Below are 288,358 nucleotides of genomic sequence, written 5' to 3' on the forward strand. Positions count from 1 at the left end.
CCATAGGAACCTTGAGTACATCCGTTCTGCCAAACGACTTAATGCGCGTCAGGCGCGTTGGGCGCTGTTTTTCGCTCGTTTCGAGTTCGTGATTTCTTATCGTCCGGGCTCTAAGAACACCAAGCCTGATGCTTTATCTCGTCTCTTCAGTTCTTCAGTAGCCTCCACTGACCCCGAGGGGATTCTCCCTGAGGGGCGTGTTGTCGGGTTGACTGTCTGGGGAATTGAGAGGCAGGTAAAACAAGCGCTCACTCACACTCCGTCGCCGCGCGCTTGTCCTAGGAACCTTCTTTTCGTTCCCGTTCCTACTCGTCTGGCCGTTCTTCAGTGGGCTCACTCTGCCAAGTTAGCCGGCCACCCTGGCGTTCGGGGTACGCTTGCTTCCATTCGCCAGCGTTTTTGGTGGCCCACCCGGGAGCATGACACGCGTCGTTTCGTGGCTGCTTGTTCGGTCTGCGCGCAGACTAAGTCCGGTAACTCTCCTCCTGCCGGCCGTCTCAGGCCGCTTCCCATTCCCTCTCGACCGTGGTCTCACATCGCCTTAGATTTTGTCACCGGACTGCCTTCGTCAGCGGGGAAGACTGTTATTCTTACGGTTGTCGATAGGTTCTCTAAGGCGGCTCATTTCATTCCCCTTGCTAAGCTTCCTTCTGCTAAAGAGACGGCACAAATCATCATCGAGAATGTTTTCAGAATTCATGGCCTTCCGTCAGACGTCGTTTCGGACAGAGGTCCGCAATTCACGTCTCAATTTTGGAGGGAGTTTTGCCGTTTGATTGGGGCTTCCGTCAGTCTCTCTTCCGGCTTTCACCCCCAGTCTAACGGTCAAGCAGAACGGGCCAATCAGACTATTGGTCGCATCTTACGCAGTCTTTCTTTTCGCAACCCTGCGTCTTGGTCAGAACAGCTCCCCTGGGCAGAATACGCCCACAACTCGCTTCCTTCGTCTGCGACCGGGCTATCTCCTTTTCAGAGTAGCCTCGGGTACCAGCCTCCGCTGTTCTCATCTCAGTTCGCCGAGTCCAGCGTCCCCTCCGCTCAGGCTTTTGTCCAACGTTGCGAGCGCACCTGGAAGAGGGTCAGGTCTGCCCTTTGCCGTTATAGGACGCAGACTGTGAGGGCTGCTAATAAGCGTAGAACTAAGAGTCCTAGATATTGTCGCGGTCAGAGAGTTTGGCTCTCCACTCAGAACCTTCCCCTTAAGACGGCTTCTCGCAAGTTGACCCCGCGGTTCATTGGTCCGTTCCGTATTTCTCGGGTCATTAATCCTGTCGCAGTTCGACTTCTTCTTCCGCGATACCTTCGTCGCGTCCACCCGGTCTTCCATGTCTCCTGTATCAAGCCCGTTCTTCGCGCCCCCGCTCGTCTTCCCCCCCCCCCCCCCCCCCCCATCCTTGTCGAGGGCGCACCCATCTACAGGGTCCGCAGGATTTTGGACATGCGTCCTCGGGGCCGTGGTCACCAGTACCTCGTAGATTGGGAGGGGTACGGTCCTGAGGAGAGGAGTTGGGTTCCCTCTCGGGACGTGCTGGACCGTGCGCTGATCGAGGATTTCCTCCGTTGCCGCCAGGTTTCCTCCTCGAGTGCGCCAGGAGGCGCTCGGTGAGTGGGGGGGTACTGTCATGTATTGTCATGTTGTGTCTTTCTGTCCTTTCCTTTCACCCTGTCTCCCTCTGCTGGTCGTATTAGGTTACCTTTTCTCCCCCGCTTTCCCCCAGCTGTTCCTTGTCTCCTCCTAACTACCCATTCACCCCGTTTCCCACCTGTTCCCTTTTTCCCTCTGATTAGGCCCCTATATCTCTCTCTGTTTCTGTTCCTGTCCTTGTCGGATTCTTGTTTGTTGTGTTTCATGCCTGAACCTGTCGGAATCTGCCGGTCTGTCTGAACCTACCTATGTTTGGTTATTAAAGAAGCTCTGTTAAGTTAATTCGCTTTTGGGTCCTCATTCACTCACCGTAACACTTATATAGGAAGGGAGAGGAGGGCGTGTTTGAAAAGTTTTATAGCCCATGTCCCTTCACAGGGGCGGGCCACTGATTGAGCAGCCCTATCTTATGAAGACCCAAATCTCACATTTTAGAAGCTAAAATCACATTTCATCCCATCACAAATAATTTCACATTCAAACATTTAAATTGAACAACAATTCCATGTGAATCCGATAACTCTTGATGTGTAGACTTTCCACTGTAGAGTTTATGTCATCTTATCATTGATGAGAATGTCTCAGATGACAACCCGAACTGACATCAAATTCATTAAGTACCACCGCATATGTTCAATCATTCGGATTACCAGAATATAGTTAATTTCCAACACCAACTGATGTTCCCAGAATATCTATATTAACCAAGGGTTTTGCAAATGTAACCTCAGTAGGGTAGAGTGAGGAAAAAGGGGGAAAGAGGTATTTATGACTGTCATAAATTTATCCCCCAGTCCAATGTCATGACACCACCCTGTCAGTTTAGTGGAGTCTGCTAATAGCATAATATAGTCAGCTCAGCTATCCCCATTGAGACCCTGTCTGTGCCACGATCTAGGTTGGACAAAACTACACATGGCAGTGTTCGCCTTAGTAATCTCACTGGAATAAAGACCTCCTCCATTCCTGTCATTATTAAAAGAGATATTGTGATATCTCACATCTCAAAATAGGGCTACTTAATGTTAGATCCCTCACTTCCAAGGCAGTTATAGTTAATTAATTAACTAATCACTGATCATAATCTTGATGTGATTGACCTGACTGAAACGTGGCTTAAGCCTGATGCATTTACTGTGTTAAACAAGTCCTCTCCTCCTGGTTATACTAGTGACCATGTCCTTCGCGCATCCCGCAGAGGCGGAGGTGTTGCTAACATTTACGATAGCAAATTTCAATTTTCCAACAAAAAAAATGACTGCGTTTTCATCTCTTGAGCTTCTAGTCATGAAATCTACGCAGCCTACTCAATCACTTTTTTTTATAGCTACTGTTTACAGGCCTACTGGGTCATATACAGCATTCCTCACTGAGTTCCCTGAATTCCTATCGAATCTTGTAGTCATGGCAGTTAATATTCACATTTTGGTGACTTTAATATTCACATGGAAAAGTCCACAGACCCACTCCAAAAGGCTTTCGGAGCCATCATCGACTCAGTGGGTTTTGTATAACATGTCTCCAGACCTACTCACTGCCACAGTTATACGCTGGACCAAGTTTTGTCCTGTGGAATAAATATTGTGGATCTTAATGTTTTTCCTCATAATCCTGGATTATCGGACCACCATTTTATTACGTTTGCAAGCGAAACAAATAATCTGCTCAGACCCCAACCAAGGATCATCAAAAGCCATGCTATAAATTCTCAGACAACCCAACGATTCCTAGATGCCCTTCCAGACTCCCTCTACTACCCAAGGATGTCAGAGTACAAAAATCAGTTTACCACCTAACTGGGGAACTAAATTTAACCTTGCGTAATACCCTAGATGCAGTCGCACCCCTAAAAACAAAAAACATATGTCATAAGAAACTAGCTCCCTGGTATACAGAAAATACCCGAGCCCTGAAGCAAGCTTCCAGAAAATTGGAATGAAAATGGCGCTACACCAAACTGGAAGTCTTCTGACTAGCTTGGAAAGACAGTACCGTGCAGTATCAAAGAGCCCTCACTGCTGCTCGATCATTCTATTTTTCCAACTTAATTGAGGAGAATAAGAACAATCCAAAATTTATGTTTGATACTGTCGCAAGGCTAACTAAAAAGCACCGGCTAGGGAGCCATTTAAAAAATTGGCAGTAATAAAGCCTCTCCTGAAAAAGCCTGACCCAGAAAATATAAAAACTAATCGGCCTATATTGAATCTCCCATTCCTCTCAATTTTTTTTGAAAAAACTGTTGCGCAGCAACTCACTGCCTTCTTGAAGACAAACAATGTGTACGAAATGCTTCAGTCTGGTTTTAGACCCCATCATAGCACTGAGACTGCACTTGTGAAGGTGGTAAATTACCTTTTAATGGCATCAGACCAAGGCTCTACATCTGTCCTTGTGCTGCTTTTGATCACAACATTCTTTTGGAGAAATTGTAAACCCAAATTGGTCTACACAGACAAGTTCTGGCCTGATATGTCAGAAATATATATATTTTTTAACCTTTATTTAACTAGGCAAGTCGGTTAAGAACAAATTCTTATTTTCAGCCTAGGAACAGTGGGTTAACTGCCCTGTTCAGGGGCAGAATGACAGATTTATACCTTGTCAGCTCGGGGATTTGACCTGCTGCTCTAACCTCTAAGCTCCCTGCTGTCTCTGTGGATGGTTTGTCTTCTGACAAATCAAATGCAAATTTCAGTGGTCCTCAAGGTTCCATTTTAGGACCACTATTGTTTTCACCATATATATTTTACCTCTTGTTGATGTCATTCTGAAACATAATGTTAACTTTCACTGCTATGCGGACGATACCATGTGTATGTGACAAATACATTTGATTTGATTTGATTTGATACACAGCTGTACATTTCGATGAAACATGGTGATGCCCCAAAATTGCCCTCCCTGGAAGCCTGTGTTTCAGACATAAGGAGGTGGATGGTCTAATTTTTTACATTTAAACTCGGACAAAACAGAGATGCTATTTCTAGGTCCCAAGAAACAAAGATATCTTCTGTTGGATCTGACAATTAATCTTGATGGTTGTACAGTCGTCTCAAATAAAACTGTGAAGGACCTCGGCGTTACTCTGGACACTGATCTCTCTTTTGACGAACACATCAATAATATTTCAAGGACAGCTTTTTTCCATCTTCGTAACATTGCAAAAATCTGAAACTTTCTATCCAAAAATGATGCAGAAAAATGTATCCATGCTTTTGTCATTTCTGGATTAGACTACTGAAATGCTCTACTTTCCGGCTACCCGGATAAAGCACTTCAGTTAGTGCTAAACACGGCCGATAGAATTTTGACTAGAACCCAAAAATGTGATCATATTACCCCAGTGCTAGCCTCTCTACACTGGCTTCCTGTTAAGGCTAGGGCTGATTTCAAGGTTTACTGCTAACCTACAAAGCATTACATGGGCTTGCTCCTACCTATCTTTTCGATTTGGTCCTGCCATACATACCTACACATACGCTATGGTCACAAGACACAGGCCTCCTTACTGTCCCTAGAATTTCTTAGCAAACTGCTGGAAGCAGGGCTTTCGCCTATAGAGCTCAATTTTTATGGAATGGTCTGCCTATCCATGTGAGAGACGCAGACTTGGTCTCAACCTTTAAGTCTTTATTGAAGACTCATCTCTTCAGTAGGTCCTATGATTGAGTGTAGTCTGGCCCAGGGGTGTGAAGATGAACGGAAAGGCACTGGAGCGACGAACTGTCCTTGCTGTCTCTGCTTTGCCGGTTCCCCTCTCTCCACTGGGATTCTCTGCCTCTAACCCTATTACAGGGGCTGAGTCATTGGCTTACTGATGCTCTTCCATGCCGTCCCTAGGAGGGGTGCATCACTTGAGTGGGTTGAGACACTGACGTGATCTTCCTGCCCGGGTTGGCGCCCCCCTCGGGTTCGTGCCGTGGGGGAGATCTTCGTGGGCTATACTCAGCCTTGTCTCAGGATAGTAGGTTGGTGATTGAAGATACCCCTCTAGTGGTGTGGCGGCAGTGCTTTGGCAAAGTGGGTGGGGTTATATCCTGCCTGTTTGGCCCTGTCTGGGGGTATCGTCGAACAGGGCCACAGTGTCTCCCGACCCCTTCTGTCTCAGCCTCCAGTATTTATGCTATAGTTTGTGTCGGGGGGCTAGGGTCAGTCTGTTATATCTGGAGTATTTCTCCTGTTTTATCCGGTGTCCAGTGTGAATTTAAGTATGCTCCCTCTAATTCTCTCTCTTTTACTCTCTTCATGCTGCTGCTCCAGTTTCAACTGTTCTGCCTGCGGCTATGGAACCCTGACCTGTTCACTGGACGTGCTACCTTGTCCCGGACCTGCTATTTTGGACTCTCTCTCTGCATCACCTGCTGTGTCTAATTCTGAATGATCGGCTATGAAAAGTCAACTGACATTTACTCCTGAGGTGCTAACCTGTTGCGCCCTCGACAACCACTGTGATTATTATTATCTGACCCTGCAGGGCGTTCGTAAATACATTTGATTGAACACAGTCACTGGACAGAGGAAGTCTGCCTAGAAGACCAGCATCCCTGAGTCGCCTCTTCACTGTTGACGTTGAGACTGGTGTTTTGAGGGTACTATTTAATGAAGCTGCCAGTTGAGGACTTGTGAGGCGTCTGTTTCTCAAACTAGACACTAATATACTTGTCCTCTTGCTCAGTGGTGCACCCGGACCTCCCACTCCTCCAATTCCGGTTAGAGCCTGTGAAGGGAGTAGTACACAGCGTTGTACGAGATCTTTACTTTCTTGGCAATTTTCCAGATGGAATAGCCTTAATTTCTCAGAACAAGAATAGACTGACGAGTTTCATAAGAAAGGTCTTTGTTTCTAGCCATTTTGAGCCTGTAATCGAACCCACAAATGCTGATGCTCCAGATACTCAACTAGTCTAAAGAAGACCAGTTTTATTGCTTTAATCAGAACAACAGTTTTCAGCTGTGCTGAAAATAAGCCGCCGTCATTGAAAATAAGAATTTGTTCTTAACTGACATGACTAGTTAAACAAAGGTAAAATAAAAAAAATAACATACTTGCAAAAGGGTTTTCTAATGATCAATTAGCCTTTTAAAATGATAAACTTGGATTAGCTAACACAACGTGCCATTGGAACACAGGAGTGATGGCTGCTGATAATGGCCTCTGTATGCCTATGTAGATATTCCATAAAAAAATCAGCCGTTTCAAGCTACAATAGTCAATTACAACATTAACAATGTCTACACTGTATTTCTGATCAATTTGATGTTTTAACAGACAAATTTTTTTTTAATTTCAAAATCAAGTACATTTATAAGTGACCTTTTGAACAGTAGTGTGTGTATATATCACGTTCTGACCTTTATTTCCATTGTTTTGTCTTATTTAGTATGGTCAGGGCGTGAGTTGGGGTGGTCAGTCTATGTTTGTTTTTCTATGTTTGGTTTCTGTTTCGGCCTAGTATGGTTCTCAATCAGAGGCAGGTGTCGTTAGTTTTCTCTGATTGAGAATCATACTTAGGTAGCCTGGATTTCACTGTTGGTTTGTGGGTGTTTGTTTCCGTGTGTGTGTTTGTCGCCACATGGTACTGTTTCGTTTTTTGTAGAGTTCATGTTATTGTTTTTGTTCGAGTGTTCATTGGTCTTTATTAAAAACATTATGGACACTTACCACGCTGCATCTTGGTCCAATCCTTACTCCTCTTCAGACGAAGAGGAGATCTGCCGTTACAGTATATATATATGTTCTGTCACTCATGGGGACAGTGTTCTGTCACTCATGGGGACACTACGTCATTGCGAAGTTTATGTCCTTAGTAAGGGTAGACATCCAAAATGTCAGCCCTTTGGGTCCTGCCATAGAGTTATATTACAAGTACCCGTCCAAGAAGGCTCCAGGTCATTGGCCACAGATAAAATTACGTCAAATCACATTATACATAGAGTAGCTTTGATTAGACTTATCATGTCAACATCTTACTTTCAAAGTCTTAGCTAGCGGTCATCATCATAATTCAAGTCGACAATCTACTGGCAAATCCTTTTTAATCCTTGTCATATGAAGAGAAATAACATAGAGAAATTATAGATAAAACTTATCGGTGCTCATTGGCCATTGGACATAAAGATTACACAACAAGTTGGAAATCGCAAATTCAACAATGAGTTGTTTGGAAGGAATCAGTTGCTAACAGCAAGCAGTACAAAGCAACCAGTAGACTGCTATTCAATGGAGTGGCTGTGTTTTAATACATTTTTTTTACATAAGTTTCTACCATATATCCAGAGAATGCCAGACTTTGATGACAAAGTTTGATGACAAACCTCTGTACCACCTTCATGTTTAAGTGAGCATATGACAAGCCAAGGTGAGTCCAAAAATGTATTGTGTGCTGCTGCATAAATTATGTAATATGCAAGGGAGATCTGTATACCGTAGCTAAGAAAGTAACACTAGCTGTATGTTGTGTAGTAAGCTGTTAGTAGCCCATGTGCCTCACCCTAATAATTTTGTCTATTTTCACCTTAATTTCACCTAACATTACTGTTCTGACTCGGTGGTGCTGCACATGTAGCCTATAACCTGTTTTTGAGAAATGTCCTGATCTAATATTGTAAGAGGTTTCATTGTCTGCTTAAATGTCCCCTTTATTTTTCCTAAGGTTCTGACTTGGTGTACAGGGGAAATACTGTAAGAGCAGCCCATGTTCAGCATTTCTCACTGTACATTTCAAAAGTGCTGAACACATAGTTATATTGACTACGTCCGTCGTCGCTTGCTCATTAATGTCTTAATCAGGTGTAGCAGTGGTAAGGATTCACTCCATTGTGCTGGAAAGAAATGCTCTGCTGTTGGGACAGCTTTATGTAGGCCCTAGCAGTTTGTGGGCACCGCTTATCGCTGTTATAGTGCAATTAATGTCTTGTTTAGTGTTGTGTCTTTGCTGTCATGCATCTTTGAGTCTGCCCCACCAAGATGTACATGCTAAAATCGCAGCTGGTGCAATTAATGTATTGTTTAGTTGTGTTGTGTAGTGGCTTTGCTGGCATGCATCTAAAAAAATATATATATTTTTTGCGCAACCAAGATTTACATGCTAAAATCGCCACTGCTTAGCTTAGATAACCTATGCAGAAAAATACAAGAACATTTTTTAGGCTTAATTAGGCTTAATGATTGTGCGATTGCAGGGGAAAGCTGTTTGTGTGTAGGCAGGCAGGCTGTATGTAAGGCTGTGTGTGAAGTTGAGTGTTGAGTATACGCGGTTTCAGGTTGCAGACAGACACACAGATGGCCACAGACAGACAGACAATGATATTCCCTCCATGCCTTTCTATCTATTTGCAGACAATTCGAATGGCGCGGGCGAACTAAGAAGAACGCACCACCAGCTCCCGATAATGACAAACACGTCTGGACTTTCTTCACGGGGAGGTAAGGAGGTAATGGGAAACGCTTGACACAGACGGAACCGCATTGCATCATGGACACATGGTACCCAACTCGAGCCCTGCGGGAAAGAGACTAGCCCATTGCAGCTTTATTTATAGAATACTAATTTATGCCAAAAATAACAGTCACAGTCAAACACATTCGACCGGATAGCTCTGTTGTCGCTCATAGGCTTCAGATGCAGCTGCTGTCTAAAGGCATGCGCATCGACACGGATAAACGCAGAAGTTTGGGTTGCTGCGTGTGCAGCGTGGGTGCACACAGCTATTCGCGCCAACCAGTCAAAGCACCAGCAACAGGCCACCGGTTATCACGTTTACCCGCGGAGAAGAGTGAATGAGATAGGAGAGTGCCTCTGCTTATGGATTAAATGACAACTGATCAAGGGGGAAAACTCAAGCTTTGAAGTTGGAGTTTATGCGCAGAACGCGCGGAAATAGTCCTCATTTTGATTCACTCTGTTACACGAAAGATGGAGGGGCGCAGCTGACAGTTAGGGACCGTAGCCGCGAAGAGGAGAAGCACACCGGAGGAACCGAACTGCCAGAGGAGGGAAATGTGAGTAAACTATGAATGAGCCCTTGGCAACCTGTTTCTACCTCGAGTCCATCATGCCTATTACTGACGCTGGTATCCTGTCTTTCCCCGGTGAAGACTAGAACAATGGGTCAAATCATTTTGTTTTCATCATGTATCAATCGAATATGCATTTAACTTCAGTCATGTGTTCATGCTCAAGGGCAAATAATTTGGTTATTTCTATACGGTATATATATATATATATATATCGACATCATATTGTATTTTCTGGATAAGCTGCAAAATGTTTCTATCCCAAAGATTAAATAATTGTCAATGTAGTGACATTGACCTATAGTATACGTCTCTCTTGGCATCTTTTATTTACACACAAAAACTTGTGAGGAGAAGAGGTACAGGTGGTTATGCATCCTATTCTACTTTGCGCATCAAGTCGTTGTAAGGGCTCAAGGTCCTTAAAAGGTCCCTTGCTGCGGTGGTTCCTCTTGAAATTATGCACACGAGAACGGCTATTTTATTCGCTCCGGTGACTTCCCTTTATATATTTCCTGTAACATTTGATAGGAAATGAAAATGCTATTCTTCTTCTAAGACCGGTATGTCATATTTTGAAATTGAACCCACTCATTGACGCTCATTAACAGATGCAGTCTCTGAGAAAAATGTGAATGACGTCATTGAGAAAGTATGATCCAATCTGGAGATTTTATTTATGTTTCTTTAAATGGTTTGACCCACTTGGAAATCTGAATGACATTTTGTAGTTCCCTTGTAGGAACTACAGAAAAAGACACACACACACACACACACACACACACACACACACACACACACACACACACACACAATGGGTTGCCAAAACAAACTCCACGGGTGTGTATTTATTCCAAATTGTACCTGTTGAGACTGAAGGTTGAACTGGGTCAGTGTGTTGGTGCTTGAGGCTGCGGAGCACCTAGTTCCACCAACTAGGGACAACATTACATCTATTTAACTACATAGCCACAGTAGTATCTGCAGGACACTCAAAGGAGAAACACACCTACAATAAATCAATTGGAGAGAGAAAATAAATACATGTAATAACTCAACTCTTTGGGCCAGTGTCTGAATGATAATGGCTTGGATCATGTGTGCAATGCATGCATATTTGTGTGTGTATCTGTGTGTGCGTCAGCGGAAAACGACTGCCCCCTCTCATGGAAGCCACTGAAGTTCAAGTCCGTCCGTGGTACTGCTGGCAATGTTAGCAGGATCCTCGATTAAAATTAAGGGAAAAATTTGGTACATTTTCATGCAAATTAAAAAAAGTTTGAAAGACAATCATGTTACCAATAATTGCTTATAATTCACCCGATGTATGTCCTTCAACCGATTATTTTTTAAATTGCACACAGAAGAAATTATAAGCAAGGTGCGAATTACGATACAGCCAGCTCTCCTAAACGCATCAAAAGTCCAACTTTTGGTGGGTCTCTAAATAATGCTAATTTAACCATTCGCCTATTTGTTTGAAATGTAGTGTTAAATATGTTTTGCGGTGTTAAATATGAAAATAAAGGCTTCCAAATTAAACAAACACCCCCACCTCTCCATCATATGGTTTAAACCATTTATCTCTATGTGGCAGAGCTGTCTACTCAGTATTGCTGAATTTCGGTCTCAGCTGAGCTCCTTTAAGCATAGATGTTCCTTTCTACTTCTACTTCCAATTTCCACCATTTGTTTGCCATGCATCCTTGATCAAAAAAATGCCTTTATTGCAATGCATTAGATTTATCAGTTGATTTATCATTGTTTGCTTTTGTCAGTCAGCTGTTTAGAGAGATCATTGCTTTGTTTTCCAGGTGCGTGTGAGTAGGCTACTGGTGTTCTCCGGTGCCATCTCTGGCCAGAAGTAGTAGACCGTTTATTTAACTTTATTATTTTCAATCAATATTTTTCTTTCCTGAATCAGCTGATGATGGTCAACAATATCCCTAGACAACAGCTAGACACCAATGCGCATCAAATCCATCAAACAAGTAGGCTATACTTTAATGACAGTAGACCTATAAGGTGACTCTTTCAGTTAGAAGATTATAGTGAATTTGTATTTGATTTTGAGTAGTCTAATAATAGGGATTTTTCATAATTAACTGGGTGACACATTACCTTTAGCTATACAGAATAGCTCATCTCACTACCATGCGTTTCCATCTCCTCCTCTCTCTCCTTTATTCCTTTCTTGAGCGTGCAGACGGGCTGTCAACAGTTTAGCGAAATATGTTTGGTTGTGAAAACCTGTTAATATCTATGTCCCCAAACAGATATCACTTGGTTTCCCAAATTAAGCACTGGGTAGTTGCAGGAACAGGGTTGGAGAGCCCCATGGAATACATAGTTCGGGCGGGATATCACCTGTCGCGCAGCTGAGAGGGTAGGCTACCACGGTGTAGGCCTTTTTTTTTTTACTGAGACTGGCAATCAGAGTTTATCTGCCAATTTGATTTACCACCACATCACTGGCTACTGATAGGCCTATTTGAAGTTCATAGTAATGCACATTGCAGCCTAGTCTAGTAAGTTGACCGTGTGTTAGGGTGACCATCCCAGTTTTCCCGTGATAGCTTCAGCCCCATTTCAGGTGTCCAGACTTTTCAGGCTGCAAAAAGGTCAACTTGTCAGCAAGACACATCAATTAATATAGGCCTAATCAATGATAATCACTGAATGTCATTAGGAACACGTTGTGGTGTCTTGTAACGGATGACTTCCATTCGTCAAATGGCGTGAGTATGCCGGAATTATTTTATCATGACTGATTGTGTTCATGCCACATTAAAAGGTAATTCATTTTGACCGTTTAAATTAGAGGTCGACCGATTAATCGGAATGGTCGATTAATTAGGGCCGATTTCCAGTTTTCATAACAATCGGAAATCGGTATTTTTGGGCGCCGATTTGCCGATTAAATTATTATTATTATTATTTTTTAAAAATGTTTTTATACCTTTATTTAACTAGGCAAGTCAGTCACGAACCCATTCTTATTTTCAATGACGGCCTAGGAACGGTGGCCTTGTTCAGGAGCAGAACGACAGATTTTCACATTGTCAGCTCGGGGGATCCAATCATGCAACCTTACAGTTAACGAGTCCAACGCAATAACAACCTGCCTCCCACTCGTTGCACTCCACAAGGACTGTTACGTGAATGCAGTAAGTCAATGTAAGTTGCTAGCTAGCATTAAACTTATCTTATAAAAAACAATCAATCATAATCACTAGTTAACTACACATGGTTGATGATATTACTAGATATTATCTAGCATGTCCTGCGTTGCATATAATCTGACTGAGCATACAAGCATACAAGTATCTACGTATCTGACTGAGCGGTGGTAGGCAGAAGCAGGCTAACTCAGTGCTGCCCCCTCTCATTGAGTAACTCAAGTTGAAGGTCGACCGGGTTCTTAGTTTTGTTGATGGAGTGTTTGTCTAATGACATAATACACAGATAGAGCTGAGAAATGACTGCTTTCTGTCAAGGTCAGAGTCAATAAACCATCCCAGGGTTGGCAAGGGGGTGGAGCAGGGAAGCCAGCAAATTAAAAGGAGACCCAATGCCTCATTTGAAGGTAACAGACAAAGTGAGATGGAGGCAAATAGTATTTAGATGCTAGGTTGGGAAAACTAGAAAAAAAAAACAAGGCAAAGGGTGGCTACTTTGAAGAATCTCAAATATAAAATATATTTTGATTTGTTTAACACTTTTTTGGCTACTACATTATTCCATATATGTTATTTCATAGTTTTGAGGTCTTCACTATTTTATTATACAATGTAGAAAATAGTAAAAATAAAGAAAAACCCTTGAATGAGTAGGTGTGTCCAAACTTTTGACTAGTAATGTAAGTCTTGGAAGGACTTAAAACTTCTTATGGCTTAGATCTCGCTAACGGGATCGATATGACAACAGCCAGTGAAAGTGCAGGGCGCCAAATTCAAACAACATAAATCTAATAATTACAATTCCTCAAACATACAAGTATTTTACACCATTTTAAAAATAAACTTGTTGTTAATCCCACCACAGTGTCCGATTTCAAAAAGGCTTTACGACGAAAGCACACCAAACGATTATGTTAGGTCAGTACCTAGTCACAGAAAAACACAGCCATTTTTCCAGCCAAAGAGAGGAGTCACAAAAAGCAGAAATAGAGATCAAATTAATCACTAACCTTTGATGATCTTCATCAGATGACACTCATAGGACTTCATGTATGTTTTGTTCGATAAAGTTCATATTTATATCCAAAAATCGCAGTTTACATTGGCGCATTACTTTTCTGTAATGTTTTGCTTCCAAAACATCCGGTGATTTTGCAGAGAGCCACATCAATTTACAGAAATACTCATCATAAATGTTGCTGAAAATACAAGTGTTATGCATGGAACTTTAGATAAACTTCTCCTTAATGCAACCGCTGTGTCAGATTTTGAAAAAGCTTTACCGAAAAAGCTCACCATGCAATAATCTGAGTACGGCGCTCAGACACAAAAACAAGCGATACAGATATCCGCCATGTTGTGGAGTCAACAGAAGTCAGAAATAGCAATATAAATATTCACTTACCTTTGATGATCTTCATCAGAATGCACTCCCAGGAATCCCAGTTCCACAATAAATGTTTGTTTTGTTCAATAAAGTCCATAATTCATGTCCAAATACCTCCTTTTTGTTCGCGCCTTTAGTTCACAAATCCAAATTCACGATGCGCAGGCCAGATGAAAAGTCAAAATATTCCATTACAGTTCGTAGAAACATGGCAAATGATGTATAGAATCAATCTTTAGGATGTTTTTAACATAAATCTTCAATAATGTTTCAACCAGAGAACTCCTTTGTCTTTAGAAATGCAATGGAACGCAGCTACCTCTCACGGGAGCGCGCCTGAATGAGCTCATGGCACTCTGGCAGACCTCTTACTCAATCAGCTCTCATTCTCTCCTCCTTCATAGTAGAAGCCTCAAACAAGGTTCTAAAGACTGTTGACATCTAGTGGAAGCCTTAGGAAATGCAATCAGACCAAATTTACACTGTATCTTGGATAGGCAAAGAGTTGAAAAACTACAAACTCAGATTTCCCACTTCCTGGTCACAGACATCATTAAAACAGTTTTAGAAACTTCAGAGTGTTTTCTATCCAAATCCACTAATAATATGCAAATCTTAGCTTCTGGGCCTGAGTAGCAGGCAGTTTACTCTGGGCACCTTATTCATCCAAGCTACTCAATACTGCCCCCAAGCCATATTAACAAACTATAGTTTTGGCAAGTCGGTTAGGACATCTACTTTGTGAATGACACAAGTAAATTCACCAATAATTGTTTACAGACAGATTATTTCACTGTATCACAATTCCAGTGGGTCAGAAATTTAAATACACTAAGTTGACTGTGCCTTTAAATGACTCGGAAAATTCCAGAAAATTATGTCATGGCTTTAGAAACTTCTGTTAGGCTAATTTGAGTCAATTGGAGGTGTACCTGTGGATGTATTTCAAGGCCTACCTTCAAATGCAGTGCCTCTTTGCTTGACATCATTGGAAAATCAAAAGAAATCAGCCAAGACATCAGAAAGAAAATGTTAGACCTCCACAAGTCTGGTTCATCCTTGGGAGCAATTTCCAAATGACTGAAGGTACCACGTTCATCTGTAAAAACAGTAGTATGCAAATATAAACACTATGGGACCACGCAGCCATCATACCGCTCAGGAAGGAGACGTGTTCTGTCTCCTAGAGATGAATGTACTTTGGTGCGAAAAGTGCAAATCAATCCCAGAACAACAGCAAAGGACATTGTGAAGATGCTGGAGGAAACATGTACAAACGTATCTATATTGACATAACCTGAAAGGCCGCTCAGCAAGGAAGAAGCCACTGCTCCAAAACCGCCATGAAAAAGCCAGACTACAGTTTGCAACTGCACATGGGGACAAATATCGTACTTTTTGGAGAAATGTCCTCTGGTCTGATGAAACAAAAATAGAACTGTTTGGCCATGATGACCATCGTTATGTTTGGAGGAAAAGGGGGATGCTTGCAAGCCAAACAACACCATCCCAACCGTGAAGCACGAGGGTGGCAGCATCATGTGGTGGGGTTGCTTTGCTGCAGGAGGGACTGTTGCACTTCACAAACTAGATGGCATCATGAGGATGGAAAATTATGTGGATATATTGAAGCAACATCTCAAGATCTCATTCAGGAAGTTAAAGCTTGGTCACAAATGGGTCTACCAAATGGACAATGACCCCATGCATACTTCCAAAGTTGTGGCAGAATGGCTTAAGGATAATAAAGTCAAGGTATTGGAGTGGCCATCACAAAGCCCTGACCTCAATCCTATAGAACATTTGTGGCAGAACTGAAAAAGCGTGTGCGAGCAAGGAGGCCTACAAACCTGACTCAGTTACACCAGTTGTGTCAGGAGGAATGGGCCAACATTCACCCAACTTATTGTGGAAGGCTACCCGAAACGTTTGACCCAAGTTAAACAATTTAAAGGCAATGCTACCTAATGCTAATTGAGTGTATGTAAACTTATGACCCACTGGGAATGTGATGAAAGAAATAAAAGCTTAAATAAATTATTCTCTCTACTATTATTCTGACATTTCACATTCTTAAAATTAAGTGGTGATCCTAACTGACCTAAGACGGGGAATTTTTACGATGATTAATTGTCAGGAATTGTGAAAAACTGAGTTTAAATGTATTTGGCTAAGGTGTATGTAAACTTGTCCCCAAGTCCACATTATTTTAAAGAACAGTAAATAAGTACTCCCATTCAATTCTGTCGAATCCCTTCACTGCGTCTAGGGAGATGACCACCTCAGGGGAGTTAGAGAAATGTTTATAATAAATAATGTTAAACGGCATTCGAATATTAAAAAACAAATACGTATCTGTCCTTTATAAAGCTGGTTTGTTCCTCTGATATGAGTCCTGGTAAGACTACTTCCAGTGGCCTCACTATCACCTCCTCCAGCACCTTTACATCCACATTAAGGAGGCTTAGGGGCCTAAATGAAGAACAGGAAGTGGGGTCTTTCCCCTCCTTAAGGAGAAGCGCTATTGAAGCCTGTGTTAGGGTAGGTGGTACCGAGCCACGTTTAAGTGACTCATTATACATAGATACATGTAAAGGGGCTAGCTAACTTGGTATGGCATTTCTTAAAGAACTCAGTTGGAAACCCATCAGGCCCTGGAGCCTTGCTGTTTTGCATTGACTTGATAGACTGAATAACTTCTTCAAGGCTGAGAGGGGAATCAAGGTCATCTGCAGTTTCAGCCTCAACTGTGGGAGTTTCCAGTTCACCCAAAAATGTAGTCATATTGGCAGTATCTGATGGAAATTCAGACATATACAGGGAGGAATATAAATATTTGAAGGTATCATTGATCCCCGTAGGGTCAGAAATCAAGCTATGAAAGGAATCTTTCATTTGGGGAATCAGACCAGTAGCAGCACTGCATTTTAATTGGTGTGCGAGCAGACGACTTGCCCTGTAGCCATGTTCTTAGTAGGTACCACGTGAATGCAATTGTAACCATTCTGCATCTGTAGTGGACAAAATATGTAATTCAGATTGGTCTAAATCAAGGATGGCTTTAGAGAGTTCTTCTAGTTTAGCTTTCCAAGTTTTGTTTAAATGAGAAGAATAATAAATAATTTATCTTCTAAGATAGGCCTTAAGTGATTCCCATAAGAGAGAATGAGCTTGTCTGATTTGAACAAATAAAATGATCAATAGAAGTGGAGATAACGTTACAGAAGTCTGCATCAGACAGGAGAAGATAATTAAATCTCCAACAGAGAGGAGTACGAGCTTGTCCTGATAGGACTATGTCGAGGGCTAAAGGTCCATGGTCAGAAATTACAAAGGGTAAATATTCAGAAGGTGACGTTTGGAAGTAACTTGTGATCAATAAAATAATAGTCAATACATGAAAAAGAATGGTGTACATGTAAAAAGAAAGAATACTCTCTTGCATGGGGATTCTGAAATCTCCAAGGATCTGTACACCCGTTCTGAACCATAAAATCTAAGAAGGACTTTGACATAGAAGAAGGAGACATAGTTCTGGGGTTGGAGCGGTCTAACGCTGGGTTAATAACACAATTCAGATCCCTGCCAAATATCAAAAGATAGGTGTTCAGAGAAGGGATTTTCCCCAGCAACCCATTGGCAAATTCAACATCAAAATTGGGAGCATATACATTGACCAATGTGTGTGTGCCAAATGGTGCCAGTTATGATTAAATATTTCCCATTACTGTCTGAAATAACATTAGTAGTAGAGAAATGTAGTATTTTAATAATCAAAATTGCAACCCCTCTGGCTTTGGAGTTAAAGTCTGACTGGAAAACCTGACTGAACCTGGTGTTTGGTAGCCTTGAGTGATCTTTAATGCGTAAATGTAAAAATACCACATCTGCTTTTATCATTTTCAAATGGGAGAAGACCCTAGACCTCTTGACAAGTTTATTCATTATGTCATGTTGTGTCTTGTTTCTGTCCTTTCCTTTCACCCTGTCTCCCTCTGCTGGTCGTACTAGGTTACCGTTTCTGTCCCTCTTTCCCCCAGCTGTTCCTTGTCTTCTCTGACTACCTCATTTCACCCCTTTTCCCACCTGTTCCCTTTTTCCCTCTGATTAGGTCCCTATATCTCTCTCTGTTTCTGCTCCTGTCTTTGTCGGATTCTTGTTTGTGTGTCTCATGCCTGAACCAGACTATCATCGTGTTTGCTGCAACCTTGTCCTGTCCTGTCGGAATCTACCTGTCCATCTGAGCCCACGTGTGCTCATCATTAAAGAAACTCTGTTTGTTAATTCGCTTTTGGGTCCTCATTCACGCACCTGACACATTATCTTAGTATTCCAAGATAAAAACTTTATAGGATTAGGCCGACCTATTCCAATATTACTATTATTAGCATTGTTAGCCATCTAAAATATTGAAAGGAAAAAGGTGTGAAAACAGACCAAGCATTTACAAAGATAACAGAGAACTGATTAAAAACATTTAAAAATAATAAAAAAGGACCAAAAAAGGTCACTCCCCCTCCCCTCCCACCCCACCCCACCCAAACCCAAAGTCTCCTTTCCCAGCGAATGGAGACAGCAGGTTGACGTTTGCGAAGCTTCGGTGCATATAAACAGAAAATATTATTATCCTGATGCGGAGAGGCTCCATAGCACGAGTAATGAAAAACAATTGAAAAGGCCTTAACAAAACAGTAAAACGGAACTGTCCTGATTTGGGCAGTCTTCAATAAGTGCAACACGTGGAATGTGTCTTAGTGTCTTAAGGATGGACAAATAAGTGTCCCGCAGTATGTTACCCGATTACAAAAAAGAAAAGGGGCTGAGTATCTGTACATGTACACATGATCAATGGGGCATAATAAAGGGGTGAAAAGGCCTTCAGTAAGTATCTAGATGAAAAAACGATTAAAGGAAAGCTCTGAAAAAGCCTGGAATTGTAGCCATGCATTACTACGCTAGCCATCTAGCCAAATAAAAAAAGACCTCTCAAACATGTACAGTGCCTTGCGAAAGTATTCGGCCCCCTTGAACTTTTCGACCTTTTGCCACTTTTCAGGCTTCAAACATAAAGATATAAAACTGTATTTTTTTGTGAAGAATCAACAACAAGTGGGACACAATCATGAAGTGGAACGACATTTATTGGATATTTCAAACTTTTTTAACAAATCAAAAACGGAAAAATTGGGCGTGCAAAATTATTCAGCCCCTTTACTTTCAGTGCAGCAAACTCTCTCCAGAAGTTCAGTGAGGATCTCTGAATGATCCAATGTTGACCTAAATAACTGATGATGATAAATACAATCCACCTGTGTGTAATCAAGTCTCAGTATAAATGCACCTGCACTGTGATAGTCTCAGAGGTCCGTTAAAAGCGCAGAGAGCATCATGAAGAACAATGAACACACCAGGCAGGTCCAAGATACTGTTGTGAAGAAGTTTAAAGCCGGATTTGGATACAAAAAGATTTCCCAAGCTTTAAACAAGTGTCCCACTTGTTGTTAATTCTTCACAAAAAAATACAGTTTTATATCTTTATGTTTGAAGCCTGAAATGTGGCAAAAGGTCGCAAAGTTCAAGGGGGCCGAATACTTTCGCAAGGCACTGTAGCTTAAATAACAACCACACAAGACAGCATTAGTAATTTTTATTAGAGTTCAGTAGTGTTTATGCAGAGTAGAAAAGGAATGCCAAGAGTTGGAAAAAGGCCCTGCCATAAAAATCGCAATAGACAGGTCAAGGCAGGCAGGGGTCAGTAAACCAGAGGTGGGGCAACGATACCAGGCGGCAGGCAGCTCAGGGTCAGGCAGAGGTTGGTAATCCAGATGGGGGCAAATGTACAGGTTGGTAGGCAGGCTCAGGGGCAGGCAGAGTGGTCAGGCAGGCGGGCTTGGAGTCAGGACAGGCAAGGGTCAAAACCAGGAGGGTGAGAAAAGAGAGACTGGAAAAAGCAGGAGCTGAGACACGAAATGCTGTTTGACTTGAACAAACAAGACGGACTGGCAACAGACAATCAGAGATCACAGGTATAAGTACACAGGGGATAATGGGGAAGATGGGTGACACCTGGAGGGGGGTGGAGACAATCACAAAGACAGGGTGAAACAGATCAGAGTAGGTCAAATATCCAAGAAACGGCTCAGAAGTGACTGTCGAACCAACGCTGGGCGTCCTCGTGGGAGTTGAACTGTAGCTTCCCCTGGCATGTTCAACGTGGAGACGAGCAGGGAAGCAGAGTTAGAATGTAACTTTCTTCTCATGAAGCTTGCGTTTCACATCGAGGAATTTAGCTCTCTTCTTGGAGGCACTTCAGCTGAGGTCAGGAAAGATGAACACCTTTAGTCTGCAGAAGTGTAGCTGGTCTCTGCCCTGCCTCAGTAGTAGTGAAAACGGACGATAAACACAGGCTTAGAGTTGTCGTCTCCGCCCGCTGTGGAAGGGACAATGCGTTGGGCTCTGTCCAGCTTTGGGAGTGATGGAACGATGGCCGGACCCAGCACCTACACAAATAAGTCTGACATGAACTTAACTGAGTCCCCTCCTTCAAGTTTCTCTGGTATACCAACAACCCGAAGATTTCAACGGCGAGAACGGGGTTCCAGGTCACCGGTCTTGTCAATCAGCTTTTGGTTTTCGGAGCTCAGACAGGCAACCGTTTTCTCAAGGGCTACTATGCGATCACTGCAGTCACACAGGTCATGGTCAAAGCCATCAAGTCGGCAGCCTTGTTCATCTGCAGCAGCTTGGACACCATTCAGGACGACGAAGAAGGGGGCCAGAGCAGCATCGATGGCAGTTTTGAGCTGAGTGGCAATGGTAGCTGTAATTTCCAAGATCAGAACCGTATGGAGGTTCTGAAGATCTGTGGGGAGTGTGACCGCGTGAGACTGCGTAACGGTTGGACTGGAGTCGGTGCCATTACCATTCACATTTGCCATAGCGGTTGAAACGTTAGTTACAGGTCTTCTGCTCCTAAGATCATGTGACATTTGAATCAAAGGTAACTTACGAACTCATCAATCAAATCTAATAAACTCAGCAAAAAAATAAACATCCTCTCACTGTCAACTGCGTTTTTTTTCCAGCAAACTTAACATGTGTAAATATTTGTATGAACATAACAAGATTCAACAACTGAGACATAAACTGAACAAGTTCCACAGACTAACATAAATGGAATAATGTGTACCTGAACAAAGGGGGGGACAAAATCAAAAGTAACAGTAAGGATCTGGTTTGGCCACCAGCTGCATTGAGTACTGCAGTGCATCTCCTCCTCATGGACTGCACCAGATTTGCCAGTTCTTGCTGTGAGGTGTTACCCCACTCTTCCACCAAGGCACCTGCAAGTTCCTGGAAATTTCTGGGATGAATGGCCCTAGGCCTCACCCGCCGATCGAATAGGTCCCAGACGTGCTAAATGGGATTGAGATATGTGCTCTTCGCTGGCCATGGCAGAACACTGACATTCCTGTCTTGCAGGAAATCACGCACAGAACGAGCAGTATGGCTGGTGGCATTGTCATGCCAGGATGAGCCTGCAGGAAGGGTACCACATGAGGGAGGAGGATGTCTTCCCTGTAACGCACAGCGTTGAGATTGCCTGCAATGACAACAAGCTCAGTCCGATGATTCTGTGGCACACCGCCACAGACCATAACGGACCCTCCACCTCCAAATCGATCCCGCTCCAGAGTACAGGCCTCGGTGTAACGCTCATTCCTTCGACGATAAACACGAATCCGACCATCACCCCTAGTGAGACAAAACCGCGACTCGTCAGTGAAAAGCACTTTTTGCCAGTCCTGTCTGGTCCAGCGACGGTGGGTTTGTGCCCATAGGCGACGTTGTTGCCGGTGATGTCTGGTGAGGACCTGCCTTACAACAGGCCTACAAGCCCTCAGTCCAGCCTCTCTCAGTCTATTGCGGACAGTCTGAGCACTGATGGAGGGTTTGTGCGTTCCTGGTGTAACTCAGGCAGTTGTTCTTGCCATCCTGTACCTGACCCGCAGGTGTGATGTTCAGATGTACCGATCCTGTGCAGGTGTTGTTACACATGGTCTGCCACTGCTAGGATGATCAGCTGTCCATCATGTCTCCCTGTAGCTCTGTCTTAGGCGTCTCACTTACGGACATTGCAATTTCTTGCCCTGGCCACGTCTGCAGTCCTCAAGCCTCCTCAAGTGTGTGACTGCACCTGGATTTGCTAATGTTAGCTAGCAAGATGTTGAAGAATTTATTTCACACTCACCATGCTGTAACTAAAATTACCCTATACTCCTGCCAGTGCCAGCCAGACTCAGAGCCATATATTTAGCTTGCTGACGTTAGCTAGCTAGCTAAACAGTTAGCATCATGGCTAGCAGGCTAGCTACTTAGCTTAATTCCTACCTTTCCTGGCTATTAGCTAGCTAACCAAGCAAACCAGGCGACAGGTTTTATATGATGTAGATAGCTAGCTATATAGCTTTCAATACGACCTGACCAGATACAATTCCTGCTAGCTCACAATAGCTAGCTAGCTTGTTTCAACTCTGATTTGATAGCTAATGTTAGGTAGCTAACGTTCGAGGGCTGACTGTTCTCATAAAAGTTTATTTGTTAGTGGAAAAATGTATGAAGGGTCATGTCTAACAACTGCAGTACTGCTTGTCCATATGCTAGCTAACAGCAACAAGCCCAGACGAGCTAGCTAACATTGTGTCAGCGTCAAGCAGTGATCAGCTTGGTGGTTGCATAGTAAGGGAGTCACCAGCTCAAATTCTAATCGAGCTGGCACCAGTTGTGAAACTGGGCAGTGCTGGCCCGAGTTTCCCTCAACCCAGCTTGAATTTGAAAATTCCATTCGAGCTAGCTCTAATTTGGCCCTAATTTTAAGTGCCACTGGAAAAGGGGCTTAAATAGATGGCTCTGCCTTGAGCCATTTCCATTACCGTGCCATCAGCCTATCAACAGCCTCAATACTGCAGTGAAATTCTTCTGTCTCAGCCAATCATTGGCTGTTTCTCTCAGGGGAAATCAGTCTTTCATCTCATAAAATATCAAAGCCACTGATACCCAAAGGCCTGGAGTTAACTGGCAAATACGCAATGCACAACAAACAGAATATAGCTATATTTAGTATGCTAGTTCAAAACCACAACATGTAATATTATAAGGAACAAATGCAGTGACCGATTGCCCAGTTTTGTAGGGTGCAGATTGGGTGAGTGAAAGGTCAATGTTGAGTATCTTCAAAAGTTGACAAATTCAGTTTCGAATATGGGGTATGACTTCAACAGATATATTTTTTCCCTATTCTGTCTTGTTCTAAGGGCAGTTCGAACTAATGTGATTGGTTGAAGCTCAACAGTCAGTGGGCAGAGCTTGCGCTAGGTGGAAGGTTGATGATGGATGGGGTGCAGGGCAGAACACGCAGGATGCTATACATGCTATACAAGGTTGCTGGTTCATATTCCACCCTAACTTTAGCCCTAAACTAAATAATTTGGAAGTACTTGCTTAAACTTAACTAATCAAATGTCAAGGAAAACTCCACTGAGCATTCATGAATGTCTTGAAACTTGGTTCAACCCGTTCAAATCTCCCATTGCACTCATCTCTTGCTCTCGACAGAAAAGCAAAGCCTTTTACTCCCTCTTTATCTTTAGCACTAAATTATCCATTCATCATCAGAATGTCCTCATGTCAAAAAGTGCCTTTTGATGGTTTGTCTTGATGTCTCTTTTCCCTCTGATTGACTCACTGACTGTGCAATGACAGATGACGATGTGTACAAAGCAGTACTGTAAATGAACGCTTTGGTGGGTGATTCAAAACATTGCATGAACTCAATGTGCTAGTACTTTATGGCCCTGCATAACTACCAGCATAGCAACTAGTCTATAATCCATTTGAATTACAGTGCCTTTACTTTATTAGGTGAAACAGAGCTGAGGGCTCTTATTCCAGCCCTGGTCCCCCAAGCACTTATCTATCCCTATTCCCCACTAATCCATTGTGGAGAGACTGGTTCTAAATGCTGTTATTGGGATTGTACTGCAGTTCCCTTTTCCCTGAGCACTCAGTGTGTTAAAAGCATAGCTGTGTCATCGTGATGGCTACTGTGCTGTACATCTGAGAGATACTTTTGGCATACAGCCAGGCCATGGTTAGTCAGTCCTAGACCCAGACGTTGCTTATCTGAACTGAGATCCAATTTATACCACACATGCAGACAACAGCGGCTAAAGTCTGGCTTTATGTATCAAGGAAGCCATGGACTATGCATGTCAATTGGATGTGGCTATACAGACAGTATCTCCGGTGTGTATTATAGGCTGAGAATGAGTAATGGCGAGTGTATGTGTGGAACCCGCTCTCAGCAAGGACAATTGTCCAGAAGAGAGAACATGTTCCATTCTTTTTGCCATCCTCCAGAGAGATAAGTGGATGTTTTCACTACCCCATACCAAAGAGTCTTGAGAGCAGTATTGCTGTAACATTCCATTTGACAATCTATTTAAGTTCAGGTGAAAGTGCCATGGGAACAATAACATGTACAGTATATCACAAAAGTGAGTACACCCCTCACATTTTTGTAAATATTTGAGTATATCTTTTCATGTGACAACACTGAAGAAATGACACTTTGCTACAATGTAAAGTAGTGTGTACAGCTTGTAAAACAGTGTACATTTTCTGTCCCCTCAAAATAACTCAACACACAGCCATTAATATCTAAACCGCTGGCAACAAAAGTGAGTACACCCCTAAGTGAAAATGTCCAAATTGGACCCAAAGTGTCAATATTTTGTGTGGCCACCATCATTTTCCAGCACTGCCTTAACCCTCGTGGGCATGGAGTTCACCAGAGCTTCACAGGTTGCCACTGGAGTCCTCTTCCACTCCTCCATTACGACATCACGGAGCTGGTGGATGTTATAGGCCTTGCACTCCACCTTCCGTTTGAGGATGCCCCACAGATGCTCAATAGGGTTTAGGTCTGGAGACATGCTTGGCCAGTCCATCGCATTTACCCTCCGCTTCTTTAGCAAGGCAGTGGTCGTCTTGGAGGTGTGTTTGGAGTCGTTATCATGTTGGAATACTGCCCTGCGGTCCAGTCTCCGAAGGGAGGGGATCATGCTCTGCTTCAGTATGTCACAGTACATTTTGGCATTCATGGTTCCCTCAATGAACTGTAGCTCCCCAGTGCCGGCAGCACTCATGCAGCCCAGACCATGACACTCCCACCACCATGCTTGACTGTAGGCAAGACACACTTGTCTTTGTACTCCTCACCTGGTTGCCGCCACACACGCTTGACACCATCTGAACCAAATAAGTTTATCTTGGTCTCATCAGACCACAGGACATGGTTCCAGTAATCCATGTCCTTAGTCTGCTTGTCTTCAGCAAACAGTTTGCAGGTTTTCTTGTGCATCATCTTTAGAAGAGGCTTCCTTCTGGGACGACAGCCATGCAGACCAATTTGATGCAGTGTACGGCGTATGGTCTGAGCACTGACAGGCTGAACCCCCACCCCTTCAACCTCTGCAGCAATGCTGGCAGCACTCATACGTCTATTTCCCAAAGACAACTTCTGGATATGACGCTGAGCATGTGCACTCAACTTCTTTGGTCGACCATGGCGAGCCCTGTTCTGAGTGGAGCCTGTCCAGTTAAACCACTGTATGGTCTTGGCCACCGTGCTGTAGCTCAGTTTCAGGGTCTTGGCAATCTTCTAATAGCCCAGGCCATCTTTATGTAGAGCAACAATTATTTTTTTCAGATCCTCAGAGAGTGCTTTGCCATGAGGTGCCATGTTGAACTTCCAGTGACCAGTCAGTATGAGGGAGTGTGAGAGCGATGACACCAAATTTAACACACCTGCTCCCCATTCACACCTGAGACCTTGTAACACTAACGAGTCACATGACACCGGGCAGGGAAAATGGCTAATTGGGCCCAATTTTGACATTTTCACTTAGGGGTGTACTCACTTTTGTTGCAGCGGTTTAGAAATTAATGGCTGTGTGTTGAGTTATTTTGAGGGGACAGCACATTTACACTGTTATACAAGCTGTGCACTCACTACTTTACATTGTAGCAAAGTGTAATTTATTCAGTGTTGTCACATGAAAAGATATACTCAAATATTTACAAAAATGTGAGGGGTGTACTCACTTTTGTGATTTACTGTGTTTTCAGCTCCATACACAAGTAGCCTGTTGTCTTGCATCTTCATTCATTAGGGTCTGTGAGCCGAGCGCGGTGCTGTTCAGCGGTAGTGATGCTGAAATCAGCGATCAACTGTCTTCTGTTTACTTTGCGCTGATTCTGGTGTTCTCCATGGTGCTGAATGCTCGTGCGCCAGTATTAGGGTACAACAATGGATTACCGCAGGACAGTTTAGATGTATTAATTTATTTTCTGCTTTTCACAGAAACTGTACTTTGGGCTACTGTACTATTCTTTAAACAAGTGTAGCTAAGGTTATGTATTACCAAACCTCAATGATAACGCACCAGTTCTCAGCTGCAGGCAAAAGAACACGGGAGCCCCGAGGGATAGATTCAAGGAGAAACAGATAAGAGGTATTGGAACGAATACAATACATAATTGTAAGGTCATTGTGCTTGGACCCTGCACCACCCCTGCAAAATACAAAACATTAACTCTGCTCCCTGCGAACACAGCTGGGACCGACTGTACCAACGCTTGGAGGAGGGAATCGGCGTTGAAACAACCCGCATATGCGGCTACTCATCTGGCTCTGATCGCACTAGTTATTCAGTAGCAGCGGAGGGATTAGGCTATGATAATAACCTGTTACACAGCACATGTATCGATGGCTATAGCTGTCTAAAGGCCAGAACATTCACCTCGTGAGTGACAAATGAATGCGCACGGTAGGTCATATGGATGAGGATTTTGCAACAATGCCGGCAAAGGACAAAGCGGAGAATCGGTCGCTCCAGTACCAGCAAACTTTGGTGAGTTCTTGTGGGATAAGCCCTTACCCTTCATTATTTGTTCATGTAAAGTTATGAGTGCAAATCACGTGGCGATATGCACCATGAATTTTAAATCCCGGGACACAGTCAATGTTTCAGAACAATGTCCGGGACACGGTCAGTTTCAGAACAATGTCATTCACAGAACACTGGAATCCCAGAGAGTCTGATGGTTCTTTTTCCTCCGTATACTTGTTGTGACTGGGCTGCTGGTCTGCTTGCGAAAATATGTGGCAGCGACTAATAGATTCAAGACAAACATCCATTTCAAAAGCCGGGCAATTTCAAAAGCTGGACACCGGCATTTTGTGTGTATGCGTGTGTGTGTGTTTGATTGCCTGTGTGTATGTGACAGTGATTCGTGGTTTGTATTCCAGTGTGAAATGTTGATCTCAACCAACTGGGCACATAGGTCAATTCAACGTCTATTCGACGTTGGTTCAACGTCATTGAATTGAAATTACGAGGAAACAACGTTGATTCAATCAGTGTGTGTCCAGTGGGAAGGAAGAGTTACAATACGGAGTGGCTAGTTGGACTTAAAAGGCTGCCCGCCGGTTGGTGATAACGCACTCAGTCGTGATCATCCATCGTTTAGCGCGCTATTTTGATAGCGCTCTGGAGTGGAGCAGAGCATGAAAGGTGTTTGCCAGGTTTAACTGATTTATTAAGTGAATGACTGGTTGGCTGTTTTTTTAAATTCAGAAATGCACAAGGTAGGGTACTGTGTATAGAGCTAGGCTATATCACTGCAGAGGCCTACTCTCATCCTTTTGTGCTGTCTATCTATCCTCCTCCCCTTTTCCACCATCCTCTCACTCTCTCCAACCTATTTCCATCCACTTTCCTCCACCCAACTCATCTTCCTTCCCTCTTTTCCACTTCATCTTCCTTTCCCCCGCACTTCTTCCTTTCCTTGTTCACTCTGTCCCTCAATTGCTTCACCTGTGTGTACATATTTCAGCATATCTACACATGAACTAAAAGTGTATCTGATATGAATAATATTTGCTTCATGCACCAGTTTTGCCCAATTATGTGATTGATAGATGTAGCCTGGGGCACTTATCGGGATATCTATAGAGAGAGAGATCACACAGGATGCAGAGAGATTAACTAATTGATGAGAGAAGGAGAGAGAGATCACACAGGATGCAGAGAGATGGACTTTCATGGGAGAAGGAGAGAGCGAGAGAGAGTAATCCGACCGGGATGCAGAGAGATGGACTAATTGAGAGAAGGAAGGCTTGAGAGAGAGAGATTGAATGAGACACAGAGAGAGACAGAGAGAGATTGAGTGAGAGACACAGAGAGAGACAGAGAGAGATTGAGTGAGAGTGATTTGACCAGGATGAAGCGAGATGGGACTGATAGATAAATGTGGTCCTCCAAAACTGTGTTTATTTTACTGAAGTCCAGCCTTTTTTTTGTGTGTGTGTGTGTGTGTGTGTGTGTGTGTGTGAGTGTGTGAGAGAGGGAAATACTGCAATCTCGTCAGACTGCGTTCCTTTATCTATATGATAGGCATGAAGTGGCAACAGCACACCCGGACAACATGCTAGTGGTGTATATGTGGGAGTGTCTCGTATATGAGGTGTATATGTGGGAATACCTCGCTTATGAGGTGTATATGTTGGAGTGTCTCGTATATGTGGGAGTGTCTCTTATATGTGGTGTATGTGGGAGTGTCTCATATATATGGGAGTGTCTCGTATATGTGGTGTATATATGGGAGTGTCTCGTATATGGGGTGTATATGTGAGAGTGTCTCGTATAGGTGGTGTATATGTGGAAGTGGTTTGTATATGTGGGAGTGTCTCGTATATGTGGGAGTGTCTTGTGTATGTGGGAGTGTCTCGTTTATGTGGTCTATATGTGGGAGTGTCTTATATGTGGGAGTGTCTCGTATATGTGGGAGTGTCTCATATATGTGGGAGTGTCTCGTATATGTGGGAGTGTCTTGTATATGTTGTGTATGTGGGAGTGTCTCGTATATGTCGTGTATGTGGGAGTGTCTCGTATATGTGGTGTGTATGTGGGAGTGTCTCGTATATGTGGTGTATATGTGGAAGTGGTTTGTATATGTGGGAGTGTCTCGTATATGTGGGAGTGTCTTGTGTATGTGGGAGTGTCTCGTTTATGTGGTCTATATGTGGGAGTGTCTTATATGTGGGAGTGTCTCGTATATGTGGGAGTGTCTCATATATGTGGGAGTGTCTCGTATATGTGGGAGTGTCTCGTATATGTCGTGTATGTGGGAGTGTCTCTTATAGGTGCGAGTGTCTCGTATATGTGGGAGAGAATCTGTATTTTTTTGTCTCTTTTCTTGTTTTGTGTCGATAGGTTTCTTTTGGTACACATCCGTGTTCAAGAGAGTGTGTGTGTAAAAGTGTTCATGTGTGCTGGTCTGTGCCCCTGCCCTCTGCACAAAAACGTACATTGATCTCAACACCCGTAGAGACTGAAAATAGCCCTCTGTCTCATATGCAGCACGCTACATACAGTGGGGCAAAAAAGTATTTTGTCAGCCACCAATTGTGCAAGTTCTCCCACTTAAAAAGATGAGGCCTGTAATTTTCATCATAGGTACACTTCAACTATGACAAACAAAATTAGAAAAAAAAATCCAGAAAATCACATTGTAGGATTTTTAATGATTTTATTTGCAAATTATGGTGGAAAATAAGTATTTGGTCACCTACAAACAAGCAAGATTTCTGGCTCTCACAGACCTGTAACTTCTTCTTTAAGAGGCTCCTCTGTCCTCCACTCGTTACCTGTATTAATGGCACCTGTTTGAACTTGTTATCAGTATAAAAGACACCTGTCCACAACCTCAAACAGTCACACTCCAAACTCCACTATGGCCAAGACCAAAGAGCTGTCAAAGGACACCAGAAACAAAATTGTAGACCTGCACCAGGCTGGGAAGACTGAATCTGCAATAGGTAAGCAGCTTGGTTTGAAGAAATCAACTGTAGGAGCAATTATTAGGAAATGGAAGACGTACAAGACCACTGATAATCTCCCTCGATCTGGGGCTCCACGCAAGATCTCACCCCGTGTGGTCAAAATGATCACAAGAACGGTGAGCAAAAATCCCAGAACCACACGGGGGGACCTGCAGAGAGCTGGGACCAAGGTAACAAAGCCTACCATCAGTAACACACTACGCCGCCAGGGACTCAAATCCTGCAGTGCCAGGCGTGTCCCCCTGCTTAAGCCAGTACATGTCCGGGCCTGTCTGAAGTTTGCTAGAGAGCATTTGGATGATCCAGAAGAAGATTGGGAGAATGTCATATGGTCAGATTAAACCAAAATATAACTTTTTGGTAAAAACTCAACTCGTCGTGTTTGGAGGACAAAGAATGTTGAGTTGCATCCAATGAACACCTACTGTGAAGCATGGGGGTGAAAAACATCATGCTTTGGGGCTGTTTTTCTGCAAAGGGACCAGGACGACTGATCCGTGTAAAGGAAATAATGAATGGGGCCATGTATCGTGAGATTTTGAGTGAAAACCTCCTTCCATCAGCAAGGGCATTGAAGATGAAACGTGGCTGGGTCTTTCAGCATGACAATGATCACAAACACACCGCCCGGGCAACGAAGGAGTGGCTTCGTAAGAAGCATTTCAAGGTCCTGGAGTGGCCTAGCCAGTCTCCAGATCTCAACCCCATAGAACATCTTTGGAGGGAGTTGAAAGTCTGTGTTGCCCAGCAACAGCCCCAAAACATCACTGCTCTAGAGGAGATCTGCATGGAGGAATGGGCCAAAATACCAGCAACAGTGTGTGAAAACCTTGTGAAGAATTACAGAAAACGTTCGACCTCTGTCATTACCAGCAAAGGGTATATAACAAAGTATTGAGATAAACTTTTGTTATTGACCAAATACTTATTTACAATCATAATTTGCAAATACATTCATTAAAAATCCTACAATGTGATTTTCTGGATTTTTTTCCTCATTTTGTCTGTCATAGTTGAAGTGTACCTACGATGAAAATTACAGGCCTCTCTCATCTTTTTAAGTGGGAGAACTTGCACAATTGGTGGCTGACTAAATACTTTTTTGCCCCACTGTATGTAGCGTGCTGCAAATGATTTTCAGTCTCTACGGGTGTTGAGATCAATGTACGTTTTTGTCTCAGTGAGGCGTACAATAGTAATGTAAAATGGCGGTCGGAGTCTCTCCGCTACGTGTTGTCTGCTCTGCCCTTGTCTTCTCCTCTGACCTCTATCCAACAGCACCATGATCGATGGCCTCATCCTTCACTAGCTCTGGACCTCCAGTTCATTACAGAGAAATAGATGGCCTATACAATTGCATGTGTAAGGTGTGTGTTTGTGTGTTTTTGTGTGTGTGTGTGTGTGTGTGTGTGTGTGTGTGTGTGTGTGTGTGTGTGTGTACGCAAACGTGTGCCTGTGTGCCAGCATGTATGGTGTGTGTACATACACATGTGTGATGTGTGTGAATCTTTGTCTCAGACTCAGATTGCAGCCTGTGTTTTATATACAGTACATTCATCTGAAATGGAGGCAGGCCTTTGTTCTCCTCAGGGAGAATTGATTGACAGATGGCTCATAGTTCAGATATAAGTCCAGATATGTGAGAGAGCTAGCTGGCATTTACTTTGAAGCCAGCGGCCCAGTACCTTTTGAAAACACATGTAGAAATCTAATATGGGGTTTAAATTTGACAGATGCCTCTGCTGTGTATTGGTTTTTAAACAGAGCCTAGGTCTCAGAGCTACAGATGGGGCTGAAACCGAAAATATCTCTTGTTTTACTTGACCACGGGTGGGCTATTTTACACTGTCAGGTCTGGTGTCCAGCAGTGATGTAGTGAAATACACGTATACACCGTTTATATCCTTTGGAGAATAGCCTAGCATTTAAAATGAACCAGTATTGGAACTAAAATTGCCTTTGTTAGCATTAGCGTTTACCTTTTTCTTTACCACTACATTACTGTCAGTGTGGGTGCAGGTGTTTGCTCCATCCAGGCAGTAACACACTCAAATAATCATAATCCATCAAGCCTTTGATGAGTTGAATCAGGTGTGTTGCTGCTTGGCTGCAAGAAAACCCTGCATTCATACTGACCCTTGCAGGGTAAGTATTTCCATCCATTTACAAGACCATTTCTCCCACTTAGGGAGTGCAGGAATAGTGTTGTATGGGATGTGGGAAACACACAGAGCGTAGTTCAGACAGAGCACAGTTAAGATCTTTATGAGAACTTCTAAACGAAGCTATAATGTCATGTTGTTATCTCCAGCTACAGTGGGGCAAAAAAGTATTTAGTCAGCCACCAATTGTGCAAGTTCTCCCACTTAAAAAAATTAGAGAGGCCTGTAATTTTCATCATGGGTACACTTCAACTATGACAGACAAAATGAGGAACAAAAATCCAGAAAATCACATTGTAGGATTTTTAATGAATTTATTTGCAAAATATGGTGGAAAATAAGTATTTGGTCAATAACAAAAGTTTATCTCAATACTGTTATATACCCTTTGCTGGCAATGACAGAGGTGAAGACTTACAGAAAACATTTGACAAGGTTTTCACACACTGTTGTTGGTATCTTGGCCCATTCCTCCATGCAGATCTCCTCTAGAGCAGTGATGTTTTGGGGCTGTTGCTGGACAACACAGACTTTCAACTCCCTCCAAAGATGTTCTATGGGGTTGAGATCTGGATACTGGCTAGGCCACTCCAGGACCTTGAAATGCTTCTTACGAAGCCACTCCTTCGTTGCCCGGGCGGTGTGTTTGTGATCATTGTCATGCTGAAAGACCCAGCCACGTTTCATCTTCAATGCCCTTGCTGATGGAAGGAGGTTTTCACTCAAAATCTCACGATACATGGCCCCATTCATTATTTCCTTTACACGGATCAGTCGTCCTGGTCCCTTTGCAGAAAAACAGCCCCAAAGCATGATGTTTTTCACCCCCATGCTTCACAGTAGGTGTTCATTGGATGCAACTCAACATTCTTTGTCCTCCAAACACGACGAGTTGAGTTTTTACCAAAAAGTTATATTTTGGTTTAATCTGACCATATGACATTCTCCCAATCTTCTTCTGGATCATCCAAATGCTCTCTAGCAAACTTCAGACGGGCCTGGACATGTACTGGCTTAAGCAGGGGGACACGTCTGGCACTGCAGGATTTGAGTCCCTGGCGGCGTAGTGTGTTACTGATGGTAGGCTTTGTTACTTTGGTCCCAGCTCTCTGCAGGTCATTCACTAGGTCCCCCCGTGGGGTTCTGGGATTTTTGCTCACCGTTCTTGTGATCATTTTGACCCCACGGGGTGAGATCTTGCGTGGAGCCCCAGATCGAGGGAGATTATCAGTGGTCTTGTACGTCTTCCATTTCCTAATAATTGCTCCTACAGTTGATTTCTTCAAACCAAGCTGCTTACCTATTGCAGATTCAGTCTTCCCAGCCTGGTGCAGGTCTACAATTTTGTTTCTGGTGTCCTTTGACAGCTCTTTGGTCTTGGCCATAGTGGAGTTTGGAGTGTGACTGTTTGAGGTTGTGGACAGGTGTCTTTTATACTGATAACAAGTTCAAACAGGTGCCATTAATACAGGTAACGAGTGGAGGACAGAGGAGCCTCTTAAAGAAGAAGTTACAGGTCTGTGAGATCCAGAAATCTTGCTTGTTTGTAGGTGACCAAATACTTATTTTCCACCATAATTTGCAAATAAATTCATAAAAAATCCTACAATGTGATTTTCTGGATTTTTTTTTCTCATTTTGTCTGTCATAGTTGAAGTGTACCTATGATGAAAATTACAGTGGGGGAACTTGCACAATTGGTGGCTGACTAAATACTTTTTTGCCCCACTGTATATGCTTTAACTCTGAACAGTACTTCAGAGACATAAAGATTGATCGACTGTGGCTATGGAGAAGTAAAACTGATTGGCGTAAACAGTTTTGCTGTGCGATCCTTTTCATTTAACCTTTACCAGGATGGAAGTCTTTTGAGGTCAGAGGTTTGAACCAGTTTTTTGAGTCTTGTTAAGACATCAGTGTTCATGTTCATGCCAAATATTGGTAGTGGATGAGGTGAGTTGAGGTGACTTCCCATTGAACACCTGCATTAAAAGTGCTATACAGTTATACAGTAAATCCACCTATTATAGTCACCATATGGTAGGGTTTAGGTCTGTTTCCAGACAGGACTTGTTGTTCCTTACTTTGACCCATCTGTGACCCAGGATGACATTGTCATGTTGTCTTGTCTCTGTCCTTTCCCTTCACCCTGTCTCCCTCTGCTGGTCGTGTTAGGTTACCTTTTCTCCCCCGCTTTCCCCCAGCTGTCCCTTGTCTCCTCTAACTACCCATTCACCCCGTTCCCCACCTGTTCCCTTTTTTCCCTCTGATTAGGTCCCTATATCTCTCTCTGTTTCTGCTCCTGTCCTTGTCGGATTCTTGTTTGTTTGTGTTTCATGCCTGAGCCAGACTATCGTCATGTTTGCTGTAACCTTGTCCTGTCCTGTCGGAATCTGCCGGTCTATCTGAGCCTACCTATGTTTGGTTATTAAAGAAGCTCTGTTTAAGTTAGTTCGCTTTTGGGTCCTCATTCACTCACCATAACAGAAGAATCCGACCAAGAATGGACCCAGCGACTTCGGATCCTCTCCACTCAGCCGTCGAGATCCAGGGAGCGATGCTAGGCAGACACAAGCAGGAATTGTCTGCTGCTCGACATGCCGTTGAGACCCTGGCCACCCAAGTCTCCAACCTCACAGAACAGGTTCACCATCTCCGCCTCGATCCACCGGCCACTTCCAGGGCTTTCGAATCTCCGGAGCCCAGAATCAATAACCCGCCGTGTTACTCTGGGGAGCCCACTGAATGCCGCTCGTTCCTCACCCAGTGTGATATTGTGTTTTCTCTCCAGCCCAACACTTACTCCAGGAGCACTGCTCGTGTCGCCTACGTCATATCTCTCCTTATTGGACGGGCTCGTGAGTGGGGCACGGCAATCTGGGAGGCAAGGGCTGAGTGTACTAACCAGTATCAAGACTTTAAGGAGGAGATGATACGGGTTTTTGATCGATCTGTTTTTGGGGAGGAGGCTTCCAGGGCCCTGTCTTCCCTATGTCAAGGCAATCGATCCATAACAGACTACTCTATTGAGTTTCGCACTCTTGCTGTCTCCAGTGGCTGGAACGAGCCGGCCTTGCTCGCTCGTCTTCTGGAGGGTTTCCGCGCAGAGGTAAAGGATGAGATTCTCTCCCGGGAGGTTCCTTCCAGCGTGGATTCCTTGATTGAACTCGCTATTCGCATTGAGCGACGGGTTGATCTTCGTCACCGAGCTCGTGGAAAGGAGCTCGCGCTCTCCGTCGCCTCCCTCTCCGCATCACTACCATCTTCCTCTGCCGGCTCGGGTGCTGAGCCCATGCAGCTGGGAGGTATCCGCATCTCGACTGAGGAGAGGGAACGGAGAATCACCAACCGCCTCTGTCTCTATTGCGGTTCCGCTGGTCATTTTGTCACTTCATGTCCAGTAAAAGGCCAGAGCTCGTCAGTAAGCGGAGGGCTACTGGTGAGCGCTACTACTCCGGTCTCTCCTTCAAGATCCTGCACTACCTTGTCGGTCCAACTACGCTGGACCGGTTCGTCAGCTTCCTGCAGTGCCTTAATAGACTCTGGGGCGGAGGGCTGTTTTATGGACGAGACCTGGGCTCGGGAACATGACATTCCTCTCAGACAGTTAAAGGAGCCCACGGCCTTGTTCGCCCTGGATGGTAGTCCTCTCCCCAGGATTCAGCGTGAGACGCTACCTTTAACCCTCACTGTTTCTGGTAATCATAGTGAAACCATTTCTTTTTTAATTTTTCGTTCACCTTTTACACCTGTTGTTTTGGGCCATCCCTGGCTAGTTTGTCATAATCCTTCCATTAATTGGTCTAGTAATTCTATCCTCTCCTGGAACGTCTCTTGTCATGTGAAATGTTTAATGTCTGCTATCCCTCCTGTTTCCTCTGTCTCTTCTTCACAGGAGGAGCCTGGTGATTTGACAGGGGTGCCGGAGGAATATCACGATCTGCGCACGGTGTTCAGTCGGTCCAGGGCCACCTCTCTTCCTCCACACCGGTCGTATGATTGTAGTATTGATCTCCTTCCGGGAACCACCCCCCCCCCGGGGTAGACTATACTCTCTGTCGGCTCCCGAACGTAAGGCTCTCGAAGATTATTTGTCTGTAGCTCTTGACGCCGGTACCATAGTCCCCTCCTCCTCTCCCGCCGGAGCGGGGTTTTTTTTTGTCAAGAAGAAGGACGGGTCTCTGCGCCCCTGCATAGATTATCGAGGGCTGAATGACATAACAGTGAAGAATCGTTATCCGCTTCCTCTTATGTCTTCAGCCTTCGAGATCCTGCAGGGAGCCAGGTTTTTCACTAAGTTGGACCTTCGTAACGCTTACCATCTCGTGCGCATCAGGGAGGGGGACGAGTGGAAGACGGCGTTTAACACTCCGTTAGGGCACTTTGAATACCGGGTTCTTCCTTTCGGCCTCGCTGACGCTCCAGCTGTCTTTCAGGCATTAGTCAATGATGTCCTGAGAGACATGCTGAACATCTTTGTTTTCGTTTACCTTGACGATATCCTGATTTTTTCACCGTCACTCCAGATTCATGTTCAGCACGTTCGACGTGTCCTCCAGCGCCTTTTAGAGAATTGTCTTTTTGTGAAGGCTGAGAAGTGCACTTTTCATGCCTCCTCCGTCACATTTCTCGGTTCGGTTATTTCCGCTGAAGGCATTAAGATGGATCCCGCTAAGGTCCAAGCTGTCATTGATTGGCCCGTCCCTAAGTCACGCGTCGAGCTGCAGCGCTTTCTCGGCTTCGCGAACTTCTATCGTCGTTTCATCCGTAATTTCGGTCAGGTGGCAGCTCCTCTCACAGCCCTTACTTCTGTCAAGACGTGCTTTAAGTGGTCCGTTTCCGCCCAGGGAGCTTTTGATCTCCTCAAGAATCGTTTTACATCCGCTCCTATCCTTGTTACACCTGACGTCTCTAGACAGTTCGTTGTCGAGGTTGACGCGTCAGAGGTGGGAGTGGGAGCCATCCTTTCTCAGCGCTCCCTCTCTGACGACAAGGTCCACCCATGCGCGTATTTTTCTCATCGCCTATCGCCGTCGGAACGTAACTATGATGTGGGTAACCGCGAACTGCTCGCCATCCGGTTAGCCCTAGGCGAATGGCGACAGTGGTTGGAGGGGGCGACCGTTCCTTTTGTCGTTTGGACTGACCATAGGAACCTTGAGTACATCCGTTCTGCCAAACGACTTAATGCGCGTCAGGCGCGTTGGGCGCTGTTTTTCGCTCGTTTCGAGTTCGTGATTTCTTATCGTCCGGGCTCTAAGAACACCAAGCCTGATGCTTTGTCTCGTCTCTTCAGTTCTTCAGTAGCCTCCACTGACCCCGAGGGGATTCTCCCTGAGGGGCGTGTTGTCGGGTTGACTGTCTGGGGAATTGAGAGGCAGGTAAAGCAAGCACTCACTCAAACTCCGTCGCCGCGCGCTTGTCCTAGGAACCTTCTTTTCGTTCCCGTTCCTACTCGTCTGGCCGTTCTTCAGTGGGCTCACTCTGCCAAGTTAGCCGGCCACCCTGGCGTTCGGGGTACGCTTGCTTCCATTCGCCAGCGTTTCTGGTGGCCCACCCGGGAGCATGACACGCGTCGTTTCGTGGCTGCTTGTTCGGTCTGCGCGCAGACTAAGTCCGGTAACTCTCCTCCTGCCGGCCGTCTCAGGCCGCTTCCTATTCCCTCTCGACCGTGGTCTCACATCGCCTTAGATTTTGTCACCGGACTGCCTTCGTCAGCGGGGAAGACTGTTATTCTTACGGTTGTCGATAGGTTCTCTAAGGCGGCTCATTTCATCCCCCTTGCTAAGCTTCCTTCTGCTAAAGAGACGGCACAAATCATCATCGAGAATGTTTTCAGAATTCATGGCCTTCCGTCAGACGTCGTTTCGGACAGAGGTCCGCAATTCACGTCTCAATTTTGGAGGGAGTTTTGCCGTTTGATTGGGGCTTCCGTCAGTCTCTCTTCCGGCTTTCACCCCCAGTCTAACGGTCAAGCAGAACGGGCCAATCAGACTATTGGTCGCATCTTACGCAGTCTTTCTTTTCGCAACCCTGCGTCTTGGTCAGAACAGCTCCCCTGGGCAGAATACGCCCACAACTCGCTTCCTTCGTCTGCGACCGGGCTATCTCCTTTTCAGAGTAGCCTCGGGTACCAGCCTCCGTTGTTCTCATCTCAGTTCGCCGAGTCCAGCGTCCCCTCCGCTCAGGCTTTTGTCCAACGTTGCGAGCGCACCTGGAAGAGGGTCAGGTCTGCACTTTGCCGTTATAGGGCGCAGACTGTGAGAGCTGCTAATAAGCGTAGAACTAAGAGCCCTAGGTATTGTCGCGGTCAGAGAGTTTGGCTCTCCACTCAGAACCTTCCCCTTAAGACGGCTTCTCGCAAGTTGACCCCGCGGTTCATTGGTCCATTCCGTATCTCTCAGGTCATTAATCCTGTCGCAGTGCGACTTCTTCTTCCGCGATATCTTCGTCGCGTCCACCCGGTCTTCCATGTCTCCTGTGTTAAGCCCGTTCTTCGCGCCCCCGCTCGTCTTCCCCCCCCCCCCCCCCCATCCTTGTCGAGGGCGCACCTATCTACAGGGTCCGTAAGATCTTGGACATGCGTCCTCGGGGCCGTGGTCATCAGTACCTAGTTGACTGGGAGGGGTACGGTCCTGAGGAGAGGAGTTGGGTTCCCTCTCGGGACGTGCTGGACCGTGCGCTGATTGATGATTTCCTCCGTGGCCGCCAGGTTTCCTCCTCGAGTGCGCCAGGAGGCGCTCGGTGAGTGGGGGGGTACTGTCATGTTGTCTTGTCTCTGTCCTTTCCCTTCACCCTGTCTCCCTCTGCTGGTCGTGTTAGGTTACCTTTTCTCCCCCGCTTTCCCCCAGCTGTCCCTTGTCTCCTCTAACTACCCATTCACCCCGTTCCCCACCTGTTCCCTTTTTTCCCTCTGATTAGGTCCCTATATCTCTCTCTGTTTCTGCTCCTGTCCTTGTCGGATTCTTGTTTGTTTGTGTTTCATGCCTGAGCCAGACTATCGTCATGTTTGCTGTAACCTTGTCCTGTCCTGTCGGAATCTGCCGGTCTATCTGAGCCTACCTATGTTTGGTTATTAAAGAAGCTCTGTTTAAGTTAGTTCGCTTTTGGGTCCTCATTCACTCACCATAACAGACATGCCTGAGTGGGCATTTTAAATTCATAGGGGGGAACAACTAGTATTGCTTTAGAGCCCTAATACCACAAGGTAGATTGGTCCTACGACTGTTCACATGTATCTGAAATGTAGCCGTACACAACAACCATCGCTTGATATAATAGCACAAGAAAGATATGCGGCCCCACTACAACATGTGTATCTGAAATGCAGCGATAGCCTACACATAATTTGCGCCTACCAACACGCACAGATCAGCTCAACGGGCTGAGCATCACTAGCTCATCAAAGATTCTTACAGGCTTCATAACATAAACTTCAATAATGAGATCTATAGGCATCATTTCTGTCGAATTTGTGACACTATGCAATGAACGTAACGTGTTGCTGAAGCTGCAACATAATTACAGCCATTTCAGACTGAAATGTTCTGGCATCGAAATCCGTAATTTGTTTAGGAAAAAGATTCCCTATTCCCTCAACCCTTGCTCTCTTTACGTGACACATGTATGCATCGCAACTTATCCAAATACATTTAAACTCAGTTTTTCACAATTCCTGTGAATTGACTACTCCACTAATTTCTATGCTTTGCAATAGGCCTAGCACATTTACTCAACCCTGGATGTACGGATCTAGCGGCGTTACACAAGGCTAGAGAGCTACAAACGGCCGTGGGTCTAGGTATAGAGGATGCGGTGGCTTTCTCGGACATAGTCAAATTTGAATGTCAGAATAATAGTAGAGAGAATTACTTATATAAGCTTTAATTTCTTTCATCACATTCTCACTGGGTCAGAAGTTTACATACACTCAATTAGTGTTTGGTAGTATTGCCTTTAAATTGTTTAACTTGGTTCAAATGTTTCAAGTAGCCTTCCACAAGCTTCCCACAATAAGTTGGGTGAATTTTGGCCCTTCCTCCTGACAGAGCTGGTGTAACTGAGTCAGGTTTGTAGGCCTCCTTGCTCGCACAGGCTTTTTCAGTTCTGCCCACATATTTTCTATAGGATTGAGGTCAGTGCTTTGTGATGGCCACTCCAATACTTTGACTTTGTTGTCCTTAAGCCATTTTGCCACAACTTTGGAAGTATGCTTGGGGTCATTGTCCATTTGGAAGACCCATTTGCGACCAAGTTTTAACTGATGTCTTGAGATGTTGCTTCAATATATCCTCATATTTTCCTACCTCATGATGCCACCTATTTTGTGAAGTGCACCAGTCCCTCCTGCAGCAAAGCGCCCCCACAACATGATGCTGCCACCCCCGTGCTTCACGGTTGGGAGGGTGTCCTTCGGCTTGCAAGCATCCTCCTTTTTCCTCCTAACATAACAATGGTCATTATGGCCAAACAGTTTTATTTTTGTTTCATCAGACCAAAGGATATTTCTCCAAAAAGTACAATCTTTGTCCCCATATGCAGTTGCAAACCGTAGTCTGGCTTTTTTATGGTGGTTTTGGAGCAGTCGCTTCTTCCTTGCTGAGAGGCCTTTCAGGTTATGTCGATATAGGACTCGTTTTACTGTGGATATAGATACTTTTGTACCTGTTTCCTCCAGCATCTTCACAAGGTCCTTTGCTGTTGTTCTGGGTTTGATGTGCACTTTTCGCACCAAAGTACGTTCATCTCTAGGAGACAGAACGCGTCTCCTTCCTGAGCATTATGACGGCTGCGTGGTCCCATGGTGTTTATACTTGCGTACTATTGTTTGTACAGATGAACGTGGTACCTTCAGGCGTTTGGAAATTGCTCGCAAGGATGAACCAGACTTGTGGAGGTCTACAATATTTTTCCTGAGGTCTTGGCTGATTTCTTTTGATTTTCCCATGATGTCAAGCAAAGAGGCTCTGAGTTTGAAGGTAGGCCTTGAAATACATCCACAGGTACACCTCCAATTGACTCAAATGATGTCAATTAGCATATCAGAAGCTTCTAAAGCCATTACATACTTTTCTTGAATTTTCCAAGCTATTTAAAGGCACAGTCAACTTAGTGTATGTAACTTCTGACCCACTGGAATTGTGACACAGTGAATTATAAGTTAAACAATCTCTCTGTAAACATTTGATGGAAAAATTACTTGTGTCATGCACAAAGTAGATGTCTTAACCGACTTGCCAAAACTATAGTTTGTTAACAAGAAATTTGTGGAGTGGTTGAAAAACAAGTTTTAATGACTTCAACTTAAGTGTATGTAAACTTCCGACTTCAACTGTATAGTATATCATAATCACATCAATAAATTGGTTATAACAAACTCTGAACACTGTAATACATGTGACAGCAAAATTGATGCAGAGGATATGACAAATAAACTTGAAACATGAGAATATTTACTGGTTGCTCAGGAGTTAAAGGGGAAGTCAGATGTGTGGAATTAATTGGACTAGTTGTGGAAAATACTGGAGATCAAAAAAAGGTAAGGATAAAATGCTGCATGCATTTTATGTGTGCCATACAGGGGCTGTTAGATTACAATATAATTTTTCTGACCATTTAGAACAATGTAAACAAACACAAAATAAATTGTAAGCGTACCAGAGTATGTTGTAACGTTTTTTTGTAAAGCCTTTATTACAGCAAAGACTAAAAGCAGTCGCATATATTTGTGATTGCAATTGCTGAAATAGAACGGTTTATTGATTGTTTAGGCAAATTATTCAAGGGTTGCTTTCATTTCATGTTTCATTGTATTTAAAATCATGAATGACTATGCTGTGTGATGATATTAACAAATGAATTATTGATTGATACTGTAGCCTATATAAGTATTGAAATGTTTATTTTGTTTTCTTTAGCCAGGTAGGCAAGTTAAGAAGTTCTCATTTACAACTGCAACCTGGCCAAGAATAAAGCAAAGCAGTTCGACACATACAACAACACAGAGTTACACATGGAATAAACAAAACATACAGTCAATAATACAGTTGAAGAAAATCTATATACAGTGTGTGCAAATGAGGTAAGAAAAGGGAGGTAAGGCAATAAATAGGCCATGGTGGCGAAGTAATTACAATATACCAATTAGACACTAGAGTGATTGATTGGCAGAAGATGAATGTGCAAGTAGAGATACAGGGGTGCAAAGGAGCAAGATAAATACATAAATACAGTATGGGGATGAGGTAGTTGGATGGGCTATGTACAGGTGCAGTGATCTGTGAGTTGCTCAGACAGCTGGTGCTTAAAGCTAGTGAGGGAGGTAAGAGTCTCCAGCTTCAGTGATTTTTGCAATTCATTCCAGTCATTGGCAGCAGAGAACTGGAAGGAAAGGCAGACAAAGGAGGAATTGGCTTTGGGGGTGACTAGAGAGATATACCTGCTGGAGCGCGTGCTACTGGTGGGTGCTGCTATGGTGACCTGTAGAGACTTGTAGATGACCTGAAGCCAGTGGGTTTGGCGACGAGTATGAACCAGAGCCAGCCAACGAGAGCGTACAGGTCGCAGTGGTGGGTTGTATAAATGTAGGCCTAAGTAAGTTACGGTATTAAGACTAAACAGGATGCACTCTTAGGCCTACAGCTCGATGGCAAATATACAAGGCTGCTATACTAAGCCTACTAATGACATTACTTATTATTATAAGGATTATCATAATAATAGTAATAATAACGATAAGAAGGAGATCAAGAAAAATAAGAATTATTATATAAAAAATTATATAATTTGTCTGACAATTTGGAACAGTGTAAACACTAAATAAATTATAAGTAATACCAGAGAGGCTGTTCTAATGAAAATAAGTGTAAAGCCTTTATTACAGCATAGAAAAGATTAAAAACAGACAAATTTGTAAAATAGTTTATTCGGCATGTTATGGTTTCGTGAGGCTTGGTGCTCACAGAATCAGTAGGATATGAAACAAACACTCAAACAGGCTACAGAAGCAGGATCTGTCTTATTTCTGTAGATATACAGCACCTTCTGAAAGTATTCAGACCCCTTGACTTTTTCCACATTTTGTTACATTACAGCCTTATACTAAAATGGATTAAATAAAATAAAATCATCAGCAATCTATATTGCTAGGATACACAATATCCAATAATGATGAAGTGAAAACAGATTTGTAGAAATCTTAGTAAATTAATAAAAATAAAGAACAGAAATACCTTATTTACGTAAGTATTCAGACCCTTTGCAATGAGACTAGCAAGATGGTGGCGACAGAGATGTTCGCCTCACTTCAGGTCCTTAAACTATAGTTATTTGTTTTTTATGTTTTATTTCTTACGTTGCTAGCCCAGAAAATCTTAAGTGTTATTATATACAGCCGGGAAGAACTATTCGATATAAAAGCTATGTCAACTTACCATCATTACGACCAGGAATATGCCTTTCCCGAAGCGGATCCTTTGTTCGGACCTCCACCCTGGACATGCGATCTTATCCCAGCAGCCGACCCAAAACAATGCGGTCGCCGCAGGAGAGGCAGACGGATCGGCCTACTGGTCAGACTCAGAAGTCGAGCACATCATCCACCGCTTCCGAGCATATTACTCGCCAATGTCCAATCTCTAGATAACAAGGTTGACAAAATGAGGGCACAAGTTGCCTTCCAGAGAGACATCAGAGATTGTAACATTCTCTGTTTCACGGAAACATGGCTCACTCGAAACATGGCTCAACATGGCTCACCACACTGCTGGAACGACTTGTTCAGTCAAATCTATCCGTCATAGCCGACAGGACCCTCGAGCTTGTAGTGCAAATAATACGTCAACCCCTGGGTGGTGGGGGTCAGAGAAGGAAACTAGATAGCCTAATGCAATCAGAAATCATAAGCAATAAAAGGGCATACCTCATAAACGTTCACAATCCTGGTAATGAGCTATGCTTTGCAATAGGCCTAGCACATTTACTCAACCCTGGATGTACGGGTCTGGCGGCGTTACACAAGGCTAAAAAGCTCCAAACAGCCATGGGTCTATGTATAGAGGATGCGGTGGCTTTCTCGGACATAGTCAAATTTTAAACCTTTCTGAAAATCAAGATTGTGGTTTTGTACCACAGTAGAGCTAATGCATCTCTCTTCAAATTCCAAAACAACCCACAATCTCATCCTCAGATTCTGTACTTTTATGTGCAAAACGACAATTATTACGCTATTACAAACATCACAGCGTTTTTAGGCGCACCATATGTGTGTCCATCCTGTCATACCGGCTACACCCGAATGTTCAGTATGTCTGGATGAAAATTGTCTGATGCAGCCCTTAAACCTGACACATGTCGTTCGGCCTACTGTTACGAAAAACACAAAATTGAAACATGGCACCCCAAGGCCTGTAAATCTGTAAGCAGTTGTGACATTAACAAGAAATGTCCAAAATGCCACTGCAATTACAACCTTAAAATAGACAGCCCTAAACCTCATGTATGTGGAATCATACATTGCCCAATCTGTAAAGGGCCTTTGAAAAGCAGAGACTGAAGTGGTTCAAGAAGTGCCACACGAGTGTTATATTCAGCCCTTGGCTGAAGATGAACATTCAGAGAAATGTTCTATGATTTTGAGACAAATCAGCAATCGGGCTAATTTGCCTATTTTTGTATCTACCATGACTTTCAAGGGTGATAAGTGGTCGGCAGAGGGGCCCAATTGTGCACTCCTCTTTCTAAAACACTTTAGAAAACCCTAGTACAGAAACTTCACGTTTATAGTGCACAATTCTAGAGCCTATGACTCCTACCTTCTTTTGAACCCATTGATACAGCAAGGCGTTGCTCCCAGTGTCATAGCTCAAGGTAGTAAAATCTTGTGTTTTGTAGACCCTTCCTTCAACCAGAGATACATTGACAGTTTAAGCTTCTTACCCATAAGATTGGCTCAGATGCCAGAGGCCTCGGGTTTTGAAAACTCTGAGCAACTCTGAGGAGAATCTACATTATATCGGATCTTATCTCAGCCCCAAAATGTACGGGTGTGATCAAATGTCTCCCAAGGAGCGAGAGAGATTCATGACGTGGTACGAGACAGTAAGACATAGCACCTTTGATTTCCATAAAGAGATGGAATCATACTGTGACAATGATGTGGTTATACTTCGTGAAAGATGCCTCAGATTCAGAGAAGAGGTAATCAAAGATGCAGGTATTGACCCCTGGAGTTGTACAACTATTGCATCTGCATGCATGAACCTATCGTACACACTTTCTACCTGCAGCATCTATAGCTATCCCCTCGCCTGACAACTACCAACGCCAATTCAAGTCATACTCTAGTGGGTCCATTCAATGGTTGGAGTACTTGGCCCAGGATAAAGCCATTTTTCTTCAACATGCTTTGAAAAGGGCTGAGAAGGCTTTTTAGCCTTATCATGTAGATGGTTACACACAGATTGACGGTGTTGAGACCGTGTTTGAGTACAACGGTTGTTTCTTCCACGATTGTAAATCTTGCTTTGTGCCCCAGGCGCTGTGTGTTCTAACCCAAAAGAATTTGGGGGAAATGTACCAAGAGTTTCAAGACAAATTGGAATCTTTACAGGTTTCTTACGAGCTAAAAGTGAATGCGATGTGGGAGCATGAATGGATTGCACTCAAAAAGTCTGATCCTCATGTTCGAGCCTTCCTTTCCAGCTTTGACACACCAGAACCCTTGGAACAACGACAAGCTTTGTATGGAGGCCGTACCAATGCTTTGACATTGAGGTATGTAGCGCAACCCGACGAGACAATAGGATATGTAGATTTTACATCCCTTTATCCTCATGTAATGAGTTCCTCATGTTGTCCTATGGGGCATCCTAAAATTATTTACCGTGACTTTGACTTATCCCAAAACTATTTTGGTCTGATCAAAGCAACTGTCTACCTGCCTAGGGGTTTGTTTACCAGTGTTGCCTTACAAGGGACCTCAAGGAAAACCTTTATTTCCCCTTTGTAAAACCTGCAGTGAAAACAACAACGAGTAAAAGCCTTGTGGTCACTCAGATCAATAAAGAGCCCTGACAGGTGTATGGGTCACAGTTGAATTCTCTAAGGCTCTAGAGATGGGGTATCGTGTGGCCAAAATCTTTGAAGTGTGGAACTTTTCCAGGAAATCAGACACTCTTTTTAAAGAGTACATCAAGACCTTCTTGAGATGCAAGCAAATGGCTTCAGGCTATCCTGAGTGAACAGAATAGACCTCCTCTGTTCCCAAAAGCTATGCTTTTAGGACTAAAGACAATCACGTGGTGTTGAAAGCCAAAGGTGTAACTCAAAACTATGAAAATGCCCCGCGTGTAAACTTGGAATCAATCACACGCTTGGTCGATTGGTTCATAAATGACCGGAATAGTGACATGGAGATTTTGAGCTCCTACAAAAATATAAACAATCTGCTGGTTTTGGACGATATGCTATTTGCAGGTAGCAAACATCCCGAAATTGCACAAGCTTTTACCCAATATACTCATCATAGAAACCTGTCCGTGCTTTACTTGGTGCAGAATGTGTTTCACCAAGGTAAAAATAGCCGTACCATTAGTTTGAACGCCAATTACATGGTTTTGTTCAAAACCCTAGAGACAAACTACAAATTAACACTCTGCAGATGTACCCGGGAAGGAAATCCTACTTTATGGAGAGCTATGAGGACGCTACCAAAGTGCCATTTTCTTATTTAATCGTGGATTTAAAAGCAAATACTCCAGAACACCTGAGGCTACGAACAGGTCTGTTCCCGTGGGAGTGGCCGGCTGCGTTCATTCCTAAAAAGTAACCGCTATGTCTCTGCGTTTTAAAAAGAAACCTGCCCCTCTTGAGAAACCTAGTTGGGGCTACAGCTAATGAACGGAATGCCATCTTGGGTCACTGTTCTTCAGACCTCATATTATCCCTATGTGAGATTGCTTTGAATCTTCTCAAAGGACGCATTCCACTCACCCTGACCCAATAAAAAAAATTAAAAGAGACAAAAGACAGCGATCAAACTCATTGCCAATTAAAGGGCCAGTCTTCAAAAGAAAAGACATAGCATACAGCAGTCTGGGGGTTTTCTTCTACCTTTACTAAGTATAGCCGTGCCCTTCATCACCAGCCTTATTGCTGCCAGACGTGGGGGTTGAACACAGAGTGTGATGGCCAATAAATGTACTTGGTGCCTCAACAAGAGTTGGATAGACTTAAAAAAAACAAATGCAGGGTCCTGAAAATATCAGACAAACAGCGGAAAATGATTTGGATTTGGCCATGAAGGATATTTTCAACCGAAAAGGATTGAACCCCTATGATAAGGTACAAAAATACACAAACCTCTTGCAAAGGTATTTGGCCTTGGTAAAACAAGGTAAGAGAGACCAACCATTTAACGCTTTCCCTACCGGACCCTTTCAAAGATGACGCGCCTAGCGAGAGCCAAGCTCCTGTAATGCCTGTAAATGCCTGTTGAAGATAACGTTATGCATGACATGTTGACACATGTTCCGGCACCTAACAGGAAAAATGTTAGATACATTATGAACAAGATAAAAGACTCAAAGGGGACCGCTACTTGGAATGACAAAGGAGAGTTTATCCTTCAGGGCGCTGTTGTCAAGGGTTCACATATGCTTGACTTGCTTAAAAGTACCACGGCTGCCCACAAGGTTGCTGATGACAGAAGACATAGCGTGGCATCAGTTTCTTAAGGCCTTGGAAATCCTCAACATTCCCCTCTCGGGTGTACCCAACTATGAGCTTCGTCAACAGATTCACGCTTTAAAACAAAAACCTTCAACGAGCTACAGCACCCCTAAAGATGTCCCAACAACCCCTCCCCCTATAAAAGGGATGATGATGATAACTCATTTACCCCCCTGAACGTCTCCGGACCTTTTCCTAATCCCGATCTCTCTGGGTGGTTAGACTTTTGAATGACTTTTGAATGACTATGATTAAATTCAATACATTTTATTAGAAAAATTAAGCAATTTAACATTTGTGGCATTCTTGAAACATTTGACATGAGCATACGCCTTGATTACATGGTCTTAAAGGACACATATCTGAACACTTTTGATATTTTCTAACAAAACAAGCTACAACGTTATTATTACTTCTTAAATCATCCTTATAAAGAGACATAACATCTTCAAAAGAAACTCCCCAGGCTCTTTGGCATAGGTAGAATACACCGTGTTTACCACATGTAGTGGAAAGGTTATCTTGCACTTGTTTGATGCTGTAGTATATCTTTGATCCGTTTTTGGTCAAATACTATTTAAAAGACTTGGGGAAATGTGAAAAACCGGGGGGAAAGCCGTAGGAATCAAAAAAAGTTGAGATTTTTCTTCCTCCTTCGTCTTCTAATATTACAGCTAGCCAATGTTCACCCGGCATGTGTTTAGGATGGGTATTGACAATAAACATGTCCGGCCGCTCCGGCCATTTCTCAATAGGTAATTCATCATAAGCCCACACTCCACAAAATTGTTTTCCAACAATCGGGTCATGAGCCCTTCCAACTCTTGTGTATTCATGTCTTTGCTCAACGATCCTTAATAATAATCCACTAAGACCTGTCTTCGGGCATTCACTTCCAAGATTGAATCAGAGCATGCATAAACAATCATGCTAACTGTACAGGCTAAAGGTGTGCGGAAATGCATTTCCAGCCTGAGGTTACCTTGGGACACCACAGACAGATTTCCTGAGGTGTCATCATCAGGTGATACATTGAAAGCATACAATGTGTAACCCTCTAATTTCTGTCAATAGGTAAAGAGAGATCTTTTAGATGCCTCCCGGTAGCCAGGAATAGATTGTAAAATTCTCACACAGATATGTTGTTATTAAATTGTGGTTGGAAAGCCTTAGCAGGGACCTGACGTCCATCCTGACAGAGAGCTACATACTCTGCATTGAAGTGTTGAAAATTAAATGAGTTTTTATGTAAGCTGCCCGTATTAGAGGCGTGATCAACCAAACCTATAACAATGTATCGGGGTAAAGGGCCTAGAAAAAGGTTTTCTTGACTGCAGATTCTACTGCCCACAGGTGTGCTAAAGGTTTTCATGGTAATTATTTGGAGAGGGTAAAGGGCATTTCCTTTCATCAAAGCCTGTGAGTGACCCAGACGAACTGCCGGAGATACAGAAATGTTTTAAATAAAAAGTGTTTCCCCCAACACTTTTAAACTAAAGTCCCCGTCCTGGGCAGACATCAGGCAAAACTCATCCGTGGCCCTGGTTAATTTTAGTCTTAAATCAACCGAAATTAAGAGTAAACGTTCTTGAAAGAAAATGTCAGAGTGTATAGGCCCTAGCAGATGAAACTCTCGAGATTCGGCACAGTAGCGAGCGCGTGCCTCCAGTCCTTTGTTTGCACCGGTGGAAGGGTCTATCGATTCCATAGAGACTCCTGCAGTATCCTTGCTAAACAGCCTGGCGCTGAATTGTGTCTTGAGAGTGTCTTCAGAGTAGTTGAGTAAACACTCCATGATGGCCCTATAAGGGTATGTGGCACTGCTTTGACTGATTAGACGTTCACCCAAAGTCCCATCCACTTGGGAGAAGATGGTGGCCACTGGGTAATTAATGAGACTCACTTTGGCATTGTCTGCAATATTAGTACCATCGGGGAGGCAACGTAGCCTAGTGGTTAGAGCATTAGACTAGTAACCAGAAGGTTGCAAGTTCAAACCCCCGAGCTGACAAGGTACAAATCTGTCGTTCTGCCCCTGGACAGGCAGTTAACCCACTGTTCCTAGGCCATCATTGAAAATAAGAATTTGTTCTTAACTGACTTGCCTGGTAAAAAATAAACTTTTAGACGTAAAATGCACCAAGGTGTTGTTGAGGTCACCGTGGACTGGTATGAAAATTTCTATAGGACCGGTGTCTGTAATGGCAGAGAATGGGGCTATGTCCACATAACTGGACGTATCTATTGAAAATTGGGTTAAGGGGGCCGTGAAAAGACCGAGCTCTGTCTTTATAGCTTCAGAGGACATGCGGTGTAAAAGAGCCATGTTGCTTGTTCTTTTAGGAAATACTTCAGAGTATTCTTTTTGTCGTTTTTGGTCCAGACCTCCTCACTTTACCACATCTTTGACTTACTGAGTTTCTTTTAACGGTTAACTTCCGCTTTTTAGGGGCAGGCCTGCGCCTTATACCCGGAGGTCTCGTTTTTGGTCTTCGAGACAACATCATAAGCCCCGAGCCTTCTTGATGCTCGGCATCTGGTGACGCCCTTCTGGTCATAGCATTGGCCACAACCTCACTTACTATATTTTTAGCCGCTGATTTTAAATGTGGTTTGGCTATGCTGAGGCCTCTCTTCATAAACGGTAAAATCATCCTAAAGAGGTTACGAAATATACCGCCTATCCCCGAACCGTACATGGTCGGGGATCCATAATAGCCGGGTAACCCATTACACACTTGAGCAACATAGTATGAGACATAGCGGTTCGGGTCAAGATGTTGGTGGTCCATAACCCTTTTAATTTATTTGTATTATGTTTATAAAAATATATAATACTAATAATATATTATATATGTATAGAGGTTTTGGTGGGTCTAAAGTGGAGTTTTACAATCGTTTTAACATAAGTAAATTCAATGTTTTCGTTCTGATCCGTTTTAAGCTCAACCAGAATGTTTTCAATATATTTCTTGCTTACAGGTACGTAGTGTGGCTTGTTGTAGTTAAGAGTGACTATATCGCCATTCTTTCCATCTATATGAACTGTTCTCAGGAGGGGCACACAACTGTTGTCACGTCCTGACCTTAGTTCCTTTTTTATGTCTCTATTTTAGGTTGGTGAGTTGGGGTGGGCATTCTATGTTTGTATTTCTATGCGTTTGGCCTGGTATGGTTCCCAATCAGAGGCAGCTGTCAATCGTTGTCTCTGATTGAGAACCATACGTAGGCAGCCTGGTTTCGCCCTTGAGTTGTGGGTAGTTGTTTTCTGTCTCTGTCCCAGACAGGACTGTTTCGTTTGTTCCGTTTTGTTCTTGTGTTCAGTGTAAATAAATGATCATGAACACGTACCACGCTGCACCTTGGTCCTCTCCTTCTTCCAGCAATGACAGCCGTTACAACTGTCTCCTACCCTTTGATAGGATATGATGTCGGTATACACAAATATGTTGTAAAATCCTGCATGTATATCCGCAGGAAATGGGAATAATTTATCTTTCACATACGTCCATTTATTGGGACCCATCCCCAACATGTAGGCTAAATTACCGCTGGTATTTATACCACCGTCAGCATCCCCTGAAATTTGTACACGTTTATGTTGAGGGTTGTAGATCAAGAGTATTTCCATATTGTTCAGAGTTAGGAGTTCATTCAACTCTGAGACGATCTTGTCGACGGTTCTATAGAACCCTTTTTTAAGCTTAATACGTTTCGCAAGTTCCGATATCCTTTTGCAATAAAAATCACGGTCCTTCTCCTTGATATTATACAAACTATGGGGGTATGTAATCTTGCGGAGACCAAATTCCCAGACCTCTGACAACTCTATGGGCTTTGGAAAATTGGTTGTATAATTCGAACTTTGGTTTTTATGATATATATGTGCAGACGCATTACTGGGGAGAGTCAGGTAGAAGCCGCTGTGTTCCATGATGCACTCCTGTGTACACGCGAATGATGGGGTATTTATCATGCATGAGGGTTTAAGTTTGATCTAGAATCTCCTCCATGTGAAAGACTTTGTCTTTCCCCAACTGCACCTTCTGTAATTCCTTCTCATATAAAGATCCCTCTATAAGCTCCCCGTCATAATCTTTTAACTTGTAGACCAGGGGTATGCATTCGGTAACGGTGAACACCTCATCGCTGTAACCTTGCTCATATGTTTTGTCGAAAACACCCCTCAACTTGTATATATGTACCAAGTCCCCCACTATGAATTTAAAATTATGTTTTTCTTATGGCAAAGGGGGAACAAACCATACAGATTTTTAAAGAGTTTTCAGAAGCGACCTCGGAGGGCTTCATCCGTATACTCTTATAGTAGCTGTTGTACCCCTTTACTAAATCTTGAACTATATCGATATATCTATGCGTGTTGTGAGCTGTAAAATATCGCCACATCCGCTCCTTCAGAGTTCTGTTAAAGCGTTCAACAACTGAAGCTTTCAAATCAGAGCCTGTAGCAAAATGCACATTATTGTGCTTCTTCATGAGTTTCTGAAAAGTATTATTAAAAAAATATTTTCCGCCATCAGTCTGCAATTTCTTGGGGGCTCCTCCTTCCTTCAAGATAGAGTCAAAGGCCCGGGTCACCTCTGCCCTGCTCTTATTTTTTAAGACCCTTACACATGCTATTTTAGAGAAAATATCTATAACTGTTAGCATGTAGCGATTTCCATCATTTTTATCTGCAAGGGCCTGCATGCCACATAGATCCGCCTGAAATTTGGTACAAGGGCTGAGTAGAAAAAAAACTATATTTGTTTTCGTACAGGTTTATGTAGAGTATGAGCATCCTGCTCTGCTAACCACTCATTCACTTGAGCAGTGCTTAACCGGCTACCTGTTTCTTCGGCTATAGCTCTCTGTAAACGCTCCTTACCCCCATAAGACCCAGGGTTAGAGGGATTATAATAAATGTTTTTCAACATCTGCTCTGCCATCCTTCTTGCCTCTCTGAGGTACAATAACGTTAATGAGCCCCTTTCAAATAACTACAACATTTCATTTAAAACAAAAAAAAAATTCTGCGAACATCAAGTATTACGTATACAGACAATTCAGGATTCGTTGCAGGATACTTGTCCCCGTTTTCTCAACGATCCAAGCATGCAACAACTTGTATATTTGGTTTAGATTTACAGGCTTGTGTCGCTGAATTTTTAAAACACACACATCCGCAATATAAGTATATAAACAACAAATATGATACGTTACAATTAGAAGGTGTTTCAAACAAATAAAGTCAAATCTTAGACAAGGTTGTTTCTAGTTCTTCAGAATCATCCACAAGACGGGATACCATTTGTGTCCATTGTAGACTCTCGCCCGTATGTCGTACATGATTCATGATTTGCTCCATTTTTAGCACACGCTCTACATTAGCCCAGGTATTGTGTAGAACGATACATTGTTCACTTTATTTTCAATAATTTGAGGCATAACATTTAAGTTCTCTCAAAAGAAATTTGTTATTTATTCTCTCTAACATCGAATGCATATAGTTACTCATTGCTTTACATCTAAATAACAAATATGTATTGTCACTCTGTCTCTTGGGGTTTATTGAGCCAGAAAGTCATCACATCAGCCAGCACAGCTTCCCTGTATTTGTTGTCGTTCACCAGGGTGTGTCAGATTTCTTTGAGTTTCTCGTGGATGTAGATCGCCTCCTTCAGTTCCTGTAGAAAAGCCTCGGTTACCCCGTAAACTCTGGGAATAGACGGTACAAGACCCATAGACTCCAGGGCTCTGACCAGCGAAGGTATAAACCTGCAGGACCACAGTCTTTTCACCAGCTCCTCAAAATGGTTGAAGAAGTAGTATCTTGGGGGCTTGTATAGGCACAGATGACGGCGCTGGCTGGGGTGATTGATCTCACAACCGATGCATTTTTCTCTTACATACTCTCCAATCACCACGTCTAAAAGTGTGGCTACAGAGGCCTTGATGGTGTCCACAAAAATAGTACTGACCACCCCATCAAACACATCCTCAGGCTGTGTACATGTAGGAGGTGTCGGGGGTCTTGCCTGGGGGGAGTAGAATGGTAGGCTGCGAGGCATAGTCCTTAGGGTTTGGCCCCCATGACGTATTGGAGTCCTGGAATGTATGCTGAAATATATGCTGAAATGAAGAACCGGAGGCTTTATGGGCACTCCTGTTATTGTTGAACCAGTCCTTTGGGTATCAGGGCGTGGTTAACGCAGCTGCGTACTTAGTTTTCTTCGGGGGCTGACCCTTCTGAAGATGTACCTTCTTGGGGTTCCTTTGAATCCTCAGGATTCGTATACATATACTTAGCTGAACAATGCTCTGCCGCTGTTGGCTCTGTACAAAAAGAGCATCCAATAACTCTAGCATCTTCAATTCCATTAGATCCCAACTTTTAAAAGGAATAAGCATGCGCAACATAAAATCTCCAGTCAGGCCTCCATCACAAATGTTTTGGTTGCGGGTTTCCTCGTTGCTGATATACAACTCCACGCATCCACATGGAAGTCCATTCTTTCTTTGTATTTTCACCCTGTAAAATACTCTTCCTGAGGAGTCAGGGGTACCTTCCCAACGGGTCTCGTAGCCCGTGAACACGCTATACCCCTTTGTGATAACTCTCAGTTCGGGACACACAACCTTGCGAAAAACCGGCCAGTCTTCAAGCCCGTAGTCCACTCCTAAAGTCTGGTCTGTATATTCTTCTCCTTCGGCTACCGTATAGAGTTTCACTCTACAGTCCTGGTAATCAAACTGATTCCCCCATTGGGGCTGTTTTTCATGGTTGGGGCTAGGCCCCCTAGTTCCAGTGAAGGGAAATCTTAACGTTACAGCATACAATGACATTCTAGACTATTATGTGCTTCCAACTTGGCAACAGTTTGGAGAAGGCCCTTTCCTGTTTCAGCATGAATGCCCCTGTGCTCAAAGTGAGGTCCATACAGAAATGGTTTGTCGAGATCGGTGTGGAAGAACTTCACTGGCCTAAACAGAGCCCTGACCGCAACCTCATAGAACACCATTGGGACATCGTCGAACACCTCATCGAACACTTTTAAATTGGAACGCCGACTGCGAGCCAGGTCTAATCGCCCAACATCAGTGCCCAACCTCACTAATGCTCTTGTGGCTGAATGGAAGCAGTTCCCCGCAGTAATGTTCCAACACCTAGTGGAAAACCTTCACAGAAGAGTGGAGGCTGTTACAGCAGCAAACTCCATATTAATGCCCATGATTTTGGAATGAGATGTTTGACGAGCAGGTGTCCACATACTTTTGGTCATGCAATCTATTACATGATTACGACCCCCACCCCCTCATGACTCATGAGGTGGATGGATAGAGGGATGGTTAGACAGATGGTGTCTTGAAGGGTTATAAACATTCTTCCTTCGAGAAGTTTGTTTGTGTGTCTCGTGTGGGGTGAGCCTCTGTCAGAACAGATGTTAGATGCAGCAGGCTCCTGTCCTCAGGGCCAGTAGGATCTCTGGCTGCTGCACGGATCAAAGTCATGATCAAGCAGAACTGGAGAAACACCCCACAGAGAACTGCAGACGCATCCCAATACAATCTGCGTGTGTGTCCGTGCGAGTTTGTGTTTGTGTGTGCAAGGTGTGTGTGTGCACATTGATAGGTATATGAGGAGCAAGTCTGTGTTGTGTGTGTGCGTGCAAGGTGTGTGTACTGTTTGTGGTGTGCGTATGTGTGTGATCGCACTATTGCAAGTGATTAGAGCATAAGCAGGAGATGCGCCCCAGAGAGAGACACCTCTAAATCTCTTTGTATCACACACACACACACACACACACACCTACTTTTCTCTTCAGGAGAATCTACCTTCTCATAGTCAGCATTCCTGTCTCTGCACACACACGGAGGTGGGCTTAGTTTCACTCTAGCTCCTGCCAGAATAAAGCTACCTGCTCTCCCCCACCCCTCTCATCTCTCTCACTCTTTCTCTCTCTCTCTCTCTCTCTCTCTCTCTGCACACCTGACCCGATGATGAAATACTGCAGGTGTGAAGGAGGGACAAAGAATGATACAATCTCTTTAGACACCAGAGGAGGCTAGTTGGAGGAGCTATATGAGGACAGGCTCATTGTAATTCCTGGAATGGAGTCAAACATTTGGTTTCCATATGTTTGATTCCTGAAATGACTGGAATGGCCATTTCTGGCACACATCACAGGTTAGAGGTCAAATGCCTTAGGTCCAGTGGCGATCCGTCATTCTGTTTTAAGACCCACATTTTTGGAACAAAAACAGGACTTGCCTGTTTTGCATGTTATTTTGGCATTAATACGTGTCACATATCAGTTTTCAAACAATGTAAAATATATATATCATTGAGTTAATAAAGCTGCATACAAACATGGTATCTTTTTGTTTTCTTGAGTAAGGCAGCTCCAAAATGCAAGTGTTTCAGCCTAGCTCAGTGCTTTCTGTAGTGGTGTGACAAGCCTGCAGAAAATACAGATCGTTGCACCGTGATTGGCTCAGTGTTTTGTCACTGATGGGGACAAGAAAATTCCAAGAAAATTCTATTCCCTTGGGTGCTGCCATGGAGTTACATTAGAAGTGCCAATCCAAGAAGGCTCAAGGTCATTGGCCACAGATAAAATGTACAGTATTTTTGAATAGACTGATTATGTCAAAATCATATTTTCTAAATCTTAGCTAGCAGTAATCATCATGAATAAAGTCGACAATCTAATGGAAAATCCTTTTTAATCCTTATCATATGAAGAGATATTATAGATAAAATGTATCGGTGCTCATCGGCCATTGCACATAAACATTACAAAAGTTGGAAATCGCAAATTTAACAATCACTAGCCTGCTATTCAGTGGAGTGGCTGTATGGTCCCAAATCTGGGATTAAGGGTCTCTTTTCCAAGTTTAAAACGAGAAACATTCAATATTGGCCATGCTGTCAATAAAGCATGATTTGTGCCGCGCTCAAAACAACTGTTAACTCGGAACTGCGAAAACTTGATTTCAGTGAGTTCAAGACAACTGGGAAGTCACTAATAAATGACTGGGAAAATACGTTTTGAACAGCCATCCAACTCGGAATTGTAAATCCGGCCTCTTTCTAGAGCTACGACCTGAAGATCAATGACGTCATCGTGATTCAACCTTGTTTTTTTTCTTCGAGTTCCCAGTTGTCTTGAAAGCACCATAAATCCAGAGAATGACAGACTTGGATGACAAAATTTGACCACGAAGGACCACCGCGCCACCTTACTGTTCAAGTGATCACTTCACAAGGTGAGTCCAAAAATGTATTGTATGCTGCTGCATAAACAATGTAATATGCCAGGGAGATATGTACAGTGGGGCAAAAAAGTATTTAGTCAGCCACCAATTGTGCAAGTTCTCCCACTTAAAAAGATGAGGCCTGTAATTTTCATCATAGGTACACTTCAACTATGACAGACAAAAGGAGAAAAAAAAATCTAGAAAATCACATTGTAGGATTTATTTATTTATTTGCAAATTATGGTGGAAAATAAGTATTTGGTAAATAACAAAAGTTTCTCAATACTTTGTTATATACCCTTTGTTGGCAATGACAGAGGTCAAACGTTTTCTGTAAGTCTTCACAAGGTTTTCACACACTGTTGCTGGTATTTTGGCCCATGCAGATCTCCTCTAGAGCAGTGATGTTTTGGGGCTGTTGCTGGGCAACATGGACTTTCAACTCCCTCCAAAGATTTTATATGGGGTTGAGATCTGGAGACTGGCTAGGCCACTCCAGGACCTTGAAATGCTTCTTGTACAATTGGTGGCTGACTAACTACTTTTTTGCCCCACTGTATACTGTAGCTAAGAAAGTAATACTAAGTGTATGTTGTGTAGTAAGCTATTAGTAGCCCATGTGCCTCACCCTAATAATTTGATCCTTTTTCCACTCTTAATTTATCCTACTGTTCTGACTTGGTGGTGCACATGTAGCCTATAGCCTGTTTTGGAGAAATGTAATCATTGAATATTGTAAGAGCTTTCATTATCTACTTATATGCCTCATTTATTTATCCTATGGTTCTGAATGGGTGTACAGGGAGAACAGTAAGAGTGGCCCATATTCTGAATTCTGTCGCTGTACATTTCAAAAGTGCTAAACAAATAGTTATATTGACTACGTCCATCCTAGTTTACTCATTGTCTTAATCGAAATTACGGATTGCCTCTTATCCACTTGTCGTCCCCTCAATTGTCATTAGAAAACACATTTGTTTAAGCAAGTCAGCCATGTTTTTTTTTTTTAAGGCAGTAACTGAAGATGAATGAACTGTTTCGCTGCCAGACAAGGCTCAGCTGATAGCTAGGTGTAGTAGAGGTAAGATGTTGGGGCTGCTGTTGGGACAGTGTTATGTAGGCCCTAACAGTTTGTGGGCACTGTTTGTCACGGTTATAGTGAAATTCATGTGTTGTTTAGTGTTGTGTAGTGGCTTTGCTGGCATGCATCCCACTTTATTTATTTTCTGCCCCACAAATATTTACACGCTTAAACCGCCACTGCTAAGGTCCAAGGGTTGGAACCGATTCAGGAAACAAAACCGAAAACTGGAAAATAATGAAATTATTAGATTAACAGAATCCAAACAGGCAATGAAAGTTCTGTTCTGGAACAGTATAGATATAACAATCATTATTTTAAAAGCATGGGGACCAGTTGATTGGTTGGATAAGGTTTTGCAGAGTGTGATAGGTGGATCTGCCTTGGTTAAATGGGTGCCATGGGAAGAAGGGGAGATGAGGTGGATATTAGTAAAGTGATGCGAGATGGGTTGTTGGACATCTCTCAATTCAAAGGGCTTTATTGGCATGGCCAACATATGTTTACATTGACAAAGCAGGTGAAATACTCTCCCTCTCTCAATCTCTTTCCTGTCTATCAATCAGACAGAAGCCATGGCTGCTCAGCTTCCCTCTGTACCTCACCTGCTCAATCGTGCAAAAAGAGTGAGTGTAGGAATTGTGATGCCCATCTCAAGAGTGGTAAAGAGGAAGATGAGGGAGGAAGGAAGGAAAGTGATGGTCGCTGAAGAGAGCAGATAGCGCAGGAGAGGGATGGTAGAGAGAAAGAGAGGGAGTCTGGGGGGGGGGGGGGGGGGGGGCATTATGCTCATCTCAATGCACCTCTGGCTTCTCACTGCTCAGATCACTGTGTACTTACAGTAAGAAAGGGGGAGAGAAGGAGGGTAGAGAGTGACCAGAGAGCAGAGGGAGGAAGGGGAACTTTTCAGAGATGGGAAGGAGGGAGGAACAGTGTAGGGAGAGCAGAGAGATGAAGGGACTTCACTGACCGTATGAACTGTTGTTTGTACAGGTTGCAGAGATGGTATTTTACTAGGATCCCCATTAGCTGTTGCGATAGAACCATAATTTGCAAATAAATTCATTAAAAAAAAATACAATGCAATTTTCTTCTAATTTTGTCTGTCATAGTTGAAGTGTACCTATGATGAAAATTACAGGCCTCTCATCTTCTTAAGTGGGAGAACATGCACAAATGGTGGCTGACTAAATACTTTTTTGCCCCACTGTATATTAAAGCAGATCTTCAGACACTCTTCCTACTAATTCGATTTCCCAAGCCTGTCCCTCGAGCCCTGAGTGTTTTGGGTAAGCTGCACTGCTCTGAATTTCAGTACATAGTAATATGTAGGTGTGTTTTGATGATTGTATTACAGCAGTGGGATGTCATTTGTGTCTTTTATGGACCCGTATTGTGTGGAGGGTTTTGTTCAAGCCCAGTACTAACACTCCTAATTCAAATAATCAAGACGGACATAACTGCTGTAGTCAATCTAATCAAGAGGGCCTGATAAATACTAGAGGAGTTGAACCAGGTGTGCACCTTGCAAATGGTAGAGGAAGCACTGCTGTGGTGTTGCCAGTAATCTTAAAGTTGCTATACCATTGTTTTTAAACTGATGACGTGTCAGGTAATCTCTCTGGTAATCTGTGGTACCCTGCGTGGTGACCACAGTTCCTCCAGTCCATCTGCCGCTATCCCAGGGGGCCATGCTCCAGATGGCCTCTGATTGGGTTCTCACAAGCCCAGGATGGGGCCACTGACAGGCAATATTAATATCTCACACAAGTGCATGCGTGAGTGGGACTGGCGAGGTGTGTTCATTATCATTTAGCCTACACATACGCTGGAGTCATTAAAACTTTTTTTTCAACCACTCCACAAATTTCTTGTTAACAAACTATAGTTTTGTCAAGTCGGTTAGGACATCTACTTTGTGCATGACACAAGTCATTTTTTCCAACAATTGTTTACAGACAGATTATTTCACAATTCCAGTGGGTCAGAAGTTTACATACACTAAGTTGACTGTGCAATTAAACAGCTTGGAAAATTCCAGAAAATGATGTCATGGCTTTAGAAGCTTCTGATAAATGATCTCCAATTGACTCAGGCTAATTGACGTGTACATGTGGATGTATTTCAAGGCCTACCTTCAAACTCAGTGCCTCTTTGCTTGACATCATGGGAAATCAAAAATAAATCAGCCAAGATCTCAGGAAAAAAACATTGTAGACCTCCACAAGTCTGGTTCATCCTTGGGAGCAATTTCTAAATGCCTGAAGGTACCACGTTCATCTGAACAAACAATAGTGCACAAGTATAAACAATGGGACTGCGCAGCCGTCATACTGCTCAGGAAGGAGACACGTTCTGTCTCCTAGAGATGAACGTACTCTGGTGCGAAAAGTGCAAATCAATCCCAGAACAGCAAAGAACCTTGTGAAGATGCTGGAGGAAACAGGTACAAAAGTATCAATTTCCACAGTAAAACGAGTCCGAAACATTTTCCCCATCCCTTTTTCAGGACCCTGTCTTTGAAATATTATTGGTAAAAATCCAAATAACTTCAGATCTTCATTGTAAAGGGTTTAAACACTTGTTCAATGAACAATTAATGAACATGCATCTGTGGAATGGTCGTTGAGACACTGACAGCTTACAGATGGTAGGCAATTAAGGTCACAGTTCTGAAAACTTGACACTAGAGGCCTTTCTACTGACCCTATAAAAACACCAAAATAAATATGCCCAGGGTCCCTGCATGAATGTGCCTTAGGCATGCTGCAAGGAGGCATGAGGACTGCAGATGTGGCCAGGGCAATAAATTGCAATGTCCGTAATGTGAGACACCTAAGACAGCGCTACAGGGAGACAGGATGGACAGCTGATCATCCTCACAGTGGCAGACCATGTGTAACACCTGCACAGGATCGGTACATCTGGACATTACACCTGCGGGACAGGTACAGGATGGCAACAACTGCCCGAGTTACACCAGGAACGCACAAACCCTCCATCAGTGCTCAGACTGTCCACAATAGGCTGAGAGGCTGGACTGAGGGCTTGTAGACCTGTTGTCTGGGGAGGACCTGCCTTACATCACCAGCAACGTCGTCGCCTATGGGCACAAACCCACCGTCACTAGACCAGACAGGACTGGCAAAAAGTGCTCTTCACTGACGAGTCGCAGTTTTGTATCAAGGCTGATGGTCATATTCGCGATTATCGTTGATGGAATGAGCGTTACACCGAGGCCTGTACTCTGGAGCGGGATCGATTGAGGTAGAGGGTCCGTCATGGTCTGGGGCAGTGTCACAGCATCATCGGACTGAGCTTGTCGTCATTGCAGGCAATCTCAATGCTGTGCGTTACAGCAAGACATCCTTCTCCCTCATGTGGTACCCTTCCTGCAGGCTCATCCTGACATGACCCTCCAGCATGACAATACCACCAGCCATACTGCTCGTTCTGTGAGTGATTTCTTGCAAGAAAGGAATGTCAGTGTTCTGCCATGGCCAGCGAAGAGCCCGGATCTCAATCCTATTGAGCTCGTCTGGGACCTGTTGGATCGGAGGGTGAGGGCTAGGGCCATTCCCCCCAGAAATGTCCAGGAACTTGCAGGTGCCTTGGGGAAAGAGTGCAATAACATCTCACAGCAAGAACTAGCAAATCTGGTGCAGTCCATGAGGAGATGCACTGCAGTACTTAATGCAGCTGGTGGCCAAACCAGATACCGACTTACTTTTGATTTGATCCCCTTTGTTCAGGGACACAATTCCATTTCTGTTAGTCACATCAGTGGAACTTGTTCAGTTATGTCTGTTGAATCTTATGGTCATACAATTATTTGCACAGGTTACGTTCGCTGAAAATAAACGCAGTTGACAGTAAGAGGACGCTTATTTTTTTTGCTGAGTTTATATCTACATGGCCATTTAGCAAGGAAGAAGCGACTGCTCCAAAACCACCATTAAAAAAAAGTTAGACTACGGTTTGCAACTGCACATGGGGACAAAGATTGTTCTTGGAGCAATGTCCTCTGGTCTGATGAAACAAAAATAGAAGTGTTTAGCCATAATGACCATTATGTTTGGAGGAAAAAGGGGGATGTTTGCAAGCCGGAACACACCCTCCAACCGTGAAGCACGGGGGTGGCAGCGTCATGTTGTGGGGGCGCTTTGCTGCAGGAGAGACTGATGCACTTCACAAAAGATGGCATCATGACATAAGGAAATTGTGGATATATTGAAGCAACATGAAGACAGTTGGGAAGTTAAAGCTTGGTCACAAATGGGTCTTCCAAATTAACAATGACCCCAAGCATACTTCCAAAGTTGTGACAAAATGGCTTAAGGACAATAAAGTCAATGTATTGGAGTGGCCATCACAAAACTCTGACCTCAATTCTACAGAAAATGTGGGCACAACTGAAAAAGCATGTGCGAGCAAGGAGGCCTACAAACATGACTGTTACACCAGCTGTCAGGAGGAATGGGCCAAAATGCAACCAATTTGTGGGAAGCTTGTAGAAGACTACCTGAAGCATTTGACCCAAGTTAAACAATGTAAAGGCAACGCCTAAATACTAATTGAGTGCATGTAAACTTCTGCCCCACTGGGAATGTGATGAAAGAAATCACTATTATTTTGACATTTCACATTCTTAAGGTGGTGAGCCTGACCTAAGACAGGATAATTTACTAGGATTAAATGTCAGGAATTGTGAAAAATGTGTTAACATTTATTTGGCTAAGGCATATGTAAACTTCCTACTTCAACTCTATCACATACGTGTTTTCACAAATGTCAGCCAGTGTGTTTTGTCAGGATGTAATTGGCTGTCTACACAGTAGTGGGCTTGGGTTGGATTAGGTATTGCAGTGTGCTAGGTGGAGCTGCTTCAGTTAAATGGGAGCTATGGGAAGAAGGAGTGCATGGTAGTAAAGTTATGAGATGGGCTGTTGGACGACTAGTGTGGTCATATGCAGTGAGTGGGTACATATGTGAAAGCCAGATTCTAGGTCAGGTACAGTAGGCTCTACATCGACATCCCTCTCCACATGACCCCTAATATTATAATCTGCAGGATATTGCCCTCAAGCCACCTCTGCTATACTGAATCACCCTGTTAGACATGTCACTGATTCATTTCAGGATTCAAATGTACTCCGCTCGTAGAGCATTCCCTTTGCTTGGTCTCAGCCGAAGCCGAGACACAGCACATGTGAAGCTACCCTCCACATGTGCTTGGTCTCAGCCGAAGCACAGCACATGTGAAGCTACCCTCCACATGTGCTTGGTCTCAGCCGAAGCAGAGACACAGCACATGTGAAGCTACCCTCAACATACACTGTAGGTCAGTGGTTACAGAAATTGTTTCCATTAGCTTAGAAATTATTCCTCAAGTAGTGAAGGAATTGACAAATTACCCTTACATGAAATGCTAGTGGCATGTAGACGTCAAAATATCTGGTGAAAGCAGACAGCCAAGGCTAGTGAAAGGATGCCAGAACCAGATTTCAGAGCAACAAGCCTCCACTCAAAATGTAGAAAGAATTCTCTAGTCAAGTCACAACTCAGATATTTCAAAGTCAAGCATTGTATTAAACAAGCCAAAGGATTACAAGTCACAATATGTATTGTGTGTATGCTACAAGGTCAAAGAGTGAGGCCTTCATCCCAAGCTGAAGTAGATCAGAAGTATTTCTTCAGGCCTGCCAGGTGGAAGGTAGTTATGGTCAGGTCAGAATGAGCTCCCCACTGGACACCACGGTCTCGCCAGCCACAGAATTCACTGCAGCCACATCTCTCCCTGATGGAGCAAAAGGAGATCATGAGGCTTGACACTAAGGCCATAAAGCCCAACTTGAGATTCACAAAATTAGCATTTACAGTCACCAACCCTGGTCAAAGGTATAGCTATTGCATTCTCATGCTGGGATGGAGCCAAGGCATATACAGCCCATCACCCTATAGCACCAGGGTCAATGACACCTTTACTAAATGAAGCATGATGAACAGCAAGTTGTATATCAACGCCAACTGGAAGATACAAAAAATAAATAATAATCTACTTACTTTGCCTGTTGCAGCTCTGTTGACAGAAGTGGGTCCTAGTAGGGTGGCACACCTCTGTACTACAGTGGATGAAGACCTGATAGAAAGCAAACGTTAAATGTATCAACTACATTAGCCATTTAAACCAAGGCCATATCAAGCTGGTCTGAGGTTAGCAGCACTGCTTTTCAACACAGTGACAGATTCAGTCTTTAGGGCAGACTTCCTCGCAAATCCATCAAGCATTAGGGTGAAAACCCCAGCAGAAGACCATGAGACCCTGATTAGAGTACTCATGCTGTAATAGAGTAAGTACAGTACCCTGTCCTTCAAAGGGGCCAAAGTGTCTGCATCCACAAAGGTGAACATCTTGACCGCGAAGCGTTTGTAGTGGGTCAGGAACTCAAGGCCAGAGGAGCCATCCACAGGGATTACATTGGTCAGGTAACGGTCATCCTGGTACGGACACCTGGAGAAAATAATTGTTAGGAATAAAGTGGGACAATTCCAGAAACCTTCCCAGGTTTCAGAAATCCTGGTTGGAAGACTGCAGTTAGTTTACAGGTTACATGTAAGCACCAGTTGAAAGTTGATCTAACACATCAAGTAGCAAGGTAACCATCTTGTTTCTCTAGTTACCCATCAACCAGGAGGTCCCACTTGGGCAAGCTGAGGGGACTGGGGGTGGAGGTGGCCCAGCAGTAGTCCAGATTCAGGACCAGGTTAGAGTCGGTCCTCCCCAAGATGTGAACCTCTGCATACACTGGATCCTTCAGGAGCTTGGCAACTGGGTAGTCTGCTTCACTGTAGTAGGACCTGTAAGCTTCTACTTCTGTGGACAAAGGGTAGCATTCACACAAAAAGCTGAAGTGCAGCAGTTTCAGAACAGTGCTGGCCATCTTAAAACAGATTGTTGGAACAGGCATTTGTTCCACCTAAGTAGTAACCCATCTGATGCAACAAAGCTGGAACTTAATACTAGGATTTGTAGAATCAGGTGTTAGTTTGGCTCGAGTCAAAGCCTGCACCCACCCCTTGTATGACAACGCAATTTCCTGTCAGGGATAAGCTATCACAGCAAGATTTTAATCTTCTAAAACCCATTTCTCCAGTTTACCTTCCACACATCCCTTATTGTAACATTGTCCGCTGGCCAGCCGGAGCGCTACTCGGACAGGTCCAGTAGCAGCGACTGGAGCAGGGGGAGGAAGAGCATTCACCTCAACCACCAAAAACTCCACCGCAGTGTCAGAGTACTTACACTGGAACTGCAGCCTAGAAGAAAACATGTTGACAGTGATGTAAAGGCCAGAACTGTGTTGTTCCACAGACTCAGGGTGGGCTAGTACATTCTGACTCAAGCTGTGAATCAGATACCAACAGAAAATGCCTTTAAGAAATAATTCAGTATGAAAATAATTCTAAAAATATTGTACTGGCCATTTCACTTAAGCCTCAAGTGGGATTGGCCAAAGGGAACTTGGTGGCGTTACATTTCACGAGGGAAGACTCACTCAAAGTGGCTGTCTCTAGTGATTGAGCCTCGAGGTCCAATCTCCACTTCATAGGAAGATATCATCTTGTTCTCATAGACTACATAGCCACTTTCCTCCTGCAATGGACAAAACATAATTCAGCATTGGCCAATGGGTCTAACATCCAGGCTTTGCCTGTTGAATTGGACTGACTTACAAGTTCTTTGAAAAATGTTATTAATTTAAATCAGATTGTCATAAGGTTCCATGACTTTGTCCACACAGGGCATTGATGATTGTGTTTTTAAAATAAACTTTTGTACACCTGTGGTGTTCCTGATCGAAAATGCCAAGCAAACCGTCTAAATATGGACTAAAGATCTGGGCAGCATGTGATGCCAGGACAAGTTACGCCTGGAAGATGCAGGGTTACACCGGGAAACCTGCTGATGGTGTTCCTGAAGGTCTCCAGGGAAACCAGGTGGTCCTGGAAGTGATGGAAGGTCTCCAGGGGCACAACATGTGACAATTTCATCCCCTCATATGCTCTTGGTCAGGAGCTGCTCCAAAAAAAGATGACCATGGTGGGGACAGTCAGAAGGAACAAGCCCCGAGTTACCTCCTGCCTTACTACCAAGGACAGGGATTGTTTTTCCTCTAAATATGCCTTCCACACTTGTGTCCTACTGCCCAAAGGAAAATAAGTGCTCCTGATGACAATTGCACAGGGATGACACTGTGCTGGATTACAACAGGAACCAAGTGAGAGTTGACAACCTTGATAAGGTATGTTACCATCTTTCAAATCTCATGTACTTTTCCCCCTTACCAGATTGTTTAAACTGCACAATAAGAGATGTTTGGCAAAATTAATTGAATTTGTGAACAGTGGAGTCAATTCTATTCATTTGAATATGTAAATATGTTTTAGATGTGATAAATAACACTTAAGAAATTTCTCAAGTTACTCTGACGTATCACTTGTATGTACTCATTTTATTTACGGATTGTTGCACTCAGGTTACATACTAAGAGGATGACGGCACCCTGGCCCATGGTGTTCTTAAACATCCTAGCTGTGTCAGCCTAAAACAAGTCTGGTGTGAATACAGGCTGGAAGCAGGGAAATTCTTCAAGAGGAGACTATTCCATTCAAAGGCAAATACCTTGCACCAACACCAGCCTTTGCTGGATTGGTGAGAGATACAAGGGCCAGAAGCAAGAGCTACAGCTGCCAGAGACCGAAGGAAGAGGTGCAATCTGTGTGCACCAAGAGATGTCAGAACGAGCAGCATGTGCCACAAATGCAGTGCATATATTTGCAAGGCACATGCAACAACCACGTATTGTCCAACATGTGCATGAGAACACACAACCGTTTATTAAAGAACAAACATTGTTCACATTCTGTTGATGTGTTCAGACATTCATTTTCTATTATGGTGAAGTTCTCATATCCTTTCTTTACCATCATGTCAGTGTTAACCTGGAACAGGTTATTTTGTGCCACTATTTAAAAAAATGTGAAACAGTATCAAAACAAATGTCCTTGATGAAAAAAAAAAGACAAAGTAGTCTGATAATTAGCACCATTTCTATGAGAATTTGATACAGTCAACATTATCCATAAACTATGCTTTTTTTTGTCAAACGAGTTTTATGAGCTCAGGTCAATGAGGCCTACAGCCCGCAAATAGAATTCAAAACTTGAAATGTTCACAAGAACTTAAATTAATAAAAACACAGGTGATATTATGGATTTATAGTCAGCTATAATGTGGCAGTCATTTTGGACAGGGAACACAGAATTAACAGGAGGGTTAAATTAATGCAGGGCCCTGCATTGTCTAGATTATTATTTTTCTATCAAATGGGATTAAATTCCTAAAAACAGACAAATCATGGATTTGGAATGGGACTAGTCAGTCTTAATTTAGATCATAAAAATCCAGAACTTTTAAACTGTTACTCTGGGACTAATTCTGAGGGAGGGGGTGGGCACCAGGTGAGAAGACTCAAACTACCAGGCAGAATAGAACCCCAGCAGCATTGACCAAGGCCTAAATTGAAAATCAACTGGAAACAATGGATTGGGTTCATAGAACACTTCCTAGATGGTCAAGATTTACATTGCATCACATTGAGAAAGATATTTACCCACCATGAGAGTGGTGCCACAGGCTGTGACAGGGAACTGGTATATGGCAAAGGCTTTAGTGGTGCCAACAGGCTTACAGAGGGCATTTTGCGGTCCAAGCAGACTGATGCTATCAAGGTCCAGGTTGGGCAGAGTGGCATCCCTGGCCACCACAACAAGAAACTGACCATCTCTGGTGCACTGTACAGTTACTGGGGAAGGAGTGGGCACAGAAAGGATATGAGTAATTACTCATGCGCCACTCTAGAAAGTCATGATAGAGCCAACAGAACATTTAATTCACAACACATGTTGGCACTAATAACTCCATAAATCAAAGTCTTACAAGCTAGGCAGGAGCAAATACAAAGAATATGGAAATTGTAAAATAAATGAAGGGAAAAGCCAAAACAGTCACCTGCTTTCCCATAGTAGCACCGCCACTCATCAAAGCAGCAGTTGATTGCCTCACATTGAGCAAGAGTAAGATCAGGGACACCACAAGTAAGTCGCTCTTCCTCTTTCACTTGGCATTTCTCAATAGGAGTTGTGGCATCAGGTCCCTGGGTAACCCACTGAGGTGGCCACTGGGGCTGGTTTTTCAGCTTCTTGGCCTGCTGGTCATATGTTACTGGCCTGGTTGGAGGTTGCTGCCTCACCTTCTGGGCCTGCTGAACAACTGGAGCCTGGTGCTTCTGTAGTAGCATTCCCCAAGTATTTGCACTACTGCAGCGCACAAACACAGCCAGCAACACAACTACACACCTTGCTGATGATGCCATTATACTACACAATCATATCCACAGGACTTGCTCAGGGCTCGCTGAGGCTTTTATACCTGATTGAGTACGTTTGTTTGGCAGATGCCCCGCCCCTCCTCGTTAAGAGTCGAGCTGTCGCCATCAATTAATCAGTCAGGGCCTGGCAGGCATCCCTGGGTAGTTAATCAGTCAGGGCCTGGAAGGCATCCCTGGGTAGTTAATCAGTCAGGGCCTGGAAGGCATCCCTGGGTAGTTAATCAGTCAGGGCCTGGAAGGCATCCCTGGGTAGTTAATCAGTCAGGGCCTGGAAGGCATCCCTGGGTAGTTAATCAGTCAGGACCTGGAAGGCATCCCTGGGTAGTTAATCAGTCAGGGCCTGGAAGGCATCCCTGGGTAGTTAGTCAGGGCCTGGCAGGCATCCCTGGGTAGTTAATCAGTCAGGGCCTGGCAGGCATCCCTGGGTAGTTAGTCAGGGCCTGGAAGGCATCCCTGGGTAGTTAGTCAGGGCCTGGAAGGCATCCCTGGGTAGTTAATCAGGGCCTGGAAGGCATCCCTGGGTAGTTAATCAGTCAGGGCCTGGAAGGCATCCCTGGGTAGTTAGTCAGGGCCTGGAAGGCATCCCTGGGTAGTTAATCAGTGGGCCTGGCAGGTGCAGCTCATTGATAGCTCGTTTGGCTCTAGGGAGCGATCAGCACCTAGGACTTGTTTCTAGCAAATGGATACATTTGAATACTTTGAAATTGATTAATGGTATACTTGTCCTCGTTTGATCCATCTCAATAGTATGAAGTTGCTTCCTATTCTTGTCCCCTCTCTTTCATCATTTTTTTAGATATTCCTTTAGACCACGTGACAAACTCATTCCACGGAGGGTCAAGTGTCTGCGGGTTTTCACTCCTCCCTTGTGCTTGATTGATGAATTACCCTCACTGATTAGTAATGAGCTCCCCTCACCTGGTTGTCTAGGTCTTAATTGAAAGAAAAAACAAAAACCTGCAGGCACCCTGCCGTCTGTGGAATGAGTTGGACACCCCTGCTTTTTAATACTATTGAAATGCAACTGCTATTTCTCATTCCTTCCCTCTCTGTCGCTAACTTTCTCTTGACCTCCCCCTCTGTCCTTCTCTCTCCCATGGATTATATTAAACAGGACTCAGGAGCTGGTTGAGTATAATGAGGGTCCCTTTGAATACTTTAAAATGAATAATATTCTCTCTCCCTCCTTCCGCACCTCTCCATCCCCCCTCTTGTTCAGATGTATGGGCGTTACACACAGGAGCTTGGTGTGTATGCCAAGGAGGAGGCGGCCCGCCTGCGTGATGGCGGGGGACTGCGGCGGTCCACCAGCGTTCGCAGCCGGTCGGCAGAGCTGCTAGAGTATGAGAAAGACCCTTGCGCCAAGTGTCATGGTGAGTGACCAACTGACCTCAACATGACCACTCATATTTACCAACCTAATAACCACTCATATTTACTGACCTGTCTAATGACCTCCGTGTGACCACTCATATTTACTGACCTGTCTTATGACCTCAATAGGACCACTCATATTTACTGACCTGTCTAATGACCTCAATAGGACCACTCATATTTACTGTCCTGTGTAATGAGTGAGTGATCACTGTGATCAAATGACTTCTCCTATGAGTGCACCACCACCGAACTGACAGCGTTGACCGACGCTGAGTGTACAAAACATTATGAACCCCTGCTCTTTCCATGACATGGACTGACCAAGTGAATCCAGGTGAAAACTATGATCCCTTATTGATGTCTCTTGTTAAATCCACTTCAATAAGTGTAGATGAAGAGAAGACCGGTTAAAGAAGGTTTTGTATGCCTTGAGACATGGATTGTGTATGTGTGCCTTTGAGGGGTTGACTGGGTTATGGTAGTAGGTGCCAGAACTGGAATGCTGCTGGGCTTTTCACGCTCAACAGTTTCCCGTGTGTATCAAGAATGGTCCACCACCCAAACGACATCCAGCCAACTTGACACAATTTGGGAAGCAAATTAACTTTTAACAAGGCACACCTGTTAATTGAAATGCATTCCAAGGTGACTACCTCATGAAGCTGGTTGAGAGAATGCCAAGAGTGTGCAAACCTGCCATCAAGGCAAAGGATGGCTAATTTTGAAGAATCTCAAATATAAAATATATTTTGATTTGTTTGATTACTACATGATTCCATATGTTACTTCATTGTTTTGATGTCTTCAATATTATTATACAATGATAAATCTTTCCAGCTGTAGATAGTTTACTTAACTTCATAACGCAACATATTTGGTCGCCAGGCATAATGTCCAATTACAGAGGTTCTGAATCTAAGTGGGAACAATTTTGAAGGTATCTCGAAAAAGCGGGTGTTTTTGACACTCTCACCAATGTGTTGGTGGCCCTATACGAAGAGACAGAGAAACCTAATAATTCTTTGAACTTTCCAAAGCATCACCTTGGTGTTGCTGGTGTGGAGACAGCAGATGCCGAGGCCCTTCGTTTGGGGCTGTCTGAGCTACAGCAGAAGTGTGATCTGCTCATGGAGGAAACCAAATAACTCAGAAAGAGGCTTCTGCAGTATGAACCAACACCTGAGGATGGAGCAGCGGAGTAATGTAGTTGGTTGAATTGTTATATTTTTTTCACTGTTTGGAAGGGGCGCTTAATGTAAAGCCATAATTTCTTTATAGTGTGTGTGTGTGTGTGTATGTATGTGTGTGTGTATATATATATATATATATATATATATATATATATATATATATATATATATATATATATTACTGCTCAAAAATAAAGGGAACACTAAAATAACACATCCTAGATCTGAATGAATGAAATATTCTTATTAAATACTTTTTTCTTTACATAGTTGAATGTGCTGACAACAAAATCACACAAAAATTATCAATGGAAATCAAATTTAGCAACCCATGGAGGTCTGGATTTGGAGTCACACTCAAAATTAAAGTGGAAAACCACACTACAGGTTGATCCAACTTTGATGTAATGTCCTTAAAACAAGTCAAAATGAGGCTCAGTAGTGTGTGTGGCCTCCACATGCCTGTATGACCTCCCTACAATGCTTGGGCATGCTCCTGATGAGGTGGTGGATGGCCTCCTGAGGGATCTCCTCCCAGACCTGGACTAAAGCATCCGCCAACTCCTGGACAGTCTGTGGTGCAACGTGGCGTTGGTGGATGGAGCGAGACATGATGTCACAGATGTGCTCAATTGGATTCAGGTCTCGGGAACGGGCGGGCCAGTCCATAGGATTTGGGTGTTGTTTATGCCTTCCTCTTGCAGGAACTGCTGACACACTCCAGCCACATAAGGTCTAGCATTGTCTTGCATTAGGAGGAACCCAGGGCCAACCGCACCAGCATATGGTCTCACAAGGGGTCTGAGGATCTCATCTCGGTACCTAATGGCAGTCAGGCTACCTCTGGCGAGCACATGGAGGGCTGTGTGGCCCCGCAAAGAAATGCCACCCCACACCATGACTGACCCACCGCCAAACCGATCATGCTAGAGGATGTTGCAGGCAGCAGAACGTTCTCCACGGCGTCTCCAGACTGTCACGTCTGTCACATGTGCTCAGTGTGAACCTGCTTTCATCTGTGAAGAGCACAGGGCACCAGTGGCGAATTTGCCAATCTTGGTGTTCTCTGGCAAATGCCAAACGTCCTGCACGGTGTTGGGCTGTAAGCACAACCCCCACCTGTGGATGTCGGGCCCTCATACCACCCTCATGGAGTCTGTTTGTTTGAGCAGACACATGCACATTTGTGGCCTGCTGGAGGTCATTTTGCAGGGCTCTGGCAGTGCTCCTCCTTGCACAAAGGCGGAGGTAGCGGTCCTGCTGCTGGGTTGTTGCCCTCCTACAGCCTCCTCCACGTCTCCTGATGTACTGGCCTGTCTCCTGGTAGCGCCTCCATGCTCTGGACACTACGCTGACAGACACAGCAAACCTTCTTGCCACAGCTCGCATTGATGCGCCATTCTGGATGAGCTGCACTACCTGAGCCACTTGTGTGGGTTGTAGACTCCGTCTCATGCTACCACTAGAGTGAAAGCACCGCCAGCATTCAAAAGTGACCAAAGCATCAGCCAGGAAGCATAGGAACTGAGAAGTGGTCTGTGGTCACCACCTGCAGAACCACTCCTTTATTGGGGGTGTCTTGCTAATTGCCTATCATTTCTACCTGTTGTCTATTCCATTTGCACAACAGCATGTGAAATTTATTGTCAATCAGTGTTGCTTCCTAAGTGGACAGTTTGATTTCACAGAAGTGTGATTGACTTGAAGTTACATTGTGTTGTTTAAGTGTTCCCTTTATTTTTTTGAGCAGTATATATATATATATATATATCACTTCAATTTTGTTTAAGTAGTAAATGTGGCTTCTGTGTACAGGCACTTCCTTTGTTACCATTATCTCCAATTTAAGTCAATAAATACTCTTGCATGGGGGAAAAAAACGATTCTACAATGTAAAAATAAAGAAAAACCTTGAATGAGTAGGTGTGTCCAAACTTTTGACTAGTATTGTGTATATATATTTTTTTAATGTAAATAAAGGACTCTTAAATATGACTCTTGTGTACTAGCGATATCTTGCCACGTTCTTGTACAGGAGGAGAGCAGAACCCAGCCATTCTCCCACCTACACCACAATACCTTACCTCTTAGGAGTAGGATGATGAGTTTGTGCCTCTGCTCTGTATATGTGGGTGTGTGTGTGTAGGAGTATGTGCCTCTGTTCTACTCCAAAATCCAGAGGGTTTTAGAGCCCAGCCTACACACTTCGCAAAAGGCTGAGCGGCTCATCGTGACCGTTAGCTTTAGAGAGCGAGAGTGGGTTAGCTCAAGAGGGAGATCTCGCTAACATGCTAGGCTAATGTGTAATGCAGTGTGACTGACTCATCTCTCACCATCATCGCCCATCTACTGTATTCTAGGGGAGGATAGCTCATAGTAATGCCTGGAACAGAGCAAATGGAATGGCATCAAACACCTGGAAACTGTGTTTTATGTATTTGCTACCATTCAGCTAATTCCGTTCCAGCCATTACCATGAGCCTGTCCTCAAATAAGGTGCCACCAACCTACTGTGAGTTACACGGAATCGTGGCTGAATGACGACATGGATATTCAGCTAGCGGGATACACGCTGCACCGGCAAGATAGAACAGCACACAGATGAGGGGGGGGGGCGGTCTGTGCATATTTGTAAACAACAGCTGGTGCACGAAATCTAAGGAAGTCTCTAGATTTTGCTCACCTGAAGTGGAGTATATTGGGATAAATTGCAGCCACACTACTTGCCTAGAGAGTTTCAGCTAAACTTTTCGTGGCTGTTTATTTACCACCACAGACAGATGCTGGCCCTAAGACAGCACTCAGTCAGCTGTATAAGGACATAAGCAAACAGGAAACCACTCACCCAGAGGCGGTGCTCCTAGTGGCTGGAGACATTAATGCAGGGAAACTTAAATCAGTTCTACCAAATTTCCATCAACATGTTAAATGTGCAACCAGAGAGAAAAAAATTATAGATCACCTGTACTCCACACACACAGACGCGTACAAAGCTCTCCTTCGCCCTCCATTTGGTAAATCTGACCACAACTCTATCCTCCTAATTCCTGCTTACAAGCAAAAATTAGAGCAGGAAGCACCAGTGACTGTCTATAAAAAAAAAGTGGTCAGATGAAGCAGATGCTAAACAGGACTGTTTTGCTATCACAGATTGGAACATGTTCCGGGATTCTTCCGATGGCATTGAGGAATACATCACATCAGTCACTGGCTTTATCAATAAGTGCATTGAGGACGTTGTCCCCACAGTGACTGTACGTAGATGCCCCAACCAGAACCATCAAACAGGCAAAGCGTCGATACAGGGCTAAGATTGAATCCTACTACACCGGCTCCGATGCTCGACTTATGTGGCAGGGCTTGCAAACTATTACAGACTACAAAGGGAAGCTGCCCAGTGACACGAGCCTACCAGACGAGCTAAATCACTTCTATGCTCACTTCGAGGCAAGCAACACTGAGGAATACATGAGAGCATCAGCTGTTCCGGATGACTGTGTGATCATGCTCTCTGTAGCCGACGTGAGTAAGACCTTTAAACAGGTCAACATACACAAGGCTGCGGGGCCAGAGGGATTACTAGGACATCTGCGCCGGGCATGTGCTGACCAACTGGCAGGTGTCTTCACTGAGATTTTCAACATGTCCTTGATTGAGTCTGTAATACCAACATGTTTCAAGCAGACCACCATAGTCCCTGTGCCCAAGAACACAAAGGCAACCTGCCTAAATGACTACAGACCTGTAGCACTCACGTCCGTAGCCATGAAGTGCTTTGAAAGGTTGGTAATGGCTCACATCAACACCATTATCCCAGAAACCCTAGACCCACTTAATTTGCATACTGCCCAAACAGATCCACAGATGATGCAATCTGTATTGCACTCCACACTGCCCTTTCCCACCTGGACAAAAGGAACACTTATGTGAGAATGCTGTTCATTGACTACAGCTCAGCGTTCAACACCATAGTACACTCAAAGCTCATCACTAAGCTAAGGATCCTGGGACTAAACACCTACCTCTGCAACTGGATCCTGGACTTCCTGACGGGCCACCCCCAGGTGGTGAGGGTAGGTAGCATCAGCTCAGCTCAGCATCAGCTCAGTCCCTTCTGTACTCCCTGTTCACACACGACTGCATGGCCAGGCACGACTCCAATACCATCATTAAGTTTGCAGACGACACAATAGTGGTATGCCTGATCACCGACAATGACAATAGGGAGGAGGTCAGAGATCTGGCCGGGTGGTGCCAGAATAACAACCTATCCCTCAACGTAACCAAGATTAAGGAGATGTTTGTGGATTACAGGAAAAGGAGGACTGAGCACGCCCCCATTCTCATCGACGGGGCTGTAGTGGAGCAGGTTGTTCCTTGGTGTCCACATCAACAACAAACTAGAATGGTCCAAACACACCAAGACAGTTGTGAAGAGGGCACGACAAAGCCTATTCCCCCCCAGGAGACTAAAACGATTTGGCATGGGTCCTGAGATCCTCAAAAGGTTCTACAGCTGCAACATCCAGAGCATCCTGACTGATTGCATCACTGTCTGGTACGGAAATTGCTCGGCCTCTGACCGCAAGGCACTACAGAAGGTAGTGCGTACTGCCCAGTACATCACCAGGGCTAAGCTGCCTTCCATCCAGGACCTCTACACCAGGCAGTGTCAGAGTAAGGCCCTAAAAATTGTCAAAGACCCCAGCCACCCCAGTCATAGACTGTTCTCTCTACTCTCTCTACTACCTCTCTACTGGCGGTACCAGAGTGCCAAGTCTAGGTCAAAAAGGCTTCTCAACAGTTATTACCCCCAAGCCATAAGATTCCTGAACATGTAATCAAATGGCTACCCAGATTATTTGCAATGTGTGCCACCCCCAACCCCTCTTTTTACGCTAATGCTACTCTCTGTTTACCGTATATGCATAGTCACTTTAACTATACATTCATGTACATACTACCTCAATTGGGCCGACCAACCAGTGCTCCCGGACATTGGTTAACCGGGCTATCTGCATTGTGTCCCACCCACCACCCGCCAACCCCTCTTTTACGCTACTGCTACTCTCTGTTCACCATATCTACATGTACATACTACCTCAAACAGCCTGACTAACCGGTGTCTGTATGTAGCCTCACTACTTTTATAGCATCGCTACTGTTTATAGCCTGTCTTTTTACTGTTGTTTTATTTCTTTACCTACCTATTGTTCACCTAATACCTTTTTGCACTATTGGTTAGAGCCTGTAAGTAAGGATTTCACTGTAAGGTCTACACCTGTTGTATTCGGCGCACTTGACAAATAAACTTTGATTTGATTTGGAATGGAATGAACTCTACAAGATGGCTCATGTTGATATCCCGTTCAAAGGCACTTAAATCTTTGGCACCTTCAGAACGGCACACACAGTCCATGTCTCAATTGTCTCAAGGCTTAAAAATCATTCTTTAACCTGTCTCCTCCCCTTCATCTACACTGATTGAAGTGGATTTAACAAGTGACATCAATAAGGGATCATAGTTTTCACCTGGATTCACTTGGTCAGTCCATGTCATGGAAAGAGCAGGGGTTCATAGTGTTTTGTACACTCAGCGTCGGTCAACGCTGTCAGTTCGGTGGTGGTGCACTCATAGGAGAGGTCATTGGATCACAGTGATCACTCACTCATTACACAGGACAGTAAATATGAGTGGTCATATTGAGGGCATTAGACAGGTCAGTAAATATGAGTGCTCTTACTTGAGGTTAATACATAGGTTAGTAAATATGAGTGGTCATTAGGTTGGTAAATATGAGTGGTCATATCGAGGGCATTAGACGGGTCAGTAAATATGAGTGGTCCTATTGAGGTCATTAGACAGGTCAGTAAATATGAGTGGTCCTATTGAGGGCATTAGACAGGTCAGTAAATATGAGTGGTCCTATTGAGGTCATTACACAGGTCAGTAAATATGAGTGGTCCTATTGAGGTCATTACACAGGTCAGTAAATATGAGTGGTCTTATTGAGGTCATTACACAGGTCAGTAAATATGAGTGGTCCTACTTGAGGTTAATACATAGGTTAGTAAATATGAGTGGTCATTAGGTTGGTAAATATGAGTGGTCATGTTGAGGTCATTAGACAGGTCAGTAAATGTGAGTGGTCATATTGAGGTCATTACACAGGTCAGTAAATATGAGTGGTCATATTGAGGTCATTAGACAGGTCAGTAAATATGAGTGGTCATATTGAGGTCATTACACAGGTTAGTAAAATATGAGTGGTCATATTGAGGTCATTAGACAGGTCAGTAAATATGAGTGGTCATATTGAGGTCATTACACAGGTTAGTAAATATGAGTGGTCATATTGAGGTCATTACACAGGTCAGTAAATATCAGTGGTCATATTGAGGTCATTAGACAGGTCAGTAAATATGAGTGGTCATATTGAGGTCATTACACAGGTCAGTAAATATCAGTGGTCATATTGAGGTCATTAGACAGGTCAGTAAATATGAGTGGTCATATTGAGGTCATTACACAGGTCAGTAAATATGAGTGGTCATATTCTTGGAGATTTTGTTTGAGATGTGGCAGTGCCTTGTCATAAAATAGGCTTTTCCCATTTTGTGCACTGCTTGCTAGTGACTGTTCTGCTGAGGGAGATTACACTCACTTTTGTTTTGATATCTTTGGCCTAAATATCATTGTATAATTTACAGTATGTTTGTACGATTCATATTCCGAAACAGAATAAGCAATTCATTACACAGTGTATCTGGCAGACTGTCTGTTTTGGCTTTTGGGTTGAGAAGAAGACTGAAGACTGTCACACTACTGTGGCTGCGAATATAAGGAGAGCTAAGTTGCCCAGGCAGAGGAGAGCCAAGCACCGGGCAGAGGGCCACCCACCACATGCCAAACTAGTGTGTGTGTGTGTGTGTGTGTGTGTGTGTGTGTGTGTGTGTGTGTGTGTGTGTGTGTGTGTGTGTGTACAGTATGCCTGTGTCCAGTGGCGGTTCTAGCTTGTATGGCTCCCTGGGCCCACCCTTCACCCCCCCCTGGAAAAAACAACTATTTTTTATTCAGACATTGGAACAACACTAATAAATAATCATGACATTTAAAACTATATAAATATATAAATATACAAATATATACAAAAATAAGACTCAAAAATATCAAAAAGAAGTAACAAAGACACTTGAGCATCAATACATTACCCATCCCCCAAGACTCAAGACTAAACAAATTCAGCTTGGTGGTGTGCAGACTGGTTTTCTATTATTTTTAACCATCAATCAATCAAATGTATTTATAAAGCCCTTCTTACATCAGCTGATGTCACAAAGTGCTGTACAGAAACCCAGCCTAAAACCCCAAACAGCAAGCAATGCAGGTGTAGTAGAACAATTTTGCATAAACCAGAAAAAAATGCAACAATATGTAAGTGAAACTTTTTACTAATTGCATTAGTACTGTACAAAGTTAGAGGTGCGCTATTTGATAGTTCCCCCACTCCCCCAACCTCGGGCTTCCAGTGGGGAGACCGGAGGTCAACCTAACCCCGTCCCCCTACCCATCTCATACTTCTGATTGGGAGACTTTCCCAGGCAATAGACTGTCTAGCTCACAAACTAGAATCAGGGCGCCCACGGAAGGTCATGTGGTCTGATGAGACAAAAATAGAGCTTTTTGGTCTGAACTCCACTCGCCGTGTTTGGAGGAAGTAGAAGGATGAGTACAACCCCAAGAACACCATCCCAACCGTGAAGCATGGAGGTGGAAACGTCATTCTTTGGGGATGCTTTTCTGCAAAGGGGACAGGACGACTGCACCGTATTGAGGGGAGGATGGATGGGGCCATGTATCGCGAGATCTTGGCCAACAACCTCCTTCCCTCAGTAAGAGCATTGAAGATGGGTCGTGGCTGGGTCTTCCAGCATGACAACGACCCGAAACACACAGCCAGGGCAACTAAGGAGTGGCTCCGTAAGAAGCATCTCAAGGTCCTGAAGTGGCCTAGCCAGTCTCCAGACCTGAACCCAATAGAACATCTTTGTAGGGAGCTGAAAGTCCATATTGCCCAGTGACAGCCCCGAAATCTGAAGGATCTGGAGAAGGTCGGTATGGAGGAGTGGGCCAAAATCCCTCCTGCAGTGTGTGCAAACCTGGTCAAGAACTACAGGAAACGTATGATCTCTGTAATTGCAAACAAAGGTCTCTGTACCAAATATTAAGTTCTGCTTTTCTGATGTATCAAATACTTATGTCATGCAATAAAATGCAAATTAATTACTTAAAAATCATACAATGCGATTTTCTGGATTTTTGTTTTAGATTCTGTCTCTCGCAGTTGAAGTGTACCTATGATAAAAATTACAGACCTCTACATGCTTTGTAAGTAGGAAAACCTGCAAAATCGGCAGTATATCAACTACTTGTTCTCCCCACTGTATGTAAATGTGATTTTATTTTTTATAAATTTGCAAAAAAATCCTAAAACCCGTTTTTGCTTTGTCATTATGAGATACTGTGTGTAGATTTGATTTTTTTAAAAGTAGAATAAGGCTGTAACGTAACAAAATGTGGAAAAAGTCAAGAGGTCTGAATACTTTCCGAAGGCACTGTCGGCACTACCTCTGCTGAGGACTTTCAGTGCTGTCAGAAAGTATTCACAAAAGTTGTGTTAGTCTGAATTAAAAATGCAGATATTTTTTTTACGTCAAAGTGGAATCATATTTTTTCCAAATTATTTAAATATTAAAAGCTGAAATGTCCTGAGTCTAAGTATTCAACCTCTTTGTTATAGCAAGCCTAAACAAGTTCAGGAGTAAAAATGTGCTTAACAAGTCACGTAAATTGCATGGACTAACTCCGTGTATGTGTAGCTAGCTTTTGAGGTGGCGCGACCGGCTAAGACTCTTGAGGGAGGACAGTCACTTGTGTTTGTGAGCATGACGTCCTTTTTACATGCAATAATAGTGTTTAACAGGATTTTTGAGTGACTACCTCATCTCTGTACTCCGAACATACTTATTTTACACCATCATTTTCAAATAAATTCATAAAAAAATCCTACAATGTGATTTTCAGGATTTTTTTTTTCTCATTTTGTCTGTCATAGTTGAAGTGTACCAATGATGAAAACTACAGGCCTCTCTCATCTTTTTAAGTGGGAGAACTTGCACAATTGGTGGCTGACTAAATACTTTTTTGCCCCACTGTACCTACAGTGAAGCCGCTCAACAACTACATCATACCAGTCATCCAACAGACTCCCAAATCAAAATCAAATCAAATTTATTTATATAGCCCTTCGTACATCAGCTGATATCTCAAAGTGCTGTACAGAAACCCAGCCTAAAACCCCAAACAGCAAGCAATGCAGGTATAGAAGCACGGTGGCTAGGAAAAACTCCCTAGAAAGGCCAAAACCTAGGAAGAAACCTAGAGAGGAACCAGGCTATGTGGGGTGGTCCTCTTCTGGCTGTGCCGGGTGGAGATTATAACAGAACATGGTCAAGATGTTCAAATGTTCATAAATGACCAGCATGGTCAAATAATAATAAGGCAGAACAGTTGAAACTGGAGCAGCAGCACAGTCAGATGGACTGGGGACAGCAAGGAGTCATCATGTCAGGTATTCCTGGGGCATGGTCCTAGGGCTCAGGTCCTCCGAGAGAGAGAAAGAAAGAGAGAATTAGTGAGAGCATATGTGGGATGGCCAGTCCTCTTCTGGCTGTGCCGGGTGGAGATTATAACAGAACATGGCCAAGATGTTCAAATGTTCATAAATGACCAGCATGGTCGAATAATAATAAGGCAGAACAGTTTAAACTGGAGCAGCAGCACGGTCAGGTGGACTGGGGACAGCAAGGAGTCATCATGTCAGGTAGTCCTGGGGCATGGTCCTAGGGCTCAGGTCCTCCGAGAGAGAGAAAGAGAGAAGGAGAGAATTAGAGAACGCACACTTAGATTCACACAGGACACCGAATAGGACAGGAGAAGTACTCCAGATATAACACACTGACCCTAGCCCCCCGACACATAAACTACTGCAGCATAAATACTGGAGGCTGAGACAGGAGGGGTCAGGAGACACTGTGGCCCCATCCGAGGACACCCCCGGACAGGGCCAAACAGGAAGGATATAACCCCACCCACTTTGCCAAAGCACAGCCCCCACACCACTAGAGGGATATCTTCAACCACCAACTTACCATCCTGAGACAAGGCTGAGTATAGCCCACAAAGACCTCCGCCACGGCACAACCCAAGGGGGGCGGGCGCCAACCCAGACAGGATGACCACATCAGTGAATCAACCCACTCAGGTGACCCACTCCCAACCCCCCAAGATCCCCACACAGTTCCCCAATAGTTGTCCCTCAATCATTCCAGACCCCTCCCACAGTCCCCCCCCCCCCCCCCCAGAAGAAAAATAAAAAATACAATTAATTCCATTCCCAACCCCCAAGAACCCCACAATGGACCAACAACCAAGAGAATGAACTAAAGAGAAAAAAGAAAGACAGAAGAAAACAGCAAACAATGCAAAAAAAAAAATATTAATAATAAAACAAAAAATTAAACAAAGAACATCAAGGACAACTAAAATCATAACAGCAATGCCAACTGTATATGTTTGTGTGCATGTCTGGCACTATTACATGTATGTGTGTGTTCTTGTATGCGTTTCTTTGCATGAGTGTGTATATGCATGTGTACAAACACCTGCACGGCATCAGCCAAACTTTTTATTATGTTTAATTTTTACTTTAAAAAAAACTTTGACCATCATTCTATCTCTCGCACAGAAACTCCACTCCCACTTGTCTCCAATTCCACATCCCAAAACTCAGCTTCCCTCAGCCCATCCCATCTATCTCTGCTGGCCACCCACTTCGGGTTTCTACGCAACACATATCTTTCAACTATGCTGTGATGTTTAACATGCAGTTTCAATCTATCTAATCGAATAGAATCCACAGATTGAGAGTTGACGATAAATACTTTTACTAAGAGTATTAGTATATTAGTAATTGACTGACCCGGTCTCTCCAGATCTCCCAACAGTACTATTTCTAGGGTCAATTTTAGATCAATGCTATGCATTTTCAGCCATTCCTAAACCTGAGACCAGAAACAGGCTACCTGAGGGCAATACAAAAATAAATGGTCTATTGATTCTGTATCCTCACAACAAAATCTGCAGCTTCGATGATTTTATGTCTCAAATATTCAACATTTTGTTGGTGGCAAGAATTCTAAATAATAACTTTAGCTGAAAAACAAAGGTCTTGAATCTTGTGTTGTTATACTGTATATATCAACTCAAGCACCATGGAATCGGTACATCAAAAATCTCTTCCCAACTATTTTGCAATCTGTATGGCACAGTTGTCAACTTCCTGGTCCTCAAATGAAACTGGTATACTTTCCTATTTATGCTATTTTTATTCCTCCGCCAGTTTTGATCCTGTATATTGGGCAGTTCCCTAGCTCCTCCCGCTGCCACCTGCCTCCTCCATTTTTAGGATAATGCTGTAATAATTTGGTTGTACTCGTGGATTGAGCAGACCTTCCCGTACAATTCGGATAACTCAATGAAGGACATAACTCTACCATTCCAATTTACAATATAATTTAATAACAAAATACCATTTTCAATAATGTAATTAATAATTTCCCATAAATACAGGTATTTTATCAACCAGAACATTTTAGTTCAGCCATAATATTTGTTCTATCTTTTCAGGGGTTGAAATTGAAATTGTAGCCAGCTCTGCAATGCTTGTTTGAAAAAGAGATTCTTCAGAAAAAAGTATAATTTTCAATTAATCGAAAATGAGACATGATAATCTGCACAAAGGCAAAAAGGCCATTTTTAAACAATGGATGAGCTTTTCTTAGTAATCTACTTGAGAACCATTTAGGGTTCAAGTAAAACTTTTGAATGAGTGAAGCTTTTAGAAAGAGGTTTAGTGCTTTTATATTTAATAATCTCAACCCACCCAATTCACATTCATCATATTGATAGGCACTCTTTATTGGTTTGGCGTCCCAGATAAAGCAAAATATTTTTTGCTCATATGATCTGAAAAACAAATTGTCAGGAGTATGCAGCGCCATAAGTAAATGAGTAAACTGAGATTTGACTAAGGAGTTAATCAGGGCAATTTTTCCATAAATAGTCAGGTCCATGGTTGCAGGCTCTTGTCTATTTTACAAGTTTTCTATTGAAAATCATTGTGGAGAGCTTATTTGTATCTTTTGTGATATGAATTCACAAGTATGTCTACTTCACCATCAGCCCATTTTATAGGTAAACTGCAGGGTAATGTAAAAGTTTATTTTTTAAAGATCCAATATGTAATATTGTACACTTTGGTTTTAGTCCAGAGAGTACAGAAAAGTTATCTAGATCTTCAATGAGACATTGCAGGGATCTAGCTTGTGGACTTAATATAAAACTTGAGTCATCGGCACTCATGGACACCTTTGTTTTCTATTCCCCTAATGTTGTTATTGCATCTGATTTTAATAGCTAGCATTTTGATGGCCATAACGAATAGATATGGTGACAGCGGACACCCTTGTTTAACTCCTCTTGATAATTCAAAACTCGGAGAAGAAGCCGTTATTTACTATTTTACACCTGGGGTTTCTATACATTCTTTTTACCCATTTTATAATAGAATTACCGAAATTGAAAAAAGTCATTTATAAATAAAATCCAGTCTTACTTTATCAAATGCCTTTTCAAAATCCACTATAAATACCAGGCCTGGCTTAGATGTTTCATGATGTTCTATTATTTCTAGTAGTTGTCGTATATCTTCTCCAATGTATCGTCCATGTAAAAAACCTGTCTGATCAGGATGAACAATACCTGGTAAAACACTTTTAATTGTGCTGGAGTTAATTTAACTGGAGTGCTATGCATTTCACAAGTATTTTTCCATCACAACATTGAAGTGTAAGGGGCCTCCAGTTTTTTAGATAGAAGGGATCTTTATATTTGCCATCTGGGTCATGTTTTAATAGAGAAATCAGACCTTCCTGCTAAGTACCTGACAGACTACCATTAGTTAAAACTAACAATGGAGCTTTTAGTATATCAAAAAAGGCTTGATATACCTCTACCGGTATGCCATCAAGCCCTGGGGTTTTTCCAGACTGAAACGATTTAACAGCCTCAAAAAGCTATTTCTCTAATCTGGCCTTCGCACTGATCTTTCTGTACATTTGTTAATTTTCCATTTTTATTTGGAAATAATTCCTTACCGTAATCTTCATTCAGTGGGAGAGGATGAGTCGGAAAAGAAAACATCTGTCTAAAATAATTTAGCTTCCTCTTTTACAAATATAATTCGGAGAACCATAGATGACTCAGTCTTCAGTAACGAGTTTCTGCAAATTATTTTCGTTAGCGTTCCAGTATTGGAGATTCAGGAAGAGTTTTGTGCATTGTTCTCCATATTCCATCCAGTTTGCTTAATTTTTGTAATAGATTACATTAGATTGATAATAGATAAGTTCCTCAAGTTATTTTTCCTCCTCTTTTGTATCCAATAGGCACCGAAGGGGAGGCAGATTCAAGGTCAGGGCAGGCAGAATGATCAGGCAGGCGGAAAAGTAGTCCAGAGTCAGGCAGTGGTCAAAACCGGGAAGACTGGCAAAAGAGAATAGAAAAGGAGTACGGGAAAAACCACGCTGGTTGACTTGACTAATCATACAAGACGCACTGGCACAGAGAGACAGGAAACACAGGGATAAATACACTGGGGAACATAAGCGACACCTGGACGAGGTGGAGACAATCACAGGGACAGGTGAAACAGATCAGAGCGTGACATCCATAATATTTGTGATTTCCTTAAGGGCATGGTGATGATAGTTTGTAGAGTGATTACCTTTACAGTCCATTGAGGTACTTAACACTGTGTTATAGTCTCCTACCATAATGATTTGATAATCATTTGTTGCCTGTAAGTTCAATAAATTGGTATAATCATTTAAGGATGTAGTGTTTCCTGTAAACAGTATATGTTATCTTCCCCTTGCTTGTTGTAAACATATATAAACTTGTAGACAAATACATAAAAAAGATAGACAAACAAACATATAAACATATAAACATATAAAACAGTTCTAGACAATAGAGGGAGAGAGAGAAGATAAGAGAGAGTGAGAGAAGAGAGCGAGATCAGGTGTGTGTGTATGTATAAGTCCGTATGTGTAAGCGAGCATGTAATTGAGTATGTGTGTGTTCATATCCACTTCATAGTGTTCAGATATTTTTACAGTTCCCATACTTTCCTTTTTTCGTAACCTGAAGTTCCTGTAGAATTTTGTACAGCCATGGTGTTATGGAGCTGTCTCAGAATAGCTGTCCATCTATAAAGAGTTTGTCCACAATGAGAAAGGAACACTTACCCGTGTCCCTTTTTGTTGCCTTTGTACTAGATAGTCTCTTACGACGTTCGTTTATCTCCCTTGGAAATTGGTCATTGAGACTGAATTTGGTCCCTTTAAGCTCCCTTCCCCTGCTTTAGATCAGCTCCTTTTGTTGGTAGTGTTCAAATTTTGCAATGATCGGTCGGGGACCCTTGGTCTTGTCACTCCGAGCTCCAAGTCTGTGTGCTCGGTGGAAAGCCACCTTGTTTACAGTCTCTATAGGAAGTTTTAATGCGGATTTCATGAAATCTCTGATCGCGCCCTCTGGATTATTGGATGCTCAGGAATCCCAGAAAAAATAGATTTTCATGCATGCTACTACTAGTGAAGTCTAGTAGCGACTCCTTCATCACCCTGTTTTCCCTGAGTAGACAATCCATGTTGGAATCTTGGATTTTTACCTTGGCTGTTGGTGCCTTGTTTTCTCCTTGGAGCGTAAGAATTTCATTCTGGCTGAACTCCAAACTCCCCCTCAGCCCTGCTACCTCCTCACACAACTTTTCCAGTGTCGCATGGGTTCCAGCCAGAGCACTAGCCGCTACTTCAACGGTAAGTAAATTGTCTGTGTCTGTAGATAAATCAGTTTTTCTTTTTTTGTCGGGTTAAAGATATTTTGTGAAGTAGTCAGATCTTTCCATGATGGAGTATGTTGCTCCTCCATAGCGTGAAGCTGTTGGTACTCGTCGATTTTCCTCAGGATCTCCTTAGTATACAGGTTGGCTCTTTACTGCAACCAGATGTTTTACGAAAAGATAACAATGAGTCCCCAATAAATGCTTTAAATTGCACTAACGGCATCATCAAGATGAAATGTTGCACACGTGGTTACCTATAGAATTTCCTGAGTTCTCCCCACATTGCCAGCATAAGGGGCTAGTAGATTCAGGCGCAGCTGGGAACTTTATTGACTGCTCCTTGGCACATAGATTAGGGATCCCTATTGTTCCTGTTGATGTTCCCTTCCCTGTACATGCCTTAGATAGTCATCCTTTGGGGTCGGGGCTAATTAGGGAGGTCACAGCTCCCATTGCTGTGAGAACGCAGAGGGGTCACGAGGAGAGAATTAGTCTCTTCCTGATCAACTCTCCTGCGTTTTCTGTTGTGTTGGGCCTTCCCTGGTTGGCCTCTCATGATCCTATTATTTCGTGGCAACAGAGGGCTCTCAAGGGATGGTCCTGTCAGTGTTCAGGGAGGTGTGTAGGTGTTTCCTTAGGTGCCACTACGGTGGAAAGTCCAAACCAGGTTTCCACCATGCACATTCCCCCCGAATATGCCGATTTGGCACTCGCCTTCTGTAAAAAGAAGCCGACTCAATTACCACCCCATCGACAGGGGGATTGTGCGATAAATCTCCTGGTAGGCGCTGCACTTCCCAGGAGTCACGTGTATCCTCTGTCACAGGAGGAGACAGCGGCTATGGAAACACATGTCGCCGAATCTCTGGGACAGGGATACATTCGGCCTTCCACTTTACCTGTCTCCCCGAGTTTATTTTTTGTGAAGAAGAAGGATGGAGGTTTACGCCCATGTATTGACTATCGAGGTTTAAATCAGATTACGGTAAAATACAGTTACCCGCTACCTCTCATCGCCAGTAAGACAGAGTCATTGTACGGGGCGCGCTTCTTCACAAAATTGGACCTCAGGAGCGCTTACAACCTGGTGAGTATCCGAGGGTGGATGAGTGGAATACGGCATTTAGTACCACTTCTTGGCACTATGAGTACCTCGGCATGCCATATGGGTTAATGAATGCTCCATCAGTCTTCCAATCCTTTGTGGATGAGATTTTCAGGGACCTGCACTGACAGGGTGTAGTGGTGTATATAGATGACATTCTAATATACTCCACTACTCGCGCCGAGCATGTGTCCCTTGTGCGCAGGGTGCTTGGTCGACTGTTGGAACATGACCTATACGTCAAGGCGGGTGAATTGTCTGTTCTTCCAACAGTCCATCTCCTTCCTAGGGTACTGCTTTTCCGCGTCAGGGGAAATTGGCCGACTCCAACCACGGTAAAAGAGGTGCAGCGGTTCTTAGGGTTTGCCAACTACTACCGGAGGCTTATCGAGGGTTTTGGTCAGGGAGTGGCTCCCATTACCTCCTTGCTGAAGTGGGGACCGGTGCGACTGCAGTGGTCAGCTGGGGCGGACAGAGCTTTTGGTCACCTGAAGGCTCTGTTTACCTCAGCTCCCGTACTGGCTCATCCTGATCCCTCCTTGGCATTCATAGTAGAGGTGGACACGTCCGAGGCTGGGATAGGAGTTGTGCTGTCTCAGCGCTCGGGTATGCCACCGAAGCTCCGCCCCTGTGCTTTCTTTTCGAAGAGGCTCAGCCCGGCGGAGCGAAACTATGATGTGGAGGACTGGGAGCTGTTGGCTGTTGTCAAGGCTCTGAAGGCGTGGAGGCATTGGCTTGAGGGGGCTAAACACCCTTTCCTCATTTGGACTGACCACCACAATCTGGAGTACATCCGGGCGGCGAGGAGAATGAACCCTCGCCAGGCGAGGTGGGCCATGTTTTTCACCCGCTTTGTTTTCACCCTATCCCATGAACCAGGTTCCCAGAACGTGAAGGCAGCACTGTCCCGGCTGTATGATACAGAGGAGCGGTCCACGGATCCCACTCTCATAATACCGGCTTCTTGCCTGGTGCCACCGGTGGTATGGGAGGTGGACATCGAGCGGGCATCACGTGCAGAGCCCACTCCCCCTGAGTGTCCAGTTGGGCATCTGTACGTTCCGTTTGATGTCCGCAATCGTTTGATCTGTTGGGCTCACACGTCACCCTCCTCTGGTCATCCTGGCATTGGTCGGACGGTGCGCTGCCTTGCTGGGAAGTCCTGGTGGCCCACTTTAGCTAAGGACGTGAGGGTTTATGTTTCCTCCTGTTCGGTATACGCACAGTGCAAGGCACCTAGACATCTGCCCAGAGGGAAATGACAACCCCTTCCTGTTCCACAACGACCGTGGTCACACCTATTGGTGGATTTCGTGACGGACCTTCCCCCGTCACGGGGTAACAACACGAATCTGGTCGTTGTGGATCGGTTTTCTACGTCCTGCCGTCTCCTTCCTTTGCCCGGTCTCCCTACGGCTCTACAAACTACGGCGGCCCTGTTCACCCACGTATTCTGCACTACGGGGTGCCTGAGGATATAGTTTCTGATCGGGGTCCCAAATTCCCGTCTAGAGTCTGGAGGGTGTTTATGGAACGCTTGGGGGTCTCGGTTAGCCTTACCTCAGGTTTCCACCCCGAGAGTAACGGGCAGGTGGAAAGAGTCAACCGGGATGTGGGTACGTTTCTGCGGTCCTATTGCCAGGACCGGCTGGGGGAGTGGGCGGTTTACATCCCCTGGGCGGTGATGGCCCAAAACTCCCTCCACCACTCCTCTACCAACCTATCACTGTTTCAGTGTGTGCTGGGTTATCAGCCGGTCCTGGCACCATGGCATCAGAGCCAGATCGAGGCTCCTGTGGTTGGATGAATGGTTTCGGCACTCGGAGGAGATATGGAACGCTGCCCATGTGCGGCTACAAATTTTCGTTTTGTTTTGTCTGTATTACACACACCTGGTTTCAATTCCCATATCATGTTCCTTATTTAACCCTCTGGCATACATTTCTGTTCTGTCCGTGATTGTTGGTGTCTTAATGGTTGTTGTAGGTGTTAGTTTGTAGGCATTTTCCTATTTGGAATATTGCTTGAATTTTTGTGAGTAAACTCGGTTGTGTTGCTCAGGCGCTACAGAGATGTAGCGCCTGACTCCGCTACATCTCTGGCACCAAATTGCTGACACCGGTTCAGTATCTAGAGCACTCATAGACTGTGTCCCTCAAGACACTGTGTTCTCTTCGATGTTTGAGTTTGTCTTCAGGGACATCCAGTTACTCCTATTTCATCCACCTGAGAGCAACCATTCACCTTTCCTCCTTCTCTCCATACATCCATTTTATCTCTCTATCGTCACTCGCTTCCTGGGTCTTTAGCGGCCTTATATATCTCTCTTTCCACCCATCTCTAAGTCCACTCATTCCTTTATTCATTCAGCTCAACAAGTCGTGATGCATTTCTATCCGTCTCTCCACCCCACTTGCTTTTCACACAGTGTTCCTTCTGTCTCCATTTCTCATCACTCCATATGTCTTTTTTTAACGCTCTCTGTCTTGTTACAGTGACTATTTCTCTCTTATTTTAAGCTGTTGTCTTTTTAATCTTCCTCTCTCCCACCCCCTCTCTCCTTTCTCCAGTGTGTACGTCTCGCTGTCAGAAGTTCCTGATCTCTCGTGTGGGCGAGGACTGGATCTTTCTCATCCTCCTGGGTCTGGTCATGGCCCTGGTCAGCTGGGTGATGGACTACGCTATAGCCTTCTGTCAACAAGGTGAGGGAGGGAGGGAGAGATATTCCTGGGTCTGTTGGGTAATGGACAACACCATAGGGAATGGAAGGAGGGAGAGAGAGAGGGTGAGATATTCCTAGCTCTCCTTGTGTAAAAAGTTTTAGAATGTGCCCTTTAATAGGTTTGATTTATCTGTGTGTGTCTCTGCGCTGTAGCTCAGAAGTGGATGTACGGGGGACTGAACAGTAACATGCTCCTGCAGTACCTGGCCTGGGTCACCTACCCAGTGGTGCTCATCACTTTCTCAGCAGGGTTCACACAGATACTGGCCCCGCAGGCTGTGGGTAAGATACTCAAGTGTGGAACGCACACACACTCATTCAATGTAATCTTACACCTACATTTATTCCTAGTCATGCTCACTCACATATATTTAAATAGCTAATTTGCATACAGAATGAAACACTGTGCAATATTATTTAAAGGTCACAGATGTATGGCGTCGACTCAGTCCACATGGGTAGTTGACAGAAGTTATACAACTTCAAGACATCCTTGACAATATCCTTGAAACCACTAGTAATGACTGCCTTGAATTCATAAATAATCTTGAAGTGGATCTCTGAATATACATTTTACCGCACTCTCCGTCCTCGCCCTCCTCCTATCCCACCTCCCTCGCCCTCCTCTTCTCCTCCTTTTCTTCAGGTTCGGGTATCCCAGAGATGAAGACCATTCTTAGAGGTGTGGTACTTAAGGAGTATCTCACCTTTAAAACCTTTGTGGCCAAGGTTATCGGGCTGACCTGTGCTCTGGGCAGTGGCATGCCCCTGGGAAAGGAGGTGGGAAACCCCTAGTAGACTGTTACGGGAAAAGTAGTGAAATATTTGAAATTCCTGGGCTCGAATTTATAAAGTGCTGATCTAGGAGCAGTTTTGCCATAAGATCATCATGAATACGGTTATATGGACAGGGGAGCTTTATTCTGGTTCAGCACTCTTACTCTGAGACACTTGATGAATACGGGCCCTGGTCTGAAATTGCTTTAGTTCTGCCTTCTTTTCCCCCCTTTTCCCCTCTATTACTAACTCTGCATTCCATGTTCTTTCTCTTCATCATCCTTTGACCTCTACCCCTACATCTCTCTTTCTCATTTCTCCAATCTTTCACTCAGGGCCCGTTCGTTCATGTGGCCAGTCTGTGTGCAGCTCTCCTGAGTAAATTCATGGCTGCGTTGTTTGGTGGGATTTACATGGTGAGAGACAGTTCCCCCCCCACCCACACACACACACTCAATTTGGTTTTAGTATCTGTGTGATATGTCTGACCAGCCTGCCACCCTCCAGGACACACACTCACCCCCACTCACCTGAGCCCGACCCTGGGCTCCAGCACACAGTACTACTCCTGTCTATGGTTCTCAGTCTGCCAAGAGATTACTCTCTCTGCCATACACCACCCAAGACCTGGAGGAGGAGGAAGAGGAGGGGAGGGGGAGGCGGGCGAGGAGGAAAAGGGAGATGGAGGAAGAACATTTCAAGTCAGCAAGCATCAAATCTACTTTAGAACAATTCCATAATGATCAGGGTTGAGGTTCATCCCGTTTGAACCCAATCATTATAGGAGATTGAATGCATTTTCTGTCCAAAAAATAAAGCAATAAAGCAATAAAAATAATTTTTCCCAACAGATTTTGGTCTCTGCTTTTCTTCAATTTAACTCTCAGGTACTCACACAGATTTCTGTCTTTTCCCACTTACTGCTTAAGGAAGAGCCCTTTGAGGGAAACAAGGTACGAGTGCACGTGTGTCTAAGTATGTGCACGTCTCAGGGTCCACTTGTTTCATGTTTGTTGGGGCGTCATGTGAGCGCCCTTCCATTTCAAGTCAAGCATTTCTATTCTGTTCTATGTGAATGCCATCATGACACATACGGCAAACGATACATGACATCTCCCTTTACTTCATGTTATTCTGTTCATCTAAATTCCAACATTACTCTCTGTAATTCCATTATGTATTTGTATGTGTGTGTATGTGTGTACTATGTGTACTTGCACATATGTGTTTATGTATGTGTGGGTGTCTGTGAGTGTGCGTATGTTCCTATTACAGAATGAGTTGAGGAACACAGAGATGCTATCAGCAGCGTGTGCAGTAGGGGTGGGATGCTGCTTTGCTGCCCCTATTGGAGGTACGTAACCAAGTCCATGTACTTTACAATATACATTGGGGAGAAATGCAGTAAAATACAGTAAGTGATGAATGGTGTTACTGCAACAGTGACTGTGTGTGTGTGTGTGTGTGTGTGTGTGTGTGTGTGTGCTGCAGGTGTGCTCTTCAGCATTGAGGTAACGTCTACGTTCTTTGCGGTGAGGAACTACTGGAGGGGCTTCTTCGCTGCCACCTTCAGCGCCTTCATCTTCAGAGTACTGGCTGTGTGGAACCAGGATGAAGGTGAGGAGGTGTGTGTGTGCGTGTGTGTGTGTGTGGGGGGGGGGGGGGGGGGGGTCATTGAGCCAATAGTTAGTCAGAGTTGACTGGTGTTATTCTCTCTGTCTCTCTCAGAGACCATCACGGCTCTTTTTAAGACACGTTTCCGTCTGGACTTCCCCTTTGATCTCCAGGAGTTGCCAGCCTTCGCCATCCTGGGGTACATGTGTGTTTACTGTATCCTGTGTGTTCTACACACCCTGCTCAAACTCCTCAGTATCGTCACTGTAAATGGCTATTAACCTAGAACTGTGTGTGACTCTGTCCCGTCCTCAGGATTGCGTGTGGTTTTGGTGGGGCCCTATTTGTCTACCTGAACAGACTGATAGTAGAGTGTATGAGGAAACAGAAGACCATCAACAAGTTCCTGCTTAGGAAGTGAGTCTGTGAATATTATACTATTGAACTGTTATATATTGTACACACACAAACATATGGAGGACCAAATCTGCAGTAATTATAGATAAATGCACAAATAAATAGATGAATAAATAAATGGATGAATGAATGCACACAAATAGATAAATCATTATTTTAATAATTAATCCCTCTCTCATTTTATTAATTTACATTATTTCTTAATTTATTTATGTCTTCCTTCAATATGATAATGAGGTGTCAATCAAACGTATGTGGGTGGTATCTAACACATATCTATTAATATTATATGTCACCGTTTTTTGGGCTGAAGTTGGAGATAAAAATCGATTATATGCAGCTGTGCCGCACGCGCACCATAAAAACATTGCTCTTCCTTGATTTAGAAGCAGGTGAGCAGTTGTAGAACACTGAGCCGTTGACTGCGTTACTTTTGACAATCAACCACCGGACTACAGTCATATCGTTTTGAACCTAGAAGAAGACCAAGAGACGGGAGTAGGCAAGAAGGACTTGACCGGGATTGCCCAGAAAACCATGTTACTGTAAACGAACGTTACTGAGTGAGTATCAAGCTCGCTAGCTTGGCTACATATAATTAAGTCAAATTGGCTAGCTAGCTGCGTTTTACAGCCAGACTCACACTTAGTTAGTTAGCTAATGAACTAAACTGCAATTATCATAAATCATTATTATCTAGCTAGCTACGGTACAGAAATATTTGTCAAATGTAAAGCAAGCAGTGCCATGGCATGCCAGAAGTAATGCATGTTGGCTAGATCACTTATTATAGAATGCATACTTAATTAATAGGGATGTCATTTAGTTAGCTACATACCTAGGCTAATTCTTGACATAATACATATTTGAAGCAGTTTGGTTGCAATATTAGGTCTCAATCACTGGCATCTAAACGAGCAACTAAGCTAACTACAATCAAATGAGGAGCATGATGTCATGATGGAAATCAACTATGTGAAGGTAGCCACAGTACAGATTAGCCACAATAGTGGAATTGCTTTTTGCCTTAGCAATTCTTACTGAGATGAGAAGTGGTGCTATAAAATAGTTTATCTAGCTATAAGTTCACATGTAAACCATGTCATTTGTTGTAGCCGTTAACCCAAAATGGCATGTATACTTTTAAATCGGCTCCTATTGTCATTTATGAATCCTAAATACAGGTACCATTTTAATTGTGTTAATCTCTGCAATTTGTCATCTTATCTCTTGGAGCCTGGTGGAGGCAGAACATTTTTCTACATCTAGGTTGAGGCTTGTTACCAGCAGGAACATGGAGCACTCTCTGTCAGTAAGTCATGATATTATTTTCCTTTACATTGCATAATGCTAGGCAGGAGGTGCTGGGCCGGTGGGAGGTCGAAGTTCTCATTCTAGTACACTACCTCTATCACTCTCCAGGTGCTACAGAGACAGAATTGTCCTGCGAGCCTTCTGACCAACTACCTTTCATCTCTCCAGAGCACAGAGAAGTAAGCTACACTCATAAAAGTATACTATGTAAACCTCCTTCACTGTGGCGGTCTGCCTGTGTGACAGCATAGCATATTATACAGGGCCACTGGTTGGGTTGGATTTACTGTACACACAAACTAATTTTCTCACCTCCTTGTAATAGTCCCAGACTTTTATCAAAACTAACATATCCATCCCCCTAATCTCCAGGTGAGTCTGCTGGGCAATGGAACTCTAGAGCAGTACACCCAAAAAACCTTCCACCCTGTTGTCAGCTATCTGCAGATAGTTCCCTGATGGATGCAACTATCAAGGCTTTCAAAGGCCACATTTTGGGGGTGACCAAATGCATAAAGTTTTGTATGAACTAATTTTCATTTTGTTAGATTACAAAATACCTTTTTCATGTCATGTTGGTCTTCACACTAACTTCTGTGGTAACTTTTAAACAAAGACAACACATAGGCTGTGTTCAAAGGCAGCCCAATTCTGGTCTTTTCTTCACTAATTGGTGTCTTGACATCAGATGTTGTTCAGAACTGATATGAGTGGTCAAAAGACCAATTAGTGAAAAACAAAACATAATTGGGCTGCCTGTGTGAACGCAGCCTTAGTTTATGCTTCAAAAGGCCTAGAGTAAAAGAGTCATGTCTAGATTAATACATTTTTATTCATGTATATGAGATATATCTATCCCTGACAAGATTGAAGAATGGGACAAGTAGACAAAGTGAATGTCTGTAGCATAATTTGAGTGGTTACATACAATACATGTTGACAGAATGGCTGTGAGACAGTGTTGCTGTACTCCCAGGTAAGACCCTTTCTTTTGGTACCACGGAAGGCTATAGTTTACATTCAGGCTGCTTTGAAGAAGTGTCACCATCCAGGCCCATGTCACATCCTCTGATGGGGAGATGAAATGCATTATGTACCTTTCATCACCAAAGGCATGTTAGCGTTTACTGCACATGTTGCTGAACAATTCAACCCTTTTGTTAGTGTCATTGATATGGAAATTCACATTCCGTTAATAAGCATCGACTAATACCTCTAGGGCAGAGGTAGGCAACCCTTTTCCTGGAGTGCCGCAGGCGCTTAATGTTTCTGATTAAACTGACCTGGAAGACAATCACTGAACTGATAAATTAGCTCAGTTGGTCAGTGCGGAGTTCAGTACATAGAACGTTCAATTGAACGGAAGTGGTGCTGTACTGAATGACCAGTTTAAAAATGGGAAAGGCTTGGGTTGTCGGTTCAAAGTATACCGCTTCCCTTTAAATATGTTGCTTCAAGCCACACCCACTGAACGGCGCAAACGTATGTCTAAGAACATACAAGAAAGTTTTGTTAAAATGTGTCATTCAGTACAAACCGTTCCACAATGTAGCAAATGATTAAGTGAACTATAGCCTAGATGGAACAAAATTCTTCAGTACCTGGGCTCCCGAGTGGCGCAGATGTCTAAGGCACAGCATCTCTTTGTGCTTGAGGCGTCACAAGTATCACAACCGGCCGGGATCGGGAGTCCTATAGGGCGTCGCACAATTGACCCAGCGTCGTTAGTGGAGGATTTGACCAGGGTAGGCTGTCATTGTAAAATAAGAATTTGTTCTTAACTGACTTGCCTGGTTAAATAAAAAGGTTTGCCTGCTCTAGGGTCCTGTGGTGAAGTGACTGCTGTGCAAGGTATTGGGCAACAGCTTTCTTCCAGGGTCCATATTCACAAAACATCTGAGAGTGATCTAGGATAACCTCCTTGTCAATGTAATTGTAGTCAATGTGAAGACAATCCTAACATCAGTACTCCTACTCTACTCTGAGATTCTTTGTGAATATGGTCCCTGGCCTGTCAACACTGCACCTGAAATGCAACAAAAATATGAATAATTAGCTCAGTAACTTAGCTAACTAGCCAATGAAACACTTGTAAATGTGCACAAGCCTAATAAAGCAGGTGTATATGAAAACAGCCGTGAAATTAAGAGGCATTTATCTTGTTAACTTTGTCACCAATCGATAAACAGGCAGGGGAACAAAGTAGTTTAACAAAAACTGCGTAATATTTCAAGCTATTATTTCAAATACAGCTACCAATATATCTAGTTCATTGTTATTTTCTAGAAACCTAGCTACAGTCTGTTTAGCTAGCTAAGGTGAACTCTGGTGGTGGGAGTAAACTAAAGTTAGCTAGTTTGGCCCCTGCAGTTAAGGTAGCTGGCTAGTTACATTTTTAATCAAGTTTATTAATTGTATGAATAGCTAGCAAAGATATTCGTTCACACATGTCTCTTTTAGCAGCTAGTTGACCCAAATTGTCTGCATACCTCCACACGGAAAAGCAGATAATATGGAGATTCCTTCATTTTCAACAGCGGCCAGCACTGCCAGAGCAACCCACTGTACAGTATTGCCAACTCCTCAGTAAGGAAAGTAGCTGTTGGCTGTCCTAAAAGTCGCTAAATGGCGCCATCACCTAATTTGCATAATTGGCCATGTGCATGTAATTGTGATGGACGCTGTAGGAGAGAGGAATAACGTGGAAGAGACAAAGTGAGTAAAAAAAACACCCTATATATGTTTAGAACTACAAAGGGATTTTCTGTCGATTTGTGTGTTTTTTGGTTTTTTTTTTCCACAATTCCAACCCTCCTCCTTTATCCAGACTTGGGACCGGCAGAAGTGACCCAAAAGAGACAGTCTGGCGGAGTTACTTAGTTTTTTTTTATTTTTAGTTAAGGTTAAAAAACAAATTATGGTCCACAAGTCATGGTAAAACATGAACATTTTTAACCATAACATGTTAATTTTTTTTGTATATAATCTAAATGGACCAAAAGGAGACAATCAAAAAAAAAACTGTCAATGGCAATGTGAAAAAATTATGGTAACTAGTCTGGCCATAATTCAGGTTAATTGGTTTTTTTTGTTTTTTTTCAGACCCCCCTCCACACACACACAGGCTGTGCTGGCTCACAGAAAGAGTGGGTCATCGTCATTTTGGTCAAGGCTCTCTATGGCAGGTTCAGTAACTGAGGGAGCTGACTTAAATGAGTAAGCAGCTGATGTGCCAAAAAGCTGCAAAACATTTTCAGGCAGCTGGTGCTCATAGCAAGCCTCATCAGACAGCTTCAGTCCATATTGAATGTACAGGATGGAGTTAAGGGTCTGCAAGGACATCTGATTTCTAAGTTTGTTTTTTTACCACACTCAGGCTGAATACTCTTGACTTCAGCATTCGAGTGTGGCAAGGACAACACAGACACAGCAGCCATGGCAAGTTCTTGAAATGGGTTGATATCAGCTGCATCCCTGAACTTCCAAATCTCACTCCAGAAGCCCAGTGTGGTTTTTTGTTGTCCCATTCCGTTTACTAAGATGGATTGCACGCCATTGCTGGACAATCTTGTCTACCAAGGTGCTTGGCTATTTTTTCTATTTCTCCAGGGCTCTTATTGTGCTTTAGAGTTTCCTCCACATTGAAAACTGACACGTACTGCAGTGCTTCGATGTTCTCCGGCAGTCACCCTCAACTCATTATTAATGAGGGAGATGATGAAGGCTACACACCGCTTTCTGACATTGTTTTCATCCTCAGGCGCAAGGTGGAGTTCAGCTGCCTTTGACTCAAAAAGGTAACCAAGGTACGGTTTGGGACTGATGTATCCATTATTGGCCCTTTTAGTACATCAACATTTTCCAGTGGATTCAGTACCCTGCTGCTCACAGACTTGATCAGGCTAACCAAGCTGTCAAGTAGCTTAAGAGGATCTACTTGCTCTCCCTCAAAAGCCTTGATGGCCAACTGTACCTCACCCAGCACAGACTTCAAAAAAGTCAGATACAATATGTTTTGAGGATCACTGTACATGGAGTATAAACCCTCAGCCATGTAGCAGTGTTCACTGGACTTGGTGACTGTGAAATGCAGCCTAAGCTCCTCCCACTGGCCTAAAACGCGTGCAACCGCAGGTTCAATGGAGAGCCAATGTGTGGCACATACCTTGGTTATCTGTAAAGGTTTCTCCCAACAGTTGATGGTCTCATACAGTGCCTTGCAAAAGTATTCGGCCCCCTTGAACTTTGCGACCTTTTGCCACATTTCAGGCTTCAAACATAAAGATATAAAACTGTATTTTTTTTTGTGAAGAATCAACAACAAGTGGGACACAATCATGAAGTGGAACGACATTTATTGGATATTTCAAACTTTTTTAACAAATCAAAAACGGAAAAATTGGGCGTGCAAAATTATTCAGCCCCTTTACTTTCAGTGCAGCAAACTCTCTCCAGAAGTTCAGTGAGGATCTCTGAATGATCCAATGTTGACCTAAATGACTAATGATGATAAATACAATCCACCTGTGTGTAATCAAGTCTCCGTATAAATGCACCTGCACTGTGATAGTCTCAGAGGTCCGTTAAAAGCGCAGAGAGCATCATGAAGAACAAGGAACACACCAGGCAGGTCCGAGATACTGTTGTGAAGACGTTTAAAGCCGGATTTGGATACAAAAAGATTTCCCAAGCTTTAAACATCCCAAGGAGCACTGTGCAAGCGATAATATTGAAATGGAAGGAGTATCAGACCACTGCAAATCTACCAAGACCTGGCCGTCCCTCTAAACTTTCAGCTCATACAAGGAGAAGACTGATCAGAGATGCAGCCAAGAGGCCCATGATCACTCTGGATGAACTGCAGAGATCTACAGCTGAGGTGGGAGACTCTGTCCATAGGACAACAATCAGTCGTATATTGCACAAATCTGGCCTTTATGGAAGAGTGGCAAGAAGAAAGCCATTTCTTAAAGATATCCATAAAAAGTGTTGTTTAAAGTTTGCCACAAGCCACCTGGGAGACACACCAAACATGTGGAAGAAGGTGCTCTGGTCAGATGAAACCAAAATTGAATTTTTTGGCAACAATGCAAAACGTTATGTTTGGCGTAAAAGCAACACAGCTGAACACACCATCCCCACTGTCAAACATGGTGGTGGCAGCATCATGGTTTGGGCCTGCTTTTCTTCAGCAGGGACAGGGAAGATGGTTAAAATTGATGGGAAGATGGATGGAGCCAAATACAGGACCATTCTGGAAGAAAACCTGATGGAGTCTGCAAAAGACCTGAGACTGGGATGGAGATGTGTCTTCCAACAAGACAATGATCCAAAACATAAAGCAAAATCTACAATGGAATGGTTCAAAAATAAACATATCCAGGTGTTAGAATGGCCAAGTCAAAGTCCAGACCTGAATCCAATCGAGAATCAGTGGAAAGAACTGAAAACTGCTGTTCACAAATGCTCTCCATCCAACATCACTGAGCTCGAGCTGTTTTGCAAGGAGGAATGGGAAAGAATTTCAGTCTCTCGATGTGCTGATAGAGACATACCCCAAGCGACTTACAGCTGTAATCGCAGCAAAAGGTGGCGCTACAAAGTATTAACTTAAGGGGGCTGAATAATTTTGCACGCCCAATTTTTCAGTTTTTGATTTGTTAAAAAAGTTTGAAATATCCAATAAATGTCGTTCCACTTCATGATTGTGTCCCACTTGTTGATTCTTCACAAAAAAATACAGTTTTATATCTTTATGTTTGAAGCCTGAAATGTGGCAAAAGGTCGCAAAGTTCAAGGGGGCCGAATACTTTCGCAAGGCACTGTATATGGCCTTGTTGGCCAGTTATAAGTCTCATACCACTACAGGGGATGGTGTCATTGGAAGCATGACTTACAGCAAGCTGCAGAGTGGCACACACGGCAAATAAGAACCAGATATTTGAGGCCATACTCCTTCAGCACTTTTTGGACCCCATTGTTAATCCCCGTCATAACAGCGGCATTGTCAGTCCCTATCCCCAGGTGTTTCTCTTTTTTAAGACAAGACTTCTCGAGGAAAGTCACAAAAGCATGGGCTATAGATTTGGCATCGCCTCCCTCCAACTCAACAAGCCCCAGAAATGTTGATACAATTGTCTGCTTGGTGTCACTAAAGTACCTTATCACAACCCCCAGGTACTTAAACACTTAAATCCGTGGACTCATTGAGGAGGATGCTGCAACGCTGGTCACCCACACCTGCGACCAACTTTTTCAGAAAGTATGGTGCTAGAACACCATTAATCATTTCTGTGCACTTTGTCCTGTACATTTTGAAGTGGGTAGCAGCAGTGGAGTCTGAGAAAGCAGCTCTACATGCTTCTCCAATGTGATCACATGCCAGCATGGAACAGTGTTCAGCGATAGCTAATGCTATGGTGGCCTCAGCCTTTTTTGCAGTCAAATTTTTTTAACCATAAATGTCAGCTTGTTTTGGGTTGAACTGTTATAAGGCTTTGCCTTTTGAGTATGTTTTTGAGTTGTGTGTTTTTTTTTTTACATCACTAAGTTCGGCGTAAATTCAGCCTTTGCAATACAGGCAGTATGCCTGTGTATCATCTCCAATAAACGGCTTCAACCAGCCTTTGAATTCAGGGTTTGGTTCTCACTCCTTTCTGTATTTTTGAGTGTACAGTGTAGACTGAGCTAGCCAGCTAGATGTTTAGCTTATGTCACAGAGAGGCGCACACAGTGGACAAGGTGAGTAACTGACTGAGGCTGTGTGAGCCAAATGCAGTGATTTATTTTTGTATAAGATCAAAGTATAAGTTTGCTTATATAAGTCATATTTATTTTACTGGTAAATGGGTGCTTAGTATTGTTTTCTTTGGTAACTGTGATATAAATGGTATAAACCGCTTAAACTAATGCAACGCAATAAACGTTTCTGTTCTGGTTGCGTTTGTTTAAGCTGTTTATCCCGCTTATATCAGTTATCAAAGAGAACAATACTAAGCACACATTTACCAGTAAAATAAATATTTGTATAAGCAAACTCATACTTTCGTCTTTTGATTGCTAGAGATGCAACCCGGTAGTTCCTTCGATATTTATGGATGCGACCCAATCGTTCGTTCTTTATGTTCTGTTTGCCATGCTCACTGCCAACGTTCTTATCCCTTGCTAGCTAGTCAGCAAGCTACTGCTAACAATCACAACCTCTGCAGCCAGAATAACAGCAAAGCAGCTATTTTCTTTTGACATTCATTTGCAAACAGTGCCTAGCAAAATTATTCATCCCCCTTGGCGTTTTTCCTATTTTGTTGCATTACAACCTGTAATTGAAATGTATTTTTATTTGGATTTCATGTAATGGACATACACAAAGGAGTCAATTGGTGAAGTAAAATGGAAAGACAATTAAATTGAAAAGTGGTGTGTGCGTATCTATTCACCCCCTTTGCTACGAAGCCCCTAAATAAGATCTGGTGCAACCAATTACCTTCAGAATTCATATAGTTAGATTTCACACAGGTGGACTTTAAGTGTCACATGATCTGTCACATATCAGTATATGTTCTGAAAGGCCCCAGAGTCTGCAACACCCCTAAGCAAAGGGCACCACCAAGCAAGCGGCACCGTGAAGACCAAGGAGCTCTCCAAACAGGCCAGGGACGAAGTTGTGGAAAAGTACAGATCAGGGTTGGGTTATAAATAAATATCAGAAACTTTGAACATCCCACTGAGCACCAATAAATCCATTATTAAAAAATGAAAAGAATATGGCACTACAGCAAACCTGCCAAGAGAGGGCCGCCCACCAAAACTCACGGACCAGTCAAGGAGGGCATTAATCAGAGGCAACAAAGAGACCGACCAATAACCCTGAAGGAGCTGCAAAGCTCCACAGCGGAGATTGGAGTATGTGTCCATAGGACCACTTTAAGCCGGACACTCCACAGAGCTGGGCTTTACAGAAGAGTTGGCAGACAAAGACATTGCTTAAAGAAAAAAATAAGCAAACACGTTTGGTGTTCACCAAACGGCATGTGGGACAATCCCCAAACATATGGAAGAAGATACTCTGGTCAGGTGAGAATTTTTTTTTAAAATTTGCCATCAAGAACAACACTATGTCTGGCGCTAACCCAACACCTCCCATCACCCCGAGAGCACCATCCCCACAGTGAAGCATGGTGGTGGCAGCATCATGCTGTGGGGATTTTATTCATCGGCAGGGACTGAGAAACAGGTCAGAATTGAAGGAATGATGGATGGCGCCAAATATAGGGAAATACTTAAGGGAAAACTGTTTGTCTTCCAGAGGTTTGAGACTGGGACAGAGATTCACCTTCCAGCAGGACAATGACCCAAAGCACACTGCTAAAGCAAAACTCGAGTGGTTTAAGCAAACATATTTAAATGTCTTGGAATGGCCTAGTCAAAGCTCAGACCTCAATCCAATTGGGAATCTGTGGTATGACTTAAAGATTGCTGTACACCAGCGGAACGCATCCAACTTGAAGGATCTGGAGCAGTTTTGCCTTGATGAATGGGCAAAAATCCCAGTGGCTGGATGTGCGCCAAGCTTATAGAGACATTGCTGCAACAGGTGGCTCTACAAAGTATTGACTTTGGGGTTCTGCATGCTAAAGTTTCATTTTTTTGTCTTGTTTGCTTCACAATAAAAAAAATCAAATGATACAAACCTCCAAAAATGTATTTTAATTCCAGGTTGTAAGGCAAGAAAATAGGAAAAATGCCAAGGGGGGGTGAATGCTTTAGCATGCCACTGTATATCCATAACAATGAGCTGATAATGCCTGATTTTTGTCTGGCATAGCTAGAAAAGTCTGCATTCTCGTCAGGACACTCAACACTGTTCATTATGAGGAGATCGCATTGCATATCCAACACTAGGCTAAATAGTTTGTTGCTAGCAAACCTGCCAATATGACAACCAAATTCAAAAATACCAGTTGCTGAAAACAGTTGCTCCCAAACTAGAAACGTGGGAGGATTTGACAGTATAGCGCCACTTGCGTCAAGACTGCAACATAGGGACCAGCGAAATGTATGTTTGTCACTCACCACGTTAGGTTGTCAGATGCTAAAAAAAAAAAAAAATGTCCTTCTTGGAGCTGCTTTTACAATGAATCCCATTTCAGTTTGTCGTTGTTGGTTTAACTTTCTGTAACTTTGTAGCAAGTAAGGTCTGCATGTGTAGGTGCAAATTGCATCATGATTGCAAGGTGTCCCAATATATTTTCCAACTCTCCCGTTATCTGGTTTTAATGTCCATTCTAGAATGCCCTTCTAGCCAATCAGAAATGAGTATTCAACAATGCTGTGTTATAATTAAGCAATAGGCAAAAGGCCCAAGGAAGTGTGGTATATGGTCAATTGAATATGCATGACACATCGCAGAGTGCCTGGACACAGACCTTAACCACCTTATTGCTATTATAAACTGGTTACCAATGTAATTGTCATACCCGTGGTATACATTCTGAAATACAACAGCTTTCAGCCAATCAGCATTCAGGGCTTGAACCACCCAGTTTATCATGTTATATGAATTCAACAAAAAACAACAATTAGTTAATTTGACAAAAAAATGACATAAGTTAAAATCGCACTGTGGATGTATTAGACTTCATAATTGCATACTTATATTTCACTGTACAATATGTGGACACCCCTTCAAATTAGTAGATTTGGCTATTTCAGCCACACCAGTTGCTGACCGGTGTATAAAAAGCAAGCACACAGCCATGCAATATCTAAAGACAAACATTGTCAGTAGAATGGCCTTACTGAAGGGCTCAGTGACTTTCAATGTGACACTGTCATAGGAGGACACCTTTCCAACAAGTCAGTTCATCAAATTTGTGCCCTGCTAGAACTTCTCCGGTCAACTGTAACTGCTGTTATTGTGAAGTAGAAACATCTAGGAGCAACAATGGCTCAGCCGTTAAGTGGTAGGCCACACAACCTCACAGAACGGGACCGCTGAAGGCTGAAAAGCGTAGCGCGTAAAAATCTTCTGTCATCTGTTGCAGCACTCACTACCAAGTTCCAAACTACCTCAAGAAGCAACGTCAGCACAAGAACTGTTCGTACAGAGCTTCATGAAATGGGTTTCCATGGCCACACTCAAGCCTAAGGTCACCATGCGCAATTTCAAGTGTCGGCTGGAGTGGTGTAAACTTTGCCGCCTTTGGACTCTGGAGCAGTGGAAACGTGTTCTCTGGAGCTAAAATGCTAAAATTTGTGTATACACTTCACATTTGTGTTCTGATGGTGTCACTGAGTAGGCTGATACCCATTTCATGGGCCCAAGATCCATAGGTAAAGCTGGACATGGCAATATGAATGTTCAATAGGCTGAATAGTGAGGGGATTTTACAGTCAAAGTCCTGCAATAATAGCTACAATGCTAATATTTGTGTAAACTCTTCATAGTTGTGAACATTTCATGGATCCAAGATCCTTAGGGAAGGTTGTATAATGCATACAGTAGTCCCCCAATTCAATTCTGAAGTCTAACAGAGCCTAAATGTTATTTTAAACTGATATATAAATTCAAAAAAATACTGACTTTTTTAAAACAACATTCCAAACCTGTAAAGCATTATCTAGTCTAAATATGGCATGATTCCAATATTTGTATCTGTTTGTGTCAGTTTCATGGGGTACTTTTATTTTCAAGATGAACACAAATTCCACTATTGTGGCTCATAGTTATTGTGACCGATCAACCAATGGTGTGTTAGATTCCACCCATAGACATTTGATTGATGTTACCATATTGGAGAAAAAACTACATGAATGAATAAAGATAAAATATTAAAATGAATTACATTTAGAGTAATTAGATAATACATACAGATATGTAGAGAAAATGTATTCATTTTAGTCAGTATTTTGTATTTCCTTGCTCATTTAATTGTGTGGATTTATTTATCTGTTTCTGTGTGTATTTATTTATAATTGTGGCAGGTTTAGTTCTCTACACACACACGGCGGCTCGCCTTATATGTGAACCCCACGCTGGATCCCCCCAGGAAAACACTGTTGAGAGTTTGAATAGTACAACGTTCAATTTCGACATTTGGTAGTGCATCTGCTTTGTTGCAAAGTATCGTCTCTATAATCTCCCTAGCGGCCTGAGATCTTTCATACCTGAACAGCAGTGTATTATATAAAAAATGAACAGAAAGGGAGAGACAACTTGTAAAAGTTGGACACCGTTCCTTTAAGAGCAGACGTGTCAGTTGATTGGGAGGGTCTTTGTAAGGCCACGTTGCTGAAGTGAAACCAAACTGGAAACCTGAATGTTATGAACAGGAACAATCCTTTAGACTTATTCACAAAGCTACATCTACTCTCCAGTCAATGTTGACTTTTTTCTAATCATCAGAAGAGAAAGAGCAAAGTCAACACATGCTGAGGTGAGTAGAAAGAAAGAAGTGAACTGACTTGCCTAGCTAAATAAAAAATCTCAAAAGGACTCATCAGACCAAAGGACAGATTTACACTGGTCTAATGTCCATTGCTTGTGTTTCTTGGCCCAATCAAGTTTTTTCTCCTGATTGGTGTCCTTTAGCAGTGGTTTCTTTGCAGAAATTTGACCATGAAGGCAGTAGATCTAGTTGGTCTGCCATAATATACTAGAGACAGTAAATCTAGCTGTTCTTTTGTAATATAATTGAGACAGTAGATCTAGCTGGTCTGCCATAATATATAGAGACAGTAGATGTAGCTGGTCTGTCATAATATATAGAGACAGTAGATCTAGCTGGTCTGTCATAATATATAGAGACAGTAGATCTAGCTGGTCTGTCATAATATATAGAGACAGTAGATGTAGCTGGTCTGTCATAATATATAGAGACAGTAGATGTAGCTGGTCTGTCATAATATATAGAGACAGTAGATGTAGCTGGTCTGTCATAATATATAGAGACAGTAGATGTAGCTGGTCTGCCATAATATATAGAGACAGTAGATGTAGCTGGTCTGTCATAATATATAGAGACAGTAGATGTAGCTGGTCTGCCATAATATATAGAGACAGTAGATGTAGCTGGTCTGCCATAATATATAGAGACAGTAGATGTAGCTGGTCTGCCATAATATATAGAGACAGTAGATGTAGCTGGTCTGTCATAATATATAGAGACAGTAGATGTAGCTGGTCTGTCATAATATATAGAGACAGTAGATATAGCTGGTCTGTCATAATATAAATGTAACAGATCTGGCAGGTCTATCATAATATATTAGAGACTGTAGATGTAGCTGGTCTGTCATAATATAATAGAGAGTAGATCTAGCTGGTCTGTCATAATATAGTAGAGACAGTAAATCTAGTGGGTCTGTCATAATATACTAGAGACAGTAACTCTAGATGGTCTTTCGTAATATAATTGAGACAGTAGATCTAGCTAGTCTGCCATAATATAATTGAGACAGTAGATTTAGCTGGTCTGTCATAATATAGTAGAGACATTAGCTCTAGCTAGTCTGTCATAATATAGTAGAGACATTAGCTCTAGCTAGTCTGTCATAATATAGTAGAGACATTAGCTCTAGCTAGTCTGTCATAATATAATTGAGACAGTAGATGTAGCTGATCTGTCATAATATAATAAAGACAGTATATTTCGCAAGTCTATCATAATATATTATAGACTGTAGATGGTCTGTCATAATATAATAGAGACAGTAAATCTACCTGGTCTGTCATAATATAATAGATACAGTAGATGTAGCTCGTTTGTCATAAAATAATTGAGACCGTAGATCTAGCTGGTCTGTCATAATATAATAGAGACAGTAGATGTAGCCGGTCTGTCATAAAATAATTGAGACAGTAGATCTAGCTGGTCTGTCATATTATATAAAAGAGACAGTAGATTTAGCTGGTCTGTCATATTATATAAAAGAGACAGTAGATTTAGCTGGTCTGTCATATTATATAAAAGAGACTGTAGATCTAGCTGGTTTGCCATAATATAATAGAGACAGTTTATATAGCTGGTCTGTCATAATATAATTGAGACAGTAGCTCTAGCTGGTATGTCAAGTTATAATAGAGACAGTATATCTAGTTGGTCTGTCGTAATATAATAGAGACAGTAGATAGAGCTGGTCTGTCATAATATAATAGAGACAGTAGATCAGGCTGGTCTGCCATAATATAATAGAGACAGTAGATCTAGCTGTTCTGTCGTAACATAATAGAGACAATAGATATAGCTGGTCTGTCGTAATTTAATTAATACAGTAGTTGTAGCTGGTCTGTCATAATATAAATGAGACAGTAGATCTAGTTGGTCTGCCATAATATACTACAGACAGTAAATCTAGCTGGTCTTTCGTAATATAATTGAGACAGTAGATCTAGCTGGTCTGCCATAATTTAATTGAGGCAGTAGATCTAGCTGGTCTGTCATAATATAATAAAGACAGTTAATCTAGCTGGTCTTTCGTAGTATAATTTACACAGTAGATCTAGCTGGTCTGCCATAATATAATTGAGACAGTAGATCTAGCTGGTCATTCACAATTTAAAACGGACTGTAGATCTAGCTGGTCTTTCATAGTATAATTTAGACAGTAGATCTAGCTGGTCTGTCATAATATAATAAAGACAGTTAATCTAGCTGGTCTTTCGTAGTATAATTTACACAGTAGATCTAGCTGGTCTGCCATAATATAATTGAGACAGTAGATCTAGCTGGTCATTCACAATTTAAAACGGACTGTAGATCTAGCTGGTCTTTCATAGTATAATTTAGACAGTAGATCTAGCTGGTCTGTCATAAGAGAATAGAGACGGTAGATCTAGCTGATCTGTCATAATATAATTGGGACAGTAGATCTAGCTGGTCTGTCATAATAAAATAGAGACAGCACATCTAGCCTGGTCTGTCTTAATATAATAAAGACAATAGATGGTCTGCCATAACATAATAGAGACAGTAGATGTAGCTGGTTTGTCATAATATAATTGAGACAATAGATATAGCTGGTCTGTCATAATATAAATGAGACAGTAGATCTAGCAGGTATTATGATAATATATTAGAGACTGTAGATGGTCTGTCATAATATAGTTGAGATGCAGAGTAGGTGAAGGGATGATCTCAACGTGTGGTTCCTACTGTGAAGCATGGAGGAGGAGGTGTGAGGGTGCTTTGCTGGTGACACTGTCAGTGTGGGCAAGCTACTTTTGAACAGTCTATAATATGTTTTGATTTGACTAACACTTTTGGTTACTACATGATTCCATATGTGTTATTTCATAGTTTTGATGTCTTCACTATTATTCTACAATGTAGAAAATAGTAAAAAAGAAAAACCCTTGAATGAGTAGGTGTGTCCAAACTTTTGAATGGTACTGTATGAAACAGTGTATTATATTGTTCACACTGACAAACAATTCAATGATAAAAATAAAAACATTTTTTAAAGAATGACTGATTTCAGAGGGGCCAAAACAGATGTAGTTTTCTTTGGTCTGTTCTCAGCTATGGCTTCCTCTGAAGAGCAGCTCCAGTGTTCTATCTGTCTGGATGTGTTCGCTGAGCCAGTCACCACTCCCTGTGGACACAACTTCTGCAAGGCCTGTATCAGAGGATACTGGGATAGCACTGATGTGTGCATGTGTCCCACATGTAAAAATACAGTTTATAAGAGACCAGATCCCTTTTTCAATACTTTCACTTCTGTGAAGGCTGCTCAAGTCAAGGAGTTAGCTCCAGTTCATGTCACACTCATCACCCCAGGACAAGCCCAAACCACAACCCTCAACAAATCTGGAGAAGTACCATGTGACATCTGCACTGAGACAAAGCACATGGCCCTGAAGTCCTGTCTGGTGTGTCTGACCTCTTATTGTGAGGCTCACCTGGAGCATCATCGGATAGTGGCGTCTTTAAAGAAGCACAAGCTGATTGACCCTGTGGAGAACCTGGAAGACAGGGTGTGTAAGAAGCATGAGAGACCCCTGGAGCTGTTCTGTAAGAGAGACCAAGCATGTGTGTGTCAGTTCTGCACCGAGACAGACCACAAGACTCATAAAACTGTCCCCATAGAGGAAGAGTATGGAGAGAGGAAAGCTCAGATGGGGAAAAGTAAGGATACATTTCAGAAGATGATCCAGGAGAGACTGAAGAAGGTTAAGGAGATTGAACAGGCAGTAGAGCTCAGCAAGAGAGACGCAGAGAGAGAGATAGCAGACAGTTTGCAGGTCTTCGCTGCTCTGGTTCGTTCCATTGAGAGAAACCAGGCTGAGCTCATTGAGGTGGTTGAGGAGAAGCAGAAAGCAGCCGAGAGACAGGCTGAAAGGCTCATTAAAGAGCTGGAGCAAGAAATCACTGAACTAAAGAGCAGAAGCACTGAGCTGGAGCAGCTCTCAGATATTAAGGACCACCTCCACCTCCTTCAGAGCTCCACATCCCTCTATACCACCCTTCCACCTACCAAGAACTGGTCTGAGATCAGTGTTCACAGCGATCTGTGTGTTGGGACTGTGAGGAGAGCTGTGTCTCAACTGGAGGAGACACTCAATAAATATATGGAGATGTTTCCTCAAATCAAGCTGAAGAGGATGCAGCAGTGTGCAGTGGATGTGACGCTGGACCCTGACACAGCATGTCCTTATCTTATCCTGTCTGAGGACCGGAAAGAAGTGAGATATGGAGCCATAAAGCAGGAACTCCCAGACAACCCAGAGAGGTTTGATTGTCATCCCCGTGTGTTAGGAATGGAGGGGTTCTCTTCAGGGAAATTCTACTATGAGGTACAGGTGAAGGAGAAGACTTGGTGGGCCTTAGGAGTGGCTAGAGAGTCCATCAACAGGAAGGGGATGAATGTACTGAGTCCTGAATTTGGAGCCTGGACTATAGAGCTGAGGAATAGGAATGAGTATGGAGCTCGCACTGAGCTTGTAGTTCCCCTCAACATGAGAGAGAAGCCCCAGAAAGTGGGCGTGTTTGTAGATTATAAGAAGGGTCAGGTCTCCTTTTACAATGTGGAGGCCAGGTCTCATATCTACTCTTTCACAGACTGCACCTTCATTGAGAGACTCTACCCACTGTTGTCTTCACCTGATCCTTCTGGTGATAACTCAGCTCCACTTATCTTCTCTCCTGTCATGTCTGAGTTTAGTCAATAGGAAATTCAGTCACAGGAAAGCACAGCGATGTGCCTTAATGAATGTGTTTATAGATTGTTATCTATGGTCAGATTGTATAATTAAGCAGTAAGGCCCGAGGTGTGTGGTTTATTGGACAATATTTTTTTCTTATTTACAATGATGACCTGTCAAATATTTACAGTATGTATAGTGTAACTATATACACATCAATAACACAATACATGAAGAGCAAACACAAAACGCTAAACACAATGATACAAACACATTCTTCAGTAAAAAAATACGGATGCAGCCTTTAGCAGTGGTATACTGGCCATATACCAAAAGGGAAAGGGGATACCTAGTCAGTTGCACAACTAAATGAATTCAACTGAAATGTGTCCACATGTAACCCAACACCTCTGAATCAGTCCATTTCATCAGCCCCCAGGGAACAGTTATTGTGGGGGTTAACTGCCTTATTCAAGGGCAGAATGGCAGATTTTTCCACCTTGCCCTGCTCGAGGTGACTTATTGCTATTATAAACCGGTTACCATGAATATAACAATAAACAAGTATTTTTGCATCATGTCTGTGGTATATTGTCTGATATACACATGGCTGGAATGCTGTCAGCATCCAAGACCCAAACTACCCGGTTTATGATGGATGCTTCTCCGATGTCTTAACTGTAAATTGCTATGAAAAAAAATAAAAAAAGTTGTCTCTAGTCCATGTGCCATTATTTTCTTCCTGTACAAAATACATATGCCCCTCATTCCTCCCCTCATTGTATAAAGAGTTAGGGCCAGCTCGCTGTCATGCCAAAATGTCCCCCGGCCAAAAAGTGTCCCCCTCTGCGTTACAATGGGATTCTATAAACTACGTCTGTTGCTATATCAACGGTGTGATGGCAAAATGATTCAAATTTTGGATATCATTACAGCCGAAATGATGTTCTTTTCGTCATCACTATGCAAACAAGGCTGATTTCCATTACAATCCATTAGAATTTCGCTGTTTAAACAAGTTGTTTTGCTAATAAAACGAAAACTTCTAACTACTTTTGGGTACCTTGTTAACATTACATGAAATCCAATGCTTAAATATTGCTACGTTTTGGAAATGTCAAATAAAACATGTAATCTGCTTGACACATTAAAGTTACCTTACAGATCATGAAGTCGGATAATTTCCACGCCATTCATATGCAAATCCATTTGATTCATACACTGGCTTGTCTGGCTGTCATGTTTTATTTTCACCTTCCCTACACTGAAATATAATTTCAGTAGTCCTCTATCTTGATTTTTTTTAAACTCTAACTCACATAGCTCATTAGTACACCATTGGGGTTGAAAATATATGTATCTATTGTCGGTCCTAGGATACAACAATGAAAACCAACCTGGCAATATTTAAGTTTGTAATACATAAACTTTTATCTTTTTGGGTACAATTGTGTTATTAATTTATTTGCAGATGTTTTTGTACGCTCACATGGTAATCAGACTAAATTACTGAATTCTGGTGTGTGGGATATTGAGGAGGTGGTTGCTGTGTGTGTGGGATATTGAGGAGGTGGTTGCTGTGTGTGTGGGATATTGAGGAGGTGGTTGCTGTGTGTGTGGGATATTGAGGAGGTGGTTGCTGTGGGAATGTTCTGCCTGTCACTTGTTCTCAACAGGCAGCCAGTTTCAGAAGGGGAACTTGACTGCAAAGTCCAGGCACTGCTGCTCTGAGTGTTTGCAGTGCTAGTTAATCTGTGTATCTCACATATGATGTGCCCAGTATGATAGTTTTCTTGCTCTTTCTTAGCAGATAATGACAACTTGACAATAACAGTAGCTGTAGATGATGTAATGAAAGGTTGGAGGGTGGTGGGTAATGGAGGACATCAGGTGGATCCACGTCTGGGTGTTGGGCAGAACCCCTAGGCCCTGGAGAACAGGAGCAGAGTTAAAGGGAACAGGGTAGGAGACAAAGATGTAAACAGTAAAGTTACACTTTACTGTGCGAAAATGTGATGGATTAGTGCAGTGTTATAAATGGGAGATATGTACTTTTCAACACTTGGAAGGTATAGCCTACCTCAAGCTGGTCCCCTCTCTGACTCAGAGCACAGAGAATCAGACTGATTCGAACTCACTGGTTCTGGTGGATGGGATACCTCCTGGGGGGCTCGGACCGTCGATGGTCCTAAAGGCATTTGGAGAGAAATTGAAGAGATAAGCTCAGCATAACTACCCTTTCTTGCTTTCTCTAATGTCAACCAAACTTCACATATTGTCTATTGGACTTCAGCGAAGTGTAGGGCATCAGTGGTCGACCGGCCAACTGGAGAAGTTGTTGGCTTCCACCGAGGTAACCAGAAGATAATGAGAAAAATATCAGTGTTAGGGAAACTAAAACAAGCTTTATGTGCAAATACAAATAGTTATCTGAGATTTGTTATATTCACTTTAATAGATGGTGACCCCAACTAGGAGGTGAAAGAGCAGTGAGGTTTCCCAGGTCTCGCCTTCCTTTGGTCCTTCTTCCAAACCAAGTCATTCGCTCACATGTCGTAGCGCTTGGTGCCCTTCTTGATATATCTCTTGGAGGGCCAGAAAATAAGTTAAGTCATTTTTACCTCGTCAAAAAAACTCCACATCCTTCTCAGTCCGTGCCTGAATGTGGTCGTCAAAGGCGTTCTGATCTGGTTCGACAACTTCCACCACATCAGGTGGAGTTTCAGTGATCTGAAAGGACGTTATACAAAAATAGCAATAGACAAACACTAAGTCGATTACACATTTGAAAGACCGTATATGCAGTGCTTGTACATTATATACAATTGCATTGTTTATCCCAGTCAACAGCTGCGGCTCCCGTCCGTACTCTGCCTGGATGCTGCTGTTGTGTGCAAAGAGAATTACCTTCAGGTTGTTCTCCCACTCTTCCTGGTACCAATCAAGGGACTTATCCATAGCAGTCTTGAGGGTCTGGTTGGTCCATTCACCGTACCATGGAAAAACAAACAAATTGTAAAAAATAAAAAATAAAACACTGGTGATAGAATATAACTTATAACATCCGCACTTTGTTCCAGCATTCATGACCTTGGTCCCACAAGATGACCTCAGGAGAACCGTGGAGGTTGAAGATGTCCATTACCTTGGAGGTGGCATCGCCAGTCCACCTCCTTGATCGGTATCATAGCTAGCAACATGTGGATAGCCTATTTAGAGTGTTGGGCCAGTAACCGCAAGGTTGCTGGATCGAATCCCTGAGCTGACAAGCTAAGAATCTGTCGTTCTGCCCCTGAGCAAGGCAGTTAACCCATTGTTCCCCTGGCGCCGAAGATGTGGATGTCGATTATGGCAGCCACCCACACCTCTCTGATTCAGAGGGGTTTGGTTAAATGCAGAAGACACATTTCAGTTGAATACATTCAGTTGGACAACTGACTAGGTATCTCCCTTTCCCTGTATGGAAAATGGTTGTTGAAAAATCGTTGTACATGGCTAAATCCGTCCAGTTATCTAATAGAAGTTAACTGCTTAACGTTACCCTGAATTGTGAATTTCTCTGAATGTTGCGCCTCTTGTCGAGATCAGCGGTGCCTTCATAGTACTTCGCCTGGTTGGAAAGATACAAGAAAATCTCAGTGGGATATCATTGAAGTGCAAGCTACATACAAACAGAAAGCTACAATAATAGTTACAGTAGCTAGCTAACGTTAGCTAAATAAAACAATTTTAGCTAACGTTAGCTGGGGGGGGGGGGACTTTTTGGCAGTGGGACATGACAGGCCCTTGACCACTAGAGGGGCTCCCAGTAAAAAAATAATTTGCTCGGGGCCACTGAAAAGGCTAGAGCTGGCCACACACACACATTAATGAACCCACAGCTCCTCTCTCCCTGTCAGACGTCTGGTGTTTCCTGCCATGGTCACCTTGATCATCTCAACCCTTACCTTCCCCCCTGGGTTTGGACAGTTCATGGCTGGACAGGTCAGTAGTTCCATTCTTTAAATATCTGTGTCTGTTAACAATTTGTCTAAAGCAATTGTCTAAAGCAGCCTCTTCTCCTCGTGGAGGCTACTTAATTTTCTCTGTGAAAGGACGTGTCCTGTGTGGTCTTCACCTATCCTCTTCGATCAGTGAAGGGAAAGAGATAAGGAAAGGAAGCCAATTTAAACTATTGAGATTGATACAGTATATGCCAATCCTAACAGTTGTCTCTCCTTCTCTCCTCAGCTGACGCAGCATGAGTCACTGGTGGCGTTGTTGGACAACCGCACGTGGTCTCGCCAGGGTGTTGCCGAGGAGTTTGACTACATCAGCCACTCCCACGCCTGGAAACACCCCCAGGTCAATGTCTTCATCACTCTCATCTTCTTCATTGTGATGAAGGTACATGTGTGTTTTAAACTAGAGAGAGTTTTTGTGTGTGGGTTTGGGAGAAGCGAGTCAGATTTGTTTATGATTGTGTTGGTGTGAAAATTAGGATACTATGCCTCTATTCTGTGTTTATTTTCAGTTTCCTCTTGTACACTTCTGACTTTCTTTCTCTCTAGTTCTGGATGTCTGCTGTAGCTACCACCATGCCTGTACCATGTGGGGCCTTCATGCCAGTTTTCCTCATTGGTAAGTAACTTGCTGTGTGTGAGAACTTGTGAAAAAACACCTGCATGTTTACAAACAATATATTTGTGTGATGTGCAGGTGCAGCATTTGGGCGTCTGGTAGGCGAGACCATGGCAGTCATGTTCCCTGATGGCATCCATGCCGATGGCAGTGTCTATCCCATAGTGCCTGGTGGCTATGCTGTTGTGGGTGAGTAATGTGTGTCTCCGTATCACACTTCACCAGTTGCATTAAAAATAACACCTTTTCTTAACCTTTAGGTTCCATTACGGCTCTAACGTGTCTGCTTATCACTGAAACCAAACGTGAAACTGAGCTTCTCCATAGGCTCCATTTTGGCTCTCTGTTCTCTGAAGTGATCGAAACTACAGGCTAGTGTGATGCCCAAGCTATTTTCGATTGTGTCATCTTATTGAATGTGACTGATGAATGAATTCTGCTACGATAGAGAAGTCAGCAGGTTTTGGGGTGAAATAAAAACAAATGTAGTCCTCATTGATTTTCTTGTTTAGTGGGCCATGAGCGGTACATGACCTTGAACAATTCATTAAACATTTGACCTGAAATACTTGTTGACTAAATGTGACTATTTCATTCACAAATCACTAGCTTGTGTTTTCATTTGTTGTGTTGTTTAGAACAGTGAAGATGACAAATACACATTAAAACATCTGAGGGATAGGCGTCCCGTCAACGGGACCGTTCTAAATCCTGCAGCTCCTTGTCACAATCGCTGATTCTAGAGAAACAACAAATGTCGGTACATATACAGTGCCTTGCGAAAGTATTCGGCCCCCTTGAACTTTGCGACCTTTTGCCACATTTCAGGCTTCAAACATAAAGATATAAAACTGTATTGTTTTGTGAAGAATCAACAACAAGTGGGACACAATCATGAAGTGGAACGACATTTATTGGATAATTCAAACTTTTTAAACAAATCAAAAACTGAAAAATTGGGCGTGCAAAATTATTCAGCCCCTTTACTTTCAGTGCAGCAAACTCTCTCCAGAAGTTCAGTGAGGATCTCTGAATGATCCAATGTTGACCTAAATGACTAATGATGATAAATACAATCCACCTGTGTGTAATCAAGTCTCCGTATAAATGCACCTGCACTGTGATAGTCTCAGAGGTCCGTTAAAAGCGCAGAGAGCATCATGAAGAACAAGCAGGCAGGTCCGAGATACTGTTGTGAAGAAGTTTAAAGCCGGATTTGGATACAAAAAGATTTCCCAAGCTTTAAACATCCCAAGGAGCACTGTGCAAGCGATAATATTGAAATGGAAGGAGTATCAGACCACTGCAAATCTACCAAGACCTGGCCGTCCCTCTAAACTTTCAGCTCATACAAGGAGAAGACTGATCAGAGATGCAGCCAAGAGGCCCATGATCACTCTGGATGAACTGCAGAGATCTACAGCTGAGGTGGGAGACTCTGTCCATAGGACAACAATCAGTCGTATATTGCACAAATCTGGCCTTTATGCAAGAGTGGCAAGAAGAAAGCCATTTCTTAAAGATATCCATAAAAAGTGTCGTTTAAAGTTTGCCACAAGCCACCTGGGAGACACACCAAACATGTGGAAGAAGGTGCTCTGGTCAGATGAAACCAAAATTGAACTTTTTGGCAACAATGCAAAACGTTATGTTTGGCGTAAAAGCAACACAGCTGAACACACAATCCCCACTGTCAAACATGGTGGTGGCAGCATCATGGTTTGGGCCTGCTTTTCTTCAGCAGGGACAGGGAAGATGGTTAAAATTGATGGGAAGATGGATGGAGCCAAATACAGGACCATTCTGGAAGAAAACCTGATGGAGTCTGCAAAAGACCTGAGACTGGGACGGAGATTTGTTTTCCAACAAGACAATGATCCAAAACATAAAGCAAAATCTACAATGGAATGGTTCAAAAATAAACATATCCAGGTGTTAGAATGGCCAAGTCAAAGTCCAGACCTGAATCCAATCGAGAATCTGTGGAAAGAACTGAAAACTGCTGTTCACAAATGCTCTCCATCCAACCTCACTGAGCTCGAGCTGTTTTGCAAGGAGGAATGGGAAAAAATGTCAGTCTCTCGATGTGCAAAACTGATAGAGACATACCCCAAGCGACTTACAGCTGTAATCGCAGCAAAAGGTGGCGCTACAAATTATTAACTTAAGGGGGCTGAATAATTTTGCACGCCCAATTTTTCAGTTTTTGATTTGTTAAAAAAGTTTGAAATATCCAATAAATGTCGTTCCACTTTATGATTGTGTCCCACTTGTTGTTGATTCTTCACAAAAAAATACAGTTTTATATCTTTATGTTTGAAGCCTGAAATGTGGCAAAAGGTCGCAAAGTTCAAGGGGGCCGAATACTTTCGCAAGGCACTGTAAGTGTCTTATATCGGCTGAAAGATTAAATTCTTGTTAATAGAACTGCACTGTCCAATTTACAGTAGCTATTACTGCAAAAAACTGCCATGCTATTGTTTGTGGAGAGCTCCTAACAACAAAACACTTTTCACAGCGATAGGTTTGATAAATTCACATCTGAAGGTGAAATGGGTACTTACATTCTGAAATCTTACTCTGATTTATCATCCAAAGTGTCCCAGAGATAATATGAAGTGTTGTTTTGTTAGATAAAATCCTTTTTCATATCCTAAAAAGGTCCATATAGCATGCACAATCGAATTTGTATTTCCACTCGTTCAATTTGCAAAGAAAGGAATCTGTGAAAAACTAACCCTAAACGTTGTTTCAACCAGTCAAATCACGTTCATATTTATTCCTCAGATATCCTAGAACATAACCAGACTTCACTATATGATTAGGGGTGTAGTATATCTTATAGGACACCAAATTTGGTCAAAGAGCGACGCCTTCATCGACTGTAACTGTCAAATAAGCACCAATCGGGGTCAAACAAAGCTAGCTAGATAGCCAATGAGCTGGGCTTTACAGGAGTATCCGGAAACCCCGTATCTGTCGCAAAGTGTAGCTGCTAACCTTGAACGACAGCCAGCCTTTTCCTTTTGGACAAAAATTAAGAATATGGAGCGTTATGAAGTTATGAAAACTGGGTGTTTTGCAAATGTTGAACTTATAATATGGCTACTAATACTGTAAAAGCTAAATCAAAGTCCAAGTACACAGATTTGACGATATTCTTGCAGAAAAATGTAATGTGAATGTAAATGTCTTCTTCACGATTTGCCCAAATGTACCTGCCTGACTTCACACTAAATGTCATGTAGTGTGCTCATACTTCAAGTTCTGTTTGCACAGACACTGCTACCATCTTGTGGACACCAGCATAATTACAACCAGAGTGATTGCTAGGTGTGGGAACTTTGTTGCATTTCAAAGATGGTGGAAGAGAAAAAAAAAAAGTTATCTTTGTATTTTCTTCTACCAGAGCTATTATATTACATTCTACATTCAATTCACATTTCCACAAACATCAAAGTAGTTTTGTCGAGGTAGGTTCCTTGTCAATCATTTGCTTATTGGTGAAATCAGCAATCAGACAATATCTTTAAGTAAATCAATCATTAATTTATTTATGCAATTGCAGACAGAAGTTGACAACGGGAACATAGCATGCATGTTTCCGAGTAAGTTTGCACCCCACCTAAGGGCACAACTGATTTTATACATGTAATCACTCCCTAGTGATATGATCACCTACGTCAATGTAGGTGTGTACCAATAAGCTGAGCTTACCTTATAAGGCAACCTAGTACAGTAGCTTCTCTGAATTTATTAGCATTGTCCACTGTCACACAAGATCAAAATGTCAAAACCAGACAGTGGTTCTGTCTCTTTATCTAGTTTCGGTCGGACTCAAACCTAGACTGCAAGCACACTCTCACAACAGCCAGGGCTTAACCACAAAGACTAATATAGATGCTTGTGCAACGTATAGTGGCAGAGTTTAGACACATAACATATGAATCTTAAGGTCCCCTTAGTCAATAATGGGGGGGTGTCTTTGGGACCCACCACCTACAGTTCTTTTCAAATGGTACCAAGAATATGAAAATCCTTGAGCTACAGGCAGTTAGATTTGGGTATGTAATTTTAGGCGAAAATTGGAAAAAAAATGACTAGCCTATTCAACCTCTCTTTCGTATCGTCTGAGATCCCCAAAGATTGGATAGCTCTTTAAAGGGGGAGGCACTCTAGACCCAAACTGTTATAGACCTAAATCCATCCTGCCCTGTCTTTCTAAAATCTTCTAAAGCCAAGTTAATAAACAGATCACCGACCATTTCGAATCCCACCGTACCTTCTCCACTATGCAATCTGGTTTCCGAGCTGGTCATGGGTGCACCTCAGCCACGCTCAGGGTCAGAAACGATATCATAACAGCCATCGATAAAAGACAGTACTGTGCAGCCGTCTTCATCAACCTGGCCAAGGCTTTCGACTCTGTCAATCACCTCATTCTTATGGGCAGACTCAAAGACTCAAATGACTGCCTCGCTTGGTTCACCAACTACTTCTCAGATAGAGTTCAGTGTATCAAATTGGAGGGCCTGTTGTCCGGACCTCTGGCAGTCTCTATGAGGGTGCCACAGGGTTCAATTCTCGGGCCGACTCTCTTCTCTGAATTTATCAATGATGTCGCTCTTGCTGCTGGTGATTCTCTGATCCACCTCTACGCAGACGACTCCCTTATGTATACATCTGGCCCTTCTTTGAACACTGTGCTAACAAACATCAAAACGAGCTTCAACGCCATACAACACTCCTTCCGTGGCCTCCAACTTCTTTTAAATGCTAGTAAAACTAAGTGCATGCTCTTCAACCGATTTCTGCCCGCACCCTCCCGCCCGACTAGCATCACTGCTCTGGACGGTTCTGACCTATAATATGTGGACAACTACAAATACCTAGATGTCTGGTTAGACTGTAAACTCTCCTTCCAGACTCACATTAAGCATCTCCAATCCGAAATTAAATGTAGAATCGGCTTCCTATTTCACAACAAAACCTCCTTCACTCATGCTGCCAAACAGACCCCCGTAAAACTGACTATCTTACCGATCCTTGACTTTGGCAATGTCATTTACAAAATAGCCTCCAACACTCTACTCAGCAAACTGGATGTAGTCTATCACAGTGCCATCCGTTTGATCACCAAAGCCCCATATACTATCCACCACTGCGACCTGTATGCTCTCGTTGGCTGGCCTTTCACTACATATCCGTCGCCAAACCCATTGGCTCCAGGTCATCTATAAGTCTTTGCTAGGTAAAGCCCCGCCTTATCTCAGCTCACTGGTCACCATAGCAACACCCATCCGCAGCACGCACTCCAGCAGGTATATTGCACTGGTCATCCCCAAAGCCAACCATTCCTTTGGCCGCCTTTCCTTCCAGTTCTCTGCTGCCAATGGCTGGAACGAATTGCAAAAATCTCTGAAGCTGGAGTCTTATATCTCCCTCTCTAACTTTAAGCATCAGCTGTCAGAGCAGCTTACCGTTCACTGTGCCAATCTGTAAATCGCATTCCCAACTGCCTCATCCCCATATTATTACTTACCCTCTTGCACCCCAGTATCTCTACCTGCACATCTATCACTCCAGTGTTAATGCTAAATTGTAATTATTTCGCCTCTATGGCCTATTTATTGCCTACCTCCCTACTCTTCTACATTTGCACACACTGTACATAGATGTTTCTATTGTTCTTTTCTTTTGTGTTATTGACTGTACGTTTGTTTATGTGTAACTCTGTGTTGTTGTTTTTGTCGCACTGCTTTGCTTTACCTTGGCCAGGTTGCAGTTGTAAATGAGAACTTGTTCTCAACTGGGCCTACCTGGTTAAATCAATAAAATAAAAAAAATGAGAACAGGATGCACCTGAGCTCAATTTCAAATCTCATCGCAAAGGGCCTTAATACTTATGTAAATAAGGTATTTCTGTTTATTTTTTTATACATTTGAAAACACAGGATTGCATCGAGGCACAGATCTGGGGAGGGGTACCAAAACATTTCTTAAATGGAAGAAGTTTGGAACCACCGAGGCTCTTCCTAGAGCTGGCCGCCCGGCCAAACTGAGCAATCAGGGGAGAATGGCCTTGATCAAGGAGGTGACCAAGAACCCGATGGTCACTCTGACAGAGCTCTAGAGTTCCTCTGTGGAAATGGGAGAAACTTCCAAAAGGACAACCATCTCTGCAGCACTCCACCTATCAGTCCTTTATGGTAGAGTGGCAAGACGGAAGCCACTCCTCAGTAAAAGGCACATGACAGCCTGGTTGGAGTTTGCCAAAAGGCACCTAAAGACTCTCAGACCATGAGAAACAAGATTCTCTGGTCTGATGAAACCAAGATTGAACTATTTGGCCTGAATGCCAAGTGTCACATCTGGAGGAAACCTGGCACCATCTCTACAGTGAAGCACGGTGGTGGCAACATCATGCTGTGGAGATGTTTTTTAATGGCAGGGACTGGGAGACTAGTCAGGATCGAGGCAAAGATTAACTGAGCAAAGTACAGAGAGATCCTTGATTAAAACCTGATCCAGAGTGCTCAAGACCTCAGACAGGACAACGACCCTAGGCACATAGCCATGACAACGCAGGAGTGGCTTCGGGACAAGTCTCTGAGTGTCCTGGAGTGGCCCAGTCAGAGCCCGGACCTGAACCTGATCGAACATCTCTGGAGAGACCTGAAAATAGCTGTGCAGCAACACTCCCCATCCAACCTGACAGAGCTTGAGACGATCTGCAGAGAAAAATGGAAGGAAATCCCCAAATACAGGGGTGCCAAGCTTGTAGCGTCATACCCAAGAAGAATCAATGCTGTAATCACTGCCAAAGGTGCTTCAACAAAGTACTGAGTAAAGGGTCTGAATACTTACTTAAATGTGATATTTCAGTTTTTTTATTTGCCTATAAATGTGCAAATATTTCAAAACTATTTTTGCTTTGTCATTATGGGGTATTGTGTATAGATTGATGAGGGGAAAAAACTATTTAATACATTTTAGAATAAGGCTATAACATTACAAAATGTGGGAAATGTCAAGTGGTCTGAAAACTTTCCGAAGACACTGTATGTCTAGGGAGGCTGTGGAAAGCAAAAAGATAAATGTCGCTTTCCACCACATTAGACGATAAAATCCATATTCATCTTCATCATTATCATCCAGACTCTCTGTATCCCTCCTCCCCAGGTGCGGCAGCGTTGTCTGGGGCTGTGACTCACACAGTGTCGACGGCGGTCATCGTGTTTGAGCTGACGGGTCAGATCAGCCACATCCTGCCGGTGATGATAGCGGTGATCCTGGCCAACGCCGTAGCCCAGTCCCTCCAGCCCTCGCTATATGACTCTATCATCAGGATCAAGAAACTACCCTACCTCCCTGAGCTTGGTATGGGGCACCATGAGTGAGTCTCTGTCCATCTGTTGTCAATCTTCCTCACTTTATATTATACTCCCACTATTCTTTTTTCCCAACTTTCTTCCGGACATTTCATTCTTACCCTACTCCCCTCTTCTCCTCCTCTCCTCCTCCAGGAAGTATAACATCCGTGTGGAGGACATCATGGTTAGAGACGTGCGTTACATCACTCTCTCCTCCTCCTATCGAGACGTACAGGAGGTCCTGCTGATTGGACAGCTCAAAACACTGGCCCTGGTCGAGTCCACGGGTAAGGATGTGTGTATAGTCTGCTATAATTTCAAGATGCATCCTTCCTCCATTACACATAGTCATTCTCTACTGCTTCCCTTTTTCTCTCCCACGTCTTCCAGCTTTTACACTTTCTGTCCTATTCCATCTCTTCTGTACTCTGCTTAGTACTCTCCCTTACTGTTTCCTCTTTTTTCTCCCCTTTCCCCTGCACCCCTTTTCTCTTTCTCTGTCTTCTCTCCCTTATTATCCTTTGCTATTTTCTCTCCCATTTTCCTCTCTTTCTTTTCCCCTCTTTACCATCCTATCCCTCTCTCCCCTCCCCCTCTCCCTCTTTCTCTCTGTCCTCCAGATTCTATGATCCTGTTGGGTTCTATAGAGCGCTCTCAGCTCCAGTCACTCCTGTCCCTCCAGCTGGGTCCATCGCGCAGGCTAGACCACCTCCGGAGGCACGCCAAGGACAATGACACACATACACTGGACACACACACACACCTGTCCAACCTGGGCAACATGGACAATCCCCTAAGCCCACCCTGCACACACACACATTCCACCAGTACCAGCGCACGCCATGGGGTCCGCTTCGTGGTGAGTGTAGCGGAGGTGAGTCGGACTCACGCTCGCGTGATGAGGTAGCACTGCCTGCGACTTAAAGTCAGTGTCACCCTCGAGGGTGGAGGGGTAGGTAGGGAAGCTATGTTTAAAGTTCATTACACATAATGTGTGGATAGGTGTTGGGACTTACATTGGTTACAGTAAATGTGTGAGTTAAGTAAGTGTTTTACGGTGTATTACAGAGTGTGGGCTGGTTTGGTATGTTTGGTAAAGGTGTTAAATTCCACACTCCTCAAAAAAGGCTCATTGCTCCCCGTCCTCTGTCACCTCAGCGAGAGGAATTAGTCGGGCAACTGGCCGGATATATGTCCGGTTCTTCACCTGGATCTCTACTGATCTAACACGACCATCGGTCCCAGGCATGGTCTTAGTTATACGGCCCACCGGCCAGGAGGCTCGAGGCAGCTGAGGGTCCACCATCATTACTACTTGGCCAGTTTCCAGGCTGGTCATTTCTCTCCACCATTTCCCTCTGTGCTGTAGACTTGGTAGGTAATCCCGAATGAATCGGGCCCAAAAATGGTCAGCTTAGATTTGGCTGTGTCGCCACCGGCGTCTGCCTACGAGGTTGGTATCAGCATACATGGCTTGAGGAAGTGACGCATCTCAGCGTCCCATCAAGAGCATATTCGGTGTAACTGGATCGGGGTCAGCGCTCTGTCTGCAGAGAGATATCCCAAGGGTTTGGAGTTCAGAATCCCTTCCACCTCTATCAGGACGGTCCTCAAGACAGTTTCAGTGACAGTTTGGTCCCCTAATACGACTCGTAAGGCCATCTTTACAGATTTACAGATCTCTCGCTCCCTTGTTCCTCCAAAATGAGGAGCGCCTGGAGGGTTAAATTTGAATGAGATTTGTTGGTCCATCAGCTGATCCTGGAGGCTGGGTTCCATGGCTTGGAAGGCTTCCTCCAACCTGGCTTCTCCTGCCTTGAAGTTCGTACCTCTGTCAGCCAGGATCTCGTAGGGTTTCCCCCGTCGGGAGATAAACCGCCATAGGGCCATGAGGAAGGCTTCAGTATCCAAACTCTCCAGTAGGTCCAGGTGGACACATCTGTTTGTCAAACACTTGAATAGAATGCCCCAATGCTTTTCCACACGACGACCTAGCTTGATCATCAAGGGGCCAAAGCAATCTACTCCTGTTGACCAGAAGGGTGGTTTAAGGAGGCGCAAGCGAGCAGGGGGTAAATCTGCCATTTTGGGCACCGTGGCTCCGGCCCGCCATCTCTGACATTCTACGCAGGCATATTGGTGCTTACGAATGGCTCCTCGTCCTCCAATTATCCAGTACTTCCGCCTCATCTCCCCATAGACCCTCTCTGGCCCTGGGTGGAGAAGCCTCTCATCATAACTCTTGATGAGGAGCCTGGTAAGAGGGTGTCTGGAGTCAAGGATAATTGGGTGGATAGCATCTGGGTCCAAAACCTCTGCTTGGCGCAGCCTCCCTCCGACTCTGAGTACCAGACCATTAGGACCTGATGGAGGGACAGTAGAGCCCTGAGTACCAGACCATTAGGACCTGATGGTCATTAGCCAGTTGGGTGAGTGCAGAAGAGGAGATTACCGTGACTCAACGGTCACGTGGAATTTCATTGTGGTCTTGACTCATGAATGCCGCTGTGGCGGTAATACGGTAACCGCAACAGCCCTAATCATGTCTCTCTATCTAGATCTCAACAGAGGAGTCCTCCTTCAGCCAAGCTGGGTCCATCTCTCAGCTGCCACTCAAGTCGGCTATGAAAACTGTCCCTACTACTCACAACACAGAGGCAACCAACAGTATGCACACTCTCTCAATTAATAGAGACACGCTGACTCCGTCTCCTCTCTCAGGCTCTCAGCAGACCCTCTCCTGTGGTGACCCTGAAAGAGAGCTACTCGAGGTGTGTGTGCGTGCGTGCGTGTGTGTGCGTGTCTATTCTTGTATCCTCATATGCTACCTCTACTTTCTTAATGTTGTCCTAACATTGTGCTAATGATGTGTTTGCTACTCCCTTCCCTCCCTGACTGTAAGAGCCTGGCAGAGCTGGAGGCTCCTGAAAGCAGGGGGCCGAAACGCGTCAGGATCTCCATGGCAGCGGTAAGACTGCCACCCTTCTTAGAGACAGTTGCTAAGTAACCGTTGCCTAGCGACCTAGCATTGAGCAAGTGACGATCCAAATCATTTTGAGTACTTCTACCAACCGAAAATATACTGTAGCTTCATAGCACTTGCGAGAGAGAGAGGGAGAGACAGAGGGAGAGACAGAGAGAGAGGGAATGAGTAATGAAGGGACAGATTGATGTAGGAAAGGAGAGAAAGCGAGGGAGAGAAGGAGAGTTGACCGAACCGGAGTTGAAACCGGAGTCATTTTAGTGATTAATCTGATGATTTAGCCAAAAAGCTCAATCAACAGTGAGTAGTTACAGGGGCAGAAGCATGCACTTCTGAATGTGGTTATGTGTTAGGTGTTGTTGTTTGTTATGTGTTAGTTTTTCATTGTCATATGCAGTGGTGGTATGTTAATTAAGGAAATATTGTATATTTGTGCGTGTGCTGGTTCCGCATGTATGTATGCTGGTGTAACTTAGATATAGTTAGAGGATGCAACATTGTATCTGTCCCATTTGTGGTGTCTGTGAGAGCATGGGCAGTGCAATTGAAGTCATCTCCAAAGAGCTCGCCAGCTTGTAGTCCTGGCCATTCCTATAGGGAAATTAATGGGGAAAGAATGGGGTTTTATGATATACGCCGAAAAGAAGGCCTGAGGTTAACACAGGCTTAGGAGATCTTATACGTTTGGTTATCAAATTTTATTAGTCACATGCTCTGAATACAACAGGTGTAGATCTTACAGTGAAATGCTTACTTACGAGCCCCTAACCGACAGTGCAGTTTCAAAAAATACGGATAAAAGTAACAAGTAAATAAAGAGGAGCAGTAAAAAAATATACAGTGCCTTGCGAAAGTATTCGGCCCCCTTGAACTTTGCGACCTTTTGCCACATTTCAGGCTTCAAACATAAAGATATAAAACTGTATTTTTTTGTGAAGAATCAACAACAAGTGGGACACAATCATGAAGTGGAACGACATTTATTGGATATTTCAAACTTTTTTAACAAATCAAAAACGGAAAAATTGGGCGTGCAAAATTATTCAGCCCCCTTAAGTTAATACTTTGTAGCGCCACCTTTTGCTGCGATTACAGCTGTAAGTCGCTTGGGGTATGTCTCTATCAGCACATCGAGAGACTGAAATTCTTTCCCATTCCTCCTTGCAAAACAGCTCGAGCTCAGTGAGGTTGGATGGAGAGCATTTGTGAACAGCAGTTTTCAGTTCTTTCCACAGATTCTCGATTGGATTCAGGTTTGGACTTTGACTTGGCCATTCTAACACCTGAATATGTTTATTTTTGAACCATTCCATTGTAGATTTTGCTTTATGTTTTGGATCATTGTCTTGTTGGAAGACAAATCTCCGTCCCAGTCTCAGGTCTTTTGCAGACTCCATCAGGTTTTCTTCCAGAATGGTCCTGTATTTGGCTCCATCCATCTTCCCATCAATTTTAACCATCTTCCCTGTCTCTGCTGAAGAAAAGCAGGCCCAAACCATGATTCTGCCACCACCATGTTTGACAGTGGGGATTGTGTGTTCAGGGTGATGAGCTGTGTTGCTTTTACGCCAAACATAACGTTTGGCATTGTTGCCAAAAAGTTCAATTTTGGTTTCATCTGACCAGAGCACCTTCTTCCACATGTTTGGTGTGTCTCCCAGGTGGCTTGTGGCAAACTTTAAACAACACTTTTTATGGATATCTTTAAGAAATGGCTTTCTTCTTGCCACTCTTCCATAAAGGCCAGATTTGTGCAATATACGACTGATTGTTGTCCTATGGACAGAGTCTCCCACCTCAGCTGTAGATCTCTGCATTTCATCCAGAGTGATCATGGGCCTCTTGGCTGCATCTCTGATCAGTCTTCTCCTTGTATGAGCTGAAAGTTTAGAGGGACGACCAGGTCTTGGTAGATTTGCAGTGGTCTGATACTCCTTCCATTTCAATATTATCGCTTGCACAGTGCTCCTTGGGATGTTTAAAGCTTGGGAAATCTTTTTGTATCCAAATCCGGCTTTAAACTTCTTCACAACAGTATCTCGGACCTGCCTGGTGTGTTCCTTGTTCTTCATGATGCTCTCTGCGCTTTTAACGGACCTGAGACTATCACAGTGCAGGAGACTTGATTACATACGGAGACTTGATTACACACAGGTGGATTGTATTTATCATCATTAGTCATTTAGGTCAACATTGGATCATTCAGAGATCCTCACTGAACTTCTGGAGAGAGTTTGCTGCACTGAAAGTAAAGGGGCTGAATAATTTTGCACGCCCAATTTTTCCGTTTTTGATTTGTTAAAAAACTTTGAAATATCCAATAAATGTCGTTCCACTTCATGATTGTGTCCCACTTGTTGTTGATTCTTCACAAACAAATACAGTTTTATATCTTTATGTTTGAAGCCTGAAATGTGGCAAAAGGTCGCAAAGTTCAAGGGGGCCGAATACTTTCGCAAGGCACTGTATATATATACAGTTGAAGTCGGAAGTTTACATGCACCTTAGCCAAATACATTTAAACTCAGTTTTTGACAATTCCTGACATTTAATCCTAGTTAAAATTCCCTTAGGTCAGTTAGGATCACCACTTTATTTTTACAATGTGAAATGTCAGAATAATAGTAGAGAGAATTATTTATTTCAGCTATTATTTCTTTCATCACATTCCCAGTGGGTCAGATGTTTACATACACTCAATTAGTATTTGGTAGCATTGCCTTTAAATTGTTTAACTTGGGTCAAACATTTCGGGTAGCCTTCCACAATTTTCCCACAATTTTGGCCCATTCCTCCTGACAGAGCTGGTGTAACGGAGTCAGGTTTGTAGGCCTCCTTGCTCGCACACACTTTTTCAGTTCTGCCCACAATTCTTCTAAAGGTTTGAGGTCAGGGCTTTGTGATGGCCACTCCAATACCTTGACTTTGTTGTCCTTAATCCATTTTGCCACAACTTTGGAAGTATGCTTGGGGTCATTGTCCATTTGGAAGACCCATTTGCGGCCAAGCTTTAACTGATGTCTTGAGATGTTGCTTCAATATATTCACATACTTTTCCGTCCTCATGATGCCCTCTATTTTGTGAAGCGCGCCAGTCCCTCCTGCAGTAAATGACCCCCACAACATGATGCTGCCACCCCCGTTCTTCACAGGTGTGATGGTGTTCTTCGGCTTGCAAGCATCCCCCTTTTTCCTCCAAACATAACAATGGTCATTATGGCCAAACAGTTCTATTTTTGTTTCATCAGACCAGAGGACATTTCTCCAAAAAGTACGATCTTTGTCCCCATGTGCAGTTGCAAACTGTAGTCTGGCTTTTTTATGGCAGTTTTGGAGCAGTGGCCTCTTCCTTGCTGAGCGGCCTTTCAGGTTATGTCGATATAGAACTCGTTTTACTTTGGATATAGATACTTTTGTACCTGTTTCCTCCAGCATCTTCACAAGGTATATTGCTGTTGTTCTGGGATCGATTTTCACTTTTCACACCAAAGTACGCTTATCTCTAGGAGACAGAACGTGTTTCCTTCCTGAGCGGTATGACGGCTGCGTGGTCCCATGGTGTTTATACTTGGGCACTACTGTTTGTACAGATGAACGTGGTACCTTCAGGCATTTGGAAATTGCTCCCAAGGATGAACCAGACTTGTGGAGGTCTACAATATTTTTTCTGAGGTCTTGGCTGATTTCTTTTGATTGTCCCATGATGTCAAGCAAAGAGGCACTGAGTTTGAAGGTAGGCCTTGAAATACATCCACAGGTACACCTCCAATTGACTCAAATTATGTCTATTAGCCTATCAGAAGCTTCTAAAGCCATGACATCATTTTCTGGAATATCCAAGCTGTTTAAAGGCACAGTCAACTTAGTGTATGTAAACTTCTGACCCACTGGAATTGTGAGACAGTGAATTATAGTGAAATAATCTGTCTGTAAACAATTGTTGGAAAAAATACTTGTATCATGCACAAAGTAGATGTCTTAACTGACTTGCCAAAACTATAACAAGAAATTTGTGGAGTGGTTGATAAACAAGTTTTAATGACTCCAACCTAAGTGTAGTACACTATACCCCCTGGTATAGAGGTCCTGGATGGCAGGAGGCTTGGCCCCAGTGATGTACTGGGCCGTTTGTACTACCCTCTGTAGTGCCTTGCGGTCGGAGGCCGAGCAGTTGCCATACCAAGCAGTGATGCAACCTCTCGATGGTGCAGCTGTAGAACCTTTTGAGGATCTGAGGACCCATGCCAAATTTTTTCCATCTCCTGAGGGGGATTAGGTTTTGTCGTGCCCGCTTCACGACTGTCATGGTGTGCTTGGACCATGTTAGTTTGTTGCTGATGTGGACACCAAGGAACTTGAAGCTCTCAACCTGCTCCACTGCAGCCCCGTCAATGAGAATGGGGGCATGCTCGGTCCTCTTTTTTCTATGAGATAATATCAGTCAGTTAACATGACGTTTAGGAATTATGAAGCCTTTATGTGCTTGTCTTGATTACATAAATGCAAATTCACAAAAAGTGATGTTAGCTGAGGAAGATGATCTCATAGAACAAAACGTATAAGATCTCTTAAGCCTGTGTTTACCACAGACCTGATTTTCAGCATTTATTTTAAAAATAACGAGCCATGGCAGAGTTAGCCTCCGTTAGGGCCTACAAAGAGATGCCATTACTATTGCTCTCTATTTTTGAAGTAGTCCATTTTCTTCTTCTACTACTTCTATTCGTTTTTTGTTGTTGTATTTATTAGGTATCCCCATTAGCTGTTGCCAAGGCAGCAGCTACTCTTCCTGGTGTCCAAACACATTAAGGCACTTACATTACATATAAAACAAAAGATAAACAGTACATCCTACGTGGTAAACAAACTGAAAGGGTGCATAATGCTCCCTGGAGTGTGTTGTTTGAACAGGTAAAAAAACAAGGTTGGCGATGTACTGCCTCCTGTAGTTATGGAATGTTTTATCACACGTATAATTCATTGGCTGATCCCTCCTGAGGACCTGGATGGAATTATGTGATTCTTCTGGAAGTCCCACCCAGTTGACTACTTAAACAGGGTGAAAGTACTCAATGGCTGTGCCCATGCTAAAACTGGCTTTTGGGCAATAGAATCCTCTCTGGGGTGTAACCACTGTCTCTCTTTGTTTTCAGGAGTCTCCTGAAGTCGAGGATGACATGACCACAAACGAAGTAAGACTGAACACTAGTTGATTAACTGTCAATAACTTAAAAATGCAGTGATTGGTTGTATGAATTTTTAGACGGTCATCATTGAGGGATTTTGTCAACAAGGCAGCGTGGTGTATTGTCCAGAATCATAGAAGATCTCTTTTCCATAAAATAAATGTTAGAATTTTCTGACACATTTTCATTGGGAAGGCAGATTAAACATATTTGATCCAAAGCGATCCCTTTAGCATGGGAAAACACAGAAACCTACTAATTACTACACGTTTTATTTATCACCTTTGTCTTGAGCCCACTTCACCGTCGGACAGAGCGGGGCACAATGGCTCACGCCCGGCAGGCAACCCGGTTCCAAATTGAATGTAATTAAGTTTCAGCCGGTGCAAAACATTCCAACACGGGCGCCCGGCGAAGTTAATCTAGCCCACTCATTGGTTGAGAGTTCTGAATCCCCTACCACAGATAGCGGAGTGGGAGGAGCAACAGTTGGACGAGCCAGTGGATTTCAACAACTGCAAGATTGACCCAGCCCCTTTTCAGCTGGTGGAGCGGACGTCTCTGCATAAGGTGTGTCATCATCAGTTCACCTGTCAATCAACCCTTATCAATCTGCACAACCAACCTAGCTGTCATCTGTTATTTTTGGAGGAACTCTTTAGTTTATAATGCTTAAGTGTATCCACTGGATAAGTATCTGCTAAATGACTCAAATCTAATACCAGGCAACAAGTAAATTGTTAATTGACGTCCCTTTAAATTGATGGGGTTGGTGACAGAAATGTGATGGCACGCAGCTCCACTAGACCAGAGCCTTCCATTACAAATAGAAGGCTCGGCACTAGACTGACATTTTTTTAATAGTCCATTTGTTCTCATTGACATTTTAATGGATGTCATCTATTGCTCTCTCTCTCGTTCTCTCTTTCTCTCCATACCCCCATATGAATGTAGCTACCATGTACACTGCCGTTCAAAAGTTTGGGGTCACTTAGAAATGTCCTTGTTTTTGAAAGAAAAGTAATTTTCTTTGTTCCAATGGCATGTTGTGTTAGCTAATCCAAGTTGATCATCTTAAAAGGCTAATTGATCATTAGAAAACCCTTTTGCAATTATGTTAGCACAGCTGAAAACTGTTGTTCTGATTAAGGAAGCAATAAATCTGTCCTTCTTTAGACTAGTTGAGTATCTGGAGCATCAGCATTTGTGGGTTCGATTACAGGCTCAAAATGGCCAGAAACAAATACCTTTCTTCTGAAACTCTTCAGTCTATTCTTGTTCTGAGAAATGAGGCTATTACATGCGAGTAATTGCCAATAAACTGAAGATCTCATACAACGCTGTGTACTACTCCTTTCACAGAACAGCGCAAACTGTATTCTGGCTCTAACCAGAATAGAAAGAGGAGTGGGAGGCCCCGGTGCACAACTGAGCAAGAGGACAAGTACATTAGAGTGTCTAGTTTGAGAAACAGACGCCTCACAAGTCCTCAACTGGCAGCTTCATTAAATACTACCCGCAAAACACCAGTCTCAACGTCCATAGCGAAGAGGCAACTCCGGGATGCTGGCCTTCTAGGCAGAGTTCGTCTGTCCTGTGTCTGTGTTATTTTGCCCAGCTTAATCTTTTATTTTTATTGGCCAGTCTGAGATATGGCCTTTTCTTTGCAACTCTGCCTAGAAGGCCAGCATCCCAGAGTCGCCTCCTCACTTCACTAAACTTGGATTAGCTAACACAATGTGCCTTTGGAACACAGGAGTGATGGTTGCTGACAATGGGCCTCTACGCCTATGCAGATATTCCATTAAAAAATCTGCCTTTTCTGTTATGCACGTGAGTGAGGACCCAAAAGCGGTTTAACAAAAACAGAGTCCTTCAATGTCAAAACACAGGGAAGACATAGATCCTCTTCGGATGTATATAATGGCAAAATAGACAACCCGCAGAGAGGGCGACAAATGAATCATAAAGTCCTTCTGATATTTACAGAAGAGTCCCCCTTCTTAGCAGCAGAGGAGAATAGCTGGGTTAGAGTCCACTTCTTAGCAGCAGAGGAGAATAGCTGGGTTAGCGGCGACAGACTGCTGGTCTCTGTGGGTAGGCGCGGGTCGTAGAGGACAGAGGTACCTGATCACACGTAGCATCAGATGAACAGGCAGATTCCGACAGGACAGGACAAGGGTGAAGCAAACAAGACGATAGTTTGGTTCTGGCATGAGAAACTCAAACGAGAATCTGACAAAGACAGAAGCAGGAACAGAGAGAGAAATAGAGACCTAATCAGAGGGAAAAAAGGAACAGGTGGGAAAAGGGTGAACGAGGTAGTTAGAGAAGATGAGGGAAGGAGAGGAAGAGAAGGTAACCTAATACGACCAGCAGAGGGAGACGGAGTGAAGAGAAAGAACAGGAACAAGACATAATGACAATCCATGACATTTTCTAGCTACAATAATCATTTACAACATTAACAATGTCTACACTGTATTTCTGATCAATTTGATGTCATTGTAATGAACAAAAAATGTGCTTTTCTTTCAAAAACATTACTAAGTGACCACAAACTTTTGAACGGCAGTGTAAATACATCACTTAGATTTTATAGGCCATTTAATCTAAAGTTGGACCTTCTTTTCTCTTCCCTCTCTCCTTTGTTTTATCCCTCTATCTGGTCGTGTTGTTCCTTCTAATCTGCTCTACCCTCTCTGTCTCGTGCTCTCTCTCCTTCTCCTTCTTCAGACTCACACCATATTCTCTTTGCTGGGGCTGGACCATGCCTATGTGACCAGTACTGGACGACTGGTGGGAGTCGTCTCCCTCAGGGAGGTGGGTGTTCCTGTGCACTAGAACTCTGATGTCATCATGCTATGGGTGATTGATGGCAGTTAATCTTAAAATCCCAACAAGCACATCACAGGAAACCTTCCTGTTTACTTTGGCTGTGATAGTGTTTGAATATTGTCATCACCTTAGATCAGTTCTAAGGACAATATTGCACTTCATGAATCAGCAGTAACCTCAGGCTAATCAATTTGCTCATTACAGAAATTGCTGCAGATTAAGGTTGCCTTGGCAACAATCCTGTAAATTTGAAGATCTAATCAAAAGTGTAATATGAATCACATTGTTTACTCCAAAATGACTCCATAATGTTCCATCCTCTCTCTCCACTCTTCTTTCAATCCTCTCCCCCATCTTTTGTCATCCTTGCTCCTTATTTTATTCCTCAATCTCTACCTCTCCTCTCTCTGTCCAATATCTAGCTTCGTAAGGCCATAGAAGGCTCAGTGACCGTGACAGGAGTGAAAGTTCGCCCCCCACTGGCCAGTTTCCGTGACAGCGGCAACAACACCACCAACGTTTCGGAGGTGACAGAGCTACACAAGCTTTGGAACCGCCACAGAGGCCTCTCATTACCACGGGACCCCACCCCGCCTGACATGGAGGACCAATTGAACGATATGTATGAGGAGAGTCCTGTCCACTTCACACAGGACCAATCAGATTTGGAGTTTGAAACCAGCCCCGCTGACAATACGGACCTGCCATCGGAATTGGTTCTTCAGGAAAGCCTCTCACTAACAGAGGACCAAACAGAAGAGTTTATCTTAGAGTGCAGCCCTTCCCACACTGACGAATCAGAGCTAGCCTGTGATTTTGACCACCCCCACCTCCCTGAGACTTATCAATTGGAGCCGGCGAAGGAACATGGAACCCCGCCCGAGAACATACAGCAAATGGACCAATCAGAACTGCAGTGTGAGCGAAGTACCACTGAGGACCAATCGGAATGACAGAAGTGTTGAGGTTTCTACAACCTTACAGGTCATTTTCACCTCAATCTCCAAGCTGGATGTCTGTGTCCACGATGTATTGGTGTGTGGATGTGTTTAACTATTCTTGTGGAGACCAGAAGTCCTCACAACAATAGTAAACAAACGAAAATATGACCAACTGGGGACATTTTGTTAGTCCCCACAAGGTCAAGGATTGTTAGAATTGCCCATGCAGACATCTGATATTGACACTACTTTCCCCCGAGAGAGGGTGAGAAGGAACAACATGACCAGACAAAGGGATAGAGCAGAGGAGAGAGAAAGGGGGGTCCCACTTTGGATTAAATGGCCTATAAAATATAAGTGCTGTATTTACATGGTAGCTACATTCATATCTGAGGAAAGGACTTTAAAGTGGGATGGAAAAGGGATATTTAAGACAAAATGATAAGTAACCACCTTAAGGCAGCTGAGAAAGGACCAATGCATTGGCATCGCTCAGTCATAAAATGCCACCACCACAGGGTTAAGAACATTTGTGAAGCACATTGTAATTAACATGCATTTAACTCAAAGTACATGTCTGGCGTTAAGGTCGTAGGACAGAAGTTAGAGAGTTTCTTGTAACAGTGTTTTGGTCACAGTACATTTTGTATCATTACGTTCCTAGCGATAGGTAATGATTTTTCAAACATCGTTCCTACTGTACAACATGTCTCTGGAATGATTTTAGTGTTAATGACAGGAAACTTTGGTTATGTGGAGAGACAACAGTGAAACATCGAAGTTAAGCACGCACACACTCACATAGTAATACATATTTGTTCAACAACATACAAAATAATATTCCTAAAACACAGCGCACACACACTGAAAAGGATTTATACAGTCTGCCTGGCCTCACAACCATTTTAGAAATATGTACTACCAACTTAGAAGCACAGTCATAACTCTCCACGTCCGCAGATAAGCAATAAAAGCCTTGGTTGAAAGATTAAACTGTGTGTGACTGTTCTCCACTGTCATTCAAGATGCATGTTAAATCATTAATCACTTCAATAGTTTTGAGCCATAATACATTTTAATTCTATGTAAAACTATGCTATCACAACTGGTACATTTTCATCTTAAAGAATAATCAGTTGATAATTTGTCTTTTGTATGCAGATAGAATGTGAAGTAGTGCTCGCCATGTAAAATGAGTTTAATGTAGAGTGAAATAAGCTAATTAACAGAACATCTAGTTAAGCAATAAGTCTGACGTTTCTCTCTTTATATTGCCCCGGCCTATATATGCGTTGTACATATGAAAATAGATTGACGGAAATCTACGCACACTCTTGTGCATAGGAGAATATGCATTTGAGATTAACAGCCATTGTTATTTTTCAGAGAACATGACAATTTGTTTTTTGTACATCAGTGATGGATTAAATTAACAAAACTTTGAGATGTAACTCTGTTCTGTGTGTTGGGCAATTTCCCCTTGTCTCCTATCAGAGATGGGGGAAAAATGATGTGCAAATGAAAATCTTTTATTTTATTTTTTAAATCATGTTTATTTATCCAGGACGAATCCCATGACATGACTTCACAGCATGGTCTAACAATCCATAGAGAACCAATGAAATACAACTTCACAGAAATGTACAAAACTTTTCTCAGTAATCCAGTTTCAACTCTCAAATACATAGTAACATCGGCAAAGATTGTGAGAAAGTGAAGAGAGGGAAAGTGCAGGGAGACGAGAGCTGAGACAAAGAGAAGGATGATAAGTAAAGGCCAGACATCACTAAGTTACATAGTGTCTACAGAATGTTCAAAATAGATGAGATTTTTTCCTCACCCATCTACACAGAATACACCATAATGAAATACAGAAATCTCTCCTCTATATAAGTATTCACACCCCTGAGTCAATACATGTTAGAATCACCTTTGGCTTTGATTACAGCTGTGAATCTTTCTGGGTACATTTCTAATAGCATTGTACAATATTTGCCACAATTATTTTTAATTCTTCAAGCTCTCAAGTTGGTTGTTGCTAGGGCAGCCATTTTTAAGTCTTGCCATGGATTTTCTCAGGAACATTCAATTCCAGGCTATATTTGGCATTATGTTTTAGGTTATTGTCCTGCTGAAAGGTGAATTTGTCTCCCAGTGTCTGTTGGAAATCAGACAACCAGGTTTTCCTCTAGGATTTTGCCTGTGCTTAGCTCTATTCCGTTTCTTTTTATCCTAAAAAAAACCTCCCTAGTCCTTGCTGATGACAAGCATACCCTTAACATGACGCAGCCACAACCATGCTTGAAAATACTCAGTAATGTGCATTTTTATTCAGGACATAAAATTAATTTGCCACATTTTTTGCAGTTTTACAAACAGGATGTTTTGGAATATTTGAGGATGGATCAACTATATTGTTGATCCATCCTCAGTTTTCTCCTATCACAACCATTAAACTAACTGTTTTAAAGTTACCATTGGCCTCATGGTAGAATCCCTGAGCGCTTTCCTTCCTCTCCGGCAACGGAGTTAAGGACACGTGTATCTTTGTATTGACTGGGTGTATTGTACACCATCCAAAGTGTAATTAAAAACTTCACCATGCTCAAAGGGATATTCAATGTCTGCTTTTTTATTTGTTACCCATCTACCAATAGCGGCCTTTCTTTGTGAGGCATTGGAACACCTCTTTGGTCTTTGTGGTTGAATCTGCTTTTGAAATTCACTGCTCGACTGAGGGACCTTACAATTCATTTTATGCGTGGGGTAAAGAGATGAGGTGGTCATTCAAAACATGTTAAACACTATTATTGCACATAGAGTCCATGCAATTTGTGACTTTAGTAGTTTTTTACTCCAGATTTGTACTCCTTGCCATAACAAAGCAGTTGAATACTTGAGTCAAGACATTTCAGCTTCTCATTTTTTATGAATAAAAAAATATATACAGTGCCTTGCGAAAGTATTCGGCCCCCTTGAACTTTGCGACCTTTTGCCACATTTCAGGCTTCAAACATAAAGATATAAAACTGTATTTTTTTTGTGAAGAATCAACAACAAGTGGGACACAATCATGAAGTGGAACGACATTTATTGGATATTTCAAACTTTTTTAACAAATCAAAAACTGAAAAATTGGGCGTGCAAAATTATTCAGCCCCTCCGTATAAATGCACCTGCACTGTGATAGTCTCAGAGGTCTGTTAAAAGCGCAGAGAGCATCATGAAGAACAAGGAACACACCAGGCAGGTCCGAGATACTGTTGTGAAGAAGTTTAAAGCCGGATTTGGATACAAAAAGATTTCCCAAGCTTTAAACATCCCAAGGAGCACTGTGCAAGCGATAATATTGAAATGGAAGGAGTATCAGACCACTACAAATCTACCAAGACCTGGCCGTCCCTCTAAACTTTCAGCTCATACAAGGAGAAGACTGATCAGAGATGCAGCCAAGAGGCCCATGATCACTCTGGATGAACTGCAGAGATCTACAGCTGAGGTGGGAGACTCTGTCCATAGGACAACAATCAGTCGTGTATTGCACAAATCTGGCCTTTATGGAAGAGTGGTAAGAAGAAAGCCATTTCTTAAAGATATCCATAAAAAGTGTCGTTTAAAGTTTGCCACAAGCCACCTGGGAGACACACCAAACATGTGGAAGAAGGTGCTCTGGTCAGATGAAACCAAAATGGAACTTTTTGGCAACAATGCAAAACGTTATGTTTGGCGTAAAAGCAACACAGCTGAACACACCATCCCCACTGTCAAACATGGTGGTGGCAGCATCATGGTTTGGGCCTGCTTTTCTTCAGCAGGGACAGGGAAGATGGTTAAAATTGATGGGAAGATGGATGGAGCCAAATACAGGACCATTCTGGAAGAAAACCTGATGGAGTCTGCAAAAGACCTGAGACTGGGACGGAGATTTGTCTTCCAACAAGACAATGATCCAAAACATAAAGCAAAATCTACAATGGAATGGTTCAAAAATAAACATATCCAGGTGTTAGAATGGCCAAGTCAAAGTCCAGACCTGAATCCAATCGAGAATCTGTGGAAAGAACTGAAAACTGCTGTTCACAAATGCTCTCCATCCAACCTCACTGAGCTCGAGCTGTTTTGCAAGGAGGAATGGGAAAAAATGTCTCTCGATGTGCAAAACTGATAGAGACATACCCCAATCGACTTACAGCTGTAATCGCAGCAAAAGGTGGCGCTACAAAGTATTAACTTAAGGGGGCTGAATAATTTTGCACGCCCAATTTTTCAGTTTTTGATTTGTTAAAAAAGTTTGAAATATCCAATAAATGTCGTTCCACTTCATGATTGTGTCCCACTTGTTGTTGATTCTTCACAAAAAAATACAGTTTTATATCTTTATGTTTGAAGCCTGAAATGTGGCAAAAGGTCGCAAAGTTCAAGGGGGCCGAATACTTTCGCAAGGCACTGTATATACAAATATAATTCCGCTTTGACATTATGGGGTAATGTGTGTAGGCCAGTGACACAAAATCTCTATTTAATCAATTTTAAATTCAGGCTGTAACAACACAATCTAGAATAAGTCAAGGGGTGTGAATAACTTCTGAAGGAAGTGTTTCTAAGAGTTGACAGACTATCCATAGAGGTGTACACCTACAAGATGAAACATCACATTTAAATGCTTTCCACCTTATCTTCTTAATGGAACGAAGCCACGCCTGACGAGCCTCTGTCGGAGAGCCACTCTTTACCCTCCTGAAACACACTCCTATCCTCTCCAAGAGACTCAGAGTGAGAGGTTGAATAGCAGGAGTCAAACCTCCGGCCTCCAGTCAGACTGGTAGACGATACAGACTTGCAGCAGTGCAGGCTGATCCTCACCATCCACTAGGGAATGGGCTAGCCCGGTCACCCCCTGGAGTAGGCGGGAGGCGGGTTGTTCTGAGATGTGGGCCTATCACACTGCAGGCTGATCCTCACCATCCACTAGGGAATGGGCTAGCCCGGTCACCCCCTGGAGTAGGCGGGTTGTTCTGAGAAGTGGGCCTATCACACTGCAGGCTGATCCTCACCATCCACTAGGGAATGGGCTAGCCCGGTCACCCCCTCGAGTAGGCGGGTTGTTCTGAGATGTGGGCCTATCACAGTGCAGGCTGATCCTCACCATCCACTAGGGAATGGGCTAGCCCAGTCACTCCCTGGAGTAGGCGGGTTGTTCTGAGATGTGGGCCTATCACAGTGCAGGCTGTTTCTGCTAGAACTTCAAAGCTGTCTGTCTTGGCCTGGAATGGCACTCGGGGCTCGTGCTTGGACGTTGAAGTCTGAGGGAGAATCAAAGTGTCAGAACACCTGGAGATGGATGAGGCGAGAGAGATGGAGGGATGAGGGGAGGGTGAGTAACAGAGGGAAAGAAAGAAGAGAGATATTGGGGCATAGCACAGTCTAGGTGGCACTGATGACTGAAAACACAATGAGTATGACAAAGGTACGGAATATTGGGTGATGTGTACTGTATGCATGTGTTTACCTGAGCTGTGGGTAGAGAGTGTGTTTCTATTGTTCTGGAGGAACTCCTAGTCATCGTCTTTCTGGTCATCAGCCACAGAGGTCCAGGTTTTCAGCTTTGCCTCAGCGATAGCAAACTGCTCTGCCACTCCTGGAGAAGGACACACACACAAACCTTACAGGTGGTAATCAAACACACCAAGCACAGGAAAGAGTGACAGACAGTAGTCTCAGAGACAGTTAGGGAGTGAAAAAAAAAAAAAAAAGGCCTCCATGTATCACCATGGGGACAGTGAAGTGACAGTTGGAGGAGAGTCTAATTGGCTACCATCTATTGGGCTCTCATAGGACAGGCCGTCATTGCCTAGGTGACAGCAGGAGGGGGAAGGGCACAGATCTGAGCTGTGACATGCAGAGGTTAGGGGAGCGGTGGGACAGGTGTAGGGAAGAGGGGGGGGGGCACGACACACGTGCACACAAACACATGGTGGTGGTCCACCTTACATTTGACCCACAAATCATATGCTAATGATTCTAAAATCCACAGTGTATTAGCCCACTGTCAGCAGCATACCACTCTGCATCCCATTGCATATATACCAGCAGCATACCACCCTGCATCCCACTGCATATATACCAGCAGCATACCACCCTGAATCCCACTGCATATATACCAGCAGCATACCACTCTGCATACCACTGCATATATACCAGCAGCATACCACCCTGTATCCCACTGCATATATACCAGCAGCATACCACCCTGCATCCCACTGCATATATACCAGCAGCATACCACCCTGTATCCCACTGCATATATACCAGCAGCATACCACCCTGCATCCCACTGCATATATACCAGCAGCATACCACCCTGCATACCACTGCATATATACCAGCAGCATACCACCCTGCATCCCACTACATATATACCAGCAGCATACCACCCTGCATCCCACTGCATATATACCAGCAGCATACCACCCTGCATCCCACTACATATATACCAGCAGCATACCACCCTGCATCCCACTGCATATATACCAGCAGCATACCACCCTGCATACCACTGCATATATACCAGCAGCATACCACCCTGCATCCCACTGCATATATACCAGCAGCATACCACCCTGCATCCCACTACATATATACCAGCAGCATACCACCCTGCATACCACTGCATATATACCAGCAGCATACCACCCTGCATCCCACTACATATATACCAGCAGCATACCACCCTGCATCCCACTGCATATATACCAGCAGCATACCACCCTGCATCCCACTGCATATATACCAGCAGCATACCACCCTGCATCCCACTACATATATACCAGCAGCATACCACCCTGCATCCCACTGCATATATACCAGCAGCATACCACCCTGCATCCCACTACATATATACCAGCAGCATACCACCCTGCATCCCACTGCATATATACCAGCAGCATACCACCCTGCATCCCACTGCATATATACCAGCAGCATACCACCCTGCATCCCACTACATATACACCAGCAGCATACCACTGCATATATACCAGCAGCATACCACCCTGCATCCCACTGCATATATACCAGCAGCATACCACCCTGCATCCCACTGCATATATACCAGCAGCATACCACCCTGCATCCCACTACATATATACCAGCAGCATACCACCCTGTATCCCACTGCATATATACCAGCAGCATACCACCCTGCATCCCACTACATATATACCAGCAGCATACCACCCTGCATCCCACTACATATATACCAGCAGCATACCACCCTGCATCCCACTGCATATATACCAGCAGCATATCACCCTGCATCCCACTACATATATACCAGCAGCATACCACCCTGCATCCCACTACATATATACCAGCAGCATACCACCCTGTATCCCACTGCATATATGCCAGCAGCATACCACCTTGCATCCCACTGCATATATACCAGCAGCATACCACCCTGCATCCTACTGAATATATAACCAGCAGCATACCACCCTGCATCCCACTGCATATATACCAGCAGCATACCACCCTGCATCCCACTGCATATATAACCAGCAGCATACCACCCTGCATCCCACTGCATATATATACCAGCAGCATACCACCTTGCATCCCACGGCTGGCTTTCCTCTGAAGCTAAGCAGGGTTGGTCCTAGTCGGTCCTTGGATGGGAGACCAGATGCTGCTGGAAGTGGTGTAGGTCTAAAAAATGATCCCAATGCACCAGGGCAGTGATTGGGGACATGTGTAGGGTGCTGTATTTCAGATGGACGTTAAACGGGTGTCCTGGCTCTCTGTCGTCACTAAAAGATCCCATGCCAGAGTAGAGGTGTTAACCCCGGTGTCCTGGCTAAATTCCCAATCTGACCCTCATACCATCATGGTCACCTAATCATCCCCAGCTTACAATTGGCTCATTCATCCCCCTTCCTCTCCCCTGTAACTATTCCCCAGGTCATTGCTGTAAATGAGAATGTGTGCTCAGGCAATTTACCATGTAAAATAAGGGTTAAATAAATACAAACAATTTAACTGCTGAGGACAGATTTCTGATGAGATCCTATTCTGAGCTATTGATGACTAAAAACAAATTGATGGCAGAATTAGTTGGACAATAGAATCACCAAGGTGTAAACATTACTCTTAAAATATAAAATAGATGAGAAAATGTATTAAAAGAGGACAACATTCAATTAGTATTAATTGGTCTGTATCTCTGCCACCGGCTCTACTTTACTAGCTGAGCTAGCGGAGGGACATGCACCTGCGGCGAAGCGAGCTTCCTGTAGAGAGTTGCAGAGTGTGCGGAGGGGGTCGGTGGGTTTGGGCCAACCCTTCCACTTGAGGTGGATGACCCTGCAGGGATGTTGGCTTGGTCACATGGTCCTTCATCGCCTGGGAAATGCCTGGAGAAAGAAAAGTAGGAGGCCTTGGTTAGAGAGATGGTCCGTGTGCGTCTTTCTGACCCTTACCATTTAAGGAGGATCTGGACAGAGCAGCAATCTCTTGGATGCTGACTGCCTTTCTTGACTTTGAGATCATTTCACAATCCTCAAAATTTAACCTGGAAAAAAAGCAGTCATGCTCAGTATGTCACTAACACTACAGCGCTTGAGTGTTTTCAATATTCGTGTGGTCTGCTATACGCCTCAAATGTTGCTCACAGCCCAGATAAAGATCATGAAATCGATGTGTGAATAGCGAGAGAAAAAACAGACAATCCTGCGTGTGTTTCAGCACCTGGACACTTGACAGCTCCCCAGAGCATGTGATGGTGCAGATCTAGCCCTTGATAATGACTCTCAGTTCCATTACACATAAGAGCCATGCAATTCCATTTCACATAAAAACCATGCCATTACACATAAAAGCCATGCAATTCCATTACGCATAAGAGCCAGAGCCATTACACATAAGAGCCATGCCATTACACATAAGAGCCATGCCATTACACATAAGAGCCAGAGCCATTACACATAAGAGCCAGAGCCATTACACATAAGAGCCAGAGCCATTACACATAAGAGCCAGAGCCATTACACATAAGAGCCATGCCATTACACATAAGAGCCAGAGCCATTACACATAAGAGCCAGAGCCATTACACAAAAGAGCCAGAGCCATTACACATAAGAGCCAGAGCCATTACACATAAGAGCCATGCCATTACACATAAGAGCCATTGGACGAAGGCATCTTCTGTTGGGGGGAGCTTTATTAAGAGCAGCAACGCTCGGTCTGAACATTAACAGGCATTGTAAGTGGTACAGTTCTGGAAGCATAAGGAACTTATCTCAGCTAGAAATCATGTTCAAAAAACAAAAAGTTAAATACGGCCATATTTTCTCCTCTAGTCGCCCCCCTTACCCTGCTGTCCCCTCCTCTCGTCATCGTCCCCCTCCCTTACCCTCCTCTCGCCGTCGACTCTCTCCCTCCCTTACCCAGTAGTCCAGACAGGAGATGACAAGGGCCTGGATTAGGACCCGAGCCGCTTCCTGTGTGATGTAGGGTGGTACTCTTAAGGATGTTGTACGAGCCTACAGGAGCGAGTCCCTGCTTTGACGTTTGCAGAGAATGACAAGGTGTTTTCCCATCCCCTTCCTAAAAACACAATTTAATACAAGTATAGAAATTCGATGAAATTGCAACACATACAGCTGCATGTCTATCGAATTGATGAAAGGCTTGTTTATTGGTAGGCCTATTTGGTCATCATTTTCTCACATTTCATGAAGCTATACACGGTGTAGCAATGCTGCTATTTTTTGACTGCTGGCTGGCGGTAATAATTTAATTACTTGTTCAGTAATTACAGTTGGAAATTCAACATTGCAGATTGTCAAGTACTTTTTCCCAATACAACAGCATACTAATCTGCATTTGTTGTTGTTGAATACAGGCCTACAACTACTCTATATAGGTTATCTGAACCTACATCAAATCAAATCAAATCAAATTTTATTTGTCACATACACATGGTTAGCAGATGTTAATGCGAGTGTAGCGAAATGCTTGTAATCACGACTCGTCTTTGCGCTCTCTCCCAGCTTGGATAGAAAGTTGTGCGCAAAACCAAATAATATAGCCAGTCCACCCTCAAAACACTAGGGATTGTTTCATTATGCAGTATACTGTCTATAGCTATATACAGTATTTAGCTTCTATTTATAAACAAAAATAGCCTAACAATGAGGGAAAAGGCCTTGAGGATAAATTCAAACACTAAATTCAGTAATTTATTGTTGAACTCAGCGGGTTTTTTCTGGCTAACAGCCTACACAAATGGGCTGCAATATTGAGGTAAATTCAATTAAATCCAACTTGAGACTCCCCTGGGTGCTGAAGTCCTCCTTTTTTGTGTGCAAATGTTTTCACCACGGCCTGTAGGTCCAGGTTACACCTCGACTGTTTTCTATACTGAGTATTGACAGCCCAGACTTTCCTGAGACATTGTGAATTAGGTCTATTGCGCTGCACACTATTTAAATGAAGTCTTGATTGATTCATGCCAAGATATACCAAAGATAAGGGACTGTTGATATTGCAACCACACAACGCAAACGCCTGTTCACCAGATTGAACGAAATTGCAAACAGCTTTATTTTTTCAAGCCCTCAAGAACTGTTGTCTGCTAAAGATGCTAATCTGTTTGCGTCTGCCAATTTTATTGTCTGTCCAGTATCTAGACGACCTTTCCCCAGAGCTTCCTGTGCAGTTCATCTCTTTCCGTAACATAAAAGACAATAAGAAGCTCAATTAAAGATGTTGCAGAACTGCTGTATTTGAAGCCCTCCTCCCTTCTGACTAGTTCCCTTGACGTTGCTACGGTAATTAAGATGCTTTTACCTCTGTAAGTATCGCTTCTGCAGAGAGATTGTTTTCTAAACTTAAACTCATAAAGAACTATATGAAGCATGAGGCTCTCGTTCTGAAATGGCTTTTGAACACCTGAGTAAAGCTCCACTCATTGCACTGGTGCCGTCGTAGCCTTGACCACGGCATTTCTTCACTGATATTCCCTTATACTTTCCATCAGTATCTTCTCTCTTTTTCAGTCACATTCCTGAATCACAAGAAACAAAAACTTTGTTTCATAGTACTTACGGAAATTAAAAAGGGTTATGAATGACTTGGAGGTTTGCTGTCAAAATGACTTATTCAACAACAACAAAAATAGACAATGACAGGCGCATGGGCCACCAGAGATCGTGGACCCCACCGCCCTGTGGGGGTGTCTGCTAACCAGTGGGGCTTTTCTCTTTGAGATTGCGGGGGCTGTTTTATCTGCCAGAGAAAGGGATATAGGCTAAGCAAGCATGCAGTCTCTTGGATAGGAGTATTTTACTGTAAGGCCATGTCAGATACTCGTCTGCTCACCGGTGATGTGACATGGCTGAGACCGACAACAGCCATCATAATGTGATGGGGTTAGTAATGTTCTCTAGTTGCACCGTGATTGGCTCAGTGTTCTGTCACTCATGCATCCAAGGCAGCTCAAGGTCATTGGCCACAGATAAAATGACATCAAATCACGTTATATCCATCTACCTTAGCTTTGATTGGCCTGATCATGTTATCATACTTTAAAAATCTTAGCTAGCAAGCTAGACAAGCCGTCATCAAGTCAGCAATCTACTGGAAAATCCTTTTCAACCCTTGTAGGAGAATTGCAGCGATGAGACAAGATTGTAACTACCAATTGGATATCACGAAAAAGGGCGTAATACCATGGGCTAGAAAAGTTTGAATACATTGGCCATGCTGTCAATCCAGCATGACTTCTGCCTTGTTCAAAACAACTGGAAACTCAGAAATCGAAGGCTTCAGTGAATTCAAGACAATTGGGAACTCGGATAACATTGGCTCCGATTTGGAAAATAATTTAACGGTCATCCAACTCGGAATTCCAAGTTGGGATTTTGGGCCTCTTTCTAGAGCGCCACCTTCCTGTTCAAATGAGCACAGCACAACAAGGTGAGTACAAAAAAATATTGTATGCTGCTGCATAAATGTAATATGCCAGGGAGATAGTCCATTCGGGAAGCATTCAGAACCCTTGACTTTTTTCCCACATTCTGTTACGTTACAGCCTTAAATTGATTAAATCACCCCCCCCCCCCCCCCCCCCCTCCCGGATCAATCTACATACAATACCCTAATGACAAAGAGAACAGATTTTGACATTTTGCAAAATGTATTAAAAATATAAAAACAGAAATTCCTTATTTACCTAAGTATTCAGACCCTTTGCTGGGAGACTCCAAATTGAGCTCAAGTGCATCCTGTTTCCATTGATCATCCTTGAGATGTTTCTACAACTTGATTGGAGTCCACCTGAAGTAAATTAAATTGATTGGACATGATTTTGAAAGGCACACACAGGCCCATATAAAAGGTCCCACAGTTGACAGTGCATGTCAGAGCAAAAACCAAACCACGAGGTTGAAGTAATTGTCTGTAGAGTTCCGAAACAGGACTGTGTCGAGGCACAGAAAAGTACCAAAACATTTCTTCAGCATTGAAGGTCCCCAAGAACACAGCGGCCTCCATCATTCTTTAATGGAAGAAGTTTGGAACCACCAAGACTCTTCCAAAAGTGCTGCCCGCCCAGCAAAACTGAGCAATCGAGGGAGAAGGGCCTTGGTCAGGGAAGTGACCAAGAACCCAATGGTCACTGACAGAGCTCCTCTGTGGAGATGGGAGAACCTTCCAGAAGGACAAACATCTCTGCAGCACTCCACTAAATCAGGTCTTTATTGTAGAGACGCCAGACAGAAGCCATTCATCAGTAAAAGGCACAACAGCCCTCTTGGAGTTTGCCAACAGGCATCTAAAATAACATACTCTCAGACCATAAGAAACAAGATTCTCTGGTCTGATGAAACCAAGATTGAATTATTTGGCCTGAATGCCAAGTGTCACGTCTGTAGGAAACCTGGCATTATCCCTAAGGTGAAGCATTGTGGTAGCAGCATCATGCTGTGGGGATGCTTTTTAGCAGCACGGACTGGGAGACTAGTCAGAATTGAGGGAAAGATGAACGGAGAAAAGTACAGAGAGATCCTTGATGAAAACCTGCTCCAGAGCACTCAGGACCTCAGACTGGGGCGAAGGTTCACCTTCCAACAGGACAACAACCCTAAAATACACAGCCAAGACAATGCAGGAGTGGCTTCGGAACAAGACTCAAAGTCCTTGAGTGGCCCTGCCAGAGCCCGAAATTGAACCCGATCGAACATCTCTGGAGAGACCTGAAAATAGCTGTGCAGACACTCCCCATCCAACATGACCGAGCGTCTCTGCACAGCTATTTTCATGTCTCTCCAGAGATGTTCGATCGGAGAGATGCTCCCCATCCAACCTGACAGAGTTTGAGATGATCTGCAGAGAAGAATGTGCAAAACTCTCCAAATACAGGTGTGCCAAGCTTGTAGCATCATACCCAAGAAGACTTGAAGCTGTAATCATTGCCAAAGGTGATTCAACAAAGATCTGAGTAAAGAATCTGAATACTCATGTAAATCAGATATCTTTTAATTTTTACACTTGCAACAATTTATAAAACCTGCTTTTGAGTCACCATTATGGGGTATTGTGTGTAGATTGAGGGAAAAAATAATAATTTAATCCATTTTACAATAAGGATGTCATGTAATAAAATGTGGACAAATTCAAGGGGTCTGAATTCTTTCCGAATGCACTGTATAGTCGTGGCCAAAAGTTGAGAATGACACAAATATTACATTTTCACAAAGTCTGCTGCCTCAGTTTGTATGATGGCAATTTGCATATACTCCAGAATGTTATGAAGAGTGATCAGATGAATTGAAATTAATTGCAAAGTCCCTCATTGCCAAGCAAATTAACTGAATCCCCCCCAAAAAATTCCACTGCATTTCAGCCCTGCCACAAAAGGACCAGCTGACATCATATCAGTGATTCTCTTGTTAACACAGGTGAGTGTTGACGAGGACAAGGCTGGAGATCTGTCATGCTGATTGAGTTTGAATAACAGACTAGAAGCTTCAAAAAGGAGGGTGGTGCTTGGAATCATTGTTCTTCCTCTGTCAACCATGGTTACCTGCAAGGAAACACGTGCCGTCATCATTGCTTTGCACAGAAAGGGCTTCACAGACAAGGATATTGCTGCCAGTAAGATTGCACCTAAATCAACCATTTATCGGATCATCAAGAACTTCAAGGAAAGCGGTTCAATTGTTGTGAAGGCGGCTTCAGGGCGCCCAAGAAAGTCCAGCAAGCGCCAGGACCGTCTCCTAAAGTTGATTCAGCTGCAGGATCGGGGCAACACCAGTACAGAGCTTGCTCAGGAATGGCAGCAGGCAGGTGAGAGTGCATCTACATGCACAGTGATGCGAAGACTTTTGGAGGATGGCCTGGTGTCAAGAAGGGCAGCAAAGAAGCAACTTCTCTCCAGGAAAAACATCAGGGACAGACTGATATTCTGCAAAAGGTACAGGGATTGGACTGTTGAGGACTGGAGTAAAGTCATTTTCTCTGATGAATCCCCTTTCCGATTGTTTGGGGCATCCTGAAAAAAGCTTGTCCGGAAAAGACAAGGTGAGCGCTACCATCAGTCCTGTGTCTTGCCAACAGTAAACCATTCTGAGACCATTCATGTGTGGGGTTGCTTCTCAGCCAAGGGAGTGGGCTCACTCACAATTTTGCCTAAGAACACAGCCGTGAACAAATAATGGTACCATCCTCCGAGAGCAACTTCTCCCAACCATCCAGGAACAGTTTTGTGAAGAACAATGCCTTTTCCAGCATGATGGAGCATCTTAAGGCAAAAGCATAAGGCAAAGTGATAAGTAAGTGGCTCGGGGAACAAAACATCGATATTTTGGGTCCATGGCCAGGAAACTCCCCAGACCTTAATCCCAATGAGAACTTGTGGTCAATCCCTCAAGAGGCGGGTGGACAAACAAATTCTGACAAACTTCAAGCATTGATTATGCAAGAATGGGCTGCCATCAGTCAGGATGTGGCCCGGAAGTTAATGGACAGCATGCCAGGGTGGATTGCAGAGGTCTTGAAAAAGAAGGGGCAACACTGCAAATATTGCCTCTTTGCATCAACTTCATGGAATTGTCAATAAAAGCCTTTGACACTTAGGAAATGCTTGTAATTATACTTCAGTATTCTATAATAACATAATTTGATCCCTTGTCACCTTCTAAAATGTAGCCTATAGTTCTGACTTGGCGATGCACATTTAGCCTATAGCCTGTTTTAGAGAAATGTAATCATAGAATATTGCAAGAGCTTTCATTGTATGGTTATATTTCTCCTTTATTTATCCAATGGTTCTAAGTTGGTGTGCAGGGAGAACACCGTAAGAACGGCCCATGTTCTTTATTCTGTAGCTGTACATTTCAGAAGTGCAGAACAGATAGTTATTGACTATGCCTGTCCTAGCTCGCTCATTAATGTCTTAATCTAAATTACGGATAGCCTCTTATCCGCTCGTCGTCACTTTATGCCATAGTTTGTACATCTCAATTGTCATTAGAAACCACATTTGTTTAAGCAAGTCAGCCAAATCAGCTATGTTTAAATAAATAAATAAAAAGGCAGTAAATAAGACTGAATGAATTGTTTCGCTGCCAGACAAGGCTCCGCTGATAGCCAGGTGTAGCAGTGATGGAACAGCTTTATGTAGGCCCTAACAGTTTTTTGGCACCGTTTGTCACCGTTATAGTGCAATTAATGTATTGTTTTTGCTGGCTTGCATTAAAAAACTTTTTTTACCCAACCAAGATTTACCTGCTAAAATCAGCCACTGCTTGCAAACCAAATGGAGGTGGTGGCATCGTCGAGTATCGCACATGATCACAATGCGCTGGTCTCAAATCCCATCAACAGATGCTACCATGGTGCCCCGTGCGGTTTAGTTCCCCCGATACTAAAACACGGTCTTGTAGTTCAAAAAGTCCAGCTTTCACACTTCAAACATATGCGCTCTGTCAAAATGGTTCCCTCTGATGTTGGCAGGCATCATTAACGCAAGACATTGTCTTAACCAATTCTGTTCCCCCCATTGATCCCATCTCGTGAATTGTTTGTTGTTGCTATTACTTGTGGTACGTCTGTCAATGTAGGCTACCTAGTCCACATATACAGTCCTTTAGAAAGTATTCAGACCCCTTGAATTTTTCCACATTGTGTTATGTTACAGCCTTTTTCTAAAATGGATTTAATAAGTTTTCCCCCCTCAATACTTACCGAATGCTCTGTAATTGGAGACTAAATTAGGCTACCATTCTTTTTATTTAACTAGCCAAGTCAGTCAAGAACAAATTCTTATTTACAATGACCGCCTACCCCTTGTCAAACCCGGACGATGCTGGGCCAATTGTGCGCCGCCCTATGGGACTCCCAATAACGGCCGGTTGCGATACATCCTGGAATCAAACTAGGGTCTGTAGTGACGCCTCTAGCAATGAGATGCAATGCCTTAGACTGTTGCACCACTCGGGACCCATCCTAACCACCTGCAAACCTGTAAACCCGACGGTTGATTGACCTAAATTTCCCAAGTCCCAACATGTGCACCACCTGATGCACCGTCATCCCTGTTAATCCCACAGGGAATGAGAAAGCTACCCATGTTCTGTCAATAATGGAGTGCTTGAGCCTTTGATAAACCCCTGATGTGGCTCTCTGATAGACATTTCAACCCTATACAAAAATGCTACACCTAGTGGGCATGTACAATCCTTCTGGCAGGCTAAACTAGAGAAGAAAAATAAGTATACTAGTGACCATACAAACACTATTTCTACTACAAACTCCACTCAGGTATTTTATTTGCAATGCTCTGTTTCCTCATCTTTTCCAGTTTCCGATGCAAAAAGAAGCAGTTATTCCTTAAATAATAAAATAGGGGAAAAAATATTTACAAAATTCCAATAAAACTAATGAATGGAACCTAAATGGAACCTAAAGCTTTCTGCATCTCGTCAACCTGCCATTTCTGTTGGAAAAAGATACATGGCATTTTAAAGTTTACAGTACATCAGCAATTTATTTGTATTATTTCTGAAAAATAAAACAGAAAAAAAGTGTAATATATATATATGTACAGAACGCTCCTGAAATGTGATTCTACTCAGAGTAGAAAAGGCTTTCGGATCAATTCTGTTTTTCATCAAGTTGATTTCTGTAGGTTTCAAGTTTTAAATGGTGACCTTGTCATTAAGTTTCCTCTAGTTAGGTGTTTCTTTACCGATATGACAGGGGTCTCGAGAGAGAAAGCACCCAACAGTTCATCATGTAAGTACAAGAAAGGTAAAAGATGAAGAATCTCAGTCAGGATTGACTACTGGGGGTGGAAGTGAAAGGATGGGTTTAAGGAAGCATACAGAAGACCCTCCCCCCCTCTCCCTCCCCTCAGTAGCCATGGTCAGAGGCTAATGGTCATAGGTCACAATCAGTCCTCCATTGTGTTTCTGTCCTCACACAGGTCCTAGTACAGCGGTAAACTGGAAGTGGGGAAAAAGGTACAGACAAACTTCTCTCAGAACTCCAATCAGCGGCTCCATACAGTCAGCCACATAAATTTGATGTCAGCTGATCAGCCAACATACCATGTCTGCTGCTTCTCCTTTCCACATTAATCACCAATAGAAACACTTAAACCATGCTGCACGCTCCATAAACAAGATAGTGTTGGATCGGACATCACACGGGCGCAGCATGATACCCCACTCCTGGGGAAAAGCATGCTACATGACACCTCTACCATTGTCTCTATGCGTTTTGCGTGTCATATAGTATGTTGCATAATAGAATTGTGTCTAGAACCATAAAGAGAGCAGCGTGGTGGCTTAAGTTTTTCAAGAACATAAAGTTAAAAGGGTTTTATACGCAATGACCGTAGTAGTTATCCCACGCGTTTACACAAGCAAAATCCGGCAGAATAATTTTTCAGGTTTATTTCATTTTCGGCGGACACTCGCCATCACAAAACTGGGAAAGGAGAGAGAATGACGAAGTGAGAGTGAGAGAAAGAGAGAGAAAGTGATTGTATGTCCCACTCTCAATAGCCTCGTTGAGGATTGGTATCAGTCCGCAACATTAAAGAGCCAGAGTCCAAATCCCTCCTTGGCCCCCCCTTGCAATACCCCTCCCTGGCCATAGAGGGGTTGTTTTAGAGTGAGGCCCGTTTAGTCTTTGTCGGACTCTTCTTCGGCATCACGGAGCCAGGTGAAGAAGGCGGTGACCGACTTGAGGGCCACACCCTTTCCAGTCTGCTCGGCTGGGTCTTTGCTGGACTCCCACCTGTAAAAGGCCTCCTCTTTGATCACGTCCTCATCGTAAAGCGTGTCAAAGAACATCCGCAGCAGATCTGGTGAAGGGAGGGTGACAGGAAGAGATGATGGTTAAGCTTCATAATCATGACTCATGAACATTGATAGAGAATAGCCACAACACATTAGCTAGGCAGAGAAAAGCAAATCAATATATACTCCCTCCATCCCATTTCTTACTCACACAAACCACCAAAGCTCATTTTAAACAAAAATAAAGTATCTCTCTCTCTCTCTATATATATATATATATATATATATATTATATATATATATATATTTATAAGACTAGACAGTTGGCTGGAATGTGAAAGACAAACTCTACGCAAAATGTTAAGAAACTGCGATGTGGATATTCACTATAAAAAAACAACATTAGAATGGAGGTTCTGAGCCTCCCGAGTGGCGCTCTAAGGAACTACATCGCAGTGCTTGAGGTGTCACTATAGACCCGGGTTAAATCCCAGGCTGTGTTGCAGCCTGCCGCGACGGGGAGACCAATGAGGCAGCGCACAATTGGCCCACCGTCGTCCGGGTTAGGGGAGGGTTTGGCCGGCCGGGATGTCCTACGAGCTCTAGCGACTGCTTGTGGCGGACTGGGCTCATGCATGCTGACTTCGGTCGCCAGCTGTACGGTGATTCCTCCGACACATTGGTGTGGCTGGCCTCCAGGGTTAAGCGAGCAGTGTGTCAAGAAGCAGTGCGACTTTGGAGGGTCGTATTTCGGAGGACACACAGCTCTCGACATTCGCCTCTCCCAAGTCCGTTGGGGAGTTGCAACGATGAGACAAGACTAACTAACAATTGGATATCACAAAATTGGGAAGAAAAAAGGGTAAAAGTACAAAAAACATACAAATGTAGGTTCTGTATCTGAGCTGGTGATTGGCTGGGTCAGAAGAGACTACAGCCAATGAATAGGCAAAGATGTTTACTTTACGAGCACTCTAGCACACCAGGACAATGAGGTTGTAAAGGCGTGACTCTAGCCTCGCTATCCACAATCATACAGAAACCTCACAGAACTGAGGTGAGAGACACTGTGATGCTATACTGTACTCACTGGCCGGTTGCTCCATGTGCACCATGAGGGCCTGGAGGGCATAGAGGGCCTGCAGTTCCTTCTTCTCGTCACTCAGGTACCGCTGCAGCAGCTTTGCCCTCTGGGTAATCTGCTCCACGTCCACCTTGTATGGGTTCTCACCTGGACGGAGGGAAGCAAGGAGAGATGGAGAGTGAGTGCTTAGAGAAACTAAGATTCAGAGTGCTTGGTCACAGTTACAGGGTTGCCGGTGTTATTGCAGGGTACAGTGAAAGTCGAAGGTTACGAGCACTAACATGCAGGACTAAGTGACATACAAAGGGAGAAAGGATGGATGTGTTTTTCCTCCTTAGTCTCCAACCAGTTAACCATTTTCTTAGGGATATTAACCCAAAGTTAGACTGGCACAAACTACCAACACTCATTCTACACCCAACTTGATGCCCTAATTGCCAATCAGACATTGAGGATAGAACCAGAAAATGGAAACGTTCTGCCACTGAAGACAAAGCACTGGACTTTATGTCCCTCCATAACACAGAGGACAGGAAGACAGCGTGCATGCCAAGAAAGGAGGTTGGCGTTGTTAAGCTATGCAAACAGAAGGGCCCGAGATATGGGCTCGGAATGCATACTCACATATAACTGCTGACTGGCAAATGGATGTCATCAGAGAGCGCACAAACTGGTTGGCGGACGTCTGCTGTTCGTCCAGGTTGGCCTGTAGGTGAGATGATAAACAGTTACCACACAGAGACTGGTTTCCCAATAGTAAAATGGTGGTGCCTAGAATGCAAATCAAACTCATTCAATTTACCTGTTGATACTCAGACAGTTGCATAAGCGCACACACACACACCAGGACCCCCCCCACCACGGACACACACACAAACCCCCCACCACGGACGGACGGACACACACACACCCCACCACGGACACACACAAACCCCCCACCACACCAGGACACACACAGGAGAAGACAGACCTGGACCCAGTCTCTGATGCGCTGGTTGTTAGCCTTGTCCTGGATCAGCCTGTCAAGCTGTTTGCTAAGCTCCTCCCCACTCATGGTTGTCTTCTGATTGGTCCCGTCTGACTTCTCCCCCAGGGTAAACTCAATTTTCTGGAAAGAGAACACACCATAGGATGACATTAAGAACACACACACTCATAGAACGAGACAGTAAACCCATCAACCCATCAATGTTTCCTCTCATTTATAAAGGACAGTCATATTTTCAGTCGTCCATCCTTAAAATGGCACAGTCAGATTGCGTGGCCCCAACTAAACATTTCATTAGCAAATACTTACAACAGATCAGCAATAAACCCCATTGTCCCCCACTGACCTGTTCAGTCACAAACTTGTTGACATCCTCGTCCTCTGGCAGGAAGTCTCTCCAGTTGAGCCCCGCCTCCATCCACATACCGCCCACCTTCTTATGGGTCTAACACAGAAACAATATTTATATACACACACAGCATATAAAACATAAGGAACACCTGCTCTTTCCATGACAGACTGACCAGGTGAAAGCTATGATCCCTTATTGATGTCACTTGTTAAATCCACTTCAAATCAGTGTAGATGAAGGAGAGGAGACAAGTTAAAGAAGGGTTTTAAAGCCTTGAGACAATGAAGACATGGATTGTGTATAGGTTCCATTCAGAGGGTGAATGGGCAAGACACAACATGTCAGTGCCTTTGAACGGTTTGGTAGAAGACACATAGGTTAGACTGTCAAGAAGAGCAACGCTTCTGGATTTTTCATGCTCAACAGTTTCCCGTGTATCAAGAATGGCCCACCACACAAAGGATATCCAGCCAACTTGACAACTGTGGGAAGCATTGGCGTCAACACGGTTCAGCATCCCTGTGGAACACTATCTATACCTTGTAGAGTCCATGCCCTGACGAACTGAGGCTGTTCTGGGGCAAGGGGGGGGGGGGGGGGGGGGGGGGGGGTTCCTAATGTTTTGTACATTCAGTGCCTACAGAAAATATTCATATCCCTTGACTTATTTCACATTTTGTTGTGTTAGCCTGAATTCAAAATGGATTAAACAGATGTTTCTCACCCATCTACCATATTGCCAAAGTGAAAACATGTTTTTAGAAATTCTAGCAAACAACAAATGGATTGAAAATGAAATAGAAATCTCATTTACATAAGTATTCATACCCTTGAGTCAATACGTTAGTCACCTTTGGCAGCAATTACAGTTGTGAGTCTCAAAGAGCTTTGCACATCTGGATTGTACAATATTTGCCCATTATTCCTTTCAAAATTCTGCTCTGTCATAACTGGTTGTGGCTCATTGCTAGATTTTCAAGCAGATTTGAGTAAAAACTGTAGCTTGGCCACTCAAACCACTGTCTTCTTGGTAAGCAACTCCAGTGTATATTTGGCCTTGTGTTTTAGGTTATTGTCCTGCTGAAAGGTCAATTCATCTCGCCTTTTAACTTTGTAGCGACACTATCTAAAGTGTAAAATTAATAACTGCACCATGCTCTAAGGGTTATTAGCTTCTTCTTCTTTTACCCATCTATCAATAGGTGCCCTTCTATGCGAGGATTTTTTTACTCCTGAACTTAGACTTGCCATAACAAAAGGGGTTGAATACTTATTGACTCACAACATTTCAGCTTAAAATGTTTTATTAATATATATACATATTTTTAAATAATTCCATGTTGACATTATGGGGTAGCATGGCCAGTGACAAAAATCTCAATGTAGTCCATGTTTTATTCAGGCTGTAACGCCAAAATGTGGAACAAGTCAAGGGGTGTGAATACTTTCTGAAGGCGCTGTGTGTGTGTGGTCAACACATACAGACATCTTCAAATGTGCACAATGCACCACTCATGGACATGGTTACACACATTTCAAAACACATACAAAGTTGTATATCCATCTGGTACAGGGTTCTTCAACCCTACCGTCCTGTAGGTTCACTACAACCAATCTAGCGCACCTGATTCTAATAATTAGCTGGTTGATATGCTGAATCAGGTTAGTTACAACTGGGGTTGGATTGAACACCTACAGGAGGGTAGCTCTCCAGGAACAGTGTTTGAGCGCCCTGATCTAGTATAATACACATGGCGTTCATACAGACACTCACCATTTCTTTACAGAGTAAGTTGAGGATGTGCACCAGCAGCACACCGGCCTTACGCAGGGGAATCAGGGGCTTGGAGACCTCTCTGTAGACACACATACAGCAGCAAGGTTATTGGGCACACTCTTCAAGTAGAACTGACAGCGTTTTAACTACTTTGCAGATATGAAACAAACAGACAATCATAATCAGTCAAAAATATAAAAATTCCCAATGTATGCTACAAAACCAACTTCATAAGAGGTTTTAAAAATAGGTTCTATTTGACTCAAAATGTCTAATTACAAATTCACCAATAAATATCTTGGAACTCCAACAAATATTGATATCAGGTTGTAAATCCCATCTGTCCTGGTACATCGCTAACTTCCTTTAGCCAATCAGGATGCTCTGTTTCAGGTTCAATTACTCAATATTTTGGACAAAAAGGGACGAATGTAACCAGGGCTGGGTATGTCTATACAATCAAACTAGCATAGGCAGGCAATGATCACAAGTCAGTTATAACATGGGCAATAGGCTAGCTTATCTATTTATGTAGCCATTTATTTTGCAAGCTAAAAACACGGGGCCCAACGTTAGCTAGCTAGCTGTTGGGAGGGTTTTATTGGACGAGTGGGTTCGTGGCTGCCTTTTCCCCCCATAATGTTTTTCCAAGGCTACAGCTAGAGATGTAGGTGTCGTGGTAAGCTGGCAAGAAATGTGAATTAATTTATCTGGCTATACTGAACTTGAACTTTTGTACAAACTACGGCAATTACATCTGGATTTTTAAATGTATTTTTACTTTGGCTATTTTAAATGAAATGTCAAAATAAAACGTAAATAGCGTCCGACCTCTATCACCGCACAATCTACAGTAATTACATGTCTATTTAACTTTGGCCTTTTTCTATGACATTTCTTTCATATGTAAAAAAATAAATGTTGCCTGAGATTGTATTGATGAGGTCCCTGAAACAGTAACAGTTGGTTTAATTCATGCAAGTGATATGGGGTGGAAGCTATTGAAGTTTTTAACAAGTATTTTTTATACATTAAGAAAATACATTCTTTGAAAACAGTCAAAGTAAAAAAAAATGCAATTGCCATAGATTGGACAGGTGAGGTCACTGAACTACTCATGGAAGCAATTGAAGTTCTCTGTAAAGTGAAATAAAATGTCAAAAAATTAATTGCTGTGGATTCTAGAGCAGAGGTCTCTGAACAAAGTCATACTTATTTGAGAGCTATATGTCATGTAGGCGTTGCAGTTTTAAGACGGTCCCTTAACCCTCTGAGCGGGGGAGAGCAACGTTTTACGAATCTACTGTTCCCTCGGTAGCGTTTAGCTCATCTCGCTCTGGCTAAGAGTTGTTGCACAGGTAACTGAGGGAGAGCGCCTACCTTTTCATGGTTGTTTGATCAATATGACTGTTAAGTTCTCAAATATAAGAGGACTCCCAAGTGGTATTGACATATTTGCAGAAATCCATTCAGGTGTATTTTGGCAAATGTGTTCCATTGATCTAAAGTCGGCTGTTGCTACTGCCTGTAAACACACAGTCCAGTTCAAAGTGAATGATGACGTGCCCGTGTAAGTAGCTTCATTTGTCGCTAGAATCTTTTACCAATAGAAGTCGCTGGAGGGGTCTGAAAACTTGCTAAATATTGTAGGCAACACTTGCCGTGTGTCAAATGGCTTATTAGCATATAAGCCTACAGTAGCTCTGATTGGCTATGGCGCACTGGTCTGTGTGGACTCCGGTCCTGGACAAGACAGATGTTTTTATTAGGATGTATTTACTGCAGTATCTATTCATTGTCCAAACACAGGTCAGCTATCTCATTCTATATTGCTATAGAATTTTCACAAATTCCTATCTATACGTCATTCCCAAACATTCTATGAAAAGTGAAAATTACCATCTCTTGTCAGATAACTATTCATCAATAAGTGAAGCTTCAGTCATAGCCTTCTGGCATCAACACTTACATGACAGTGACCTCCAGAGTTTGGGCCTACGCAGCCTATAAAGTCTGGACCTACGCAGCCTATAAAGTCTGGGCCTCACCTGAAGAGCTGTCCCATGGGGATGCCTCCCTCGTGGAGCATGGGGTTGATGAGCTCAGACAGGTATTGCCAGATGTGGGGGATGTCTATGGCCATGTCCTCAGCCACCTCCAGGATCTCTTGGAGCCTATGATGAAAACACACAACCAGGTGAAAACCTTACTCATAGCATACACACACGCACTAACATTGACCCTTCTAAATTATTTTCTCTAACAAGCACACAGTACTTTTGTGGCACTGCTCTGTCGACACCCAAGAGATGTGGGAGTTTATCAAAATTGGGTTTGTTTTCAAAATTCTTTGTGGGTCTGTGTAATCTGAGGGAAATATGTCTCTCTAATATGGTCATACATATGGCAGGAGGTTAGGAAGTGCAGCTCAGCTTCCACCTAATTTTGTGGGCAGTGTGAACATAGCCTGTCTTCTCTTGAGAGCCATGTCTGCCTACTACGGCCTTTCTCAATAGCAAGGCTATGCTCACTGAGTCTATACATAGTCAAAGATTTCCATACATTTTGGGACAGTCACAGTGGTCAGGTATTCTGACACTGTGTACTCTGTTTAGGGCCATATAGCATTCTAGTTTGCTCTGATTTTTTGTTAATTCATTCTAATGTGTCAAGTAATTATCTTTTTGTTTTCTCATGATTTGTTTGGATCTAATTGTGTTGTGGTCCTGGGGCTCTGTGGGGTGTGTTTGTGAACAGAGCCCAAAATATGCAGACGGAGTCGAAGACACAGAAGGCTGTGTTGTATAAAACACCTGTCTCCGGATTACATCTTCAAACTAAGGGCAACCATGGCATCTGTGACAGAGAGGGAGAAGCATCCATCCATGTATAACAGGTAAGAGAGTCTAGCTGGCTACATTTTCAGATATTATGCGTTTAAAATGGTCAGGAAGTGGTTTTCTTTTTAAATTTCTCCCTCCCTCCCTCCCACCCAGCCCTCTCTCTCCCTACCCCCCTCCCTCGCTCTTCCCCCTGACCTCCCCAGTCTGTCTCTCTCTCCAGCACACAACCTGGTCTCTAGGGAAGTACTACACATACTCCCCCTTACCCTTTGTAGTACTCTGTTGTAGGCAGGGTGCCAGCCTTGATGAGCTGGTGCAGCAGCAGGCCCATGCGTTCTCTGGCGATGGCGCTGCGCTCCAGAGTGTTCTCCAGACCGTTCCGCACAAACACAAAGAGCAGCGGGGCGCTGTTCAGCTCCACTACACACTGCAGTGCCTCCTACAGGGCCGGAGGGGGAAGGACAGGAGTTTAGTATACGGTAGTTAGCTTTACTATGGCCTCCAAATGTGTGTGTGTATATTTGTCATTGACATGAAACTGATGATGCGTGAGTGAGCATGTCATTGAGATGGGTGGGTGTGTGTACCTTCATGTCATTGAGATGGGTGTGTGTGTGTACCTTCATGTCATTGAGATGGGTGGGTGTGTGTACCTTCATGTCATTGAGATGGGTGGGTGTGTGTACCTTCATGTCATTGAGATGGGTGGGTGTGTACCTTCATGTCATTGAGATGGGTGGGTGTGTGTACCTTCATGTCATTGAGATGGGTGTGTGTGTGTGTACCTTCATGTCATTGAGATGGGTGTGTGTGTGTGTACCTTCATGTCATTGAGATGGGTGTGTGTGTGTGTACCTTCATGTCATTGAGATGGGTGTGTGTGTGTGTACCTTCATGTCATTGAGATGGGTGTGTGTGTGTGTACCTTCATGTCATTGAGATGGGTGTGTGTGTGTACCTTCATGTCATTGAGATGGGTGTGTGTGTACCTTCATGTCATTGAGATGGGTGTGTGTGTGTACCTTCATGTCATTGAGATGGGTGTGTGTGTGTACCTTCATGTCATTGAGATGGGTGTGTGTGTGTACCTTCATGTCATTGAGATGGAGGTACTCCTCGATGATGGCACTGGACTTCTTCTCCAGCTCCTCCTCGGTCATGGCCGGTTTGGTCGGAGCATCGGGGGGAGGGGTGGGGGCTGTCTCACGCTTCACTGCACAGATACAACACAAACCATAGTCAGTATATACTAGTGTGTGTTAATCTAACACAGACAATTATACATAACCACACAGTTATACACTAACACACATCATACACTAAGAGTGTATAAATGTATCCAATGTGAGCGCATGCGTGGATGTGTATGCGAAGGTAGTGTGTCAAGTTGCATGTGTATGTATAACCTCCTACCAACAACCTCCTTGCTGGGAGCCCTGTCCCGGCTACCGCTGCCTCCCCGGCTACGGCTGCCTCCCCGGTCTCTGTCGTCAGTCATGCTGGCTACGCGCCGGACAGGGGGTTCCGTAGGGGTGCAACTATCGCCCCTACGCTCCTCTGTCTCACGGCTGAAGCTGCGCTTAGTGATAGGGGGGCGGGTGTCGCGACTGCCACAACGCTCGTCACGACTGCTGTCGTGCCGCTCGAAGCGGTCAAACCTGTCCCGGTCACGGCTGGAGCTGGACCTACAGAAGGGGGGGGGAGAGAGAGAGAGCAAGCTTTACGAGGGGAGAGAGCGAGCTTTACGATGGGGGGGAGCGTTACGAGGAAAAAGGGGGGGAGCGTTACGAGGAAAAAGGGGGAGCGTTACGAGCGGGAGAGAGCGATCGTTACGAGCGAGAGAGAGCGATCGTTACGAGAGAGAGAGCGATCGTTACGAGCGAGAGAGAGCGATCGTTACGAGCGAGAGAGAGCGATCGTTACGAGCGAGAGAGAGCGATCGTTACGAGAGAGAGAGCGATCGTTACGAGAGAGAGCGATCGTTACGAGCGAGAGAGAGCGATCGTTACGAGCGGGAGAGCGCGATCGTTACGAGCGGGAGAGAGCGATCGTTACGAGCGGGAGAGAGCGATCGTTACGAGCGGGAGAGAGCGATCGTTACGAGAGAGAGAGAGCGATCGTTACGAGAGAGAGAGAGCGCGATCGTTACACGAGACAGAGAGCGCGATCGTTACACGAGACAGAGAGCGCGATCGTTACACGAGAGAGAGAGCGATCGTTACACGAGAGAGAGAGCGATCGTTACACGAGAGAGAGCGATCGTTACACGAGAGAGAGAGCGATCGTTACACGAGAGAGAGAGCGATCGTTACACGAGAGAGAGAGCGATCGTTACACGAGAGAGAGAGCGATCGTTACACGAGAGAGAGAGCGATCGTTACACGAGAGAGAGAGCGATCGTTACACGAGAGAGAGAGCGATCGTTACACGAGAGAGAGAGCGATCGTTACACGAGAGAGAGAGCGATCGTTACACGAGAGAGAGAGCGATCGTTACACGAGAGAGAGAGCGATCGTTACGAGAGAGAGAGCGATCGTTACGAGAGAGAGAGCGATCGTTACGAGAGAGAGAGCGATCGTTACGAGAGAGAGAGAGAGCGCGATCGTTACGAGAGAGAGAGCGCTCGTTACGAGAGAGAGAGCGATCGTTACGAGAGCGATCGTTACGAGAGAGAGAGCGATCGTTACGAGAGCGATCGTTACGAGAGAGAGAGAGAGCGATCGTTGCGAGAGAGAGCGATCGTTGCGAGAGAGAGCGATCGTTGCGAGAGAGAGCGATCGTTGCGAGAGAGAGCGATCGTTGCGAGAGAGAGCGATCGTTGCGAGAGAGAGAGAGCGATCGCTACGAGAGAGAGAGAGCGATCGCTACGAGAGAGAGAGCGATCGTTGCGAGAGAGAGCGATCGTTGCGAGAGAGAGAGAGCGATCGTTGCGAGAGAGAGAGAGCGATAGTTGAGAGAGAGAGCGATAGTTGCGAGAGAGAGCGATCGTTGCGAGAGAGAGAGAGCGATCGTTGCGAGAGAGAGAGAGCGATCGTTGCGAGAGAGAGAGAGCGATCGTTGCGAGAGAGAGAGAGCGATCGTTGCGAGAGAGAGAGAGCGATCGTTGCGAGAGAGAGAGAGCGATCGTTGCGAGAGAGAGAGAGCGATCGTTGCGAGAGAGAGAGAGCGATCGTTGCGAGAGAGAGAGAGCGATCGTTGCGAGAGAGAGAGAGCGATCGTTGCGAGAGAGAGAGAGCGATCGTTGCGAGAGAGCGATCGTTGCGAGAGAGAGAGAGCGATCGTTGCGAGAGAGAGAGAGCGATCGTTGCGAGAGAGAGAGAGCGATCGTTGCGAGAGAGAGAGAGCGATCGTTGCGAGAGAGAGAGAGCGATCGTTGCGAGAGAGAGAGAGCGATCGTTGCGAGAGAGAGAGAGCGATCGTTGCGAGAGAGAGAGAGCGATCGTTGCGAGAGAGAGAGAGCGATCGTTGCGAGAGAGAGAGCGATCGTTGCGAGAGAGAGAGCGATCGTTACGAGAGAGAGAGAGCGATCGTTACGAGAGAGAGAGAGCGATCGTTACGAGAGAGAGAGAGCGATCGTTACGAGAGAGAGAGAGCGATCGTTACGAGAGAGAGAGAGCGATCGTTACGAGAGAGAGAGAGCGATCGTTACGAGAGAGAGAGAGCGATCGTTACGAGAGAGAGAGAGAGCGATCGTTACGAGAGAGAGAGAGAGCGATCGTTACGAGAGAGAGAGAGAGCGATCGTTACGAGAGAGAGAGAGCGATCGTTACGAGGGGGGGGGGGCGTGTAGAGGGGAGAGAGAGCGATCGTTACGAGGGGGGGGGGGCGTGTAGAGGGGAGAGAGAGCGCGTAGAGAGGGGAGAGAGACGGGAGAGCACGTAGAGGGGGGAGAGAGCGCGTTACGAGCGAGAGGGGGGAGAGAGCGCGTTACGAGCGAGAGGGGGGAGAGAGCGCGTTACGAGCGAGAGGGGGGATAGAGCGCGTTACGAGCGAGAGGGGGGAGAACGCGCGTTACGAGCGAGAGGGGGGAGAGAGCGCGTTACGAGCGAGAGGGGGGAGAGAGCGCGTTACGAGCGAGAGGGGGGAGAGAGCGCGTTACGAGCGAGAGGGGGGAGAGAGCGCGTTACGAGCGAGAGGGGGGAGAGAGCGCGTTACGAGCGAGAGGGGGGAGAGAGCGCGTTACGAGCGAGAGGGGGGAGAGAGCGCGTTACGAGCGAGAGGGGGGAGAGAGCGCGTTACGAGCGAGAGGGGGGAGAGAGCGCGTTACGAGCGAGAGGGGAGAGAGAGCGCTTTACGAGCGAGAGGGGGGAGAGCGCGCGTTACGAGCGAGAGGGGGGAGAGAGCGCGTTACGAGCGAGAGGGGGGAGAGAGCGCGTTACGAGCGAGAGGGGGGAGAGAGCGCGTTACGAGCGAGAGGGGGGAGAGAGCGCGTTACGAGCGAGAGGGGGGAGAGAGCGCGTTACGAGCGAGAGGGGGGAGAGAGCGCGTTACGAGCGAGAGGGGGGAGAGAGCGCGTTACGAGCGAGAGGGGGGAGAGAGCGCGTTACGAGCGAGAGGGGGGGGAGAGCGCGTTACGAGCGAGAGGGGGGAGAGAGCGCGTTACGAGCGAGAGGGGGGAGAGAGCGCGTTACGAGCGAGAGGGGGGAGAGAGCGCGTTACGAGCGAGAGGGGGGAGAGAGCGCGTTACGAGCGAGAGGGGGGAGAGAGCGCGTTACGAGCGAGAGGGGGGAGAGAGCGCGTTACGAGCGAGAGGGGGGAGAGAGCGCGTTACGAGCGAGAGGGGGGAGAGAGCGCGTTACGAGCGAGAGGGGGGAGAGAGCGCGTTACGAGCGAGAGGGGGGAGAGAGCGCATTACGAGCGAGAGAGGGGGAGAGAGCGCGTTACGAGCAAGAGGGGGGAGAGAGCACGTTACGAGCGAGAGGGGGAGAGCATGTTACGAGCGAGAGGGGGAGAGCGCGTTGAGGGAATAGGCGAGAGGAGAGATATGAAAGAGGAAAGAAACGAGGGAGAGAAATAGAAGAGATGGGAAAGTGGGGGAAGAAAGAGAAAGAGGTAGAAAATAGGTGTGTAAGCGAGTCGGGCAGAGAGAAAGTGAGAAGTGGTGGAGATTAAGATCAGGAAGGAGAGGAAGGAAGAATGGAGAGAAAAAAGGAAAAATAGAAAGAGCAGTAGTGACCTCTGGGGTACCCTGCGGTCAGCGTCTGAGGAGGATGCTGGTGGAGCTGACTGCTGCAGGGCAGAGAAACGGTTGCCGGTGGCCGGACGGCCAGTCTCCGCTGCGAGAGAGAGAGAAATTATAATTCTATACAAAGAATTTGAAACTATAAAAGCTGAAGAAAAAAATCTAATATTTATTGGGTGAAAAGCCAAAATGTGCATTTTGGCAGCCAAATATGTGTCCTCCTGCAACAACCTGAGGGACAGCCAGTTAAAAGTGCAAAGTAAAGTCGATAATATTTCCCATCTTGTTTTGTTTTGTCTTTCATGCCATGTCATGTGTCTTCTCAGTCATGTTGACACTGGTCCACTACCTACCTCCCTCTCGTGAGCACTCCCCCCCCCCCCCCCCCTCGCTCGCTCCCTCCCTCCCTCCCCCTCACCCCCCTCCCCTGCGCGCTCGCTCCCTCACCCCCCTCTCTCGCGCTCGCTCCCCCCCCCCCCCCCCGCGCCCTCCCTCACACGCCCCCCCCCCCCTCCTCCCCCCACTGTATAGATTTTTTTAAATACCCAAATTCGTGTCCAGAAATACCGATTTCTAATTGTTATGAAAACTTGAAATCGGCCCTAATTAATCGGCCATTCGGATTAATCGGTCGACCTATAGTCTCCAAGAGACTCCATGTTTAGTCTTGCCCGTGTGTGTGTTTGAACGTGCCCCTACCTGGTTCAGCTCCGGTGGCAGGCTTGGCTCCTGTGGTGCCTCCACTGCTGCCCTTGCCCCAGCTGCCCCACATGCCCTTACCCCCGAGCTGGGGAGCAAGAAGCTGGTTGCTGAAGTCCAGAGCACCAGGCTAGTGGGGGAAGAGGTCAAAAGGTTAAGAGAGCAGAGGTGATATACCAGAATGATATCCATCTCAGTGGGTCTTGACTTGGTAAAACATCTGATGAAACATGTCTAATAAAGTAAAGGAAGTCCAACCAGCATGACATCCAGGCAAAGCATTCAGACAACACAACTCTCCACCTTGTCTATATGGCAAATACAAAATACAAAAATACAAATACAAAAATACAAAAATACAAATACAAAAATACAAAAATACAAAATACAAAAATACAAAAATACAAATACAAAAATACAAAAATACAAAAATACAAAATACAAAATACAAAAATACAAAAATACAAAATACAAAAATACAAAATACAAAAATACAAATACAAAATACAAAAATACAAATACAAAATACAAAAATACAAATACAAAATACAAAAATACAAATACAAAATACAAATACAAAAATACAAATACAAATACAAAAATACAAAATACAAAAATACAAAATACAAAAATACAAAATACAAAATACAAAAATACAAAAACAAAATACAAAAATACAAATACAAAATACAAAATACAAAAATACAAAATACAAAAATACAAATACAAAATACAAAAATACAAATACAAAATACAAAAATACAAATACAAAATACAAAAATACAAATACAAATACAAAATACAAAAATACAAATACAAATACAAAAATACAAATACAAAATACAAATATACAAATACAAAATACAAAAATACAAATACAAATACAAAATACAAAAATACAAATACAAAATACAAAATACAAAAATACAAATACAAAATACAAAAATACAAATACAAAATACAAAAATACAAATACAAAATACAAAATACAAAAATACAAATACAAAAATACAAATACAAAATACAAAAATACAAATACAAAATACAAAAATACAAATACAAAAATACAAAATACAAAAATACAAATACAAAAATACAAATACAAAAATACAAATACAAAATACAAAATACAAAAATACAAATACAAAATACAAAATACAAAAATACAAATACAAAAATACAAATACAAAATACAAAAATACAAATACAAAATACAAAATACAAAAACAAAAATACAAATACAAAATACAAAAATACAAATACAAAATACAAATACAAAATACAAAAATACAAATACAAAATACAAAATACAAAAATACAAAATACAAAAATACAAAAAACAAAAATACAAAATACAAAAATACAAATACAAAATACAAAAATACAAATACAAAATACAAAAATACAAATACAAAATACAAAAATACAAATACAAAATAGAAAATACAAAAATACAAATACAAAAATACAAATACAAAATACAAAATACAAAAATACAAATACAAAATACAAAAATACAAATACAAAATACAAAAATACAAATACAAATATACAAATACAAATACAAAATACAAAAATACAAATACAAAATACAAAATACAAAAATACAAATACAAAATACAAAAATACAAAAATACAAATACAAAATACAAAAATACAAATACAAAATACAAAATACAAAAATACAAATACAAAATACAAAAATACAAAATACAAAAATACAAATACAAAATACAAAATACAAAAATACAAAATACAAAAATACAAAATACAAAATACAAAAATACAAATACAAAATACAAAAATACAAAAATACAAAATACAAATACAAAATACAAAAATACAAATACAAAATACAAAAATACAAATACAAAATACAAAATACAAAAATACAAATACAAAATACAAAATACAAAAATACAAATACAAAATACAAAAATACAAAATACAAATACAAAATACAAAAATACAAATACAAAATACAAAAATACAAATACAAAATACAAAAATACAAATACAAATACAAAATACAAAAATACAAATACAAATACAAAATACAAAAATACAAAATACAAAAATACAAAATACAAATACAAAATACAAAAATACAAATACAAAATACAAAAATACAAATACAAAATACAAAAATACAAAAATACAAAATACAAAAATACAAATACAAAATACAAAATACAAAAATACAAATACAAAATACAAAATACAAAATACAAAAATACAAATACAAAATACAAAAATACAAATACAAAATACAAAATACAAAAATACAAATACAAAATACAAAATACAAAAATACAAAAACAAAATACAAATACAAAAATACAAATACAAATACAAAATACAAAAAGCATCCTTGTGAGACACAAAAAGGCAATATGTACGATTTTGTTTACATTCCCACCCAGAATGAGGAACCCCATGTGTTGGTAATGTAGTGAAAACACAGGTTTTTTTAGAAGTTCTGAACATTAAGAAACTCTCCCCTCACCTTAGTGATCTTGCTGAGCCGGCTGGTATCGATGGGTCTGTTCTTGGTGGAGATGGGCACTGTGTTCCAGCCCTCGTCCTGGGGCTGGCTGCCCCTTCCCACCTGCTGGCCCCCACGGCCCACCTGATCCCTTCCTCCTCTGTCTCCCCCCCTCCCGTCTCTTCCCCCTCCACCACCTCCTCGTCCTCCTCCGTCATTCCTTGACATGAGCTGCTGCTGAACCTTGACCTGCTGCATGTGTTCCTCCTGCTCAGCATCCTTGTGGATCTGGTCAATGGTCTTAGGACCCTGCTCCCCCCGCCGGGGCACCCAGCCACTCTGGTGGAGGGAGAGGGAGGGAGATGACTCTTTAAAGTCTAAGATAAGCAATGCTGCTTCAGGGCCATATGGTTAATTACTATGGTAATTACTGTGATGCCATGATGGTAATGATACTATTTCACAGAAGACAAATAAACGGAAGGAGGAAAAGCGAAAGAAAGCTAGAGAGAGAGAAAGATACTTGAATCAGTTATAGAACCCATTGCACTTCATAGTTGTGAGGTCTGGGGTCCACTCACCAACCAAGAATTCACAAAATGGGACAATCACCAAATTGAGACTCTGCATGCAGTGTACAACATAAAACACCAAATAATGCATTCAGCGCAGAATGAGGCCAATACCCTCTAATAATCTAAACCCAGATAGGAGCTGTTAAATTCTACAACCAACTAAAAGGAAGCGATTCCCAAACGTCCCTTTTTCAAGACCCTGTCGTTTAAAGATATTTGGATTTTTACGAATTAACTCCAAATAAATCCAATAACTTCACATCTCCATTGTAAAGGGTTTACACACCGTTCCCCATGCTTCCCACCTGTGGGTCATTAAGACACTAAAAGCTTGCAAACGGTAGGCACAGTTATGAAAACTTAGGACACTAGAGACGCCTTTCTACTGACTCTGAAAAACACCAAAAGAAAGATGCCCAGGGTCCCTGCACATCTGCGTGAACGTGCCTTAGGCGTGCTGCAATGAGGCTTGAGGACTGCAGATGAGGCCAGGGAAGATATTGCAATGTGCGTACTGTGAGACGCCTAAGACAGCGCTACATTGAGACACGACGGACAGCTGATCGTCCTCGCAGTGGCAGACCACATGTAACAACACCTGCACAGGATCGGTACATCCGAACATCACACTTGCGGGACAGGTACAGGATGGCAACAACTGCCCGAGTTACACCAGGAACGCACAATTCCTCCATCAGTGCTCAGACTGTCCGCAGTAGGCTTGTTGTAAGGCAGGTCCTCACCAGACATCACCGGCAACGTCACCTATGGGCACAGCCCCACCGTTGCTGGACCAGACAGGACTGGCAAAAAGTGCTTTTCACTGACGAGTCACGGTTTTGCCTCACCATGGGTGAAGGTCGGATTCATGTTTATCATTGAAGGAATGAACGTTACACCGAGGCTTGTACTCTGGAGCGGGATCGATTTGGAGGTGGAGGGTCCGTCATGGTCTGGGGCGGTGTGTCACAGCATCATCGGAATGAGCTTGTTGTCATTGCAGGCAATCTAAACACTGTGCGCTACAGGGAAGACATCCTCCTCCCTCATGTGGTACCCTTCCTGCAGGCTCATCCTGACATGACCCTCTAGCATGACAAATCCACCAGCCATACTGCTCGTTCTGTGTGTGATTTCCTGCAAGACAAGAATGTCAGTGTTCTGCCATGGCCAGCGAAGATCCCAAATCTCAATCCCATTGAGCACGTCTGGGACCTTTTGGATCGGAGGGTGAGGACTAGGGCCATTCCCCCCAGAAATGTCCGGAAATGTGTAGGTGCCTTGGTTGAAGAGTGGGGTAACATCTCACAACAAGAACTGGCAAATCTGGTGCAGTCCATGAGGAGGAGATGCACTGCAGTACTTAATGCAGCTGGTGGCCACACCAGATTCTGACTGTTACTTTTGATTTTGAACCTCCCTTTGTTCAGGGACACATTATTCAATTTCTGTTAGTCACATGTCTGTGGAACTTGTTCAGTTTATGTCTCAGCTGTTGAATCGTGTTATGTTCCTACAAATATTTACACATGTTAAGTTTGCTGAAAATAAACGCAGTTGACAGTGAGAGGACGTTTCTTTTTTTGCTGAGTTTACAACCCATATTTATGTTTATTTATTTTCCCTTCTGTGCTTTAACTATTTGCACATCATTAGAACACTATATAGACATATGAAGTGGCTTTATTCTTGTGGAACCTTTGTGGGTGTAATGTCCCCTGTTTTTTCTTGTTTATTTCACTTTTGTTTATTGTCCATTTCTCTTTTTTTTGGCAATTTAAACGTTTCCCATGTCAATAAAGCCCTCTGAAATTAATTATGAGAGAGATAGAGCGCAAGGAAGATACAGAAAGATGGAGGAAGAGAGAAAGAGGGCGAGAAAATTAGTAGAAACGAGGAGAACGAGAAAGGAAGAGAGAACATTGTACAGAGAGGGATGGGGGGGGTGTAGTTGTACCCGTCTGAGATCGATGACGTCCTGCAGCATGAAGCGGATCCTAGATGAGGTCTTCTTCTCCTTGATGATCTTGTCCATCTGGGCAAAGTACTGGTCCATACGGGGCTAGGGGGGTCAGAGGGACAGTCAGACTGGGGGCGGGTGGGTGTGGCCATTCTAATTTCCGTAAAGGTAATTATGTCAGTGTGAGTCTGCTCCTGTGTGTGTGTGTGTGTGTGCGTATGCGTCTCTCACTCTCTTCCTCTCTCTGCGTACCTTGGCTTTCTCAAAGTCCAGGTCCTTGCCGATGGTGGACAGCAGTCTACAGAGGCACTCCAGCGACTCCTCGTCGTGGTTCTTCAGCAGCTTGACGATGCAGTCGTGCATGATGGCCTCCGTCAGCATCTTCAGCTTGAACAGCTCACCGATGAACTTGATGTTGCCCAGCGACCGCCGCCGCGCCTGGTCTTTGGCCTCCTCCAGCGTCGCCTTCAGACCAGCTTTCTCCTCCTGGGAAACGAGAGGTCCGAGGTTAGTTTGAAAGTTCACAAAGGAGGGTGAAACAGAATGGAAACACATCTATTACACAGGTTGTCTATCAAAGTAGTTTGTTGAATCTTGAATTATAAAAAAGAATGGCAGCATCTATTTTTTTAAAAAGCCACTTCTTTTCTCACTTGCATGGATTTTTCTGATAAATACTTTGAGAAAAAATGTACTTGAAAGGCTTGTGATGTGTTCTCACCTAGCCATCTTAAGAAGAATGCATGTATGTCACGTTTGCTAAATGACTAAATTGTCATGTGAAATGAATCCTCCCCTACCTCTTTGGCAGCCTCCATCTCCTTCTGTTTGGCCTCAAAGATGACGTCATCATCCTGGTCCTTCTCAAACTCTTTCTGACAGCGGTTGAGCAGCAGCTTGCGGAAGTTTACAGTCACTCCCGGCTTGTCTGTGGTGGGCACTTTCAACTAGAAAGAGCCAATGAAAGGAAGCAAGGAGAAATACTAGTTTACTTCAAGGTCTGTTTGGTTTATGTCCAGTAGAATAAAGACAGAATCAAAGAAAGCAGAGGGCTTGTCCTCAGCTCCTTGAGTTGTTAAATTTCATCAAAAGACTGCAATGGTCCAAAACACAAGGCTCAACATAGAGGGAGAGAAAATAAATAAAAAGACTAACACGGGCCGCCCAAACACTTCACTCACCCCCATAAGGCAGCGGCACATGTTTGCGTAGGCCACAGAGAAGTTGGGCTCGGAGATGGCCTTCTCAAAGATCAGGTCGATCACTCCCTTCAGCCGCTCCTCCGTGTCGATGGTCAGCTCTGTGACCTGTTTCATCAGTTGCTGGAACATCTGAGGGGTCAGCTTGTTGAGGATGGAGCGGACCCTCTTGAACAGCTCCTGGGTCTTGGCCTGCTCGGGGTCGTCGCTCTCCTCATCCTCGGGGGCGGCGCCTCGGCCCCGGGTCACAGCCTTCTTCACTGTGGGCTTCCAGGCCTTCTCCGCCTTGTTGAGCTCCACTTCGCCACCTAGCGATGAGGAGATTGTGATGATCTTGCGGGGCTCCTTGCGCTGGCCCTGCTGGGAGCGCCGTGGTCCTGGGGGCTGGGGGAAGAGGAGATATAGATTGGAAGGGGAGAGAGAGTGGTAGGGAGAAAGAGGGAGGGGAGGGAGAGAAAGAGGTATAAAGAGGGAGGAGATGAGGTCTATGAACTCAAGAAACACACCGGGCTGTCAATCATACACTACCAGAGCACAGTTTTAGACAGAAACAAGGTAGAGAGCAGGGCCAGTTCCACTCAACGGAAGTCTTAGAACACCATTCAATGGTTATCTTTAAATGTCACAATAAATCATTGGTTGATGATCAAATCAAATCACTTGTTTTAAAGAAACGTGATAAAAAAGGGTGCATCCAATGATATCTCCTTTCTCCTGAAGTGTGCACTAATTCACTACTTCCCACAAATTTAATAGCATTAGATTGGTAGAGGCATGGGCTAGTGGGAGTTTCCACCATATTTCTTACACCAGTCATTTCCTTTCAAATCAGTAAACATGGGAGGAAGGATAGAGAGACATTTGGAGAGTGACATACTATGTACTCTGAACTATGACTAATGCTTTCCAAGAGACACGGACACACACACACACCAACAGCCCACATACTTAACAAATACTGACGAACACACACAGAAAACACATAGAACCAACATAAATAAATAGAACACTATAATGGGCATCCTATTAACATGACCAAACAATCGTCCATCTTGGTCCTGAATTATAGGATCTCTATACACTGACCATAGAGTTAGAGGACACTATGTAGACACACACCCAACACACTGCCATACTCACTCCCATGTGGTCCCTTCCAGGGGCCCGTGGTCCCCCTCCCCCAGAGGACTGTCTACCCAGGTTACCCATGAAGGCGGGGGTGAAGTCTGGCCCGGCGTTCATGTTGCGACCCGGCTCCGCTGGGCGCATGGGGGTCTTATTCGCCTACACAGAGAAAGGGAGAATTATGTACCTATGATTTTGACATTGGATTGTCATTGAAATTAACATTGGGACAGAGATACTAGAAAAGCACATGATTGAAACATGGGAGGTGTTAAAATCCACATAAAATCAAAACTAAAATTTGCACTAGAGCATAATCCCTTTAATTTCATAACACTTATTAGAATAATACCTTTTACTGGGTGCCTATAAAATCACCATACTGGATCAGAAAATGAATTAATTAATTTGATGGTATAGTTTACCTTATCTAGCACAACGTCTGTGATAAGAGGCAGGCCCTCAGGCTTGTTCATGCTGGCACTAATGAACTGGCAACCCAGCAGGAACTCCCTGTCGTACCTCTTCTTCTCCTCTGGGTCGATAGGCTTCCATTGCTCTGTTGGGAGGAAAGGGTGGAGGAGCGGGAGAGTTTGAATTGCCTACAAAGGACTATTTATACTGCTTAGGTGTTGTTGTAACACACCCAACCCAATCTATCAGACTACTCTTGAAGAGACATGTATTTCATTAGGGATAACGCTGGCCATACACATGAGTAATGGGGATATTTGACAGTAGCTAGGTTTCCATTCAATTTGTGATAGATTTTCATGCAAATATTATAATATCCGCCTTAACAAAATATGTAAATTTTCCTTCCTGAGGTTTGTTTCCATCAGAACAGAACGGCAGATAAAAGGCTGTGCTTGATGACGTAGTGCACGCAAAAACAACTTTTGCGCTAAAGTACTCATGTACCGAATACAAAAACAAAACAAGTTCAATGTGTTTCCATTGCATTTTCCAGTCCATCGATGGTTTTGTCACAAAAACTGTTTGGGCAAACTTGCCCAATCACATGCACTCTAGACTAGAGGTCGACCGATTAATCGGCATGTGCGATTAATTAGGGCCGATTTCAAGTTATAACAATCGGTAATTGTTATGGACGGCGATTACATTGCAATACAATCGCCATCCAAACGATTACATTGCAATCCTTGAGGAGACTGTGTGGCAGGCTGACCACCTGTAACACGAGTGCAGCGTCAAAAGGACCTCGTGGCTGCAAGGAGCCAAGGTACGTTGCTAGCTAGCGCTAAATTTATCTTATAAAACAATCAATCTTTACATAATCTTAACCTAGTAATATCATCAACCATGTGTAGTTAAGTAGCTTGTCCTGTGCTGCATTTAATCAATGGCTGTTAATTTATCATCGAATCACAGCTTACTTTGCCAAACGGGTGATGATTTAAAAAGCACATTCGTTCCACCAATGTACCTAACCATAAACATCAATGCCTTTCTTAAAATCAATACACAGAAGTATATTTTTTTAACCTCCATATTTAGTTAAAATAAATGAATGTTAGCAGGCAATATTAACTAGGGAAATTGTATCACTTCTCTTGCGTTCAGTGCAAGCAGAGTCAGGGTATAATGCAGTATTTTGGGCCGCCCGGATCATTGCGAACTGTGTGAAGACCATTTCTTCCTAACAAAGACAGTAATTAATTTGCCAGAATTGTACATAATTATAACATTAAAGTTGTGCAATGTAATAGCAATATTTAGACTTAGGGTTGCCACCCATTCGATAAAATATGGAACGGTTCCGTATTTCACTGAAAGAATAAACGTTTTGTTTTTCAAAATGATAGTTTCCGGATTTGACCATATTAATGACCAAAGGCTCGTATTTCTGTGGTTATTATATTATTATACTATAATTTGATATTTGATAGAGCAGTCTGAGCAGTGACTTTACTGCGTTTGCCAACGCAGCACTTCGCAATGCTTGTTCACAGCGCTGTTTATGACTTCAAGCCTATCAACTCCAGAGATTAGGCTGGCAATACTAAAGTGCCTATAAGAACATCCAATAGTCAAAAGATACATGAAATACAAATGGACAAGAGAGAAATAGTCCTATAATAACTACAGCCTAAAACTTCATAACTGGGAACATTGAAGACTCATGTTAAAAGGAACCATCAGCTTTCATATGTCCTCATGTTCTGAGCAAGGAACTTAAACGGTAGCTTTTTTACATGGCACATATTGCAATTTTACTTTCTTCTCAAACACTTTGTTTTTGCATTATTTAAACCAAATTGAACATGTTTCATTATTTATTTGAGGCTAAATTGATTTTATTGATGTATTATATTAAGTTCAAATAAAAGTGTTCATTCAGTATTGTTGTAATTGTCATTATTATTATTAATATATATACATATATAAAATAAAAAAAGAATCGGTATCGGCTTTTTTTGGTCCTTCAATAAAATGGGTATCGCCGTTGTAAAATGATAATCGGTCGACCTCTACTCTAGACAACAGCTCACTAATAAAGTGGACAGGTTAAGTTATATGATGAGATTGATTAATTGGCAGTGATCATCATGTCACAAGACACTCAATATTTATTGGAAAGGAGAATCAAGCTAATCACAGCACTTTCACCATAACTTATTTCATCTGTAGCCCTTTAAACTGTGCATGCTTTTAAAAGTCATAGTGGGAGGACCACACAACATAAAATAACTATACAATTTGCAGTCACACGATGCTATCAAAAATCACACAAGAAATTGTTTCCCGCCGCAATTTGTTGCATAATTGATTTTACCAATAAAAATATCTCACTATGTCGAATGAACCTATTGTCTGTCGACATTTTGGTAATTGTACCGACACTTCCTTTTTCCATCACAGCTGTTGTGATTTATTTTTATACGGTATGACTTGACTCACATAAAATCCGTGGATGGAAATGTGGTTATAGAAACAGACAGTTTATTGCCCATTTCAACGATGAGACATTTCATATGACAGGAAAAATGAGGACACGTCTCAAAGAATCAATCAACGAATATTAGATATTCATTGAGTCCGATACAGATCCTTGACTGATATCTTCAGTCATATCTAAGGGACCACCAACCTCCTTTGTACTGATACTTGAGGTCGCCCGGTTTGAGCGGGGGTGTGTCGGCGTTCTGCTTGTCCTCCTTCTCTTCCCACGTCTCGTCTGGTGCGTCGGCGGGCGGCAAGGAGGTCGGGGCCACAGGGCTGGGCTCCGGCGGTGAAGACGACGGCTCGGTGGCAGGTGCCGCCACCTCCTCCTGTACAGACGAGAGGGGAGAAGGGACAGGAAGATTGAAGGGTAAGAGAGTAGAAGGAAATTGAGACCCTATATGCTGACCTCAAGTCAGTTTCGTGGTTAAGGTTAGGGGATTTGGGGTGAGTCACCAGTGGTTTTCCACAAGCACATGGAGTAGCCAGCCTAATAGAAAAAAAGTAGCCAGCCAGGCTCCCCTGGGCTGTTATGACATTTTTGCAGAAGATTTATTTTGGTGGCCTCTGGTACCTTCTAATGCCTTGATTACATCCAAAATACACAGTGAAATTGTTGAGTACTTGATTGGGTTTACCTCCCAGATTTGAAACATTTGGTGTGGGATTGTACTTACAATTTAAGTTACTGTAAATGTCTGAATTCAGTGTATTGTTAGTCATAATTAGATATTGTCTAGGACTATGACCTTAAACCTTCCTCCTCTTGAAATTAAAAGTATTTTTGTTTGTTCTTTAAATTAATGTATTTTATTAAAAACAGAAAAATGAAGTGGCCAAATTATCTTTAAAATTATTTAAGGTACAATTTTAAACCAAAGAAATTGCGTGATTAGTCACTGGAAAAAGTGCCAAATGGGTCTAGAATAAAAACAGATGCTCAATTAAGAGAGAGGGAACGACATTCAATAACTAAAATAATTTCAACAAGTGTATGCAACTCAATTGCAGAATGTCTTTTTTTTTGTTAAACACTTGTTTAGCAACTGACCCACAGGCTTCAAGCTTTCTTAAGAGGCCTTTTCAGCTATCTGCAATACAGGTATGATTGAAAAATAAAGCAGACTGTTGATATGGTATTCACCATCTTCATTGAATGTTATCATTTATCTGCAAATAATTGCCAAAAAAAACACTACCAGTATGCAAATTAGGGAGCCAAATGAACGGCTCTCTTACCGATGCGATAGGCTGCTGACAAGCCAATCACTAACGTCACTGTCTGGCAAGTCCTGATGGACTTCATATTGAAAATACAAACTAGATCTTTAGTTTACGATGCCATGGAGATGGCACACTGAGTGCACAAAACATTAAGAACACCTTCCTAATATTGAGTTGCACCCCATTTTGCGCTCAGAACAGTCTCAATTTGTCCCAGGCATGGACTCTACAAGGTGTAGACAGCGTTCCACGTGGATGCTGGCCCATGTTCTCCAATGCTTGCTACAGTTGACATGTTGACTGGATATCCTTGGGGTGGTGGGCCATTCTTGATAAACAGTGGAAACTTAAGCGTGAAAAATGCAGCACTTCATGGTGTTGCACTTCATGACACACTCAGACCGGTGCGCCTTGCACCCACTGCCATTCCACGTTCAAAAGGCTTGTTGGTCTTGCCTATTCACCCTCAATCCATGGCTCAAAGGCTTAAAAATCCTTCTTTAACCCATCTCCCCCTCCCTTCATCTACACTGATTAAACTGGTTTTAACAAGAGACATCAATAAGGGATCATAGCTTCACCTGGATTCACCTGGTCAGTCGGTCATGGAAAGAGCAGGTGTTCCTAATGTTTTGTACACAGTGTAACTATGTTGTATGATTCATGAATAGCAAAGATATGAGATGGACTATATTCAGTCAGTTGGACACCTTTAATAAAACTATTCAAGCTTGTTGTTAAATCAAAGCACAGTCGATAGCCCATGCCCCACCACCCCATGGCTGCACCTGAAACAAGCAAAATATAAATTAATGTGCCAGTAAACAATAGGTTAAGTGGACTTTGACTCATTGTTACCACATTATAAAGGGATGTGCAAATACAAATCAGAGACGAAGGAGTATCATGCCCTCTCCCTCTGTAAATAAATTTGACTGCAATTATTTCTCCAAAATAAGCACACACACACAGGTACCGAGAGGCAGGACAGGCAGCAGACTGTTGATAGGTTTGATTTGAGCTTTAACTAATATTAATGACTAATTATAAAAGAGACATGAGGTGCCATAATGACGCTTGGGAGAGGCTGGGTGCAGGGAAAACTATCACACGTGGCACTACTGATAAGGGGAGGAACTGTTTAAGGCACAGATCACTCAGCTCCCTGCCTAGCAATAATGATGCAATGTGTAGCGATGAGGAGACTCCACCCAAGGTGGGGTATGTATACTACCAGGGGTAAAACCATGTTTTTGTCTAATGCAGCGGTATTGACCCTCTGGGCAGAATAAACTTTGTTTAAAGCTTTCATAGTGCCCGTTGAGTTTGTACTCTGAAAATGAGAACCTAACACTGTCAAACCAGCAGTGTTTCCGTGAGCGCTCACTTTGTGACTGACAGGAGTCTGTCCGATCAATAGATCGCTAGAAGATGCATATCTTTCCTGAGGGCTCGGCAGACTGTTTTCTGCCGAGTAAATTGAAAAGTAGCCTAGCTAAGTGGAAAAAGGAGCGTAAATCGTCAGTTTAGCCGACAGCCGGCACTAGTGGAAAACACTGGTGTGTAAAGTCCTTTTATTCCTTCTATTTTTAAGATACAAGTTTTAATTAGCAAATTGGTCGGTTAATGAAGAAAACTTGCTGGGAAGTGAAATGCTTGTCTCGACAGACATACCAGGACTCCAGGCACAAAGACCAACGATGCCATTTGCCGAGTTGCTCCTGCACTGACTGATGAACAGTAGGCTTAGGCAATATACAGTATACCGGGGTATTTGGAAATAGCCACGGGATGGTTTTTCAATACCGTTGAAATGTATTTTAAGTTCATTATTTATTTTGAGTTCAATAAGTTGTTATATTTATAGCTACTTAAGTAATTACCTGCATCCAACTTGTGCAATACTTTAGGACATTGGAGTTCTTCGTTTCACCTGTTAGATTACTTTACATTGTGCATCTTACCTTAGTTCCCCAGAACAGTTGAGCCAGTCACTTGTTGTGCATCTTACCTTAGTTCCCCAGAACAGTTGAGCCAGTCACTTGTTGTGCATCTTACCTTAGTTCCCCAGAACAGTTGAGCCAGTCACTTGTTTGTAAATAGCGCAACGGGAGAAAGCGGTAACAGGTGAGTTCAGCTATGAATTTTGTTTAGCTTGCTAGTTAACTCAGTGGTTGAATTATATAAGGAGATGGGCCTCATATCGTGTAGCTTTCCACCGTGTTTGAGAAGTCAAAGCGCTTTGGATGAATTCTGTACAGCGGCCACTGCTATCTTGATTTCCTAGCATTTGTTCTCCTCACCGTTCTTGGCCCGGTCTGCTCCTACTCCTCTTCTCTGAGCAGAACAGGCAGGACCATTGCCCTAGTGACTACAGACTCCACACAAACACTGCATGTACACATGCTGCTTCAGAGCCAGTACAGTACTTCCTTCAGACAAGCATTAAAACGTTCATTTGCAGAGTCTCTCGTTTACATTAGCTTGGAAACGTCCAAACTCGGTAGCTCCTACCCATATACAGATGATTCAGAAAGTATTCAGACCTTCACTTTATCCACATTACAGCAATATTCTAAAATGGATAAAAAATGATTTCATCCCTAATCAAACACACCATAACAACAAAGCAAAACAGATTTTTGAAATGTTGGCAAATTTATTACAAATAAAAACTGAAAAATCACATTTACATAAGTATTCAGACCCTTTACTGTGTCTGTGCCAGTTTTCGCTTTGTCATTATGGGGTAGTGTGTAGATTGAGGAGGATTTTTTTTAAATTCGATACATTTTAGTATAAGGCTGTAACGTGTGGAAAAAGTGAACGGGTCTGAATACTTTCCGAATGCACTGTATGTATAACTTTATGAGCAGGATTGCCTACCTTTGCAATTAGTTTATTTTTAGTTGTGCTCGTTAGCATATTTAGCTAGAAACCTCTATGCAAATTCACTATTACTTGTTCTAATTTTGTTAGCATTCTGGTCATAGACGCCCAAATGACTTTTTGTGTTTTTGGGCGACCCCTTGTGTACTATACCGGTAAAAGCATAAATCCCGGGATGAGAGAAGAACTGTATGACGATATTGAAATTTGGATACCACCCAACCCCAATGAACAGTCCAATCGAAGTAGAGGCTGGCTGCAGATACCATGCAGTGAAAACCTGTAAGATTGTTACTCACAGCAAGGTTTACTACTGGTGCACTACTGGTCAAGGACAACTGTTCAGGATAGTTTGACTTTATAAGGCTACTCTATTCTATGCACGTACAGACACACACCTCTTTGAAGGCATCCAGCATGTCTCCGATGGCTTCCTTCTTGTTCAGCTCCTTCATGTTCCTCTTCTTCTTTGGCACAGACACAGCAGCTAGAAGAGAGAAGACAGGAATGTTACATTACATTTGTTACATCAAAAACCTGAAGCCACACCAAGAATCCCTGGGTGCCAAGGGTCAAACCCGAAGCCACACCACCAAGAGTCAAACCTGAAGCCACACCACCAAGAACCCCTGGGTGCCTCAGTCACACCAAAACCTTGGTGTAAATACTACAGTTTCTGACCAAGTGACCTGACAGGTAAAACTCCTTCCTGCTCACCTTGCATAGACGAGTCCTCTGAAGGGCTGCTGGACAAGGGCACTGGGGATGCATCCTCCTCTTTCTGCTCCTCTTCTTTCCGCTCCTCCTCCTCCACGGCAGCAGCCGCAGGGTTAGCAGTTTCCTGAGGTGGGGGAGCAGCAGGCTCTGTGATTACAGTTGCAATGCGCTCTATTGCAACAACGGGGGCATCTACCTCATCGGGGTCTTCCTGGGGGAGGCCGTTGGACAGGGGAAGCTGCTCCACCTTCTTTTGGGCCACAGCAGGCTCCGCCAACGAGACAGGGGGAGTGGCGGCATGAGCAGGGGCAGAAATGGGCTCGGTCATGGCTTTCTGTTTGGGCGCTGGCGGCAACACCACGCTCTCAGTTTTAGTGGCCGCTTCCACAGCCGCCACCAACTTCAAGGACGGAACAAAATCGTCGCCCGTTGCGATGGGGGTCACAGGTCGTGGAGCGGGTTTAGTGTCTTCTTTAATGACCACAACAGCCACTACTACCTCTGGATTGATGGTAACTGCCGGCTCCTTCTTGACCTTTTCTACCTTCTCCTCCACCACTACTACTACTACTTCCTCCGCTACCTGGGCAAGAGGCTTCTCCACAGATGCTGGTGCAGCCAGAGGCTCTACCTGTGTGGAAGGACCTTCCGGGGTCACTGCCTTCACCGCTGGGGTCATACCAGCGCCCACTGTGTGGCTGGCCTGAGCCATGGTGGTGGCAGGGGGTGGAGTCTGTACCTCTTCAGGGGGAGGGGAGGTAGAAGCTGTCAGGGGGGAGAAGGCAGGGGCCTGCTCTTCCCTTTGTGGGATGGGCACCTCGGGCCTCATCCCCGCCACCGGGGCATGTGATTCGCTGACGACCTGTTCGGTAAGCGGGGCAACCTGGCCATCGGTTTCCTGTCTGGCCTCCAGTGGGACAGCTGCAGTGGTAGGCTCTGGAGTTGACAACACTGGAGGCAGGGTTTCGGCGGCCGTCACTGTGCAATCCGCGGGTTCTGCGTTTTCATCTGCAACAAAGAAGGAAATCAGTTTGGAACTGTTTTGGACCTTTAATGTACTGCAATCAATCACTGACGATCAAGTTAGTAATTCATGCGGGCAAAATGTGGCTGCATAAACATTGTAGTACCACAAGACCTGAGAGGAGGCTCACCTGTTCTCGTCACGATGGTGACGGGTTTAGTAAATTCCCCGTTGGTCTGGGCAGGACCTTCTTCCTCTGTGGTGGAGGACTAGGGTCCAAAAACAGGAAGCAACATCAAAACTAGCATTGCAAAAATATACTTGATAGAAAATATGTTTTTTTCAAATGCTATCGTTTTGCCTGGTTGATCAAAACCAGCCAAGTTGAGAGTTGGAGAGAACACACAACCATAAAAATAAAACACTGAATGGAACATCTGGCTTCTATTCCAAACTTCCTGGTTTCCTTTATGACATCATCGCTGTGGAATCATCTCAAAGCCACAGGATTCCAAACTTGCATTGTGAGGTCATCACTGGGAATGATTCCAATGAGGAGAAATCAGGGGATGTATTAAGTGATGTGAAACACTTAATGTTAAATGTATTCAACTAGGAAGTATAGAGCTGATAGATTCCCTGTTCTATCTGACGGACAATCATCTGTTTCATATGATACATTTATGCTTTTTTTTAATCGTTTGATATCCTCATATGATAAATACCAATCAAAGTCTTGGCATGTGAACAGCAAGAAATCTAATTATTGGACAACAATGTTTATCAGTGCATTCTGTAACGTTACATGCTCCAGTGAGTTGTGATGCGTACCTGTGAAGGGGGGGTGGAGGTGGACCTTCCCCCGGACATGATCTCCTCTGTGATATCACGGCCCCCTTGGTTGGGGTCTCGTATTCTGATCTGGGAGGGGTAGGAACAGGGTGGGGGGCGCAGGATGAGGTTAAACAGTCTATACTAAAGTTCTAGAAATGTATTTATTGTATTAAGACAATCACATCACGCCCAAGCAGTCATTGTATATAAATAAAAAATAAGTCATTTTTCAGGACCCTGTCTTTCAAAGATAATTTGTAAAAATCCAAATAACTTCACAGATCTTCATTGTAAAGGGTTGTTACGGATACAGGTATCCTGTGTGTGTTTCTTTTCTCTCCTTCTCCCCTCACAGGTGAAAATCATTACTCCCCAATCAGTCAACAATCAACCCATCAATCAGAAGACACACCTCCTCCTGTTTCCTACCCAATCACAGTTCCTTTCCCTTGGTTTAAAAACCCCATCAGTTGTTTGCTCTAGAGCTCAATCTCTCTGTAAATGCCATGTATGTAGATCTCTCTGTTTCACTCTCTTTGTGTCTTAACCTCTCCTTTTGTTTGAGCACCTCCATAGCACTTTGTCATCACCTGTGATTATTGTTTTTGGTTATGGTGTTTGTATTTGATTGCTGGTGGGAAAAGGGGAAACCAAGACAAGTCGCCCATGGGCATACACTACCCGTAGGTGAACTTTGTTAAATACACTAGTTAGAACTGGGCGGACCACCCACTCTATTTTTGGTTGGTTAGTTAGCTGTTGTTAAAGTAGGCTAGTCTAGCTTAGGGGTGTTTTTGTATACGTATTGTTTCTTTCCTTGGGTCCAGCTCAGCCCCTTTTCCTGCTCCCCCCATTACAGTGTGTTTATAAATAAACCTTGAGTTTGACGGTAGATTTCAGTTGTCCTGGTTATTTCGTTCTCACTTTTACTTTGTCACAATTATAATTTGCATGAGTTATGTTACAGGTCTCATTACCATCCCCCCTAGACTGTCGGGCCAAAAGGGATTCGTAACAGGGTTTAAACGTTGTTTCCCATGCTTGTTCAATGAACCATAAACAATGAGAACATGCACCTGTGGAACGGTCGTTAAGATACTAACAGCTTACAGACGGTAGGCAATTAAGGTCACAGTTATGAAAACTTAGGACACTAAAGAGGCCTTTCTACTGACTGAAAAACACCAAAATAAAGAAGCACAGGGTCCCTGCTCATCTGCGTGAACGTGCCTTAGGCATGCTGCAAGGAGGAATGAGGACTGCAGATGTGGCCAGGGCAATGAATTGCAATGTGCGTACTGTGAGACGCCTAAGACAGCGCTACGTTGAGACACGACGGACAGCTGATCGTCGTCGCAGTGGCAGACCGCGTGTAACAACACCTGCACAGGATCGGTACATCCGAACATCACACTTGCGGGACAGGTACAGGATGGCAACAACTGCCCGAGTTACACCAGGAACGCACAATTCCTCCATCAGTGCTCAGACTGTCCGCAATAGGCTGAGAGAGGCTGGACTGAGGGCTTGTAGGCCTGTTGTAAGGCAGGTCCTCACCAGACATCACCAGCAACAATGTCGCCTACGGGCACAAACCCATCGTCGCTGGACCAGACAGGACTGGCAAAAAATGCTCTTCACTGACGAGTCGTGGTTTTGTCTCACCAGGGGTGATGGTCGGATTCGCGTTTATCGTCGAAGGAATGAGCGTTACACCGAGGCCTGTACTCTGGAGCGGGATCGATTTGGAGGTGGAGGGTCCGTCATGGTCTGGGGCAGTGTGTCACAGCATCATCGGACTAAGCTTGTTGTCATTGCAGGCGATCTCAACGCTGTGCGTTACAGGGAAAACATCCTCCTCCCTCATGTGGTACACTTCCTGCAGGCTCATCCTGACATGACCCTCCCACATGACAACGCCACCAGCCATACTGCTCGTTCTGTGCGCGATTTCCTGCAAGACAGGAATGTCAGTGTTCTGCCATGGCCAGCGAAGATCCCAAATCTCAATCCCATTGAGCACATCTGGGATCTGTTGGATCGGAGGGTGAGGGCTAGGGCCATTCCCCCCAGAAATGTCCGGCAACTTACAGGTGCCTTGGTGGAACATCTCAAGAACAGCAAGAACTGGAAAATCTGGTGCTGTCCATGAGGAGGAGATGCACTGCAGTACTTAATGCAGCTGGTGGCCACACCAGATACTGACTGTTTTTATTCCCTCTTTATTCAGAGACACATTATTCAATTTCTGTTAGTCACAGGTCTGTGGAACTTGTTCAGTTTATCTCAGTTGTTGAATCTTGTTATGTTCATACAAATATTTACACATGTTAAGTTTGCTGAAAATAAAACACAGTTGACAGTGAGAGGACGTTTCTTTTTTTGCTGAGTTTAAAAATGTGCTATTAACTGACTAACCTGGGTCGTATTCACGAGACCCAAACAGAAGAAAACGGACCTAAACTGGGAGTGACAACTTTCAATGTGAATGAAATGCTCGTTTTCGTTTCCCGTTGCAAAACGTTTTGCACTGATAACACTGGTTAAATAGGCCTATAATGAAAATCCCATTCTCTTCTCCCATCAAAAATAAGGGATAATCATTTTCCCTTGGTTCATTCTCCTCTCCGTCTTTAGCACATGGTTGGAATTGCTCTTAAGCACACATCTAGGGTCACATTACCCCAAGCCCAATTCTGATCTAAAATCAGTTTACCCTCCCCCGATTCTATCTTTAACCGGGGGGGGGGTGTGAGAAGATATCGGATCCCGTATCAGCGTTAAGGGGCAACATCTACTCTACCTACTCCTGAACTGCATTGACCTCAGCAGCAAGGTCATAGTACACCCTCCGCCCTTTACAGGGCTTTTCCACTGCTAATATACTAGGGAAATTGTGTTACCATAGCTAGGGCTGAAAAGCAGAATCAACAACCTCAATCACCTAAACAGATGTTTTTGATAAGGAAAATGATTCAACTGTCCATCTAGCCAGCTGAAGCCAAAGAGAACACAGACTCATCGTTGATACAAAATCAACAGTGTTACTGTCTGGCCCTATTATGTTAGTGGGTTTATTTAGTTAGTTGGTGCAGCTCTATCATTCAAGACATATGCTTGCAGTCATGATGAGAGATTGACCCCTCCCTCCTGACCCCTCCTGTCTCAGCCTCCAGTATTTATGCTGCAGTAGTAGTTTATGTGTCGGGGGGCTAGGGTCAGTTTGTTATATCTGGAGTACTTCTCCTGTCCTATTCGGTGTCCTGTGTGAATCTAGGTGTGCGTTCTCTAATTCTCTCCTTCTCTCTTTCTCTCTCTCGGAGGACCTGAGCCCTAGGACCATGCCCCAGGAATACCTGACATGATGACTCCTTGCTGTCCCCAGTCCACCTGACTGTGCTGCTGCTCCAGTTTCAACTGTTCTGCCTTATTATTATTCGACCATGCTGGTCATTTATGAACATTTGAACATCTTGACCATGTTTTGTTATAATCTCCACCCGGCACAGCCAGAAGAGGACTGGCCACCCCACATAGCCTGGTTCCTCTCTAGGTTTCTTCCTAGGTTTTGGCCTTTCTAGGGAGTTTTTCCTAGCCACCGTGCTTCTACACCTGCATTGCTTGCTGTTTGGGGTTTTAGGCTGGGTTTCTGTACAGCACTTTGAGATATCAGCTGATGTACGAAGGGCTATATAAATAAATTTGATTTGATTTGATTGTTAGCTAGCGAAATTACAACGTGTGGCTAAAAAAAGTGCACAGCTTTTTCCTGCATTAAAATTCAGTCATGAGCGCATGCCACTTGCAGTTGAAATATATTAGCCAATACATTTTGTATTGAATAACAGTGTAATTTACATCACGGTTTCAGTAAGAAAACATTTTGATAATGAACAGCTGGCGTGTGCGTGTCATAACAAGCTCTTGTTGCAAGGTTGCCATAAAGTGTTTCTTTACATGACCTTTGACTGTTGTACAGCACTGTAGTGAATCTACTAAGTGGTGACATTATGAACTGCATGTTACAGGATTTCACTGCATAGTTTGTGATCTTGTGAACAGTGTAGTTTCAGATTACAGGTTAATTCATTCAGCCCTTGTTTATTAGTGCTTCAGCCCAAATACTACTGCCTTCTTATTCACCACCATAGACAGACATATTTAAGTTGTACCTTAGGAGGTCAACTGAAAGTGTTTTGTATTTACTTTGATTTAGAGGATACATAGTTGTTTTTGGTGGTTATCATGTAAACCACAAATAAAATATTCTTAAATAATGTTCATCAATATTTATTTATGAAATCATAATTTAGAGTATCTGTTCATCCCTTGGAGTACAATTTGTAAAATAAATAAATAAATAAATAAAATAAAATATATTTATGTATTTTTCACTCCATCTAAAAAAACAAATCAGGAAATATACTGGTAAATGGAGACTTTCGCCTCCCTAAAATCAGTATCGGACCCAAAAATCACATATCGGACCCAAAAATCACATATCGGTCGAACGATAGTAAATGCCAGGTGAAAAGTACTCAGGGCCTTGCCTTGGCTCCAAGCTAGAGCAAGTCCACCGGAGCCATGGCCCAGTGAGACACGGGTACCAGCCAGTGAGACACGGGTACCAGCCAGTGAGACACGGGTACCAGCCAGTGAGACACGGGTACCAGCCAGTGAGACACGGGTACCAGCCAGTGAGACACGGGTACCAGCCAGTGAGACACGGGTACCAGCCAGTGAGACACGGGTACCAGCCAGTGAGACACGGGTACCAGCCAGTGAGACACGGGTACCAGCCAGTGAGACACGGGTACCAGCCAGTGAGACACGGGTACCAGCCAGTGAGACACGGGTACCAGCCAGTGAGACACGGGTACCAGCCAGTGAGACACGGGTACCAGCCCGCGTAGATTCAACTCCTGTAACGAAGCAGCAAATAAAACTTATATTTAAAACATTTACCAAAATGTAATTTACAGGAAAACCCTGTTTTAAACAGTACACATAATGAGAGCGGTTCCATAATTAAAATATCTGTTAGAAAGAGGGGGAATCTAATAACCACTAGGATGGGTTGCTAATATGACTAGGATGGGTTGCTAATATGACTAGGATGGGTTGCTAATATGACTAGGATGGGTTGCTAATATGACTAGGATGGGTTGCTAATATGACTAGGATGGGTTGCTAATATGACTAGGATTGTGCCTTTGGCTTCTGGACAACAAAGGAAAGTTGATATGAAAACAAATAGAGCAGGAGAGAAAAGCTAGACAAGGGCATCAGGAAGTCTTTAGAAAATAACTGTCTCCACGTTTCTATGGATTAATTTTCACAAGGCTACTTTGAAGCAAGGTAAGACATGACTCTTTATTTGAAGTGTTCAGCTTTCAGACAATTAGTGCCTCAAAGCAGTGGTGACGTGCTGATAGCCTGCCTAATATTGACTATAGCCTAGGCACTGGAATAACACATGGGAGGCGCACTTTAATTACCAGTTGAGATTGACAAATAAAAACAGCTCCATTAAAATTGTGGCCATGAAAGTCAACATGCGACTGCATTTATAATTGTTATTTGTTGAGCAATGACTGGGTTTACAAAAGCACGTTTCACTCCAGTGAGGAGCTACTCTTGGGTTGTCTTGACATAGGATAGGATAAGTGATAAGTGATAGGATACTCCGTTCCTCAAACTAGGCTCTGTATGCTGTGCAAATGTGATAAATAAGATGCATGACAACTAACGAAAATACACACTCGACAATTTAATTCCACTAAATTATGCAAATTGACCGATAAGCATGACCTGTCAAATGTATTTTCGGCAGCTAACATCCCTAGTGGAAACTCGAGTCTGTCGTTAGGCCAAACACCAGGGTAAAGTCTCATAGTGGAAATGCAACAGTGTGTGGTACAGTACCGTTACGCGCTCCCTCTTGGGTGCTGGTGGATGGGTTGGCGGCTGAGGGGGCAAGGCCTGCTGCTGGGGCTGGGCAGGGCTTATGACAGTCGCGGTCTGGACAGGGGGTGTGTGGCTGTACTGGGGCTGGGCCGGGTAGTAGGCACCTGCTGTAGGGGGAGGGAGGGAGAAAGGGAGGTTTGTCAAACACACCCCAAAAAGAGCAAGAGACATTCACACACAGACTGAACATGAACTGAAATACACACATGCATCCACAGCAAAACAAAACCATGTGCACAAGGGAAAAAACACATTATGCAGACATATTAGGCAGACAAAGATGCAGCCCAGCACATACTAAGCAGCACACGCAAGTACACACACACACATACATACTCACCGGGGTAGCGCTGGGAGGTGAGAGGAGCACCGTGGAGAGAGAGACGCCCATTCTCTCGCCCGCCCCCTCTCCTCTCCCTCGCAGCCAGAGAGGGTTCTGAACACAACAGGGGGAGAGGGAAGAAGGAAGGAAGGGAGCGAGGGAAGGAAAATTAAAGGGAGGAGAGAAGAGAGGACAGGAAGAGACAGATGCAGAGTGAGTGAAGGGAACTGGAAGTAAGCAGGGTGTTAAAGGCAGTGAGAAGCAGCAGGTGAGAAGACTGATAGAGCAGAACCAAAGCCCACACACAGCCTTGGATCCTAAAGAGAGAACAGAGACCACCATACACACAGCCTGCCAGGCCACGCAGCAATGAACCAACCGTAAGACCACCTGACTGACCGTAAGAGCAACTACAAGAGCAATTGTAAGATCAACTAGTGGTCCTTTGTAGCTCAGTTGGTAGAGCATGTAACTTGTCATGCCAGGGTCGTGGGTTCGATTCTCGGGACCACCCATATGTAAAATATATCCACGCATGACTAAGTGACTTTGGATAAGAGAGTCTGCTACATTTCATATATTGACCGATAAATGTGTGACCGACCAACTGTAAGAGCTGGCTACCACCTGGCTACCAGACTGCTGCAATATGTTCACATACTTTTCTACCCACTTTTCTACCCACTTCATAACTATATAACTGTATTCTAGTCAAGGCTCATCCTATATAAACTACTGCAGTACATACGTTTTCTATTCATGTACTGTCCATACACACCAGGGTATACACATATACATACAGTGCTTTCGGAAAGTATTCAGACCCCTTTCCACATTTTGTAACATTCCAGCCTTATTCTAAAATGGATTGAATAAATGTTTTGACACATTAATCTACACAACATACCCCATAATGAGAAATCTAAAATAGGTTTAGGGATTTTTGCAAATGTATAAACAATAAAACCTTATTTACATTCAGTCCCTTTGCTATGATAATCTAAATTGAGCTCAGGTGCATCCTGTGTCCAATGACCATCCTTGAGATGCCTCTACAACTTGGAGTACACCTGTGGTAAATTCAATTGATTGGACATGATTTGGAAAGGCCCACACCTGTCTATATAAAGGTCCCACAGTTGACAGTGCATGTCAGAGCAAAAACCAAGGCATGAGGTCGAAGGAATTGTCCGTAGAGCTCCGAGACAGGATTGTGTCGAGGCACAGATCTGGGGAAGGGTACCAAAAAATTTCTGGCACATTGAAGGTCCCTAAGAACACAGTGACCTCCATCATTCTTAAATGGAAGAAGTTTGGAACCACCCAGACTCTTCCTAGAGCTGGCCGCCCGGCCAAACTGAGCAATTGGGGGAGAAGGGCCTTGGTCACTGACAGAGCTCCAGAGTTCCTCTGTGGAGATGGGAGAACCTTCCAGAAGGACAACACTCTCTGCAGCACTCCACCAATCATGAATTTATGGTTGAGTAGCCAGACGGAAGCCACTCCTCAGTAAAAGGCACGACAGTCCACTTGGAGTTTGCCAAAAGGCACCTAAAGGACTCGTGTCGGATGAAACCAACTATTCGGCCGGAATGCCAATCGTCACGTCTGCCGGAAACCTGGCACCATCCCTACAGTGAAGCATGGTGGTGGCAGCATCATGCTATGGGGATGTTTTTCAGCAGCAGGGAGTGGGAGACTAGTCAAAATTGAGGGAAAGATGAACAGAGCAAAGTAGAGAGATCCTTGATGAAAACCTGCTCCAGAGCACTCAGGACTTCAGACTGGGGCCAAGGTTTAGCTTCCAACAAGACAACGACCCTAAGCACAGAGCCAAGGCAATGCAGGAGTGGCTTCGGGACAAGTCTCTGAATGTCCTTGAGTGACCCAGCCAGAGCCCAGACTTGAACCCGATCGAACATCTCTGGAGAGACCTGAAAATAGCTGTGCAGCGACGCTCCCCATCCAGCCTGACTGAGCTTGAGGATCTGCATAGAAGAATAAGAGAAACTCCCAAAATACAGGTGCGCCAAGCTTGTAGTGTCAAACAAGACCCGTGGCTGTAATTTCTGCCAAAGATGCTTCAACAAAGTACTGCGTAAAGGGTCTGAATACTTATGTAAATGTGATCTTTCCATTTTTTATTTGTAATATATTTGCAAACATTTCTAAAAACCAGTTTTCTGAGTGTCATTACGGGCTATTGTGTGTAGATGGATGAGAAATGTTTATTTAAATACATTTTGGAATAAGGCTGTAATGTAACAAAATGTGGAAAAAGTCAAGGGGTCTGAATACTTTCCAAAATCACTGTACTTACACACACACACATACCGGACTCTGACATTGCAAGTTTTTACTTAATGTATTTTTTGTGAGGGGGGGGGATTCGTGTGTATTGTTAGATATTACTGCTAGAAACAGCTAGAAACATAAGCATTTTTGCAACCAATAACATTTGATTTGATCAACTGACTGACCAATAAGATCGACCGACCGACCCTAAAATCGACCGGCCAACCGACACAAAGATCAACCGACTAAGATATCTCTGGGTGCATGTGGCCCCAGTTCTTGTCATGGATGTGGTTTTGGTAGTATTTACAGTGATGGTCCTAGGTAAGATCGTGATTGGACCTAGTGTAGCCATGGTTGTGGTTCGAGCGGACATTGCGGTTCAATAGTAGGTTGAGGTTCGCGTTCCAGCTGCTGATCTTGTCGTGCCTGTGATTCTAATCAAGATTATGGTTGCAGTCATGGTGGTTGTGCTTGGCAGGTGGGGCCCGGCTCAGAGCAGGGCCTCTTACCATAGGTGGGGTATTCAGCCGGGCTGGTGCCTGGGTAGAAGCCTGCTGTCCCACTTGTCACAGGGTACTGTGGACTTGGTGGCATGTAGGGAGCCCGATACTAGAGAGACAGAGAGGACACTTAGAACTATGTCAAGTTACCTGTCTTAAAGGGATCACGCTCCCCGTTTGCTCTGTTTAGGTACATCTACAATAGTATGTCACATTACCTCTTGACTTTAGACTATCAGCTGGAATACTGCATGAGCGGTGCGATAATTAGGGATGCGGTTGTTTTTTTTTACTTTCCAAAAATTCCCAGATTTTCAGAAATTCCGAAAACTTGCAACCATTTATTCTAGTCAAGTTGACCTTTAGCATAACGTGATGACCAGCTGTGGTACCTGTCCAGGGGGGATGAAGTAGCCCTGAGGGGAGCCAGCAAAGGACAGCTGCTGACCAGGGATCATCATCATCTGGGAGCCAGGCTGGTAGATGTGGGTGGGACCAACCGGACGAGGCCCACTGCTGGTCTGGACCCGGGTGACACTGGTGGGCCTGTTGGCATAATAAGGCTAGAGAAGAATGGGGGAGGGAGGGACAGAAACTGTCAGTATATTTGTGTGTGTGTGCACGTGCACCGCAGGGCTAAAATGTCACATACTGAAAGTGTCAGATAGTTGAGACTCCACGGGGAGGGGATATCCATCCAGGTTAGTACATCAAAGACTGGGAACTACAGGGCCGAGTGGAAAGAAATGTCTGCTACAATTTAACATTGATCACAGCTCACATCTACCCTAAAAATGTTACAATATCGACTCTGTATGACATGGTTGTTGTTGTGTGGCTGTGCATTCAGCCCTCAGGTTCTATACACTCAGATGAGAAGGAAGAGAGAAGCTGTTACCTGCAGTGCCCTGTATCCACCCTTCAGCCGGACAACACACAAGCAGAGAACAAGGGGGCGGGGTGACAGAAAGGCAACAGAAAAATAGGAAGAGTAATAAAAAATAGAGAGCAGAAGGAATGCGAGAGAGAATGTAAGAAGCAAGAGTAAATCACTCAGACATTACAGTTAGCAGTGCAAAACATCAGTCTTTCACATGCAGCTGACCATCAGAAAATATGAAGACGTTGCAGAAATATAAAGCTAGAGGGTAACAGACTTAAATTCCCATGGGGTTAGCATACGTGTTCTAGTTTCATCGATGCCTCTGTTTGCAGGCCTAGCAAGTGGTTTGGCCAGCACTTTGCTTGATTGGGGTAACCAATTTACACATATACAGGTGAAATGTAAAACCGGCAGACCATACTGCTGAGGTGCCTAGTACCTTTACTGAACTGCCCTACTGCGGGTGGTGTCATATTAGGTGTTACCATGGGTAGCATATGGGGTTACCAGCCTGGATGTCTTCACTGGGGGAATCCCTGGTCCCGGAGATCCACAAAAGGCTGAGGGACAGATTCTAGCACTCCACTACTCAAGGTCTTAATTGATAAAAAATATATACATTTCATTCAATCAGGTGGTTTAGGGTGTAGTTACAGCTGGATCTGGTCAGAACTAAAAAGGTTGTTGAGCCTCATCCTTCTCTAAAGTGAAATGTGTATTAATGCACTACTGTCCTATTGAGACGGCAGACATTTTGGGGAAGGTAAAGGGAGTTAGTACCTGTTGGTGTAAAGCACGGGGCCCGGTGGCAAACTGGGAGGGAGGACAGAAAAAGAGAGCAAGAGGTCAAGGTTGGTAGCCAGAGAGTGGTGAGATAGACCTTAAAAAACACACACACACACACACACTAAACCAAAGAGGTTAAGCAGAAAGACCGTTACACACAGGTTGGACCAAAGCGTTACAGTTGAGCAAGAGTTGGAGTTAAAAGGCCCAGTGCAGCCAAAAACATGATTTGTATGTTACATATACACATACAGTAGCAGTCAAAAGTTTGGACACCTACACATTCAAGGGGTTTTTCTTTATTTTTACAATTTTCTACATTGTAGAATAATAGTGAATAAATCATAACTATGAACTAACACATATGGAATCATGTAGTAACCAAAAAAAGTGTTAAATATATTTTATTTATTTATATATTTATTTTATTTGAGATTCTTCAAAGTAGCCACCCTTTGCCTTGATGTCAACTTTGCACACTCTTGGCATTCTCTCAACCAGCTCATGAGGTAGTCACCTGGAATGCTTTTCCAACAATCTTGAAGGAGTTCACACATATGCTGAGCACTTGTTGACTGCTTTTCCTTCACTCTGCGGTCCAACTCATCCCAAAGCATCTCAATTGGGTTGAAGTCGGGTGATTGTGGAGACCAGGTCATCTGATGCAGCACTCCGTCCCTCACCTTCTTGGTCAAATAGCCCTTACACAGCCTGGAGGTGTGTTGGGTCATTGTCCTGTTGAAAAACAAACGATAGTCCCACTAAGTGCAAACCAGATGGGATGGCGTATCGCTGCAGAATGCTGTGGTAGCCATGCTGGTTAATTGTGCCTTGAATTCTAAATAAATCACTGACAGTGTCACCAGCAAAGCACCCCCACACCACCTCCATGCTTCACAGTGGAAACCACACATGCGGAGCTGATCCGTTCAGTTACTCTCACAAAGACACAGCGTTTGGAAGCAAAAATCTCAAATTAGGACTCAGACGAAAGGACAGATTTCCACCAGTCTAATGTCTATTGCTCGTGTTTCTTGGCCCAAGCAAGTATCTTCTTATTGGTGTCCTTTAGTAGTGGTTTCTTTGCAGCAATTAGACTATGAATGCCTGACTCATACAGCCCATTTCTTTGGGCTGAAATCTGAGGTGCAATTATTTGCCGATTTCTGAGGCTGGTAACTCTAACGAACTTATCCTCTGCAGCAGAGGTAACTCTGGGTCTTCCTTTCCTGTGGTGGTCCTCATGAGAGCCAGTTTCATCATAGTGCTTGATGGTTTTTGCAACTGCACTTGAAGAAACTTTCAAAGTTCTTGAAATGTTCTAGATTGACTGACCTCCATGTCTTAAAAGTAATGATGGACTGTTGTTTCTCTTTTCTTATTTGAGATGTTCTTGCCATAGCCCTATTTGGTAAAAAGACCAAGTCCGTACTATCTTCTGTATACCACCTTGTCACAACACAACTGATTGGCACAAAATCATTAGAAAGGAATGAAATTCCACAAATTAACTTCAGACACACCTGTTAATTGAAAAGCATTCCAGGTGACTACCTCATGCAGCTGGTTGAGAGAATACAAAGAGTGTGCAAAGCTGTCATCAAGGCAAAGGGTGGCAACTTTGAAGAATCTCAAATATATTTTGATTTGTTTAACACTTTTGATTACTACATGATTCCATATGTGTTATTTCATAGTTTTTATGTCTTCACTATTATTCTACAATGTAGAAAAAAGCTAAAATAAAGAAAAACCCTGGAATGAGTAGGTGTGTCCAAACTTTTGACTGGTACTGTACATTTCCACACTGAGGTTGGAATAATACTGTGAAAATTATGATAATGCCCTTTGAGTATAAGAGCTGTTTGAAAAGACCGTCTGAAATTTCAGCCTATTTTGGTGGGATGGAGTTTTGGCCTGCCTGGCGACGTCACAAGGCGGTATAAGTTAATAGACCAATAACAATGAGTTTCAAACCTCTTGGCCAATAACAGCTAGTTCAGAGGTTTCATATCCCTCCCATTAGGTTCATCCAATTAGGCCCCTAACTCAGACAGTCCTAGCAAATTTCTTGCTTGAAAAAATATATTTTTGTTTTCAATTAAAACAGCAAAAAGAAACAATCATAGTAAGGTATTTAATTGTTACCCAGAAAACATTTGATATTTAGATAAAAACAGCTGCATTGGACCTTTCAGAATTGAAGTAGGGGTCTTACACTCAGCAAGACATAGAAGAGTCGACATTGAAAGAGTGTTGGCAAAAGAGCGGAAAATAAAAGGAGCAATTGAGTAGCAGAAGAAGTAGAGTGCACTACCTGTCGTGGCTGCGGTGCAGAATTCATTTGTTGGGGAGTTTGGGTGGCGAAGACAAGTGAAGTGGGCTGTCCAGAGGCATAGGTAGCCTGGGAAAGAGGGGAGGCAGAGAAACACAACTACATTAGCCGGCTAACTTGCTGCCAAAGATGGGTTGTGTTCAGTAGGATACAATGTAGCAAAACGCTTCAGAAAGGAAAACAAAAATGATCATCCTTATTGGACAAGATCAGGGGTGTATTTATTAGTCGCAGAACGTTTTGCAAGGGGAAACATTTAGCAGTGCAAAAGGCAGGTAGGACTGTTTGATTTAGTTTTGTTCCTAGAGTAAATGGTAAACAGTTTAATCTTTGTATTCACTAAAAACCAAATGGAACCAAACTGACGCAAACTTGATGAAACGGGGAGGGACCTATAGAAATTTGTCCAATAGAAACTCAGGGTTTTTTTGCAAACTGTTTTCCATTTGGAGTGAACATTTTCTGTTGCAAAACATTTTGCAAAAGTCTTTGTCTAATGAATAAAAACCCATGTAGAATCTCACGGTTTCAAAACATTGCCTCATGTTTTTTGCCTAATGAACGCTACTCTGATCTGTCAGAGCGAGCTGGGTCTTGTCATTGGCTCTCACCTGTGTCAGGCCAGGGGAGGGGGAGGGGAGTGGGACAGAGGTGGGTCCCGTTATAGGCTGCGGTGGTTTGTTCATTTCACGTAGTTCTGCATCAGGGTGGCGCTGACTTGCCAGCCGATCTGAGGAAGAGGAAGAGTTAGTCACCAAAATGAGCAAAAAATTAGGTACATCAATTTTCTTTAAATCCTCCAAGACATTAATCTCCATATTGATACTGGGTCAGCTGGACTAGGCTAGGCACACTAGATGTACAATAATCACCTGGACACCATGCCCAGTGAGCGAAAGAGCAGAAAGGTCAGAAAGCCAACTTGGGAAATCCCTGTATCAAACTCCTAAGAAGTTAACTTGCGGTTGCCCTCACGAAGCTACAGTACCCTATGACATATTCATGAGAAACCCTGAGTGTTTGTCTGCTGTAGTAGGTCATGGCAGTAAGGCTTAGAGCCAAATAACCCGACACTGGTCACAAGTTGGTGTTACAAAGTAGGAAACATTACAGTAGATAGGTTAGACCTTGTGTTAGAACACCATTTCATGGGCTTCCAGAAGTTCAGTCTAAATATGCCATTCCAGTGACACAATGTTGTTGTGCCGAGTTCCAAAATACCAATAAACCGCTATTTAGACCTTAAACAAAAAGACACCAACTCACTCCTGAGGGTGCATTGGGTTAATGGGAGTTACCACATCACTACAGGGGCAGTTCCACAATGCTACACTCCAGTCACAACAGACACATATAGTTAAGCCATTGGCAAAACCATCTATTGATCCTCCTGGTAGATGGTGCCAATAAAGAACACGTCACACCATGACTATTATTATCTCAAGGGAATAACTAACATTTCCTTTCAGAAGGAGAGACTATTTGGGGGGACTGAGATTGTGATAGAGAGCAGAATCATGTCTGCGAATTAGAAATTGCAAAAAATAAACTGCTCCTGGGTTGTGAAATTCAAATATCTTCTCTGCACCTTCGGGGATTAGGTTCACACCAATCTGAGCTTGTACATCTCACTCACTGTTTTAACTTACACTCAATTGAACTAACTAGTTATTTAGTATGAATGTCTTTCAGGTCAAAGTTCACTTGCCAGTAGCCTCCATTTGCTTCTAACATATTGTCTCTATTGTGGACATGTGTTGGTTACAATTTTTCAGATTCCTCAGAGATGTCCACATAACATCAGATGACAACTAACAATTTAAATAACATTTATAATTTTACTGGGAAGCAACACACTCCACTTTTGCATTTGAGGAATGTGGAATTGTAGACCAACATGGAATCAGGGTACGTGCATATTGCGGCCTTTAAAATGTTTAAGCAATTTCCCGATAGTGTTTTTGACATGCCATTAATTAAAGCATGAAAAGATGTCGTGTCAAACTGATAGCACATGGTCTAAAGAGGACATCTCACATTAGGAAGACGTGTCATATGGCTGGCTAGCTAGCAAAGCAGCCGGTGTTAGCCACTATAGTTAGCTTCCATATGTTATCCCATCCCTGGCTAGCCCACTCTGTTTTTGGCGCTAAATAAAACGAAAGACCATTAAATGAACGTATGATAACTAACATGATACGTTTTCCTGGGTAGATTAGGTATAACATTAGTTACTGGTAGATCAAATTGCAAGCAAGGCCTTCTAGCGTGCTAACAATGCCGGGGAGGACCACTGATGGTGGATTTCACACACCGCTAGCTAGCCTGTAGTAGCCTACGTGTCTCATAGTAATGAGTGAGTGAACTTGACTAGCTACAGTAAATTAGTTCGCTAACTTAAATCCACCTGAAATTCTGTAGTGACATGTCTACACATATATACATTATGGATTGTAATATAAAATATCACTTTATTTGTACCCAACTGAAATAGTTAAGACTTTCAATCACATGTTAATTTCCAAGCTAGTCTTCCAAGGAGTATTCATTCTAGGCCCGACTAAGCCACACATTGAAAGCCCAGCATGACAATTGCTTTGGCTACAGATTTATGGGCAGGTTAACCAACGTTAACCAGCAATTTTAAAACAGTGTGATAAAAATAAACTTACTTGCGAGTAAATTGACAGATTGGCATCTTGAAGTAAAGCGTGAATCTACACCATTTGTTTCGATGGGAACTGTCAAATTGATGAAAGATTTGCGAAATCTCATTAAGTTACCTTGCTAACATTCTAGACTAGCATTAGCTCGCTAGCTAATTTATCAACAATAAGTTCACCAACTTCAAACACAGACCTGAGCTGGCTAACTAACTTCAATAATGAAATGCTCGAGAGTTGTTCCAACCCAATTTCATGCAAAGGTTAACTAACTAACCAACCAGGCTCGTTTTGACGAGCACAGAGAAACACAGTTAAAGCCAAGACTATTTCTAGCCGCTAACATTAGCTAGCTAGTTATTCTTCTTAAAGATAGAAAGCTATTTAGCCAAGTTAGCAAACCTTGTAAAATGGACTGACAGAACAGGGCCTTCATCCGTGCGTTAGTCTTTCACAGCGTAATAGCAGGTATCGAACTTTAGCACAATATTCTTACCGGGTATGAAGTGTCTGAGGGATCGGAGGGAAGACTTGAATAAACAATGGAAAAAAGACAGTATTTTATAACCTATTGTCCATTACTTAAAATTGTAGCTAATGTAGTTTCTTGTCCTCTCCTCCACATGGAAAGTGTGCCTTTATTGACTTAGCAGCTAGCTAGGTGAGTGCTGTCACTTCGTCTTTAAATTCCCAGAACGTGCAAAAGTGACAGGGCAGAAACTGTATTAATATCGCACTTGAAGGTTACTATTGACAACTCCAATGCCTCCTAAAAAAGCCTCTGGACCGGAGATCCATGATCAAGGCGCCGATGGTAACGGATTGCCGGTAAAATACAATATACTGGGGGTTTCATTCGGTTTACAGCGAGGCCATGGTGCAATGCATTATCGTCCGCTGGAGCCGGCAGGACTGTGCCCGGGTACGCATGGGTACTTCCGGGAAAATTATTATTTGATGCTGCCACCTCCATCACGTGACAGTGGAAACTAAAATCCAAATGTTGTGTTATTACTACCTCTGAGGGTTTAGAGCTTGGGGTATTCAGTATGGCTAGACGGTACACGGTCTTTCTCTCGGCACATATCAAAGCTGCAAGCTAAAGTTATATCTAGACTTTGTTTCCTCTATCATAACAGCTCCTCTTTCACCCCAGCTGCCTTACTAACCCTGATTCAGATGACCATCCTACCCATGCTAGATTACGGAGACATCATTTATAGATTGGTAGGTAAGGGTGCTCTCGAGCAGCTAGATGTTATTTACCATTCGGCCATCAGATTTGCCACCAATGCTCCTCATAAGGACACATCACTGCACTTTATACTCCTCTGCAAACTAGTAATCTCTGTATACCCGTCGCAAGACCCACTGGTTGATGCTTATTTATAAAACCCACTTAGGCCTCACTCCCCCCTATCTGAGATATCTACTGCAGCCCTTATCCTCCACATACAACACCTATTCTGCCAGTCACATTCTGTTTAAAGTCCCTAAAGCACACACATCCCTGTGTCGCTCCTCTTTTCAGTTCGCTGCAGCTAGCGACTGGAACAAGCTGCAACAAACACTCAAACTGGACAGTTTTATCTCAATCTCTTCATTCAAAGACTCAATCATGGACACTTTTACTCACAGTTGTGGCTGCTTTGCGTGATGTATTGTTGCCTCTACCTTCTTGCCCTTCGTGCTGTTGTCTTTTCCCAATAATGTTTTTACCATGTTTTGTGCTGCTACCATGTTGTTGTTATGTTGTGTTGATACCATGCTGTGTTGTCATATGTTGCTGCCTTGCTATGTTGTTGTCTTAGGTCTCTCTTTATGTAGTGTTGTCTCTCTTGTCGTGATGTGTGTTTTGTCCTATATTTTTTTAATGTTTTGTTCATTTTTACAAAACAAATTCTCAACTGAATTCACAGTTTCATCTACTGCTTAGGTTGCTTGAACGTTGAGGGGTTGGGAGAGAGAGTGTGTGTTTGCCACAAAGGTAAGCTCCACTATTCTTTCTGCTGGCAGGAATGGAAAGTGCATGCCTTCTCCAAATCTGAGGGGAGAATGGGAGAACAGGTTTTAGCTTCAGATGCAGATATGTCCTTTATACATGCCAATAACTCATCTGCCACCGCCCGACTACGTGAACATTTGAGGCCCGCAACAGACCCTAACAAAAATATAGAAAATGCGTTATAGAGTCAAAGATGGCAGTTTGACTTTTTTACAGGCTTTCAGATAGGCCTATGTTTCTGCTTATAATTTCTAACACTTTGGTAGAGTATTTGTTAGTCAACTTGTCTATGATTAGATACATGCAGATTATCTTCTGTCATTTGCTCCCGACTGGCGCAGTGGTCTAAGGCACTGCATCTCAGTGCAAGAGGCGTCACTGCAGGCCCTGGTTCTAATCTGGTCTTGATTGGGAGTCCCATAGGGCGGCGCACAACTGGCCTAGCGTCGTCCGGATTTGGCCGGGGTAGGCCGTCATTGTAAATAATAATTTGTTCTTAACTGACTTGCCAAGTTAAATAAAGGTTAAATACAAAAATTATTATAATAATACAAAAATTTGCTGACTTGTTGCCTTAGAATCAAATCAAATTGGATTTGTCACATACAACAGCTTACCGTTAAATGCTTACTTACAAGCCCTCAACCAACAATGCAGTTCAAGAAATATAGTTTTTTTTTTACGAAATAAACCAAAGTAAAAACAATATATAAAATCAAAAAGTAACAGAAGAAAATGACATAACAATAACGAGGCTAGTAAATAAGCATTTGCTCACCAGAATGTGATACATCGATAGAATGAATGCTTCAGCGTAGTTGACATTGGTACAGTTTTCTCTTTCATCTCTGCTTCTCTCATGCAGCAAAGACGTTTGGGGCCGTGAAGAAAATGTAATAACAAAAATAAAAATACAGAAAGATATTCTGTGCAAAATGTCCAAATGGCATCAGTTTAACTGGTTTTAAGGAAATTAATAGCTGTGAAAACTACCCAACATGTTTTTTGTAAGATTTCAGTTAGGCTTGGATGCATATTTTATGCTGTTGAAATATGCTATCAGCTTTTATGCGATGTGGTCTCAGAGCATTTCTTATTATTCTGTACATAAATCCGAGACACTCCATTTAGTATGATTTGTTATGTTTCGTATGGTATGTATTAATTGGTTGATGTCCATCATCAATTTCTTATGATATGTGTCACGCCCTGGTCTTAGTATTTTGTGTTTTCTTTATTCATTTGGTCAGGCCAGGGTGTGACATGGGTTTTGTATGTGGTGTGTTTTGTCTTGGGGTTTTGTTAGGTATTGGGTTTGTGGCTTAGTAGGGGTATCTAGTATAGTCTATGGCTGTCTGGAGTGGTTCTCAATCAGAGGCAGGTGTTTATCGTTGTCTCTGATTGGGAACCATATTTAGGCAGCCATATTCTTTGAGTGTTTGGTGGGTGATTGTTCCTGTCTCTGTGTTTTGCACCAGATAGGCTCAGTCATTTGTTTTTTTTTTTCTTTTCACTTGTTTTGGAAGAGAAGAGAACGAGCGCCATTCTCCTTGCGGAGATGGTGCTAAATACATCAACACGGTCGGTCCCTGGGATTGGGCTGGCCAACACGATTCGGTTTGCTTGGAAGGAAAAGGAGATGTAGCCTTTAGGACGGGAATCTTTTGGAAGGATAATATTGATGGGGATTCTAAAGCTGACGGTGAAGGACGTGTTTTGTTTCCAAGGCAACTCGTTGGAGGGAGCATACGACGTGGCACCAAATACAGAGGTAAAACACGATGATATCCTGAGAAGGGCAAGAGCAGTGGGAGGTGAGAGGCCGATGTGCCACTACGAAATAACAAGCCTGGCGAAGAATAACTTTAGGGTTATAACTGTCAACATTTACAACCCTTACGTTAAGGACGAAGAGGTGAGGGCTTTTCTGGGGAGATATATGGATAACGTCTCCTCAGCAAGGCACCTCAAAGACTCCCTTGGGTTTTGGAATGGGAGGAGAGGTTTCCAGGCCCTCCTCAGAGAGGACCCAAAGGGACATGGTGGCTACCTCCATCCTCCTGCTATGTTCTCCCTAGGGGCTGACAGGGGGACGTTGTTTTATGCACGTCAGCCCCCATTTTGCAGACGCTGTATGGCCTACGGTCACATATTCGCCTCATGCAGTACAAGAAAATGCAGATTTTGTGCATCTGAGGATCACGAGGCGAGGGATTGTGACAAGCCTAAGACGTGCCATGGGTGTGGCTCATCAGCACACCTGTGGCGGGGGTGCCCGGCCCGTCAGCGGTCATATGCGTCTGCGGCTGGGGGGGAGCAGGGGCGGGGGATGGGGGAAGAAGAGGAGGGGAAGGAAGCACGCCTCATGATCAGAGTACAGGTCCAGAGGGGAAGGCCACAAGGAAGGAGGAGGAGCAAGAAGCGGCGGAAGGAAGAGAGAAGGAAACGGAAGGCACGGGAGTAGGAGAACCAGGAAAAGCGGCGGAAGAAGGCAACCGAGTGGAGGAGCATGAGAGAGAAGAAAGCGATGGAGGAGTGGTGGAGAAGGAGACGGTGGAAGAGCAAGTGGACTGGGGGGAATGTGCCCTGGTGGAGGAGCTGGCGGGGGGGGGGGGGTGGTATCTCTCCACTGCCGTCATCACCAAAGAAGAGAATGAAGAGGAGGGAGCGATTGGCCGACAGTGAGAGGGATGGGATGGCCAAGAGAGTGATGGGGGTGGGAGAAACCTCTGGGTTGCTGCTGGTTTCCACAGGCTCTCAATATCTGTTGGGTGGGGACACACCTAACAAGACTCAGGACTGGGTACAGGAGGAGGTGGGGAGTTTTTTGTTTGGGGACTCAGCCTCCCCGAATTTTTTCCAATCCAGCTGCAGCACTGGGGAGGGGGAGGATTGTGGGGGTAGACCCAGGGTGCAGGGCACCCCGGAGCCAAACACTATTCCTGCATCCTGGGTTGGTGAGATGGAGGAAGGGGGGGGGATGTTGGGAGTACAGATGGTGTTATCACCGGTAGATATGGAGCAGGGGAGCATCGGGTGAGTCTCCTGTTTTTGTTTTTTTCTGTCTGGGTTTAGAATTTGAGTGTATTACATGTTTTTATTTTATTCTTTCATGGGGTCTGATTTTACTTTTGTTAGTTTAAATGTAAGGGGTTTAAGGGATTGTGTTAAGAGGAGGGCGGTTTTTAGTTATTTGGAGGGTGTGGGGTTTGATTTTTGTTTTTTACAGGAGGTTCACCTGAGGGATGGAGGGGATGTTAATAGGTTTAAGAGGGAGTGGGACAAGGGGGAGTCGGTTTGGGGTGTTGGGGGGGTGCGCTCATCGGGGGTAGGGATTTTGTGTGGGCACAGGGAGGTTAAAGTGGAGGATTATTTTGTGGTAATGCAGGGGAGGGTTATAGGGGTGGATGTCACGATAAGGGATTGTAATTTTAGATTAGTGGTGGTGTATGGACCACAGGTGGTGGCAGACAGGAGGGAGATGGTGGACTGTCTGACGCCCCTGTGTGTCACAAATAGGAAATTAGTGATAGGAGGGGATTTTAATACAGATTTAGGAAGAGGGGGGGGATAGCAGTGCAGGCGCCATTGCCAGGCTAATGGCTTGCCATGGTCTGGTAGATGGTGGTCTGCACACTACTCCGAAAATGGACGGTCCTACATGGCGCAACTCCAGGGGGTTGAGCGGAGGCTCGACTATATTTTTGTACCCAGGTCTTTGGGTAAGTTGTCTGGGCGGCTGTTGCCTGTTTTCTTTTCGGATCACGACGGGGTGCTCCTGCAGGTGGGGTCGCCAGTCTGCCTCTTTGGTAGGGGGTACTGGAAGCTAGATCGGGATGTGCTGGAGGAGCAGGCTTTTGTTGACGGGTTTTATGGTTTCTTTTGGAGGCTTGAGGGACTCCGGTTCATGTGCGAGGGGGTGTTAGAGTGGTGGGAATTAGTTAAGGTGAGGATTAGGGCTTTTATAATAGGGTATTGCAAGAGGAAAAAAGGGAGGAGAGGAGGGAGGTGGATCGTATCCAAAGGTTAATTGAACTCGAGTACGAGGCAGGCAACCTCGGCGGGTCGTTTGACTGGGAGAGATCCGCAACCCTAAAGCCGCAGCTCAGGGAGTTGCAGGAGCGGAAGGCTCGAGCTTTCCTGGAGCGTGCGCATAGTGGCTTTCTAGAACACAATGAGACTTGTTCTGCTATGTTCTTTAAGTCGGTTAGGTCCAGACAGAGTAGGAAGGTAATGCATGGCGTTAGGGAAGAAAATGGTAGTATAGTTAGAGAACCAGAGGATATGGTCAGGGTGACAACTGATCATTTCCAAGGTTTATTTAAGGAAAGGGAAATAGATGTAGAGCAGGGAAATGTGTTTTTAGAACACTTGTCCAGGCGGTTGCCGGAGGACATTAGAGAAGTGATGGAGGCCCAGATCTCACTAGAAGAGGTTGAGAGCGCTCTTAGGAGGATGGGAAAAGGGAAGGTGCCTGGGATAGATGGGCTGCCGGCTGAGTTTTATCTCAAGTTTTGGGGTATACTTGGACCAGTGGTCCTCGAAGTCTTGAAGGCCATCCTTGAGACAGGGGTCCCGGGGGGATCAATGGCTGTTGGTGTGCTGTCACTTTTATATAAGAAGGGGGAAGTAACAGACCTTGGCAACTGGCGACCGTTGACCATGCTGTGTGTAGATTACAAGCTACTTGCAAAGGTTTTAGCAGACCGGTTGCGCACAGCCCTTCCCTACGTCGTCCATGAGGATCAGACGTGCGGGGTAGAGGGCCGCTCTATTAGATGGAACCTACAGTTAATCAGGGACTCCATCGCTTGGGTTGAAGATAGAGGACTGCCTTTAATGGTAGCAGCGCTAGATCAGGCGAAAGCCTTTGATCGCGTGAATAGATAATTTTTATTCAGAGTGTTAGGTCGATTAGGATTTGGGGAGAAGTTCATAGGATGGATTCGTACATTATATGTCGGAGCGGGGTGCCGAGTTAGTGTAAATAGTCACTTGGGTGACGTTTTTGACCTCTCGTCTGGGGTCAGGCAGGGGTGCCCACTCTCGGCTCTCCTCTTCGTTCTGTACATGGAGCCTCTGGGGGCTGCCATTAGGGCAGACACAGGGGTGGAAGGCTTGTTGATCCCTGGAAGTGGTGGGCTGCGTGTTAAGATGACGCAGTACGCCGACAACACTTCCTTGCTGCTGTGCAAGGACTCGTGCCTGACAAGGTCCCTTGCCATCTTTGGGGATTTCACCCGAGCGTCGGGAGCAGTTCTGAACCATGCAAAGTCTTCCGTCAAGTTTTTCGGAAGATGGCGCGGTAGAACGGATGTGCCCAGGGGGTTATCTCTCTGTGAGGGGGCCCTGAGGATTCTCGGGGTCCATTTTGAGACCTCCGGCTCAGCGACGCTAAACTGGAACATGCGTATCGCAGTGGTACAGAGGAAGCTAGCAATGTGGAAGGCTAGGTATTTGTCTTTTATGGGCAAAGTCCTGGTTCTAAAGGTGGATGTGTTGCCGTCTCTTTTGTATTTGGCGTACATCTACCCATTGCCGGATAGTCTGAGGAGGCCTCTAGTGAGGCTTGTGTTTCAGTTCATGTGGAGTGGCAGGTGCGAGTGGGTCGCCAGGGCACGCATGCTTTGTCCCATCGGGGAGGGAGGTAGGGGGGTACCACATTTCCCCCTCAAGCTGGACGCAATTTTTGTTTCTTTCTTGTTAACGGAGCTTGCTCATCCAGTGATACACCCGTCCGGTTACCTCCTGCGGGTGTTCTTCTCGTATCAGGCGAGAAGCGTAATGGTGTGGTCTAACACGGGTCCTCGGGCGGAACAGCTGCCGTGGCACTTTGGTCATGCGGCCAAGTGGTTGCGTGCGCACCCTGAGGTTGAAGTTGCCCGAGTAGGTTTAGATCACAGGCACCTGTACGAGGAGGTCAGAAAGGCAGGGAGTCCGGCGCCTGTAGTGGGCATCTCGGAAGTGGTCTGGGAGGGAGTGCAGGCGCGGGGTCTGGACAACAGGCTCAAGGACCTGAATTGGTTGAGCCTCCATAAGTGCTTGCCGGTACGTTCCATCATGTACCGGTATAGTTTGGTGCAATCCCCCACCTGTCCAAGATCTTCTTGTGGCAGGGAGGAGACTGTGCGCCATGTCTTTTGGGACTGTGCCTTTGCCGGAGTAGTATGGGCTAGGGCACGGGTGTTGTTAGGTTTGGTAAGGGGGGATTTTGTATTGACGTGGGCCAGGTTAGAGAGAGGTGTAGGGAGAACGAGAGGGACGGATAGGGACAGGTTTCTGCTCTGGCTTCTCATGAGTCTCTTTAAACGGGGGCTGTGGGAAGCCAGGCAGAACATGGTGAAGACAGGGAGAGATTGGGGGGTGGAAGGGATAGTGAGGAGGGTGGAAGGAGATTTGAGGGGGAGGATGAACGGGGAGATAGGGAAAGGTAGTTTGTAGGATGACGGGGAGGGAAGATGCTCCCCTGAGGTTTTGTTTGGGGTTTTTGTTTTGTTTAAATTAAAATACCACTATTTGAGTTTGTATGGAAATTATGAGTTGTAAAGAATGAATGGTATTGATGATAATAAATTATTTTTTATAAAAAAAAATTAAAAAATAGGCGCAGTCACTTTGGTTTTTTATTTTTTCCTTGTTTTGGAAGAGAAGAGAACGTGAGCCGGGTGCGCCATTCTCCTTGCGGAGATGGTGCAAAATACATCAACACGGTCGGTCCCTGGGATTGGGCTGGCCAACACGATTCGGTTTGCTTGGAAGGAAAAGGAGTTGGAGCCTTTAGGACAGGAAACTTTTGGAAGGATAATATTGATGGGAATTCTAAAGCTGACGGTGAAGGACGTGTTTTGCTTCCAAGGCAACTCGTTGGAGGGAGCATACGACGTGGCACTACATACAGAGGAGAAACACGATGATATCCTGAGAAGGGCAAGAGCAGTGGGAGGTGAGAGGCCGATGAGCCACTATGAAATAACAAGCCTGGCGAGGAACAACTTTAGGGTTGTAACTGTCAACATATACAACCCATACGTTAAGGACGAAGAGGTGAGGGCCTTTCTGGGGAGATACATGGATAACGTCTCCTCAGCAAGGCACCTCAAAGACTCCCTTGGGTTTTGGAATGGGAGGAGAGGCTTCCAGGCCCTCCTCAGGGAGGACCCAAAGGGACATGGTGGCTACCTCCATCCTCCTGCTTTGTTTCTCCCTGGGGGCTGACAGGGGGACGTTGTTTTATGCACGTCAGCCTCCATTTTGCAGGCGCTGTATGGCCTATGGCCACATCTTCGCCTCGTGCAGCGCAAGACAATGCAGATTTTGTGGATCTGGGGAGCACGAGGCGAAGGATTGTGACGAGCCTAAGGCGTGCCACGGGTGTGGCTCGTTAGCACACCTGTGGCGGGGGTGTCCGGCTCGTCAGAGGTCATACGCGTCTGTGGCTGGGGGGGGAGCAGGAGCGGGGGATGGGGGAAGAAGAGGAGGGGAAGGAAGAATGCCTCATGACCAGAGTACAGGTCCAGAGGGGAGGGTCGCAAGGAAGGAGGAGGAGCAAGAAGTGGCAGATGGAAGAGAGAAGGAAACGGAAGGCACGGGAGTAGGAGAACCAGGAAAAGCGGCGGAAGAAGGCAAGCGAGTGGAGGAGCATGAGAGAGAAGAAAGCGAGGGAGGAGTGGTGGAGAAGGAGATGGTGGAAGAGCAAGTGGAGTGGGGGGAAAGTGCCCTGGTGGAAGAGATGAGGGGTATGGTGGAGGAGCTGGCGGGGGGGGGAGGGTGGTATCTCTCCACTGCCGCCATCACCAAAGAAGAGAATGAAGAGGAGGTGCGATTGGCCGACAGTGAGAGGGAGGGGATGGCCAAGAGAGTGATGGGGGTGGGAGAAACCTCTGGGTTGCTGCTGGTTTCCTGCTTGGGTGACGTTTTTGACCTCTCGTCTGGGGTCAGGCAGGTGTGCCCACTCTCGGCTCTCCTCTTCGTTCTCTACATGGAGCCTCTGGGGGCTGCCATTAGGGCAGACACAGGGGTGGAAGGCTGTTTGATCCCTGGAAGTGGTGGGCTGCGTGTTAAGATGACGCAGTACGCCAACGACACTTCCTTGCTGTTGTGCAAGGACTCGTGCCTGACAAGGTCCCTTGCCATCTTTGGGGATTTCCGTCAAGTTTTTCGGAAGATGGCGTGGTAGAATGGATGTGCCCGGGGGGTTATCTCTCTGTGAGGGGGCCCTGAGGATTCTCGGGGTCCATTTTGAGACCTCCGGCTCAGCGACGCTAAACTGGAACATGCGTATCGCAGTGGTACAGAGGAAGCTAGCAATGTGGAAGGCTAGGTATTTGTCTTTTATGGGCAAAGTCCTGGTCCTAAAGGTGGATGTGTTGCCGTCTCTTTTGTATTTGGCGTACATCTACCCATTTCCGGATAGTCTGAGGAGGCCTCTAGTGAGGCTTGTGTTTCAGTTCATGTGGAGTGGCAGGTGCGAGTGGGTCGCCAGGGCACGCATGCTCTGTCCCATCGGGGAGGAAGGTAGGGGGGTACCACATTTCCCCCTCAAGCTGGACGCAATTTTTGTTTCTTTCTTGTTAACGGAGCTTGCTCATCCAGTGATACACCCGTCCGGTTACCTCCTGCAGGTGTTCTTCTCCTCCTGCGGGTGTTCTTCTCGTATCAGGCGAGAAGCGTAATGGTGTGGTCTAACACGGGTACTCGGGCGGAACAGCGCACCCTGAGGTTGAAGTTGCCCGAGTAGGTTTAGATCACAGGCACAGGTACGAGGAGGTCAGAAAGTTTAGGGCTGGGTGTCATTTAGATTTGTAAGGGGATAGATTAAGGACGGGGAGATAGGGAAAGGTAGTTTGTAGGATGACGGGGAGGGAAGATGCTCCCCTGAGGTTTTGTTTGGGGTTTTTGTTTAGTTAAATTAAAATACCATTATTGAAGTATGAATGAAAATTATGAGTTGTAAAGAATGAAGGTTTTGAATGTAATAAATTATTTTTTCAAAAAAAAAAAAGATAGGCTGTATAGGTTTTCACGTTACGTTTGTTGTTTTTGTATTGTTCGTTTTTTCATCTTCATTAAACATGTATCAAGAATACGACGCTGCGTTTTGGTCCGACTCTCCTTCACCGCAAGAAAACCGTTACAATATGTTACGAATAGCAAATCGTACAATGTTTTACAGATTGCAATTCATTCAATATGTTACGAATTTGCAAAACATACATTATGTTACAAATTTGGCTAATGTTAGTGTAACGGATGTGAAACGGTTAGCTAGTTAGCAGTGGTGCGTGCTAAATAGCGTTTCAATCGGTGACGTCACTTGCTCTGAGACCTTGAAGTAGTGGTACCCCTTGCTCTGCAAGGGCTGCGGCTTTTGTGGAGCGATGGATAACGATGCTTCGTGGGTGACTGTAGTTGATGTGTGCAGAGGGTCCCTGGTTCGCGCCCGGGTAGGGGCGAGGGGGCGGTCTAAAGTTATACTGTTACATTAGCTCTAGGGGATAAGGGTTAAGTTTAGGAGTTAGGTTAAGGTTAGGGGAAGGGTTAGCTAAAATGCTAAGTAGTTGCAAAGTTGCTAATTATGTAAAATGCTTGAGTTGCCCATAATGAGATTCTGGACACGCAACCTTTGGGTAGCTAGACGTTAATGTTATATTGGCGAGCATACAAGTTAGGCCCTAAAGCTTAGGCATAGACTACACACTAATGCCAGAAAAAACAATGTAAGAAAAACCTCACTGTAGCCTATAGATATGAATTTCACAATAATTATACATTTATGGACTTTTAATGAATTGTTTTGTCTTTATTCAACCAAACCGCCACCCACCCTTCTTCCGAACAATATTTCATGACCCTAAAGCCACCCGCCACTGTTGGATCCTGTGTTTTACATTATAGCCATTACCATATATATGATTGAATAGTATCTGCTGTTGGCTTGTGTGGATGTATGTATGTGTTATGCAACATAGCTGACTTGAAACATTGTTAAAAGCTTCAGGGCCATGGGCCTTTCTCATGATGGAAAAAAGACAGGAACTGTGCAATGAGTTAGGGGGGGGCACATTCAGAGCGTGGGGTTGCAGAACAAGCGGCCTTTTGTTAGATAACAGGAGCCAGGTGCGAGATAACGGTATGGAGCATGAGCGCATGGATGTTCTTCACAGCAACAGTTATATCTATCAACAGAAGCGCCAAGAGGCGGAGACCCGCCTGAGCGCCTGCAATAGGCTGAGCAAGTTTAAACCACGCCCAGTCTCTACTGTGATAGACAGTTCCAACCCGTCTGTTGGCCTATCACAGTATAAAGAATACTGTCAGTTCTGTTCTGCCCTGTGTGGTATTACAGTGAGCCCGTATATACGAAAGTTGCATTTGCCATTTATTACTTAGCTAATAAAAAATACATAGTATAAAATCGGTGACTCATTGTTATATTTATCCTGATACCAGATTCGAATTTACGCAACTCTAACACCACACGGATATAACCGCATGACTGCAAGTTATGAGTCAACCTGCGCATCTGTGTAAGGTAGTGACAAATTAAACAGAGACTTGAAAGAGTCTCGCCTCTTATCTGAGTATTGGAGGGAGAAACATATCCCTCTGGGGCTTAGAATTAACAAAGCCCCGGCTTTTGGCTTAGAAGACAGTAATTTTATGCAGAGATGGGAGAATGTTTTGAACAATTGCTCTCTAGATCTCATGTTGCTTGTCATTGAAAAGCCCAAGCAGAGACAGAGATAATGCGACAGAGTGCTCGCATCAGAAGTTTTTCTCTCGCTGACAGATGAGTAGTTGGTGTCTCGGTTCCTTTGGGACCACATAGGGCTGAACTTGGATCAGTACCTGGATCTGACACCATGCAGGTCATAGACCGTGCCCTTGGAGTAGTGCTCAGTATTCTTCTGTTTTTTCTCCAGTGTGTGCCTCTTCAGTTCTTTTTGAAAGGTGGCGATTTTCTCTGTTAATGTGGCAAACATTTCGATTTATTTTTATTTAAACGGGAAAGTCAGTTAAGAACAAATTCTTATTTACAATGATGGCCTACCCCGGCCAAATCCTAACCTGGATGACACTGGACCAATTGTGCGCTGCCCTATTGGACTCCCAATCATGGCCTGTTGTGATACAGCCTGTAATGACGCCTCTTGCACTGAGATGCAATGCCTTAGACCACTGCGCCACTCGGGAGCCCGAAATCAACTAGCCCATGTCAGCTAATGTTTTTTTATTTAGGTTTTTTGCCCATAGATAATGTTGTAATTTTTTTGTCACTCAAATATTACATGAATACACATTAGACATGGCAAAATGTAAAGAATTGCGTGTGATGTTCCCGAATGCTGGAAGGTGGGCCCCGAGTGAAACAGTTTGGGAACCCCTGCTTTAGACCAATGTTGGATTGCTGAAAAGGAGAGGGATTTCCTCATCACCCCTCACCCAGTATGTGCAGCTTACTATGGCCTACCTAAGATTCACAACAAACTATCTGATCCTCCTCTGAGACCTATAGTCTCTGATAAGGACAGCCTCACGGAACCCCTATCCCAATTTGTAGATTTTTTCATAAAAAATGTGGTTCCTTCCCTTCCAGCATTATTGGGTGACAACAATGATGTATTAAAGATCCTTGAGAACGTCAAATTTGAATCTAATGATATGCTTATAAATATGAATGTTCTTTATACGAACATCCCTCATACTCTAACTTCTAACTTCCGCGACGCATATAAGGCCCTGCCCCGCCCCCCTTTCGGAAAAGCTGACCACGACTCCATTTTGTTGATCCCTGCCTACAGACAGAAACTAAAACAAGAGGCTCCCACGCTGAGGTCTGTCCAACGCTGGTCCGACCAAGCTGACTCCACACTCCAAGACTGCTTCCATCACGTGGACTGGGAGATGTTTCGTATTGCGTCAGATAACAACATTGACGAATACGCTGATTCGGTGTGCGAGTTCATTAGAACCTGCGTTGAAGATGTCGTTCCCATAGCAACGATTAAAACATTCCCTAACCAGAAACCGTGGATTGATGGCAGCATTCGTGTGAAACTGAAAGCGCGAACCACTGCTTTTAATCAGGGCAAGGTGTCTGGTAACATGACCGAATACAAACAGTGCAGCTATTCCCTCCGCAAGGCTATCAAACAAGCTAAGCGCCAGTACAGAGACAAAGTAGAATCTCAATTCAACGGCTCAGACACAAGAGGCATGTGGCAGGGTCTACAGTCAATCACGGACTACAGGAAGAAACCCAGCCCAGTCACGGACCAGGATGTCTTGCTCCCAGGCAGACTAAATAACTTTTTTGCCCGCTTTGAGGACAATACAGTGCCACTGACACGGCCTGCAACGAAAACATGCGGTCTCTCCTTCACTGCAGCCGAGGTGAGTAAGACATTTAAACGTGTTAACCCTCGCAAGGCTGCAGGCCCAGATGGCATCCCCAGCCGCGCCCTCAGAGCATGCGCAGACCAGCTGGCCGGTGTGTTTACGGTCATATTCAATCAATCCCTATACCAGTCTGCTGTTCCCACATGCTTCAAGAGGGCCACCATTGTTCCTGTTCCCAAGAAAGCTAAGGTAACTGAGCTAAATGACTACCGCCCCGTAGCACTCACATCCGTCATCATGAAGTGCTTTGAGAGACTAGTCAAGGACCATATCACCTCCACCCTACCTGACACCCTAGACCCACTCCAATTTGCTTACCGCCCAAATAGGTCCACAGACGATGCAATCTCAACCACACTGCACACTGCCCTAACCCATCTGGACAAGAGGAATACCTATGTGAGAATGCTGTTCATCGACTACAGCTCGGCATTCAACACCATAGTACCCTCCAAGCTCGTCATCAAGCTCGAGACCCTGGGTCTCGACCCCGCCCTGTGCAACTGGGTACTGGACTTCCTGACGGGCCGCCCCCAGGTGGTGAGGGTAGGCAACAACATCTCCTCCCCGCTGATCCTCAACACTGGGGCCCCACAAGGTTGCGTTCTGAGCCCTCTCCTGTACTCCCTGTTCACCCACGACTGCGTGGCCACGCACGCCTCCAACTCAATCATCAAGTTTGCGGACGACACAACAGTGGTAGGCTTGATTACCAACAACGATGAGACGGCCTACAGGGAGGAGGTGAGGGCCCTCGGAGTGTGGTGTCAGGAAAACAACCTCACACTCAACGTCAACAAAACTAAGGAGATGATTGTGGACTTCAGGAAACAGCAGAGGGAACACCCCCCTATCCACATCGATGGAACAGTAGTGGAGAGGGTAGCAAGTTTTAAGTTCCTCGGCATACACATCACAGACAAACTGAATTGGTCCACTCACACAGACAGCATCGTGAAGAAGGCGCAGCAGCGCCTCTTCAACCTCAGGAGGCTGAAGAAATTCGGCTTGTCACCAAAAGCACTCACAAACTTCTACAGATGCACAATCGAGAGCATCCTGGCGGGCTGTATCACCGCCTGGTATGGCAACTGCACCGCCCTCAACCGTAAGGCTCTCCAGAGGGTAGTGAGGTCTGCACAACGCATCACCGGGGGCAAACTACCTGCCCTCCAGGACACCTACACCACCCGATGTCACAGGAAGGCCATAAAGATCATCAAGGACATCAACCACCCGAGCCACTGCCTGTTCACCCCGCTATCATCCAGAAGGCGAGGTCAGTACAGGTGCATCAAAGCTGGGACCGAGAGACTGAAAAACAGCTTCTATCTCAAGGCCATCAGACTGTTAAACAGCCACCACTAACACTGAGTGGCTGCTGCCAACACACTGACACTGACTCAACTCCAGCCACTTTAATAATGGGAATTGATGGGAAATGATGTAAATATATCACTAGCCACTTTAAACAATGCTACCTTATATAAATGTTACTTACCCTACATTATTCATCTCATACGCATACGGATATACTGTACTCTATAGCATCGACGGTATCCTTATGTAATACATGTATCACTAGCCACTTTATACTATACTATGCCACTTTGTTTACATACTCATCTCATTTGTACATACTGTACCCGATACCATCTACTGTATCTTGCCTATGCTGCTCTGTACCATCACTCATTCATATATCCTTATGTACATATTCTTTATCCCCTTACACTGTGTACAAGACAGTAGTTTTGGAATTGTTAGTTAGATTACTTGTTATTACTGCATTGTCGGAACTAGAAGCACAAGCATTTCGCTACACTCGCATTAACATCTGCTAACCATGTGTATGTGACAAATAAAATTTGATTTGATTTGAGGCCTAGAAGCCCTCTCCCACTATCGAGATCAGGCCTGGGCAATTCCAGTCCTCGAGAGCCTGATTGGTGTCACAGTTTTGCCCCAGCCCCAGCTAACACACCTGACTCCAATAATCAACTAATCATGATCTTCAGTTTAGAATGCAATTTGATTAATCAACTGTGTTTGCTAGGGATGGAGAAAAAGTGTGACACCAATCAGGCCCTTGAGGACTGGAGTTGCCCACCCCTGACCTAGAGAAACACCCTGAAGGTCTGCTGCCCCCTTCTGCTTTTATTTTGACATGAACCAAAATGAACTTTTTAAAGTATGCTGGCTCTTTTTACCTCCAACGCCAGAGAATGGCGATGGAAGCGGCATTTGCTCCAAATTATGGTAATGTATTTATGGTTTTCAGGAAAGAAAAATTATTTTACAATACTGTATCTAACCCCTTATTTTCTAATATTGTCCTGTGGTGTCGATTCATTGATAATAATCTGGTAGTCTGGTGGGGCACAAAAGAGTAGATTTGTCTTGTATGCCAACTCTACTAATCTCCATTTATCATTTACAGAAGAGCATTGTACTGTACTTCCTCTGTCAATTTCTTCGACTTCACTATTTTTCATGTTGACGGTGATACGCTAGAAATTACAATTTTTCGCAAACCTCTCAGTAGGAACATGCTCCTAAGTTATGATAGTAATCAGTGGCGATTTTAGCATGTAAATTTTGGTGGGGAAAAGTTCCAATTTTCTTTAAGATGCATGCCAGCAAAGCCACTACACAACACTAAACAATACATTAATTGCACTATAACATGCTGACCACAATGCAAAACAAATGTACACATACATGTTATTCAATCATTGCACTGCACCCACACTGCTTGTGCACGTCAGCGAGCATGAGCGTGGCCATGCGCTAAAATAGAAGTTGGTTCTCATTGGTTTTTAGGAGCATATACCCAGATGGGTGATTGAAAGATGAACTGAGGTCCAAACTCATACACATGCTATACATTATACACATGCTTTTTCAATGAACCATAAACAATTAACTGAAAAATTGGGCGTGCAAAATTATTCAGCCCCTTTACTTTCAGTGCAGCAAACTCTCTCCAGAAGTTCAGTGAGGATCTCTGAATGATCCAATGTTGACCTAAATGACTAATGATGATAAATACAATCCACCTGTGTGTAATCAAGTCTCCGTATAAATGCACCTGCACTGTGATAGTCTCAGAGGTCCGTTAAAAGCGCAGAGAGCATCATGAAGAACAAGGAACACACCAGGCAGGTCCGAGATACTGTGAAGAAGTTTAAAGCCGGATTTGGATACAAAAAGATTTCCCAAGCTTTAAACATCCCAAGGAGCACTGTGCAAGCGATAATATTGAAATTGAAGGAGTATCAGACCACTGCAAATCTACCAAGACCTGGCCGTCCCTCTAAACTTTCAGCTCATACAAGGAGAAGACTGATCAGAGATGCAGCCAAGAGGCCCATGATCACTCTGGATGAACTGCAGAGATCTACAGCTGAGGTGGGAGACTCTGTCCATAGGACAACAATCAGTCGTATATTGCACAAATCTGGCCTTTATGGAAGAGTGGCAAGAAGAAAGCCATTTCTTAAAGATATCCATAAAAAGTGTTGTTTAAAGTTTGCCACAAGCCACCTGGGAGACACACCAAACATGTGGAAGAAGGTGCTCTGGTCAGATGAAACCAAAATTCAACTTTTTGGCAACAATGCAAAACGTTATGTTTGGCGTAAAAGCAACACAGCTCATCACCCTGAACACCATCCCCACTGTCAAACATGGTGGTGGCAGCATCATGGTTTGGGCCTGCTTTTCTTCAGCAGGGACAGGGAAGATGGTTAAAATTGATGGGAAGATGGATGGAGCCAAATACAGGACCATTCTGGAAGAAAACCTTATGGAGTCTGCAAAAGACCTGAGACTGGGACGGAGATTTGTCTTCCAACAAGACAATGATCCAAAACATAAAGCAAAATCTACAATGGAATGGTTCAAAAATAAACATATCCAGGTGTTAGAATGGCCAAGTCAAAGTCCAGACCTGAATCCAATCGAGAATCTGTGGAAAGAACTGAAAACTGCTGTTCACAAATGCTCTCCATCCAACCTCACTGAGCTCGAGCTGTTTTGCAAGGAGGAATGGGAAAAAATGTCAGTCTCTCGATATGCAAAACTGATAGAGACATACCCCAAGCGACTGACAGCTGTAATCGCAGCAAAAGGTGGCGCTACAAAGTATTAACTTAAGGGGGCTGAATAATTTTGCACGCCCAATTTTTCAGTTTTTGATTTGTTAAAAAGGTTTGAAATATCCAATAAATGTTGTTCCACTTCATGATTGTGTCCCACTTGTTGTTGATTCTTCACAAAAATACAGTTTTATATCTTTATGTTTGAAGCCTGAAATGTGGCAAAAGGTTGCAAAGTTCAAGGGGGCCGAATACTTTCGCAAGGCACTGTATATATATATTTGCATGAGTGTTCATGAGAAACCAAAGCTGGGTACCATGTCTGACAAACTAATAAAACCTATTACTTTATAGATATACATCAATACAATAATTACAAAAGATAGCTTGTGAAAAAGGGTACACTTTATTTCAAGAAAGTAAGCCAAAGCTGTTGGCCAATTCATTGAACAACAACCAAAACAAATGTGAATTGGACCTCAGTGTTTGGTTAGACTGCAATTTATGAGCAGGACGGCGAATAGAAAAGGTGATTTTATTATTTCAGAAACCTGTAATCTCCTAGAAATACTTCAAGAACTGGTTATGGTTTGGTTAACAATTCAACTACAAGGTAAACAGTAGTAGTAATTTAGCGTAATTCATTTAACACTTGTTTTATCAAAGGAACGTAAAAGCACATTTTCATACAAGATTGTTTTGCACAAAACTTCTCAACTGAATTCACAGTTTCATCTACAGTCACTGCTTAGGTTTCTTGAGTGTTGAGGGGTTGGGAGAGAGAGTGTGTGTTTGCCACAAAGGTAAGCTCCACTATTTCTTCTGCTGGCAGGAATGGAAAGTGCATGCCTTCTCCAAATCTGAGGGGAGAATGGGAGAACAGGTTTTAGCTTCAGATGCAGATATGTCCTTTATACAGTGTGTGTGCACATGTGTGTGTAAGGTTGTCACGTAATGGGACTCTACCTGAGGTACTGTTGGAGCACTCCCTGAGCGATTGCATGGCGATCATGTACTCTTCCCCAAGGAAATCCTGGAATTTGGTGCCGCTTGGGATCTCCTGGAGACACTTTGTGGAATCCTTGAAGAGCGAGTTCTTTCCCAAATCTGACTGGAACATATTAAATGAGGAATCGCTGCCGCTTGAGCCGAACCTGGCCTAAACACAGGGAGAAAATATTTACTTGGTGGTTAAATCAATGATAAACCTTTAATTATATTTTAGACCATTTCTTACACTAAATGTGTATTTAATAGACCCCCTCCCCCCCAATGAACCAAAACTGATCTTAGATCAGCTTGGGATCATGGGTGGAAATGGGCCACAGTATGCACAGGCTTATGTTCCAGTGGGTTAGTGCTTGGCTGAGACAAAACCTTAAACTCTGTATCCCTCTAGTACTAGAGTTGCTCATCCTTGGCTAAACTGACTAAGGAGTTGTCTTAAGCAGAAACAGGTCTGGCTATAAGTCTTAACACCCACCTGCTGCTCCAGAAGGATGGACACAACCTCTCCACGGGACTCTGGGCGTGTTATCACAGCATGGGCGGGCACCTTGGCCAGGTGGCAGTCACGGAACTTTGTGACTGGCTGGGTAGTACCATCCTGGCAGAGTAGTTCAAAGTCAGAGGACTTCAGGTCCTGTGCCCAAACTGGACCACTACCTACAGGGAAGGATGGATAGATAGAAAGGAGAGAGTTGAAGACTTTGTTTTCAGATACAGAGAGCCACAGAGACAGAGAGCCATAACGATGAGTTGAGATTCATCTCTAGGAGTGAGAGGAGTGAAGCGGAGGAGAGAGAGATGAAAATAGGGCAGCAGAACATCTGTATGTGGATAAGAAACACACTTACCATCAGTGTTCTCTGGTACAATAGTGTGTTTAATGAAGGCAACATCTCCAGCACCTTCAACCAGACATCTGGAAGGATATATCAAGACAGAACATTAGATATATAAAAGAGTGAGAAATATACTATAGGCCAACAAATATATTTTGTTTTGTATAGTCCGCCATCACTATTAGAAATATTGTGGTGAAGGACTCAACTATCAGCTCCACTATTGAATCCACCATTGTGGTGGCACCCCGTACCTGAATGCTCCGGTATAGCCGTAGTACTGCTCTTCAGAGCTGGCCATGCACCTGGCCCTATCTCCTCCCACGGACTGCCCACCGCCCTTACACTGGGCACAGAAAGGAGAATCCACCTCAAATCCAGGAGCACAGCCCTTACTGAAGTATGTGGCTGAATTTGGGAAGGAGACACAGTATGAGATATACTACATTCATAGACATACCAGTACACAAGTATAGAATGACACATTATAAACACACACACACAGCTGCCCACTCACTGAAGTCGCAGTTGTTAGTCTCCTTATGGATAAGACCCATGGGTATGTTCCAGCCTGCGGTCCTGCCCAAGCCGGTGTGGCATGACCTCTTGCCCTGCAGGGTATTCCAGGTCACCCCAGATCCCTTCTTTGCCACCGCCACCGCAAAGTAGGATGACGCCTCTGAGAGGACACAGAGGGAAGAGGTGAAAGAGAAAGTCCAGCACTAGTCTTGATCGGGGTCCGGGAAGCCGGCCCAATAAATCTTACTGTAGCATTATAGTATGGTGTGTGTTTGGTAAGGGAGCAGGTGTAAGCATGTGTACTTACCACCAGGGGCGCTGCACTGAACTGTGAGGAGAGAGAGAAAATCAGCATGTTAACATTGTTGAGGCAGAGCAGGAGAGGATAGAAAGAGAGAGGGGAAAACACGTCGATGATATGTGTGTGTGTGTGTGTCATACCTGCATCATACTGCTCCACCATGACAGGGACCAGACCACATTTTCCAGCAGTGAACACCTCCCCACCATCCACCGCTATGGCATCTGCCTCTTTACGCTGTGGAAAGAGGAAACAAAATAGAAATAGCGGAAAGGAAAGAATGAAAGAAAATTAGATTAAGGGAATTACTTGCAAAAGGACAAACTATAAAGTGAACATAGCACCTTGTTAATATATTTTTTTTATCCACCCCCACCCTCTAGTAATAATATTATATATAATTAGCAGACGCTCTTCTCCAAAGCGACTTAGTCATGCGTGTATAAATTGTTTACCTATGGGTGGTCCCTTGAAATGAACCCACTATCATGTCATGCTCTACCAACAGAGCTAGCGAGGACACAGAGGACATCTCTTCTCCCATAGCCTTACCATGATCTTCTTGATGCATTCATCCACTGTGGGTGCGTCCTGGCATTCGATCCTGGAGTCACCATCTGTGAAGCTGTTGATTGTCCAGGCGTCACACTTGACTTTCTCGTTATGGCCCACGGCACACCATTTGATGGCCCTGGAGGTGGCACCTGTGGCCTGCGCTGAAAAGCAAATGTTGGGGAGATAGCAATGACCTAACAGTCTGAGACGTGTGTGTGCTTGTAAAAGTATGTGTGTGTGCATGCATGTGTGGCCTCACCTTTTGTCAGGGAGCGTATAGTGCTCATGTACTCAGCTCCCAGGTAGAGGAAGGAGTCGGTGGTCATTGGCAGCTGTACTAGATTCTGAGTGGAGTCCTTGAACATCAGGTTCTTGGCAGCATAACCATCGGAGGAGAACAGGTTGAAGTTCTGTTGGGGCACAAATGAGTGAACACACATTCTTGTGTGATTTTGTTAATCCTGGTCAGTGTCAGTTGTGATGTTTAGGGCCAAGAGTTTATCCTGAACATGTGACCTGAGGTGGAAACACTCTGGGCCCCAAGGTCACATGGTCAGAAAAGTCTCCAGGGCCCTTATTCAGAAAAATCTCAGCGTAGGAATGCTAATTTGGGACGTGGGGCCTCATTTATCAAGCGCGTGTTAATGTCTCACTAAATTCTAGTGTACGTGGAGCTTCTAGGATTTGTGTGCAACAAAGTATTTGGATTTATCAAACATATGGCATGTTTTCCTTAATAAAGCAGAGCCGTACTATATTTCTGTGTTCGTGAACGAGTGTTACAACCCCGCCTGGAAATGCCCTTATCGCCTATGATGGTAACAGAAACACCCTCATTTGCTGTATGATTTGGAGATGTTGGAACTGGGCCATGGCCGTTTTTAAAAGCACAATGGCAAATTTGATCACATTTCTGTACAGTTGTGGGGAGAATGTTTAAAACTTCTGCTGTGAAAAATTCATGCCACCTATAGCGAGTGTCAAACAATGGCTGAGCATTCTGCGAGACTGATTGTTCAAGAAACAATGTAAAAGTAAATGCTGAAAAAGCTTGCTAAATGATACCCATGGTCATATTCATAATGCTCTATAAGGCTCAACTGATCCTAGATCAGTACTCAGGTGACAGGGATGACAGGTGACAGTAATGTCCAGTACCTCGACGGCCATCAGCTTGCTGTAGATGCGATTGGCCAGCTCGGGGTTCTTGCGGCTGACCACAGCGTGGGCGGGTACTCTGGACAGGTGGCAGGTCTTGTAGCTGTCGATGGGAGCTCTGGTGTTATCCTTGCACAGCAACTCATAGCTTGCCTTCTCTGCGGCTGCAAGCAGGTAATAGGAGGTTGTATAGTAGGTGACGTGTGAGTGGTTTGAACATTTACACTTAGCATTAACATAGTTTTGCCACAATTGTAATTCTAGATCCAGAGTTAGCATTTTACAGTTGTAATTCAATATTGGTATGCTAGCTAATGCTTTAAAAACTCACCAGGTACAGTCAGGTGCTTGATGAAGGCAACCTCTCCTGCTCCATCCTTCAGGCACCTCGTGAGGCGAAAATACACACAGTTAGTGACCAATCCAGAGCAGGTAGAGGGAGATAGAGAGTACTGATAGAAGGAGAAAGGATACACATATCTGCAGATTCCAAATAGGGTAGATTGAGAGGTATGGGTGTACAGAGCATGGAGTTATTCAGAGATGGTAAGGGGTAGGAAAAGACTGGTACTCACTGGAAGGCCCCGGCATAGTCATAGTAGGGCTCATTGTGAGATCTGGAGCAGTCTACCTTACACAACTGGCACAGTTTAGAATCCTTATTGGCTCCTGGAGCACAGCTGGCATTGAAGAAGTCGCTCACCGCTGCAAAACAAATACACACACGCAGACTATGAAAACCCTATGATTGGATTAAGCATACCAGCACACAGTCCCTGTACGCTATATTCAGAACGTACAGCATATACAACACATATTTAACCAACTGACAGAGAGGAATAAACACAACAATCCAAACATTCCCCACTGGGTAACAATTGACTACGGCAACTGTTTGGGCCAGCAGCATACCACCCTGCATCCCACTGATGGCTTGCCACTGAAGCTAAGCAGGGTTGGTCCTGATCAGTCCCTGGATAGGAGACCAGATGCTGCTGGAAGTGGTGTTGGAGGGCCAGTAGGAAGCACCCTTTCCTCTGGTCTAAAGAAATATCCAAATGATTGGAGACATTGCCCTGTGTATGGTGCTGTCTTTCAGATGGGACTTTAAACGGGTGTCCTGACTCTCTGTGGTCACTATAGATCCCATCGCACTTATCATAAGAGTAGAGGTGTTAACCCCGGTGTCCTGGCTAAATTCCCAATCTGTCCTTCATACCATCATAGTCACCTAATCATCCCCAGCTTACAATTGGCTCATTAATCTCCCCTGTAACTATTCCCCAGGTTGTTGCTCTAAATGAGAATGTGTTCTCAGTCAACTTACCTGGTAAAATAAGGGTTAAATAAAATAAAATATATCTATCAAGTTTGAGATGTTGATTATTACGCATAATAGTCCCTGCTAGATTAATTAAATTAATAAACTACCCAAAAGCACTGCAGCCACTCACCCGACTCCACAGGTCTGTCCTCGATGCCGGCCCATTGGATCTGGCCCACAGTCACCAGGGTACCGATGGGAATGTTCCAGCCTGCAGATTTGCCCAACCCGGTGTGGCAGGACTTCTTGCCACGGAGGTTGAGGAACCCAAAGTCAGTGCCCTTTTTGGCCACGGCCACAGCATAATAGCAGGTGTCAGAGTCTGATGGACAAGAGAGGGGCCATCAATACAGCGTTCACAAACCAGATTCAGGCAGAAACCATTTGATCTGATTCAAAGTGCAGACTTTCTGTTGGCCTATCTTTGCAACTGAAGTGCTAAGGGCCATTGTATACCCAGTCTCTTCCATTCACTAATAGACATAGATTCAACATTTCTCTAAGCCTTATAAAGAACAATATGTATAATTTAACAGAAAAAGTCGAGGAAATCTTGAACTTGGTCTTGAGATGCTTACCCTCACCATAGTCCTCTGCAATGATGGGCTGCAGGTTGTAGTTGTGGAGGCCAGCTATGTAAATATCTCCTCCATCCAGAGTGATAGCATCAGCCTCTTCCCTCTGGCAGGGAGAAAGAGAGACATCCATGAAGGAGAAACAAAGAAAACACTCCAACAATAGACCTGCACCTCACAAGGTTGTTAATGCAAGCGGATCAACTGGTGCTGGCTGGAAATTACAGATGGGCTGCCATCTATTCTACATGAGACTAGTAATTTGAACCTTTTGTCGAACTTCAAGAAACTATCCCTAAAAAAAAATTGTAAACTACAACATGCACAAATAAAAGCTCTCTTTACCTTACTGTGACACATCGAACACACCGACAGCGTATTGCATTTTGGTACACCAGAACTACATTCACTTCCAATGAAACGCTGCGTTTGCCTTGCAGCATTGCGTTGCAGAGGCAGTTGCAGTGCATTCGGTGTGGTGCATATGTTGGATTTATTGAAAGTATGCGTCGAACTGTATGCGTAGACGGCTTGACAGAAATGGTAGCAGAAGGTGAATGTGGAACTTTTTTTGCCTACATATCCAGATGATGCTGCGTACTATTTTGCGCAAGAACCCTGTCGGTGTGTTCAAAGCGTGAGTTACGCGCATGTGCCATGTGCGTAACGATGCAACTCAATTGAGTTTTGTATTCACTGACCTTCCTCGCGCAAAAGTAAAACGCACAAGAACACGAAACAAGTCAGAAATGACAAAAGTCACACATTAAAATACTGTTTAATAGTAGAGATTCTGATATAAGTAGTTAAGTCTCTCACCTTGATGGCTTGGATGCATTCCAAAGAGTTGTCCCTCCTCACGCATGAAAACTGCGCCACATTGGCTGCGAGGTCGTGGCATTTCTGCAGCTCTTTGTCCGACTTTACGCACCATCTAACCATTCCCTCAGCTGGGGCAGCATACACCGTAGCTGAGGATAGAATAAATGCTATGATAAAATTGAGAAATATAAATTAAAGCAATCAATGTCTATTGATATTTTTCCATGCGTAATTGTCTTTGCATGTATAAACCCACTTACCGAGGCACCCCAGCAGCGCTGAGACGAGAAGCAGTTTCATGTTCTCGAAGTCTCCAAGTCAACAATTCCCGGAGTGAAAAAGCAGGCCGTTTTAGAAGGCAACTCTGGCTTTTATAGAAGACCAATAGGCTGGGATCCACGGTGGGCTGACTTAGCTGAAAAGAGGCCATAGTTTGTTTAGTGTTTCCCAATATGTTACATGGCGCGTTTAATTGTTCACAGGCGGGGTGGGCGCGCGTTGCTCACTCCCTGTTTGTGTGTGTGTGGTTTTGTGTGTACTCAGACTTCAGACATTTCCACATAATGGAAATTCACAAAATAAATAGTCCAAATTAAGCAATATCTCATGTTTTTCAACTGTTATTTCAAAGCAGTCTTCCAATCTATAAGTGTTTGCAGCATAGTCATCATCACTAATCAAAATGTTGAGCAATGTGTAGTTCAGGCAAAAAAAGGCACAGGTGTATCTTTTCTTGAGAATTAGGGCAAAATTAGATTAAATTGAGTGTATATCCTCCCAGATCCACAACGCAGGTAGCCTAGTGGTTAGATCGTTGGACTATAGTAACCCGAAAGGTTGCAAGATTGAATCCCCGAGCTGACAAGGTAAAAATATGTATTTCTGTCCCTGCACAAGTCAGTTTATTAACCCACTGTTCCTAAGCAGTCATTGAAAATAAGAATTTGTCTTTAACTGACTTGCCTAGTTAAATAAAGATAAAATAAATACATTCGGAAGAAAAAAATATATGGAGAAAACAACCAAGGGTTTGTTGTGTTCCCAAAAGCTTCTTGGCACTAAATCCTCACTTCTGAGGATGAGCCTTTTCTTATCCAGCCTTTTCAGACTGGTGAGGTACAGCAGATGAAGTAGAGGGGGCAAGCATGTGGACACATTGATCCATGAGCAACTGCTGCACCTCATGATGAGTTCATATTTTTTGTGGCTCCCACCCCCATCAAAGTTGCCCATCCATGTTCTAAATTCAGCAATAAAAGAAACATCCCTTTTTCAGGACCCTATCTTTCAAAGATAATTCGTAAAAATCCAAATAACTTCACAGATCTTCATTGTAAAGGCGTTAAACACTGTTTCCCATGCTTGTTCAATGAACCATAAACAATTAATGAACATGCATCTGTGGAATGGTCGTTAAGACACTAACATCTTACAGATGGTAGGAAATTAAGGTCACAGTTATGAAAACTTAGGACACTAAAGAGGCCTTTCTACTGACTCTGAAAAACACCAAAAGAAAGATGCCCAGGGTCCCTGCTCATCTGCGTGAACATGCCTTAGGCATGCTGCAAGGAGGCATGAGGACTGCAGATGTGGCCAGGGAAATACATTGCAATGTCTGTACTGTGAGACTCCTAAGCCAGCACTACAGGGAGACAGGACGGACAGCTGATCGTCCTCGTAGTGGCAGACCATGTGTAACAACACCTGCACAGGATTGGTACAACCGAACATCAGACAGGACTGACAAAAAGTGCTCTTCACTGACGAATCGCGGTTTTGTCTCACCAGGGGTGATGGTCAGATTTATGTTTAACGTCTAAGGAATGAGCGTTACACCGAGGCCTGTACTCTGGAGCGGGATCGATTTGGAGGTGGAGGGTCCGTCATGGTCTGGGGCGGTGTGTCACAGCATCATCTGACTGAGTTTGTTGTCATTGCAGGTGTAACAGTATAACTTTAGACCGTCCCCTCGCCCATACCCGGGCGCGAACCAGGGACCCTCTGCACACATCAACAACAGTCACCCACAAAGCATCGTTACCCATCGCCCCACAAAAGCCACGGCCCTTGCAGAGCAAGGGGAACCACTACTTCAAGGTCTCAGAGCAAGTGACGTCACCGATTGAAACGCTATTTAGCGCGCACCACCGCTAACTAGCTAGCAGTTTCACATCCGTTACACAGGCAATCTCAATTCTGTGCATTACAGGGAAGACATCCTCTCTCATGTGGTACCCTTCCTGCAGGCTCATCCTGACATAAACCTCCAGCATGACAATGCCACCATCCATACTGCTCGTTCTGTGCTTGATTTCCTGCAAGACAGGAATGTCAGTGTTCTGCCATGGCAAGTGAAGGGCCCGGCTCTCAATCCCATTGAGCACGTCTGGGACCTGTTGGATCGGAGGGTGAGGGCTAGGGCCATTCCCCCCAGAAATGTCTGGGAACTTGCAGGTGCCTTGGTGGAAGAGTGGGGTAACATCTCACAGCAAGAACTGGCAAATCTGGTGCAGTCCATGAGGAGGAGATGCACTGCAGTACTTAATGCAGCTGGTGGCCACACCAGATTCTGACTGTTACTTTTGATTTTGACCCTCCCTTTGTTCAGGGACACATTATTCTATTTCTGTTAGTCACATGTCTGTGGAACTTGTTCAGTTTATGTCTGTTGTTGAATCTTGCTATCTTCATACAAATATTTACACATGTTACGTTTGCTGAAAATAAACGCAGTTGACAGTGAGAGGACGTTTCTTTTTTTGCTGAGTTTACATGTAGGCTACCTGCCTGATGGACTCCATATACATTACAACAGGTGCTATAGGTGAAAAATTGGTGTCTCAAGCAGCAGTTTAGCTTCCCCCATAGATAGCACCTGCTCACAATATAGCACTGATCAAATAACATGAACAGTAATCTTCTGTTACCTCAATTCATGCTCATGGCATCTCTTTTTTTATGTCATTGTCATGAATAGTAGTTGTCAAGCAAGCACAGCAGATAGTGCCACAATGCACAAATGCATGGTTGCACCTTTGTTGTAGGCAGTTGATTGCTCAGTTTCATGTCTCCACTCTGTATTCTACCATATCTATGTCGTTACTGTTCATCTTGAATTGAGCGTTAATTCTCTACAGCCCATCTCGACTCAAAGCAAAGTCATATTTTTCATCAATAGAACAATGTTTTTTAAGCATTAGACTTGACTTGAACTCTTGGTAGTACTATAAATATGGTTCTCAAATGTAAAATACGCTTTGAAGAAAAGCTATCATACCGATAAAATGATATTAACATCATTGATGAATCAATTGATGAATCAATTGTATGAAATATGAATGACAGAAACGCTGAGCGAGTATAGAGACATTTTTGTTTTTGTTAGTTTAACTGCCAAGCAAACATATTTGACTGGTGTTTGTACAGTCAACATTACCCAACACAGGAGTTAAAGTACAGGCCGCTCTCCGAATGAGACCTAGCAAAGAACACAAGAGATTAGCCTGCCTTTGTTAATGTTACTTGTCCTTTTCAGCCAACACGTACCTGTTAAAATCAAATATTATTTTAATCCTTTTACAATAAACCACTGTTATTGTAGCCTCCGATGACTGGAAGTAATATTATTTCCCTGATCTTACAGTAAGAATGTATGGGAGTGTATTGGAAGGGGTTGTAATGGCTACATTTTGGAATCTCCAAGTCATGTGATTTTAAGGTAGTCTGCAACCCAAAGAGAAATAACAGCATTCTCCACACACTGTCATTTATTACTTGATAAGAGCTATTCATAATATATAGGGAAATTAGTAACCCATTTGGATAAGAGAATTCTAAAAAAAAAATTACACTTATTTTAGATATATTTGACATTCTAATAGCTGGAGACCAATGTGAAACCAGTCAAACTGAAGCATATCAATATATCAACTTTCCCACTGAAGAGTTTATGAAATGCTGTGCCATTATGCAGAATTTGAATTGTACAGCCTTTTAACTTGCAGGGATGAGCACTCTCGAATGTCTTAATTATAGGCTACCCTGACTTTCTGATAGGCTACCCCCACTATCAGTATCGACTATCATTATTTCCTAAAAACCACACATATTCAACTGCCAATGTACTGTTAGTTCCCTTCAGTTGGTATAGACTACATTATCATTCCATTTAATTACATTGTTTTGTTTACCTTTTAGTTCTCTCTGTAAACGGCGTCACGGCAGTGTGGTTGTTGCTGAGGATCATTAGCGACAGTTGGTAATCTAAAAAAAGACATGTAGGCTAATTAAATCGTTATGAAGCGGAGGGCTTACCAAGCCATACCCCACACATGGCACATTATAGGCTACTGTGGTACACTATTTTCCCTATTATAATTCTATATATGCACACCAATCTTCCAACATTACCGTGGGTTAAAGAACTGAATGTGATAATTTTCAGAAGGAATCAAACAACTCGATTTTAGATTCAGCAATATATTTACTGCAGAATGCTCTTCAAACTAGTTTTTTTTAATGATTCATACCATCCTAACCCAAAAAGGTGCCTAAATAATCTATACAATTTGAGTATTTTTTAATCTACCAGTTGGTGTTGAAACAGAAACGAATATACATATCATTTAAAAAAAATATTTCATTGATCCCTATTTTTGGAACTCGTTCTCTCTATGTATTCTAGTCTGTCAACAACATTTTTATTAAAGGTACACCATATTTAAAGTGTTGGTTTAAGATAAATGTACTGAAAACCCTATTGAATGAAAACTCTACGAGATAATCTGTTGGCCAGCAAGTGGGAGGGTTTTCAGTGTGCAAGGGAACCACGCCTGCAAATCACGTTACGAGCCTTCATAAGGTAAGTCTGAATAACAACAATTGAGAAGTGAGTAGGAAAGGCATGCGTAGGAAACGCATGAATTCGTAAGTCTAAATCAGGCCCAAAGAGTCTCATAGTAGGAGTACTGATATAGTATCAGTTTGACCTTTTAGATCAGAATGAATATGATTATATGGGCTTGGGGGACCTGGTCCTAGAACAGCACCCTATGGGCCCTGAAATGAGATGGGGTGTCCTGCTTTCCATTCTAGCCTCAGAACAATGGAGGCGAGTTTCATTCAAACAACTGGTACATTTTAACAATCCAATCCAAGTGGCCAGTGGCAATGGATATTTATTTACTCATGCCCTACTTGCTGATTCATGCAGAGAACTGGACAGTGAAGGGCCTATCACAAAATTAGATAGGTCCAGGAATCTTTAGAGTAAGGTAGTTTAAAGGTTAGAGGCAGACCACCAATCAGACATTTGCCAGATGCCAAGGGCAAACTTTTGTGCAAAATTGCACCCTGTGCGCTGCACTGTGACTGTACTCCAGTCTCTCCCTGGGTTTGTTTCTCAGGGGTTTGGGATAACAAAGGGTCTGCAGTGCACTCTGTGACTGTACTCCAGTCTCTCCATGGGTTTGTTTCTCAGGGGTTTGGGATAACAAAGGGTCTGCAGTGCACTCTGTGACTGTACTCCAGTCTCTCCATGGGTTTGTTTCTCAGGGGTTTGGGATAACAAAGGGTCTGCAGTGCACTCTGTGACTGTACTCCAGTCTCTCCATGGGTTTGTTTCTCAGGGGTTTGGGATAACAAAGGGTCTGCAGTGCACTCTGTGACTGTACTCCAGTCTCTCCATGGGTTTGTTTCTCAGGGGTTTGGGATAACAAAGGGTCTGCAGTGCACTCTGTGACTGTACTCCAGTCTCTCCATGGGTTTGTTTCTCAGGGGTTTGGGATAACAAAGGGTCTGCAGTGCACTCTGTGACTGTACTCCAGTCTCTCCCTGGGTTTGTTTCTCAGGGGTTTGGGATAACAAAGGGTCTGCAGTGCACTCTGTGACTGTACTCCAGTCTCTCCATGGGTTTGTTTCTCAGGGGTTTGGGATAACAAAGGGTCTGCAGTGCACTCTGTGACTGTACTCCAGTCTCTCCATGGGTTTGTTTCTCAGGGGTTTGGGATAACAAAGGGTCTGCAGTGCACTCTGTGACTGTACTCCAGTCTCTCCCTGGGTTTGTTTCTCAGGGGTTTGGGATAACAAAGGGTCTGCAGTGCACTCTGTGACTGTACTCCAGTCTCTCCCTGGGTTTGTTTCTCAGGGGTTTGGGATAACAAAGGGTCTGCAGTGCACTCTGTGACTGTACTCCAGTCTCTCCCTGGGTTTGTTTCTCAGGGGTTTGGGATAACAAAGGGTCTGCAGTGCACTCTGTGACTGTACTCCAGTCTCTCCATGGGTTTGTTTCTCAGGGGTTTGGGATAACAAAGGGTCTGCAGTGCACTCTGTGACTGTACTCCAGTCTCTCCATGGGTTTGTTTCTCAGGGGTTTGGGATAACAAAGGGTCTGCAGTGCACTCTGTGACTGTACTCCAGTCTCTCCATGGGTTTGTTTCTCAGGGGTTTGGGATAACAAAGGATCTGCAGTGCACTCTGTGACTGTACTCCAGTCTCTCCCTGGGTTTGTTTCTCAGGGGTTTGGGATAACAAAGGGTCTGCAGTGCACTCTGTGACTGTACTCCAGTCTCTCCCTGGGTTTGTTTCTCAGGGGTTTGGGATAACAAAGGGTCTGCAGTGCACTCTGTGACTGTACTCCAGTCTCTCCCTGGGTTTGTTTCTCAGGGGTTTGGGATAACAAAGGGTCTGCAGTGCACTCTGTGACTGTACTCCAGTCTCTCCCTGGGTTTGTTTCTCAGGGGTTTGGGATAACAAAGGGTCTGCAGTGCACTCTGTGACTGTACTCCAGTCTCTCCCTGGGTTTGTTTCTCAGGGGTTTGGGATAACAAAGGGTCTGCAGTGCACTCTGTGACTGTACTCCAGTCTCTCCCTGGGTTTGTTTCTCAGGGGTTTGGGATAACAAAGGGTCTGCAGTGCACTCTGTGACTGTACTCCAGTCTCTCCCTGGGTTTGTTTCTCAGGGGTTTGGGATAACAAAGGGTCTGCAGTGCACTCTGTGACTGTACTCCAGTCTCTCCCTGGGTTTGTTTCTCAGGGGTTTGGGATAACAAAGGGTCTGCAGTGCACTCTGTGACTGTACTCCAGTCTCTCCCTGGGTTTGTTTCTCAGGGGTTTGGGATAACAAAGGGTCTGCAGTTCACTCTGTGACTGTACTCCAGTCTCTCCATGGGTTTGTTTCTCAGGGGTTTGGGATAACAAAGGGTCTGCAGTGCACTCTGTGCGTTTGACAAAGAAACACTCTAAAACTAAGAAACATTCTGACAAGGACATGACCATTGATTTGAATCAGGTGGCTGGTCATATGCATAACCACAGCTGGACACACACACCCACAAACGCACACTCTCTATCTCTGACACACACACCCACAAACGCACACTCTCTATCTCTGACACACACACACACACAGTATCATGTGAACTTTGACCTCATGATCTGAGTCAGTAGTGTCAGAGTGCAGTAACAGCGATAAAGACTGTTACGTTAGTTGCTGGGCCAAGTTGCACAAGTTCACACCGTTATTGGTGCAATGCTCTGGGTCAACATAGAGAGCAGCCTTTCCATTTATATAACCAGAAATTCAGTGGAGCCATTAACCAGATCTTCATTCTTGGTCCGTGTATCTTTCGTTCATTGGTTATTCCATTCAAATCAGGAAGTGTAAAAACTGTAAATAGGAAGTGTAAAAACTGTAAATAAATTAAGTTTCTGAATTTTAAGAACGAAAATCGAAAATCAGATAGCAACTCCTTTTCTCATTTATGGGTCTGTGTACTTTTTGGCCTATTAGATAACAAGATTAAAAAAACAAGTAAAGGGTCATTCCTCTTTTTATTTGATTTGAATCTGAAATTAAACAACACATGAACGGTTATGTTATTTTCATTGTCTAAAGGAAATATAAAAAAATGAGAAACTGAATAATTATTTTATTATTCAAATGTTGTGTTTTTAGTTATCTGTTCTGGTTTGACCCGTGCACCGCACGTTTTGGCTAATTAACAGTCATGGCTTCTTGACAACACAAAACATTATAAATGGGTCTTTCTACATGCTTTTGATCTTATATATTATGCAATCCATTAAACAGATTCAAGTTATTTATAGATTTGTTTGTTTGTCATTCCAATGATTTGATGTTTGACATTCACTGCAGTGGGTCGTGTGCACAATCCAAATTGGCCTAGGTCAGTGAGGACACCACTTCCACTTCCACTTTTACAAACTTAAGCACTTTAACCTGTCGTTTCTATACTTGTGGAGAGGCTCAATAACATGCAACTGATCACCACAAGCTTCAGTGCTTACGAGCTTAGATAACATAACCACTTGATTATATAGGAAAGCATGAATGTCATTCGATATTGCATTATAGAGGCATTTAATCATGGGCAGGCAGCCGCTGTCTGGTGAACTTCGCGGTTATGATCAATGATCTACACAGTGGTTATGACCCATGGAGAAGAGTTTCTTAGTTTTGCATATTTCAGGATCTGGACATTTCTGATGAGCCTATATGAACTACATCAATAATTAGGTATGATGTAAAAACTGAGCTTTGTCCACAGACCTATGAACATATTGAAACTCTCAGATGTGAAACCAAGCTTTTAAGACCTGACCCGTCCGGCGTCTCCTGGACTGAGTCACCTTCAGTGACAGTCCCAGGGAAAAGAGCCTCACAGTTCAACAACCAAGTTGGAAATGCTATTAGGCTATGGTTTACAATATTTACTTATCAAGATATGTGGGATACTATGCCATTACTATGCCATATAGATTACTTTGACTAGACAATTAGCCTATGATACGAAAAACGACTATTGAATAGGCCAAAAGAATAGCCTATCTGTAATGGGTGCGTGCTGGTGGCAGGGAAGTCAGGCGCAGGAGAGTGAACTTGGTATAAACGGAGCAGTTTAACAAATGCTAAAAAAAACTTGAAAACCAAAATATAAAAAAATAATATAAGAGGGTACAAAATCCGTCGCACACCAGAACATACTCGCACAATAGCATACAACAAACAATCACTGACAAGGACATGAGGGGAAACAGAGGGTTAAAATAAATACACAAGATATAATTGATGGGATTGGAACCAGGTGTGATGGACAAAACAATAACAAGACAAAACAAATGAAAAATGGATCAGCGATGGCTAGAAGGTCGGTGACGTCTACCGCCGAACACCGCCCGAACAAGGAGAGGGACCAACTTAGGCGGAAGTCATGACACTATCCATTTAGTGAAATGAATGATTGAGCACGGGTTTATGCAGTAATCCATGGTGTCTGTCTCTATACCAGTGGTTTTGGAGAACTTATTCCCTCTGCAGGTCTCAACAAGGAAGTACGGTCATCAGACTTTCACCTGATGTCTCCACATTGGTTGGTTACCTGCATTAAAAGGCAGCGTTTCGAAACAGAGGCGCACAACTGCAGGGAGGAGAAACATGACCACTGCTCTGAGTCCAATAAATGCAAGATGAGAGGCTATGGGATACAAAGCTCTCCAGCTCTGCTGTTGAGACATGGTCATGTCCGAACCTAACTACTAATACAGCGTGAGTTATTTAGGCTATGTCATCCTATTAACTTTTATACCCCACTTTTCGCTGTCCCTCTAGCCTCCGCATTGCTTGCTACTCTATTGTCGAGGATGTCGACCTACGAACGCGCAAACAGGCTATCTGTCCAACACCCAGACATGGATCTTCACCACTTCTACCCATGACAGCAGCCTTCCTGACAACGCTCTATAGCTCTGTTAAAAAGGACGATCCCAATTAGGCCTACCTCAAACATTGGCGCGAGTGAACTTAAGTAGCTTTTGAGTCCATCAGGACATATGCACAGTGTCAATAAGCCTATGGACACAATTAGGCCTATAGCTTGACCGACACTACTGGTAGGCTATAGAGACATGTGGGAGGAGTGGGAGGCCCCGGTGCACAACGTTGAGACTGGTGTTTTGAGGGTACTATTTAATGAAGCTGCCAGTTGAGGACTTGTGAAGCGTCTGTTTCTCAAACTAGACACTCTAATGTACTTGTCCTCTTGCTCAGTTGTGCACCGGGGCCTCCCACTCCTCTTTCTATTCTGGTTAGAGCCAGTTTGCGCTGTTCTGTGAAAGGAGTAGTACACAGCGTTGTACGAGATCTTCAGTTTATTGGCAATTACTCGCATGGAATAGCCTCATTTCTCAGAACAAGAATAGACTGAAGAGTTTCAGAAGAAAGGTCTTTGTTTCTGGCCATTTTGAGCCTGTAATCGAACCCACAAATGCTGTTGCTCCAGATACTCAACTAGTCTAAAGAAGTCCCGTTTTATTGCTTCTTTAATCAGAACAACAGTTTTCAGCTGTGCTAACATAATTGCAAAAGGGTTTTCTAATTATCAATTAGCCTTTTAAAATGATAAACTTGGATTAGGTAACACAACACGCCATTGGAACACAGGAGTGATGGTTGCTGATAATGGGCCTCTGTACGCCTATGTAGGTATTCCATTAAAAATCTGCCTTTTCCAGCTACAATAGTCATTTACAACATTAACAATGTCTACACTGTATTTCTGATCAATTTAATGTTAATAAAATGGACAAAAAATTGCTTTTCTTTGAAAAACAAAGTCATTTCTAAGTGACCCCAAAATTTTGAACAGTAGTGTATATGTTTCCATGTCTAGACGTTCACCTATGTCTAGATGTATATAATGTTTCCATGTCTAGATGTTCACATATGTCTAGACGTGTATAATGTTTCCATGTCTAGATGTATGTAATGTTTCCATGTCTAGACATATACAGTATAACATTTCCATGTCTAGATGTATATAGCTTTTTTATTTCTAGATGTATAAAACATTTTTTATTTTACCTTTATTTACCTAGGCAAGTCAGTTAAGAACAAATTCTTATTTTCAATGATGGCATAGGAACAGTGGGTTAACTGCCTTGTTCAGGGGCAGAACGACATATTTGTACCTTGTCAGCTCGGGGATTCAATCTTGCAATCTTTCGGTTACTAGTCCAACACTCTAACCACTAGGCTACGCTGCCACCCCATTTCCATGTCTAGATGTATATAATGTTTCCATTTCTAGATGTATCTACTGTTTCCATGTCTAGATGTATATACTGTTTCCATGTCTATATGTTCACCTATTTCTAGATGTATATAATGTTTCCATGTCTAGATGTTCACATATGTCTAGATGTATATAATGTTTCCATGTCTAAATGTACATCATGTTTACATGTCTATATGTTCACCTATTTCTAGATGTATATAATGTTTCCATGTCTAGATGTATATACTGTTTCCATGTCTATATGTTCACCTATTTCTAGATGTATATAATGTTTCCATGTCTAGATGTATATAATGTTTCAATGTCGAGATGAATATAATATTTCCATGTCTAGATGTATATAATATTTAAATGTCTGGATATATATAACTTTTCTATGTCTAGATGTATAAAACATTTCCATGTCTATATGTATATAATGTTTCCATTTCTAGATGTATCTACTGTTTCCATATCTAGATGTATATACTGTTTCTATGTCTAGATGTATATAATGTTTCCATGTCTAGATGTATATAATGTTTCCATGTCTAGATGTATATAATGTTTCCATGTCTAGATGTATCTACTGTTTCCATGTCTAGATGTATATAATGTTTCCATGTCTAGATGTATATAATGTTTCCATGTCTAGATGTATATAATGTTTCCATGTCTAGATGTATATAATATTTCGATGTCTAGATGTTCACCTATGTCTAGATGTATATAATGTTTCCATGTCTAGATGTATATAATGTTTCCATGTCTAGATGTATATAATATTTCGATGTCTAGATGTTCACCTATGTCTAGATGTACATCATGTTTCCATGTCTAGATGTTCACCTATGTCTAGATGTATATAATATTTCCATGTCTAGATGTTCACCTATGTCTAGATGTACATCATGTTTCCATGTCTAGATGTTCACCTATGTCTAGATGTATATAATGTTTCCATGTCTAGATGTTCACCTATGTCTAGATGTATATAATGTTTCCATGTCTAGATGTATATAATATTTCCATGTCTAGATGTTCACCTATGTCTAGATGTATATCATGTTTCCATGTCTAGATGTTCACCTATGTCTAGATGTATATAATGTTTCCATGTCTAGATGTATATAATGTTTCCATGTCTAGATGTATCTACTGTTTCCATGTCTAGAAGTATATAATGTTTCCATGTCTAGATGTATATAATGTTTCCATGTCTAGATGTATATAATGTTTCCATGTCTAGATGTATATAATATTTCGATGTCTAGATGTTCACCTATGTCTAGATGTATATAATGTTTCCATGTCTAGATGTATATAATGTTTCCATGTCTAGATGTATATAATATTTCGATGTCTAGATGTTCACCTATGTCTAGATGTACATCATGTTTCCATGTCTAGATGTTCACCTATGTCTAGATGTATATAATATTTCCATGTCTAGATGTTCACCTATGTCTAGATGTACATCATGTTTCCATGTCTAGATGTTCACCTATGTCTAGATGTATATAATGTTTCCATGTCTAGATGTTCACCTATGTCTAGATGTATATAATGTTTCCATGTCTAGATGTATATAATATTTCCATGTCTAGATGTTCACCTATGTCTAGATGTATATCATGTTTCCATGTCTAGATGTTCACCTATGTCTAGATGTATATAATGTTTCCATGTCTAGATGTATATAATGTTTCCATGTCTAGATGTATATAATATTTCGATGTCTAGATGTTCACCTATGTCTAGATGTATATAATGTTTCCATGTCTAGATGTATATAATATTTCGATGTCTAGATGTTCACCTATGTCTAGATGTATATAATGTTTCCATGTCTAGATGTATATAATATTTCGATGTCTAGATGTTCGCCTGTCTAGATGTATATAATATTTCGATGTCTAGATGTTCGCCTATGTCTAGATGTATATAATGTTTCCATATCTAGATGTATATAATGTTTCCATGTCTAGATGTTCACCTATGTCTAGATGTATATAATGTTTCCATGTCTAGATGTTTATCTATGTCTAGATGTATATAATGTTTCCATGTCTAGATGTTCACCTATGTCTAGATGTATATAATGTTTCCATGTCTAGATGTTCGCCTGTCTAGATGTATATAATATTTCGATGTCTAGATGTTCGCCTATGTCTAGATGTATATAATGTTTCCATGTCTAGATGTATATAATATTTCGATGTCTAGATGTTCGCCTATGTCTAGATGTATATAATGTTTCCATGTCTAGATGTATATAATGTTTCCATGTCTAGATGTATATAATGTTTCCATGTCTAGATGTATATAATATTTCGATGTCTAGATGTATATAATGTTTCCATGTCTAGATGTTCACCTATGTCTAGATGTATATAATGTTTCCATGTCTAGATGTATATAATGTTTCCATGTCTAGATGTTCACCTATGTCTAGATGTATATAATGTTTCCATGTCTAGATGTATATAATGTTTCCATGTCTAGATGTACATCATGTTTCCATGTCTAGATGTTTATCTATGTCTAGATGTATATAATGTTTCCATGTCTAGATGTTTATCTATGTCGATATATATATAATGTTTCAATGTCTAGATGTACATCATGTTTACATGTCTAGATGTTTATCTATGTCTAGATGTATATAATGTTTCCATGTCTAGATGTATATAATGTTTCCATGTCGAGATGTATATAATGTTTCCATGTCTAGATGTACATCATGTTTCCATGTCTAGATGTTTATCTATGTCTAGATGTATATAATGTTTCCATGTCTAGATGTTTATCTATGTCGATATATATATAATGTTTCAATGTCTAGATGTACATCATGTTTACATGTCTAGATGTTTATCTATGTCTAGATGTATAAGATGTATATAATGTTTCCATGTCTAGATGTATATAATGTTTCCATGTCGAGATGTATATAATGTTTCCATGTCTAGATGTATATAACGTTTCCATGTCTAGATGTATATAACGTTTCCATGTCTAGATTTATATAATGTTTCCATGTCTAGATTTATATGTTTCCATGTCTAGATTTATATAATGTTTCCATGTCTAGATGTACATCATGTTTACATGTCTAGATGTTTATCTATGTCTAGATGTATATAACGTTTCCATGTCTAGATGTATATAACATTTCCATGTCTAGATTTATATAATGTTTCCATGTCTAGATGTATATAATGTTTCCATGTCTAGATGTATATAATATTTCGATGTCTAGATGTTCGCCTATGTCTAGATGTATATAATGTTTCCATGTCTAGATGTATATAATGTTTCCATGTCTAGATGTATATAATGTTTCCATGTCTAGATGTATATAATATTTCGATGTCTAGATGTATATAATGTTTCCATGTCTAGATGTTCACCTATGTCTAGATGTATATAATGTTTCCATGTCTAGATGTATATAATGTTTCCATGTCTAGATGTTCACCTATGTCTAGATGTATATAATGTTTCCATGTCTAGATGTATATAATGTTTCCATGTCTAGATGTACATCATGTTTCCATGTCTAGATGTTTATCTATGTCTAGATGTATATAATGTTTCCATGTCTAGATGTTTATCTATGTCGATATATATATAATGTTTCAATGTCTAGATGTACATCATGTTTACATGTCTAGATGTTTATCTATGTCTAGATGTATATAATGTTTCCATGTCTAGATGTATATAATGTTTCCATGTCGAGATGTATATAATGTTTCCATGTCTAGATGTACATCATGTTTCCATGTCTAGATGTTTATCTATGTATAGATGTATATAATGTTTCCATGTCTAGATGTTTATCTATGTCGATATATATATAATGTTTCAATGTCTAGATGTACATCATGTTTACATGTCTAGATGTTTATCTATGTCTAGATGTATAAGATGTATATAATGTTTCCATGTCTAGATGTATATAATGTTTCCATGTCGAGATGTATATAATGTTTCCATGTCTAGATGTATATAACGTTTCCATGTCTAGATGTATATAACGTTTCCATGTCTAGATTTATATAATGTTTCCATGTCTAGATTTATATGTTTCCATGTCTAGATTTATATAATGTTTCCATGTCTAGATGTACATCATGTTTACATGTCTAGATGTTTATCTATGTCTAGATGTATATAACGTTTCCATGTCTAGATGTATATAACATTTCCATGTCTAGATTTATATAATGTTTCCATGTCTAGATTTATATAATGTTTCCATGTCTAGATGTACATCATGTTTACATGTCTAGATGTTTATCTATGTCTAGATGTATATAATGTTTCCATGTCTAGATATTCACCTATGTCGATATATATATAATGTTTCCATGTCGAGATGTATATAATGTTTCCATGTCTAGATGTATATAACGTTTCCATGTCTAGATGTATATAATGTTTCCATGTCTAGACGTTCACCTATGTCTAGATGAATATAATGTTTCAATGTCTAAATGTTCACCTACAGTTGAAGTCAGAAAGTTTACATACATTTAGGTTGAGTCATTAAAACTTGTTTGTTAACCACTCCACAAATTTCTTGTTAACAAACTATAGTTTTGGCAAGTCGGTTAGGACATCTACTTTGTGCATGACATAAGTAATTTTCACAACAATTGTTTACAGACAGATTATTTCACTTATAATTCACTGTATCACAATTCCAGTGGGTCAGAAGTTTACATACACTAAGTTAAACAGCTTGGAAAATTCAAAAAAATGATGTCATGGCTTTAGAAGCTTGTGATAGGTTAATTGAAATAATTTGAGTCAATTGGAGGTGTACCTGTGGATGTTTTCAAGGTCTACCTTCAAACTCAGTGCCTCTTTGCTTGACATCTTGGGAAAATCTAAAGAAATCAGCCAAGACCTCAGAAAAAACAATTATAGACCTCCACAAGTCTGGTTCATCCTTGGGAGCAATTTCCAAATGCCTGAAGGTACCAAGTTCATCTGTACAAACAATAGTACGCAAGTATAAACACCATGGGACGACGCAGCCGTCACACGGCTCAGGAAGGAGACTCATTCTGTCTCCTAGAGAGGAGCGTACTTTGGTGCGAAAAGTGTAAATCAATCCCAGAACAACAGCAAAGGACCTTTGCTGGAGTAAACAGGCACAAATTTATTTATATCCACAGTAAAACGAGTCCTATATCGACATAACCTGAAAGGCCACTCAGCAAGGAAGAAGCCACTGCTCCAAAACTGCCATAAAAAAAGACTACAGTTTGCAACTGCACATGGGGACAAAGACCGTACTTTTGGGTGAAATGTCCTCTAGTCTGATGAAACAAAAATAGAACTGTTTGGCCATAATGACCATCCTTATGTTTGGAGGAAAAAGGGGGACACTTGCAAACCGAAGAACACCATTCCAACCATGAAGCACAGGGGTGGCAGCATCATGTTGTGGGGGTGCTTTGCTGCAAGAGGGACTGGTGCACTTCACAAAATAGATGGCATCATGAGGATGGAAAATGATGTGGATATATTGAAGCAACATCTTGTAGTCATAGCAGACAAGATTCTAATTTTTGGTGACTTTAATATTCACATGGAAAAGTACACAGACCCACTCCAAAAGGCTTTTGGAGCCATCACCGACTCAGTGGGTTTTGTCCAACATGTCTCTGGACCTACTCACTGTCACAGTCATACTCTGGACCTAGTTTGTCCCATGGAATAAATGTTGTGGATCTCAATGTTTTTCCTCATAATCCTGGACTATCGGACCACCATTTTATGACGTTTGCAATTGCAACAAATAATCTGCTCAGACCCCAACCAAGGAGCAACAACAGTCGTGCTATAAATTCACAGACAGCACAAAGATTCCTTGATGCCCTTCCAGACTCCCTCTGTCTACTCAAGGACGTCAGAGGACAAAAATCAGTTAACCACCTAACTGAGGAACTACATTTAACCTTGCGCAATACCCTAGATGCAGTTGCACCCCTAAAAACTAAAAACATTTCTCATAAGAAACTAGCTCCCTGGTATACAGAAAATACCCGAGCTCTGAAGCAAGCTTCCAGAAAATTGGAACGGAAATGGCGCCACACCAAATTGGAAGTCTTCTGACTAGCTTTTAAAGACAGTACCGTGCAGTATCGAAGAGTACAACAATTAATCTTAATGGTTGTACAGTCATCTCAAATAAAACTGTGAAGGACCTCGGCGTTACTCTGGACCTTGATCTCTCTTTTGACGAACATATCAAGACTATTTCAAGGACAGCTTTTTTCCATCTATGTAACATTGCAAAAATCAGAAACTTTCTGTCCAAAAATGATGCAGAAAAATTAATCCATGCTTTTGTCACTTCTAGGTTAGACTACTGCAATGCTCTACTTTCCGGCTACCCGGATAAAGCACTAAATAAACTTAAGTTAGTGCTAAATACGGCTGCTAGAATCCTGACTAGAACCAAAACATTTGATCATATTACTCCAGTGCTAGCTTCCCTACACTGGCTTCCTGTCAAGGCAAGGGCTGATATCAAGGTTTTACTGCTAACCTACAAAGCATTACATGGGCTTGCTCCTACCTATCTCTCTGATTTGATCCTGCCGTACATACCTACACGTACGCTACGGTCACAAGACGCAGGCCTCCTAATTGTCCCTAGAATTTCTAAGCAAACAGCTGGAGGCAGGGCTTTCTCCTATAGAGCTCAATTTTTATGGAATGGTCTGCCTACCCATGTGAGAGACGCAAACTCGGTCTCAACCTTTAAGTCTTCACTGAAGACTCATCTCTTCAGTGGGTCATATGATTGAGTGTAGTCTGGCCCAGGAGTGTGACGGTGAATGGAAAGGCTCTGGAGCAACGAACCGCCTTTTCTGTCTCTGCCTGGCCGGTTCCCCTCTTTCCACTGGGATTCTCTGCCTCTAACCCTATTACAGGGGCTGAGTCACTGGCTTACTGGTGCTCTGATGCGTCACTTGAGTGGGTTGAGTCACTGATGTGATCTTCCTGTCTGGGTTGGCGCCCCCCCTTTGGGTTGTGTCTCAGGATGGTAGGTTGGTGGTTGAAGATATCCCTCTAGTGGTGTGGGGGCTGTGCGTTTGGCAAAGTGGGTGGGGTTATATCCTTCCTGTTTGGCCCTGTCCGGGGGTATCATCGGATGGGTCCACACTGTCTCCTGACCCCTCCTGTCTCAGCCTCCAGTATTTATGCTGCAGTAGTTTAGGGTCAGTCTGCTATATCTGGGGTATTTATCCTGTCTTTTCCGGTGTCCTGTGTGAATTTAAGTATGCTCTCTCTAATTCTCTCTTGTTCTTTCTTTCTTTCTCTCTCTCTCCATCTCCATGTCTAGATGTTCACCTAAGTCTAGATGTATGTAACGTTTCCATGTCTAGATGGATATAATGTTTCCATGTCTGGATCTATGTAATGTTTCAATGGTTAGATGTTCACCAGTCTAGATGAATGTAATATTTCCATTTTTAGATGTTCACCTATGTCAAGATGTATATCATGTTTCCATGTCTAGATGTTCACCTATGTCTAGATGTATATAATATTTCCATGTCTAGATGTTCATCTATGTCTAGATGTATCACGTTTCCATGTCTAGATTTTCAGTGGGGAGAACAAGTATTTGACACACTGACGATTTTGCAGGTTTTCCTACTTACAAAGCATGTAGAGGTCTGTAATTTTTTATCATAGATACACTTCAACTGTGAGAGACGGAATCTAAAACAAAAAGCCCCTGAACAGGCAGTTAACCCACTGTTCCCAGGCCGTCATTGAAAATAAGAATGTGTTCTTAACTGACTTGCCTGGTTAAATAAAGGTAAAAAAAAAAAAAAAAAAAAACTATTGTTGGGGAATAATCAGAATTAGTTGGTAAGATGTTTTATATTCATCATAGTAAGTTACTTCTCATCAGAATGTTTATTTTTGTATAATACTGTAGCTGTGTTGCAGTCATCTGTTCTCTGTCAGGACTAAGTTACTTGGGCCGCAGAGAGGGGAGAGGTCAAGCGTGTATCTCTTGGCTCCACAATGTCTGTGTGCCAGTCACTGTGTCTCTGTGATCTTGTCAAGGAGGGGTGGATATGATATATGCCTGTTGATATGAGGATTTGTTTTATGGTTCTGAGTTTGAGAAAATAACATAGTTTAGGAGACAAAGCTGAACAATAAATTATGGCCAATGTTGTCTGGCTATGTGTGTTTTTGCTATAAAGGATCTCAGTTGCAATGTGTAAGGGACTCTCAGAGAATTCATTTATAGACACTGAATTGATCTGAGAGTCACAGGGTTGTGATGGAGCTCAAATAATTAAAGATGGACTTTATGAATACTCTGACTAGTGTGTGGTTTGCTCTCATGATTTGGTAAATACAGGAAATTTCCACGACACTATTCCCCAGGTCGTTGCTGCAAATGAGAATATGTTCTCAGTCAACTTACCTGGTAAAATAACAGATGGATAAATAAATAAAAATATATACACAAACATATATACACATATATATATGTAATAATGGCAATTACAACAATACTGAATGAACACTTATTTTAACATAATATAATACATAAATAAAATAAATTGAGTCTCAAATAAATAATGAAACATGTTAAATTTGGTTTAAATAATGCAATGTTGTTGGAGAATAAAATAAAAGTGCATTATGCACTAAAGCTACCATTTAAGTTCCTTGCTCAGAACATATGAAAGCTGGTGGTTCAATATTTCCAGTTCTTCAATATTCCCAGTTAAGAAGTTTTAGGTTGTAGTTAGTATAGGAATTATTGGACTATTTCTCTCTATTATACCATTTATATTTCATATACCTTTGACTATTGGATGTTCTAAGAAGCACTTTTGTATTGCCAGCCTAATCTCAGGAGTTGATAGACTTGAAGTCATAAACAGCGCTGTGCTTCAAGCATTGCTAAGAGCTGCTGGCAAATGCAGGAAAGTGCTGTTTGAATGAATGCTTGCGAGCCTGCTGCTGCCTACCACTGCTCAGTCAGCCTGCTCTATCAAATCATAGACTTAATTATAATATAATAAATATACAGAAATACGAGACTTTGGTCATTAATATTTCATTTCGAAAAACAAAACGTTTATTCTTTCAGTGAAATACGGAACCGTTCCATATTTTATCGAGCGGGTGGCATCCCTAAGTCTAAATATTGCTATTACATTGTACAACCTTCAATGTTATGTCATAATTATGTACAATTCTGGCAAATTAATTATGGTCTTTGTTAGGAAGAAATGGTCTTCACACAGTTCGAAACGATCCAGGCGGCCCAAAATACTGCATTATACCCTGACTCTGCTTGCACTGAACGCAAGAGAAGTGATACAATTTCCCTAGTTAATATTGCCTGCTAACATTCATTTATTTTAACTAAATATGCAGGTTTAAAAAAAATACCTGTATATTAATTTTAATAAAGGCATTGATGTTTATGGTTAGGTACATTGGTGCAACGATTGTGCTTTTTCGTGAATGCGCTTTTGTTAAGTCATCACCTGTTTGGAGAAGTTGAAGTAGGCTGTGATTCGATGATAAATTAACAGGCATATTGATTATATGCAAGCTAGTTAAACTAGTAATATCATCAACCATGTGTAGTTAACTAGTGATTATGTAAAGATTGTTTTTTTTATAAGATAAATGTAATGCTAGCTAGCAACTTACCTGGGCTCCTTGCAGCCACAAGGTCCTTTTGACGCTGCACTCACATAACAGGTGGTCAGCCTGCCACACAGTCTCCCCGTGGATTGCAATGTAATCGGTGTCCAAAAATGCTGATTACCGATTGTTCTGAAAACTTGAAATCTGCCCTAATTAAATCAGCCATGCGGATTAATCGGTCGACCTCTAACTGGTTGTACAATTATATGCGTGAATGACCTTGTTCAGATAATCACCCCAGTTGGCCTTTCTCTCTTCATCTAGTGTGCACAACATTGACAATAGTGTACGGCACACCATTGTATTCACTACTGCAATGTCAACTTCTCGAGATGGGCGTTTTGATGTTTTCACGACCTGATTTTGTAGGACCAGTCCACAGATCACTCTCGCGCCCGGTTCAAATAACGCAATTTCATCATTGAAGGAGGCTTCTCTTTTTTATTTTTATTTTTATTTCACCTTTATTTAACCAGGTAGGCTAGTTGAGAACAAGTTCTCATTTGCAACTGCGACCTGGCCAAGATAAGGCATAGCAGTGTGAACAGACAACACAGAGTTACACATGGAGTAAACAATTAACAAGTCAATAACACAGTAGAAAAAAGGGGAGTCTATATATACATTGTGTGCAAAAGGCATGAGAAGGTAGGCAAATAATTACAATTATGCAGATTAACACTGGAGTGATAAATGATCAGATGGTTATGTACAGGTAGAGATTGGTGTGCAAAAGAGCAGAAAAATAAAAATAAATAAATAAAAACAGTATGGGGATGAGGTAGGTGAAAATGGGTGGGCTATTTACCAATAGACTATGTACAGCTGCAGCGATCGGTTAGCTGCTCGGATAGCAGATGTTTGAAGTTGGTGAGGGAGATAAAAGTCTCCAACTTCAGCGATTTTTGCAATTCGTTCCAGTCACAGGCAGCAGAGAACTGGAACGAAAGGCGGCCAAATGAGGTGTTGGCTTTAGGGATGATCAGTGAGATACACCTGCTGGAGCGCGTGCTACGGATGGGTGTTGCCATCGTAACCAGTGAACTGAGATAAGGCGGAGCTTTACCTAGCATGGACTTGTAGATGACCTGGAGCCAGTGGGTCTGGCGACGAATATGTAGCGAGGGCCAGCCGACTAGAGCATACAAGTCGCAGTGGTGGGTGGTATAAGGTGCTTTAGTGACAAAACGGATGGCACTGTGATAAACTGCATCCAGTTTGCTGAGTAGAGTGTTGGAAGCAATTTTGTAGATGACGTCGCCGAAGTCGAGGATCGGTAGGATAGTCAGTTTTACTAGGGTAAGTTTGGCGGCGTGAGTGAAGGAGGCTTTGTTGCGGAATAGAAAGCCGACTCTTGATTTGATTTTCGATTGGAGATGTTTGATATGGGTCTGGAAGGAGAGTTTAGAGTCTAGCCAGACACCTAGGTACTTATAGATGTCCACATATTCAAGGTCGGAACCATCCAGGGTGGTGATGCTGGTCAGGCGTGCGGGTGCAGGCAGCGAACGGTTGAAAAGCATGCATTTGGTTTTACTAGCGTTTAAGAGCAGTTGGAGGCCACGGAAGGAGTGCTGTATGGCATTGAAGCTCGTTTGGAGGTTAGATAGCACAGTGTCCAAGGACGGGCCGGAAGTATATAGAATGGTGTCGTCTGCGTAGAGGTGGATCAGGGAATCGCCCGCAGCATGAGAAACATCATTGATATATACAGAGAAAAGAGTCGGCCCGAGAATTGAACCCTGTGGCACCCCCATAGAGACTGCCAGAGGACCGGACAGCATGCCCTCCGATTTGACACACTGAACTCTGTCTGCAAAGTAATTGGTGAACCAGGCAAGGCAGTCATCCGAAAAACCGAGGCTACTGAGTCTGCCGATAAGAATACGGTGATTGACAGAGTCGAAAGCCTTGGCAAGGTCTATGAAGACGGCTGCACAGTACTGTCTTTTATCGATGGCGGTTATGATATCGTTTAGTACCTTGAGCGTGGCTGAGGTACACCCGTGACCGGCTCGGAAACCAGATTGCACAGCGGAGAAGGTACGGTGGGATTCAAGATGGTCAGTGACCTGTTTGTTGACTTGGCTTTCGAAGACCTTAGATAGGCAGGGCAGGATGGATATAGGTCTGTAACAGTTTGGGTCCAGGGTGTCGCCCCCTTTGAAGAGGGGGATGACTGCGGCAGCTTTCCAATCCTTGGGGATCTCAGACGATATGAAAGAGAGGTTGAACAGGCTGGTAATAGGGGTTGCGACAATGGCGGCAGATAGTTTCAGGAATAGAGGGTCCAGATTGTCCAGCCCAGCTGATTTGTACGGGTCCAGGTTTTGCAGCTCTTTCAGGACATCTGCTATCTGGATTTGGGTAAAGGAGAACCTGGAGAGGCTTGGGCGAGTAGCTGCGGGGGGGGGGGAGCTGTTGTCCGAGGTTGGAGTAGCCAGGCGGAAGGCATGGCCAGCCGTTGAGAAATGCTTGTTGAAGTTTTCGATAATCATGGATTTATCGGTGGTGACCATGTTACCTAGTCTCAGTGCAGTGGGCAGCTGGGAGGAGGTGCTCTTGTTCTCCATGGACTTCACAGTGTCCCAGAACTTTTTGGAGTTGGAGCTACAGGATGCAAACTTCTGCCTGAAGAAGTTGGCTTTAGCTTTCCTGACTGACTGTGTGTATTGGTTCCTGACTTCCCTGAACAGTTGCATATCGCGGGGACTATTCGATGTTAGCGCAGTCCGCCACAGGATGTTTTTGTGCTGGTCGAGGGCAGTCAGGTCTGGAGTGAACCAGGGGCTATATCTGTTCTTAGTTCTGCATTTTTTGAACGGAGCATGCTTATCTAAAATGGTGAGGAAGTTACTTTTAAAGAAAGACCAGGCATCCTCAACTGACGGGATGAGGTCAATGTCCTTCCAGGATACCCGGGCCAGGTCGATTAGAAAGGCCTGCTCACAGAAGTGTTTTAGGGAGCGTTTGACAGTGATGAGGGGTGGTCGTTTGACTGCGGCTCCGTAGCGGATACAGGCAATGAGGCAGTGATCGCTGAGATCCTGGTTGTAGACAGCGGAGGTGTATTTGGAGGGCCAGTTGGTCAGGATGACGTCAATGAGGGTGCCCTTGTTTACAGAGTTAGGGTTGTACCTGGTGGGTTCCTTGATGATTTGAGTGAGATTGAGGGCATCTAGCTTAGATTGTAGGACTGCCGGGGTGTTAAGCATATCCCAGTTTAGGTCACCTAACAGAACAAACTCTGAAGCTAGATGGGGGGCGATCAATTCACAAATGGTGTCCAGGGCACAGCTGGGAGCTGAGGGGGGTCGGTAGCAGGCGGCAACAGTGAGAGACTTATTTCTGGAGAGAGTAATTTTCAAAATTAGTAGTTCGAACTGTTTGGGTATGGACCTGGAGAGTATGACATTACTTTGCAGGCTATCTCTGCAGTAGACTGCAACTCCTCCCCCTTTGGCAGTTCTATCTTGACGGAAGATGTTATAGTTGGGTATGGAAATCTCAGAATTTTTGGTGGCCTTCCTGAGCCAGGATTCAGACACGGCAAGGACATCAGGGTTAGCAGAGTGTGCTAGAGCAGTGAGTAAGACACACTTAGGGAGGAGGCTTCTGATGTTGACATGCATGAAACCAAGGCTTTTTCGATCACAGAAGTCAACAAATGAGGGTGCCTGGGGACATGCAGGGCCTGGGTTTACCTCCACATCACCCGCGGAACAGAGAAGGAGTAGTATGAGGGTGCGGCTGAAGGCTATCAAAACTGGTCGCCTAGGGCGTTGGGGACAGAGAATAAGAGGAGCAGGTTTCTGGGCATGGTAGAATATATTCAGGGCATAATGCGCAAACAGGGGTATGGTGGGGTGCGGGTACAGCGGAGGTAAGCCCAGGCACTGGGTGATGATGAGAGAGGTTGTATCTCTGGACATGCTGGTTGTAATGGGTGAGGTCACCGCATGTGTGGGGGGTGGGACAAAGGAGGTATCAGGGGTATAAAGAGTGGAACTAGGGGCTCCATTGTAAACTAAAACAATGATAACTAACCTGCACAACAGTATACAAGGCATATTGACATTTGAGAGAGACATACAGCAAGGCATACAGTAATCACAGGTGTTGAATTGGGAGAGCTAGCTAAAACAGTAGGTGAGACAACAACAGCTAATCAGCTAGCACAACAACAGCAGGTAGAATGGCGATAGATTAGGCAGAGAGGGTCGGATTAACTACACACAGAGCCTAAGTGCGGCTGGGGCCGACAGATAAAACATAAACAAGCAGAATGGATTACCGTGAATTAATGGACAGTCCAGCCTGCATCAGCTATGTAGCCAAGAGATCAGTGTCCAAGGGGCAGCGGTGGATGGGGCAGGGAAGCTGGACTGGCGAGTGTTATCCAGGTTAGAAAACTAACAATGACTAAATAGCTTGTAGCCAGTTAGCTGGTTAGCTTCTGAAGGTTCTTGAGTGTGTTCTAAAAATGTAAAGATAATAGCGGTTCCGTATCACATTGGGTGAGGCAGGTTACCGGAAGGTATAAACAAATTAAAAATCGAAAAGGGATAGAAAGTAAATATGGGTTCAGTGAGTGTTTGGGACGCGGCGATTCAGATGGTTAGCAGGCCTGTGCTAACAAGCTAACAGTTAGTAGACGGTGCTAAACACGGTAGCAGTTAGCGGACCGGGCTAAACAAGCTAGCAGTTAGCAGGCCGAATTTGCAAGCAAGGAGATAGCAAGGGCTAGAGAGTTAGCCTTTGGGGACGTCGCGATGGGGGGAGTCTGTTTATTCCTCTTCATGCGGTGACATCAATGGACCGGTCGTGGGTCTGGATATTGTAGCCCAGGAGCTCAAAATGTTCCGTTTGCGATGGGAATCCGGGGGTGAAAAATAAAATAAAAGATAGGTCCGTTATGCTCTGGTTAGAGTCGCGTTGTTCGAACTGGCGAGAGCTTTCCGAGCTAAAGGTTAGCTGATGACCGGTTAGCTGACCGGTTAGCTGAAGACCGCTAGCAATGTTTTGCTGAAGCTGGTAGTTAGTTGGCTAGTTGGCTAGCTTCAGTTGAGGGGTTCCAGATCCGAAGTAAATATAAATACTTTAGGAAAAAAGCTACGTTGGGTGAGGCGGGTTGCAGGAGAGTATTTAGAAGAAGTTGAGGTTCAGCAAAAAGTTTTAAAGATATGTGAAGAAAAAAACGAAAACGAAACGAAAACAAACGATATATACAAGGAACACGACAACACGTCCTACTGCTACGCCATCTTGGATATTGAGATACAGGGATGAATCCATTTTGTTTGTCCACCTGGAATGACAATGTCACGTCTGATTACTGTAACCAAGCATACCTCCGTGTACTCTGAGTGCTATAGCAGATTGAGTAGAGTCTTTGCCTTTCCCTGTCCTAGCTTAAGCGCATTTCTTAGCATCTTTACTGTATACATCAGCTCTGAGGGGTCATTGTTACTTTTTTGTTTGAAACTACCTATTTAATTACATTAAACCCAATGATTGGTTTCTCCAGTTTTTCATTTGTAACTAATATCAGAACCCTCAATTGTTTTCCTGCAATGACATCAGCTTTGGGATCAAGCAAACTAAAACAAATGTCCATCCAACACAGAAAGCGAATTTCAGTGCCACTGGCTGCCCTCAGATCCAGTTTCTCTGTATTGCCCATAATTTCTGCCAGTGGGCTAATTTGTGTGCGCTTCTCCATTCCTCACTTATGATGAGCCCCTGTGTCCCATAGTGCTAGAGTCTTTACATCCTCCATATAACATCACACTTGACATTTTTTACCAATGAGCTATGCTATATTACAATGTCCTGTGGTAGCTGGCCCCCACTCTCTCTGTGTCATGGGACAAGGGGAGTTGTGGTCAGTCTTGCGAGCAGTCTTACATGTGGGTTGGTGCGGTTTTCAATGATCCTGTTGGCACACTTTGGAACAATAGGCATGATAACACAATGAGCACAACTTAAACTCTGAGGTTCTCTCTCCCTTTGCACTGCAGCACTGGATGGAACTAGATGTATCTGAGGTCACTCCTCGTTCCATGGTTGTGACCTCCAGGCGTTTCCCGATGGCTGTGCATTGCCTCTGCCAAATGGTTATCACTGCCACATTTGTAGCAATGCTGGCAAGTCTGTTGACCAGTCTTATAACTTTTGCATTTTCTTTTCTCTCTGTTGGTTGGACTTGTTTTTAAAATTCTGTTAAAGCGATTCCTAACTGAACTGTCACCCTGGCCCTGCACTGACTGTACTAATGATGCTAGTTGACAGGTCAGTTCTTTTGATTGCTTCATTGCTCGCATCAATTTGACTCAGGATGGGATTGTATTTCTCTAGTTTTCAGACTGTGTTTTGTGGGGACTCTGCCTGTGCACCTTCCTCTCCACTATCACCGTTATCCTCACTCTGTAGAGCATTCACTCATGTGGGTGTGAACTTACGTGAAATCCTGTCCGTTTGCATGCATTCGCTTTCATTGCCCTGGGCAATTGGCATTTTCTCAAGCAACAGTTCATCACTGGTGTTAATATTCTGGAGATGCACTCTCATTTCTGCCCTGACATTATCATTTGTTAACCCAATAATAATGGCCTGCAGGCATTGACTCTTGACTAACTCTGTGCCATATTTCAGTCCTGATTGGGCACGAGCTGAGGCTGATAACACTTTCTGTCTCAGGTCAAAGACTCGGACTAGGAAGTCCAAGGCAGACTCTTGTGTTGCCTTAGTCAACTACAGTTCAGTAGCATCCTTCTCCTCATAATGTGTCCTCAAGATTGTCTTTAGTGTGTAGCGTGTCATGTATGTTTTTCCCTCCAGATAACTCTTCATCCTAAACCCTGGGCTCACATCCCTGATTACTGCTTCTATGATTTTTATTTTTATTTATTTATTTCACCTTTATTTAACCAGGTAGGCTAGTTGAGAACAAGTTCTGCGACCTGGCCAAGATAAAGCATAGCAGTGTGAACAGACAACACAGAATCACACATGGAGTAAACAATTAACAAGTCAATAACACAGTAGAAAGAAAAAAAAGTCTATATACATTGTGTGCAAAAGGCATGAGGAGGTAGGTGGATAATTATAATTTTGCAGATTAACACTGGGGTGATAAATGATCAGAAGGTCATGTACAGGTAGAGATCCTGGTGTGCAAAAGAGCAGAAAAGTAAATAAATATAAACAGTATGGGGATGAGATACAGTGCCTTGCGAAAGTATTCGGCCCCCTTGAACTTTGCGACCTTTTGCCACATTTCAGGCTTCAAACATAAAGATATAAAACTGTATTTTTTTGTGAAGAATCAACAACAAGTGGGACACAATCATGAAGTGGAACGACATTTATTGGATATTTCAATCTTTTTTAACAAATCAAAAACTGAAAAATTGGGCGTGCAAAATTATTCAGCCCCCTTAAGTTAATACTTTGTAGCGCCACCTTTTGCTGCGATTACAGCTGTAAGTCGCTTGGGGTATGTCTCTATCAGTTTTGCACATCGAGAGACTGACATTTTTTCCCATTCCTCCTTGCAAAACAGCTCGAGCTCAGTGAGGTTGGATGGAGAGCATTTGTGAACAGCAGTTTTCAGTTCTTTCTACAGATTCTCGATTGGATTCAGGTCTGGACTTTGACTTGGCCATTCTAACACCTGGATATGTTTATTTTTGAACCATTCCATTGTAGATTTTGCTTTATGTTTTGGATCATTCTCTTGTTGGAAGACAAATCTCCGTCCCAGTCTCAGGTCTTTTGCAGACTCCATCAGGTTCTTCCAGAATGGTCCTGTATTTGGCTCCATCCATCTTCCCATCAATTTTAACCATCTTCCCTGTCCCTGCTGAAGAAAAGCAGGCCCAAACCATGATGCTGCCACCACCATGTTTGACAGTGGGGATGGTGTGTTCAGGGTGATGAACTGTGTTGCTTTTACGCCAAACATAACGTTTTGCATTGTTGCCAAAAAGTTCAATTTTGGTTTCATCTGACCAGAGCACCTTCTTCCACATGTGTTTGGTGTGTCTCCCAGGTGGCTTGTGGCAAACTTTAAACAACACTTTTTATGGATATCTTTAAGAAATGGCTTTCTTCTTGCCACTCTTCCATAAAGGCCAGATTTGTGCAATATACGAGTCTCCCACCTCAGCTGTAGATCTCTGCAGTTCATCCAGAGTGATCATGGGCCTATTGGCTGCATATCTGATCAGTCTTCTCCTTGTATGAGCTAAAATTTTAGAGGGACGGCCAGGTCTTGGTAGATTTGCAGTGGTCTGATACTCCTTCCATTTCAATATTATCGCTTGCACAGTGCTCCTTGGGATGTTTAAAGCTTGGGAAATCTTTTTGTATCCAAATCCGGCTTTAAACTTCTTCACAACAGTATCTCGGACCTGCCTGGTGCGTTCCTTGTTCTTCATGATGCTCTCTGCGCTTTTAACGGACCTCTGAGACTATCACAGTGCAGGTGCATTCATACGGAGACTTGATTACACACAGGTGGATTGTATTTATCATCATTAGTCATTTAGGTCAACATTGGATCATTCAGAGATCCTCACTGAACTTCTGGAGAGAGTTTGCTGCACTGAAAGTAAAGGGGCTGAATAATTTTGCACGCCCAATTTTTCAGTTTTTGATTTGTTAAAAAAGTTTGAAATATCCAATAAATGTCGTTCCACTTCATGATTGTGTCCCACTTGTTGTTGATTCTTCACAAAAAATACAGTTTTATATCTTTATGTTTGAAGCCTGAAATGTGGCAAAAGGTCGCAAAGTTCAAGGGGGCCGAATACTTTCGCAAGGCACTGTAGGTAAAATTGGGTGGGCTATTTACCGATAGACTATGTACAGCTGCAGCGATCGGTTAGCTGCTCAGATAGCAGATGTTTAAAGTTGGTGAGGGAGATGAAAGTCTCCAACTTCAGCGATTTTTGCAATTCGTTCCAGTCAGAGGCAGCAGAGAACTGGAACGAAAGGCGGCCAAATGAGGTGTTGGCTTTAGGGATGATCAGTGAGATACACCTGCTGGAGCACGTGCTACGAGTGGGTGTTGCCATCGTGACCAGTGAACTGAGATAAGGTGGAGCTTTACCTAGCTTGTAGATGACCTGGACCTAGCTTGTAGATGACCTGGAGCCAGTGGGTCTGGCGACGAATATGTAGCGAGGGCCAGCCGACTAGAGCATAAAGGTCGCAGTGGTGGGTGGTATAAGGTGCTTTAGTAACAAAACGGATGGCACTATGATAAACTGCATCCAGATGACATCGCCGAAGTCGAGGATCGATAGGATAGTCAGTTTTACTAGGGTAAGTTTGGCGGCGTGAGTGAAGGAGGCTTTGTTGCGGAATAGAAAGCTGACTCTAGATTTGATTTTAGATGTTTGATATGAGTCTGGAAGGAGAGTTTACAGTCTAGCCAGACACCTAGGTACTTATAGATGTCCACATATTCTAGGTCGGAAACCATCCGGGGTGGTGATGCTAGTCGGGTGTGCGGGTGCAGGCAGCGAACGGTTGAAAAGCATGCATTTGGTTTTACTAGCGTTTAAGAGCAGTTGGAGGCCACGGAAGGAGTGTTATATGGCATTGAAGCTCATTTGGAGGTTAGATAGCACAGTGTCCAAGGACGGGCCGGAAGTATACAGAATGGTGTCGTCTGCGTAGAGGTGGATCAGGGAATTGCCCGCAGCAAGAGCAACATCATTGCTATATACAGAGAAAAGAGTCGGCCCGAGAATTGAACCCTGTGGCACCCCCATAGAGACTGCCAGAGGACCGGACAGCATGCCCTCCGATTTGACACACTGAACTCTGTCTGCAAAGTAGTTGGTGAACCAGGCAAGGCAGTCATTAGAAAAACCGAGGCTACTGAGTCTGCCGATAAGAATATGGTGATTGACAGAGTCGAAAGCCTTGGCAAGGTCGATGAAGACGGCTGCACAGTACTGTCTTTTATCGATGGCGGTTATGATATTGTTTATGGTAATTCATGGTACCCTTTTCTCCTTCCATTTTCAATCTGATGTTCTAGACTGCTGAAGCTGAGCTTACCTTTCTGATTCTGATCTATCTATCCATGATTTTTTAAAGTCTTTATAACTGGACATACTCACTCCACTCTCTCTCTGTGGCATATGCCTTTCTGGAGCTGAGCCTACTTCTCTGCTGGGCTGAGGAGCCCCTCCTTCTTTTCGTCCTGCCGCAGCTCCCGTCTTTCCCCTGGATTCGCTGTCCACTTACATTGTTGGCGCCGACTAGTTGGGACTTGTAGGCAGACTGTTTGCAGTATCCTCCCGAGTCCGATATTCCTTTGATTTCGTATTTCAGTTGAAGCAACCATGACATTCAATCATCCTCTGATTCCATTAAATCTTCTATCAATTTGCACCGCAACGCGCGATTGCTCTTTCCATTTACTATAGTCATCTACACCTCCTATTCCACAACGTACACACAGGTGCCGTAAATTGTCTTCAGTTAAAGTCCACAAACTCAGCTCGATTTCATCCAACAACGTTTCCCTCTCTCGACGCATATTGTCCTACTCACCCGGCATCAACATTGCAGGCAATATAGCTACAATCCGTTGGGTGGATAGCCTGCTAACGTTAGCTAGCTAGCTACTCTCCCAATGTCTCTCACTCGTTGTCCGTTCAAGGAATATGAGCCGGTGTTCACATGAAAATAAATCGTAGCGGTGTCTCCAAATTTGTTACCCTTTCTTTGAGCTTATTATATAAAATACAACGCGAACGGTACTGTTTACTAGAACTTTAATCATGTCAGCACATGTAACAGCAGTTTACAGCACTTTTTGTTAATTTTTCTTCCTCTTTTCAGTCCACTTAATCTATGTTTTTATTTTATTTATTATGGGCTTCCCCAGAGTATCCCAGTGTCTGGAATACAACTGTATTAAGCCCCGTACACATAGAACATGTTTTGTTTAGAACTAACGACTTGGTCGAGTTTGTAGAAACATGACCAAAAGAACTGACAACAACCAGATTTTTGTCCGTAATTTATCTTCTGGTGAAATAATGAAATTGTATGAATTGACCTATCAAAATAACGTTTTTATTAAAATATGTAAATCATTATTAATCGAACAATGCCATTTACCTGTGAGTGTATTCATGATACAGCACTGCCCTTTGTGCCTTATTGCTTAATTATATGACAAATGTAGGCAGTATACAGTCAGGCATACTGTACCTGATCAAATAGATAAATAACATTGACATCATACAGTGACTGGTTTGTGGAAAGCATATTGTATCACGTGATGCAATAAATTGACTTTTTACCCTAAACAGTGTTCGTCTCTCGCTCTCTTTCTCTGAAAAATGTGGGACTGTTTGTAGCAGAGCCGCCGGGAAAATGTATGGCGAGACAGCACTTTCCACAGTACTTTTCAATCTGCAAAATGAAAGCTACAAAAATGCACTTTAGCGTTCATCTTGGCTAGCCTACTGTAGTCAGCTCAATATCTATTTTGGAAAGCAATTGTCTTAAAGGGGCAGCATCCCGTTTTGAGATGTAAAAAATTCTGAAAGAGTAATGACTAAATTATATTAAAGACATTTTTGAACACATAATAACCAAATAACCAATCTGCCTGACACCAATGCATTTAAAAATCGGGCCAGTGAGTAAACAAGCTACCGTTGGATCCTGTCAGACTACGAATAGGACCCAGAGTTTTACCTGACCAGGCCATGAGCTCAGGAAAAACCCCAGGCACCAGAAAAGACACAGACGAATATTGCCACACCACTTTGAACCTGTGTTCCCACCTCTGGTTTGTAGATGGGTCTCCCGGTCACGATCGGCTGCGACAGAGCCTGAACTCGAACCCAATACAGGCAATATCTCTGATTATCCTGACCTGAGCTGCTCCTGTGGTAGGTGCATGACTGCACTGCAGTGGTGCTCAGCCTCCAGACAGGTCAGTAGTCACACATTAACCTCCATTGACTAGTTTCTGAGATTGCACTGGGAGTTCCGTCAGGCGGAATGAACGGGGTCTTTCTCCCTATTTTACATGATGGGGAGAGGATCTGAGCCGCTGCAGAGCTGAATCATCGCAGTAACCTAGCTGGGTCTACTGAATTACCTGCCCATTGTGTTAAGGTCTTTTAGATATGGGATGGAAATAATAAAGTGGTGGCCTGTTTCCAGTGTCCATTTTAGGACATCCTCATGTCTTATACTCCCTGCTCTGTCATTCTTTCTGAAGACCTCAGCGTCTGGGTCAGCTACGCTCCTTCCATTGGAGGCTGCTCATTACAGAGGATGTAACTGAAGTGGAGCAAGGCTGGAGCGGATAAAAAAAATTAAACAAAGTTGGACCATCGGCCTTCTCTCCCACTCCAATTATGCCTATTCTGTGGATTTTATTTAGCCTACCCCACCATTTTTTAAATGTTTTACTAGGCAAGTCAGTTAAGAACAAATTCTTATTTTCAATAGGAACAGTGGGTTATCTACCTTGTTCAGGGGCACCCTCACAAATCTTTACCTTGTCAGCTCGGGGATTCAATCTTGCAACCTTTCGGTTACTATTCCAACGCTCTAACCACTAGGCTACCTGCCACCCCATTAATGCACAGATATATTGATAGGAGTCGACAAAGAAATAGGTAAATGTTGCTTCAATCACCCTCTCCTCGCCCTAACCTGGGCTCAAAACAGGAATCCTCTGAACACAGACAACGTTCACCCTCGAAGCATCGTAACTTATCGCCCCACGCAGAGCAAGAGAAACAACTACTTAAAAGGTCTCAGAGTGAGTGACGTCAGTGATTGAAATGCCACTCGCACACACTGCTAATTAGCCAGCCATTTCACACTGGTTACATTTGCAACAATGCTAAAGTTTTGTATCAACTGTAAAATGTGAGCACAACAGAGCCAGTTACTAGTATCTGATCATCAATAGAATAGAAAAAAAAAAAACTTTTAAACACGGTGGCCACATAGCCTATTATCAGATGGGTCCTTGTTTAAATAGCCTACGGCAGCTTTTTTTCTTCCTGTGAGCGCAGAGCAACTTTTTGTGGAGCGGGCAAAAATATGAGTGCCAGGGCAGTATGCAAATACTGCTCAGTGAGCAATGAGTGGGATGTCCAACAGCTCAACTCTGCTCATATACTCTGGCTCATAATAATGTCCGGAACAGATTGAATGGAATGTCAAACGCATAATACCATTCCACTCCAGCCAATACCATTAGCCTGTTCTCCCCTACCAACCTCCTGTGGCACTGTTCCATTCCTAGAAATGAGAAGAGGGGAAAGTAAGGGATGTCCTTCACATCCTGCACAGAAAGAGGAGTGAAGCCGGGTCAACAACCTCACCTGTTTAATCAGCTGCAGATATCCCTCTTTCAACTCTGACCTTTGCTCTCACAGGTGTTCCAGAACAAGGGGCAAGGAGGTCAACAAGGGTTGAAAGGTCAACAAAGTATCAATGGGTGTAGAATTATGGATGTAATGGAAGTTAGATATACTATCTATGTATCTCAGCAGTATCTCAAGCATTTCATAAGTGTCAAAGGCTTTTACTGACAATTACATTAAGTTGCTGCAAAGAGTCAATATTTGCAGTGTTGACCCGTCTTTTCAAGACCTGTCAATTAACTTCTGGGCCACATCCTGACTGATGGCAGCCCATTCTTGCATAATCAATGCTTGGAGTTTGTCAGAATTTGTTTGTCCAACCGCCTCTTGAGGATTGACCACAAGCTCTCATTGGGATTAAGGTCTGGGGAGTTTCCTGGCCATGGACCCAAAATATCGATGTTTTGTTCCACGAGCCACTTGGTCATCACTTTGCCTTATGGCAAGGTGCTCCATCATGCTGGAAAATGCATTGTTCGTCACCAAACTGTTCCTGGATGGTTGGGAGAAGTTGCCCTCGGAGGATGTGTTGGTACCATTCTTTATTCATAACTGTATTCTTAGGCAAAATTGTGAGTGAGCCCACTCCCTTGGCTGAGAAGCAACCCCACACATGAATGGTCTCAGGATGCTTTACTGTTGGCATGACATAGGACTGATGCTAGCGCTCACCTTGTCTTCTCATGACAAGCGTTTTTCCGGATGCCCCAAACAATCGGAAAGGGGATTAATCAGAGAAAATGACTTTACCCCAGTCCTCAGCAGTCCAATCCCTGTTTTGCAGAATATCAGTCTGTCCCTGATGTTTTTCCTGGAGAGAAGCGGCTTCTTTGATGCCCTTCTTGACACAAGGTCATCTTCCAAAAGTCTTCGCCTCACTGTGCATGCAGATGCACTCACACCTGCCTGCTGCCATTCCTGAGCAAGCTCTGTACTGGTGGTGCCCCGATCCCACAACTGAATCAACTTTAGGAGACGTCCTGGCGCTTGCTGGACTTTCTTGGGCGCCCTGAAGCCGCCTTCACAACAATTGAACCACTCTCCTTGAAGTTCTTGATGATCCGATAAGTGGTTGATTTAGGTGCAATCTTACTGGCAGCAATATCCTTGCCTGTGAAGCCCTTTTTGTGCAAAGCGATGATGACGGCACGTGTTTCCTTGCAGGTAGCCATTTGTTGACAGAGGAAGAACAATGATTCCAAGCACCACCCTCCTTTTAAAGCTTCCAGTCTGTTATTCAAACTCAATCAGCATGACAGAGTGATCTCCAGCCTTGTCCTCGTCAACACTCACACCTGTGTTAACGAGAGAATCACTGACATGATGTCAGCTGGTCCTTTTGTGGCAAGGCTGAAATGCAGTGGAAATGTTTTTTTGGGGATTTCGATCATTTGCATGGCAAAGAGGGACTTTGCAATTAATTGCAATTCATCTGATCACTCTTCATAACATTCTGGAGTATATGCAAATTGCAATCACACAAACTGAGGAAGCAGACTTTGTGAAAATTAATATTTGTGTCATTCAAAACTTTTTGCCACGACTGTACATAACTGAAATGGGGACTTTGACTTCCCAGAATGATTAAAGGGATACTGTGAGATTCTGGTAATGAAGTCATTTTTCAACTTACCCAGAGTCAGATGAGCTTGTGGATAAAAATTGTATGTCTGCGTGCAGTATGAAGTTATTTAATAGGTAGTTTCGTGAAGCAATGCTAACTAGCATTAGAACAATGACTGGAAGTCTACAAGTAGAGTATAAATGGTATCTACGAGTTCATCTGACTCCAGGTAAGTAAAAAAATGCAGCTTAATTGCCAAAATCTTGCAGTATCCCTTTAACCTGACCTGACATTTGAATTAGATTTGGATAAAATTCAATGTACTGGGTTCTAGGAATCTAGAAATCGCCATACAAATACTCCAAAATGTATTCAAGACAGTTGTATGCAACAAGACCCCATGTTAAACTTCTCATTCAGACCAGAACTCCACAGCTTGACAGCTCTCCCACGGTTATGATTATTAGCTCACAGCTAAGTTGATGAAACCCTGTGACAGACATATCCAGTCTGTGGGTAAAGGTTTAAAGCAGATTAGTAATATTGGACATGGCCCCAATCAGAATCTACTTGTTACCTCTCCCTCATATCTGACTAGACAAAATAGATATTAGTTATAGTTGGGCTAGTAAGAGTGATAACACCAAACGGCACCACCCATTGCTTACACTGACCCAGATCGTTCGGTACATTGGGGCGGAGGTATCAAGAAATGATCATCATCACCAACACTATACTTTTGAGGTTGTGGTCACAATTTAGACAGATTGCAGATAGACAAATACATGGTAGAAATGGAATAGAGCAAACAAGTTTCCCTTTGTTTGTATGATTATATTTCAGCATCTTTTCTTGGAAATGGGGTAGAAAAAAAAGAGGTGTGTATATATATATATACCGACTAAGACTAAATGTCAATCGCTACACCACTCCTGTAGTGCAGGTTGACAGTTGAGGAACCCCCCCCCCCCAAAAAAAAAAAATTATCCCTTGAACGACCCTACACCCCTCTCCATCAATTCCTGTATTCAAAGTCCCCTCCTCACCCAATCAACACGTAGAAGAGCAAATTTGGGACCAATCAGAGTTCAAGTCGCTCCTTTACCTGGCTGTAGGTGTTCATGAATCAAAAAATAAGTATTAACTTCAAAAAAATATCTGACATTTGACATCCTTTATGGATAATAGTCTGTAAAGTTTTCCTGAGCCAACTCTGATGCCAGCTCTGATCATTATTAAGGGGCCTCAGCTTATTTGTAACAGTATCATTAAGGTGTTCTACTCCGATTGGTTTATTACCTCAGAATAAAACTAAAATCAGAATAGAATCCATTCGGTAATTGACGATGAACAACAATGCCTACTAAAAAGAGTACACAGGCCAGTCACTTCCTCCCAGTGGAATGATGGGTAATGAAGTTCATCCACAGTTCGTTGTCCCCAAATAGGGGCATGGTCTAATTCCAAAATAAAAAAAGCCCAGGAGTAGCGGCCTGTAACGTCCTCCCGGGTCACTGGTGAAATGGGCGTGGTCTGAAGATAGAAAATGCATGGCTTAGTTCCTTTCCTGCACAAATACAGTCTCCTGTGGACAAAGCCCTGCCTCCTGCAGTGTGACGTCATAGTCCAAGTGGGCCAGCTTCCGTCGGGGGAAGTTGGTGACGAGCTCGAAGCGTTCGTTGGGGTAGCCCTTCGACTGGACATGTCTAACCAGAGCCTGGAGGGGGGTGGAGGACACAGTTGAAGGTAGGTAACGCTTTACTAAATAATGCTTTATAACTGCTTTATAAAGAGTTATATGCACGTATGAGCCTTTATAAATGTCTTATGATATCTTAATGTACACTACATGACCAAAAGTATGTGGACACCTGCTCATCAAACATCTCATTCCAAAATCATGGCCATTAATATGGAGTTGGTCCCCCCTTTGCTGCTATAACAGCCTCCACTCTTCTGGGAAGACTTTCCACTAAATGTTAGAACATTGCTGCGGGGACTTGCTTCCATTCAGCCACAAGTATTAGTGAGGTTGGGCACTGATGTTGGGCGATTAGGCCTGGCTCACAGTCGGTGTTCCAATTCATCACTAAGGTGTTCGATGGGGTTAAGGTCAGGGCTCTGTGCAGGCCAGTCAAGTTCTTCCACACCGATCTCGACAAACCATTTCTGTATGGACCTTGTTTTGTGCACGGGGGCATTGTCATGCTGAAACAGGAAAGGGCCTTCTCCAAACTGTTGCCAGACAGTTGGAAGCACTGAATTGTCTAGAATGTCATTGTATGCTGTCGAGTTAAGATTTCCATTCACTGGAACTAAGCGGCCTATCCCAAACCATGAAAAACAGCCCCAGAACATTATTTAGTCCGTCGGACAGCCAGATGGTGAAGCGTGATTCATCACTCCAGTGAACATGTTTCTACTGCTCCAGAGTCCAATGGTGGCAAGCTTTACACCACTCCAGCAGACGCTTGGCATTGCGCATGGTGATTTTAGGCTTGTGTGCGGCTGCTCGACCATGGACACCCATTTCATTAAGCTCCCGACAAACAGTTATTGTGCTGACGTTGCTTCCAGAGGCAGTTTGGAACTCAGTAGTGAGTGCTGCAACCGAGGACAGCTCACAACCCGTTCTGTGAGCTTGTGTGGCCTCCCATTTTGCAGCTGAGCCATTGTTGCTCCTAGACGTTTACACTTCACAATAACAGCACTTATAGTTGACCCCGGGCAGCTCTAGCAGGGCAGATATTTTACAAACTGACTTGTTGGAAAGATGGCATCCTATGATGATGCCACATTGAATGTCACTGAGCTCTTCAGTAAGGTCATTCTACTGCTAATATTTGGCAATGGAGATTGCATGGCTGTGTGCTCAATTTTATACACCTGTGAACAACGGGTTTGGCTGAAACAGCCGAATCCACAAATTTTAAGGGGTGGGTGTCCACCTACTTTTTTATATATAGTGTACCGGGGGTTGGGATCAGCTGCATTTCCACTCAGTCAAATCAGGTGATGAATTGAACATCAATTCTTTAACTGAAAATTGACCAGGATTTAGATTTTTTTTTTTCATTAATTGAATTTAACACAAGGTCTAGCACAAGAGTACATTCTCACCATAAGCTTGGCCTTGGACGACAGGGCGATCTGCTCTCTCTGTCCGTCTGGATAGCGCAGCATCAGTCTGGCCTTGGGACCTGAACACACAATACAGAAAGAGTGCAGTCAGAGTAGGGACGGATGAAGACGTAAATCGTAGATACGCACACACAATCTAGACACTTGAACATGATGCAGAGACACACACACAGGCATCATTTTAGTACCATTGTCATCAAGGCAGTCGAGGTCGGAGGTTTCCGTCTTAACAGATTTGGAGCTTTGGCCTGTTGCGGTGCGATGGTTCTCCCCAGAACGATGCTCTGAGTCTGGGTCGGCCTGGGAGCGGGCCGGCGCAGCCGCCAGAGGCTCCAGGTGGTTCTTTTTGCTCTCCTCTTTCCTGTGGCTGTTCTCGTTGTGGGGGGACTTCCTGTGACGGGCAGGTGGGCTGTCCGGCTGTGGCGGGGGCTGGGGGGCTACAGCTGCAGATGTGGGAGGGGCTGGTCCAGGAGGGGTGTCTCCGCCTGTGGAGCAGGAGCTGCCCTCCTGTGGTTCTGTTGTCTCGTTATCCGAGCCGTCGACAGAGATGAGGCCCTCGCTGTCGGAGAAGGGCTCCTCGTCTGAGTCTCCGTCCGAGTCTACCTCTACAGAGTGGGGGGAGTCGGGGAGGTCGGGGGCGGAGGACGACTCATAGTGGGTCTCCTGGAGAGAGGCTTTGATGGCTGCCTCCAACTGGCTGTCCTCACTGGCGTCTATCAGACTTTCCTGGGATAAAACAGACCGAGAAGACAGACATAGAGAAAGAGAACACATCAAACAGAGGTGTGAGATAGACGGAAGTGATGGAGAGAGAGTGAACAGAGTGAGAGAATAAAGTGATAATGTGACTGGAATGAGCAATATGGACAGTATTTAATAAGAAAGAGAGGGAGAGAAAAATAGAGAGTGAGCAGAGACTCACGGAGCGGGCCCGTTTGGCCGGGGGCGGGTGGCTGGACGCCGGGCCGTCTAGCTGGCCGTGTTCCGTCAAGAAGCCCGTCACCTGTTCCAGAAATGACGCAACGTCCAACTGGTTCCACTCCACCATCTTCTGACCTGCAGAGCGGTCAAACACGAGCATCGTCAGTCATACCTTTTTAATATTAGTAACTGTTTAAACACTCAAGAGACTCAGAGCAGGCCTCACCAGTCCGGGGATCCAAAATGGAGATATAGGGAAACTTATTGAGCTTGTAGAACTGGATATACCTCTGGCCCTCTTCACTGTCATGGTACACCTGTCAATACACACATGCACACGAACACATAAAATGCAGACACACAGCAGGCTAGCTCCCCTCAACACGCCTCTACGGCCCACAGTGCATACGTGCGTGCGTGAGCGCGTGTGTGGATGTGACAGCTTGTGTATGCATGGGAGTTATGAAGGAGAAAAACAAAAAGTTACAGGAGATAGTTTTTCCAATCGGCAAACAGATTTTTATGTGAATATTCTAAAACTGCATAAAGAACTGCATTTTCCCACCAGTGGTGTTTCTACCAAACTGACACGTTGCAGATAAAAATCAGTGCGTGTTGACGTAGTGCACACAAAATGTACTTTTTCGCTTAAGTTTTTATGTACTAAGTTCAATGTGTTTCCATCGCATTTTCAACTCAACCGATAGTTTTTTCACAAAAATTGTTGCATTAAATAGCAAATGTGCCTACTCTGGTCTTAGCACCTACGCTTGAGCCAACATCTGGCAGTTCGCAGTGTGGGTAGGCAGTACGCAGTGTGGGTAGGCAGTACGCAGTGTGGGTAGGCAGTATACAGTGCATTCGGAAAGTATTCAGACCGCTTGACTTTTACCCCCATTTTGTTACATTTTATAAATTTAAGAAAGGGTGTAGTGTATGTTTTTCCTCATCAATCTACACACAATACCCCATAATGACAAAGCGAAAACAGGTTTAGAATTTCTTGCAAATGTATTAAAATAAAAAACAGAAATACCTTTTTTACACACATACACATATATACACGTATACACATATATGGTTCTCAGGCTCGTATTTACTATTCTACTTTCTCTTCAAGTTACAAAGGGGTTTCATGTATGTTGATTTGTTTGCTTATTCTGCTAATACATTCCCATAGTACATTACTTTTTTTTTTATATATGTATGTATGTATGTATGTATGTATGTATGTATGTATGTATGTATGTATGTATGTATGTATGTATGTATGTATGTATGTATGTATGTATGTATGTATGTATGTATGTATGTATGTATGTATGTATGTATGTATGTATGTATGTATGTATGTATGTATGTATGTATGTATGTATATATATATACATGCATACATACATACATACATATATATATATATATATATATATATATATATATATTAGTATTCAGACTCTTTGCGAGACTTGAAATTGAGCTCAGCTGCATCCTGTTTCCATTAATCATCCTTGAGATGTTTTCACAACTTGGAATCAACTGATTTAACTAATTGGACATGATTTGGAAAGGCACACACCTGTCTATATAAAGATCTCACAGTTAACAGTGCATGTCAGAGCAAAAACCAAGCCATGAAATCAAAGGAATTGTCCGTAGAGCTCCAAGACAGGATTGTGTTGAGGCAAAGATTTGGGGAAGGGTACAAAAACATTTCTGCAGCATTGAAGGTCCCCAAGAACACAGTGACCTCCATCATTCTTAAATGGAAGAAGTTTGGAACCACCAATACTCTTCCTAGAGCTGTCCGCCCGGCCAAATTAAGCAATCGGGGGAGAAGGGCCTTCATCAGGGAGGTGACCAAGAACCTGATGGTCACTGACAGCGCTCCAGAGTTCCTCAGTGGAGATGGGAGAACCTTAGAGAAGGAACACCATCTCTGCAGCAATTCACCAATCAGGCCTTTATGGTAGAGTGGCCAGACGGAAGCATCTCCTCAGAAAAAAGGCACGACAGCCCGCTTAAGGACTCTGACCATGAGAAATAAGATTCTCTGGTCTGATGAAACTAAGATTAAAATCTTTGTCCTGAATGCCAAGCGTCACGTCGGGAGGAAACCTAGCACCATCCCTATGGTGAAGCATGGTGGTGGCAGCATCTTGCTGTGGGGATGTTTTTCAGCGGCAGAGACTAGTCAGGATCGAGGCAAAGATCAACGGAGCAAAGTACAGAGAGATCCTTGATGAAAACCTGCTACAGAGCACTCAGGACTTCAGACTAGGCCGAATGTTCACTTTCCAACAGGATAACGACCCTAAGCACACAGCCAAGACAACGCAGGAGTGGCTTTGGGACAAGTCTCTGAATGTCCTTGAGCTGCCCAGCCAGAGCCCGAACTTTAAACCTGTTCAAAATTCTCTGGAAAGACTTAAAAATAGTTGTGCAGAGACGCTGTGCAGTTGTGCAGTTGTGCAGAGACGCTTCCCATCCAACCTGTTTGAGAGGATCTGCAGAGAAGAGTGGGAGAAACCCCCCAAGTACAGGTTTGGCTAGCTTGTCGTGTCATACCCAAGACGACTCAAGGCTGTAATCGCTGCCAAAGGTACTTCAACAAAGTACTGAGTAAAGGCTCAGAATACTAATGTAAATGTGATATTTCAGAGTTTAAACATTTGCAAAAAAAATATATATATATATACAGTGCCTTGCGAAAGTATTCGGCCCGCTTGAACTTTGCGACCTTTTGCCACATTTCAGGCTTCAAACATAAAGATATAAAACTGTATTTTTTTGTGAAGAATCAACAACAAGTGGGACACAATCATGAAGTGGAACGACATTTATTGGATATTTCAAACTTTTTTAACAAATCAAAAACTGAAAAATTGGGCGTGCAAAATTATTCAGCCCCTTTACTTTCAGTGCAGCAAACTCTCTCCAGAAGTTCAGTGAGGATCTCTGAATGATCCAATGCTGACCTAAATGACTAATGATGATAAATACAATCCACCTGTGTGTAATCAAGTCTCCGTATAAATGCACCTGCACTGTGATAGTCTCAGGTCCGTTAAAAGCGCAGAGAGCATCATGAAGAACAAGGAACACACCAGGCAGGTCCGAGATACTGTTGTGAAGAAGTTTAAAGCCGGATTTGGATACAAAAAGATTTCCCAAGCTTTAAACATCCCAAGGAGCACTGTGCAAGCGATAATATTGAAATGGAAGGAGTATCAGACCACTGCAAATCTACCAAGACCTGGCCGTCCCTCTAAACTTTCAGCTCATACAAGGAGAAGACTGATCAGAGATGCAGCCAAGAGGCCCATGATCACTCTGGATGAACTGCAGAGATCTACAGCTGAGGTGGGAGACTCTGTCCATAGGACAACAATCAGTCATATATTGCACAAATCTGGCCTTTATGGAAGAGTGGCAAGAAGAAAGCCATTTCTTAAAGATATCCATAAAAAGTGTCGTTTAAAGTTTGCCACAAGCCACACCAAACATGTGGAAGAAGGTGCTCTGGTCAAATGAAACCAAAATTGAACTTTTTGGCAACAATGCAAAACATTATGTTTGGCGTAAAAGCAACACAGCTGAACACACCATCCCCACTGTCAAACATGGTGGTGGCAGCATCATGGTTTGGGCCTGCTTTTCTTCAGCAGGGACAGGGAAGATGGTTACAATTGATGGGAAGATGGATGGAGCCAAATACAGGACCATTCTGGAAGAAAACCTGATGGAGTCTGCAAAAGACCTGAGACTGGGACGGAGATTTGTCTTCCAACAAGACAATGATCCAAAACATAAAGCAAAATCTACAATGGAATGGTTCAAAAATAAACATATCCAGGTGTTAGAATGGCCAAGTCAAAGTCCAGACCTGAATCCAATCGAGAATCTGTGGAAAGAACTGAAAACTGCTGTTCATAAATGCTCTCCATCCAACCTCACAGAGCTTGAGCTGTTTTGCAAGGAGGAATGGGAAAAAATGTCAGTCTCTCGATGTGCAAAACTGATAGAGACATACCCCAAGCGACTTACAGCTGTAATCGCAGCAAAAGGTGGCGCTACAAAGTATTAACTTAAGGGGGCTGAATAATTTTGCACGCCCAATTTTTCAGTTTTTGATTTGTTAAAAAAGATTGAAATATCCAATAAATGTCGTTCCACTTCATGATTGCGTCCCACTTGTTGTTGATTCTTCACAAAAAAATACAGTTTTATATCTTTATGTTTGAAGCAAGAAATGTGGCAAACGGTCCCAAAGTTCAAGGGGGCCGAATACTTTCGCAAGGCACTGTATATATATATATATATATATATATATATATATATATATATATATATATATACACACACAGTTTTTGCTTTGTCATTATGGGGTAGTGTGTGTAAATTAATGAGGGGGAAAAAAACAATTTAATACATTTTAGAGTAAGGCTCTAACGTAACAAAATGTGGAAAAAGTCAAAGGGTCTGAATACAGCTCATCCACACTGCGTACAGCTCATCCACACTGCGTACTGCCCATCCACACTGCGTACTGCCCATCCACATTGCGTACTGCCCATCCACATTGCGTACTGCCCATCCACATTGCGTACAGCCCATCCACACTGCGTACTGCCCATCCACACTGCGTACTGCCCATCCACACTGCGTACTGCCCATCCACACTGCGTACTGCCCATCCACACTGCGTACTGCCCATCCACATTGCGTACTGCCCATCCACACTGCGTACTGCCTGCTGTTGGCTAAAGCGTAGGTGCTAAGACCAGAGTAGGCACATTTGCTATTTAATGCAACTATTTTTGTGGACTTCACTCGCATAAAACTGTGGATGGAAACTTGGTTATTAACTTTTTCTGAATGGTAAGGCGACATTTCAAATCAATCCATGATTGTGCACCCCAATATATATCAATTTTTATTAGTCATATTGGCCGAATACAAGAGACCTTACATTGAAATGCTTACTTACGAGCCCATAACCAAAAATGCAGTTAAAAAAAAATATGAATAAGAAATAAAAGTAACAAATAATTAAAGAGCAGCAGTAAAATAACAATAGGGAGACTATATACAGGGGGATACCGGTGCAGAGTCAATGTGCGGGGGCACCGGTTAGTTGAGGTAATATGTACATGTAGGTAGAGTTATTAAAGTGACTATGCATAGATCATAACAACAGAGAGTAGCAGCGGTGTAAAAGGGGGTGGCAATGCAAATAGTCTGGGTAGCCATTTGATTAGCTGTTCAGGAGTCTTATGGCTTTAGGGTAGAAGCTGTTTAGAAGCCTCTTTGACCTAGACTTGGTGCTTCAGTACCGCTTGCAGTGCGGTAGCAGAAAGAACAGTCTATGACTAGCGTGGCTGGAGTCTTTGACCATTTTTAAGGCCTTCCTCTGACACCGTCTGGTGTAGAGGTCCTGGATGGCAGGAAGCTTGGCCCCAGTGATGTACTGGGCCATTTGCACTACCCTCTGTGGTGCCTTGCGGTCGGAGGCCGAGCAGTTGCCATACCAGGCAGTGATGCAACCAGTCAGGATGCTCTCGATGGTGCAGCTGTAGAACCTTTTGAGGATCTGAGGACCCATGACAAATCTTTTCAGTCTCCTGAGGGGGAATAGGTTTTGTCGTGCCCTCTTCATGACTGTCTTGGTGTGCTTGGACCATGTTAGTTTGTTGGTGATGTGGACACCAACGAACTTGAAGCTCTCAACCTCCTCCACTACAGACATGCTTTTAAGTTCTGTATCCAGTAGGTCCTTCAGGTCCTCTGGCACTGGCCTTTTAACTATCCCAAAGCCTAGGACCAAGAGGCATGGAGAGGCAGCTTTTAGTTACTATGCCCCCTCTAGCCTGCCAGAGATCCTGAGGTGGGCCGAAACTGTAGACATATTTAAAAGGGATCTTAAAAACACATTTTTTGCTTTGCTTTTCCTTAGGGTCCTTTTTTAGTCTTTCAGTTTCAAATTGTTATTCTTTTGTTTTTGTTTCCCTCTTATGTTTCTTGTGTAGTAAATATTTCAGTTTTTATTTACATTGTTTATTCGTTTTTTCCTGTCAAGTACATTGTGTTGCATTCATATCTGAAATGTGCTATATAAAGCTTGACTTGATTTGATGTGCGAATGCACGTTCATCTCCGTCTGTGTGCACACTGCATACCTGCCAGAATATGAAGTGCTCCCTGATGATGGTCCGGACCGCGTCGTTGCTCCACACGTCTCTGTTGAGACACTGGCAGGCAAAGTCCTGCACATTCTGGATGTTGATCATCAGCCACTTGTTCTCCAGCTGACCACAGTCCTTCGCCTAAAGAGAGAAAGGAGCCGGATAGGTATGAGCAATTTGGTAATAGCTCCACCTTGCCCTCTGGCAAGCTCGGTTGAATTGTTGCCGTACTGCTTAGAAACCCATCCAATCCTTTCAGCTAAGGGTGGTTTGGATGAGGGTCGACTGACAGTCCTCCAGGTCTAGGGAGCTTGGGTGTCCAGGGGGAGGGGGCTCCTCACCGTCTCAAAGCTGCCTTTGTGCATGAGCTCAACGGGGGGCCGGAACAGATCCGCCAGGGTGCTGAGCTTCTTGTCCACCGCGCTGCCGTTCCTCAGCTCCTGCTCCTGGCGGACTGAGGGAGGGCAGAGAAGCCGTTAGCGTATACATTAAGCTCCAAAAGTATTGGGATAGTGACACATTTCTTGTTGTTTTGGCTCTGTACTCCAGCCCTTTGGATTTGAAATCATACAATGACTTTTGGAGCTCACTGTAAAAGAAAACCTGACCATGATCACAACACCAGTACGGCTTTAAGTAGTGCTATGCCTGAAGGCTGGGTGGCACAATTCAGGAAAATGGATTTAGCACACAAACCCCCATTCTATGCAAACACACACACCTACACAAAGACCGCTAAGCTACTTACTTGTTTCTGTTTGGAAGTCCCTAAAACCGTCAAATATGGACCGGGCAGGTCTTCGTCGCTTTGGTGCTGCGAGAGTTATGGATGCAGAGAGAGTGACAGACAGTTAGATGGACTGAGACGGCTACAGGGGGAAACAGAGAGGGAGCGCCATTGAGATCCATTAGGATCAAGTTGTATTCAGGTAAGCTAAATGAAGGGGTGGCACTTCAGTACTGTACCTCCAAACATAGGCTCTGGCTCTACCAGTATGTCCTGCTTCTGAGGGATGGGTGCCCGCACTTGGTCACTACAAAAACAGACAATATTAAACTTAAACTCCAGGAGAGCAGACCTTTCATTTTCTTTTTAACATGCTTTGAATTAAAAACAGCAGGGACAGTATTGGCTCTCAAAGTATGGGTTTGTTTCAACACAGGCTCCATATCAGGACTCTGCAGTGATGGAGCAGGCCACTGACTCACTCTGCGGGGGGAGCTCTGCTGCTGGAGGTCCCTGCTGAACTGGAGCTGGTGCTGGGCTCCTCTGCGATCCCCCCTCCATCCAGGAACATGGTCACTGCCATTTCTAGATTGTTGTTGCATGCTTCTAGCATATGCTTCCCCACACTCTCTGTGGCACCTGGGAGAGTGTAGTAGCATGCATGGACACGGACACACACACACACCGAAATATCAAATGTGGATGTTAAAAAAGTTAACTGATTTAAATCTAAAATATATTTTGATGGATTGAATAATTTGTTGGTTGACTTAATGCCTATTATGAAATATTTTCCGAGCTCTGAACCCCAAGGATCACAAGACGGTTATGCGCATGCGTTGTTCTTGTTTGAGAAACGCACTGGCAGAACAGAATAATGCCTGGTACTTTCACTATGTGAACGGTTCATCTCCGTGCATGGTAATCAAGAACTGCGTAAAATGATGTGCAATTTACATGCAATCTAAATTTATGCAATCTAAATTTAGACTTTATCATGTTCGTTTCACTTTTGAAGTATACTCGACAGAGAACATGGATACTATCACAAAAAATGGGATGTATTTGGCCAAATTGCCATCTATATCGACATAATATAGAATAATTGAATTACCATCTCAGCCATGCAAACTTTGTGTAACTTTAGCAGAGAGAGGCTGGTCCGGTGCTTCTTGAACATGACAGGCGGGAGATGTTCCAGCCACCATTGCGTTATAAGGCGGAACCTAGGCTAGGTTAGCTCGACTAGATAGACGTTATACCCAACGCCCATTCCACTAAAACGAGACAACATGGCTAACGTTAGCTATTGCGCCTCCAGAGTCTTACTTTTGTGGAAACTCTAGAAAGCATTTTTTTTTTTTGCGTCAGGCATCATCCCAAAACAATCCTAGTCTTTCCTGTGGATCATTTTTGTTAAGTTAGATGCTCCAGTCTGGTGATCACACACACACTTGACGGTCGAATGCTCCAGTTCGTTTTTCCCTTGATGACAGGGGGCAGTAAGCACTGATGCCCCGTCAGTTTCCTGCGCAGCTTTCTGTGATGCTTGGGCGACATGACCATTTTTGGAACATAACTCATTAACAATGAACATTGCAAGAATTAAAGGAAAATTTAATTGTACCTGTAATCGCTGTGAACTGTTGTATTAACCCATTCACCGCCGGAGCTGATCCATCCCCGAGCGCCGCCATCTTACCGCGACCAACAACAACACAAATGATGCACGTACGTACTGCCGTTCTGTACTCGCGAGCTTTGTCTAGCTGCCGGTGTCACACAAAGACTCGTGTTCGATTGTGGGTAATGTATTTCATTGCCCTGTGTCTGGTTTGACTACATTGGCTGTATAGTAGGCCCATACAAGTTTTTTTAATGTATTTATTTCACCTTTATTTAACCAGGTAGGCAAGTTGAGAACAAGTTCTCATTTACAATTGCGACCTGGCCAAGATAAAGCAAAAGCAGTTTGACACATACAACGACACAGAGTTACACATGGAGTAAAACAAACATACAGTCAATAATACAGTAGAAAAATAAGTCTATATACAATGTGAGCAAACGAGGTGAGGTAAGGGAGGTAAACACATCACTCTGGTGTCATATTTTGAATTTGGTGTATTAAACACAAAAACTGTTTCAAATGAGAATTAGGCAGGTCTGATGCAAAAAGAACAAAAGAAAAAGAAAGGAAGGAAATTATTTTATTTTTGCAAAAAAAATAGTGTAGTTCCAGTAGTTAGCTACACCAGTGGAAGCGGCTGAGTGGCTCATAAATGGCTGGAACGGAGCAAATGGAATGGAATCAAACAAATGGAAACAATGTTTGATACCATTCCACTAATTCCGCTCCAGACATTACCATGAGCCCGTCCACCCCAATTAAGGTGCCACCAACCTCCTGTGCGCTTCATGGCTGAAAAGTGATGACTTATTGAAAACACTACCAATATTCAAATTTAAACTACTGCAAAATGTAGTTAAATTACAAGGGTATCCTTTTAAGTGAAACATATTTTCTCCTGTTGTTACAGTACTGACACTAGTACAGTAGTTATAGTCAATACATGTAATCTAATTTATACAGTGCATGCATAAGGCTGTGTTTACACAGGCAGCCCAATTCTGATATTTTTCCCCCATTAATTGATCTTTTGACCAATCAAATAAGATCTTAACTTATTAGATATTTTTTAGAGCTGACCTGATTGGTCAAAATTATTTTCCTAACTGTGTAAACACAGCCATAGTGGTCCTGGGGTAGCAGGGTAGCCTAGTGGTTAGAGCGTTGGACTAGTAACCTCGAGCTGACAAGGTACAAATCTGTCGTTCTGCCCCTGAACAGGCAGTTAACTTACTGTTCCTAGGCCGTCATTGAAAATAATATTTTTTTCTTAACTGACTTGCCTAGTTAAATAAAGGTTAAAAAAATAAAACATGTCAGTTTAGTGGTGTAAGCATTTGTGGGAAAACAATCTAATTTGAAGTAACTTTATTTAGTTTTTTATAATACATTCAGTTCAAAAACAGTAAACCGAGCACTTTGTCAAACATAACGAAAAGCGAGCAAAAAAAAATGTGAGTTGTGTGGCATTGTTCTCTGAACCCGTCGTGGGGCAGAAATCCATTGTATAGAACTGTCAACTTGTCTAGCAAAGGGAGGAGTCAATAGTTGAAATAATATACATTGCATTTCCATCTGTAACATTCTAAATGTTGCACCCTCTTGAATAAGCCCAAGTTGTATAGGTAACATTTCACTCAAGAGATACAGTGCCTTGCGAAAGTATTCGGCCCCCTTGAACTTTGCGATCTTTTGCCACATTTCAGGCTTCAAACATAAAGATATAAAACTGTATTTTTTTGTGAAGAATCAACAACAAGTGGGACACAATCATGAAGTGGAACGACATTTATTGGATATTTCAAACTTTTTTAACAAATCAAAAACTGAAAAATTGGCCGTGCAAAATTATTCAGCCCCCTTAAGTTAATACTTTGTAGCGCCACCTTTTGCTGCGATTACAGCTGTAAGTCGCTTGGGGTATGTCTATCAGTTTTGCACATCGAGAGACTGACATTTTTTCCCCATTCCTCCTTGCAAAACAGCTCAAGCTCAGTGAGGTTGGATGGAGAGCAATTGTGAACAGCAGTTTTCAGTTCTTTCCACAGATTCTCGATTGGATTCAGGTCTGGACTTTGACTTGGCCATTCTAACACCTGGATATGTTTATTTTTGAACCATTCCATTGTAGATTTTGCTTTATGTTTTGGATCATTGTCTTGTTGGAAGACAAATCTCTGTCCCAGTCTCAGGTATTTTGCAGACTCCATCAGGTTTTCTTCCAGAATGGTCCTGTATTTGGCTCCAGCCATCTTCCCATCAATTTTAACCATCTTCCCTGTCCCTGCTGAAGAAAAGCAGGCCCAAACCATGATGCTGCCACCACCATGTTTGACAGTGGGTATGGTGTGTTCAGCTGTGTTGCTTTTACGCCAAACATAACATTTTGCATTGTTGCCAAAAAGTTCAATTTTGGTTTCATCTGACCAGAGCACCTTCTTCCACATGTTTGGTGGCTTGTGGAAAACTTTAAACGACACTTTTTATGGATATCTTTAAGAAATGGCTTTCTTCTTGCCACTCTTCCATAAAGGCCAGATTTGTGCAATATACGACTGATTGTTGTCCTATGGACAGAGTCTCCCACCTCAGCTGTAGATCTCTGCAGTTCATCCAGAGTGATCATGGGCCTCTTGGCTGCATCTCTGATCAGTCTTCTCCTTGTATGAGCTGAAAGTTTAGAGGGACGGCCAGGTCTTGGTAGATTTGCAGTGGTCTGATACTCCTTCCATTTCAATATTATCGCTTGCACAGTGCTCCTTGGGATGTTTAAAGCTTGGGAAATATTTTTGTATCCAAATCCGGCTTTAAACTTCTTCACAACAGTATCTCGGACCTGCCTGGTGTGTTCCTTGTTCTTCATGATGCTCTCTGCGCTTTTAACGGACCTCTGAGACTACCACAGTGCAGGTGCATTTATACGGAGACTTGATTACACACAGGTGGATTGTATTTATCATCATTAGTCATTTAGGTCAACATTGGATCATTCAGAGATCCTCACTGAACTGAGAGTTTGCTGCACTGAAAGTAAAGGGGCTGAATAATTTTGCACGCCCAATTTTTCAGTTTTTGATTTGTTAAAAAAGTTTGAAATATCCAATAAATGTCATTCCACTTCATGATTGTGTCCCACTTGTTGTTGATTCTTCACAAAACAATACAGTTTTATATCTTTATGTTTGAAGCCTGAAATGTGGCAAAAGGTCGCAAAGTCCAAGGGGGCCGAATACTTTCGCAAGGCACTGTAATAGAAGTTGTCCCTAACCACTGATACAGGGTCATTCCACTACTGATTTAGGTTCAAATTTGATTTTGGGTACAGAAAGTTTCTGATCCTAGATCTGAGGTTAGGGGTAACTTCTGCGTCTGTTTGTGTACTGCATGGACATACAGATCCTGAGCAATCTGGTAAATAAAAGTTTACAAACACACTCCTTCCTTTCCACATACCACACAGACATTCACTCAGACAGAGCCCACTTATCCAAGTCAATAAGTAATTTGAGCCCATTTCTGTTCACGAACACTGTTCACTTCTGTCCCAAGTTTCCCTTGAAGTGTGCCAGTAAGTGCAAACTATAGGTGACTCCATAAATGTATATGCATGGGCTTTTCACTTTGATGGAAATATGATTACAGACTGTCATATTTTCCTTTACATAATCTGAATGTCACCACCATTGAATGTTAGTTTTTTATTTTATTTACAGCAATAAGATTTACTTATGGACCAATACACTGAACAAAAATGGAAATGCAGCATGTCAAGTGTTGGTCTCATGTTTCATGAGCTGAAATTTTCCATAACCACAGAAAGCGTATTTCTCTCAAATTGTGCACAAATTTGTTTACATCTGTTAGTGAGCATTTCTCCTTTGACAAGATAATCCACATGTCACCCGTTGAGCATGTTTGGGATGCTCTGGATTGACGTGTAAAACAGCGTGTTCCAGTTCCCGCCAATATCCAGAAACTTCTCACAGCCATTGAAGAGGAGTGGGACAACATTCCACAATCAGCCTGATCAACTCTATGCGAAGGAGATGTCGCACTGCATGAGGCAAATGGTCACACCAGATACTGACTGGTTTTCTGATCCACGCATATCTGTATACCCATAAATTAGGATGTAATTCATTTATTTCAATTGACTGATTTCCTTATATGACCTGTAACGCAGTAAAATATTTGAAATAGTTTATTTTCCAGTATAGCTCAGACTGCAGATTCATTTGAATTAGGACATTGTAAATAATCAAACTTGGTCTTCGAACCATTCAAAACAAATCCGTTTAAGAAACTCAATAAAAACAAAGGAATCAATGAAAACAGTTGTGAACAAATCTTACAGCAAAAATCCCACTCTTCACATGTGGTTATACTCTCTGGTAATTGGGTCATGTTCATCAGGCAAGAAACACAAAACAGAATGAAACATCTGCTCTTGTCCAATAATAACTTTTCCCCATTTTGCCCCATTGCAAAATGCTCTGCTACATTTTTCCCCAATGCACAAACCCCTGGTTTGTTTCTTGGTGCTGCCATGATTTGGCATTCAGAACAGCACATTTGCTTTATTGTCCCGAATTGAACTAGTTTCAGAGTATGCTTCTTTATGACAGGGTGTGAATTAAGTTCAATCCTTCACATTGAACAACAGATACAGATGTATCCTTATGTAATACATGTATCACTAGCCACTTTAACTATGCCACTTTGTTTACATACTCATCATATGTATATACTGTACTCGATACCATCTACTGTATCTGCCTATGCTGCTCTGTACCATCACTCATTCATACATCCTTATGTACATATTCTTTATCCCCTCACACTGTGTACAAGACAGTAGTTTTGGAATTGTTAGTTAGATTACTTGTTGGTTATTACTGCATTGTCGGAACTAGAAGCACAAGCATTTCGCTACACTCGCATTAACATCTGCTAACCATGTGTATGTGACAAATAAAATTTGATTTGATTTGATACAGCGTCTGTTTAACGTAGCTACAATTTGAGGGAAACTTAGTGTTATGGTGAGCTAAATATCCCCATGGCAACCACACCAAGTATCATACACACCAATACACCCTGTATTAGCACCACGAAAGGCAGCAGCTACCATTGTCACATTTAATATATATATATATTTTATTCTTTAAAATAAAACTGTCTGGTGGGTTTAGAACTTCCTGAAGGAAATGTGATGAACACTTAAATAGACCATCAGCAATACAGCCAGCCCACCTTCTTGCCAGGTACAGTGCAATTTCAATAACAAAAGGAGAAAGACTGACTGCCTTCTCCTTTTAAATCCCTCCAGACAAAAGGACAAGCAGGCAGAGCAATTATTCCCTACTCCACATCCAAAGGGAATAAAATAGGGGGGGGGGGGGGGGGGGACATCCCTGCAGCTCCCACTCCTCCCAGCCCCTATCCAGTCCAATTCTGACAATAAATTACTATGCATTAACACAATAGCATAGATCAGATGGTGAGTGTAAATGTGTACATGCGTGTTTTACATGAGACGGTAAGGCAAGTGAAACGTGATGGTCGGAATGTGTGTGTGCTGAAGTGTGTGGTATACAAGGACACTCATCTGTATCTGTAGATGTGTGCCTGTGGTGAATGAGTCTGTGTGCAGTAAGCTGAGGTCCATTTTGCAGTTGCAGGGGAAGAACGGTGAGTGGAGGGACACCAAGGTAGGGGTGTGAGGTGTGGCCCGGTCAAAAGCGGATGAAGGCGGCGTCGATCTGGCGTACGGTGGGCAGAGCCAGCATAATCTTCCTGCGATATTGGGGGTCCTTCTGCAAGGGGTTCCTCTCCAGGTACACCGTCTCCAGGGCCTTGGAACTCTTCAGCTCATCTAGATCTGACCAGTTCTCTAGCTGATTATCATTCATCTGGGAAAGAGTTGACATGTGATTTAAATACATTTTCCAATCAGCAACAGACCTATTCATTCCAACAAGTGACAGTGCTCTATTATAAACTGGGTGGTTCGAGCACCGAATGCTGACAGCCGTGGTATATCAGACCACTTACCATGAAAACATTTTAACTGCTCTGAATTACATTAGTAACTAGTTTATAATAGCAATAAGGCACCTCAGGTGTTTGTAGTATATTGCAAATATACCACGGCTAAGGGCTTTACCCTCGTGCATAAGAACAGACCTCAGCTGTGGTCTATGGCCATATTCCACAATCCCTCAGCACTTAAAATGACTCATCCATTATTTATCTTTCCTATTCACCATGAACCTTAAATCTCTTCTCTTACCCAGAATTCCTGTAGGTCTGTTAGATGGCTGATGTTTTCAATTTTCTTTACCCGGTTGGCTGCGATGTCGAGAGTTGTGAGCTTTTTCTGTATGTGGCCAAACAGCATCAAAATTGACACACTTTGATTTCTGAAACAATTCTTGGCATTGAACTAGCATGCAAACACTGACTCAACGTGGACTTAGCAATAACTACAGTACATGTATTCACCAATGACTACATGCATTGGCTGTGTGTAGAACATTTTACCACATCGGTTTATTGGGCTTCCATAAACATTGCATTCCTGGGGTAATTTCATTAGTCGCCATGGCAATGTGCATGGCCCTACAGTCATGTGGTTGCCGTTGACACCGACTCACATTGTTCTCCAGGCCCTCAATGACCTCGATGCCGTTGTGACTCAGGTAGAGTTCCTTCAGGTTGACCAGACCCTGCAGACCCTCCATCTTGGTGATGCGGTTACTCTGGAGAGAAAGGAACACAACATATCCTCAGAGACCAAAATCCATGTATCATCATGGTTAGATGGGTTTCTACAGTTCAGGGCGACTAAACAGCACAAACAGTTGGGTCACTAAAGCAAGAAAATGTGCATTTAACATTTCTGCAGTGTTTTCAAACATTAATACATTACAGGAAGCAGTGGTGATGATCAATTCAGAAAGTACACCGAATTAAAATTAATCCCAACTGAAAATTGGAATACTTCCAGAATTGACCCAAACCATGGTGTGTGTGTGATATATACACATACCTGGATGCTGAGGACTGTCAGGTTGTGAAGGCCTTCCAGATGCTGCAGCTGAGTGATCTTATTGGTGCCCAGAAACAAACTCGTCAACGAGGACAGCCCATCCAAGTTCTCTATTAGCTGGAAACAAGGCATGCACACAAGTTAGGTCAAGCAATCATTCCTCACCTCTTTAAAGCAACAATGATTCTGGTACAATTGAGACAATACTCAAACAAAATCTATACCAATGCAAAAACATTATGTTCTACACATTCCAATTCCATTCCAAGACATCCCAATATATGTGAATATGCAATTGACCAGTCTTACCCGGATGCGGTTGGAGCCCAGCTCCAACATCTCCAGGCCGGTGAGGTGGTCCAGGTTGGCGATGTGGCTGATCTTGTTGTGCAGCAGAAAGAGCTTCTTTAGCCCCGTCAGACTCTCCAGACCCTCCACCTTCCTCAGTAGATTGAAGGACACGTCCAGCTGGCTGGAGAGCAGAGTCAAAACACATTCAAGTTCAATTCAACTGTACAGAAACTGTGTGAAATGGTGCATGAAATAACAGTTGCTTCAGTCAGTGTAAATGGGGAGAGGAATACACTAAAGGGTGATCATTGAGGCAATCTCTAGGTCAGCTGATAGAGAGGGAAACACTGGCGTGTGTGGTCCCGTCAGACTCACTCCAGCTCTTTGAGGGTCTGCAGGTTCTCAAGTTTGCGGATCTGGTTGTCGTAGAGATCAAGTTCCTTCAGCATCACTAACGTCTCCAGGTTTTCAATCATCTTGATCAGGTTCTGCCTTAGAGAGAGCGTCTGGACACGCACAACATTAAATCTAGTCATACTGTTTGTGCTGACAGTCCATTACTCCACTGTGATAATGTCACCCATGTTTCCAATAAAATAGCCATATGTTTTTACAATGGGTGAGTGACAGCCAATAGTCAAACTACTGACCTTCGCCTTCCTCAACACCCCCAGTCCCTCAATCTTCCCAATACGACAGTGGACAAGATCAACATCCTGAGAATAAGAGGGGTAGGTATTCAGTAGAGAACTACATTGGAATAGCATTCATAATTCCATGAGGCAAACTTATTTTATCTGTCATGTAGCAGACGGTTTTATTTTTTATTAGAGTTAAGTGCCTTGATCAAGATTTTTAACCTAGTTGGCTCGGGGATTTGAACCAGCAAGCGTTTGGGTACTGGCAGAGCACTTAACCACCTGCCGCCATTATAACAGTGCTCCCCCTCCCTCACCTCTTCCTCTGGGTCCAGAATTATGGTATCCATTTCAACAGGAGACTCCTCTTTAACTGTGTACAAAGAGACATGTCAAGGGGTGTCTTAACACAGCATCTAACTAGAGTAAAAGTATGCGCTAGCTACAATAGGACAAAATGTTCTCAAACAGATTAAATCAAAATCTTTCCTTCAGTTTGTGTCTACGAATCGTGACACTATACTTGTGTGGAACTATAGATTGTGTATTGCCACCACCTGTGGTATGGGGCTGATTGACATCAACCTCCCCATTGATGCTCTTCCTCCTGGTCTCATCATCTCCAGACTCCTCTGACTCGCCCTTCCGGTCCACTGCACATAGAGGACAGATGGGGAGGCACAGCCAGGGTCAATCAGGCAGTCCTTTAAAAATGTAGTTTGGTCATTATACGGAAAACTCAAACGCCCATGTAGCAGACTCAAGTGATCTGCTATGGTATGGGCGTCTGTCTGCAACCTACTGCTACCTGATCAGTCGCATGTTCATCATTAGCAACATATTTATACTATTAGATCTTGTTTAGAGCTTAGAAGATAGCAAGTTTTCCCGACTGCATCTGACATTTTTATTTCAGATTTCGAAGAATCTGAAAAGAGGGTCAAATCTCCACGTTAACTGACTGGACAGAAAGGACCAACCAGCTAGCTAGCGTACCTTGACAGACAAATCACCATGAAATGTTCCCACTTAGTTGCTAGGCTAATGTTAACTAGCTACATTAAACGAGGATGCCATTCAAACAAAATACATTGACATGCTAATGTAGCTACATAGCTGTTTGCTTGCGCACGAAAACAAGACGTTAATGAATGACAACGCTAACAAGCAAGGTAGCTAGCTAACGTTACTACCGAGCTATCTGGCTAACAACATTAGCATGTTCAGGGAGGGAGGAGACAAAGTAGCACACAATGAAATACCCTCGGGCATACATATATCAACTTCATCACCCTCATGATAAAATATTTGAGATGCCGTATTTAAAATGTTCACTCACCTTCCATCTCTTGCGGCTCTCCAACAAACAGAGTAGCCATGTTTGTTTCCTGATAACCCTCCCTTTTTATTGGTAATCTCCTCAGTCAATCAGGAGGCTGCCTTCTAAAGGGGTGCGCCACTGGTCATAATGTACCATTCATCCGCTTTGTGTGTGCGATATTCAAGTTCAAAAAATCATCCCTTCCTCCCGCTCTGTCTCTGTCTCTCTCTATTTCAATTTTAAATTTAAGGGCTTTATTGGCATGGAAAACATATGTTTACATTGCCAAAGCAAGTGAAAGAGATAATAAACTAAAGTTAAATGAACAATAGAAAATGAACAGTAAACATTACACTCAGAAAAGTTCCAAAATAATATTAGGTCTATATACAGTGTTGTAACGATGTGCAAATAGTTAAAGCACAAAAGGGAACATAACTAAACATAAATATGGGTTGTATTTACAATAGTGTTTGTTCTTCACTGGTCACCATTTTCTTGTGGCAACAGGTCACACATATTGAAAATATTGCTGCTGTGATTGCATACTGTGGTATTTCACCCAATATATATGGGAGTTTATCAAAATTGGATTTGTTTTCGAGTTCTTTGTGGGTCTGTGTAATCTGAGGGAAATATGTGTCTCTAATATGGTAATACATTTGGCAGGAGGTTAGGAAGTGCAGCTCCGTTTCCACCTCATTTTGTGGGCAGTGGGCACATAACCTGTCTTCTCTTGACAGCCAGGTCTGCCTTGAGAGTAGTGAGGCTATACTCATTGAGTCTGTACATAATCAGTCACAGTGGTCAGGTATTCTGCCACTGTGTACTCTCTGTTTAGGGCCAAATAGCATTCTAGTTTGCTCAGTTTTTTTGGTGTTAATTCTTTCCAATGTGTCAAGTAATTATCTTTTTGTTTTCTCATGATTTGGTTGGGTCTAGTTGTGTTGCTGTCCTGGGGCACTGTGGGGTCTATTTTTGTTTGCGAGCAGAGCCCCAGACTCTACTGCAGGTTCATCTCTCTATAGCTTGTTATGGAAGGTTTGGGCATCACTTCCTTTTAGGTGGTTGTCGTATTTAATAGCTCTTTTTTGGATTTTGATCATTAGTGGGTATCGGCCTAATTCTGCTCTGCATGCATTATTTGGTGTTTTACGTTGTACACAGGGGATGTTTTTGCCGAATTCTGCATGCAGTCTCATTTTGAATTTTTGGTTGGTGAGCGGACCCCAGACCTCACAACCACAAAGGGCAATGGGTTCTATAACTGATTCAAGTATTTTTAGCCAGATCCTAATTGGTATGTCTAATTTTATGTTCCTTTTGATGGCATAGAAGGCCCATCTTGCCTTGCCTCTCAGATCGTTCACAGCTTTGTGGAAGTTACCTGTGGCGCTGATGTGTAGGCCGAGGTATGTCTAATTGTTGGTGTGCTCTAGGGCAACAGTGTCTAGATGGAATTTGTATTTATTGTCTTGTTATCTGGACCTTTTTTGGACCTTCAGTATTTCTGTCTTGCTGAGATTTACTGTCAGAATCTGTGCAGATTATTTAGATGCTGCTGTAGGCCTTCCGTGGTTGGTGACAGAAGCACCAGATCATCAGCAAACAGTAGACCTTTGACATCAGATTCTAGTAGGGAGAGGCCGGGTGCTGCAGCCTGTTCTAGTACCCTCGCCAATCTGTTGATGTATATGTTGAAGAGGGTGGGGCTTAAGCTGCATCCCTGTCTCACCACACAGCCCTGTGGAAAGAAATGTGTGTGTTGTTTGCCATTTTTTCCCGCACACTTGTTTTTTGTGTACATAGATTTCATAATGTCTTATGTTCTTCCCCTAACACCACTTTCCATCAATTTGTATAGCAGAACCTCATGCCAAATTCAGTCCAAAGCTTTTTTTAAATCAAGAAAGCATGAAAAGACTCTCTCTCTCTCAGGCAATGTTTATAAAGTCGCTTCCTGTCTGGCTGGTTTTCCACTTGATGTAAAGTACACAGAGGGAGACCAAGACACTGCTGTTCTTATTATCTTGACACAGATCTTTACACCCAAAACAGTATTCCCTTCCATTGTGTGCCAAGCCTTATAGGAGACGATCTGTTCAGACACTACTGCTGGTGAGTGTTGTGCTGTCTGAAGCACACAGTGGTAAAACTCTCTAGAGCATGTGAGGGATCATTCTTTGATATACTCCCTGTGCATCACATGGGTACCATAATATGCTCTAGTTAGTACATGGAGATAACAGCATTTGACCACTTCTTCATGTGAGCTGCTGCCTCCTTGACCTATTTAGTTTTCTTTATATTGCAGAAAATGCTTTGGAGGACCAAAATACAATGCAATTCCCTGTTGTTGTCTTAACACACATACACAGTGGTGTAAAGTACTACTTAAGTCGTTTTGGGGGGGTATCTGTACTTTACTATTTATATTTTTGACAACTTTTACTTCACTACATTCTAAAGAAAATATGTACTTTTTACTCCATACATTTTCCCTGACACCCAAAAGTACTTGTTACATTTTGAATGCTTAGCAGGACAGGAAAATGGTCAAATTCACACTCTATTCAGGAGAACGTCTCTGATCATCCCTACTGCCTGTGATCTGGCGGACTCACTAAACACAAATGCTTAATTTGTAAATTATCTCTGAGTGTTGGAGTGTGCCCCTGACTACCCTTAAAATAAAATAAAAACAAGAAAATTGTGCAGTCTGGTTTGCCTAATATAAGGAAATAGAAATGATTGTCACGGTTGTGTGGAGAGATGGACCAAGGCACAGCGGATGTTGAGTTCCACATATTTATTATAAAGTGAAACTTAGCAAAAACAATAAATCAATCCACTAACAACAAAACGTGACTACGTGGTGCACATGCATAAAGCAATATCCCACAAACACAGGTGGGAACAATAACTACTTAAATATGATCCCCAATTAGAGACAACAATTACCAGCTGCCTCTAATTGGGAATCATACAAATCACCAACATAGAAAATAATAACCTAGAACCACACATATAAATAATAAACTAGAATACCCCCCTAGTCACGCCCTGACCTACTACACCATAGAGAAACAAAGGCTCTCTATGGTCAGGGTGTGACAATGATTTACACTTTTACTTTTACTTTTGATACTTAAGAATATTTCAGAAATTCCATTTACTTATGATACTTAATATTTAAAATCAAATACTTTTAGACTTCTACTCAAGTAGTATTTAACTGGGTGACTTACTTTTACTTGAGTCATTTTCTATTAAGGTATATTTACTTTAACTCAAGTATGACATTTGGGTACTTTATCCACCACTGCACACACACACACAGTAGCCTATGTACTGTATACTGTGGTTTGATAGTGTGTGCAACTTCCTCCATCTTCCCTGTTGTGTTCAGCTGTGGGACAATGAGTCAGACACAAATAGACTGAACTCTACACATTTCATCTGTGCTCTAGTTATGTTTGTACCCGTAGAGTCATGATGTTTGAAAAGATCCACCTTTACAACAGAGGAAGATACATACTGTATATGGACATAGCATTCCAAGTACTATATTTACCTTTAAACCACACAGATTATGGAAAAGCATTTGCAATTGCCAATTCAGAATTCATTTTAGTTTTTGTCACAACTCATGCTATCAACATTAAGGAAATTAAACGGCAAAAATGATTGTCATTTAAGCATTTCTGTTAGATTCTTTTTAATGTGTCAGTGTTGTACTGGATGGTACCATGGAAATTAAATATCAAACACACTTTGTTATTTATTTATCAAATTGGCAGACAATATGCATATTCAATCATGAAAATGATAATGCTATATCTTTTTTTGCATTTCAAATATAATTGTGTCACAAAAAAATGCTTACCCATTTAGGAAAAGGAATTGCAGACATGATATTGATTTATAATTTTCCCATTTGCATTTCCAATTCAGTTTCGGAAGCAAAATGCTTCAATGAACTGCCTCTATGTCACTCCAATAAGGTAGGCTGCCTTGATGCGCTCTTGTGAAGGACCTACCCATTTTTTCATTTTAAAGGGACCATCCTCGCTCTGACCTATCAGCCAATCACATCCCAAACTACTGAAAATCGTAGTGCGCTTTTAAAAGACAACAGTGACAGACCACTTGTACAGTGACAGACCACTTGTAGCGTCAAGTTCGGAGGATATGCACGCACACCTATGGAGGACCTTTGATTGATAACCACGTCGACCTTAGCATATCCTTTATCATTCTCCGTGTTTGTATTTGCAAGAGAGAACAAGAAGAAATAGTCCGTTATATTTATAACTCATCTATTACATTTGGAGAACGCCTTGGAAGTAGCTAGTGCATAATTTCGAATACCCGTTCTAGTTGGGAGAAGTGACTGCAAAGATGCGACTTCCACTTACATTCATTCTGATTTGCGAGCTTTGTTGGGGTTTTAAAAGGGGTAAGTGTTTCCGTTGCTCACTTTTCCATTAATTTATTGTACAATATGTTCATTTTACCACAACATTCTCCACTATTGTGACTGTTGTGAATAAAAGGGTGTTCATAACAAATTAATAGTCTATAAATGTTTGCTTTTTAATATGTTTTGTTGTAGACATGGTCATTCAGTTCCAGCGGTCGGGAGTGGTCGGTGAGGTCGAGCAGGTATTGATCAACGGAGCCGCTCTCTCCAGCTGCGAGAAAGACGTCAACGGCATTCTCCGTGCTGTATTGTTGGGCAACTACAGCGAGTCTTTTCAACAGGCGTTTGAGATAGAAGAAAATGTCAACAACACCATGACAAGTAGGCCTTATGCATAACTGTATGAACTTACTGAAACACACCCATACAGTACACAAACCAAACCTTTAGAGAGCACAGTTGCCTTGCTCAAGGGCACAATGGCAGGTACCTGAGACCTGACACTTTTATTGCCCATGCTGGGACAAATCTACCTCCTTGACTGACAAGGTTACATTCATTCTTAACCATTCCTTTCCTTTCTCCCATCCATGACCAGAAAATCATACTTACCAGTACCTGCGTGTTTCATGAAAGCAAACTGGATGGATTTCCAGTAGTGCATTTGACTGACCGGCTCCTGGTTGACGGGAATGACTTCCTGACTCTGGACCGAAACACAGACACCTGGACAGCTGAGGTACCACAGGCCCTAGCGCTCAAACACCTTTGGGACCAGGACACTGAGCGCACGAGGCTGGAGAGGATTCAACTCCATGAGAGCTGTGCCAAACTGATGAAGGAGCTCACACATTCTGAGCCCATCACCACTGGAGGTAATGCCTACTTGGTGACACTATGTTTACAGTGTACATTGAAAGAGTAGTGTATAGATTAGAAGGCAGTGTGTAGTGCATGGAGATGTGTGGAACTTAGGCTTAGCGTCAACTGGTAAGACGCTTCAGGAGGACGGTTGCTAGCAAGTCCTGGGTTCGAGCCTTGGTGTGAGCCAGATGTCCTTTGGAGTGGTGCCTAGTGACTATCTACAGTTGCGCTGGGGTTTGTAGTGAATACCTTTTTTTCATAACCCATTAAAGTCCTCACCTTAAAAGGTACATAAAGTGCAGAGTATCAAAATCCTGAGCCACTTGTAAATGCATTTTTTTTAGTGTGGTGCAATAGCAGATAAGGTTCTGTCTGACACTTCTGAATTAGACATGTTCAGTTAAAAAAAAGTCATACATAAATGGTAGAATAACGCTGTTTTACCAAAATAGAGTCAGAACACATAATCAAATACATTAAGAAATGCATTTTGATCATTAGACAAATTACTGTCATCACTGAACAACGATGTGACATCATTTACTTTAAGAATTCTGACAGTTGTTTTTTTCGCTTGTGTGCCATTATTGCTGGCAGACTAGCCTAGACCATACTTAGAGGGAGATGGAGAACCTTCTAGCGCCAAGTTCAAATGGGTTTATGTAGATAGAACTTTTTAGCTGTTAATTATTTTCACTTAAAATCTATTTAAAAATATATATAACTTTACAAACATGTGAAGAACCATCTAAAGATCTATTATATGTGACTAATTTCTGACCAAAATGTCAGATAGAACCTTATAGTCCCAAGGCCTCTATTTGTAGTTGAACAAGGCATTGCGTGTATAGATTTTTTTTACTTGCCTAGAGACTTGACTTGGAAAACTTGTGACTCGACTTTACTCGCTCTTTGAATGCACGACTTGGACTTGACTCGAACCGTTCTACTTGGGACTCAACTAAAGACTTGGACCTTGTGAGTTGAGACCTGCTTGTGACTCAAATAATAGTGACTTGGTACCACCTCTAGAATAAATACACAGTGAATAACGAATAAAAAGAGTAATAATAACATGCCTATATACTGTATGTGTGAATGTGAAGCTTGTGTTGGGTGTAACAAAAGGCATAACAACTCAAACACCCTCAGGCCTACACGCCACAAAATCCACATAACAACTCAAACACCCTCAGGCCTACACGCCACAAAATCCACATAACAACTCAAACACCCTCAGGCCTACACGCCACAAAATCCACATAACAACTCAAACACCCTCAGGCCTACACGCCACAAAATCCACATAACAACTCAAACACCCTCAGGCCTACACGCCACAAAATCCACATAAC

The 288,358-nt window shown here is 43.3% G+C and overlaps 6 protein-coding genes, 1 long non-coding RNA gene, 1 other non-coding gene and 2 pseudogenes across 27 annotated transcripts; 2 read left to right on the plus strand and 8 right to left on the minus strand.

Moving 5' to 3' along the window:
• The first annotated feature begins 8,977 nt into the window (after positions 1 to 8,977).
• Positions 8,978 to 135,950, plus strand: LOC110508195 (chloride channel protein 2). 2 transcript variants are annotated; one of them, XM_036965953.1, is made up of 24 exons: positions 8,978 to 9,650; positions 70,102 to 70,255; positions 90,151 to 90,282; positions 90,456 to 90,584; positions 90,949 to 91,082; positions 91,415 to 91,495; positions 92,009 to 92,032; positions 92,355 to 92,433; positions 92,571 to 92,696; positions 92,808 to 92,892; positions 93,009 to 93,110; positions 114,465 to 114,549; positions 114,796 to 114,951; positions 115,116 to 115,185; positions 115,264 to 115,374; positions 122,368 to 122,581; positions 122,712 to 122,845; positions 123,179 to 123,417; positions 125,117 to 125,329; positions 125,461 to 125,526; positions 130,695 to 130,733; positions 131,193 to 131,297; positions 133,464 to 133,550; positions 133,988 to 135,950. In XM_036965953.1, the coding sequence occupies exons 1-24, from the start codon at positions 9,510 to 9,512 to the stop codon at positions 134,516 to 134,518; spliced, it is 3,237 nt and encodes a 1,078-aa protein (XP_036821848.1). In that variant the 5' UTR covers positions 8,978 to 9,509; the 3' UTR covers positions 134,519 to 135,950. The 2 variants fall into 2 exon arrangements, with proteins under 2 accessions (XP_036821848.1, XP_036821847.1); XM_036965952.1 differs by lacking the exons at positions 8,978 to 9,650; positions 70,102 to 70,255; positions 90,151 to 90,282; ... (18 more) ...; positions 133,464 to 133,550; positions 133,988 to 135,950 and adding exons at positions 105,408 to 105,859; positions 108,944 to 111,284 and having other exon boundaries at positions 93,011 to 93,110.
• Positions 63,995 to 68,906, minus strand: LOC110508805 (zona pellucida sperm-binding protein 4). Its single transcript, XM_036965954.1, has 8 exons — positions 68,504 to 68,906; positions 68,110 to 68,297; positions 65,988 to 66,085; positions 65,591 to 65,748; positions 65,113 to 65,305; positions 64,795 to 64,942; positions 64,495 to 64,570; positions 63,995 to 64,228 (listed from the first exon to the last, which is right to left on the minus strand). Exons 1-8 carry the CDS (start codon positions 68,865 to 68,867, stop codon positions 64,155 to 64,157), a joined length of 1,299 nt encoding a protein of 432 aa, XP_036821849.1. The 5' UTR covers positions 68,868 to 68,906; the 3' UTR covers positions 63,995 to 64,154.
• Positions 71,087 to 71,543, plus strand: LOC110508806 (annotated as a pseudogene).
• Positions 135,951 to 138,980: 3,030 nt separating the features above from the next.
• LOC118944878 lies at positions 138,981 to 146,478 on the minus strand. Its single transcript, XR_005040293.1, has 3 exons — positions 142,776 to 146,478; positions 140,016 to 140,144; positions 138,981 to 139,837 (listed from the first exon to the last, which is right to left on the minus strand). It is a non-coding gene; the product is annotated as an uncharacterized LOC118944878 (long non-coding RNA).
• Positions 146,479 to 151,321: 4,843 nt separating this feature from the next.
• On the minus strand, positions 151,322 to 199,364 carry LOC110508196 (eukaryotic translation initiation factor 4 gamma 1). 14 transcript variants are annotated; one of them, XM_036967058.1, is made up of 34 exons: positions 198,926 to 199,355; positions 198,439 to 198,507; positions 196,378 to 196,496; positions 195,749 to 195,865; positions 193,426 to 193,458; positions 192,661 to 192,681; positions 192,155 to 192,325; positions 191,772 to 191,871; positions 188,983 to 189,078; positions 188,601 to 188,749; positions 182,673 to 182,762; positions 182,032 to 182,110; positions 180,878 to 181,885; positions 180,559 to 180,647; positions 176,196 to 176,376; positions 173,509 to 173,642; positions 173,099 to 173,242; positions 171,941 to 172,342; positions 171,560 to 171,706; positions 171,012 to 171,245; positions 170,757 to 170,861; positions 168,246 to 168,563; positions 165,740 to 165,869; positions 165,035 to 165,134; positions 161,272 to 161,543; positions 160,947 to 161,071; positions 160,125 to 160,297; positions 159,064 to 159,189; positions 157,013 to 157,094; positions 155,233 to 155,331; positions 154,869 to 155,006; positions 154,523 to 154,604; positions 153,905 to 154,045; positions 151,322 to 152,879 (listed from the first exon to the last, which is right to left on the minus strand). In XM_036967058.1, the coding sequence occupies exons 3-34, from the start codon at positions 196,450 to 196,452 to the stop codon at positions 152,698 to 152,700; spliced, it is 5,343 nt and encodes a 1,780-aa protein (XP_036822953.1). In that variant the 5' UTR covers positions 196,453 to 196,496; positions 198,439 to 198,507; positions 198,926 to 199,355; the 3' UTR covers positions 151,322 to 152,697. The 14 variants fall into 14 exon arrangements, with proteins under 14 accessions (XP_036822953.1, XP_036822946.1, XP_036822944.1 ...); XM_036967051.1 differs by lacking the exon at positions 198,926 to 199,355 and adding an exon at positions 198,832 to 198,880 and having other exon boundaries at positions 195,749 to 195,835; XM_036967049.1 differs by lacking the exon at positions 198,926 to 199,355 and adding an exon at positions 198,832 to 198,880.
• Positions 153,707 to 153,837, minus strand: LOC118944904. Its single transcript, XR_005040308.1, has one exon. It is a non-coding gene; the product is annotated as a small nucleolar RNA SNORA3/SNORA45 family (small nucleolar RNA).
• LOC118944898 lies at positions 154,337 to 154,460 on the minus strand (annotated as a pseudogene).
• Positions 199,365 to 200,490: 1,126 nt separating the features above from the next.
• On the minus strand, positions 200,491 to 224,446 carry tfa (transferrin-a). 4 transcript variants are annotated; one of them, XM_036965876.1, is made up of 17 exons: positions 224,292 to 224,446; positions 224,029 to 224,180; positions 223,213 to 223,315; positions 222,765 to 222,956; positions 221,886 to 222,015; positions 221,642 to 221,697; positions 221,311 to 221,474; positions 220,412 to 220,562; positions 220,150 to 220,313; positions 219,738 to 219,834; positions 219,604 to 219,624; positions 219,295 to 219,456; positions 219,032 to 219,185; positions 218,790 to 218,857; positions 218,417 to 218,598; positions 217,840 to 218,092; positions 200,491 to 200,519 (listed from the first exon to the last, which is right to left on the minus strand). In XM_036965876.1, exons 1-17 carry the CDS (start codon positions 224,329 to 224,331, stop codon positions 200,506 to 200,508), a joined length of 2,103 nt encoding a protein of 700 aa, XP_036821771.1. In that variant the 5' UTR covers positions 224,332 to 224,446; the 3' UTR covers positions 200,491 to 200,505.
• Positions 224,447 to 259,748: 35,302 nt separating this feature from the next.
• LOC110508807 (UBX domain-containing protein 7) lies at positions 259,749 to 272,534 on the minus strand. Of its 2 annotated transcripts, none has more exons than XM_021589641.2 (11): positions 272,413 to 272,534; positions 271,268 to 271,424; positions 271,025 to 271,092; positions 270,807 to 270,872; positions 270,400 to 270,512; positions 270,053 to 270,199; positions 264,103 to 264,193; positions 263,878 to 264,011; positions 263,144 to 263,681; positions 262,935 to 263,014; positions 259,749 to 261,531 (listed from the first exon to the last, which is right to left on the minus strand). In XM_021589641.2, exons 1-11 carry the CDS (start codon positions 272,480 to 272,482, stop codon positions 261,370 to 261,372), a joined length of 1,626 nt encoding a protein of 541 aa, XP_021445316.1. In that variant the 5' UTR covers positions 272,483 to 272,534; the 3' UTR covers positions 259,749 to 261,369. The 2 variants fall into 2 exon arrangements, with proteins under 2 accessions (XP_021445316.1, XP_021445317.1); XM_021589642.2 differs by lacking the exon at positions 272,413 to 272,534 and adding an exon at positions 271,900 to 272,406.
• Positions 272,535 to 277,310: 4,776 nt separating this feature from the next.
• ppp1r7 (protein phosphatase 1, regulatory (inhibitor) subunit 7) lies at positions 277,311 to 281,869 on the minus strand. Of its 2 annotated transcripts, none has more exons than XM_021589643.2 (10): positions 281,735 to 281,869; positions 280,953 to 281,048; positions 280,713 to 280,768; positions 280,408 to 280,473; positions 280,133 to 280,263; positions 279,776 to 279,938; positions 279,467 to 279,583; positions 279,072 to 279,176; positions 278,708 to 278,794; positions 277,311 to 278,327 (listed from the first exon to the last, which is right to left on the minus strand). In XM_021589643.2, exons 1-10 carry the CDS (start codon positions 281,772 to 281,774, stop codon positions 278,151 to 278,153), a joined length of 1,038 nt encoding a protein of 345 aa, XP_021445318.2. In that variant the 5' UTR covers positions 281,775 to 281,869; the 3' UTR covers positions 277,311 to 278,150. The 2 variants fall into 2 exon arrangements, with proteins under 2 accessions (XP_021445318.2, XP_021445319.2); XM_021589644.2 differs by having other exon boundaries at positions 280,953 to 281,099; positions 281,735 to 281,864.
• Positions 281,870 to 288,358: the final 6,489 nt, after the last annotated feature.

This window comes from Oncorhynchus mykiss, chromosome 28 (assembly GCF_013265735.2).
Source record: "Oncorhynchus mykiss isolate Arlee chromosome 28, USDA_OmykA_1.1, whole genome shotgun sequence".
Classification (NCBI taxonomy): Eukaryota; Metazoa; Chordata; class Actinopteri; order Salmoniformes; family Salmonidae; genus Oncorhynchus; species Oncorhynchus mykiss.

Bases quoted from the DNA above. Each gene is read 5' to 3' on its own strand.
- LOC110508195 (XM_036965953.1), top strand. From the start codon at position 9,510: ATGCGCAGAACGCGCGGAAATAGTCCTCATTTTGATTCACTCTGTTAC. The intron at 92,434-92,570 runs GTACGTAACCAA...TGTGTGCTGCAG, and splicing joins CTTTGCTGCCCCTATTGGAG to GTGTGCTCTTCAGCATTGAG. The intron at 125,330-125,460 runs GTGTGTGTGCGT...CCTGACTGTAAG, and splicing joins CTGAAAGAGAGCTACTCGAG to AGCCTGGCAGAGCTGGAGGC.
- LOC110508805 (XM_036965954.1), bottom strand. From the start codon at position 68,867: ATGGCATCATCAGCAAGGTGTGTAGTTGTGTTGCTGGCTGTGTTTGTG. The intron at 68,298-68,503 runs GTGACTGTTTTG...CTCCTTCCCCAG, and splicing joins GTGCTACTATGGGAAAGCAG to TAACTGTACAGTGCACCAGA. The intron at 65,749-65,987 runs GTGAGTCTTCCC...GTTTTCTTCTAG, and splicing joins ACTAGAGACAGCCACTTTGA to GCTGCAGTTCCAGTGTAAGT.
- LOC110508196 (XM_036967049.1), bottom strand. From the start codon at position 198,865: ATGAAGGCCCTGTTCTGTCAGTCCATTTTACAAG. The intron at 191,872-192,154 runs GTACCACAGCTG...CTGTCTCTCTAG, and splicing joins ACTTCATCCCCCCTGGACAG to TATCGGGCTCCCTACATGCC. The intron at 159,190-160,124 runs GTAAGGGGGAGT...TTTTCATCATAG, and splicing joins ACAACAGAGTACTACAAAGG to GCTCCAAGAGATCCTGGAGG.
- tfa (XM_036965875.1), bottom strand. From the start codon at position 224,331: ATGAAACTGCTTCTCGTCTCAGCGCTGCTGGGGTGCCTCG. The intron at 220,314-220,411 runs GTGAGGCCACAC...TTTGCTTTTCAG, and splicing joins TATACGCTCCCTGACAAAAG to CGCAGGCCACAGGTGCCACC. The intron at 218,093-218,416 runs GTGGGTGTTAAG...CCCTGTGTTTAG, and splicing joins CCATCCTTCTGGAGCAGCAG to GCCAGGTTCGGCTCAAGCGG.
- LOC110508807 (XM_021589641.2), bottom strand. From the start codon at position 272,482: ATGGCGGCGCTCGGGGATGGATCAGCTCCGGCGGTGAATGGGTTAATA. The intron at 270,200-270,399 runs GTGAGGAGCCCC...TTCTCTCTTTAG, and splicing joins ACAAAGGCAGCTTTGAGACG to GCGAAGGACTGTGGTCAGCT. The intron at 263,015-263,143 runs GTACTAAAATGA...TTGTGTGTTCAG, and splicing joins CGACTGCCTTGATGACAATG to GTCCCAAGGCCAGACTGATG.
- ppp1r7 (XM_021589643.2), bottom strand. From the start codon at position 281,774: ATGGCTACTCTGTTTGTTGGAGAGCCGCAAGAGATGGAAG. The intron at 281,049-281,734 runs GTGAGTGAACAT...CTCTATGTGCAG, and splicing joins AGAGCCGCAAGAGATGGAAG to TGGACCGGAAGGGCGAGTCA. The intron at 279,939-280,132 runs GTGAGTCTGACG...TCTGCTCTCCAG, and splicing joins CAGACCCTCAAAGAGCTGGA to CCAGCTGGACGTGTCCTTCA.